The following is a 288,358-nucleotide window of genomic DNA, read 5'->3' as shown; positions in this document are numbered from 1 at the left end:
GAGAGAGAGAGAGAGAGAGAGAGAGAGAGAGCAACTCGTTTGTATCTATGTGTTTGCGGAATCAAGATTACCCACACTGGTGTCTGAAAAAAGTATTTAAAATTTAAACTTAGCCAAGGTCTCATGGACGGACAAATTAATGACAGTAACACTATGTGACGCAATCACTGTCACTGATGGAGAATAAAATGTCATCAGTTACCTATACCCTACGACAGAATTCTATTAAAATATCTTTGGACATTACATTTTTGTTACAGCACCAAAGTATATGAAGCACTATTTACGTAATGTTTACTTCTTCGTCGAATTATTTTTTTTTTATAGTAAATTACCAGGTTAATTGATAGAAATACCTAACATCTTACCTGGAATGCCGAATCGTAAGACAATCACCTTCTTTCACTTCGAATAACACAGACCTGCAATACTAAATACAAGCGAATGCTGCGCCCAAGTCGACGACAGCACTGTACCGCAGCTGCCTATCAAATAAAATGAGAATCCATACGCCTGGTCATAACTGCAGAATTATTATTGATAATGTGATTTAACAAACAATTTGCAAGCCATACTCAAGCATGCAGTCTAATACGCTCAGATCGACTACAAAGCACTTTATTATAATTTGTTACCCTAATGTCTTTCGCTTCTCGATCGCAGTCGCTTCTGCTAATTTGGTTTTCGGCACATAATGCTCAATTAATAGACAGTCTGAGACAAAGGGGCGGCCTTCTGCCAGAAAGTGGTATGTTACTGTCACATGATTCCAGTTCATTGCCTAGAAGCCAATAAGCGTCTTGCTTGTTTCTACCTTTTGCTAGAAAAACAGTGCATGAATCCTTGTCAGAGCAGATCACATGACAAATGCCAACACGGAAAGGATCCTTTTAGTGTGGCTTGTAGACAAGGTTTTGTTTATTTTAATGAGACCCCAAAGCTATAAAACATAAAATGAAAAAGAACGTGTTAAAATCAATATCCAAGGGAGATTTCTATCTTCAAATTTTATAAATACACTGTGGATGCATAACACGCAGCTTTTCCTCGTTATTATCATTTTGACGGAATACAGATTAAGGCACTAATTTGATAAATTTGTATTCATCAAATGCTTGTCAAACTATAAATGCATCGTTTAGGAAACATAAAAATGAAAGTTTGTTTGGAATGGAGTGCGGGGTGGACATAATACAAATTACATGGAAAGAAAAGACAGAGAAATGTACATTTACATCGTTATGCATACATTTATACATACACAAATGCATACATTTATACATACACAAATGCATACATGTAATACATACAGATATGCATACATGTAATACATACACATATGCATACATGTAATACATACACATATGCATACATGTAATACATACAGATATGCATACATGTAATACATACAAATATGGGGTCTGCACTTGATGGATGAAATACAAGTACCAGTAAAAAGTAGTAAAAAGATTAAGAAAAACAAATGTTAGAGAGATAAATGAATCAGGAGAGAGAGAGAGAGAGAGAGAGAGACTGACTGATATATATATATATATATATATATATATATATATATATATATATATATATATGAGAGCACATATGTGTGTGTGTATGTGTGTGAAGTTTTTGTACACCTTTAACTAATTATTATCTTATTGAAAGAAAATAATGCTGATTTTTGCTGCGATAGTTTAATTTACATTAAGCTAGAGCCCCTTTCTTGGCGGAACACGATACATCCACACGCTTTTCCTCAAGATCCCACTCGCTTCCCCCATCCATAACCTTCTAACCTTGATCCAAAATTCTCGGCATATAAATACTAATGTGTCATCGGGGTATGACTATTTAGTTAATTGTGTCATCGGGGTATGGGTATTTAGTCAAATGTGTCATCGGGGTATGGCTATTTAGTTAAATGTGTCATCGGGGTATGGCTATTTAGTTAAATGTGTCATCAGGGCATGGGGTTTTAGTTAAATGTGGCATCGGGGTATGGCTATTTAGTTAAATGTGTCATCGGGTATGGGTATGGATGTTTGTTTAAATGTGTCGTTGGGGTATGGCTGTATTGGTTAAATGTGTCACTTGGGTATATCTGTTTGGTTAAATGTGTCACCTGGGTATGACTGTTTCAGTTAAATATGTCATTTGGGTATGGCTGTTTTGGTTAAATGTGTCATTTGAGTATGTCTGTTTTGGTTAAATGTGTCACTTGGGTATATCTGTTTGGTTAAATGTGTCATTTGGTTATAGCTGTTTGGTAAAATGTTTCATCGAGGTATGGCTGTTTGGTTAAAAATATCTATCAATGTCGCTGCAAGTTTTGTATGATTCATCAATGGTAATAAGATGCTAATAAAATATAACCATCTCACACATGGTTATCTAATAAAGAAGCGATGAAATTCCACTTAGAGGTTTAAAAGGAGGTAGATACAGACGGACATACAGACTGACATGCGATGGGCATCGCTATATGCCTTGCCAGACCGTGGCGATACTTGGTGTTATGAGAACTTTACCCACTGTCCATATTAAAAAATGTAATTTATTATTAGCTTTCTTAAAAACAGCTCTAAAAAGCTGTAGTAATACAAATATGTCATCTTCGGTTTATAAGGACATTGACAACTACAAAAATAATTATAATAATACATTATTAATTGTTTAAAAATGAATTAATTGTATATTAACAGCAACAATAAAAGCAATAATAATAATAATAATCTTTTTATTCAGTTGTAGTCCACCGGCAAAAATGTACATACGATTTAATATTTTGAGCATCATTTCATGGTAGACATATGTACATTGTATAACATCACTAACTGCATACGACCGCTCCGGTGGCTTAGTGGTTAGAACGTCCGTCTCGGATGCGGGAGGTCGTAGGTTCGATCCACGGCCGAGTCATACCAAAGATATAAAAATGGTACTAACAGCTGCCTCGCGTGGCGCTCAGCATTAAGAGGTTAGTGTTAGGACTGGTAGGCCTGGTGTCAGGATAATGTGACTGGGTGGGACATCATGCTACGTGTCTGCTTCATGATGCCCCAGTACTAGACATCACTATAAACTGCCACACTGCAGACATCGTAGCGATATGACTGAAAAATTGTTAAAGCTACGTAAAACTCCAAATGACACACACACACGCGCGCGCGCGCCCACACACACATACTAACTGAACACTTTTGACTATTCGTGCAGAGTCTTAGCATAAAGCATGTTCTTATAGCTCAATTATTTAATACATATCTAGCTACCTGTTGAGACAGGGTGTCATATTACTTTCTCTAATTTTCGATGCTTTACAAATAAACACAGATACATTTGTCATTACAGATTCTTGTTACTCATATGCATGCATGAGTAGAATTTTCGGATTCTTGGCTTTCTGTAAATATTCAAAGGTAGAAACCTTCTTCTTAGTCATTCAAAAATAGGACATGTCACAATAAAGTGATTTTTCTTGTTATATTTCTGTCTTACATATCAGACATATTCTACCTTTGAATCGAATATATTCATATCTTTCAGTATTTGCTCTAATTATTAAATTCCCTGCTCTTAACCAACTGATTAGGTTCCCTAATCACGACTCGCCTGGCTCATCTAAATAATTTTACCTTTGATACACGTATAAAAATATAATATATCTATTCCGTTATTCTCTTCAGTCAGTTCTTGCATGAAAATATCTCTACATCGCTACCTAAACAATTCTGTAAACAGTTTCACCCTATCCTAATCAAACATTACCAAATTCATATTGTAATAACGTTTTTATATAATTTGCCCAATAATTACATTTTTAATTCAATTTCAAGGCGAAATTGTAATATAAAGTTTAGAACTTCGTTATTTGACATATTTAAAACCCGAAACAAGTACTTACGTATTCGAATATAAAGAACTTTTTTCCCAAGCGTATTTGTCTAATTCACGATAAACAAATGTGGCATGATTTTTGGTAAACCCAGTACAAATGTACAAAACTCAATGTGTACAATTTCTATATCAGGTTATTCCTAGAAGCCTTGTACAGCGGATGCTTGTGTCAAATATGTGAAGCACGGTAAGCACAAGTCACTTGTCAAATTTAGATAAACTGATTTTCAGTGTGTGTATATCTTTTACCGCTTGACAGGCCAGAGTTTATTTTACACACGTATCAATAATGTTTTGAGGAGAATATGCAGTCAATTTATTCAGAGTATGTTTCAGTTGCAACTCCTTTGGACTGTAATACAATTTCTCGTAGGTACGTAGACAGCCATCGTTACGGAATCCAGTAATTTGTGTTTCTTTTCTGAGACGGACCGATATTTTCCATAAAGAGGAATAACTACTAAATTTATTTAAAATATATAATATAATGCATGTATGTTCGTATTTTTTCATATTTTTGAGAGCTGAAACATTAATTCTGAGAAGGGTATTAAATCACCAGCATACATCAATATAAACACTTCTATTGTTTCTAGTGATATCCAACTAGACCCCTTAGCCATAGCATTCTGAAAATTATTCCGAACGAGGCAAAATGTAATGGAGATCAAACATATCCTTGTCGTACTCCAGTTGGACAATCAAAACCACTACGCAAACAATTATTAGACTTAACACAATCATTGACATATTTATAGATTGCTTTAATCAATTGTTCATGTTGATACGTATATGTTGAATTAAACAATAACGGTATATTAGGCTGATTTCGTGTTTTTGTTAGATATTTGGTTATTTGTGTGAATAGTATGAACATATAGTGAACTGTTGAGTATCAAGACATGAAGCCAGACTGTTCTTTCCCAGAATTTCTCTTGATGCACCAAAATTATCTAATCTGTTGTTCACACCAGTTGTAAAAACCTTGCTTAAAAATGGCAACAGGCTTATTTTACTTTAGTTTCATGGGACAGTGAACAGATAAAAGTTACAGATTGGACAGTGCAATCCCGCAAGACAATGACATTTTTTTGGGGTTTCGGGGTACGTTTGGAAATTGCTTCAAGACTTCCCACCGTCTTAATCTTGTATTATGTTATGCATGTGTTCCTTTACAAGTAAGTTTTACACCTGTCAGTTAAAATCGTTCGAATGAAACGAGGTAAAACAAAATTTATGTTACCCAAGAACATCAATATTAAAAGCGATAAGAACATTGTTAAGCGGGTAATAGCTCTATTCCGCAATCCTTGTATTCGAGTTATCTTTCCTGATTCATCGCTACATGGCGCACTTATAGCTACGATTAATTGTTTTGCTAGTCATTTTGTGTATACCTACGTATGATAAAATATATGAATTACAAATTAAATATCGAATAATATCGTTTCTTCGACAGTGGTAGAGCTGATAAAAAAAGATATCTTATTTAGTTTGGATGATTTAGATTGTGTATTTCATTATCTTTTTAAATGTCTTTTTAGGCAGACGTTGGAAATATTTACATTCCCAACTCGTACATTATAATTCCTACTGCTATAAAATTGAATGATCTCGGGAGCGCTGAAGACAATTGCCAGACAAGCAAAATGTTGCAAATAAAGTTACACTGCATTTCCACAGAACATGCAGAAAGATATATCTTAATGTCTTCTTTTCCTTTATGTATATCCATACACGAAGTTTGTAAGCTTACCAAACTATACGTATTTTGAAAGATTACTTCCCATTTGGAACATACAGAGAAATACGAATTATACAGATGTTGGATCAGATCTACTATTTCATGTACATTGATTATTTTTACACCGGTGACCATTTAACTTATGTCTGAATTGATTTAAGCTCAGTGTTTGTTGTATTTCACATTCCCCTCCCATAGACATGTTTATCAAAAACAGTTCAAAAGTACAAAGATTTAAACAGATGTAACTTCAAGATGTGATTTAGTCTTTATGAGCCATTAGTTATTTTTCTTTGAAAGTGAATTGCCCCTCCTTCACCCCCTCCTTTTATTTCCACTAATTAATTAATTTTAAATTTTTTAAATTTCCAATTGGTTTAGGTATGTATTTAGCAGTATAGGATAAAGAAGGGCACTATAAACCCTAAAACCAAAACTGTGGCAATTTAACAAATTCACCTTGTGTAGTGCTATATCACGGGGCCGGGACGATTATTCGGTTATGATATTTAATATTCAGACAGAATGAATTGTTCTAAATAGGTAATTTGAAGGTTTCCAATAGTCATTTTGAGACATCAACTATCACCAAAATCCTTGTGTAAATGATTTCCTGTACCCCTCCTCCATTTCCCCACCACACGTACTATGCGCAGTGAGCTGATAATGTCGACCTTTTCTTGTTGCTAATGCAGTACTGTTCGTCTTAACTCGATTTCGGTCTATATTTGACATGTTATGCGCGTCTGGTATATTTTAGACTCTGAATTTTTCAAAAATTGCATTATACGACAAATGGGATGTCAGTCTCTATTGTCGTAATTAAAGTATGTGCAGAACACGGTTAAACATAATTGTAGTTAATATACTTAATTTTGTCTATCTTATCAAAACTGTGTTTTATAAACAGACATGCCGTGTCCCGTCTTCCTTCATAAACGTATTTTATTAAATTTTCGATAGGGATTAAGGCTTATTACATCAAGACATAACTCAATTTGTCGGTTTCTTCCCTGCTAACGTTAAAAAACTTGACAGAAGCAAATTAACCATTGCAATGTTATCGAATTATAGACTGGCCGTAATCTGCTTTTAGCGGCAACGGTATCGACACCAGGTCGTTTTTCAACGTAGCCCGAATTGAATTTTGAATACTGAAACGTATTCAATGCGCTCGATTCATTGCATAAGAAGTGTCAAATTCTGAAACAAAGCTGCATATCCGTAGTTTTCTCATATCCTTACTCCAACTCCCACCCCGACTAGTTCCATGATAATCATTATTGCCATTGTTCCTGTATAAAATATTTCGTGTACATCCAAAGACAAATTTCGGTCATATTCCAAATATTTTACGGACGGTTCCGGTGGCCTAAGTGGCTACAGAGTCCGCCTCAGATGCGGAAGGTCGCGGGTTAGAACACCGGACGAATCATACCACAGACTGAAGAAAACGGTAGTAGCAGCTGCTTCGCATGAAGCTCCACATTAAGAGGTTAGTATTAGGACTGGTCGGACTGGTGTCCAGATAATGTGACTGGGCGGAATATGATGCTATATGACTGCAGCATGATGACCCAATGTTAGACATCACTAAACTACCGTACTGCAGACATCATAACATTAAAAGCTACGTTAAAAGTATATAAAATAAAAGCCACAAAACACACGACGTATTGTACTGTTTAGGACGAGATGTGTGTCATTACGCACTCACTGGTCCATCACGTACATACGCAAGCACAGACAAGCAGGATCATATAATCTCAGGAACATGACCAAAAGATTAATACGCACAATAACTCTTTCTAACTGCAGCAATAATCCCCAACCCACTAAATATAATAACAATAATAAGCCAATTATACTCAGAGTTTGAAGAAAGAACAACATAATTTCTATTCTCAGCCACTGGTGGGGCAGACGTACGTTTCAACTCATTCGTGTGACTATTTCTATATCAATGTATTCGCTCACTTGGATTGATTCAGTAACTGGTTTGTCAGAATCTTAAACGATTTATTGAGAGAGAGAGAGAGAGAGAGAGAGAGAGAGAGAGAGAGAGAGAGAACATAAGTGTATGTACTAATATTTGCTACAATCTTTTTTGTCGATTATAGAAGAAGGAAAGACATTCCCATTCCATATTTTTTTTTATATATAACTGCTTTAGTTTATCATATTGGAAGAAGAAGGAAAAGTATTCCATATTTTTCTATCTAAATACAAGAATAAAATGTCTCTTAAACCTGCAGGTTTAAATTTAAAATAACGAATAGCTACTTTATATTCAAACACTCTCGTATTTGGCCTGATGATTACAAGAATTCATGCATTTTCAAGGAGAAGAAAGAAAGAATGAAAGAAAGAAAGAAAGAACAAAAAAAGAAGAAAGAAAGAAGAGCATTAACATATAAGAAAGAAGGAAAGGAGCGAAAGGAAAAATTAAGGAAAGCACTAAAACCAAGGTGTTTTGTAGTCCGAGTTTCCTCTGACCCTTGCCACCCCATTTTTTTATATTTGGACATTTATGTTGGGGTGTAGGGTCAGAGCGCATTCCCTATCAAAAAGTTGGAATTCGCCGACACCATTTGGTGTCGGCATGGGGTAGCCGCTTTCTAGCCGACCCAGCACACTTGAACGACCTTTCATCGAGATATACCTGCATGAAATCGATAGGAATATGATTTATTTTCTCCAAAATCGTGAGCATAGCATTCGTCATGTCTTTAATCCCCTGATACACGAGACGAAAGCACGTCGTTGCTAAAATTTGACCTGGATCTGGCCATTTGTATTCCTAGTCACATGACTACACAACTCTCGCAGCCGACATCTGAATGACATCAGAGGTCATCAGTCACGTGATATCAACAACAGATCTTTTCTAGTGTTGCTGTAGGAAAACAAATCGAACATATAAATAAAAGTAATGTAATTTTTATAGAAAAATTAAAAAACATAAACTTCTCAAAATATTTATTGTGAAAACAACGACGAAAATCTGTAAATGTTGCATAAATTTTGAAGAAAACCAGATTCACTATGAAGAGCACGTGTCAATGTGATAGTCACGTGACACCGACAAAAACATCGCTGACACGTGTTGGGTACTTCTTGAAAACGGTTTTCTTCACCCTGCTGCGATACCGACAGGTTTCTGTTCGTTGCTCTCAGAATAAATATGTTGAGAATTACGTGTGCATTATATTTATTTACAAATATTAAGTGACTTCTATATAATATGTCCAAATTCTATGTACAACAACTTGGGAAATTTGTTTATTTCGATATCACGTGACTATATGACCTCTGATGTCATTGACATGTAGGTTCCGAGATTTGTATAGTCATGTGACTCGGAATGCAAATGACCAGATCCAGGTCAAATTTCAGCAACGACGTACTTTCGACTAGTCTGTCAGCGGATTAAAGACATGACGACTGCTATGCTCACGATTTTTGAGAAAATAAATCATATTCCTATCGATTTCATGCAGGTATATCTCGATGAAAGGTCGTTCAAGTGTGCTGGGTCGGCTAGAAAGCGGCTACCCCATGCCGACACCAAATGGTGTCGGCGAATTCCAACTTTTTGATAGGGAATGCGCTCTGACCCTACACCCCAACATAAATGTCCAAATATCAAAAAATGGGGTGGCAAGGGCCAGAGGAAACTCGGACTAGGTGTTTTGATGATTTTAACCCCCATCATTAACAAAGAAAATCTTTTTTCGAATTCACTCTCATCTGATGCATGTGTAAGGACCATCTCATTTAACAGAAGACACCAGACTAGACCTGAAAATTCATAATGTTCGGTTCCGATCGCTACTGTGTATATATAGCTGTAAATAACGTGACGCAACTAAGCAACGTGTTGTGCTTACAGAGAAGGGTCTGTTGTTTTTTTTCGCGAACAGTTTTAAGTCAACAGTTTAGACCAGGGGTGCACAACCCGTAGCCCGTGGGCCGGATCCAGTCCGCGAACGTGTTCTGTCCGGCCTTCAGGGCAAAATTAAAACAACACAGAAATCTGGTCCGTGAACAGTAATTATATTAAAGAAAGTAGTGTTTGCGGCCCTCGAGTGGTCTTAGAAAATGCAATCTGGCTCTTGGCCGAAAGAGGTTGTGCACCCCTGGTTTAGACTCGGAACTGCCATGGATTGTGCGACGCCTGGGTCTAAGCAGTTAACAACTGGATGCGAGTTCTACACGGATAAATACACATTGCAGCACTTCTGTAATAGGATTAGAGAACCGTCCCCATGGTACCAAGAGAAGAATCATACCAATAGCTAAATGACCTTGTGCATAATTTATATAGATCAAAAGCCATTTCATCTAGTGTTATTTACTCTCGTTGTCGAAGGCTCTAACTCCGTGATGGCTGACCCATCATTAACAAATCTGATGAAAATTTAATGTGCCGACTTTACCAAGTGCTCATTAAGATAATCAATACTTCATTTATTCGCTAATTAGTGAGTCTAAATGATGTTTGGGGAATTAACAACTAATTAGTTATTTGGAAATAATTTCGACCCTTAATAGTAGTTCAACATTTACTTGGTCCAGTCAAACACTTGTGCAGTAAAACAATGTTTACAACAATCAACAATAAGTTATCGCTCAAGTTTAAACGTCTACTAGAGGAATTCCCACAGGATTAGTTCTGGCGGATATTACAAAATAACTGTTGTGAATCTGTAATGAAGTCTAAGCCATGCCTTTGATACTAAATGATTAATATGGTATTGCGCATGAAAAATTAGCTCCTTAACAACCACACTTCTGATCCATTTAAATCTTTTAATAGTATTGAAAATCAAACTGTATTAATTCTTGTAATAATTAGTTTTAATTGGTCTTTAGCTCGCCAAACTATGGCACGAGAAGTACGAGTAGAGATAGGAAACCAGTATATATGCATTCTTTCGAAGGCAGAACACCAAAATGAAGACTGGAAAAGTTACAGGGAAGTAATCAACCATAGATAGCGATAACCATATGTGCGCTACAGCTCCAAGAATAAAAACTGCTTCCCGTCAGTTGCGTATCTAATACCTGACGTACTCCGGAACGAGTTTCGGCGCTGAAACCAGAAAAGTGACTCACCGCTAATTTGTTGTTGTGGTGTGTTGCTAATCTTCTCTGTTACGAAAAGTAAACGAGTTACGTTCGGAATTCAGCTAAAGAAAGGTCACAATGTTAAGAAGTGTGATTTGGGACGAAGGATATTTATGGCCAAAAACGCACACCAACTGTTTATCTTCGTAGTGTCCTCTGTAATAACTAACATTTTACTGGAAGATAGTGAGTTCAAACATAAAATGCTTATTTGGTAGATTTTTGAGGTTCAAATTTACGTTTTTGATCAATACAAATAAATATGTGGAATTATTGAGGTATTAAATATATAACATTTCTTATTTCTAGAGTTCAGCATTCAGGGTCAAGAGGAAGAAGGTTAGGAGTTAATCATTCGAGGTCAGAGGTGAGAACCCATCCTCTAGCATCTAGTTGCATTACTTTATTATTTTCAGTGTTCGTTGTACAGTAAATATCCTTCAAGATTTTCTGTCACTGGGCATGTGTGGGAACAATTTTATCTTAGTCTCTAAGAATGTACAATAAATAATCGGGGCTCGCTGTCTAGTGCTGCGTCTAAGCTCGTAGAGACCTTTCTAATCAGTTGTTGCAATCCTGATATACAGTTTTCAACTATCAACACCAAGCACATGCTGTTAATTTTGAGACATCTAAGTTGACATCAGGGCAAGGGAATGCTTTGATCTATGATGAGTTTCTGACAAAGAACTTGAATCCAATCGTATCTTGTCGACAATACATATCAAATGGTTGGAATTAGTTAATACTTACCTCCTATTTACAAGCCTCGGCTGACAAATCCTCCTTCTCTTGAGACGCGAGAAAATTAATAAGCCATCATACTAAGGACAATAACATTCATTTAGACCACGGAAAGCCACTTTAGCGGATTAGCGGTACATTTTATATGTCCAAGACGAAATACGTTCATGGGAACACAGGCTATACAAAATGCGAAACAAAGATTTTTTTCTTTCATGTTAGAAAAGATAATGAAAGCGAATCTTGTTTATATTGTAACCTATTCTTCTAAAGTGGTAATTCCTCAAAAATTAATGGCGATGAAATAAAATAAAACATGATATTATTTATAGTTTCCATCATCATTATGAAATACTATTTGCTAAGTATGTTAAAGTATCAGCACTGACATTTAATTTTTTTTTTAAATGGCGAATTGCAGGTATTTCTACTAATGGCATTATATCAACGCGAGTTATAGATGCTCTCAGCTATTATACGTTCCTAGAGTATGTATAATCACACTGATACTTGTATAGGTACATAGAGTATATAATATAACGTTGATACTTGTATGGGTACATATAGTATGTCATATCACAATGTTACTTGCATGGATACGTAAAGTATGTAATATCACCATGATACTTGTATGGATACACAGAGTATATAATTTAACGCTGATACTTGTATGGGTACATATGTATGTATGTATGTATGTATGTATGTATGTATGTATGTATGTATGTATGTATGTATATGTATGTATGTATGTATGTATGTATGTATGCAAATATGTATGTATGTATGTATGTATGTATGTATGTATGTATGTGTATGTATGTATGTATGTATGCAAATATGTATGTATGTATGTATGTATGTATGTATGTATGTATGTATGTATGTATGCAAATATGTATGTATGTATGTATGTATGTATGTATGTATGTGTGTGTGTGTGTATGTATGTATGTATGCATGCATGCATGCATACATGTATGTATGTATGCATGTACGATTGTATGTATGTATGTATGTATGCCTACATGTGTGTATGTATGTATGTATGTATGTGTGTGTGTCTGTGCGTGCGTGCGTGCATGTATGTATGTACATGGGTCTATGCTGTATGACTGTCTGCACCTATCCTTCCAATCTATCTTTATAGTCTGCATGTTATAACCTTTACTCAGGGGTACGACCCAGGGTCGGTTTGGATATATGTCTTATTTCGTCTGCGCACGTCTTTTAGTAATATTGATGTGATTCTACATAAGCCAGCCACAAATAACATTTTTTCCATTTTCCATTTTTCAAAAATTGACACTGTACTCCCCACCCCACAAGACAAAAATATGTTTTTCAAACAGCACCCTTTCTCCAGGCGATATTTGTTGTGAATTAAGACTCATCTACAAAATTCATTATTTTCATTTTTCATACATAAAAAGAATAAAAACACAAATATCCACGCTTAGGAATTACTTTATATTTATTTTTATGTTCAACATTATGTTTTGCGCTTTGATGATTAGTCTTATAGTCCAAAAACAATGGCATAGGTAGAACTCTTTTTTGACAAAATCTGTACTGATTTTAATAGTTATCATCATGGTGATTGTAGATATATAATTTGACAAATATTTATTTTTTTTAAAAATGGATTTTCAAGAACACAATAAATATCAGGGTTTTGGAGAATCTATATCAGGTCATGTGAAAGATGCTTATAAACGTAGCTAGAATTGCAGAGTTCAAACAGTCGAATGCTGAAGAAAAGACTGCTGATGAAATAAATTCAATGATTACCAGTGGTCTCAAAAGAAACAAATGACAAACAGAACAGGAACATTTGCTTTAAATCATTATGTAAAGTCGCATATGATATGTAATTTAGGAGGGCAGGTACTAAGTAGGACATATATTACGCATTCTGTGTCTGTACAAGAAAATGTTGATTAAAATGTTATTTTGGGTGAACAAGGATGTGACTAGAATGAAAACATAACAATAGGATTTCAACAATATATTTCAGAATTTAAAAGTTAGAAATAACCCATATTATTGGTGGTGATAGTATATTTTTTATTTCGAAGTGATGAATATACGAAGCAAAGTAGGTTACAATAGCAAAGTAGGTTACACTATCATTTTACGAAAATCATCCGATATGTTTTGTCTAGTTGTAAATACTGCTGTAAATATCACGTGATTAAAATGGAACACATTCAGTTGATTACCCTTATGTAACAATTCACACAAAAAATGTAGTACAAGTAACTCAGAAAAGAACGTGAGTAGATGTTATGTGAATGAGAAGGACAAAATTGTTGAAGCCATGCAGTCCATACAACCGAACCTGCACACAAATAAATAAGCACTTATAAATATAATAGTGGTTGCAGAAGTTGGTGTACCTTATTTTTCAAAGCTGAATATTATCTAACTAGTTAAGTAGTTACTTTTACTTTTCTATTAGCTCTTTCCTTGTTATCTTCTTTCTTGCTTTGTCTACACCTTTTGATCAAAATTACAAACAACAAACCAACTAATGCTACAATAAAGTATATATTATGAGGAGCAAAACAATTTGCTCATCTGATAAAGAAAAAGACTAGCTGACCACACTGCCAATGATACTGAACAATAACACTGGTTTTATTATCTAAATCAAAGAAATAGTTGGCAATAGTTTGGATGCATTATTTAACTTTGTCAATGAATGTACTTTTTATATATATAAAAAAAACTATCTTTGTCACAAGTACAACCGTCGACACTGGTTCCATCGCCTTCTCTGGTCAAATCCTTTATAAAATGTGTTATACAGGAATTGATGCTCTGGTACAAATAGCCGTATTATTTATTTTCCTGTTATAAAGTTATATTGTAAATCTATTAAATTCAAACTTGTAGTTTTCTCTTGCTTTCACTTTTTGTAAAAATATATTTACTGGTGTCTTTGCAAATAGCCATTTGTATATCATCTCAATGTTTGCCATGCACATCAACGTCTGATATAATTTATATTAGTTTCAGTTAAGCTGCTTTCACGGTATCTTACGACATTTCAATTCTCTTTCTTTTTCCAGCATATATAATCTATCTAGTAGAAGGTGGTCCACAACGAATTATTTCTGGTGTTTATCTTTTATATCCTCTGCCTATATTAATTGCTTAGCAATAGGTTAACTTGTGTTCATTACTGACATTTCTGTTTCCTTTGTATTGGCAGCCTTTGTTAAACAGCAAGCTCCAAAAGTTGTTGTAAAGGATACATACAGTTTGACATTTGGTAATTTTCGTGTATTTTCTTCTTTTGTACAACCTATTATTGTGAGCGATTCACTCCAACCTTTTTGCGCTGCGATAGATTAAACTGAAAGCACATTGTCTGGCTTTTATCTGACTTGAAATTTGTATACAACCTTTATTTGCATCTTTGTTTTACACTGTCACTTTAGTCGTTAACTGACGACTAAGTTATATACCTTGTTGTTCTATATCTCAACCGTGTTTTATAAATTCATTGCATTGATCAACAGTACCTAAATAAGTAGGAGTATATTTCAAATTCCTTCTTAGATCAATTTTCTGTAACAGGACTTTAATGTATTATATTATAATTGAAACCTACTATCACCTTTTACTTTGCCAAGTTTAGCTATTTTACATGGATCAACACTAAGTTAATAACGAATTGGATTTATAGAAGATAACTATAACTGCATTGGAAGCAAGTTATCAATAGAAGTAGCTATGCAATGCAAAGCTAAAACTGTAATGTGTTCTGTGAGATTTAGGTATCTCGCAAAAGAATAGGTTGTTGAATACGTTATATTTTCTCACTAAATTTAGCTAATTAAATAGATAACATTAACTAAATCAGCAAACTTTATAACTTTTCATAAACTGGAAATTACACCACAGGGTGTTAAACATCTCAATCTAAAATCATCATTATTTACACATACAAGAAGTAATATACAACCTAAAATTTCTTTCTTTTAAGTTACAATAGGACAATAGGACCAAATGTGTTAAATGAATCAGATATATGTTTTAAATTTATTTTATCTCACGTAACAGTCACATGAAATGCTAATGGTGTGGTTTTGAACAATGCTTACTAGAGACTTAACCATTTCGTACAGTAGCTGGCACAACATTTTAATGGGGTTTGTTTTAAAGAAATCTGTGAAAGCAAACAAAACAGAACAGCATATCGCTAAGGAAAAATGTAGAAAATTAAGATCCGGAACGTAAAATACACAAACACTGGTATATAAGATATACAGAGTAGAAAGAAAAGAATACCGTTTGATTTTCAGATACGAATAGATGATTGGATGTCGTATTCTTTTATTCTTTCTTAAGATTTTATATTTAGAATTGCACTAGGAAAATCACATGATGTGACAGAATGTGTTAATAATGAATATGACCTAGATAATATTTGCCTCCATTAAGATGCATTTACTTCTGATAATATGACTACGTTCAAGGAAAATAAGGGAATGCAATTTTATTTCTTCTTTAATGTTTCTGTCACACTGGGGATAATCATTGCTGTGGCAGCTAATATAGCATTAAGAGATGTCATCCGTCATCCACCAGGAATAAGTTTAAAATGGAATCTTGATACTGTGTAAAGAAAGACAGCGAAAAGAACCCGTAAACGTATCGGAATTACGCAACAGAGGATGGTTACTGTGAAAGGATTAATCAACTTATTTTATTCGCAGTGATAGAAAATGAACAACGATTTATACAGGCAGATAAATATTTGTTTTTATTGAAGAACAAAACAAGCTTAAATTAGCAGTATTAGTGTCAATAACTTGTATTCAGGTACACCCTTTTCTATTGCTAAACTTTAAGAGGACATACAGATGTATTAAATATAACCAGACGTCAATTATCAATGTTCAACAAAGATTACAGATGCAAGCAAAGATAAAAAAACACACAAATTCTCATAAAATGTGTATTTTCCTTGTGTCTGATGATGAGCTAAACAGTTGGAACAACCAAATAAAATTATAATGTTAGAAAGGAATTATAACCTAATAAATCGATGATAGCAAATCATACCTGATAGCGGTTTGGTTTCTGGTATAACGTTTGGAAAACGTACGAGAAGTAACATGAATGGCGTAGTTGAGAAAGAAGATTGCGTTATACGTGGTTTTGAAATAGAAAGGAAAGACAAATAAGTACAAAATATGAACAAGAAATCCACTTTTAAAATGTAATAGACGTGTGGATATTAATCAATATTCTTATGAAACGATTAAACTATGTAGCAGATGCAATGAGAAGGCACAATATCAAAGAATTAAATTTTGGCTATATTTCCAAACTTTTACAAGATATGTAGAACATAAATAACAATAGGTGATTGCATGAGACACATAAAAACGTAGAAAGAAATAACAGGGGAAATAGTTCAGCCTGGTTACGATTATTTCAGCCTGTATATGGACGGATTAAACATATTTGCTAATTTTATTGGAATCAAACAAGTTGAACACAATATAAACGACCAGTTCTTTATAAACGACGAGTTCTTCTTTTTGTTGATATTATCTGTTCCACACACACACACAGATATATATATATATATATATATATATATATATATATATATATATATATATATATATATATATATATATATATATATATATATATATATATATATATATATATATATATATATATATAATAAGACCTACAATCTCAGATGGCTGTTGGGAGACAAGAGATCATGGAGGTCATTTGGGGAAATAGTTAGAATTGTTTATTAGTGAATACCAGGGAAGTAATAATTGGTTTTTGATAGACGATTGTGCAAACATTGAAGATGCGAAGACAGAGAAAACCAGCATATAAAAATTAATAGTACTTGGTAGACATTAGAAAATAAATGTAGAGCAAAAATAAAACTGGCATAAAAAGCTTGAATATTTTAGATATAAAGTTTTCGTTTTCACCTGAGATAATAGTCAATGAAACGTGTGCTTGAGGAATACAATGTATGACCTGTTCTAAATACGGAAATTCAGCTGGAAAATTAAAATGATAATGTAGTACCTGTTCTAAAGACGGAAAGGCAGTTGGAAACACAAAAGAATAATGTAGTACTTTTTCTAAAGACTGAAAGGCATTTGGAAAACTAAAAGAACGGCAAATAAGTACACTTTTAAAAAGGCTTGAATTTTCATTTACTTACCAGGTGGAAATTGTTCACTTTGTTCATTAAACTCGATACTGTCGAACATATCCATAACACAAATTATTTTTTTTATTCACAAAATATCTTTTAACTTCTAAATAACTTAATGCAGTGTTAGTTGATATAATGTTGTACACATCATGATAGTAAGCTGAAATGAAATAATTGTTTCGGATGGTGATGTATAGCTAATTTTTAAAGAACAACAATCTTTGTACTTTCAGATTCGTTTTAAATGCTGATTGTTTGATTCCTCTATTCACTTTCTTTTCATCTTTGTTAGTTCTAGAAACAGCTTACTTCTGAGACGACCATTTACCTTTAAAAACCGTATTAACTTTATATTTAAGGAACACTAAAATATAGTCTATTTTGTAATTTGTTGTATCGTAAAACTGAATATTTTCTTTAATGTTGCTGTTAAAGCTATCTGTCCCTTGATAATAACACAACTAATCTTCATCCGTAACTAGAAGGATTTTGTAATCCCTATATTGGTTAAGTTTAGCTTGTTGTAGTAGAAGTCATTTATCAGCAACGTCTTTAAATGTAATAATGTAAAGTCATCAAAAGCTGGGTTAATTTTAAGTTTTGGCTCTTTAAAATAACATTATATGTTTTATCAGCGAGTGTTCTCCTTGCTAGTACTCTTCTGAAGTTTAAGATATTTCTCTTCGTCTGTACATATTTTTACATTCGTTCTCTTTCTTGAATTTGCCATTTGTTTCCCGAAGATAGAACTTCATTAGTCTAAAGAACTTCTTTTCAAAGTCATTGGTTCCATTTTTGTTCCAATCTGTTTTCAAATCATTGCAAGATGATTTTAGCTATGGATATTGATCAAGAAAAACAACTGTTTTTATTCTTGTTTCCTATCCGATCATACAATTTTAAATTGCAAGAGAGGTAAACATACCACTGTGTGTTTGTAACTTGTATACTAATATAGCTACTGAAGATTTGGTACCCTTGTCATTTTCTATCAGTTTCTACTGTAATGGAGATAAACCAGACTCATTAATAATTAGAGTTTCTGGTGCTTAAGGATAATCCTTAACAATGTCGTGTCAATGCATTAGCACTTCAAAATTTACTTCTAAATACCATTTAAGCTTTGTTTGTCTTTCAAAGATATAAAATTCTCTTGGATTACTTTAATTTGTTATTTCTTTGCGCATCTAAAGCCTTTGGCAGATATTGGTTGGTATTTTTGTACATAATTAATGACCTTGACCTTGTCTCATCTTATCCATTAATACAATACTCATCATTTACGTCAGCATATATGTGTGGTATACTATTAATATCACCGTGAAGTCCTCATTGAATAATCGGAAATGTATCACAGCACCTTGAGCGATTATAATTTTACCTTACGTATCTTCAAACTAGAATCGGGGATTTGCTTCCGTACTTTCATACAAAGTATTTGTAAAATGGATATCCTGAACAGTCTCCTGGTCTTCTGCAATAAATCTCCACGCATATAAAATGAATCGGGGAGCCTTCTTGTTGTCAATGTAGTTTTCGTTTGGGCAACAATTCTGTTGCTATTGTTTACTTGCTTATCTTTTTTCTTGTTTCTGATTTTGTTTTTCTACTCCAAAGACGAATTAGATTAATCATATTCATTCACAATTTGATATTTTCGTATCAAGCAATTGATGTTACTATTTATGACAGTAATATATCCCGACTCCCTCCTCCCCGAAGAAAATTAAATAAATGTGACATTCACTTTTATGATTGAGTAAAAAAAAAAACCCACCTCTTAAATAGTTTTTCCACATTTTCAAGCAGGTATTTTCTGTTTGCATTCTCTGATTTTGTAGCACTTTTGCAGAGTGCATTTCAACGTTCCATTTGGTTGATGTTCTTATTTTTAACACAAATACATCATGTTAAGTTCTCATCCATTTATGTTGCCTAAACTGTTATACATGTGAATCTGATATTGTTATTTTTCTCTAAAATTGTGCTTCTATGGGCACTACTCAAAGATTAAACATCATTAAATCCCACATTTCATTAATTTTTTGCCCTTTCAGACTCGTTGAAATAATAAATTGATAAAATACTGAGCTTATTTAACTCAAAAATATTTATATTGCTCTTTCCAACGTTTTCCATTCCCTGTTTATAAATGTTTCAGTAAAAATTTCCAGTATTATTGCAATAAATCATGCTGTTTGTCTCCGTTTATAGCTTTGTTACATTTTAGTGATTATTTGTTTGTTATGGGCTGTCGTTTTTTGGAAGCGATTTATCAACCCAAGTATTTTGCCAGTTTCTAAGTACAGCATTCGCGAGACTTTTTGACAGCATGGATTAGCTTCGTAAAATGGACCTCTCTAGTTTCTTTACATAGGGAATTATCTGAATATTTTTAGGTATACGTGTTTTGTAATTTGAGATAGGAATAAGTGTTTGTATTGCATGTTTGTGTCGAGTTTTATACTGCATGGTGCGAAGTACTAGTGTTTAGCTTGGAAAGGCCTAATAATAAAGTCTTACAAATGTGAACTAAGAAAAACTATACAAGTGTCAAATAAGAGTTTCGTGATATGTTATCATTAGTTGATTAGAGCAACAATATTGTAGCATTTGTGCGTTTAAGAACCCTTCATTTGACACCGACTGTTGTCCTGAGATCATTGGAAATAGGAGATAATGAGTTTGAAGCCAAGTTCAGACAGGTATTGATTCGCCCGATATGAGACCCCGTAAGTGTAACATAATTAATGGAGATAATGGAAACTGTATTACTATCTAAACGTTTGCTATAATACCAGGACACATCTAGAGAACGTATGAATGTTATTATTTCATCATACGAAATCTAAAGATAAACGTCCTTTGGAATAGTTTCTTTAGTTTTATTTTAAGATGTTCTTTAAATTTTGAAGCAACTAATTTTGTACACTTCATTTATTTCAGCGACATAACAGTGTCATTGGTTCCCATTTATTAAATTAATCTTCATATCCCTTCTACCTTTCTAACTCATATTTCTCATTTTTTACCGTTCATTTCTTTCGTCATTCAGTTTTTCATCAATAAATATGTCTTGTTTGTCGTGTAAAGATAACTCCTCCATCTCCTTAAAGTTGCCTTAAAAATCCTTTCCTTTTAAAGCTTCCAATTTATATACCGTAAGTCACCTAAACTTAATCCACTGATTGAAAATATTTCTTCCCTAAAATTAGAAACATAGATATTAGCAAAGCCAGATTTATATTTTGAGCTTTCGGGTTTCTCACCTAATTTATAGTTGATCTTTCCATAGGTACCAGTCGTCATATATAAATATAGTTGGTTGATTGTCTTTCAGTATTCTTGTATGTTGTGTCTTCAAAAGTACAGGACTCCGGCTGTAACGTAAGCTGATGATAATGGCGGGGTGACGGAGAGTAAATGTTGAGTATCCAATACCAATAATTGTCACTTATTTCTGGGATGACAATGATTAACTGCTGTTATTTGGTTATTGGATCTGCGAACAGCAGGGTACGGGAAAATGATAATTGCATATTTGAACATTACATTTTGGGCATCGTAAAGTCTGTAACACGCGGCCCTGAATTACAGAGATCCAAGGCTGCAATTTTGGAACATGATACAATGTATACTTTGGCTGAACCAGTACTAATATTGCATAAAATAATTGGCATCAGTGGGAGTGATGTGAGGTGGGTTGGGTGGGGGTAGGGTGTTTGTCTGAGACAAATTAGTTTTCTTGTGTGGGTAGGAACCTAAGTTTTCAAAAATAAAAATATGGCTGTCTGTGGCTGCTCGAGAAAGAATCACATTACTACTACGTCTGTAAACGTATGCAGGTGTTACAAAATGAGGATCTCAACAGTTCTGTAACGTGGGAAAGTTTCTTTGTGTACCAGGATCTGTATTGGAGGTATGTCTGACTTCGTATCTCTATGTCCTTCAACTATATATGGTTATAGTGTGGGCATATCATCAGTTAGCTCCGCGGGCAATATTACTTCATCCTTAGGGTAAACTGAAGAGTGTAATGGAAAATCTGTTATGGCTTTGATCTCCATCATGACACACTCAGAGCTAAATTTACCATATCTAAGTTTTTTCTTTCTTCAACGTTTAGAAAAGCGAAACACTTACCTAGTACGAACTCCAGGGGTGATATAAAATTTTAAAAACATAATGCCCATCAATGGACAACCTACAGCAAATAGTACAGTGAAAATCTCTAGGCGCGAACGAGGAGTTACGCTACATTACTAAGGGACGAACAGTTGGAAGTACAAACGGACAGGAGAACGGCTTCTCCAATCGTTGTAGAAAGAGCATGAACGATTACTTTTGCTTAGAAAAATATATTTTTCTACATTAATAGCACTAGTTTGGTTTGCATAACATTGGAAACATTATAGTTAATAATAGCATTAGTTTCATGTTTTTGCTATGTCCAGACCAGTCTGTGAGTCGTTTACTGTGGATTAAATATCTGCCATTTCGGCGTTACGCCGAATCAACCATTTACGTTGGAGATAACCAGTTTGTCGGTGTACAAAGTTAACCAAATTGAAACCCAAGACGAACTACCTTCTTAATTGAGTTTGCATCAACTTTATTAGATAAAAACAATTGCAAATCAAATTGGTTGAACAACGATATTCCCAAGCGCAGCGAGCATCGATTGGGTGTTTAAAAGGCTTCCGTCGAGACCTAAAAGCGGCCAAATGTCTGAGAATGGATAGGTAAGAGCCCAGTGGTTCGTCATAAACCAAATTAAGATCATATGTGAACCCAATTTAGCTGGCTCTTCCTATTTTGTCTCCTAATTTAAAGTTTATACACACTGTAATAAAAAATATCTCAATTTTCAAAATAATTTTAACTGAGCTTGTTCACTAGATGGCATATATGACAAATTCGACATTTTCTCAGTTTTCATTTGAGCAGATGAAATCTGTGATATGAGTCATCTTCTATTTCACTCTTAAGAAATGGGGGAGGGGAGATGGAAGTATCTTTACGAAACAACACAAATGTTTAAACAAAAAGTTCTGTACAGAAGGTTAATTTGCTTTTTGATGTTATTTCCAGTGCTGAATTGGTGTGATTGGTTTTGTTCTGAACCTTTACGTCGAGCAAGCAATCCAAGATGACATGAACATTGCCTCAACACCGTTAAATCTTTTGTAAAATGAGCTATTACTGGTTACAATAGGTATAGGCTTAAAATCAAGAGACGAAAATATAGAACTAGTTGAAATGGAGGTGAGACGAAACGTGTCCACCATTGTGCTGTATCGTTTCTTAAGTAACCCCCATTTCCTATATCCATTAACCGTTAGCCTTAATTTCGTTTGTAACGAGCCCATTTGGGTAAGAACGGACAATTTTAGAGTCTGGGATGGTTGAAACTGACTGATAATAATACTATCTGTCCAAAGATTTTAATAGTCCATTATTCAATACCTACAGGGACTTGACGTACATATTTTTGTCTAAGGATACTGACTTTTATATTTATCTTAAAAGCTATTATAGCTCATCGATACCACATTTACATGGATTCTAATACAATTTGTGTATGCAATCCATTAACAAATGTCTTCTGTGTGTTTCTTTACAATTTGAACGAAGCAACGTAAGATTAATGTGCATAATCTCTTAATCGTAACAATGACCCAGTGGAGTTGTTGGCCTACTATTTGGGTACTGAATTGGGAAAATGGCAGTCATAAAACACTAAACCAACATGAAAAGGGAAAATCGAAAAGGTATTTTCTTAAATGTACTACAGAATGTTTGTTCTACTGCCACCGGAACGCAAAATTATCTTTCTGAGTTTCCAAAACCTGATCCCCAAATATCATATTCTGTATTGTAGTTAACATGTTATGGTACATCTGTTATTCACCCATACTATCAGTGACCACAATGGTTTGAATAGGTTGCCACGATGGGTGTAAAGACATATGTACGTGAACTTTTCTGTATATTTCTAGAGCTGTTTCAAAAACATTCGGAACTTTTGCTATTTTTGGTGAAGCTTTAGAAACTATTCCTGGTTAATTCAGTTAAAATTAATTACAAGGTATTATTTCTGTTGTGGTACACAAGATTAAACGACAGGGATCGGGTATAAAAGGATAATAACTCGGTTGTCATTTTTTTCTTGACGGTGGAGGTTAACAGAGAGTTAACTGACTTAAGGTGGGCTTAACCTAACCGTACCAAAATAGTGTTAGGCATGTCAGATGAAAGCTAATCAATAGTTAAAAATGAGTTCTGGAAACGAAAGCCCGAACTGTCATAAGCGCGTAAGGTTTGTCTTCCAGACACGGCTTGCAATAAGCTGAATGAATATTTACACACCCCAGGTAATAATAATGATGAGAAGAAGAAGAAGCGCATGACCAACAATAATAAAAAGAACAGTTTTAGATGACACCCGTGTTACCCTGTTTGGACATACGTTATATTTAGGGGTTTAATCTTTAGTAACATGTTTATGTAAAACCCAAACAAGCATTCAAGTTTATCAGAACATAAATATATTTAAATTAAATTTAAAATCAAGCAAAGTAAAAGAATTAAAAATAACTTACAGTGTATGAATTCCTAATATGTAATATTAATAATCGTAATTGAACTATCAATTTCTCATTAATCTGAAAGATGTTCCATGATATTCCAAACGAAGCTGCCAAAGTGTTTTTGTGCTACCGTGATAACACCACTGAATTTAACAGTTTTTAATCAAAATGTTTTTTACTTCAATGAAATCGCATGAACTTAGGACATCACTGAAGTCCTTGAAAGTTTAATAATCCGATGTAGTTAGTTAAATATTCAAATTCTTGAATACAATCACATAAATTTGAAAGTACTGACTGCATAAATCAATAATTATCCACTCAGCTTTATCCAACGAATTTGTAAATATAAATCTAAATTTTCCTCTGAATGACTCTTACGAACACCAGCATAACTGAACAAAAATTAAATAAATGGTGCGTATTGTCAATACATAGTGTTAATTACATTTCAAATAAACAATCTGTTATTCACAGTAATTTCTAGAATGATTTGAATCGTATTATTCCATTTCACAATAACTTGGTCGTCAACATACACGAACAGTCCGGTTCTGACTTTCAAGTCTTACTGAGCCAGTCAAATACTAGAGCGTGCTTGTTAAATCTACATAGGTGCACTTGCACTTTGAATCACACGCTTTATTTAGGTGACCCCTTTATTTATGCACGCGTATCACTCCTGACCTGCTTAGTTGTTGATTTCACCTTAGCGGTTGTCATGAATAAATTCTTACAACGAAGAGTACGTGTACTTTTACCATAGTGCTAACCACTGCATACAAGATTGAAAATAAAACTGTCATAGACTCAAACGACTAAAAAAATAAAAATTATGCTATGGATTCAATAGATGATACATAAAAACAGGTAGCATGATTGAATTGTGTCTCACTATTATTGTCGTTATATTGCACGTGCAATCGATAAGTGACCCACATGTATCATGCTGTCAGTGTGCATAAATGCAATTGTTAATGCAATGGGCAGAAAAGCTATGAGATAGACGAAACAATAACGATATGCAATTAAAGTGATCCACGCCGATCAATTGCTTACAATTCATGTAAAATAAAAAATATGCATTATTAAACTTTAGATGAAATTAAAACAGAATAGTACCATACGATAATTGAATCATGATTGATAAAAGTTTCATAATTAACAAATGTTATTCATTCTGACAGAAAAGTTAAGATTTTAGTACCGATAGGCACTCATTTTCTTGGCAACAATGTCTATTGTTTCTTGTCATCAAGCTCTGTACCTTACAAACAGCATATCTTCGTCAAACAAGCAATGTACCTTACAAACAACATATCTTCTTCAAACAAACACTGTACCTTACAAACAACATATCTTCATCGAACAAGCTCTCTACCTTACAAACAACATACCTTCGTCAAACAAGCTCTCTACCTTACAACAACATATCTTCGTCAAACAAGCACTATACCTTACAAATATTTTATCTTCGTCAAACAAGCTCTTATCTTACAAACATCATATCTTCATCCAGTACTTCGCTAATTTTGAAAAATTAGGGTTACAATCAAAAGTGCGTGTAATTTAATAAATAAAATGTGACAAAATCGAACATGTTATTTCCAAAGAAATTAGAAGAGATAAATTCATCTGACTCTGACGTCAATATTCTCAGTGCTGCTCTTATTGCTGTTATTGTTGTTTTTGTTATTATTATTATTATTATTATTATTACAGTTGATTTTGTTTGACATGGATAGAATGAGGTTTTTAAACAGTATATATTATTGACAGCAGATCATATCCATACCCTCAAGCTAGACTAGGGTTGCTTACACACAACTCAATATATACCTGTTTACATTCCAGGAGGAACTCGTTGGATCTGTTTATTTACACTATTTTACCTGTGTCGTTTTTGATGATGATGATGATGATGATGATAATGATAATGATAATGATAATGATGAGGATGATTATTGTTGTTGTTGTGCACCGATCCGGTGGCTTAAGTAGCTAAAGTGTCCGCAACAGATGCGGGAGGTCGCGGGTTCAAACTCCGGTGGAGTCATTCCAAAGACTTATAAAAATGGTACTAGCAGCTGCCTCACTTGGGTCTCAGCATTACTCTGTTAGTGTTAGGACTGGTCGGCCTGGGTGAGATATAATGCTGCATGTCTGTTGCATGATGTCTTAGTGCTAGACATCACTATTTACTGCCACACTGCAAACATGGAAGCGATATGACCGGAAAAAAATTATAACTACTTTAAAATTCCAACACACACACACACACACACACACACACTATTGGTGTTCTTGCTGTTTTTCGTTTTTCGAAATCGAAGATGACCATGACGTAACGGACTGGTCTGGTTTCTCTGAGTACCTGAGTGGCTGAAAAAGTTATATTCTGAACTTTCTGGGGCAGACTTGACAGAAAATGTCCCATGGGTTTGCTTGAAGAATAGAGGACGTGCTGCGGTTTTTATATTTCCGCTGCTCGCGCTTCCGTACTTTCTCTGCCATCCAGTGAGTGATCCTGTGGAGGTGGGATCTCCTTATGACTCAGGGTCAATGTTTAAGTGTTTCAAGTATGACCTGAGGGAATCTTTTAAAAGTTTCTTCTAACAATCCTAAGATCTCTTTCCCTCATTCAACTGCCGTAAAGATCTTAAGTATTCGCTCTTCTGAAGTCCTAGTGACGTGGTCTACGCATTTCAACCGTGTTTTCATTTGCAGAGTATGGGTGCTTGGAATCCGTACCCGTTTGAGAGCCTCAGTTTCTGGGACCCATTCCTGCCGTCTTACCCTCGTCAATTTCTTCGGGCAGCCCATATGAAAATGACTCAGCTTCTTGGCATGTCGTCTGTACACCATACATATTTCGCAAGTATACAACATTGTCGGCAACACAACGGTTTTGTAGACATTTAGCTTTGATTGTAGACAGATCCCTTGCGCTGTCACAACTCGCACTTTCTTTATCAATTCTGAAATTGGCTTTATCGTCAATATGGACTACATGTGACAGTGTGCTGCCGAGACATGTGAACTTGTCTACTGCCACGAAGGCTTGGCCATTTACTGTGATAGTAATCTCTACGTAAGGCCTTCTTGGTGCTGGTTGGTGCATCACCTCTGACTTCGTGATACTTATCGTGAGACCAAAATTGTCACAAACTGAAGAGAAATTGTTCATACTGTGTTGAATGTGACACCGATGTGGCATTCAGAGAAGAGTCGTCAGCAAATAGGAGATCATGAACAGTAGTTTACTGTAACTTCGTCTCCACAGCTTGAAGAGTTATCAGTCCGGTATCTAATGTCGATTCCATCGTCATAATCACAGAACCCGTCAGTAAGCATGGTTGAGAACATCATACTAAAGAAGGTTGGGACCATCACACAGCACTGTCTGACTCCTGTGGTGAATGGGAATGGTAACCATTCGTCTGCTAGGCGGAATGAGAATATTGCACTCGGAAATTTTTAGCTTGTGGTCATACCGCAGTCTGTACATGTCATTGCTTTCGTTACTCGGACATCCTGCTAATCTCCTGGAGCGTGTTTGCATCCGAGGCGTCTTGTTGCGGAAGTTGGCGATTAGAAGTCGCGTTTAGCGCATTTCCGCAGCAAGAAGAGACATTTGTTGTTTCATTTGCCAAAGCCATTTTTGCTAATGACATTTGGCCATTTATGGTGACCTGTGCCAACTATATTATTATTATTATTATTATTATAATTAGTAGTAGTAGTAGTAGTATCATCATTATTACCTGGGGTGTAAAGTAGTTAAACACACTGTACATGCTGTCTGGTGAATAAACCCCTACAGCTCAATATATGGCTATTATTTAGACTGGGTTATATCTAATGGATGTTTAGGCGTTTGTGAACAAAAATATGGTTTGAGCTAAACCACTACTTAGATGTTCTGGTAATGATCAAAAACAGATTGGTTTGTTGATCTGGACAGAGAGTACATGCATAAATCGACACGGACAGAGGCAATAAACAGATGAATTAATTAGGATGATGTTGGATTAAAAACAAAGAGACTCCATGACTTGGTTGTCCAGATCAGAACATTTTATTGTTTATGTCAAATAAATAATTCACGTATAACCTACGACAAAAAGTACAAAATTCATTAGGTAGGAAATGTGAATCCAAGAGAATGCTAGACAATATTTAGAATGTCAGGGTAAGCCAACTTGACGAGGTTGTGTAGGTTGACCGGGAGAGAAACTAAGCCTGGAGAGAGAATGCAAATGTCTGTCGACAGGAAATGTAATTCTTTGGCTAATTTGGAAGGATGAGTGGTGCATGAAAAACGCATAGAACTATCACGCTTTCCGGGTAAGAGATTTTAATGGTAACCATGGGCTATGACAGAGCGCAAATTGGTCGATATAGCGGATCCAATATAAATCTGAATGCTGCAGAGAATGAACGCGTATGTTTCTAAAGACATGAAATCAAATGGCAAGACAACAATAATAGAGAATTACAGTTCAATTTGGATGGAACTGAGAAACAAATTACAGTTTGGCCAAATTAGAAACTTAAGGTGTTTGTCTTCGAGGAGAACGAATCCAAAGGTAGGTTGCTTCACGTTCTTGAAACAGACTTCAAAGCTTAGCTGAGGAAGTGAGAGGACAACATTCGATTGATTTGAGCCAATGTTAAAATTGTCAGCTTGATAGAACATCGAAAAGGATGCTTAGTTAGAGAAGAAGTTAATCTCGGGCTAAGATGGCTGGGACAGCGATTCCATTGGTAAGATGCCGAGGCTGGAGAAATCTGTATGAATCGTAGCTTAGGCTGGCAGGGTTGGAAATTCAGATTGTTCATAGTCAGAGTCAAAATACGAAACATTTAGGGCAGCAAAATCGGTTTTTCGAGAACCATTGAAAACTTTATCTTCACAAAAAATATAAAAATACGTTTCAGGGATTGAGAATTAATAGGTATTTTGGCTGAATAGTGAATACCATAATACAATGATCATAACGGACAAGAGAAAGATTATCTAGCATGGGCAGGAGCTGGTGGATAAATTCATAGAAAAGAGAAATATAGATTTGCTTGGACAGAAAGTAAAAATGTAAATTTTACTGTGAATCCAACGCTTAGTCTTTTAGGACACAGAGTCCAAAACGTTGGCTGGGTTGGAATGAGTAAGCCGTCTCTAGCTTTAAATATGCTATGGGATGGAGAATAGATTGTCAAAACAGAAAGAGATCCGGGACAGAATACAGACGTAAGTCTGCCGTGATATTGAGTCAAGGAGTAAGCTAAACAGGACATTGTGTCTTGGTTTCAGTTGGCCACGACAGAGCATCAAAGAATGCAAAGGGATTCCGTAATAAGTTGACTAGGATAAAGAGCCTTTGGGTAAATTCGGACAGACAACACATCATGGATAAGTCGACATCGACGAACTTTGGATCGTGGCAGGTAGAGATAAAGACGCGTAAATTGGTTCAGAAGAGAAAATTTTAACTTTCATTTGTAGTGGAACATAACAGGTAACATATCCTGATAGTAAACTTCACTATATTAGATACGGTTAGTGCATAATACTGTGTCCACCCACCCCGATGAATTAGCTTCCTTTTGGTAAAACTCCTTATCTTCAGCATTTATGATGTTTGCTGTAGCAATGAGAACTTCACCCCACCCTCTCTCTCTCTCTCTCTTTTTTTTTCCTCTCGTATATAAGGTTAATATTGTCTCAAAATGCGTCCGAACAAAACCAGAAATTTGAGAATACTATGTCAAACTTAGAACCGTAAAATCTTGAAATGGACTCGTGACAAACATATATGCTCTTTGCAAGAAGCTCACTCTGCAAATAAATTCAGAATTGTATAGACAAAATGAACGGGAATTATAAACTTACATTTCAACTGAAAATAAACATTGGATTATACATTTTTGTGTGAAACACTGGATTGTTTCTTAATTTCGGTCTAAATATCATATATAGGATCCACATCATTTACACTAATTCCAAAAGCTGTATATCAAACAAGGATTATATATCAGACCTTATTGCCTTTAAACGCGGCGTAAGAGAAAGTGGCTAATTATCTCCTTACTTATTTATACTGGCCTTAGAACTCATATCTTCGCTCGTTTCAAAAGCTAGGGGCAGATAATTAAGGCGAGATGGATATGACAATTCAAGATATAATGTTTTTGCTTGGTTCACCAAATTATTAATGAGAAAATGAAAGTACGATGTAAAAAAGACAATTAAAAGATAAAGTATCGTTATATTTTAGAATTTCAAAGCGTAGATGGAATGAAATCCGTGGATGCTTAGTGTCCTGTAACGAATCTGAATGGATCAAATTACGGACAGAATATATTAATTGGGAGGACTGGAAATGGGTGCATGTGGGATGGGTGTGAAGAAATAAAAAGTGAGGTAAGGAAACTACTGAATTTTTATACCAGGTTATTATTTTCAAATTTTCACTAAGGATTAAAAACTGATCACATTAGCAATTATCTGATGTTAACAAATTTCCTTCCATCGATGAATAGCAATAATCTACTCTAAAGTAAGATAGTTATGTTCAGGTTGAAATGGAACGTGCATTTCTTAAAAGAACCAAAATGTAATTATATAAGTGCATAGGGAACTGTCGAATGCAGTGTTCGCTATTTCCGTATGACGATCGGTGTGAGAAATAAAAATTCAAAAGCTTCAGACAAAAGATCCTGGGACTGAGGCTGTAAACTCGTATGTTCCTTACTTGGTTTCACAAGAAGTAGGGATTGTTGAAACTCACTGATGATAGGTGGTTTTATCTGAGTCCTCTAGCTTTTCACCCTAAATGTACGAGAGAGAGAGACAGACAGAGACAGAGACAGACAGACAGTGTGCATTTAAAAACATAAAACGCCGATAAATGTGTGCACATAATTTCGCATTTACTATATGCTTCTTCTGGCACAAAATATCTATAATCAAATATGTCATTGACACAGAGTCATAAATAATTATAGGTTACTGCATTTGTATGGGAAAATACGAAAGAGTTTTTTCCCCGATATATATATATATATATATATAGAGAGAGAGAGAGAGAGAGAGAGAGAGAGAGAGAGAGAGAGATAATGAGAGTGTGATTCATGTTTAATTATCTTTTCATTTGTTAGCATCTTATGGTTATTTTATTCCTTTTATTCGTCGCCATGATATTTTCTTTGATGTTTTAGTTCCTGCGATTGCCATGTATTCATGTTTTTCAATGTATGGCAATTATTTTTAGTATGCAAATGGAAATGCATCAAAACTATAGTATTGATTTGTTTCTTATGTATAACCTGGCTTATTTTTAAAAAAATATAATTCCAATTGCTATTAACTGACCGAATTTTCTGCAAGATGAAATTGGATATAAACGATCAAGTGATCACATCTGCAAATTCGGCGGACTACTTTTGGTTCCCAGTTTCCAGATCATTTAGGTGAAGCTTCATCTATGCCAGTGTATTATGCCATATTAATAATAGCAACAAGCCCTTCACCCAACCTTGATTTCCGATCAAAATGTGCAGCCCCCCGATTTAAATCGTCAATGAGTAACTAAAACAATGTAGTAGCACAGTCGTTCCAGCACTCTAACACTCACTACGTTTGCACGGAAAGCATATGGCAAGCTTTCCAAGCCAATCTACATTCAGTATTGCATTTTGCTTTAACAACATATTCCTCCGGCTGTTATTAAGGTCAGGACCATATGATCAACATTGGATCTCATTAAACGTATACACAAAGTATGCTGTTGAAAGAACGAAATGCATTGAAAACAAGAACAGCGAATGCTCAAACAATACGTGCCATATTCAAACGTAAGTTTTAAAAATAAAAAAGGAATAGCCTAGTTTATACAACAACAGCATCAAAAAGAAAATTTATTAAACTGACCATAACAATTTTTTTTAGATCACTGCCATTAACCGCTCTGACACAGAATCGTTTAATATTACATGAGTCAATGACATGGCTAGCGAAGACAGGGCTTTTTATCCTGGTGCATTGTATCTAAATAGAATCTACGTGCTATCTACATTCGAATGCATTGTACTTGAAATCAGCTGATATGATGGCATAAAGGAATAAAATTGGAATTATAAGGATTAAAAAAAAATCATCGTTGGGTGCTTATCGATGTGTTAATTATTAATTAATTAATCACAAAGTTCTGTTGACATTATTAACTTTGTGAGTGATTAGGTAAAATTTCCACATCAATAAATACCCAACCATGATCAATTAATCCTATAATGCAATAGTTATATATATATATATATATATATATATATATATATATATATATATATATATATATATATATATATATATATATATATATATATATATAAAGAGAGTAGAGGAGAAAGAAGCACAGAATAACATTTCGAAGAGGAAAATGTCCTCTTGGGACAATATTCTTTTTTCATCCATCATGTCAGAAGTAACGAAACTTTGGTTTTCCAAAAAACAGACTGGCAAAAATCCATAGTCTGTGTGAAAAGAAACTTTTCTCATTCAAATTAAATACACTATGATCACACCAGCATCCCGCATGCGTGAAGAATTCCGCAATAGATTTGGCGGTTAACCAGTAGTTCTGTAGAGCCACATCCATAAATGTCCACGTAATTAGATAACATTGCAAATGTTTTAATACAATTATTGTCGATGGTAGCAGGGTTATGGAAAAAGAATCAAATATAGAGATAAATTATTTATCTCTATTTTGCTACATAATTCAATAAGTTTGATAAAGTGCAGAAATATTTCCAAAGTACATTTGCCTAAAATTGAATGTAAAAATGATGGAATAAACGCTGGATGTTGTTTACTATGCAGAAACACGTCTCTAAGTGTTCATCTAGATTTGATTTAATCTTCAACTGTCAATTATAACCGCTATCAAATTAAGGGGAGCTCACAACTAAAGGGCGTAAATCGAATAGAACCCAGACTCTCGTGTTTCAAATAAGCCTGCAAACAATGCCTTTCGACCGTACGGCTCATAGCTAAGAATATTTGATATTTTGTCCATTAAATGTCGGGGGTGAACGTATGAGGATGTCGAGGATCAGGAGTTAATGTTATTTAATAGTTTATAACTTTCTCAATGCCTGTCTCTGTGACAGCATCTCTTTCTGTCTGTTTCTTTTCAGTCTCCGGTAGTCTCTTTTGTTCAACGGCATTCTTTTATAACCAGTTAGTTTTGGACTAGTATAGTCGTCGCTTGTTTTCTCGGTGTGAAGGTAATCGCAAACATTAAAAACCATAAAAATCGCTAAATATTCCATCTTTCTGAAATTATGACTTTGCTAACAGCCAAGTCGTACAAATTTAAGTACAACATGTAGCAATAGAGCGTATATATATATATATATATATATATATATATATATATATATATATATATATATATATATATATATATATCTGTGTGTGTGTGTGTGTGTGTGTAACGGCAAATCAACACATGAAAATGATATATCGTGTCAAGGCAATTGGAATATAATGTGCATTGCCAAGGGACATATCATGGCGGCCGACCATCACTAGTCTGAATACAATACAAACATTCCTCCGTCTTATCATAAGTTCCGCCGCTAATTCCTGAACCAACTGCTTTTCAGGAGAAGAAAGAAAGAAAAACACCCAGACTTAAGGCCGTCCAAATCACCAGTGAAAGAATCTATTTAAATAAGAATTTGTTTCACCAAAATGATTTAACTTCAACAATTTATATAAAAATACGCACAATATACTTACAGTTGCTGGTTTGAAATAAATTTGAAACAATTACCAAAATTGCAGTGCTTCAGGGCTTAAATCACTACATAGTTTACCACAGTGCACGTATTTTGCTTTTTAGAATTCATACACATAACTATAATAATCTGTTCCTCCCAATTTAAGTTATAGTGCCAACTACATGGACGAATTTTAAATAGCTTATATTTAGTGGGAAAATTAACTGATTTGTCACTGCTTATCAGCAGTTGGAAATTAATGACAAACTTTGTGCAAATGTATGTTGCTTTGACAATTCCGAATACAGAAAATATAAAAGTATACAACGTTGTGTCCAATTAGGTACCATAACATTTGCTTTGCAACTCGTAATGGCAATAAAATAGCTGACACGGATTTAATCTACTTCTATTTCAGCCTCTCTTCTCATTATGCCGTGTTTGGCCTTGCCATGTGTTTATTCAAACTTTCATTCATTTTGATTTAGGAATCTACAAATGTTTTGGATATTTCATATACCCCTGGCTAGGGTTATGGGATAGGGTGAGGTGTTGAAGTGGTACATTTGCGAGGGCGATGAGGTGTTGATAAATAGGAAAGCGTAAGAAGGCGCGTAGACTGCTTGCTTTATTGCACATCTAGTTAGGGAATCAGTCAGCATCGAAAAGCAGAATAATGCATCTGACCTTTATTAAATGGACTACAGTTTCCACAAGATCCGTTATCAATTGTTTCAGTTGTCCTAATACAATTACTGGACACATGACCACATAGTACGAGTCAAGTCCACAGTCGGAGAGAATAAAAGTGTCAGCTATAACCAAAATGGAGAGAAGACGAGAATTGATGTTTGTGGAATCGACGGATTCAGTTTCATCGACTTTGGTTCCAATGGGACCAAATTTGCCGACTGTCACATGCCGACCACACTTACACATTTTTCCTCAAAAAGTAAGTTCAGTCACCTCTATTGACTTGAGCTGAAATGGCATTATTTCAGATTTCACTGTAAATATTGGCACATCGTTGCCTTTTCATATAAACCCAGATATTTTGATCCTGTCATAGTTGTGGTTTTTATGCATAGTTTAAGCTCTCTACATCACGTCATCGGCAGCCAACGTAGGCTATTTGATTGATTTTTTTGTTACCACTGTCATGCAGATACAAAGCAAGTGAAATATAAAATACTGAGAATCAAAATAATATTATAAATAAGAGAACATCAGTTGAAAAATCAACAGAAAAAGCAGACTTTGTGTCCGTGTCAATACTATTAAGGTGGGGGCTGACTTTTTACTCCATGTGCTTTGTTGGAAAGGACATTTTTATTGACGTATATAATCAGCTACCTATTTCTTCACAATCCAAGTAAATTTAGCTTGAACTCGTGTTAGTGTCCTTACCAGGAAGTGTCTGCTACTTATAGATGTCAGATTACTGGAAACTAAATCTTCTTCCACAACCCACTACCTTGTACACTAAATAAATTATTTTGGGGGGGAGGAGCAAACACGTAGTGGTCAACTATTATGTTTTACGGATATAGGCCAAAATATGTTTAAGGTGAAATGGGGGGGGGGGTGTTTGTGTTTGTGAGTTCGAATCTCAGCCAATGCGGGTATGTGAGAAAGCTTGCCAGTAGCTTCCCGTGGGTCGGTGGTTTATACCGGGGCTTTTCGGGGTTCTTCCTCCACTTGTTATACTTAACATCATACTGTCTTGCGCTCTGAAATGCTTTCAATCCGAAGACAACCACTGAAAAGACGCTTTCAGAATTATATGATATTGGTGTGAGCCCTGAATACGTATCCTTGATATGCAACCTTTTAATCATTTTGAATCCCAGATGTATTTATAAATTCACTTTGAGGTAATGTACATTTAAAGCTGTAAAGGATATCTGGTTGGTGTCCAGTAACAATTAAGACAGATATTGTGCCTAAAGGGAAGTAGTACGGGGAAAACCCCCACAAAAAACAAACAAACAAACAAAACGTCAAAAATAAAACCATCCGTACCCATTCTTGAATCAAGATGAGGTTTCGCGGGGATTCTGTCAAATCCACTTTCCCATGCATTTTGTTTTTCTTTATCAAACGAGAAAGCTAGCGATTTTAACCAAATCAATATACCAGCTTCCCGAAAGAGAAATCGGCTTGAAAAATGTATGGATCGTTCCAGGACCCCCCCCCCCCAACCCAAACAAAAAACTTACATGCAGATCTAAATATTCTTAGCACTCTGAGGGTTACTATAGTAACCGACACCGTAAGTCATGTCGAAGGACAGACTTTCTAACTGAATTATCTCTGCAGCTAATCTTGTCTCAAGACATTGGATTAAAATCTTGTTAAAATCAAGTATGGGAAATATTCAGCTATGGAAGAACAGGCCAGTTTTGTGCACCTAATTAGTTTAAAATTTTAACTGACTGTGTATAGTATGTATGTGTGTTGGTGGGCCTTCATGACAGTCATTGATAATTCGATCCCAAGCTACTTCAGTGACCTAGTAAATAACCACCTGCAGGCGCTAGGCCTCCGTCAAAGTATCTAGAGTACTACACGTGATTTGTTAAGTGAAATAAATTGGCGAAATACAGTGGCGTGTCAAGAAATTATGCCCCCCCCCCCTTACTTAATTTTGGGTCCAATTCTATAAAATAAAAAAAATTGTTTTAATAGGAATTTTTGGTGTTCCCACTAGGCCTGGGTCCCCGGGGTGGGGTGGGGTTGTGGTGCGTGCGTGTTTGTTGCGCCACTGGTACAAAATAAGGTAAAAGACCCAATTTTATCGTTTTAAGTACCTCACCTCTTTGCTTTTATCTTTGTTTTGGATACATTTTTATGTTGATGGTGGTGAAGGGTGTTTAAAGATCCAAATTATGAATAAATATTGGTTTTGTAACTTGACAGCAGATACATTTCGAAATCCTCAATTTCAAATCGGTGAAAGAATTTCAAAATACAAAACAACTTTTACAATGGATTTCTTCGTAACCTTACAGATGAAATATTTATAGGCAAGTAACTTTAGTGCTCCATTTGCTTTCGAAATTGAAGATTTGAAAAGATGGGATATAGATGGCATGTTTTACTAAAGCAAGATGACATAGATAAAGCTGAAGAGATTTTATATATATATATATATATATAAAATGGATGATCTGCAATAAGTATGTACTCATTAAATGGAAACGATATGCTGACTCGTTTGACAGCTGGGAATCATCCCAAAATGAATATTTCCTTTAAATGAATGATTTGTCCGAGACACAAACTTCCTTCGGAGATAATTGTATTAAAAGCGTAATACATAAATACCAGTAAAGAAAACGTTGAGTAATTTAGACTTTTGTCAGTAATATGACGTGTGTGAAGAAACAGTGCATTCAAGCAAGAAAGCAAACATGCTTGCTATAAGAAATAGCATAGGGGACAGAGAAAGTACATAAAGAACAAATATCACAGGTAAATGAAAAGTGATACAAATGAAAAACCGAATAAGGCGACCACAGTGTAGGCGATGTATGCAGGGTAATACACGACATTAAAGAAGAAATTAAAAGACATAGCATTCACAATTTATGAAGATGATTCCAAATTACTTATAAAAGTTGCAAAATAGATACAACGTAAATATCTACAAGTTAAACTAAGAGACTCTGAACAAAATAAAGGGGTAATGAAAACGACATAAAGATTAATATTTTAACATTAAAAAATTTCCCTCAGGGTTTTCGCTATGAAGGAATGCACAATCTGCTTAGCGTTTTCCTAGGATAATATTTTACGGTGCATAATTTTGATACTTTCATAAACTTCAGTCACCAAGAATTATAACAAAATAACAAAAATCAGTTAATATGGGAGTTTTTGCACCTTTGTAGTAAAGTACAGTAAACCGTTTACAGTTTGTAGATATACCAATTTTTAAGACAGAAATGTACTCGTGAAACACGCTGTTTTGAACACAATTTTCGAAGAATCGTCGATTTACATCTAGTAGTATTTGAAATAAAACTGTACAAATAAATTATACAATCAGCGTTTGAGATAAACTCACTTGCAACTTGCTAGTAATGTAACAGAGAAAAACTGATCGAGGAAATTTAAAAACAAACGAAACTCAAAGTACTAGAGATATAACGAAAGTCTAAACTCAACGAGATTTGGAACAAAATGTATTATAGTAAAGTAAACAAAAATATTAGAGAGAAAATCACCACAAAATGACACGTAAATGTGACAAAAAGGAAATAGAGGCTCACAGATATCGCATTGATCTCGTAAAACTCGAGAAATGACGGAGCCTTGGCGCGCAGCTATGGCCATGGCACAGTGCGGAGCATGTCGACACTGTTTTAGGAATTCAGTCAAGAAGTAAAAGGTTCTAGTCCTAAAGTAATAGATTCTACATATAGTAAGTCATGTCAAGGACACGTGTTATGTATGACATAGTGGACTTCACAGTGAAGAAAAATGAGCTATTACAAAAAGCTAGGAATATCTTGCGATTCATTGTAATAGAATGAATATGTTGCTTCGTTTTAACCTAGCCAACACAGCAAATGCATTTAGCGAGATAAAAATGTACCATATTGAACAGAGCCGGATTGGGGTGGGGGTGTCCTGGAGTTCCAGACCTCTCCCACAAAGGCTTAATAAAAAACAAAACGAAAAACCATTTACACACACAAACGCACAGCCACTTGAAATTTGACAATCGTTTTATTCTTGCGCAAGTACATTGGGTATTATGCACACTTGTGAAAAATAGATACACATACGTTTGCTTTGGTATCCTTTGGAGGAAAGTCAGCACCCTTTTAAAATTTGGAAACTCCCACCAATACTTGACCTGATCCGGCCCTGCTGAAACTCAGTTATTCACATAAAATGCATGAAACCATTTGCATAACCATACTCTCGGGTCCTATTATCATGATTCGTTCAACAGATACAAATATAGTGTGACATAAAATTTGGAAAGAATTGGCAAAACTGGACAGTGTCAATGGTAACATCCATTTGTTGCATTTCCTTCTAGCATTTAGCAGACAAAGTTCATCATAGTTAGTTAAATCTGTTGGTCGGTTTCCCGTTTTGTATCTTCATATCCTTCCTGGATTTAAAATACCTATACGAAGCAGTCAAATTAAAAACAAATATCATCAACATAAAACAATATGAACACTTTTAAAATTACACCACACTACCGATGGAGATCGCTAAAGGGCAAAAGCCGACCCCTAATGTTGTAATTTAAGCTTACAAAACGTCAAGACAGCCGTGAAGCTAGCACTGTTGAATAGTGGAGAACAGTGGCGTCACTAGAGTTGGTGTCACCTGGTGCGGTAACTCATGGTATCATTCCGATGGTGCTCCTTCCGTAACAGACCATACAAAATCCTTAGCAATGTCATTTTGAGGTCACCCCCTCCGATGGTGTCACCCGGTGCGATCCGCACCCCCCGCAACCCTCTAGTGACGCCACTGGTGGAGAACATGAGGAGATATCACTGTTGAATAGTGGAAAATATGTGAAGCTAGCACAGTTGAATAGTGGAACACGATAGAGCTCACACTGTTGAATAAGTGAAGAATATGTGAATGTAGTACTGTTGAATAGTGGAGAACATGTGAAGGTAGCACAGTTGAATAGTGAAGAATATGGGGAGCTAGCACTTTTAAATATGTGGAAAACGTGAAGCTAGCACTGTTGAATAGTGGAGAACATGTGAAACCAGCAGTTTTGAGGTGTTTTGAATTGTGGAGAACATGTCACGCTAGCACTTTTGAATAGTGGAGAACACAGGGAGCTAGCAGTGTTGAATAGAGGAGAAAATGTGAAGCTAGCACTTTTGAATTCCGGAGAACATGTGACTAGCACTGTTGAATTGTGAAGAACATGTGATTCTAACATTCCTGAATTGTGGAGAACATTATTAACTGGTGAAATTGATGGATTATGAAAACCAGAACTTATTTCTATAGTAAGAGAAGTGAAGGTATTTTAAAATTAAATTATATGTATACGGTCTAATGTAATCTTCATATTGGGTATGCATGTATATATATATATATATAAAGAGAGAGAGAGTTTCTTGACATCATCAGCCACTGTTTTGACAGGATCACTGTTTCGAATACATCAGTCACTGCTTTGATAACATCATACACTGTTGAAAAGTAATGGAGCTATTAATTTTAGGACAGTCAGATTACGGCTAAACAAAAAAGACCAATTTTTAACAATATATAGCATGTTCAAAGTGATATTTGACAATGTCACTGGCTGTTACGGTCTTTGTTTCATACCCAATGACATGATAATCAATATAGCATAGTTAGATACAACAATAATGTGTAGAAATCCAGTGACTTGTATAAACTTGGATTAATACCCTACCATCAATAAAGAAGTAACAGACGTTCAAAGGCTGAGAAACACTCACTGAGAGTAAGACAAGAAATTGTGAACTGATAGGAAGACAAAGTGAATAACAACAAGGAGTATGATAATGATAGTCCAACCGACTGGAAGGCGAGACGTGTGCATGACACATATGATTGATTATTCGTTTGTGCCAAAATGTCCACAACACGATTAGGTGCTCGGATGTTCAAATAAAAATCATAAAGTTTGAACAAAGTTCAACTTTGTTACGTAACGCCTAGTTCCCGTATACATGTATATTTATATCGATACTGATTGTAGCAAGAATATGTTAACTTTTTTGAAACAGTTTACGTTTTTATTCTTTGGCAAACATAAAGAGGAACATTTGCCTATCGTGACGAGCTACGCTAATTTATAATCGTGCTATGCACGTGATCTTCGGTTACTTTTGCTAGAAGCTTTGTTTGCATCATTTATCGAACGTGTATATCTATCTATCTATCTATCTATCTATCTATCTATCTATCTATATATATATATATATATATATATATATATATATATATATATATATATATATATATATATATATATATATATATATATATATATATATATATATATATATATATATAAAGAACTGAAAATTAAATGCCAACATAAGTAAACTAACAGGTTCCGCTGGGACAAATCGACCTGTTCAGCTGTCCCCAAAAGCCTGCTAGTTACGGAGCGAATTATTTCAGGCAAAGCTGATACGTTTTGTCTAACTCAGGCTAATAATTATCAATATTTTCAAGCCATTTAAAAAAAGAAAGACTGGTAGTGTTTTCCTCTTGATGGATTTCTACCTCCATTAGTTTCTCCTCTACCTCTTAAAAAACCATTTACAAGATTGAATGCATCCGCAATAACTGATGTTACTGGGATAGCTGCAGTGGTTATAGAAACCATTGTAACACCCATCCTTTGATATTAACAATATTGAATGAATATCTCCCCAATTGGCATAATTATTACCGCAAATGATGCATCATTTTGGATTGTTTTTATATATCTTTTCGCATGCTACCACTTTTTAATGTTTGTCTCTATTTCCACAAAATCTTTGAAATAATAGAAATAGTTTATATTATTTTTTCGCTCCTTCGAGGATTTATTTTACTTATGAATCTCTGCCCAAATGGATGTGTACCAAGAAACGGACACAATGTTCCACCACCAAGAGAAAATATATTTTCATAATTTTGAAAAAGATTTTCGTTTTTCGAAATAACCAAGACACTTTTTGAATAAGGAAAATCTTTTCCTCATTATCTAGTGTTCTTTAGTTAAAAGGTATTAAAGAAATTATAAAGCTAAATATCCAGTTTCTTTAAGTAGTTCCCAACTGAGCACATAATGGTGTCCTATCAAATAAACTTATTACCGTATACAGAGCATGTACATACGGAATTTGATTTCAGCAAAAGCGAAAAGTTTATTGTTTTCTGCGCAATATACGTGTACTGTTGCGCATTCAGATAACTACATTTCTGTTTTAAACATCAAGTAAAAGAAAAGAGAAAAAACGTTAAAATCATAAATTTAGCATTTGCATCTTGGGCGCATTTCGATTCCAGGACAGACGTTAAATTAACAGTATAGTCTAATGTGTGCAAATCACACGAAGATCCGCTGTTATGTATATTTGATTTAATTGTTTGTTTGTTTGATTTAAGTTTTTAAAATATATTTCAGTCCATTACATGCTATTGTAATGTAATTGTTTTTACTGGATTTGGTATTTTCCAAGAATTCAGTTCAGTTTTTCTAAAATCTAATATTAGATCTTTGTATCTAAAAGTTGACCTGGTTCCTGACCTTATTTCATGATTGGAAGTAAACAACTTTTTTTACTTTCTTTTATTCATTCTTATGTGGGATTTATAGAGTGAAATATATGCTGTGACTTTAAACGTGTAGCAATTATTTCGAAATTCTGGTTTTACTGGAGGGTTGACCCTTATCCGGGCGTCAGTAGTGAATAGGGATAGTATCGGGTCTATGGGACTTATCATTAAAAACACCCCTGGGACAATATAGGGTCTATGTAAATTTAACATGGAGAAAAACCCTGGGACAATATAGGGTCTATGGGAATTAACATGGACAAAAACCCCTGGGACTGTATAGGGTCTATGTAAATCTAACATGGACAAAAACCCCTGGGACTGTATAGGGTCTATGTAAAATTGAAACAGGGAGGGGTCTCAATTTTTTTAAAAAAAATAAAAAAAATAAATAAAAAAGGGGTAGGCAATTGAAAGTCTATCTTTTTTTGAGAGATTGGAGTGGCCCTGAAAAGGGCCTTTGGGTTTTATGTTAATATTAAGATATATTAACATAAAAGGCACCGCATTGGTCTTCTTCTTGTCCTTAGGCTGCGCCTGACTGCAGGACCGTAAATCAGGACTCTTTTGAGGCATCCTTGACGCTCCACATATACTCTTCGCATCCACAGACTGGTGTCTGTCCTGTGGACAACTGTCCACTTGGATCGGACATACATCGGTATGTCCGTCCGGAACATCATAGAAGATACAAGGGTTGAAGATTGGACGTCGGTCCACACGTTGAGGCGCCGAGAACAAGTGAAGGAATGCAGTGAACTGCACTTATTTATAGGTAGAGGAAGGATTGAAACGAATTGAGTTCATTGACCAATCCAAACACGTGTTACAAAATTCAGTTAGCCCACGTCCAATCGGAAGAGAGCAGTCTGTGACGTCACGTGGTCTATAGAGATTCGCTATCGCCTGTGTGCAGTCAATCCATGCGACAGTTTTTTTCAACGTGACGGAAACTCAGAAAACGATCAGTTGGGGTGTACCAGCAGTGGAGACCGCCCAAGGGAACCCTGACTTACTTTCAGAAGAGGTGAATTGGGATTTTGTGGATTTTCTTACCTCGCAAGAATTTGTTCCGGGACTTTCGCCACCTTCTCCTTCATTACCGCACGTGGAGAATTTTAGACAGAGACAGAAAGAATAATTGGAGAAATTTATACAACAACAAAAGGAAGCGGAACAAGCTTTTCTCCTACAGCAACAGCAGCAAGAAGAAGAGGTAAGAAATAAACAAGAAGAAGAAGAAGTAGCAGTAGCAAAGAAACAAGGGTGTGAAAATCAAACGGTCACGGTACTGTTAGACATTTTAGTGGAGTTAAGAAGTCTGAAACAAATGTATCAGACTTCTTTATCACGACCGAAGAGAATACGACCTTCCCGAGCTAAACACTCCAACCCTGTGACTAAGCCTACCGTGCCACCCTTAGTGATTTCAACCAAATCATCATCATCAACAGTACGCAGTCCAGAAGTAGGCCTTGGCCGTGACAAAGGCTTAAGGCAGTTAAAGTTGATTGCTTAAACTCACCCCTACACCAAAGAAAAGGCCATTTTCAGGGCCACCCATGTCTCTCGAAAAGAGATAGACTTTCAATTGCCAATAACTCAAATAAAACCCATTTTACCCCTATATTACATGTGTATGAGTGTGCGTGAGTGTAGGTTCTTATTTTAAAATCAAAACTCAAAGACACGTACGTTTTATAGACTTTCTATTCTGGTACAAATTTTACAATTCAATTTACAACATAACACTTTAAAAAGTTCATACACTTCTTCTGTCTCCTTGTTTAGTCTCTCCGTTTTTTAAATTTCTTCACCGTCACAGTCTTTTCCTCCTCTTCCTCCTCACTTTCTTCCCTTCTTCTTTTCTTTTCCTGTGTCTTTTTCTTCACCTGTCTGCTTTCTTCCTCTTCAGAATCCCTCTCTTCTTCTGACTCCTCTTCAGAATCCCTCTTTTCTTCTGACTCCTCTTGTTTCTTTTTTGGGCAATCTGGAGACGAATGTCCTTTTCTTTGACAATGATAACAGGTATCTTGACTTTTGTCTTTTCTAGCCCCTTTTTTTCTTTTTTGACGGTCTGGACATTCTGAAGACCAATGCCCTTTCTTCTGACAGATATAGCAAGTATCTTGACTTTTATCTCGAAAGGAAGGTGAGTAGTCCGACAACTGGTCTGAAGAAAATTTTCTAATGACCCCTCGCAAAGCTCTGATGAAATGTTCGATTTGTGTAGTCTCTTCCATCGTTGTGCTCGGTTTGAGAGTGAAATGAATAGTGAAAGGTCAAGACACATACCCTTTATATACGCTGGTCTGCCATGACTATAAAGTAACCCATGGTGTTTAAATTTTAGTCATTTGACTTTTTGCAGTCAAGATGAAACGATTCAATTCATTCAAGAAGAAAGAAGAAGAAAATAAGAGGCAGAAACGTGATCTATCGCCTCGTACTAGAGCTGAAGTCTTGGCACAAATTCATGCCAGTGATTTTGAAGAGGACATGAGTGAACCAGAATTCAAACCCAGAGAGTCTTCCTCTAAACAAAGTTCACCACCCTTAGTCAATCCTGAAAAGTACTATCACATTCGAGAGACAGAAAAGCGCTCCTCTAGAAAATTTAGAACCACGGCTTACACTTACACGGTGAAGTTTAAAAATTTCAAGTCCGACGTACCGTTAGAGAAAGCAGAAGGGTTCATCACCGAGATGTGGGATTCTTTGCTCACCACACTCAAGCGACAATGTCAAGCCAAAGAAGACGATCGCTTGAGACTTTCCATACAACACGACGGCTTGAAATCCCCTGTTTGGATCGAGTTTAGCAGCCCTGCAGAATTGACCCCTTCCAAAGTCATGGACAAAATTCAGCACGTACAATAATCCAATGACCAGTTTGACATCACCGACGGAAAAGCCACACTGTTTATGACCCACGTGTCTCCTCCTCAAGGGACTGGACGCAAAAAGATGTTATTGGTGAACGGCCTTCGCAGCATTAAGCGTAGCCTCGTCCAAATTCACAACTCTCAAGACCAGATGTGTTTAGCCCGGGCTATTGTGGTGGGACGAACCTCTACCAACAAGAACGACACGGTAGAATGGAAAAGAGACTGGGAGAACATTCGACAATCGGACCGAGCCAAACAACGAAGTGAAGCAGAACTCCTGTTACAACAAGCCGGCCTGTCCAAAGACACACCCTGTGGCATTCCTGAAATGCAAAAATTGCAAGATGTCCTAGCTCAACGCCACACCTTGAAAGTGCACCCTCAACAAGTGCGTGGGTCTCTGTTGTTTCGAGGCCAAGACTTTAAAGATGGAAAATACATTCACCTCTATCATCACGATGACCATTTCGATACCATTACCAGTATCACCGCATTCCTGGGATACGGTTGTTACTGTGAGAAATGTGACTATGGTTACAATAATAGAGAGCAACACAAACATTGTGGATCTAAATGCTCAGGATGTTTGGCCTCTCCACCCTGTCTGAGCGTAGGACAAGAACCAGTGCATTGTTCAACTTGTCTGCGCACGTTTGTCAGCCCTACCTGTTACCAACAACATTTGAAGACGCAAGGTTCACAGAAGAAATGTGCTTGTCAACTCCTGAGATTGTGCCCTACCTGTGGATAAGGCATATGTACCAATACTGTCAAGGCACACGTATGTCGAGGAAAGAAAAAATGTCACATTTGTCATCATATCGTGGACTTGGAACACCAATGCTACGTGCAAAAATACCAACCCCAACCAGAGAAAGAGGATGGACACAAGAAGAAAGGCAATTTCATCTTTTCGATTTCGAATGCATGCAAGAGACCGGCATTCACATTCCTAATTTCTGCGTGGCTCATCGAGCGTGCGAGAAGTGCATTCAAGAACCTATCTTGAGTTATTGCCCTCACTGCAGCAAGATTCCTGGAGGGCGTGAAAAAATCTTTCGGGGACCGAAGACGCTAGCCGATTTCGCACAATTTTTTTAGACCCCATCGACAAGTCATGGAGCCAAGAGGACATCGAACCTTACGGAGATTGTCATCGTCATGCCACGGTGATGGCTCACAATTTCTTCGGATACGATGGACAGTTTCTTCTCAGATACTATACGGAACAAGGCACCGAGCGTCCTAAAGTCACTTTGAACGGAGCCAAAATCATTTTCATGCAAGTGGGACAAGTACAGTTTAAAGATTCGATGAGTTACTTGGCCATGCCTTTGAGTCGAATGCCTAAAACGTTTGGAATGACAGAAATGGCTAAAGGGTACTTTCCACACTTTTTCAATACCGAAGCCAATCAACATGCCGTTCTACCCCATTTGCCTGAGGCTCACTATTACGACCCTGACAACATGCGTACCGAACAACGAGAAGCTTTCTGCGCTTGGTACCACGTCCATGCCTCCGACCCTTTCGACTTTCAGGAAGAAATGCTAAAGTATTGTTGTTCCGACGTGGACATTTTACGGCGATGCTGTGGAAAATTTCGAAAACTGTTCATGGAACACGGAGGGGTCGATCCTTTGAAAGAAGCTTGCACCATTGCCAAAGCGTGTTCCTTAGTCTACCGACAACGATTCATGCCTGAAAACACTGTGGCTGTCATCAGTCCTCAAACGAACAACTATGTCAAACGTCAATACTCGGTCAAAGCCCTACGCTGGTTACATTACTTGTGCGACAAGGAAGACAAATGGATTCAGCATACCCGCAACGGAGGGGGCGAAAAGACCATTGGAACGCATTCGGTCGATGGCTGGGACTTAGAAAACCCCAAGATCGTGTACGAGTTTAACGGTTGCTTATTTCACGGATGTCCTGTCTGTTACCCTGACCGTGGCACTAAAAATCAGTTTTTACAACGAACCATGGAAGACTTGTACCAGGCCACTTGTCAGCGACGCCTACAGTTAGAACAGGAAGGATACCAAGTGGTGGAAATGTGGGAACACGAATACGATCACCGTTTGAAAACCGATCCCGAGTTTAAAAGCCTCGTGGAAAGCTACCAGTTCATGGACCCCCTGAACCCGAGGGATAGTTTGTACAGAGGAAGGACCAATGCCACCTGTTTGCTGTACCAAGCTGACGAAGAGAAAGGAGAAGAAATCAATTACTTGGACGTGTGTTCGCTATCTCCCTACGTGTGCATATATTGTCGCTTTCCTGCAGGGCACCCACAATTGTTCACCGAACACATCGACCTGAAAAACATTCGACAATACGAAGGCTTGATCAAGTGCAAAGTTTTGTCTCCCACGAACCTGTACCATCCCGTGTTACCCCACCATTGCCAAGGCAAACTGATGTTTCCTTTGTGCCGTACTTGTGCCGAAACGTGCAACCAAGATCAACCTTGCCAGCACACCCAGGAAGAACGGGCCTTGACGGGAACCTGGGTCAGCGTAGAATTGTTCAAAGCTATGGACATGGGATACCAACTGTTAGAAGTGTACGAAATTTGTCACTTTCCCAAGACACAACAATACCACAAGGGTGACCCTACTCAGAAAGGCATTTTCGCAGACTACGTGGATGCCTTTTTGAAACTGAAGCAAGAAGCCAGCGGCTTTCCTTCCTGGTGTCACACTCCCGAAGACCAAATAAAATTCAAAGAGAAATACCGGGAACAAGAAGGCATCACTTTAGACCACATAGAGAAAAACGAAGGCAGGCGATCGTTTGCCAAAGTGATGTTAAATTGCTTGTGGGGTAAAATGGCACAACGACCGTGTTTACCCAAGACGGAATATTTGACCGAACCTTCCCGCTACTTCCAGATGATTCACGACAAAACCAAATTCATGAAACACGTGGACGTCGTTCGCGAAAATTTGATCTTAGTGAATTACGAAGAAGATCTGGACTTTGTACAAGACGACCCTTTTGGAAATGTCATCATTGCGGCTTACGTGACAGCTCATGCTCGCTTAAAATTGTACGAAGCTTTAGAACTGTTAAGGGAACGTGTCCTGTACTTTGACACGGACGGTTGCATTGACATCGATCACCCGAGTCAACATCACCGTGACATCGAAGGAGACCGTTTAGGAGCCTGGACAGACGAGCACCCCGACGACAAGATTCTAAGTTTCGTCAGTGGCGGTCCCAAAAATTACAGCTACGAACACCGGGCCAAACAAGGAGAAGTGCACACGAAGTGTAAAGTGAAAGGATTGACTCTGAATTATCGTACCAGTCGAGTGGTGAACTTTGACGTATTGAAAGAAGCCTTGCAGTCTAGAGAAGATGAACACTTTAAAGTGACCACCTATCAGCCCAACAAAATTGTACGTTTACCCACCCACCACATCGAAAAAGTCTATCAAATCGTGTACCAGAAGCGAGTGCGGCTTCCCAACCACTTTACATTGCCGTATGGACATGTTGGTATAAAACATTGGTTGTAAGAGGATAGCCACTCACCAGAAGTATGACTTCGCCACAGCAAGAATCAAGTGAGAAATCCAGTGAGAACTCCAAGTTCAAACCCTACCATTTTCCGGTCTTCTTACCTGACTATTGTGATTGTGCCCGTCGATTGGACACGTTTCAAAAATGGCCTACGGATAGGAAAGGATTACCTTCTTCGCATATTTTAGCTAGAACATGATTTGTCTACTTGGGACCTGAGACTGGATTGGGATACAAAGTACAGTGTTTCAGTTGTGGCCTGAAGTTACGAATGGATCTATGTATCTATAAAGATTCAGCTATCTGGAACATACTCGATGGTCTCCGCACTGCCCTCACCTTTCTATAGCCTTTCCACCCATTACACTACGGTACAATTATGACGGCACCTTAGAGACGGTATCTTCCAAAACAAGACATTAAAAAGGAACGATGTACAAGCTTGAGACTTCATTGCGACTAGTATAAAAAGGGGGCTATGGTCAAGATCGATAGTTCATTGTGACTACCAAGACCAAGCGAACAAGATGAATACTTTCAGAGAAACACAAAACAAGTTCAGACAGGCACAATTCAAGTTTGGGGCCTCTGAAGTGGAATGCGATTGTGAGCCTTGCGATGGGAACGATGCTGTACGCTGTGACCTTATAGATGCCGTAAAGCATCACGGGAACTTTGTTCTCACTGCCCCTATCATGGAAAGTGATGCTGTGCGTGTCAAACCTGAGGGATGCGAAAGCGATGCCGCTCGTCCTCTTGGACACTTTACTGGGTTTCATGGTGAATGTGGATGTCCACCTTCACGTCTACCTCCCTACGGATGTCATCCAGCCCTGAGCAAACTCCTGTCCATATCACCCAGCCCTCATCGAAACGAACCTGTGAAAGAAGAATATTCGTTCCCTGTGCGTTTGTCGGAATACTGCAACTTTGAAAATCGTTTTCAATCGTTCAAAGGAAAATGGCCTAAGTATCTGGGAGGACCGACCCCCGAAGAATTAGCCAGAGCCGGATTTTACTACTTGGGCAAAGGGGATAAAGTCAAGTGCTTCAGTTGCGGTGTGTCACTTCACCGCTGGGAACCGCTAGATTCAGCCTACCTGGAACATGCTCGATGGTCTCCCAGTTGTCATTACTTACCCTTAGTAGGACAATATATTTAAATGGATACTTTACAAGAGAACATTCGCGCTTTTCCTGTGGAGTTGAGAGAACGCATTTACCGAGAGCTGGTCAAAATACAAGTCAAACGTAAAGAACAATTGCATCCGTTACGTCACCGGTGTTTGAACCACTGGTACCTGAATGGTATAAGAGAACTGATTCGTCAGAAATTGTTTCAGTGGTCAGATCTTGTTCAACACTTTGAGTTAGTGAATGATCGAAATGTTCATCATTTTGGTTACTTCGAGATTCACCTAGTGCAACGCATTGAGGAAGATGAGTTAAAGGATTACAAAGGTCTATTACGTGGAATCTGCTTAGCGGAAGAGGAAACTTCTAAACGAAGTTTGAACTGTAGGTTACAGTATGCAGGATTTAGATTCACCACTGGAGAACGAAGATCTCTGGCTAGAAAGTACGTGTGTTGCTTCCGAAACAAAGAGACTATAAAAACAGGAATCCATGCCACGACTTTTATCATATGTGATTGAACAGATTCCGTGGAAGGAACTCAATGAAAATATTCAAACTGTGGATCATTACCATCAATTATTACAAGAACTGTATCCAATCAATTTGGGACGACGCATAGTGTGTGTCTTAGTGACTTGTTTTCTGGGATTTCGTTTACCAGCCGATTCCTTTTGGACTCTTTACGAACAGTACTTACCACCCCAATGGCCTTAAATGGTCACGAAAGACTCCTTTTGCTCAAAGCCTTGCGTTTTCATCTGGATACTTCTCGACCTCTACAGGAAAAAAAGATTCGTCAACTTTTAGCTACCCAAGACGTGTATGACGATGTGTGTGTAGCTTGTGACTTACACCCCCATTGGACAGATGTCCGTGACTGGAAAAAAGGGGGTTTTGAGGCTTGGACCCAAGAAGTGGCCCAGTATGCACGAGAGTTGTTCAAGGAAAAAAGTTACTTTTCAACCTGTGTTAGTGACCGTCCCAGAAGAAGAACCCGTCACCCAGGACAGGACTGTCGTGGACAGGCCTGAAAGACCCTTTCGGGAGGACACTTGTGTGACCTTACCCCCTATAGAACTGGTCAGAACATTACCCAAAACATGTTGTACAGACACTTGTGTTTATTCCACGTTAATGGTTTTCATGTGCCTTTTATCGTTGTACTTAAGCCTTTGGCTTTTATGTATTTTTGTCTTTCGTGTTCATGTTTAAAACATTCTATAAACGTGTCCTGAAAAAGTATATAAACTCTTGTCTTGTCTGTTTTCGTGTCACAAGTGACATTCCTAACACTATGGCTACCTCTGCTGTCTCTGCTCCCTCTTCCTCCACTGTCAAAGTCATCGACGAACACTTAGATCGTGCCAGTTGGGAGGCTTTGTATCTTCGCCATCCCTTTAACATGCTCATTGCTGGACCTAGCGGTTCAGGCAAAACCGAATTCGTCAAACGTTTGATCGAACATAAACATCATTTGATCGATCGACCACCTCAACGCATCGTGTGGTGTTACAAAGAGTGGCAATCGGCGTACAGCCTCCTGCGAGAAAGTCAAGGCGATTCCATCGTGTTTGAGGAAGGCATTCCTAAAGAAGACGACGGAATCGTCTCTGACTCCCGTCAAATCTATTTGGTCATTTTTGACGACATGTTAGGAGAAGACGAAGAAGAAATTAAACTGTGGTTCACGCGCAAAGGACATCATCGTAATGCCAGTGTCGTTTACATCACCCAAAATTTGTTTCAACAAAGTAAAGCCCATCGCACCATCAGTCTCAATGCGCATTACGTGGTCTTGTTTAAAAGCCCTCGAGATAAATCGCAAGTGCAAGTCTTAGCCAAACAGTTAGGAACGCCTTGGCTGACTCAGGCGTAAGACGATGCCACTCAAACTCCACACGCCTATTTCCTCGTCGATTTGAAACCTACGATCCCCGATGATTTGCGATTTCATACCCACTTGTTTCACCACTGGTGCCAAGACGGAGGGCCTGTCCTGTACACGTCTCCGTCCTCGACTTAATCGCACCAAAAAAATCTACAAAAACCTCAGACACTTTTCATCTGTCTCACACAGTTTGAACATGACGTCCCTTCAGTCGCATCTTCCCGTCAAATTGATTCGTGCCTTGTATGGCATCAGTCGAGAAAAAAAATCCACAAATACGAGCCCGTGTCTTAGAAGCTAGTCTCAAAGAAGTCTTACGATGGTTCACGGTGACAGCACGTCAATTACTAAAAGGGATCATTCAGATTCCTCATCAAACCAAACGCTTTTTTGATCGAAACAAAGTCGCTTTGACCCAACTGGCCGATCCCCGCATCGACACTCAAACCAAAAAACAAATCATTTTGAAACCTGGAGGGAGCGGTACTCTAGGAGGGGTCATCATTCGCCCTCTCTTAAGATGGGATCCTAATGCTACCAAACTTCTCCCCAAGAAAAAAGTCAAACGAAGCTCCAAGAAGAAGAAAAAGAGCCACGGTGTCAAGACCAAGTCCCCAAGGAGACCCGTGTCTCCAAGAACTTCTCCAGTGGCGGGACCCTCCTCTTACCAGTCACCACCCCGGAAAAAGAAAAGCCCCCAGAAAAAGAAACAGAGAAAAAGTCCCCAGAAAAAGAAAAGTCCTCAGAAGAAAACTAGTCGCAAGAGAGGCACTTCGGCCAGGACGCAACCTTACACTCGCAAACCACGACCTGCAACGGCGGTGACCGATTCTCCGGTAGCCTCAGGTTCATTCACTTCTCCGTTGATGACACCAAGAACTGAAGAGTACTTGGAGACGTTGATCACACCAAGAACTTCTCCGTTGATGACCCCAAGAACTTCTCCAGTGGTAGGACCCTCCAATTTAGTGGCAGTGGCTGCTGCTCACAAAGTACCTTCTCCCAAAATCAAAGTCCAAGAAAGATCGGGCATGTTACAAAGTTTACTGGATTTGTCCAAGCAAGAACTGGCTCGATTTAGTCCGTTACGTACCCCTGCACGACGTGTCATGCCTGTTCTGAAGTTAATACGACGTAAAGACAATCAGTGGCGACGCGTTCCAGTGTAAAAAACGTGTGTGACCGAGTAGGGGTATCAGTGTTTTGGTGCTCCTGAAGATGTCACCCTCCAGAAAACATCCCTCTTCTAAACAACCCCAAGGAAAGAAAAGGAAAGGACTGCCTCCTCGTTTAGTCAAACATGGGTACATGTTATCTGTCCTGTCCAAAGCTTCTCCACCCCTACGAAAAAAGACTCATTCAATCAGCCTCCAAAGAGGTCATCGATACCGTGTGCGAATGTTGTTTGAACGTTTTGAAAGGCAAGATCCCTTTGTCCAAACACCAGAAACAATGTTTAGGCAAACATCGTCACGTTCTTCGCCAAATGGTTCAAAAGAAAATTCCCATCGGACAAAAGAAGAAGATGTTGGTCCAACGTGGAGGAATTGTACCCCTCTTGTTAGGCCCATTACTGAAAGGAGTCTTGGGAACCATGTTGGGAGGACTGATGGGAGCAAGATAAAAAGGCCCTCTGGAGTCCCAAGATCTCAGAATTGACCCCTGACATCCCATGGAAGGACGAAAACTAGCTTTAGTGCCTTACAAACGATGGATGGAATACCATCGTTGGCAAGAACAACGTACCCCGCATTTACCTCCCAATCCCAATTTGAGCGAGATGTCCCAGTTACAAGACGAATTGCAGTCCTTAATGGATCGCCAAGATTTGTCCGAAACAGAAAAATAGCAAAAGTACGGTCAACTCTTGCAACGACTGCAACTCTTTCACCAGAAAACCTCAGACGAAACAGCTCTTCCCACTCTGAAAGATTTTAAGACCTTGATGAAAAGTCCAGCACCATCACCACTACCAGTGACCAAGACAGAAAAAGGAGAAGAAGAAGAAGAAGGGTTTCAAACTCCACCAGAAAAAGTACGCAAGTTAACAACACCACTTACGTCCAGAATTGGATTTATTAAAAAGATGATGACCACCCCTGACAGAAGTGAAGACAGAAGTGAAACAAGAACCGATATCCCCCGCTCAGACATCCTCCTCTTCGACACCTATTGCTGGTCGCACACGCAAAGCGTTGCAATCCAAGAAAATACCCCAAGAGAAAAAGAGTAGCATCCTCCAGGAGTGGGTGTCTTATTAACAAACAAACAAAAAATGGAAAAAGTGTTAGCCAGCATTTACTACGATCCCTCCCATCCTGCAGGTTACGCAGGAGTTAAAAAATTGTATCGTGCTGCCAAAACGCGACTGAAAAGTCTCCGTTTACTTCAAGTGCAACGATGGTTACAAGAACAAGCTACCTACACTTTACACAAACCCATTCGACGCAAGTTTGCCAGAAGTCGCACCCTAGTGGAAGGCATCGATCATCAATGGCAAGCCGATTTAGCCGATGTCTCTCATTTGGCCAGCTACAATCTTGGCTACAAATATTTGTTTTGTGTCATCGACGTCTTTTCCAAATTTGCCTGGGTCGTACCCTTGACTTCCAAATCGAGCAGTGAGTTAGTGCGAGCCCTGCAACGAGTGTTGAAACAAAGCGGTCGTCACCCTCTTCGATGGCAAACGAACAAAGGCACCGAATTTCTGAACCAAGCTTTCCAAAAAGAATTAAAGAAACGTGACATTCATTTTTTTACCACCGAGAATCCCGAAACCAAAGCCAGCATCGTGGAACGTTTTCAACGCACTTTGAAAGAACGCATGTGGAAATATTTTACGCATCACCACACTCTGAAGTACATGGACATCTTACCACACCTGGTGCAAGCGTACAACCAATCTTACCATCGAAGCATCGGACGTGCCCCGCAAGAGGTGACTCCCGAAAACGAAGTGCTGGTGTTTGAGCACATGTTTGGTACGTCCCCGACGAGGGCTGTCCCCAAGAAAAGTGGAGTGTTGGCCGTAGGAGACTGGGTACGCATTGGCAAAACCAAACGCACTTTCGACAAAGATTACTTACCTAACTGGACTACCGAATTGTTTCGTGTCACTGGACGAGTGCATGGCCTTCATCCTACCGTCTATAAATTGGAAGACATGAACGGAGAAGTGCTCAAAGGAGTTACAACGTGTCACCAAAAAAGAAGACGACGTGTACGACATCGAAAGCATTCTCGAACGCAGAACCCGTAAAGTGGGCAAACGACGTGTCAAAGAAGTCAAAGTACGTTGGAAAGGATATCCACCCAGTTTTGATTCTTGGATCGACGCTTCGCAAGTCATCGACTATAAAAAGAAGTGACCATCATGCCCTTTCACACAGACGCAGCTACTACTGTTACCACTCCTTCACCCAGTTCTTCTCTGCAAGATTTACAAAAACAACCCTTGTGGGTGTGGTGTGGAGAACGTGTGCCTAAAACGCAAGTCGCCTTTTTCTGCGAAATCTTTGTGGTGTATTGTGTCATCGGGCAGCCATTGCCAATTTGAGTTTGCAACAAGGAGACAAACAATTGTGGACCATTGTATTGAGCAGTTGCCTGCTTCCCCTTCCCTCCCTGAAATTCTCTTCCAACGGGAACAACGGGAACCTTGTGTCCAGTGCCAGTGTCAGTCACCACTCGAACAACAACAACAACAACCCCATTTTGGGCGGAGATACTCCTCTGACGTCCATTAACCCCTCGGACAGCCACAGAACTCTGGAATTATGAACAATAACAACCAATTTTACTTAATCTTACCCAGTGACAGTTCCATGGAGGTGTTTCCCAAGAACACGTTGTGCTGTTACACGGCCAAATTACCTCAGGCCATCCAATTAGATCACGAAGCCCATTGGGAAGTGGCTTTAGTAGAAATCATTCACCCGACCCAAGTCCTCAATGTCCTTCCCAATCAAAACTTTTTTGATGAGGAAGTTCATGACGAGCAAATGCAACAGTACTTGGATACCCATGGTAAATATGACATAAAAACCCCTGGCACAAAAAATCAAAAGTACACCATCTATCACTTGTTCATTCCCCCAGGCTATTATTTTAGTGGTCAACATTTGGTGAGCACCATAGCCTCCAGGTTTAATGCCGTGTTTATGATAGCTTTGGAAAGTGTCAAAAAAAGTGTCATCATGGAATACCACAAATCACCTCGTCGCTTCTTGATGAAATTTGACGGGAGTAAAATGGTGTCCATTTTATTTTGTCCTGAATTGTTTGACATGTTGGGCGGAGACATGGACATGAGAATGGCCATGATCAAGAAAAACGAATTACCAATCATTTACGACAACGAGTCTTTTAGCAAGTTATTTCGTGACCCGGCAGAACTGAACCAAGGACTGAATTTGATGTTTGCTTACTCCAATGTGGTGGAGTACAACGTGGTGGACACACCTCTGTGCCGTTACTGCGTGTCATTCGTTTCAAAGTGGATTCTGCCACGGACGCTGACGAGGAAGGTGGAAGCACTTACCACGTTCACCGCGAATTTGTACATCCTCAGTATTTGCCTGTCAGTAAGTCTTATTTGGACACAGTCAACATTGCTATAAAAGGAGATCTGGGACAAAATATTCCATTCACCAAAAGAAAAGTCACGGTGAAACTCCATTTTCGAAAACGGTTCTCTCACGAGTTGTAAGTCATGTATCCAGTGTACCGAGGGGTTGCTCGACAGCGAGGACACGGTTTACGAGATATGTTAAAATCGGCCTTTCGTTCGGTGGCCCCGGTGTTGAAACCGATGGTGACACGAGGATTGCACGCCTTGAAAGATGCGGCATTGACGCAAGGTAAAGAATTTCTCCAAAATGTCATCATCGACAAACAAACCCTAAAGAAGCCTTCATGAGGGCAGGCAAAAATGTCTTGCTGCAAACGGGCAAAGACATTTTGGGCCGACGAGAAACACCTATAAATGCCCTGCACGCTACCGAGTCAGGCATTCAGCAAGGACAAGGCAGAAAGAGACGACGAAGAAAATACCCTTTCACCAGACTTCACACTTCTAAAGCTAGAAAGACAAAGAAAAGAAGAACCGTCCGAGACATAGACGTTTTCGATTATTGAGACACAGAGAAAAATGATGCACCGAGAATCTTGCGCCTGTTCCAAGTCGGAACTGGATCTGTTTGCCATGCCCCCCACCATGATGACGATGCAAGAATCCCAATGGGTGGAATTTCATCCCGTCTCCTCTTTGACGGATTCAGCTCCCATCGAGTTTGAAATCAAAGATCAGCCCGAAGATTACATCGATCTGAATAGCAGCTACTTGTACTTGAAAGTCAAAGTAACCGAAGTGGACGGTGACCCTCTCATTGTTACGTCCAGAGTAGCTCCCGTCAACAATTTCATGCATTCCTTGTTCAGTGGAGTGGACTTGTATTTGAATAACAAACTGGTCAGCAGCAGCATGGATACTTACCCTTACCGAGCGTACCTGGAAAATCTCTTGACGTACGGAAAAGAAGCCAAAAACACTCATCTGGATGCTTGCGTGGTATGGAAGCCTGACGCATTAGGTGCAAAGTTCGACAGCACTACAATTGATGGGGATGCTCAAAACTTATCGGGATTTATAGAACGACGAAAGAAAATTGCACTAAGTCGTAGTTTAGAACTGATGGATCGTTTGTATTTGGACATGTGGTTACAAGAAAAGTATTTGCTGAACGGAGTGGATGTCCGCCTGAGACTCAATCGCAGCAGTGCCGCTTTCCATCTGTTGTCTAATGCTAACGATTACAAAACTGTCATCCAAGAAGCCAGACTCTACGTGCGACGTGTGGAAGTGTTACCTAAAGTAGGTAACGATATCAGTCATACGTTGAGCAGAACGACCGCCAAGTATCCGATCCGACGAGTGGAAGTGAAAACCTTCACCATTCCCAGGGGACAGCGATCCATGATCGAAGATCATCTGTTCCAAGGACAGCAACCCAAACGTTTGATCCTTGGTATCGTCGAGAATACAGCCTTCAACGGAGCTGTCGATAAAAATCCTTTCTACTTTCGACACTTTGGCGTGTCCAAGATTGAAGTCAGTCGCGATGGCAAGACCTTGTGTACCCGACCTTTCGAGCCTAACTTTACCCAGAACAATTACTTAAGATCGTACTTGTCCCTGTACGAAGCCACCGGACAGTTAGGAACCAACACCAGTCATGGCATTACGTACGAGAATTATGCAGGAGGCTATGCTTTGTGGGCTTTTGATTTCACTCCGGACCAAGGCAGCGACGAGGGACATTTCCACCCTATAAAATCAGGCCAGATTCGAGTGGAAATTCAGTTTGCAAACCCACCCCCTGATGTAACGGTGAACGTCATCCTGTATGCAGAATTCGATAATACCATAGAAATCAACAGTTTGAGAGAAGTCATTCTAGACTATTAGAAGCTATGGAAGACTGTTATCCCTCTTTACCTAGTGGAGAAACTTTGGACATAGAATGTGAAGAGACTGTGGAAGAAGAAGAAGAATCCCAAGACAAAGACGAAGAAGTTATCATGATGAAGTCCCGATGGCCAGAACAAGAAGCCCATTTAGTCTCCTGTTTTGCCAAACACTTGGTCGAAAAAATCACGGAACTGATCAAGAGTGTTATGGTTGTCAAAACGATCATCACAGTCAAATTCAACACGATAAATGCCTGATGCTGAGTCAAGAAGAAAAATTGAACGAGTATCTGGACGAAGCTTGGAGTCTCATCTCGGACGAAGTCGTGTTGCATCAGTGGTATAAAGACTTGCGTGAACATTCTTGTCCACCATTAACCACTCAAGAGATCCATCGTATCGAAGCTCTCCTGAATCAGAGTGGGGAGACGAAGCGAAGAAACGGTTATTTGTCAGACATTTTCAAGTAAAAAGCCAGGATCGAATTGATCACTTATTTTTACCTGTGAAGAAGAAAAAAACATGGATACCTGGGAACTTTATTACCTTTTGAACCACAGATCGTACACGGCTTCTTGGAATCCTGTCGTCTGTGCTAAAGATGAACTCCCTCATCGCACACCTCAAAACCATCACGCTTATGTGATCAACACGGACGACAGTCATCTCCCAGGAACCCACTGGGTAGCCGTCTACTTTGCTCAAGAAGGATGTGTGGAATATTTCGATTCCTATGGATTGCCCCCTTGGAAGACGATATCATTGACTTTATGAGAAGAAATGCTCAGACCACACGATTCAATAATGTGAAATTACAAGGCACATATTCCTTCGTGTGTGGACAATATTGTGTGTATTTTCTGCATCATCGCAGCCTGGGCTATTCTTTAGAACATTTAGTGACTCATTTTGATCCTCGTTCTTCCTCTAGAAACGATGTGAAAGTAGATAAATGGTTTTGTGACCATTATGCTTATCTTTCGTCTCAAGCTAGGAAACTTAGTGTCCATCAATGGCCTAATGACTTCCAACAGTGGAAATCACAATTTCATTCACAACGTTGTCAGCCCTGTCAAAAATAATGTGTTAGTTGAAAAAAATGTTTGTGATTTGAAAAAAATGTTTGATGTTATATTGTTGGATTATTGTTAAAAAATGTTAGAGTTGTTTGTTAGTGTTAAGTGATTTTAATAAAAATGTTGTGTTTTGAAAAAAAAAATGCCTTTGTGGTTTGTTTGGCTATAGGAATCTTGATTCATGCTCTTTGACTTCTTACTATCCCTCTCATGACACTCATTGAACGGTCCGACTCGAAAACCGTGGAGGCATGTTTTCCTTCACGTCCGCGCTTTGACTTTAAAAACCGGGGTAGCTTCCAGTCTAACCATCCATTGTCGACTCATCCTCCTACGAAGATGTGCTCCAAACTAGCTAAGCTAAACGAAGCCTACATGAATTTGCATAGGGTCAGACACAGTCTGATACCGAAGCCAGAAGAGATAGAGAATGTGAGAATGTTAAAAGTCACTGAAGACCTGATAGAAGAGCTCTTCAGAGAAGACGTGAACAGGGAGAAAGAAGAATGGACAGAGAAGTACAGACTTCAGAGACAGCAGCAACATCATCAACAACAACAGCAGCAGAAACCTGAACCTGACAGAGGCTTTGTCGACTGTCGTATCGACACCAAAGAGTTCTTCTTCTCTTTCCGAAGAAGCAAACCTATCGTCAGAAAGTCTATCGTCAGAGGACGTCGCATTCTTAGAATATTAAAGATCACCCTAGCTTCAACTTCGCACACAAAAAACAGCCCTTTTCAGGGCTACCCCAATCTTTAGAAAAGAAATAACAATAGATTTGCCAATGTATGTATGTAGAGTAGTGTGAATATAAACACTTACTCTTTTTTTCCTGGTGTGATTGTATGTGTTTGTGATGGTAAGCGCTCAAGTACGTTTGTGTGGATAGTAGATAATGATAATGTTTTTTTGCTGTTTGACGTGCGTGGAGAGTAGATTTGGGGTTTGATTGGATTGCTTTGCGTATGTGGATAGTATATTGAAGTAATTAATGAAAACATTTAAATTAGTAATGGATAGTAAAAAAGTGAGTGAGTGTTTCTTTTAGGTCCGCGCGTTTTTTTGGTCATGATCTAGGTAATATAACTTTTGTCTTAGGGGATGTTTTCCTTCATGTCCGCGCTTTAACTATAAATTGAAAATCTTTCGGCAGTCTAGCTACCCTTGTTGATTGATCAACACTAGAGAATGAGCAGAAGGCTAGCGAAACTATTGGAACTTCATGTGCACCTGGAATATGCCAGGCTCATACTAAATGAACTGGCTGCGGAGGCCATCGTCGAAGAGGGAAGGATGAAAGAGGAGGAGAGAAGAAAGAAAGAAGAGGAGGAGAGAAGAAAAAAAAGAAGAGGAGGAAAAGGAGAGAGGAATGGCTGTAACACAGACACAAGAAGGAAATTTCAGAATCCCAGAGACAGAAGATTGGGATTCTGAAGCCACTCATTCCGCCTCTGCTCTCCCCCAAAAAAGAGTGAAAGGAGATTGGAGTAGGAGATGTGTGTGTGGTGCCAGGCCTGGAAGGTGCAACCATTAACCAGGTGCCCTGGAGTTCAAAACAAACAGCCCATTTCAGGGCTACCCAAACCTTTAGAAAAGAAATAGTAATCCATTTGCCAATGTGTGTATGTAGAGTAGTGTGAATATAAACACTGGCTCTTTTTTTCCTGGTGTGATTGTATGTGTTTGTGATTGTAAGCACTCAAGTACGTTTGTGTGGATAGTAGATTATTGGGTTTTGTAAGAGCTTAAGTTGGTTTGTGTGGATAGTAGATTTCGGTTTGATTTTATTGCTTTGCGTGTGTGAATACTAGATTTTGGGTTTGTTTATTGCTGCTTCACGTATGTGGATAGTAGATAATATGAAATGAGAAAAGTAGGGGATGTTTTCCTTCACGTCCGCGCGTTTTAAGTGATGATCTAGGTAATATAATTTTTGGGCTTTAGGGGGATGTTTTCCATCACGTCCGCGCTTTAACTATAAGAACCCACAGTATTCATCGTTCACACCATTCTACAAAGAATAAAAAGAAGATGGCTTCGAACCACCTTGATAAAATGAAAAAATTGCAAGACATCCTGGACAATTTGGGTATGATGGAGCAAATGTTGGTTAACCTAAACGAGGATCACTATTCTTATAGTCCCCATCGGGTGAAGATGGAGATCAACAATTTAAGAAAACTAAAGGACATCATCAGTGATCTGTTAAAAGAAATAAAGGAAGAGAAGGAGGATGAAGAGGAAAGGATAAGGATGAGAGAATGGAACGAAAATATTGAAAAAGAAGAAGAAAATGAGAAGAGGAAGAAAGAAGAGAAGGAGTAGCAGAAAGAAAAGAAAAAGAAGAAAAAGGAGGAAGAAAAGAAGAGAAAAAGTGTAGGACAGAAAATAAGAAGCTGGTGGAGAAATAGAAGAAATTAGAAGAAGAAGAAGAAAACCAAAGGCCCTTTTCAGGGCCACTCCAATCTCTCGAAAAGAGACAGACTTTCAATTGCCTACCCCTTTTTTTTATTTTTTTTATTTTTTTAAAAAAAATAGAGACCCCTCCCTGTTTCAATTTTACATAGACCCTATACAGTCCCAGGCTGTTTTTGTCCATGTTAAATTTACATAGACCCTATACAGTCCCATGGGTTTTTGTCCATGTTAATTCCCATTAGACCCCATATTGTCCCAGGGTTTTTCTCCATGTTAAATTTACATAGACCCTATATTGTCCCAGGGGTGTTTTTAATGATAAGTCCCATAGACCCCATACTATCCCTATTCACTACTGGCGTCTGTTTTGCGCAGTAGTCAGATTTAATAGTGACGTTTTGAAAACATTTTCTAGTTGGGCCTTTAAACACTTAGACATAAAGGTGTTTTATTTTCTGTTGTGACCAGTTTGAGTTTAAATTCTGTTTTGTGGAATTATTAATTCTTTTCCATTGGAATATTTAAATGCTCATACAGCTTTCTTGCACAAAGACATTTATTGATCTTATTCGGAATTCAAAACTGGAATATTTTCTGTGGTTCAACAAAGAACTGTTGACACTTCAGTACTATACTCATTAGAACATTTTATTACTAGGACTTATAATTTTTAATTCTTGGATTATTTTTAGATTTGATTCTTTAAGTTCTTTTCCTCATTTTTACCTTGTTTTTCTAGGAAAATAAATTATTTATAAAGTTTAACAAAGCTTGTTTTCACTTTTTTCTTGGTACTGTTTATGTGATCCTAAACACGTAACACTGCTTACAGCATATACCGAGTTAATACAACGATTACCACTCCAAAGTGAAAGCTGTCTCTTTCGTAATATAAATGATCACACAACAAATACAAAAACGAAAGAAAAAAACCCTCACCAACAGGGCCCCGAGTGGCCGAGTGGTCTAAAGCGCTCTCCGTTACGGATTACTGCCATCTCACCTCTGTCTGCGTGGGTTAGAGTCTCGGATTCGGCTAATGTGGGTATGTGAGAAAGCTTGCCAGTAGCTTCTCGTGGGTCGGTGGTTCTTTCTGGGGTTTTCCCGGGTTCTTCCTCCACCATTAATACTGGCTGCCATGTATAGCCTATCGTGTGCTGAAAAATAGCGTTAAACCCTACAACAACAACAACCTCACCAACAGCTTCGCCATTATATCCTACCCTACTACTGGTGGAAGCTATGGAAAGCTTGTATAGTATATGTAAAGTTTACACACAGCACAGAAAATAAAATCAACTTTTGACTAAAAAAAATAACGAGATCAAACGTGATTTGGTCTCAGAATCTGAACGTTACATAGGCATTAAAACAAAAGCAGCAAGCATCTTGCAACGTTTCAAATGGGGCGGAGTTACAGACTGTATGGAAACAAAAGCACATGGAACAGGTGTTGAACGAATAGTACCGATGTAGTTGTCTCCATGGTTTTCAATGGATTTGTGCAGTATTATATGATCTGCGGCAGAAGCCTTTACGGAGAAGTTGATCTTCAACACTATTTAGAAACATGATGAAATTGTAACTTCCACGATCAGTCACGTGAGCAGTATCAAAGGCATGATAAAAAAAGCAATGTGTGATAATAAAATCAACCACGAGGAGTTTATCTTATCATCAACGGGTATAAACAGAAAAGGAAAAATGTAGTCATGAACAGAAACTCTGAAAATGGACGTTGAAGAAGTGAAAAAAATTATGGCAGGGGGAGGAGATTTGGGATAAATGAACAGCAAATAAAAATATGTAAGCATTACAACAAAGGATAAAAAAAATATAAAAAAATTGATAGCTGGAGTCAGTGATTTCAGTTCAGCTCCTTGCTGATTAAATTTTTCTATACATATGTTTTTTAAAATCGAACTTTTCAAGCTATAATTACAGTCTACTATCTTTGGAAGAAATATCTCACCTACATTAATTGCCACTCTTAGAAAGAAATTTACCTCAACAACTTCAATTGATACCAGATATGATATCCATTCGAGATACTAGAGTTTTCTGTTGGTGATCACTATATTTCCGATTAACTAAAAGATGTAGTTTACTACGTCAGTCACAAGAAGGAAACAGGAAATAACCGATGTTGTTTACACGTTGAAATTTACATGAATAAAGTTTAAAAAAAGAACTGCCCACAAATTGACAGCGATGAAGGTACAGATGCTGAATGTTTTAAAATAACACAAACTTTAAAATTACTCAGAATAACAATAAAATGGTGCATATTACAGAAGCAATATGAAATTGTTTGCATTCAATACAAAACTATAGAGACTTCTACTGGATCTGATGATACATCTTGTGGAGTTTTGAAACCCAATGTGCTTTACTTTTACGTCGATCAAATCAGTATCATAAAAATACTTAAATGCTAAAAAATCCAATATTTTAGTCTTTGCTCTTAAAATTGTGTCACATAAACTTTATTTAATACAATTTTACTGGTCATTACAAGCAATTACAGAGGATTAAAATGAACAGAGGAGCCGTGGTGGCTCAGTGGTTGTCATGCCGGTCTCACAACCAAAAGGGTGCGGGTTTGAATCCTACCATCGAATGAGCCTGGATCAGCTGCTGTAGTGTGTCCTTTGGCATGGCACTTTACCCCAATTGCCTCAGCAGTAAATAACCTAACAAATAATCTCTCTTCATACATGATTTCTACTAAGAACCTCTATAAACAGCATAGAACATCCTCACTCCTTTTAGAACATTTTGAAGAAAAAAAAAATTGAAAAAAAGAAGAAAAAATTGCAAGAAACACCAGGCAAATGCAACAAGAAACCAGCGATGTAAAGCAAGCAGGACCGTTCCCGAGCTCTCCTTCCCACTAATGACAGCCAACCATTCAACTGTAGGGACCTTTATGGACAAACAGATTGAGGCCAAACTATCAGGGTTCCTTGAATACATAAAAGCCTGGGGGAGGTGGCACCATCCCCTTCCCCAGGAACAACTAGCAGGCTGCGGTGCAGTCAGAAAAAAGTGGCACATGCACAATTGTGCGCACGCCACTATAATTAAACTCAACAACAACAACAACAACCTACTTGTGTTAGTGTGCCGTAAAGTACTTAACCAAATCAATGAACAGACTGAATTTCAGCATAAAGATGAAGTAATATACTTTCAGGGTAGTCCTTTACAATTATATTTTTTCATGTCGAGTAAATAAATAATTAATGACCGAAATATACACGCGATGACCAAGTGTCTTTGGTTGACCTTTATATATTGAGACACAAATAGCGGGAAAACATGGCACAGTGTTTCAACAATTAACAGTGACTTAAACATAAAAAATAACTGTGCTACCATTTCCATCAACAGTAAAAGTAAATGATGCAGGGTTGGTTTTTATAAATATGTATTGAAACTCACATATTCAAGACTCTGAGGTATGATAATTTAAATGAAATCCAAAGAATGAAACTATTAATTGATAGCTATTGAACTAAGCCGAAATGAAAAAGATAACATAATCTCAGAACTACAGAAACAGATTGACAAGACAAGAAGACACAAGATTTAAGATGCACATTAATTTGTGACAGAGAGACTCAGTACCTTACCTAATGTTCTATCACCCACTGCCATATACCTAATGTCATATAACCAAATGTCATAATACCTAATGCCATATTACTTAATGTTGTATTACCTAATGCCCTATTGGTGGCGCTCTACAGTTTCATATTTTGCATAGGTTAGGATTTTAAAGAAAAAGAATTTCCCCGGCTTTCCTCACTGGTTATACTGGCTATTTAAAAAAGACCTTGTATATCTTAGGTATAATTCAAAGAACCTTTAATTCCCTTTATTTTGGTGTATGATTGATGGGTGTACTATGGGTTATAGAGTATACAGCTTGGCCTTACTTCAGATGTGCACCTTTCAAAAAAGTGCTAGCTCTACTTGGTCATTTTCACTTCCTGAACTTCAGATATAAATTGTATAAAAAAGAGTAGATAACTTTTTTTTTACATTTTATATATTTGGTAATTAATTCATTGCACTTTCAGAAGCTGGTATTGTCTAGTCTGGCAAAATTCATTTTCCCTATTTTAATAGCTGCTTTGTATAGTGTACTTTAGACTAATTCAGGCTGATTTTTTAACACAAGGGAGCAGTCATTTTAGTTAGCATGTGCTTAAATCATGTAAAATTTCCAAAAGTACAATATCCATAGAAATATCATCCACACTACATTAATGTAGCATAGTGGTATGCCAACATTCTCTCCATTGTGCATGTTTTAAATACGAACTACTTCACCTTACATTCGTCACTCTCTCAAAAGTACATATTAACTGGTGAGCACCCCCATTACCAAATACCATGTCATATTACCCAATGCCATATTACCTAATGCCCTATTACCTAATGCCATATTACCTAATGTTATATTACCTAAAATGCTGGGGCCCCGAGTGGCTGAGTGGTCTAAAGTGTTCTCCGTTACAGATCACTGCCATCTCACCTATGTCTGCGTGGGTTCGAGTCTCAGATTCAGCCAATGTGGGTATGTGAGAAAGCTTGCCAGTAGCTTCTCATGGGTTGGTGGTTCTTTCCGGGGGTTCTCCCGGTTCTTCCTCCACCATTAATACTGGCTGCCATGTATTGCCTATCGTGTGCTGAAAAATGGCGTTAAACCCTACAACAACAACAACAACAAACCTAAAATGCCATGTCATATTACCTAATGCCATATTACCTAATGTTGTATTACCTAATGCCACATAATCTAATGTCATATTACCTAATGATGTGTTACCTAATGCCATATTACCTAATGTCATATTACTTAATGCCATATTACCTAATGTCGTATCACCTAGTGCCATATTACCTAATGTCGTATCACCTAGTGCCATATTACGTAATGTCGTATCACCTAGTGCCATATTACCTAATGTCGTATTACCTAATGCCATAGTACCTAATGTCATATTTCCTAATGTCATATTACCTAATATTATGTTACCTAAAGCCATATTACCTATGTCATATTACTTAATGCCATATTACCTAATGTATCACCTAATGTCCTATTACCTAATGTCATACTACCTAATGCCATATTACCTAATTTTGTATCACTTAATGCCATATTATCTAATGTTGTATTACCTAATGTCCTATTACCTAATGCCATATTACCTAATGACATACAAGCATTGCAGGTTGTAAGAGACAGGGCAGATGACAATGATCAGTGTCTAATATTCAACAATATATTAAACCAGTTGAACAGAAGTTGTGAGATGGATACTTTGGAGAATGTGTGTGTTTTTGAATTTTAATGTATCTTTAACAATTTTGCATTCATATTGCTACAATGTCTGCTTTGTGGCAGTTTATAGTGATATCTAGCACTGGGGCATCATGCCGCAGACATATAGCATGATGTCCCACCCAGTCACATTATCCTGACACTGGGTTTTGGAGTATTCCATGGAGAAGATCAAATACCTTCAAAGATTATAACACTTTGCAATTACAGCTGAAACAGTTATGCTGAGATCTGAATTACAAGTCATCAAAAGGGTTTAGAGATTAGATAGGTTATTAATGATTGTAACACAGAAATTGTACAAAGCGATAATTACTAATACAAACATGCTTTCAGAGTTGCAAAAGATTGGTTGAACAGAGGTACCCAAAAAGAAAGAGGACGTGACTGATATAAAACAAATACAATTTTAATGAAAGATGAAAAAAACTATGTAGGCAACTTTAGACTTATCTATTGCTGATCTGAGTTATAAGAAAAAATTAGTAAACTATGGAACATTTACTGAAATTTGCAATGAATTACACCATGTGGCTGAATAATATGAAACAGATAAAAAAGAATATGGTGATTGAAAACTGTTTGATAATATTGTTACAAGGTACTATTGACAAATAAAACATACTCAAGATAAGAAATGAATGAAAAACGATTTCAATGATTTGGAACAAAAATGGCTCTCAACTCATGTATTAATTGAAAGTACTTATAAGCAAAACCAGAAATATTCCAAACTGAATTCAACATATAAATGGACACAAAAAAACAAACTTGTATTGGTTGTTGGTCAGCTTGAAATAAAAAGAAATCGATAAACAGATATGTCATTAGGAATATTATAATAATAATTTCTGGTATACTCTCATGATATTTTTGCCACTATCTCCGTTTCAACACCCATGCCTTTACCATTGACTTTAAGTCCAATTTTAGAGAAGCAAGATTTCCAATCTTCTAACCATCCATTCAGTCTTTTAAAATACACAATTGCCAACATTTTGTAAATCACTTACTTTTCTTCTGATATACTGAGGGATCGGTCTCGAGGGGTTTCAATGTATATGAAACAGTTGTTGAAATTATGAAGTTCAAACCTACACCCTAATTAACTTCTACTTAATGATTTATCTATGCTCTATTTTGATTTGATGAACACAGAATAGATACATCACCATAAAAATGCTATTCACATCAGAAAATCAGCTGCTCTCAATTTTTGTATCAACTTGAATATTGAACCTGCAAGATTGTGGGATGTTTGATTGTTTTATATTAGATTAAAGGGAAAACATCAACCTGCAAGATTGTGGGATGTTTGATTGTTTTGTATTAGATTAAAGGGAAAACATCAACCTGCAAGATTGTGGGATGTTTGATTGTTTTGTGTTAGATTAAAGGGAAAACATCAACCTGCATGATTGTGGGATGTTTGATTGTTTTGTATTAGATTAAAGGGAAAACATCAACCTGCAAGATTGTGGGATGTTTGATTGTTTTGTATTAGATTAAAGGGAAAACATCAACCTGCAAGACTGTGGGATGTTTGATTGTTTTATATTAGATTAAAGGGAAAACATCAACCTGCAAGATTGTGGGATGTTTGATTGTTTTATATTAGATTAAAGGGAAAACATCAACCTGCAAGATTGTGGGATGTTTGATTGTTTTATATTAGATTAAAGGGAAAACATCAACCTGCTGCTTATTCTTCAGACATTAAATAAAACTAGCATATTCCAGTATACATGCTGAGCATGAAACAAACCTATAAACAACACAACAGAAAATGTACACATTACCTTGAATATTTGAATAATTAGATTAAAATGTAATGAAAATCCCACTGAGCCAGGATGCAAAATGAAAACTGACAACAGAATAAAAATGTGTTGCCCATGGCTGCAGGAGTAATTACTGTAGGGGCAATACCTAACAAGCTATCATTTACACAACAAAATGTATAATGTTTTCCCTTAATATGCATCCACACGCATTTACGAGCCCAGAAAATAAAGTAAAACTTCAATGGCCAAGACAACCTAAAATTATTAGTGTGTTTATTATTAATAGTTCATATTACTAATCATTTTTTTTTTCAGCATAAAAAATGGCAGCATATGGTAAATATGTAATGCCACACAAGCTGGAAAAGAATTTAATACCTTAGTCGAACACATCATTGTTATCACAAACACAACAAACATCATTAACCGAGAAGAAAATTACAGATAACAATTTCAAAACTGAAACAAAATATACTGAATGTACTGTATGTCTTCTAAGTTTCCTTTAACATGAATGTAAATGGGCATGCTAACAATGCAGTCGTAAAAAATATGGGCAGAATACTAAAATACATGTCCACTTTTTATGGGAGTGCAATTTTTAAGGATATACAGTTTTTTGGTTACCTGATTCCACTTTGACCTTATGTATGGACAATTATTATTTATATGTGTCAAGGTACATCCATGACTTGATTCACTGTAAAAATATGACATAGTCTGACCCAGATCTCCTTAAATGACCATCATGTGCTTATCAACAAGCACTGTCATCAGGATCAGGATCTAGTTTGTAATTTTTCTGACATTACTGAACTCCCCAAAAATGTCACCGATCTTCAACTGAACTCTCTTTGTATGCCAGGTATATGGATCACTAAATACTTTCAGGCTAAAATATTCCATGACATCCTATATATATATATATATATATATATATATATATATATATATATATATATATAATGAACATTTGATGAAGTTGAATCATTTAAACTGAAACTTGGGTGGTAAACCATTAAAACTATCAATTTATAGGTAAATGTCTTTTCTCAAATATTTAGTTGTCATGTCTAAATCATTTTCTGTGTCTCTGTAAATTTTTCATACTTAAACTTTTAGCCAGCTGACTGCCCCATGAATCTAAAGCTATCTGTCCTCTTAACTGTTATTTCTTTTCTCGTTTAAACCAATCAACTATTGAATTTATGCTCAATCTGAATTTTGTTTTATCAATGATTTTTACCAATTTTATCTGGATAATTTTAACCAATGTTGTAATGAGCAGATGACTGACACAACTGTACAAGATCTGAATGAACAATGGTATGAACTGAGTTTTTGTAATTCAACATTGATGTATTCATGTAGCAGCATTGAATCCCACTTCATCATAATAGTAGCTGTAAGTTGCAGTCTAGAAGTATAACTAAAAAAATCAAAAAATCAACTTCGTCAACAAGGTCAGGTTTATTTAAATTTTTGCAAATAATCTGGCAAAAATCAGGTTGACCATGTTTTTTTTTTCCATGGGAAAAACCAATGTCCTTAACTTAAATCCAAGTAAACATGTTGCTTACAAATAATTATCATCTTAAAATATACTCTACAATCATTGACCAGGTTAAGCACAGAACACAGATATAAATGACAGTAATGGAGGCCTAATGCTGTTGTATAGAATCCCTTTTACTTCATTTAGCCACAGTGACCTGATTTTTGACCCCAAAGTTGATCTGCTTATTTCTTACCCCAAGCATCACCTATCCACAAAGTTTTGCCCAGGTATGAGATTTAGAACCAATGGTATTGTTTGGGAACCACTTATCTTCTTCTTTGCCCCAAGTGCAACCTATCCAACTGAAGTTCACATGGAAAACGAAAAGTTAATGGACAGATGGAAAGATTAGGTCATGGTATAATATTCTCTACCATTAATGAACTCATCTGAGATCTTGATGAAATAAGAATATCTTTCAAGTTTAATTGAAATTGGACCAGAGGGGTGAAAGTCCAAGTCAACTGGAAGCATGATCATCTCATTAATATGCATAGATCTTGCTCATTAAAGAATCCAAGATCTTGATGATATAAATCCAAATGTCATGCTTGATCAAAACTGGATCAAAAATATGGTTTTAAGAGGGATAACAAGTGCAGCTTTCATATGCAAAATTACATTATTTGTATGCATAGATCTTGGTCATTATCAAACTTGTTTGAGGTCTTAATGATATAAGCATATATTCCATGTTTTATCAGAGTGATAACAAGCTCAGCCAATCAGATGCAAGATCACCTTATTATTATGTCTTGATTTCACTCATTAATGAATTCATCTGACATCTTAATGGTATAAGTATAAATTCCAAGTTTGAACAAAATCAAATCAGAAATATGGACTCTAGTGTGGTAAAAAGGCTAGCTAACCAACTGTAAGATCGTCTTATTAGTATGCATGGATCTTGCCTGTTATTGAACTTGTCTGAGATTTCAATGATATAAACTCATATTGCAAATCAGTCTGAAATTTGATCAGAAATATGGACTCCAGAATAGTAACAAGGTATTATTGATTGATGGATGCACCATGCATGATATATGTGGGACAATGTACTATGAATGAAGCACAACTGACACAGGGCCATACTATAAGCTCCTTGGCCTTCTGGCCAGGTAAGTAATAAATGAATTTCTTAAAAGAAAAGAAACATCTACACCTGTAATTAATCTTTAGGCAATGCACATTAATATCAGTTATGAGTTTGTTGGTAACATTTAATTAAAATATATCCAACTTTTCAAAATCTACAGTACTGGTACTTTAAATTTATGAAAATATCAATAAACAAACAAATATTAGCACCAAGAGGGTAAGGGAATGAAAACCACCAATTAAATACCATCTAAAAATAAAGATTTTTATTGAAAGATTACATGTATAAATTAATTTATATATCTAATTCCACATAGATCTTATTTAGTCCTCTAACTTATCCCATCCAATGTTATATATTTGGACCAATATGCTGGGTGGGAGATCTGAACATACTGAAATTTTATAAAAATATTTTGGCAAACTCATGCCTTTGATAACAGTTAACCTGTGACTTACTACCCAATATAAATGTCCAAATATCTAGCACAGGGTGAGAAAGGTCAGAAGATACTTTGACAAACAACCAAGTTGAAATGTTCCTTACTTTTCAATACTTAAAATAAATCCTGGTAGTTTTTTCTAAATCATGCACTGCTTTTCAATCTATATTCGATAATGATTGAGGAGGATGGGGTATCAGAGGCCATCATGTCTTATCAGTCAGTACAGAGTTGCTGGCTACATATAGTTGGTATCAAACAATCCTTAGTAAAATTTATATGTGGGAACTGAAATTAAAAACAAATGTGGAATCACAGGCCCTGACTCTAATAAATGATGACTTTGGAACAATGGAAATCTAAGTCATTCAAGGTGTTATTAATATACAGCTGATTGTCAAATATGGTACAACATAACAAGATATCCTCCATAAACCTTTTCTACAAGATGATCAATCAGGGGCAATAACTATTGTAAACGATGTTGAAGAATGCTTGAAATCAAAATTATTTGAGATCTAATCAGGATAAAGCTACATGACATCATCTAGTACAAGTCAAGCAATCTTTGACAAAATATATGCTGTGGAGATGAAATGTAGGCAAACTGCCACTCAGGGTCCATAACTCAGGTTTCTGAGTTTTATCAAGATAAAGCTGCATCCAATTTGCTTTAAGTTCAAATACACTTAGTACAATTGTGCTAGTGAAACCAAAGTTAGAAGGCTAACTTTTAAAAAGTCAAACTCCTGTAAATGACATCAAAGAATACTGGAAATAAAACTTTTTGAAGTGTCATCAAAATAAAACCACATACAAAATTTGGTTGAAATCCAAACCTTAGTAAAGTTATGCTTCAGAAATAGAAGATAGGATGATGAGGAATCACCATAACTGATGTAAATGATGTCTGGGAATGATGGAAGCTGAACTCATTCAATGTCCCATCAAAATAAAGCACATCAAATTTGTTCAATATACAAAGATTTCCAGTGAAGTTATCTTGCAGAAAACATTATATATGAGGTCAAAGAATGCTGGCACTCTCCAAAGTATCATCAATATAATGCCAGAAGCCAAACTGTTGATGGATGAACAGCTTGGGTTGGCAATTTTGGGAAGCATGAGCAATGCCCCATATTATCTAAAAAAACTAGTGCCGTTATACAGAACCTTAAATCACTTCAGTGCATGTTTCTATAATTTCTAAAAATTAAAGATTTCTTTATAAAGAATAAAAAAATGTTAAACACTAACACTATAAGGCTACAACAATTAAGCACACTCACATTTTGTGCTTTAGAATAAAAATAGTAACCACTACACCAGATTCAATGACTATACAACATTACCAAATTGTATATAGTTTTATATAAATATTATCGTGTATGACCATAAGTTATATTAGTTTAAACTTGAAAATCTCATATTTTTAATGACAATTCATTCAAGTCGAAAAGATGGTTTTGTGGACCATTAAAGATGTTTTGGTAGAAAGGAAAGGAAAAGGTAAATAACCGACCTGCTTACGAGAAGAAACATAAAATCTACTTCAGAAATTTTAGGGTTTAGACAAAATAGTATGCCATACTATCAAATAACAAAATTTTTTGATAAAGGTGCCATACTTGAATTCCTTACTTTGAAGGAATCCCATTTAACAGTTACATCATGCAAACTATATTTCATCTTCCCACACCCCTCAATTTTATGGCATTTTTGGCTGTACAAATCATACAAAAAGAAGTTCTGACCTAAACTGATGTTTACACATACTTAAGACAGCAGAGCAGGAAAATAGTGAAAATTATGCAAATTTAAGCAGCCAGATTTAAAAAGAAAATTTTGAAGTAAAATGCTGAAGAAATATAATAACCAATATATTTACAAGAAACATTTATTAGGACCAGGACAATACAAACATATTTTGTTGAGTTTATTATGGCTGCAGTATTTACAGCACCTTTTCTTACCATTAAATGAGTGACTCAAGCCCAATAAAAATGCCCCTGTTGAAAAACATTCATTCTGGTTGACTAAATGAAGTATAAGAATCTTAATTTTCCTATAAACTAAGATATTAATGACTAAAAACACACATATAACATGCCTAGTGCACCTGATTAAAAAGTTACAGTGAATTCACAGGTTTTTTTGTGGGGTACAAAATTGTTTGGATTCATGGTCACATGTACTACAATCACAAATTTAAAGACCCAATAAACAATGATTATTTTATGGAAACAACAGGATTCCTTCCCAATTAACAAATTTTGATCCAGACAAAATATTAATTAACACAAAACCAGAAAAATTAACTGTACTCTTGTTATGAAAGATTTCTCATATTTATCTTAGAAATCCTTCAACACACGACCCTGCAGATCAACTGATATATGTCATATCACAACCATGACAATACAGCCAAATGGGCATATCCAACTGTTGATGTTACTTTGATGTCTCCTGAACGATTTCATGAATTTTCGCAGTACTGATAATAGTGTGGTGAAAGATGGCACACATGACATAATCACTATGTCTGAAATGTGTCTAACATGTCCATGATGCATCACAGTCTGAAGATAAGAAGCTACTTAACTGTCTAGATTAAATACAATTCTAAGTCTCCTTTCAAATTCCTTATTGATCAAGTTTCACAAAGACTTTGGGCCGAGAGAATATCTTTATAGCTTCATCAATTTCTGCCAACTTCTTTTCAAACTCCTGTTTGCATGTTCTTATTCTGAAGGTATCTGTCCGCAGTGGCAGGGACTGAAGTTGCTTTATCACATCTTGCTGATCTGAAAGAAGGAAAAAAACAAGAACTGTTTTATGAAACACATCATATGCCCTGAGACAAGCTGAAGATACATTAAAGGCATGAACCTATGACCCCAAAGCCAAAATCAGGAGCATGCCCCAAGGACTGGAATGCTGCAGGAAGTAAGGAAAGTATATGATATTATATATTCCTAAAAGGGTCAGGGCTGAGCAAATACCATAGCCTGATATCCTGGACTATTAATTCTTTATGTCAGGTAAATAAATTGTTCAAGTCACTTGTCTGGGGCAAGTGTTTTTCCCCTTTATAAAAAAACTGAAAGGGAAGTGATTATTTTCATGGCATAACAATTTTAGCTGCCTGTATCTCTGTGTGTGTGTGTGTTTGCATGTGTGTGATTATGATTTTTCTATTAACAATTTTTCAGTCATATCACTAAGATGCCTGCAGTGTGGCAGTTTATAAAGATGTCTAGGACTGGAGCAACATGCCGTAGATATACAGCATCATGTCCCACTCTGTCACATTATCCTGACACCAGGCCAACCAGTCCTAACGCTGACCTCTTAATGCTGAATGCATACGAGGCAGCTGGTAGTAGCATTTTTATAAGTCTCTGGTATGACTTGGCAGGGTTTCAAACCTGCGACCTCCCACATCCCATTGAGGCCACCAGAGCAGTCAGGGTGTTATACCGTTATGGTAGACTAATTCCTTGACTTTATCCCTCTCCCTGTATTTATTTATAACCTGTATCACACATATGGGTGATCGATGATAACTTTCGCATGTGCGCACATTCTATTACTGTTACACTGCATACTTTGCTATGTTGACCAAATTATTTGCAAATCAAAACACGATAAGCAAAACAAAGTCAGAAGGATAAACAACAGTACTTTACTTGGCTTCCTTGTATTGTGTTCACTCAAATCAGATCCTCACAAATAACTCATCCTTTGGTTTCAATCTAGCAAGTCAATGCAATTAAAATAATGAAAGGCACTTTACCAACATTAGTGTCAGTTTCCTTTATGAACTGATTAAAATGACAGTAATAATTCTTTAATATTTAATTGATTATACTGAGGATTAATTTCCATGTCCAATATTGTGAAGCAAAATATTCATGCTAATTAAGGAACTGTATGTGTTCATGACCACATTAGAAATAGTTGCACATCAATGAGATATTTTAACTCTCTGGATAAAATGAGTTTATTGGATTTATTTTTGTAAGGAAGTTAATAAGAAAGATTTGGAGAAGGAAACATCACATGAATGTGGAGGGGTAAAATAAAAGACTGTCAATGAGTGTGGGGTAACTATTTCTCCAAAGAGACAGCAGCCAGAATTTAATAATTTCAAACAAGACACTACTAAGAGACTGAGAAATTTTCAGCTGCCTTATGTTGATAATTATCCCCGACATGTATTCACTGATTTGGAAAGAAAATGTTTTGCAGTTATTGCAAACAATATGCCAAGCTGGCACAGGTTGGAAATTCAACCTGTGTATTTGTCAATGGAACTGACAAATTCATGATGGAACCAGTCAAATCTCATGGCCGTTCTATACCTCATAAGGTTATGCAAGACACAAGCTGACATGTGCAGAAAATCCCCAAGTTGGTTGGAGTTGCTGACAATTAATTAGGAAACAAACTTTCAAAACTGAAATGAGAAGAAAGAAAAAAAGAGCCGTCTTTGACATAGCAGACAGCCTAGCAAATTATGGAAAAAACATATTTTGATATGGAGATGGTTTGTGCACAACAGGGGAAGAACATTTTTGAACTTGGTATTAATAATAAGAACTGATTCAGGGCAAGAGACTTTGTTCTATCAAATGATCAGATCTGAAGGAGAAGAAGTTTGGGAAAGTCTAAATTCAAGTAAATTCTATTCCATTCTTACAGAAATATTGATGCCACTGTAATAGTACATATCAGATACATGGACGACGGAAAACTAAAAATCTCTCATGTAACAGAATGTATAATATCAACCTATATTTTTGAAAAAATAATTTCTTTTAAGAATTAAATATGTTGTACATTATTTCATTTGTTCTTTATATGGATAAGTGATGAAAACTAACTGTAACCAAATGCATCTCCAATATAATTCTTGACCCCATGACCCAACAGAGGGACAGGAGTGGTACAAAAAAGTGATTTTGTGTAATTTTGTTGTATCTCAAACATGAAGTGAATTGGAAAAAGGGTTATGGAATTATAAGTGATGAAGAAAACTTTATCCTACGTGTGTCCCCATGTAAATGTTGACACCGATCCCACCCAGAGGCAGGATTGGCACTGTCAGAAGATATATTTGTGGTGATATTATATTCCAAATATTAAGTGAATTTGTAAAAAGGTTATGGAAATATAAATGATGAAAAAACCTTTAACCAAAATTTGTATCCATTATAATTCTTGACCCCATGGTTTAACCCTGGAGCAGAACCCAGTTGGCTGGAGTGATACTGAGAGATTGGTTTGGCTTGTTTTTTTGTGACACAGCAACACAATTATGTTCTATAGTGCCAGGGTAATCTGAATATAGTGCCTTGCCCAAGGACACACTATGGTAGTCAACCTACATTGTCTTTGAGTAGAAAGTTTTGCATATTAACCACTGCAGCTTCATGTGTGTGTGTGTGTGTGTGTGTATAACAGCATATTAACATAATAATGGCTATATGGTGCAAATTAAAAATAAAGTTCTATAAATGTAATATTGTAAAAATGCACATAATCGCTACTGAAAGACGGGGAACACATGATATTACATTCCAAATATAAAGTAAAGTCGCCACAAGGTTATTAGTCTACAAGTGTTGGAAAAAACTTAAACTGAAATGTGTCCGAATATAATTCTTGACCCCGTGACACCACACTGGAGCAGTACCCAGGGACAAAAGAGGAAATGAGAGAAGGTGAGTCTTATGGAAATATAAGTATTGGAACAATGTTAACAATGTTACCCAAAATGTTTCTCCATTATAATATTTCACCTCATAGCCTCACGAAGGGTGGAGTGGAACTGAGAAAAGAGGAATATGAATGTGATATATTCCAAACATGAAGAAAATCTGGAAAGGGCAAACTGGACTTCAAGAGAGAAAAAAACATTTAATCAAAGCTGTCCACAGCGTACACTGAAAACCACAAAGTGAAAACCTACAGTTTATAAGGAAAAAAAGAGCCAGATGTTGGCCCAAGGTAACTCATCTGACTTAAATCTACTTAAAAGAAGATGGCCAAGAAATCTGACTCTGTATCATAACTGAATATGACAAAATTTGTTTTACAGTTTCTCTATGAATCCCATCATTCATATTTAATGCGAGAACATCATTTTAAAGGCTTTCAAATCAGGATGCTTTCTGAAAAAATTTTGATAAAATTCTGCTGAGTGGTCCCATGAAGTTATTAAAAGTTATGTTTTTATTTTAATGATAGCAAAATGGGATGGAACATCATTTGTTCAAATTTAAGAGACATTCATGCCAGAACATTTTACCCTAATCTGGTAAAATTCTGTTCAGTGGTTTCTGATAAGTCAAGTTTTTTATTTTACTTCTAGTAATGATGCTGTATGATAAAATAGCATCAACTGAATAAATGTGAAAGGGCTTAATTCCAGAACAGTTTTGTTAAATTTGATCAAGTTCTGGGATTTTTTTGGAAAAGATGTTTTTTTTAATATTGTTATTAACACAATACATATTAGAAGTTAGATTGGCATAATTGTACAAATGGCTTTCATGCCATGATGCTTTCCATCAAATTTCATTCTATTCTATTTATCACCTTCTTAGATTGAACCTTTTTACATGTTTATCTATTTTTAGTAACTGTGGCCATATTTGACAGTGGAATGGCACAAATGTTTTAGACAACCAATTAAGTTCTCTCAAGCCATTTTAGAGAAGTCACTTAAAGTTTTCAATATTAGTAACAGCAGCACCCTTCTTGGACTGGCATCATTTGTAAAATCTTGACACCTTGATGCCAGGCTGCTGTCTGTGAAATTTGGCCAATTCCTGTTTGGTGGTTTTGAGAATGGCACAAAATACACAGTGGATGCAGGACCATATCATGAAATCATTTTACTGCAAGGCCAGATGGGTTGAAACTAGTATAATTTTGAACAAATACAGGAAGTCTTACTTTTCTGAAGCAATTCCAATGTTTCTCGTCTTTCATTTTCTGGCAATACTCTGTGACCTGCTGGACATGACGGATCAGGTGTGTTAGCAATCCTTTCCTCCTCCTCGTGTTTCCACTGCTGCTGCCGCGTCTTCAAACTGTCAGAAAAAGAGTAAAATTAACAAGTAGACAAAGTGACATCACTCACCTGGGCAGCTGACATAGGTCTGCTTGAAAATTCAAATATACAGGTGTATTGCAACTGGTGAGTGAAAAGAAATGCATGAAGCACATAGTTGTTATACTGTCTATTAATCTTATGTAATTTATCTTCTTTCATATATATATGTATGTATGTATATACGTATATACATATATATATATATATATATATATATATATATATATATATATGAATGATCACTTTCTCTCCATAAAATGAATGATCACTTTCTCTGCATAAAAAGGATCAGTCATTTATACAATCAGCATTATCCCTAGATCTCTCAGCCCCAGGGGACTTGGCTCAAATTCATGACTTAGAAACTGTTCATAGCCCCACCCTGACACTATATGCACTTTCTTGGCATTACAACGCAAGATAATCTGTGCAGTAATGTTTTTTTTGTCTGTCCTTACCCAATTGAAGCCTAGGCCGATAAATCCGATAAATCAGCCCTTCACTCATGATGATATTGATTTTCCGGTGAGGGGCTGATATCACATATTTATTAAAAGCTTCAATTATCTGCATCCAAATTTGGCTGCACACATTGATGTATATTTTATACACTTACCAGTATTTCTCATGGCTGTGCAGCTACTGTTGGCTGAAGTTCTTTTGGTGACATGTAGATTATATTTCCTGAGCAAATCATATGTTTGGTTACTTGTAAATCCACCTGGAATGGCACAACCATCTGTACTGTGGCCATTTTGAATTTTTGCGCTTGATATGGCTGTTACCAATTACCAGTATGTGCCTAAAGTGTATGTATGTTTGTTCCGAAATGATTTGCATGCAGCAAAATTGCATATTTTAATGAACAGGTGACATCAGACCCACAACATCATCCATCAGTATTAACACAGACTTGTGGGATTGATTTATCAGACTACCTGAAGCCCTGCCCCTTGAGCAGAAAATGGAAACAACTGAGACCGGTATTCAAGCAGCTGTAGAGGTTCAGAGTATATGATACATAATCAGAAGATGGCAAGTTCAACCATCTGATCTGCCTGGTATGACTACCAAATTCCTCAGGATTTTTAATATTATGCTGTCAGTTTCTTTGCTCTTAGTACTTAAATCTGGACATGTCTCAGGAGGAAAGAATTATGGGCAATTATATTTTTTAACAAAAAGTTACAAAATAAAAAATATACATTCAAAATAATTTTTTAACAATGGCACTGTATAAATGAAATCATGTCAAATGATCCACAATACATGTGACAACATATAAACAACAAGTGTGTTTGTGATTTGGATTTTTAACATAGCTTGAAAAAAAATTCAGTCATATCACTACGATGTCTGCAGTGTGGCAGTTTATAGTGATGTCTAGCACTAGGGCATCATGCCACAGACACATAGCATGATGTCCCACCCAGTCACATTATCCTGACACCAGGCCCACCAGTCCTACCACTAACCTTTCAATACCTTTTGGTATGACTTGGCTGGGGTCTGAAACCACGACCTTCCGAGGCAAACGCTCTAACCACTAGGGTACCAGAGCGATAACAACAAATGTTACAGGCAATTTAATATGAAAATGCAAACAACTGCCAAACCCTATTTATCCAAATGTATCCACTTACTTAGCAGTAATTCTCTGCAAATATATTTATAAACCTCGACATGGCTTTAAGAAAAAATTCTTTTTAAAAGCAAAATCTTTTATTGCACACAACTAATAAAGTAATTCTGACACTTAGATTTATTTATGTGCATCAGACATGCTTTCAGTTCTTCAGCCTTAATAGCTACCCTGCATTATCACTGATTTTCCTAAACTGCCATTTTCCTTAGTAAAAAAATATTATTGGTGTGCATCATGATGAATTCATTGTGCTAATCCTGCTTTTAGGTGCTTTTCTTTGGGGCTTTAGTTACTTTTTGTAGGCAATGAGTGTAAATCATCTTGCTTAAGAACATACAATGGCAGTTAACTGGCCTGGTCTGGAGATCAAAACCTTTAAGAACATAACTGGCCTGGTCTGGAGATCAAAACCTGTAAGAACATAACTGGCCTGGTCTGGAGATCAAAACCTGTAAGAACATAACTGGCCTGGTCTGGAGATCAAAACCTGTAAGAATATAACTGGCCTAGTCTGGAGATCAAAACCTGTAAGAATATAATTGGCCTGGTCTGGAGATCAAAACCTTTAAGAACATAACTGGCCTGGTCTGGAGATCAAAACCTGTAAGAATATAACTGGCCTGGTCTGGAGATCAAAACCTGGTCTGGAGATCAAAACCTGTAAGAATATAATTGGCCTGGTCTGGAGATCAAAACCTGTAAGAACATAACTGGCCTGGTCTGGAGATCAAAACCTGTAAGAACATAACTGGCCTGGTCTGGAGATCAAAACCTGTAAGAATATAACTGGCCTGGTCTGGAGATCAAAACCTGTAGGTCTGCATACAAGTCCAGTGCACCAACTAATGACAATCTACAAACTATTCCTACAAATATATTTTCAAATTATTATCAGTGTAATAATGCATTATTTTGTCATTTTAAATTGTAAATCATTACTAGGTGTATTATTTAATGTTTTATTTTGTTCTTTTGAAACATATTTATGTTGTATTATACAAATAATTCTTTTCATCTCTTTTTAACTTTTTTCTGTGCATGGGAAATAACTCTATATAACAAGAAATCTGTGATTCAAAATTGCCTAATTAACAGGTTACACATACCTCTGCTTTACTCTAATAAGAAATCTTGGTCATTAGGATGCTTTCTGTTGAAACTTTTCCAAAGCTGCTGATTAGAATGTTTTAAACACAAATCCCCCTTCTGAATATATTTAAGAAACTTTTGTTTAGAAATTGGAGGAATTATGTTCAAGCAATCAGGGAAGCTGTGAAAGCTTAGTTAGTAGAATGTTGGACTCATAATATAAAGGTTGTAGGTTTGATACCTTGTCAAGCCAGTCTGAGTTAGCTGCTTTGCTGTATCTTTGGGAAAAGCACTTAATTTTCATTTCCTGGGCATGATTTACCTAGTAATGTGCTCAAAGTTCTCTTAAAAAAGCAACCATCAACAACACCATCAACCAATCAGATAGCTTGTTGGATATACAAATGACATACTTGTTTGTTTGGAGCCAGCTCATAAAAAAGCAAGAGAGTAGTTTTGTATTTATTACATACAATCTTATTTTTATGCTTTTAAAATTATTGTCAGCTATACAATGAATTTAAAATAAAGTGTGATTTATAAAGGGGCAATCTAAGAATAAAAATGTGTGGACATCAGTTAAAATACCTACCAAATTCCAGTCTAGATGTGTGATATGGAAATGTAGACTTAGCATCCAGTTTAAACACTAGTTCAAATAGGTAAAATGGGTATGCAATAAGTTTACAGCTGTGGCAGGATTTGATTTTTACATATTCAATATTTCAAAATAAATTTTTGAAAGTGTTGAACCTTTTATACTCACTAATTAGGCACTTGTCCTCGCCTGTATTCCTTAAGTGCCTCTTCATCCTTCTTCTTCAAGTCATCTAATGCTGTAAGGCTGGGGGCGCGAGGTATCTTTATATGTTTGGCTGAGATTCCATTTATCTTGATAAAATCAAAGTCATGTCGTACAAGTTTGACCTTCGAAAGAAAATAGGTATTATGCCACTAAGTAAGCAGCCACACATGCAATATACTATTGTAAACAGTTCCAACCTGTTATGTACATTTTATTCTCTACAACAAATAAACATTGTTTAAATTATATCCATGGTTGAAAATTTTGACATCTGTTACTCAGCCTTATATAAGGAATATCCATTAGATCTAACCTTTGCTGAAATGTCTTTATATGACAAAAAGAAAAACTGTTGAACAAAATGACGTCTCCTGAAGAGTCCGAGAAAAGTAGGCCTTATGTTAATCAACTGTTCATGCAAAAGTGTTTACATTAGCAATAATCCGATTGAAAGAAAAGTATGTTCAATTGAAAAAAGATCACTAGCAAGGACATTTATTAAAAGTATTTTTACTCCTGCTTTTCTTAATCTATAGAATACAATAAAAATGAATGTTAAAACTATCTCACATTCTTTACTATGTACACAACTTCCTCACCCTGATCAAAATTCTCATTAAAATGTCAATTATTAGTGCACACATCTTGATCCTAGCATAACACTAAGGAGTGATATTTTTGTTGCTGTAGGGTTTAACGCCATTTTTCAGCACACGATAGGCTATACATGGCGGCCAGTATTAATGGTGGAGGAAGAACCCAGGAAAACCCCGGAAAGAAAAACTGACCCTCGAGAAGCTACTGGCAAGCTTTCTCACATACCCCCAATGGCTGAATCTATGGCTTGAACCACCGCAGACAGAGGTGAGATGGCAGTGATCAGTAACGAAGAGCGCTTTAGACCACTGGGCCACTCGGGGCCCCTCACTAAGGAGTGAAGAAGGTCCCATTTATAGTATTACGCTTTTGTTGGAACTTACAACCTTGCATTCCTAATGGTTCCTTACCCTGTAACACAGGGACTTGTATTGTTGCTTACAATTTACCTAAAAATCATACATGTACTAAATAAGACTGCTAGTATTATATACTATATGTATGATTTATAAGTAAATTTGTAAGGAATGATGCGAGTTCCTGTGCGCTGTAACTGGTTCATCAATTTCAAAAACTGATCTTGCACAGTGTTTTACTTAGCATGACCAGGCTAGAAGAATGCACAGTCAACAACAAGGTTTCACCAAACTGCCAAAGGAAGGTAACTCTTCTAATATGTGTATACATGTGATGGGATTTGTTTTTTTACATCATCATTGTGTGCTTATTATGATGATCTTCAGCTTCAATAAATTCTGTCCTCAATAAGTGAGACAGAGCAACTATTACGTCAAATTTTTGTATCGTATTTTCTCTTGTATAATGTACAACCATTATCAAAGTACACCCAGATCTGCCATCACATAATAAGCCAGAAATTCCAGGTCTATTCTGTTTGTTCTGCTCATCTAAAGTAAACACTGAAGATCCTTGTCTGCTTGTGCATTATGATATGATGTTTGTCTTAGCAACCTAAGTAATAGTGATGACCCTTATCTGCTTGTGCCTTTTGTTATGGCAGATCTGGGTCAAGTTTCTTATCCTACCAATCTAAGGAAAGAGTCCAGCTCCTTATCTACTTGTGCTTTGGCAAATCTGGGTCTATGCTACTTATCTTACTGAGTAATAGTGTAGCTCCTGAGATGACTGTGCTTTATGCTATAACTGCTCAGGGTCTATGCTATTTATCTTACTGAATATTAGCGTAGCTCCTGAGATGACTGCTTTATGCTATAACTGCTCAGGGTCTATGGTATTTATTTTACTGAGTAATAGTGTAGTTCCTGAGATGACTGTGCTTTATGCTATAACTGCTCAGGGTCTATGCTGTTTGTAGCTGAGTGTGCACTACACATGGATAAATGCACAGAAGTGAATGAGATCAGAACTGGATCATGTTTGTGAAAGAAAAACACATCCTACCATCTACAGTAGTATGGATCTGCAGTAAGTTTTCATTGAGAAATTTTGTTCTTATCAGTAAGTAACAACAGAAGGGTACAGATTCAATTCAAAACACAGGATCAGCTCTGATCACCTACAGTGGTGTGACCTGAGGCAAGGCACTTAATTCAATTAGCCAGAGTACCATATAACTTTCCAAGTTTTGCTGTGCTATAAAATAATAAAAATCCAAACACAACTAATTTTGTAACTTCTTCTAATGACCATAACATACAAAATTCAGTCAATGCAACACTTTTTACATAAACACATACTTAAACAATTTACAGACATGGATGAAAAAGATTTTATAACTAATCACTAACCTTGGTTGAATCTGAGCAATAACATAAAACCATTTCTTGAGAATAAATGCAGTTACTACCTACATATTAGACAATTATACTTCTCACATGTATGACTGCTAAATGTTGAACAAAATCCAAACCAAGATTGTATATCAATCACATGAATCTGCTGTACTGTGCATTTTTCAGCAAAATACTTAAAACGGGAAGTGTTTGTGCATCTCTGATGCATACCAATAAACTGAATTAAGGTAATGCATTTTTCTGTTCATATTTCATACTGCTATTATTTAGCTGTATGATATTTACATGAAGAAGATAACTCACATCATTTGCAATGCTTGCTGGAGGTACAGACAGTTTGGGATCAGGGGTTATAGATCGAGTCACTAGCTTCACAGGGGGACCAGCTCTGGAGTGGGCACGCAAAAATGTTGCAGATTTGGGCCTTGGAGGCAATGGCTCGTCTTGCTGAAATTACCAACAGACATAAATACTGATTTTGTAGGCATTAATTTTCTATATTTATGAAAGAGACACAAAGAATATGTAGGGAAAGCCCAACTGTTCCAGACAAATGAAAAGCATTGTTGGGCAAGTGAAATTCCATGTAACAAGCCTAATTTTAAATAGCAAATAGAAAAAAAATAATTTGAGAACATTTTCCCTGCACCATCCTTGCCAGGCTAGTAAAATTAACTATTAACTATGGAATAGGAGGCACAAGTGGCCTGTTTCTATTCACCAGGTAGTTGACATACATCAGCAAGTTCAAATATGTACTGAAACTGTAAAGTGGAAATGAAAGCTTGGAGGAAAGTGGAAAGGAAAACTTGGAGCATTACATGTTACAATATCTATAAATGTTGGAAAAATTTACCTTCTTTCACAGATCTTATGTACTGGTTCACTTTCTTGGCAAAAAGGACAGATCATGTATACACCCAGTAGTGTCCCCTGGATCTCTACCAGACTGTGAGAACTAGGCCTGATTCATAACTTAGAAACTGTTCATAGCCCTACCCTTAGGAGAAATACTTGTACTTACAAGGAAAGTTAATCTATATGAATTCCTGGGTCTGTCCTTCCCCATACACTGCACGATTGGGGATGTTGAATAGATACAATGTGCCCTCTCAAATGTTGTAAAAGGCAATGGATGAAGACAGGAACACTGATGGCATAGTGATTAGCATGCCCAACTAATGACTGAATTTGCGTGGGTTCAAGTCCTATCATCAGGTCAACCTGCATCAATTACCAAGGTGTGTCCTTTGGCAAGGCAATATAACAATTGTCTTGGCAATATATAATCTGCTTGTGTTGCTTTGTCATAAAACATCAAACCAATCCAAATCTGTCCTTACCTTTCTGGAGTCCCTGGAAACCACTGCAAATCCCACCAAAGGGAGCTGTGGTGGCTCAGTGGTCAAGGCATTAGTTAGACTAATGAACAGAAAGTTGCAGGTTTGATCCCACCATATCATCAGCCTGAATCCTTATTAATAGATCTTGCTCACAACTGACTCCAACTGTGATCTTAATGATATAAACTTACACAGCATGTCTAATCAAACTCTATTTTGAAATATGGTCTGAACAGTGTTCATAAACTCAGCCAATCAGATGCAAGATTATCTCATTAATATGCAAGGATGTAACTCATAATCAAAATCATATGAGATCTTGACGATATAACTTTACATACCAGGTCTGAAAAAATGGATCCAAAATATGAATCTAAAGATCATTCACAAGCTAAGCCAATCATGTGCAAGTGGACCTCATTAATATGCATGGATGTTGTTCATAATCAAACTCATATGAGATTTTGATGATACAAATTTATATACTACCATACATCAGATCAAAAGTTAGAAATAAATATGGCTTCTACAGTATTCACATGCTCAGCCAATCAGATTCAAGATCATTTCATTAATATATGTTGCTGTCACTCATAACAGATTTCACCTGAGACCTTGTTGATACAAGTTTACATGCTAAATCTGATCCAAATCTGATCAGAAATATAGCCTCTTGAGTGTTCACATGCTCTGCCATCAGATGCAAGATAACCTCATAAATATGCGGGACTGTCATTCATAACTAAACACATCTGAGATACTCATGTGACAAAACAGAAGTCAGCTTAGGACAGATGAGGAGATGTGCAAAATTTGGTAACTGAACTTCAAATTAGAATGATTTTCATTGACCTGATTTTCAGCTAGTAAATGGGTTAAAATGACAACTACTGAACAAATTTCCTTTCATCACCTCATCACATTAGACCATTCAGAGTAAGTTGATGTCTTTCATACTGCTTTATATGTAGCACAAGCATTTCTGTCTTTCTTAACAGATCATTGCCTGTATAATATTTGTGGCAGTGCTCAACACTTTGAAAATGATGTATCATTACCAGATCCAGGTTTCCTCTGGAGTCAGTAAGAATTTTCCTCAGAATGGAAAATGTTATTTCAGTGTCTGCACTGGGATCTAGCTATGTTAGTACAGCTCTTCTGAGTCCACCAATAAGTTTAACTGTTTCCTGCATGTGGGTAGATCCGGACTGCCTGCTAAAACTACTCAAGATTGGTGCCATCTAGTTAAATTTAGGAGGTTCTTTTTAAACATCAAAATGACTTTAAAGGAATGACAGAATGCATTTTTCATGTCCCCTCTGAACTTGATTCCAGCCAACGAAATTTGTTTCCTTCATTGAATTTCATTTGCTGTTTAAGCTGATTTGATTTTGACCTTTAGCATTTGGAGATAAAAGATGCTTAAATATCCTTTATGTACTGAATCCAAACCAACCTGCACTCTGGTAAAGACTAACCCAACCATAATCCATCTTTAATACTTTCCAAATTACTTCTGATCACAAATATATGAACCATCTCAACAAACTTTAAACACTGATGCCAAACCAAATCTGCTGAAAGAATCCAAGTAATGTTAATTCTTTATGATGTGTGAGCACTTGAGTAATCCAACTGTAATTCATTAACATTTTCAATTTTTCCCAAATTATTATTGATCATACATAGTGTAATTTGATCTCTACTTTTAGGCCATTGTCGTTGAATTAACAATTTAGGTGTCATGCTCGCATAAGCCAGTTCACAGTCACATTACAGGAAGTTTTAACTGTACATATCCTACACTGGATGCAGAGTGCAAAAAAAAAACTAAATAATTTCTCTTCTGAAATTGCTTAAATAATTTTGAGTATGTTAGAGATTTCAGTGAGTGACTGGGAGACAAACTCTCCTAACTGACAGGTTCACATGTATGCTGTGATCTTGATGTCAACTTACAAACCAAATCTGATCAAATATGATCACAAAAAAGGTCTGTACAGTGTTTAAAAACTCAAAGAATCAGACAAATATTATCACAAGGTCTGTACAGTGTTCACAAACTCAGATAATCGAAATAAAATCATCTCAGTTAACGTGTACATAATGCTAATAATCAAACTTATCTTAGAGCCTGATGATATAAATTTACATACCAAATCTGATAAATATCTAATCAGAAATATACCATGTATGAGTGTTCACCAGCTCAGCAAGATTACCTCGTTAATACGCATATTAATTACATTTATCCTGCATCTGATTGGCAAATCCTGTGAACACTCAAGAGAACATATTCCAAAATATGAGAAAATTCATCACGGGGTTTGGGAAATAAAATAAAAAAAAAAAGGGCAAATGTTCTATGACTGAATTAAACCCCAAAACTATAAGAGTGAGTGTGTTATGGAATTATTAGGCTTAGCCTCATAATAAATAATGCAAAGTATGATAAGAATCTATTAAGGGGTTTAGGAAGTATTAGGAAATGAAAAACTTGAAATAAAACCTCAAACACAAATTCATCTATGATTGGCATCTTGATCAAAAGGTCAAAAGGCTAAGTGAACATATCACTAAAATGAATTCTCTTAGCTCTATAATGATTCTTGGAAAGTATGAGGAGAAGCTATCAAGGGATTTATGAAACATAAGCAAATGAAAAACCTGAAGCCAAAGTTAATGAAACTGCCGTTGATGCCAATATCATCAAAAGTGTCCTATGTCTAGCCTCCTACTAATGTGGGGCTGGACAGAAAGTACTCTTCCCATATATGGCTTGTCACTGTCGTCAGATCTGTCCAATGTCTAGCTCCCTACTAATGAGGGGCTGGACAGAAAATACTCTTCCCATATATGGCTTGTCACTGTCATCAGATCTGTCCAATATCTAGCTCCCTACTAATGTGGGGCTGGACAGAAAGTACTCTTCCCATATATTTCAGAATACTACAAAATATAGATATCCGAGTATAATTCTTTAACTTTAGTCTTATATCTCTATATTTGTGCAATATTGCTATTAGAGAAACTGTTACTACCTCAATTTCTTCTTTGATTTTTGAGCCAATATCCTTGTACTTTTCTGACTTCCACAGAGCTTTAACTGGCTTTTGAGACTCAAACTCCTGCTCCTTGCATCGTCTTTGTATCTGTCGCAAACGTCTTACGTTCTCCTTAAAATGGTCTTTAACATCTGAAAAGTAATGTTAGACAATTATATGCACTTAATATTCTTGAAAATTGTTGAAGAAAAGACTGAAAATCTCAATACTTTCACATCTGGAAATTTTTGGGTGACAATTTATAGTTTTAAATCAATGACCAATGAACCATGGTTCACCAATAATTATACTTTATTGACTATATATACTAATTTAAAATTCAGCAAGCTAAATATTTTATAATTATTTCTGTTATCCACTGTGAGAATGAAGAATATCCCCGCATGCCCCAAATTGTCTCTTAGGAGGCACATCTTAACATGAATCTGTTATTTACATTAAGTTTTATAGGAATATTTTAAACAGTTTTGGATTTTTACTCGAGAAGCAAAAATGTGACTGGATGCTCAAACAGAGCTGCCAACCCTCCAGACTCACAATTAGTGAAAATAGGGAAACAAATTTGTGAAGTTGGAACACAATTAGTGAAAAATTATACCATGACACAGCTCCATCCACTTTGATGGTCAGTAATGCATTATATGAAAATCCCAAAATAAAAATAAAACATGATTTACACTGATTACAAGTACAAATTTATTTGCAGCCAAATTTACTGATATACACAAACTTCACATTATTTGTCATGATATGATGCTGTGGCAGACTTGAACTTCCTCAATCGGGCCATGGTAAATTTGTTTTCAAAACAGTTCAAGCTTCTTGCCTACTGTTTAATCTAGGTAACTAAAATTGCTGCAAATTTTCAGCACCTAAGGAGGCACTTAAGCTTTCTTATTTATCCTTGCAAAAGGATATACCGTTTCACTGTCACTGTCCTCCAACTGAGAAAGGCTGGTTACGTTCAACAAGAAAACTCACAAACAATGCTTCAAAATTGGTAGCTTGCATGACTTGAGTAGGTGACCTAAAGTATTCCACAGCTGAAATCTGCTGGATTGCTTATCATTTTTCCAATATCTATGTGCTTTTTGCAAGCTGTGTGCTTTTCCACATCATTCTGCCACATGCCCACAGGGGCTCTTATCGTTGCTTACAATGTATCTGTCATACATATACTATATAATAATGTTATTATATAGTACATGTATGATGGGAAAACTGTAAGCAACGATATAAGACTCTCTGCACATTCCCAATTCTAAAATTGATGGAATACTACCGTATGAAAAGCATAATGTACATCGACGTTTGATGGCTGAATGTTAAGCCAATTTTTTGTGTACTCCAATCTATATTTCAATTTTTTGGGAATACATATGTTTTTCCGTGGAGGTGAAAACATTTTAACTGTTCTGTAGCTTAATTATGAAATGGCATTAATCCATATGATGAAACATCAAACGATTAATAATTAGTGGTGTCGGTACATGTGCAGAAGAATATGAAATTACGATACATGCTAATCTTTCAATATCTCAAAAATTCTTACACTCAAAAAGCTGTCTTTGATTGGTGTTTGTTTTAAAAAAATTACAGTAGCTACGAGTATGTACATATGCCATTTAAAAATAAAATAAGTTGGGCCCTGCTTTTCTTCATGTGTATTTGTAAAACTTCTGTTCTAAATATAGATTACATACTTTACAATGCTTGCTACTGGGCAAACAACAGATGGATATAGATCTAACATTGCGACTAGCAATACAGGACCATTATGGGTATCAGTGACCACTGCTGCTATTTTGACTAGCACTTAATGGGATAAAATTTATTTTATTCATAATTGACAAATCTGGAATTTGTGATTTTTTGCAGGCAGCATGAATCCATGAATCGCTATCAAGAGTTGTGAAATTCATACCAAAATCATGAGGGTTGGCAGGTCTGCTCAAATCAATAGACAAAAATGTATAAAATATTGAAATCTGAGCAACTGCTCATTGAATATTTGTATAGCCTTTCAAAGATTGATTTTGAATAATTATGGAGTTTTGCTCCAGAAATGAAAGTCAAGGATGGATGAATGGACAATTGCACAAAAGTATTAAAATATTGAAACTGAAGAAATGTGAATTACAAAAGGCACATGTATATGTGGGCCACATCAGTTTAATACATATGCCAAATTTCACTGAGATATCTTAAACAGTTTTAGAGTTTTGCCCTGAAAATTAAAGACCGAATAATGGATAGATGGACACATAAACAGACAAATCTATACAAAACTGTTAATACTTCAACTGAAGAATTTTGAACAGCAAAATGGACCACTAGTCTAATATGTGTAGAAGGCTTCACATAGATATGTTGGATGGTTGTAGAGTTATACTCTGAAAATGAAAGTCTACTGGACCAATGGACATATTGACTGAAAAGAACCAATTTCAATATCTCAATAGCCACTTGAACTGTATTTTATATTTCTATCCTTCTGAGACATTCACTGAAATAAATCTGGTGTCATACTGTTCACCCAGCCTAACATGTATGAAGATGTGTCATTTTGTCATTTGGATTATGTGACTTTTGTTAGTTACACCCATACCTTTCTCAGGAGATAAATGGACACCATCTATACTTTTTGCACGAGCCGAGATGCAGCTCAATGTCATGGTTTGGCAAAAAATGCTGGTAGTTCCATGAGTCATGAAAATCATATTACTGGCTATCCATTAAAAAAGATATTTTAGAAGCAATTAGTCTGCATCTAATCAAACTTACCAAAGTTCAGATCAAAAACTAAGCACCACAGGTAACTGCCAGTAGGTAATTTGATTTACACCCAAGACCACATGAAGACATTGATACTCACTAGTCACTTGACAGAAACAACATGATGGCTGACATGTTTTCTCCAACAATGTCAGCATTTGTTAACTACTGCAAAATGTCTATGATTATGCTGTAGGAATACATTTTCAACAATTATTTTGTGAAATATTACTGATGTTTTGATGATATTCTTTGGACATGGTTATAATTTACTCAAATAAGCCCTCATAAATGGTGTCTTTCATAACGTTTTATTGGTTACAACAAAATTTACAAGTGATGGCATATCAGTAAATAAAAAGCATATAATTATCATGATATTTAACTTTTGTTCTTAGTGTGTGTGTGAATTGGAATTTTAACGTAGCTTTAACAATTGTTCCGTCATATTGCTATGATGTCTGCAGTGTGGCAGTTTATAGTTATGCCTAGCACTGGGGCATCATGTCACAGACATGTAGCATGATTTCCCACCCAGTCACATTATACTGACACCAGGCCGACCAGTCCTAACACTAACCTCTTAAAGCTGAATTTTTGTTCTGAAAGTTCTGGTTATGGTCATAAACAGAATCTGGTCTTCAATTACTACATGAACCACAAACTGGCTTGTCTCAAACAAATCTAGCACTGAGGGGTCCTTAAGTCTTGGATCTATTCGAGAGTTTGTCAGAGATCTTTTCTGAATTACTAGCACTATGGCTGACACCTATTTTCTTAAAAAATCTGGACAAAACTCATATAGCCCATAACCAGAGCGGGAATGTCGCCTAAAATTATGGTGATTTCATCAACTTGATATTTCCACAAATCTAATTTGCCAAAATACAAGAGAAGAAAAGAATGTCTAAATAAAAGAAAATTTTTAAAAAGTTATGTTCAAGAATTGCAAACATAGAAAGGAGAATTGTCAGCTTTTTTTAGCCAACAAATGCAGCAGCTGACTGAATACAAAGGTAAAATCAGAAGTACAGCAATTATAACATCATGCATGATTTAGTTGGCATGTGCTTTGGTTATGTGCTATAACATCATGCATGATTTAGTTGGCATGTGCTTTGGTTATGTGCTATAACATCATGCATGATTTAGTTGGCATGTGCTTTGGTTATGTGCTATAACATCATGCATGATTTGGTTGGCACGAGAATTTTCATGTACCTGTCTTGTGATACTGTCTGGGCATACCATACCCATGCCCTGTCAACTGCATTGTTAAACCCTGCATCTGGGTGTACACTCAGACAAACCTGTGTAGTAATATTCTCTAAGCAGTGACTTCTATTCAGAGCTCATCGGATCTGAAAGTACAGAGAAAAAAAGCCACTTTGATAGCTATTTTTGTAGGTGATGAAAAACTGCAAAAATGAAAAAAGCAAGCTTACACCTGTCACCTGGCTTACACCTACCTATTAACGAAATGTAACAGCAGTTGGGATGGAAATCTGGGTCAGTAGTAAAGTATTTGGGAGAACTGTGTATTTGATCTATTAACACCTAATGTTGGTACAAATTGTAAATCAGAAGAGTTACTCTTGGATGAGACATTACAATTTTCAAACTTGTTCTTACTTTCTTAAAAGTTAAATTTGATCCTGTTAACAGCACTATTATGAAAAATGCCCTGTACCATGATATGCTGAACAAAGGCAAGACTGGTCACATGATTATATAAAACATAACATTGGATGTATGAGTTTTTATTAAAATATATTTCATTGTACAAACTGATGACTTATACTTGGAAGTAAATATTATTTAGTTATTAATCAGGGATTTTATCCCTAGGCAAACAGCTTCGAAAACCTGGTAGCAAAGCAGATTTTTCTGATTGCCCAATAAATCATTGCAGTTATTGATGTAGTTGTGTATTTGCTGGGGGAAGGGCTTGATAAAAAGGCATTGAAATGCCTCAAAAGTACTTGAGACACAGAAAAAGTCAATTTATTCTAAAAGCTAAATATTCATAATACATTTACATATAACTATATGTAGGAAATATCCAAATATTAGCAAGAAATAACATGAGGTCAAAAATTTGGAAAAGACCAAAGCCTAATATTAAAAATGGTGGATGGTGCATGTGTTTGAATGCTTCAGGTAAATTTATTTTAAAGATATAAAGGTCGTTACATTTTTAATTTTTGTATACCGTATATACTCGTGTATAAGCCGAAAAATTTAAGAAAAAAATAAGGCCTGGAAGAAGGGGGGGGTCGGCTTATCTGCGGGCCAAGGTCCAAGTCTGAAATTTTTAACGCTTTTTTCCCTCAATTTCCAGTATTTATTGTTTCTGTCAATCGCCGAAGATGAGATCACATGCCTAATGATGCCACATGGCTTATAAGATTTGTGCTGTCGTGAAGTGAAACAAATATTTTTTTTCTAACTTAAGTGGTAGGATAATGAATGAAAAACATGTTTTAATGTACTTGATGTCTATTTGACAGATGTCCATCCACCAGAAAATGCAGCCATACGTGTTATTTCAGCCACGGTGGTACGTGTATTTTCCAAAAGAACCGCCATATTAGTAATCTCCAGTCAAGTATTTAACCCTCAGCTAATCAGTAATCATTAAACTCTACGGTATCGTACAAATGCACGCTAGCTTATTTCAGTGTAAATATGAAAAGACTCTACATAAAAATAAAAAAAATTACGATACTGAAGGTATATACGACAAACATTTTGATCAAGAGTAGAAATACATGTACGATAGTCTTAAAGGAACAATAGCGAGAGGCTCCATAGGGGTTTGTTGCGCGCATACTTAGGAAGGGTAAATAACAGGGCTATATACGAGTCAGCGTGAATAATTGTAAAACAATATAATTTGTGGGATTTCTTTGACAGGTGTTTTAGAAGTAATCGGCAGCCTCAGTTTATATACTACCGTTGTTTAGTTGTTTGTAAAGCAAAGTGGTTTGTTAGCGGTAGAGTGTTGTACAATAGCTACCATATGCTTAATCTGTAGTTAATGCCTCGGGGATAATAGGTTTGTTTTGTTGCACAATGCCAATGACTTTACTAATACATGCCAACTCTCAGATGTATTTTTTAATGAGATATAGTAGTGGACATGGTTTCTGCTCAAAGTTATAAACTGTCACAATACTTGAATAATGTCCATGCTGAAACCAACCATATTTTGATCAATTGAAGTAAGACCGATGAAGTAAAAAAGGCCGCAAAGAAAATGAAAATAACACTGGCTGTGATACCAGGAGGTTTAACGTCAGTGTTACAACCTCTTGATGTCTGCCTTAACAAACCTTCTAAGGACAAGTTACGAAAAATGTGGGCAGAATGGGTTTGTTCAAGGGCTGTGAAAACGACAAAAGGCAGGAATTTAATAAGGCCGTACATCGATTTGGTCGCCAAGTGGGTAAATCAAGTGTGGGACTCAATTCCATCGGAAATGATTGCAAAATCATTCAGGAAGTGCTGTATCAGCAATGCCATGGATGGAACAGAGGATGAGGCTATATTTCAATCCGACAATGACGAGGAGAGTGAGAAGGAGAATGACACACTATCGGATGACCATGACGACATATATGATGAAAGCAAGCCCATAACAGAAGCAGAGTTTCATGAACTGTTGGGCGAGTCTGATGCAGAACCAGATTCTGAAGGATTCTAAAAGTTATAGAACTTTTATAATTCATGATTTTAGAATGAGGATTAATTAAATTCCCATTAAGACTTAACACTTTAGAATTGTTTTTATTTCAACATATAAATTAGCTTTCTTACTTTCATTTTATTTAATAATGTGATTTGCCTAAAAAAATGTATTCAGAACTCACTTTGTGCATCTTGTGAAGTACCAGTAGTCTAGAAATTATGGGTCGGCTTATATGCGGGTCATGCACTTTATAACAGTTTTACCAATTCAGTTTGGGGGGGTCGGCTTATACACAAGTATATACGGTACTCAAATTTTGCAGAAAATATTCAATTTTAACAGTAACACATAATTGAAACCTCACAGAAATTCTTCATAAGTGTATAGAACACTTAAAAAGGAAAATTTATTCATCAAGCTGAATGTTTACAAAACATTTCTATAATAACTATCTTCATGAAATACGTAAATTTCAACTTGAAATTACTTTAGGTCAAGAATTTACAAAACATGAATAAAGTACAATGTTAAAAATGGTGAACAGTACATGTGTTTGAATGTAACATGTTCATTTATTTGAAACGATAGCATAAATATGTATTCATTTTCGATTGTGAACACTCAAATTTTTTAATTCATTATTCTATAATGGTAAAAGAAAAGAAAAAATCATCCCCTGCTGCTAGTCCTACATGTAAGACCGCGATGCTGATTATGTTGTGGGCATCAAGATCTTAAAGCCTAATTAATGGCGCTGTGTAGCATGTTTTGATGTTGACTAACATCATTACAAAAGTCAAATTTTCAAGAATATTTCACACAACTGAGAACTAAAATAACGACGCTTTTCTACAAAGTTAAATCATATGTTTTAGTCAGACTTTACTTACTCCGATGTCTTTTCTCTAATAAATTCAAATTCTCACAAAAGAAATGGACATGTTTTCAAGTTTCATTGGCCTACATTTCAGTTGGCTGGAAGGCAATGAAAGCCTAGAATGCTGAAATCAGGTTAAGTTGAAATATTATTCTTTAATAAAATGAATATAAATATATTATGCCTAATGGAACTGTAATCATTGGTTCATTTCATTCAAGAAACATATCCCCAACATGAACCTACTTAGGCATACCTCGACTATTGTCACATTGCAACAAATTCAAATGTATGTAAACGGAACGTGAAAATGCGTCCATCTGCTAGTATCATATTTTCATTCTGCCAGGATAAAGACGGCACAGTAAGTGTATTAATTACACATAACAGTGGAAGAGTGTTGATATAGGCTGCCAAGTGTGTGACATATTCCTGAAACTTTGATTACTCATTCTGATGTCAACAACATCAGAACATGCTCTACAAGGCTGTTATTTGGATAGTAAGACATAGCACTAAAACAAAAACAACATGTGCTATGTCTTACATTGTAGGACTAGCCCTGTTGCTAGTCCTACATGTAAGACCTGACTCTGATATTTATTTTGTAGGTGTCAAGGTCTTACAGCCTAACTAACATCGCTGTGTAGCGTGTTTTGATGTCGACTAACATCGTTAAGAAAGTCAAATTTTCAGCAATATTTCAAACAACTAACAACTAAAGTTACAACGCTTTTCTACAAAGTAAAGTCATAATGTTTTAGTCTGGCTTTACTGATACTCTGATGTCTTATCTCTAATAAATTCAAAATCTCACGAAAGAAATGGACCCATTTTCAAGTTTCGTTAGCCTTCAGCTGAGTTGGCTGGAAAGCAATCGAAGCCGGGAATGCTAAAATCGGGTTAAGTCAAAATATTATTCCCTAATGAAACGAAAATAAAAATATATTATGCCTATTGGAACTGTAAGCAACGGTTCATTTCATTCAAGAAACTTATCCTCAACATATACCTACTTGAACTTACTTCGGCATACCTTGGCTACTGTCGTATTACAACCAATGCAAATGTATGTCAACGGAACGTGAAAATGCGTCCATTTGCTAGTATCATATTTTCATTCCGCCAGGATGAAGACAGCACAATAAGTATATTAAATACACATACATTAGTGAAGAGTGTCGATATAGGCTGTCAAGTGTGTGAGATGTTTCTGAAACTTTGATTACTCATTCCGATGTCAACAACATTGGAACACGCTATACAAGGCCATTATTTGGATGGTAAGACATAGCACCTAAACAAAATCAACATGTGCTATGCCTTCTCTTACATGTAGGACTACCTCTGTTGCTAGTTCTGGTCTAAGACCAGTTGCGCTAAAAACGTAGTACGGCCCAATAACTGCAATACATATTGTGCATTTAACCAATAATACATCTCTGTGACTGTGTTATAACAAAAATGGTAAGATTATATCCTTATGAAAATCACGCCACTAACTTATGATCAATTTCGCTGATGAACCGATGCTAAGGAATCCATTTTGGAAAACAAGATCACGTGACAAAGCTTCGCAACTCGTCCACTTTTTTATTTTGTGACCACTTCAAAAGTTGAACAATGTAATTTGGTCGTGTAATGTTAATAAAATACATACAACACAATTTATTGTACATTTTTAAAGATTTTTCCCTCATTGTTATTCTCGTCCTGATGCAAACGTAGACGAGACTTACTAATTCTATGGAAACGACAACATCCGCCATTTCACAGGCCTTTCATTGATTGCACTCACGAATGTAGAAAACTAGATTCAGCGAAATCGCGTCCCATTATTACGGCCTAGGGGGCAGATCTTTATTTTCGTATCTTAACATTTGTGCATAACTAAGGCAAAAACAAAGAAACACTAATCAAGATCAAGACCAAAGTATCGGAGAAGCGCTCTATCTTGTTATGAACTGGTAATGAACACTGACGATGTCTCGTGCGGCCGTATCAAAATCAAGAGCAGAGAAGGGTAAACCACCCGCTTCACAAACACCAATCGTTTCTCACGAGATTGTTCCAGGAAAATTCACAGATCATGATTGGTAAGGGAATAAATAAAAACTAAGGTTATTTGGACAGAAGTTCACAAGTTTTCGTTTCCCAATTTGCATGGTGCTTTAAAGATTTTACAACAACTAGTAGTACAAGTCACATGGATCATGTATGCGCATTTACTCATCTTTAATTAAATATAAATTGTTCATTTAAAATTTAACACTAATTTTCTTTAACAAAAGTCTATTCAATCCTGATTGTTGAATGCTGAGACTGCACCTTAACTGTCACCAAGAAACTTCCAGATGAAAATTATCTCTTGCTATGGACTTTTTCAGTGGTGGCCATGTACTAAACTTGGGTAAAAATAAGAGTGTGTCGAGTGGAATCATCACAATTGAGGGATGTATGAAATTGTTTATCAAATGCATAACTTTCATTGTGACATAACAGCGTGTGACATTCAGTCTGGATTGTACTGGATCACATCTTCAGGTTCATTTCATCCAAAAATGTCTACATACTTTAACATTGATTTTGTTGTATGTATTGCACCTCTCAGGATGTCTAAATAATGACCTTCCTAAGAAATATGGATGTATATGAAGACAAATTAAGGCATTTTTAAACAATGATATCTTGAGTATCCTATGGTATCCTGTGAGTCATGAGTTTGAACCTCAGTATTGATGGCTCTCAAATACCCTTCAGCAAGGTATTTGCCTAAGCTGAACTTGATGGATCTATTACTTGTGGTGAAAATAACTGATATCAGCTAGTCTTACTTGTTGTAAATTAAGAGCCACATCAAATAAATATTAAACCCCTAAATTATCTATGATAGAATGGATTCTGTTCTAGTAGGATAAATATTCTTGCCTTTATGGAAACCATGTTTATGATCCATATGACACTGCAAATATTTTCCATGAATTCTTTGTAAATGTTGCCTCAGAACTACAGAATATAAGTTAGACTGATAATTCAAAACTAAAGAGTTTTTGTTCTACAAAACTTTTTAATGATACTAAATTTGAAATCCCAGAAATAAGTTCAGAGTTTGTTTTGAATTACCTAAAAAATATAGATGTTTCTAAATATATAGGACTTGACAAGATAGCTCCAAGACTTCTTAAGGCAGTTGCATCTGCTATTGCTGATAGTATTACCTTTCTATACAACAAGTAAATGTCCCCAGTCTTGGAAAACTGCCAAAGTAACACCACCACATGAAGCTGGATCAAAAGAGGATGTAAATAAGCATAGACTAATGTCAATTCTTCCATCCCTTTCCAATTTATCATATTTGCTAGCCAAGGTTCTGTTATGTTAACCATATCTACACCTTGGTATATCAAGCAGATACATGTATTTCAGTGCTTTGGAAATCCAATCAGAATTAAGTTGTTCAGATTTGAACACTGTTCCTACATGATCGAGACAAGGAAGCTCACAACTTTAATGAACTGATAAATAAGCAATTTTCCACTGCTGGACCATGTTTGTACAATTACTTTTCACTCAAATACATCTTTAATGACTTCCCTTTAGTATGTAGTCATACTTTCAATATTAAACTTACATAGTACAGTAATATCCTTTTGAAGTCAATTGTCTCCTCCATTTTTGGCAATATACAATGCACTGCTGTTACACACTATTGGTAAGTTGACATTACATACTGAGGGAGGCAACTAATGAAATCCAATAGATGTTGCTAGGACAATGCACTAAAATATCTATTCAGTCCACCAAGGTGTAGATAGGGTTATCATATCAGAATCTTGACTACCAGAGATGCCAAATTATTGGAAAATTATGTATACATTTTTTGGTGAACTATCTCAGTGATCACAGTCTATTCATGAAAATCAATCTGGCTTTTAGAAAGATCATTCTCATGAAACTGCACTTATCTCTATGACAAGTGGCTGAAAGCCTTAGATGAGGGAAGTTAGCTGGTACTGTAAGGATTGAATTTTGAAAGGCATTTGACCTAGTACATCATGAGATTCTTCTTGAAAAGTTCTAAATCTATAAGTGTAGTGAAAATGATCTTAAGTGGTTCTCATCCTACTTGAGCAATAGGTCTCAACAGGAAACATTAAATGGACACATATCTGAAACTAAAATGATAGGTTTTGGAGTGCCACAAGGTTCTGTCTTAGGGTGCCTTGTTTTTTTTTCTGTTTATAAATGACCTGCCTCTAAAATTTGTAGATGCAATTTCATCAAATGATATGTATTCTGATGCTACTACTTTGTTGATGCTCAAAACAACCAAGCTGACTTCAAATATGGCGCATGAAAAATGATCCTCAATAAGGATAAAACAAAATTCTTGTTGATAACTACATGGCAGAAAAGAGCAAGACTGTAAACTGATGTGTTGCATGTTCTCTGTAATAACACTGATCTAATGTTTTTAGATAGAATTCATGGAATATTTATAGATAATAACTTAGAATGGTCTCATATATAAATTGTATTTGAAAGAAAATAAACTCTTATCTTTGGCTCCTAAAAGAAATAAAGGCCTTGATCCCATTACATTTTAGATTTTTTTTCTTCACAAAAGTTACATCCAACCACATCTTGACTAATATAATTCAGGGGAACACAACTGCTACAAATATGAGAAAAATTTCCAGATTCCAGGAAAGGCATGTAAAATAATTCTTGATCAGAAACAGAATATGTTCAAACTGCTAACATTCAAAGTATTACCAATACATGAAAGAATTTTTTTTTTGAGAAAGGTGTTATTTATATTTGATTTAATTTAATTGTTTGTTTGTTAGTTTCAAATATTATTTTTATTCCATTACATGCTATTGTAATGTAAGTTTATTTACTGGATTTGACATTCTCCATAACTTAGTTTGACCTGACAGTTTTTTCCCCTGTAAGGACCTAATAATAGAGACTTTGTATCAAATTCTGACCTAGTTCCTGACCTTGATTCAGAAATCACTGACTTGAAGTAAACAACTTTTTAAATTTTTTTAATATATTCTTTCTTAGTGTAGATTCATAAAGTGAAATAGAAGCCATACTAGGAGTACATGATGTTTAGGCATGTAAAGCTTCTATCTTGTTCTAGAAACATGATCTTGTGACCTTAATACGGGGATCTGTTTTGTGTTTTAAATTAGTGTATAACCTAGTTTTTTCTACAGAGAATTTAGTCAGTTGGGCTATAAACCATTAACACTTAAAGGTGTTTTGTTGTGACCAGTTTGAGTTGAAATTCTAATTTATGGAATTATTAATTCTTTTTCCTGTGGATATTTAATTGTTCATACAGAATTCTTGGACAAAGATTTTTATTGAAATTTTATTCAGAATTCAAAACTGGAATATTATTTTCTGTGGTTCAACAAGGAACTGTTGACACATCAGGACAACACTGACCAGTCAGCATACATTATTGCCCTCCATCTTAGATTTTTTATTAGGACTCCAGCTCAGATTCATTTAGGACTTTTTATTTCTAGGACTTCTATTTTGTAATTCTTGGATTATTTTTGGATTTGATTTGTAAAACCATAAGTTCTTTTTCTCATTTTTACCTCTTTTCTAGGGATATAAATTATTTGTTAAAGTTTACAAAGCTTGTTGTCTTCACTCTTTTCTTGCTGCATTTATTAAGAGCCTAAATGTAACAAAGGCCAAAATAATGTACAAGGTATTTACAAAATCTGCCCCCATGACCTAAACACCATTTTTCAGGAAAGAGAATCCTATGGTACCCCAAATCTAATATCATTAGAAGGGCAGAATTTAAATGTACCTCAAGTGAAAAAAGGAAGCTATTCCAAAATTGCTTTCAGTTTTCTGGTGCACTGTTTGCAATAACATTCCATATGATATTGAATCAGCTCCAAGCATCTCTTCATCCACAATATGTATTAGATGGATGAAATCATAACAAAATGGTGTAACAGTACACGTTTCACCAATCACCTCCTTTCCTGTGCTTCCTTTTCATTTCTGCAGCCATGTAGCATTTATGTGAATAGTTGTTTATATACTGCATATTTTCCTGTGCATGTATGTGTGTGTGTGTGTGAATATATTATTATTATTATTATTATTATTATTTTTAGTTTGTATCTTATATGTACATAATAGAGGGCCTCAAGGCAGAGTAGTTTCTCATTTGTAACAAATTGAGTCACCCTCTGAAAATAAAGTCTTTATTATTATTATTATTACTATTATTATTATTGTATTATTGACAATGTAGGCTTAAAATTATAAATGTTTTTAATGGTGATTGCACAAAGAGTTTTGTCAGCTCATCATATATGCTTATAACAGTTCATATGTTGAAGTAATGTGGTTTCAGAAGTGGAGGAAGTTGAAGAATGTTAACCTGACTCCATATTTTTGAATTATTTTGAGCAAGAAACTCAAGTACAAAGTCCAAGAACTTTAATAGTCTATAACTTTAATTAGAGTTAAGCTTGAATTGTGTAAGATTTTTTAAAAAATTCTGGTATATTTAGGTCTAAATTGTTCTTCTTGGGCTTGGGTAACCTGTTTTGGTATTTTCACCCAAATGTGAACTACATGCTCGCAGATGTTCCAAGATATTGTCACCTTAACAACTCAAATAAATCTTGGAACAACAAAACATAATGCATCACACTTGGTATGTTATGTCATTTGAATTATTTTTCATTCTCACTTTGGAGGTGATGTGCGTTCTCAACCTAAGAACAATATTCACAAACAATGCTCTCATTTCTTGGAATAGCTTGCCCTTAAGCCACCTTTTGAGTTCCAAATTTTGACAACATAGGTGCATCCATTGTTAGTATCATATCTGATTTGTTGGGGTTTTTTTTAGCTTGAACTTCGAGGTTTTTGCACAAAAGATATAAAGCATACATGGCCAAGAATAAAAAAAAACACTGGATGAATAACCTTGTGCCTTTCCAGTGTCAAAATTTTTGGAATGAACATGGGATCACTGAGCTGATCTTTTGTAATGTGTCTGATATAAGACAGTGATAGTATTATAGACAGTAAAACTGCAATTCCAACTTATGATAAAATTTGTTTCATGTCTAATCACAGCCACAATGACTGACAAATCACATGTGTTCAAAAGACAGAAGATAACTTTAATGATTTCTTGATATCCCAAACACTCTTGTTAGTGAATGAAAATGAACAGGATGGAAAATATACTTTGAAAACAATAGAGGAGAATTCATATTTTCAGATATGACAGTTCCAATGCCAGTTTATCATAAAGTCATTCCAGGATGTTTGGTGGTTAGTTATCATTCTCAGCTTTGTTTCTGTTTAGTTCTATATACAGTGGTCCCTAGCTATAAATCCCTTCAGTATACAAATCCTGATCCTTTCAAACCTAGGCATAGACATAGGTCCCATTATTGTGGTAAAAGTTTGCTTTGATATATTAATTATTATTTATTTTTAAACCTTGGGGGGGTGGGGGTGTTCTTGGGAACTATAATGAAGTTTCATGTCATTAAAATATACTATCATTGTGTGGACTCATTGCAACATACAACTGTATAAGATTGCTTCATTTACAATGTTACTCACTTTTACAAGTCCTACGATCAGAGTTATAAAGTGGAAGCCTATACATGTACATTGTGTATCATCAGTCATCAGTATCTTTAATACATAAACATGGGGCCCCGAGTGGCCGAGTGGTCTAAAGTGCTCACCATTCCGGATCACTGCCATCTCACCTCTGTCTGCGTGGGTTCGAGTCCAAGGCTTGGCTAGCGTGGGTATGTGGGAAAGCCTGCCAGTAGCTTCTTGTGGGTCGGTGGTTCTTCCCTGGGTTTTCCAGGGTTCATCCTCCACCAGTTATACTGGCCGCCATGTATAGCCTATATTGTGCTGAAAAATGGCGTTAAACCCTAGAACAACAACAAGTAGATAAACATATATTAAAGTTTAAATAAACTTTGACAAGTCTTACAGAAAGTCATTTTTACTTTTAAAATGTCATTGTTTGGTATAATTTACCTTTTCATCTGTAATTTCAGGAATCTTATGCTTGAGAGAGATAGTGCTGATGACTTCATTGAAGATATCGTGGAAGATTTCATAGGAACATCAATAAACAAGTGTTATGAACTTTATATTCAAAAACAGCTCAATCCATTTACGATATCACAAGCCAAAGATGCCATCCTTGGTATTATCGAGGTACACATTTTATTAATTTGTTTTTACCCAATTTATTTTGTAAATTAGTCAAACCCGTCAGTTCAGAAGAACATTGTGAGAATTTCTAGTTTTATTTGGTATACCTGGTAGTTTATTGTGATGTGATATTTATTCAAGGTTAGATGTAAACTTTCTCACTTAAGCACATGTGCAAGCCAGTATCATTACTTGAACACACATAGAAAATTTTAATATGTCCTAATTTGTAATACTGTATGTGCTTAGGGAGGCAATTTATGAAGCTCATAAAAAATATTTTACAAGTTTAGAAACAAGAACAGAGTATATTTAAAGGGGTTTATCAATTGGTTTTGATTTGATGTTTTATGGCACACCAAAACAAATAGGTTATTTAGTGCTGGAGCAGTTTGATAAAGAACATTACCAAAAGAAATGCTATGGTAACTTACATGGGCTTAGCCAGTGGTAGGATTTGAACTCACATCCTTTGAGTTACTTGTTTGGCATGCTAACCACTGCATCACTGCATCTCGTGTCGCCATTAGTTACCTGCTTCTACATGCAGGAGGGTATATCTGGCCCATTCTTCATCCAGCAGGGGGGAAGGCATTTGTAGTGGATTATGACTAATGCCTGAATTTATAAGCACAAACTGTTCATTTACAAATTATCAAATACCCCTGCAAACCATTCCAGCCACATCCCCATACAGTGGAGGTAGGGTATGGGTGGACTCAACAAGGAGAGATCAATGTGTATGACATAAAAAAGTGACTCTATCCAATTGAGAATAAGTTATGTTTTCATATAAGCCTATATAAAATTATTGGAAATTTAATTTGATGAAAAAGAAAATGACACCTGTTTTCTTTGAAGCATTTAATCTACCTACAGACCAAACATAGTTGGTATACTATGCATTGTCCAGTATCATTGCCACACACATGCACACATATGCCAATACTGACATAAACACAACCAACTGCTCCGGTGGCCTAGTGCTTAGAGCATCTGCCTTGGATACAGGAAGTCGTGGGTTTGATCCCTGGCCAAGTCATGCCAAAGACTTATACAAATGGTACTAACAGCTGCCTCACTTGGCGCTCAGCATTAAGAGGTTAGTGTTAGGACTGGTTGGCCTGGCGCCAGGATAATGCAGTGTGACTGGGTGGGACATCATGCTACATGTCTGCAACATGATGATTCCGTGCTAGACATCACTATAAACTGCCACACTGCAGACATTGTAGCGAAATGACTAAAAAATTGTTAAAGCTATTTTAAAAAATCCAAATCATGCACACACACACACACACACACACACACACACACACACAAACACATAAACGTTATATATACATAGTTTCTGTCCTTAAAATCCATTGGACAGTGGAATAGTTTCTTAATTAGATGATTTTTGTTGCTCTCAATAGTCAAGGTGGGGATGGGGAGTTTGAAAGCAATATAAATGTCGATTGTGTTGTGCTCATTTGAGACAGGATGTTCAAACTTTCTAGAAGTTCTCATTGATTTTTCTCAACATAGAAAATTGTCCTTCTTCATCTGCATTGCCGTAGGGGAGTGTCAAATATGCACATTGTTGTACCTGTCAGGATGGTATATGCTTCAGAATGGCTTATATTGATTTGATGCTTGCAGTGTGTGCAAAAGTCAAATATTCCCCAATGCTGCTGCATTCACAAAGTCAAATTCTGTCCAGGAGTTTAGAAGTTTAGCTTTGCTTGGCTTCACTGGTTTCGCATATGGCTCAGCTTTTTCTGAATCACACCTGCTATTTGACATTTTTGCCTTAAAACATGAACCACACTTATACATTATTCTGAGTACTGAAATAATCATGTTTTGTACTTTATATATGGAGTAAAATCTGACTTGAAAGAAACATTGCCACTGATCACAAACTTGCTAATAGTCTGTAATAACAATGGCTTAAATATTATCAGTCAAGGCAGTGGTGTGTAAGAGTATTGTACTTCAACACGCATCACCATGGTTGTACCAAAAATCAAACGAATTGGGGTTTTCCACTTAGCATACTTTACATACGCAAATTAGCGTAATGGGCTCTGTCACTGCAATTTTTATAGGACTTGACTTGGCATCATCCTAGCTATTCTCAGCTAATTAAGTATTCTGTGAAAGGGTGGTTGCTTGTCTTTGATGCTTACCTTTTAATATTGATGCCATGATAATCAGCTGTATAAATTACCCCAAGGTTAGTTTTATTTGGGCGCTAAGCATTCTATTTCCTGTTTATACACACTACATGCTTTGGACATGCATAGTGGTGGTAAACAATTTCTAAATAAATCTTTTTCCGAAGATTTTTTAAAATTGTGTTTTCAAAACATTACCATGTCAATGGTTTTTTTTTTTTTTGCCTGGCACATAATATGATGGTAGGTTGCCTCTTTCGCCAATCTAATACTACTGATTGGTATACATTATAAAGAAACATGAAGTGGAATTTGCCAAAAATATTGGGTTTTGCTCCAAAAGACACTGCATCCACTTCAGACAAATCACTGAAGACAATATTTGTGACTCATTTCCACAAAGGAAATTTACTGTCATATGGCATATTTTGTTGCTGTAGATACAAGCCCTATTGGAGGTGTCTGGAAACAGTCAGCTGGGATGTGCAAGAATAATCTGTTTATGGCTTGATTATTGCGGGTCGATGTTTGCATATGATAAAGTTGGTTAACTAGAGTCACCTTTGGTTTGTTTTTCTGCTCAATTTCTGTGACATTATTTGCAAATATTATCTTCAACAAGCCAGCAGGTGCATGTAATATAACATCAGGTGCATGTAATATAACACAATTGCACTTATTGATCCATTCCACAAGCTTCTGTTGGTGCATGCATGTATAGACATAGGGATTTTGATCACTGTAAATAGGCTGAAATGGTACAGGAAATAAAGAACTCAGTCTTCCATTTCTTGAGCCATCTCCTTTTTCATGTTTCCTGTTGTCCAATGAGGGCAAGTATAGAGTAATTTATATTTGGAAAATGCTAGCATTATTTTTATAAAAAAGAAAGTTGCTTTGTTGTTTGCAGAATTAATTTTGGGCAATGCACATAAAAGTATGACTGCGAGACTCATAATGGAGTTCTGTGTGTCTATCTCTCTATCTGTAAATCTGTCTATCTCAACAGTAAATTGTTAAATATTTGAAGTTATTGGGAGACAGACGTTTGTTTGAAACATCAGTTGTCTAATGGCAATAGTTCTAGTTGGTTTTTTTATTTAATTTTTGAAGGACTTTGATGGTGGGAGTCAAATCTTGCAAGCAATATGGATACCTGGCTGGGAAAACTCAGAATTATCATATCTAAGTATTTTATGAACCAGTATTCTTGATTTTAAGATGGCCACACATATCCTATTGTTTTTTATTTATGCTATCTTTAGATTGATCTTGATTTTGTAAGTTGTAAAGGTTGTTTTGCTTTTCTTACATTTTCAGTGGCATTTTCTAGCAAGAGATGAAGGAGAATTACACCAGGGTGCGGAGATGGGCTGGATTCAGGATGAAGGTATGTGAAGAACCGTCTTTTGTAATCCTACTTTTTTACAATAAAATAAATGTTTTCCGTATGCATTATTTTTGTAAGAATATTAACTGAATACAGCTAATAATAAATGTTATTTTTGTAAGAATATTAAATGAATATTGCTGAAAATAAACTCACTATTTTTGTAAGAATAGTAATTTAACATTGCTGATAATAAAGTCACTATTTTTGTAAGAATAGTAATTTAACATTGCTGATAATAAATTCACTATTTTTGTAAAAATAGTAATTGAACATTGCTGATAATAAATTCACTATTTTTGTAAGAAAGTAATTGAATACTGCTGAAATAAATTATTGAAGCAGATCTATGTCTAATATGTCCTTTCAGAATTGTATTTTTGTTGCTATGTCCAAAAATGGGGATTTTTTTTCTGCATGATTTAAATGCAGTTTCAAGTCAAATATTTGCTTCTTGATAAAAATGTTAACTATGCCATTATCATTTGCAACTAATCTTTGATTGTACTCCAGGTTATTACTGGATTTTGAGATAAATTTGATGTTTGGAAAAATATCAGTTGAATATAATATTGTCTGTTATAAATTCCACATTTTCATCCAGAAAGGAAGATAAAGGAGATAACAACTTTACTGTGAAAAGATTGTAAAGGAATAACTTTTCCTGTTCTTATGGCTTGTCTGACTTGTTTCTTCATCAGAATATTATCCTCATTTCATCAGCAGGAAATGAATGAAAATAAGGTCATGGAATTAGTCTACAATCAGTGCTTATATTAGTTTTGTGACTACTAACACCTTGGTTTGCATTTTAAAAAAGTCAGTTTTCTAATGCTAAAAATCAGTCTTATTAAAGCTTAGTAATTTTGTTAACAGTCACATAATACATGCTGATAAGATCCTAATATTTTATCTTTTTGTTTGTTTCATGAAGTAGTAAAATAAATTGATGTAACAATTGCTTACCATAATTTTTGACAGTTTTAAACTTGGACACTCTTGAGACTTTAAACGTTTTGAATATCTGGCTTTTCGGCATGTTGTATGTGACTCAGGCATAAATGCAAGCTATGGTGTCAGGAGTCACACAAAATAATGACCGTTTGATATATATATATATATATATATATATATATATATATATATATATATATATATATATATATATAAAAGATTTCCAAGGCTGTTAGAATCTTAAAGAGTGTGGTTTTAACAGGTTCTTTATGGTCCAGCATTTCTACTTAATAGTGACAATAAAAAAAGTGTACTTCTGTCAAGTTTCATTTTAAAAAAATGTTTTTCTAAGGTATATACTATATTCATACAAATATTACATGGTTTTATGATAAGAAAAATAAAACTTTATGCATGTGAAAGCATCATGTAACATTCTACCACAGAACCAGATCCAGCTGTAACTGACTGTTGGGCTCAAGGTTCAGTTCCAAGGACATTTATCCCTGTTCCAATAGAGGAAGTTATAATGGAAGAAGAAGAGGAGCTCCAGGCAGTGGAAGAAGTGGAAGAAGAGAAAGAAAAGAAGTATGCATTTTAAAACTAAAACATCTTAATTACTAGAAACAAGCAATTTTGAAAAATTTCTCTTATGTATAATGTATTTATTAGGCAGTTTAACTATAAGGTGGTATATTCCTTGGTTCCCATTGACAGCATAGTATGTATGTATGGATGGATGTATGCATGCATGTACATGATCTGCTCTATAACTGAAAATTGAGAGGCTGAATTCCCCATTTGAGAAAAGGAGTGAATTTCTAACTATAGCATTTATTGAAGACATAATGGTATGGATTGAAAATAGTGTGATTTTCATGCATTCAGTTAATTGTTTCATGTGATGTTTGTGAAAAAAATGTGAATCCTGAAATCAAATGTCAAAGTTGTTTTATTTATTTTTTGAACAGGGAAGAAGTTGTAGTGGAGGAGGAGCCAGAGCTGGAGGATAGAGTCTCTGAAGCTACAGAAGATCAGGAAGAAACGGAACGAATAAAACGCATTGAAGAAGAAGAACAGAGAGCAAAGGTAATGGTTACAGAGAATATGAAAAACAGTTCATTCTAAAATATACATGTACATAACAGATTTATTTGTGGTGGGTGCGAACAGGGAATGATGAATTTCCAAATCAGATTTTAGCTGGGCAGGATAGCATTAAAAACATGGTGGCCCAGTCAACCCTGCATGCCATGTTTGTGCATCATGAAGCAGTAGCTTACTTCCAAGCTCTGAAATGTCAACATCATTTATGATACACCAAAGCAGCTTGTATTACAGAAAAGGGGAAAGATGTAGTTATATAAGGATTTGAAATAATGTAGACTTTCTACTCATGTTAAAAAATACAGTGGGGAAAACATACTTTTTGAGACCTAGTTATTTTTCAGGCTGAAAATTTCAGAACCAGCGTGTCCAGATTTAGCGCTTTTGGTTTTAGAGCTACATCAGACTGGTCTGAACTGTTCACATACAGATTAACCTTTGCAAAAAGAAGGACAAGTTTCAGATTGGAGTGAAATGGGGCACCGGGTGGCCAAGTGGTCTAAAGCACCCACCTTGACAGATCACTGCCATCTCACTTCTGTTCATGTGGGTTTGAGTCTTGGGCTCGGCCAACGTGTGGGTATGTGAGAAAGCTTGTCAGTAGCTTTCCATGAGTCAGTGGTTGGGGTTTTCCTGGGTTCTTCCTCCACCAGATATACAGGCTGCCATGTATAGCCTATCATGTGCTGAAAAATGGCATTAAACCCACAACAACAACTAAAAACCAAAAGTCCAGTATTTACCCTTCTGCACATGTGCAGCCAAACTAGCCAATCAAAACAATGTCCTTTATACACCTAAGCATACAGTTAAATGAAAATCTCTCTGAAACAGATGTGTTTGGATGCATTCAAAAGTAACCCTAAAACTGTGTTTCCTCCCTTCATTTCAAGACAAAACAAGAATTTCCAGGGAGCAATGTGTTAATGGGCGACTTTCAATAATGTGACTAAATTTGAATATTCCTTTCTTGTTTGATTATTAGTGCAAGAACATTCCACAGATATTACAAAAATGGACATTCCTTGACAATTCTTAAATAGTTTCTGACTCATTAGTTCCATCTACCATGTTTACGTGTCATGAAGCAGTACTCTACTTCTGAGCTGTGTAACCTCAGCATCATTTATGATACACCAAAAGTGGGTGGTCACATCTGTTATTGAAAATGGGAAAGATATAGTTGTATAATGAAATCAAATAATTTAACCAGAGTTTGTGTCAGGATTTTAGACTTTTTGGCCTTAGATCTAAATCAGACCAGTCTGACCTTCACATGCACAGGTGAACCTTTGTAAAAGTAGGATAGGTTTTGGATTAGAAGTGAAATGGTGTCAGGATATGAAATTTGTGGATCCATTGTGCAAAGAAAAAGGTAAAATTTTCACCCTTCTTCTAATGTACTGCCAAAATAGATTATCAAAAACTTCTTTTATACACCTAAGCATCTGCTCAAAATAAAATCTCTTGAAAACAGATGTGTTTGGATTCATTCAGAAGTGATCCCAAAAATGTGTTTCCTACCCCCGTTTCAGGAAAAATGAAAATAATTTCCAGAAGCCAGTGAGTTAAGCTTGAGTAGTTCAGGCAAGGTACTTTAATGTAAAACTTGTAGGTTTCAGGCTTCTGTTATTTGCATGGTTAACAGTAATTACTCCCTTACAATAGTAAATTGTCATTAAAATCAACTGTATCAGCATGAAAATCAGTGTTACTGACATTAGACTCGTGTTACATTTAAAAATAACCAAACAGTTTTAAAAATGGGTTCAGAATGATGATTGTTTCCAAAATTACAACTCCCACATACTTAGCATATTACACACTGAAAGTGAAGTTATTTTATGGAAGCAGGGTAAGATTTGAAATAAATTCCACATAATAGATCAGTGAGGACTATGGTATAAACATTTTACTATATGCAGTGTCTTTATCTAGTTATCTGCAGGATTATTTTCCTAAATGCTTAAGAGAAAAATTGTATTCTTAATTTCTAAATGAATTTTATGCAAATAAAATCAAATCTTCAGTCCAGTTTTTGAAAAATTCTAGAATTTCAAACAGCTGTCTTTGACTGTTCTAGGAAGAGGCAAAGAAAAAGAGGAAGATAAAATTCAAGCCATATAGAGGAAGGTTGAAGTCTTCAGGCATAAATTCTGAGTCACTAGAACAGTCTGAGTTGACTCTTATGGCAGCAGAGCTCTCATCTATGTTACAACCTCCAGAACAGCTTACTAGTAGTGGTTTGATCAACATGCCAGCCTCCTGCCATTCTATACTGAAGGTACAAAAAACAGATTTAGTATGTATGTTACGTCTGATATGTCAGTTACACTTCAAATAGTTATGCATACTTATTTGTAATCTATCATATCTACTCGCTTATAAGTTGAGTCAAACAACAAAGATCCTGCCTATTTTGGCAAAATATTTTATGTATACTTGCAGATTCAATATGAAAAATCCTTCTATTTTTGCTTTTAAGCAGATAGTTGCAATGTGTAAGAACATTGAACAATACATTGCTAAGGTAAATAAAAAAGAGGACCAATTTCTTCGAAAATGGACCTCAATAATGAACATGTAACTTGTATCTGACTTGATGGTAAACAGGAACAAAATACTGTAATATCACAAAGTCCATGTCACCTAGATTGTGTGCCATATGCGTGTATGTGTCTGTGTGTTTTCTTTTTCTGTAGATTAAATCTATTATCCCTAGATTATTTGATAATGAAATGTTTGATTGTAAGGTGACCTTGGGATGGTTCCCCGACCCAGTGGTCAACCTATTATGGGGTTTTAAAAAAAAAAAGATCTTGATTTGCCATAGTATAATGCACCTGCAGATCAGGGTCTGTGTTGCTTGTTCCACTGATTACTCCCAACAAACGGCACAGACACAGATCTGCTGGTGCATTATGCAATGGCACATATAGGTCTGTGCAGTTTGCAGTTGGATTCATCTTATAAGCGAGTATAGATGGTTGTTCTGTCTTGATCTCTTCTTGTACTGCATATTTTACACATTAGTCATAACCATAAAACTTGACAGAACTGTATCCTCTATCAAATATTTTGTGTATGCATTACTTCTCATATGTTGAATTTATTGTGACTGACTACTATTTAATTTTGCACATCTGCAATAGAACATTATTTTTAAACTCTCATCAATTCAGTGATGGTGAATAATTGATTCCAAAACAAATTGTCATTTGTAAATGCTGTTGGAACTGGTAATGGATCAAGATGTTATATAGCTCTGGTAATGTATCAAGATGTTATATAGCTCTGGTAATGTATCAAGATGTTATATAGCTCTGGTAATGGATCAAAATCTTATATAGCTCTGGTAATGTATCAAGATGTTATATAGCTCTGGTAATGGATCAAGATGTTATATAGCTCTGGTACTGGGTCAAGATGCTATATAGTTCTGGTAATGGATCAAGATGTTATATAGTTCTGGTAATGGATCAAGATGTTATATAGCTCTGGTAATGGATCAAGATGTTACATAGCTCTGGTAATGGATCAAGATGTTATATAGCTCTGGTAATAGATCAAGATGTTATATAGCTCTGGTAATAGATCAGGATGTTATATAGCTCTGGTAATAGATCAAGATGTTATATAGTTCTGGTAATGGATCAAGATGTTACATAGTTCTGGTAATGGATCAAGATGTTACATTGCTCTTTTTGTTAAAACTTATATGCTGTACTGAACAATCTTTAGGTTCAAGCTGGAAGACCTCCTGGTAACAAGGATGTGGTATATGATGAAATGGGTAATGTGGTTGCTGTTGTCAAACTGAATCCAGACAGGCTGCCATCCCATAGGTTAGTTGAATTTATCCAATCCTGTACACAGAGTATATTGCTTATACAAATTATTATGTTTAAAAAGTTCATACAAAATTTAGATGAAATTAATGGCAGCAAGAGCAGGATTAACTATGACTTAAACAAATTATTCCCATTCATGACGTTACATCAAAGTGAGAGAGAGAGTAAGAGAGAGAGGCTACATTTGTAATTTAGAAACTAGCCTTAAATACAGTAACATTTTAAGAATATACCATTTTACAGAAATTCTGAGTTCTGCATTGACTTAGGAGTATGCATGCATATAATTTCCACATATTGTTATCAAATCTGAATCTCATCATATAAGCATAGATTAGGTTCTGAACAACTTTGTTCTGAGTGCAAATGAATACAAATTAATAAAAGCAATGAAGTTTTGTAGCTGAATTGTTCCTGGTTATTTAGGAAATCAAAGTTGAACCCAAACAACCATATTGTAATGCACACTAAGCTGTGAACACACATGAGAGAGAGAGAGAGAAACACATACACACCAGCAAAGAGTACTATATGTACACACTTTATACTTACTAAGATATGGACAGGTTAGACAAGGCCTGGGATCATAAAACCTTTGAACTTCTCTCACAGCCAGTCAAATGTGGCATTAGATAAGTCTTTTGTAATTGGGGGACACACGATCTCTAGCTCAAACTTGTGCTTCAAGATTATTATGTTTTCCAGAGGCCTGGATCTGCCATTGCACATAAATGCACCAGCAGATGTGATCTAGTTCTATGCTCTTACTTGAAAACATAGGGGAAACAGCATGGACTGTAATCTGCGGAAGGCACACCTTAATTGGATGAAGCTGTCAGCATTTGGTGACAAATTTAACAAACAGATACAATAACTAGATCAATGAGACTGGACTGTTAGTAGATCAAAATGTCATTATTAGGTTATAAGTTCGAATTAATTTTGGTATTTTGTTTTAAAATGTTGGGTGGAAGATATATTTATACCATGAAACCATATATTTCTCAACATTTTCTAATATTTGATGCTCATATAAATTTGACTAAAATTGTCTTATCTACGATAAAACATCATTTACATTTTATGTCATATATATCACATTGAATGTCAAAATTCATCCAAAATAAAACTACAAAATTCAACAAGCAAACATTTATCATCAGAATTATAAAAAAAGAAATGTTATTTTTAAGATGGTGAGTTTTGTTAACGTTTTGCTTGTATCATTTGTAGGCTTATCCTTTTCTCACATGTAGAATTAACATCATGCCAAGTTCTTATAGTTTTATCTGTTGCCCATATATAGAATTAACTTCATCCCAAATTACCCTTTGCAGGCATGTGAATGTAGAGTAGCCTCAATGCACACTCGCACGTGCTGTAAATGGAGACCAATATAGGCAAGAGCCTCAGTGGGGATAAGTGGTTAGCATACTGGACTCATCTCTGATGGGGTGTAGGTTAAAATCTTACTATAGGATTAATGTGGTCCAGCTACAGTGGCATGTCCTTGGGCAACATACTCCATTTACCTTGACACTAAATAATGTTTTTTGTTGTGCAGTAAAACACCAAATCCAAGCATCAGATCCCAAGTCAAATTCATCTTCTTCATAATCACTCTTGAAAAATCACTGTATATCCACATCTGTAATCATCCTTGGGTAAGCACTCCAGTTGCCTTGATGACACTAAATAACTTCCTTTCTCTGATGTGCTGTAAAACACCAAAGCAGTGCAAACCAAACAAGATCATCTCTTGTTGTGGAAATTATGCAAGTATCATAGTTTGTAAATGCTGCAATCCCCCATTTTACAATGACAAAAGACACAACAGTTTCAGTGATGTCACTTGTTGCATTGATATTGATGAAATGCATGTAATCTATGCATCAAAAGTTGTTGTATTATACAGTTTCAGGTCTAGAGTGTGTAACTGTGGCATTCATGTGCTTTTGGTAACATGTACCTCAATTTATTCCTGTTGCACCATTATTTATTACTTCAGACAAAGAAAAAACCAAAAAGATGGTAACATTTCTGGTATTAATTTAAAATCTTTCTTTTTATTGAATTTCATTCAAAAACCACCCTATCTCCTTGTGCTGACTGTTCAGTATATGACCTTTTTCTGTCCATCACTACTGGAGAATTTACAATTTCTGAGTTTTAGAATTTAATTTTTGCCATTGTTTACAGGGTGACTGTGAGGTACCAGGTTGTTGACCCAGCAGTAGAGGCTGCTCGAGCCAGACTTGAGGCAATGAGGACTGGGAAATACTCAGCACCACAAAGAGCATTCAAAAAGAAATCAAGTCTGAAGAAAGACCAGATGGACCAACTAGAATCATCAACAGGTAAGTTGATCATCAGGGTCTGTTGAGTGAAATGATGATATCAAGGGCTAGTCTCAAATGTTTAAAATTCCCAAGCTACAATGTATTGAAGTTTGTTTAAATGTAGCTAACCTTAAAGAACATGAATTAGCCAGACACGAGACTAGATTTTTATCTATTAGGATGCCAGATTTAGAATCTAGTCAGATTCAAAATTAGAGAAAGCTTTTAAGTCAATTCAAAATGAAGATGCAGTGTAAAGTTAAATTTAATATATATATATATATATATATATATATATATATATATATATATATATATATATATATATATATATATAAAATCAAGTTTTGCAGGCTTAAGATACAAAATTTTAACATGAGTTTCTTCATTTTCTGTTACAGAGATGGATCTTGTGAAACAAAAACCAGTGAAGACTCCATTGCCTCCACCATTGGTAGGTTAAAGTATTTCCAGTCAGAGCTGATCATTTGTATTTTCAGCCACTTGTCCAGGCCAGGGCAAGTGGTTTCAGAAAATTTACTCGTCCCAGTATTTCAATCTCTTGCCTAGATCTGATGAGATGTATGCATTTTAATCCCTAGAAGAAACAAAACAGAAATAATGCACAACATAATTATTTCTTCAAAGGGATTAATGCTTTAGTTTTTTATTGTCAAGGTATCTTCTATACAATAATATCTGCTCTGATGTTTTGTCATTGCAACTTCATCAACAGACTGGAATGGAATTTAATGAAGTTCATACTATTCCTAACTTCTTCTCTGAAGACTTGATCAATTGACAGAACATAGTTTCTTGCCCTTTGTCTTTTCTCATAATCTGCACCAAGTTTAATGCTGTCCTTCTCCTGGAGTGCAGACTGCATTCTTATATCAGAAAATGGTTTTCCATAGGGTATAAGCTGTGTTAAAGTCAGTAACTTGGTAAAATCAAGACTTGATGGGCTTTCATAATAACATGGTAAAATCAATACCTTGAAGGGCTTTAACAATAACATGGTAAAATCAGTACCTTGAAGGGCTTTAACAATAACATGGTAAAATCAGTACCTTGAAGGGCTTTAACAATAACATGGTAAAATCAATACCTTGAAGGGCTTTAACAATAACATGGTAAAATCAATACCTTGAAGGGCTTTAACAATAACATGGTAAAATCAATACCTTGAAGGGCTTTAACAATAACATGGTAAAATCAATACCTTGAAGGGCTTTAACAATAACATGGTAAACTCAAGACCTTGAAGGGCTTTAACAATAACATGGTAAAATCAATACCTTGAAGGGCTTTAACAATAACATGGTAAAATCAGTACCTTGAAGGGCTTTAACAATAACATGGTAAAATCAATACTTTGAAGGGCTTTAACAATAACATGGTAAAATCAAGAACTTGAAGAACTTGAACAATAACATGGTAAACTCAAGACCTTGAAGAGCTTGAATATTAACATGGTAAAATCAAGACATTGAAGGGCTTTTATAACGACATGGTAAAATCAAGACCATGAAGGGCTTGAATATTAACATGGTAAAATCAATACCTTGAAGGGCTTGAATATTAACATGGTAAAATCAATACTTTGAAGGGCTTGAATATTAACATGGTAAAGTCAATACTTTGAAGGGCTTTCATAATAACATGGTAAAATCAATACTTTGAATGGCCTTAACAATAACGTGGTAAAATCAATACCTTGAAGGGCTTGAATGTTAACATGGTAAAATCAATACTTTGAAGGGCTTGAATATTAACATGGTAAAATCAATACTTTGAAGAGCTTGAATATTAACATGGTAAAACTAATACTTTGAAGGGCTTTCATAATAGCATGGTAAAATCAATACCTTGAAGGGCTTGAATATTAACATGGTAAAATCAATACTTTGAAGGGCTTGAATATTAACATGGTAAAATCAATACTTTGAAGGGATTTCATAATAACATGGTAAAATCAATACCTTGAAGGGCTTGAATATTAACATGGTAAAATCAATACTTTGAAGGGATTTTATAATAACATGGTAAAATCAATACTTTGAAGGGCTTTAACAACAACATGGTAAAATCAAGACCTTGAAGGGCTTTAACAATAACATGGTAAAATCAGTACCTTGAAGGGCTTTAACAATAACATGGTAAAATCCAATACCTTGAAGGGCTTTAACAATAACATGGTAAAATCAATACTTTGAAGGGCTTTAACAATAACATGGTAAAATCAATACTTTGAAGGGCTTTAACAATAACATGGTAAAATCAATACCTTGAAGGGCTTTAACAATAACATGGTAAAATCAATACCTTGAAGGGCTTTAACAATAACATGGTAAAATCAATACCTTGAAGGGCTTTAACAATAACATGGTAAAATCAATACCTTGAAGGGCCTTAACAATAACATGGTAAAATCAATACCTTGAAGGACTTTAACAATAACATGGTAAAATCAAGACCTTGAAGGGCTTTAACAATAACATGGTAAATTCAATACCTTGAAGGGCTTTAACAATAACATGGTAAAATCAATACCTTGAAGGGCTTTAACAATAACATGGTAAAATCAAGAACTTGAAGAACTTGAACAATAACGTGGTAAACTCAAGACCTTGAAGGGCTTGAATATTAACATGGTAAAATCAAGACATTGAAGGGCTTTTATAACGACATGGTAAAATGAAGACCTTGAAGGGCTTGAATATTAACATGGTAAAATCAATACTTTGAAGGGCTTGAATATTAACATGGTAAAATCAGTACTTTGAAGGGCTTGAATATTAACATGGTAAAGTCAATACTTTGAAGGGCTTTCATAATAACATGGTAAAATCAATACTTTGAAGGGCCTTAACAATAACGTGGTAAAATCAATACCTTGAAGGGCTTGAATGTTAACATGGTAAAATCAATACTTTGAAGGGCTTGAATATTAACATGGTAAAATCAATACTTTGAAGGGCTTGAATATTAACATGGTAAAATCAATACTCTGAAGGGCTTTCATAATAGCATGGTAAAATCAATACCTTGAAGGGCTTGAATATTAACATGGTAAAATCAATACTTTGAAGGGCTTGAATATTAACATGGTAAAATCAATACTTTGAAGGGCTTGAATATTAACATGGTAAAATCAATACCTTGAAGGGCTTGAATATTAACATGGTAAAATCAATACTTTGAAGGGCTTGAATATTAACATGGTAAAATCAATACCTTGAAGGGCTTGAATATTAACATGGTAAAATCAATACCTTGAAGGGCTTGAATGTTAACATGGTAAAATCAATACTTTGAAGGGCTTGAATATTAACATGGTAAAATCAATACTTTGAAGGGCTTGAATATTAACATGGTAAAATCAATACTCTGAAGGGCTTTCATAATAGCATGGTAAAATCAATACCTTGAAGGGCTTGAATATTAACATGGTAAAATCAATACTTTGAAGGGCTTGAATATTAACATGGTAAAATCAATACTTTGAAGGGCTTGAATATTAACATGGTAAAGTCAATACTTTGAAGGGCTTTCATAATAACATGGTAAAATCAATACTTTGAATGGCCTTAACAATAACGTGGTAAAATCAATACCTTGAAGGGCTTGAATGTTAACATGGTAAAATCAATACTTTGAAGGGCTTGAATATTAACATGGTAAAATCAATACTTTGAAGGGCTTGAATATTAACATGGTAAAATCAATACTTTGAAGGGCTTTCATAATAGCATGGTAAAATCAATACCTTGAAGGGCTTGAATATTAACATGGTAAAATCAATACTTTGAAGGGCTTGAATATTAACATGGTAAAATCAATACTTTGAAGGGATTTCATAATAACATGGTAAAATCAATACTTTGAAGGGCTTTAACAATAACATGGTAAAATCAATACCTTGAAGGGCTTGAATATTAATATGGTAAAATCAATACTTTGAAGGGATTTCATAATAACATGGTAAAATCAATACTTTGAAGGGCTTTAACAACAACATGGTAAAATCAAGACCTTGAAGGGCTTTAACAATAACATGGTAAAATCAGTACCTTGAAGGGCTTTAACAATAACATGGTAAAATCAATACCTTGAAGGGCTTTAACAATAACATGGTAAAATCAATACTTTGAAGGGCTTTAACAATAACATGGTAAAATCAATACTTTGAAGGGCTTTAACAATAACATGGTAAAATCAATACCTTGAAGGGCTTTAACAATAACATGGTAAAATCAATACCTTGAAGGGCTTTAACAATAACATGGTAAAATCAATACCTTGAAGGGCTTTAACAATAACATGGTAAAATCAATACCTTGAAGGACTTTAACAATAACATGGTAAAATCAGGACCTTGAAGGGCTTTAACAATAACATGGTAAAATCAATACCTTGAAGGGCTTTAACAATAACATGGTAAAATCAATACCTTGAAGGGCTTTAACAATAACATGGTAAAATCAAGAACTTGAAGAACTTGAACAATAACGTGGTAAACTCAAGACCTTGAAGGGCTTGAATATTAACATGGTAAAATCAAGACATTGAAGGGCTTTTATAACGACATGATAAAATCAAGACCTTGAAGGGCTTGAATATTAACATGGTAAAATCAATACTTTGAAGGGCTTGAATATTAACATGGTAAAATCAATACTTTGAAGGGCTTGAATATTAACATGGTAAAGTCAATACTTTGAAGGGCTTTCATAATAACATGGTAAAATCAATACTTTGAAGGGCCTTAACAATAACGTGGTAAAATCAATACCTTGAAGGGCTTGAATGTTAACATGGTAAAATCAATACTTTGAAGGGCTTGAATATTAACATGGTAAAATCAATACTTTGAAGGGCTTGAATATTAACGTGGTAAAATCAATACTTTGAAGGGCTTGAATATTAACATGGTAAAATCAATACTTTGAAGGGCTTTCATAATAGCATGGTAAAATCAATACCTTGAAGGGCTTGAATATTAACATGGTAAAATCAATACTTTGAAGGGCTTGAATATTAACATGGTAAAATCAATACTTTGAAGGGATTTCATAATAACATGGTAAAATCAATACTTTGAACGGCTTGAATATTAACATGGTAAAATCAATACTTTGAAGGGATTTCATAATAACATGGTAAAATCAATACTTTGAAGGGCTTTAACAATAACATGGTAAAATCAATACCTTGAAGGGCTTGAATATTAACATGGTAAAATCAATACTTTGAAGGGATTTCATAATAACATGGTAAAATCAAGACCTTGAAGGGCTTTCATAATAACATGGTAAAATCAAGACCTTGAAGGGCTTTCATAATAACATGGTAAAATCAAGACCTTGAAGGGCTTTAACAATAACATGGTAAATCAAGAACTTGAAGAACTTGAACAATAACATGGTAAAATCAATACCTTGAAGGGCTTGAATATTAACATGGTAAAATCAATACTTTGAAGGGATTTCATAATAACATGGTAAAATCAAGACGTTGAAGGTCTTTCATAATAACATGGTAAAATCAATACCTTGAAGGGCTTTAACAATAACATGGTAAATCAAGAACTTGAAGAACTTGAACAATAACATGGTAAACTCAAGACCTTGAAGGGCTTGAATATTAACATGGTAAAATCAAGACATTGAAGGGCTTTTATAACGACATGGTAAAATCAAGACCTTGAAGGGCTTGAATATTAACATGGTAAAATCAGTACCTTGAAGGGCTTGAATATTAACATGGTAAAATCAATACTTTGAAGGGCATGAATATTAACATGGTAAAGTCAATACTTTGAAGGGCTTTCATAATAACATGGTAAAATCAATACTTTGAAGGGCCTTAACAATAACGTCGTAAAATCAATACCTTGAAGGGCTTTAACAATAACATGGTAAAATCAATACTTTGAAGGGCCTTAACAATAACGTGGTAAAATCAATACTTTGAAGGGCTTGAATATTAACATGGTAAAATCAATACTTTGAAGAGATTTCATAATAACATGGCAAAATCAAGACCTTGAAGGGCTTTCATAATAACATGGTAAAATCAATACTTTGAAGGGCTTTAACAATAATGTGGTAAAATCAGTACCTTGAAAGGCTTTAACAATAACATGGTAAAATCAATACCTTGAAGGGCTTTAACAATAACATGGTAAAATCAATACTTTGAAGGGCTTTAACAATAACATGGTAAAATCAATACTTTGAAGGGCTTTAACAATAACATGGTAAATCAAGAACTTGAAGAACTTGAACAATAACATGGTAAACTCAAGACCTTGAAGGGCTTGAATATTAACATGGTAAAATCAAGACATTGAAGGGCTTTTATAACGACATGGTAAAATCAAGACCTTGAAGGGCTTGAATATTAACATGGTAAAATCAGTACCTTGAAGGGCTTGAATATTAACATGGTAAAATCAATACTTTGAAGGGCATGAATATTAACACGGTAAAGTCAATACTTTGAAGGGCTTTCATAATAACATGGTAAAATCAATACTTTGAAGGGCCTTAACAATAACGTGGTAAAATCAATACCTTGAAGGGCTTTAACAATAACATGGTAAAATCAATACTTTGAAGGGCCTTAACAATAACGTGGTAAAATCAATACTTTGAAGGGCTTTAGCAATAACATGGTAAAATCAGTACCTTGAAGGGCTTTAAAAATAACGTGGTAAAATCAATACTTTGAAGGGCTTTAACAATAACATGGTAAAATCAATACTTTGAAGGGCTTTAACAATAACATGGTAAATCAAGAACTTGAAGAACTTGAACAATAACATGGTAAACTCAAGACCTTGAAGGGCTTGAATATTAACATGGTAAAATCAGTACCTTGAAGGGCTTGAATATTAACATGGTAAAATCAGTACTTTGAAGGGCTTGAATATTATCATGGTAAAGTCAATACTTTGAAGGGGTTTCATAATAACATGGTAAAATCAATACTTTGAAGGGCCTTAACAATAACGTGGTAAAGTCAATACCTTGAAGGGCTTGAATATTAACATGGTAAACTCAATACCTTGAAGGGCTTGAATATTAACATGGTAAAATCAAGACCTTGAAGGGCTTTAACAATAACATGGTAAAATCAATACCTTGAAGGGCTTGAATATTAACATGGTAAAATCAAGACCTTGAAGGGCTTTCATAATAACATGGTAAAATCAAGACCTTGAAGGGCTTGAATATTAACATGGTAAAATCAAGACCTTGAAGGGCTTGAATATTAACATGGTAAAATCAAGACCTTGAAGGGCTTGAATATTAACATGGTAAAACCAATACCTTGAAGGGCTTGAATATTAACATGGTAAAATCAATACCTTGAAGGGCTTGAATAATAACATGGTAAACTCAAGACCTTGAAAGACTTGGATATTAACATGGTAAAATCAAGACCTTGAAGGGCTTGAATATTAAAATGGTAAAATCAAGACTTTGAAAGGCCAGAATATTAATAATATGATATTAACTTAAGAAGTGCTTGAAAGCCTTTTCATTTTAGAAGGCCAGAAGTCAGCTGCATAATTTTCATAGACATTTGCAGTGATGATGATTGTATATGTAGAATGATACAGAAAAGCCCATATTCAAAATTAATTTTTTTCCCTCAGTTGCAGTCATGGAAAACAGGCACATAATTTTCTCTATAATTAGTTTTAGAAGTATATGAAGCAAAGAAAAGAAAAAACTTACACTTTCTGTTTGATCAGTTATAACTTTGGTTCTTGAAAATATTACTTGTCCTTAAATTTATTTCTTTCAGAGTTGTTCAAACCCTGTAATTATAGCTTAGAAGATCCCAATTTGTACTGATATTTTAGATTTGCTACTACTACTGAGCTGAAGTCTGAGCTAGAGACTTTGTGTTGACCAGTTATTCATCAAAAAACCTATAACTCTCTTAACATCAACTGCTCTAAATGAAAATACAAATTTTTTTGTAAATGGGGAAATTGATTTAAATATCATTTCAATATATTACATTTGTTTGTCAGTCGTTGATCGAAACGCATTTGTCAAAATTTTCAGCAATAAATCTTTCAAAGTCAGCTGCTGTTAATGAAGATTTTAATTGAGGGAAATTATTTAATTATCACTTAAATGGAATTCATGTTTTTGAAATGATATTTTGGAGATGTTCTACTTGATATTTGCTTTGTGTATTTGTCATTAGTTAGTATGCAAAGTAAGAGCTAAAAATGAAGAAATATTCCTTTAATGTTAATTTTTTTACCTATATGGATTGGCAGAACTTTTTTTTATTTCCTTTATTTCCTTTATTTTTCGTTTTTTCTTTTATCCAAATATTTCAAAGTTAATCAGGTTGTCACTTGTTTCAGTCTAAATCCCTATTCAGCATCTAATAGACTTGTGATAATCTGATACCTTGAAGTAAGCATAGAAGAAATTGACTATGTATAGTACTTGAAACAAATTAACAATGTGTGGTACATGGAACAAACTGACAATGAGCTGTACTTGAAGAAATTGACAATGTGCAGTACTTGCAAGAAATGTGTGGTACTTGGAACAAATTGACATGTGTTGTACTTGAAGGAAATATGTGGTACTTGAAAGAAATGTGTGCTACTTGCAAACGTCTCTTGATCATAATTTCCAGTTGACCACAATTTAATTGGTTGATCCATACTTTCTGCTTCAGAAGTTAAGATGGAAAAAAGATTTTTTTAATTCTTGCTTGCAAGCTTTGACTGTGTAACAAATAAAAACCATTACTTCTATTGTTTTTATTTTTTTTAATTCCATCAGTACACATCAGTAGTATGTCAGATGATTCTACAGATGTTGCAATAAAAAGAACTTTGTCAAGGGAGGTAATAAGTCAACTATGAATCAAATCACTTGATTACTTTTAGTGTTAAATTTCAGCAATACAGTGAGAATAAACTGAATCACAAAAGAGTTTTAATGTATATATAATTATCTAAAAAATGAATGAAAAAATCTGTAAGATTTTGCCCATATGTGACTTTTCAAAACAACAAAAAACTTATTTAGCCCTTAAGCTGGCATTTTCTGATGCCAAAATGCATGTATAATTATATCTATTCAGGTTATACTAATATTACTATTATTATTAATATATGGTTATTTGATCTTTTCAGATTGAAACCATGGAAGTATCTCCAGGAGTACTGGTTCGAGAGGGAGGTCGTGTAAAACAAGGGCCAGCCAGAGTAAGTGTATATGATGTCAGTGAATATTTGAGCTTTTATCAGTGGTGGAATGCAAAGAACTTTGCTCAAGACAAAACCCATAAAATTCACATCCAGGCCTGTTAGTAATGTTCATATCAAATTGCATAAGAATATATTGATTGGTTCTTTAATTGGTGCTCTTTTTAAGCAAAGAAATTAAATTAATTGTCAAGGGTTATCACTCTGTTGAAAATGAAGTTAATGACAAAACCCATAAAAGTTACATCTAGGTCAGTGAAATAATATGCATACTAAATTACATTAAAATGTTGAATGTTTCCAAAGCTATGGTGGTTTTAAGAAGTGTGATGAGACTGAAGAACATTCAGGCAGAAGGAAAATGTGATTAATATTGACCTTCCACATCTTGATGCAAGGCTCTAGTAAAATATTGGCTACTACACACCATGCTGCAATGTTATAATTTAAAAAAACATAACTTCCTATCTGCCATTGATTTTCTGTCAAAATTGTTTAGCTAACTTAACTGAAGGCTAAGCTTAAGTTATGGGTCTGCATCCATTGTGCATCCAGCATTATATCCTAATTGAGCCATTTTTTTAAACTGTATGACATTGTTTCTTACAATATGTTGGATCAAATTTGTGAATTTTTGCAATTGCATTTTTGTGGTTTCCATAGCAGCCAGGTAGAAAATATAATATGTCCTAGAAAGCTTCTGGACCAGTATGATGAGATGTTTTTTAAATGTTTTGGAGTATGGGTTCTACTGAAAATGTGACTTTCCTAGAAACCTTTTTGCTATAATAGCAAACAGATGGAAAATGTATTTTCTCATTAGCTATAAGAAGCCAATTTTAACCAAACCCTGTAGTAGGCCATATGAGGCCCACATGTTATTGAATCGTTGCCCCAAAGACTATTGACAATTTTTACACTTAGACTCAATGAAAATTATGAAGTCTAACTGGCTATTGTCAAATCAATGATCAGACATTATAAATATGTGTTTAGCTTTAGTTGGAAATTTTTAAAAATCTTGGAACCAAAATTTCATGATTATCAGAAAGTTCTATTCTGCCACCTACCCAAACGTTTATCTGTGTAAATTCTAAACAAAGGATGGTAATCCACATTAAAGAAAGAATGGAGTTTCATCAGTTATCACCAGTAAACTGTATTATATATATATATATATATATATATATATATATATATATATATATATATATATATATATATATAAATGTTTTAATCCATTCTTTAATTCTCAAAGACTCTTTAGACAAACTTATAAAGCAAATAGCAAGATTTTTTCATTATTTCATTCCTTACTCTCAAAGATGTCTTTATATGTTATGTTTAAATGCATTTGAAGAGAAGTTTTCATTCTATGTGTAACCTTTGTACCCGAGATTCAAATACCATAGATTTTTTTTATAGTATAGCTACAATGATTCACACAAATAATTTGACTTCAAAGAAAGAGCATATAATTTGATATTTCAGTACATAAGAAGAATGGACATGTTAACCCAAAGTCAGAATGCTCTGAGGCCAGTGGCCACAAAGATGATAACCCCTCGTCTTGATGTGAGCGACATTCTAGACAGACACACACCAATACTACGTCCAATGAACGACACGCTGCCACTCCCTCCCATCATTCCACAACCACCCCCAAGACAACAGATATCAACATAATCCACTCTATCTGTGTGATATTATTATATTAGTACATAACAATATTTGTTATATCTTGTACAGAGAAATCATAATTGTACAAAAACAAATGAGCTGTATTAAATTTGTCATCAGTTTTATGTAATAAATTAAAACACATCTGTCTTGGCACTGATGTTGTCTTACTTGATCACTTCTTAAATTTGAAATATTTAAGGTCCCTATTAATTTTTTTTCTGTTTAAAATTTGTACAGCTAAATTGTAATGTGACTAACTCACCAAAACAATAAATCAGTTGTTTATCTCAGAACAAACTGAATCTATGTCATCAAAATTTTGTGATCACATGACATTGTGTGCCTTGTGTCTGGTTTGGAATACTTTCAGTAGTGATGAATGTGTAGGAATTGCTTTCAAATTGCTGACAAGAATGAAAATTTAAAACTATAAATCATTTCGATCATATTCATTTTCAGAAAAAATCCAAATAGTAGAGTGTTTTTGTTTTATTCAGTCACAGCAGCCTTTCTTCATAGCTTGGAACTAAAATCAATATCCACATTTCAAGCTTTTGTGGATAAATTTGTGAGGTTTATTTAAGTTCATATGTGCAATTTTATATATTTAACTGTGCTGACATTGCCCATTTTACGCTGTATTACAATATGTGACCTTAAATAATTTTTTTACCTTCAAATATGTTGTAACATCTTATCTGTTGAGGTGTTGGTATTCCACAGCTCCCATTATACATGAGGATATAATTTAATTATGGAAATATAGCCATGGATATCTTTTTTATTAAAATTTTGTATGATGCAAAAGACAGAGAGGTTGTTATAAATGTATGTGGAATTTCCTGCCACCTTGTGGAATACTAATTCATACAATGTTTTGTTCCCTTTAATTTCTTGTACGTTAGCTGACCCACACAAATCAGAATTTTTAAACAAAATTATTTGTAAGTAGAAGTTTATTTTATTACTGAAAAAGTTTAATTTTGCGTATGACTTATTAAAATATTTAAAGATCAGTATGTTTGAGAATTAAGGTATATATGAAATCATTGTGTAAAACAATAGAAATGAAGCAGATGTTTATTGAAAATCTGCTGCATACTTCAGTTATTTATTAACAAACTTTAATGCATATAATTTGAGAATTCATTTAAAAATTAACTGTGTACAAAAAAAGTTACAAGTCATTTTCAATAAAATGTACATTAAGCTGACATGATTACAATAACCGTGGCCTTTTTGTACATCTAAATAATCAGGCATCAATCTTTGCAATCAGATTTTTAAAAAATACATAATAGTGTCTTTCACAGAGAGTAAAACTGGAATGAAGTGTTCATAAATAATTATATTAATCCATGTATTCCATTTTGCAAATTGTAATGAAATATTTTCCATTATTTTCAGCCAGTCAGTGTCTTTATTTACAGCACGATGATTATGTATGTGTGTGTGATTTGGGTTTTTAACGCAGCTTTAACAATTTACTGTCATATCACTACAATGTCTGCAGTGTGGCAGCTTATAGTGATGTCTAGGATTGCAGCATCATGCCGCAGACATGTAGCATCATGTCCCACCCAGTCACATTATCCTGACACCAGGCTGACCTGTCCTAACAGTAACCTCTTAATGCTGAGCATGATTATGTACAAGTTTTGCATTATAGCAACAAAAGCCCCATGATGAGTGGCAACAGTTAGGTATAAGTATGTAAAACTTGCTCATCTGGATAACAGTTCAAATCTGCAATTTCAGGATTCTGGCTTAAATACAATAGGAGTCCTGTCATTTAATCTTTTATCAATAGAGAGCCACCATTGCATGCCACTCTTTTTACCAGGTCTTACTTTACTCATCTATGTGTTTTCAATTATTCTTTTGGACTGGTTGGGATATATTTTCAATCTTTCTTTGTTTCATTTAATAATGTTTGCATATATTAACATATATGCTAGGTGTAATGCCAGGTGTCACTCTTGCAATTTTCATAACCAGTGACATCTGTGTACTAGCAAACAGAAGTATCAAATTATTGAATACAAAGTAACTACAGTATGGCATGAGTAGAGCTGAGAAACACAATGCCACTTAAGTATTAGTCATCTCCCTCTTGATGTAAATGTAGATGTTTCATCTGCAGAGAAAACTACATAGCATGTTAATGACAAAATGACTAACTTAGCTCCTTCTTCAGAACTAAACCAATAAAAGTACTTAAAGATATGATTATTGTGAATATTTGAATCCCTCTCAAGCAGGGGCCCCAAGTGGCTGAATGGTCTAAAGCGCTCTCCATTACCGATCACTGTCATCTCACCTCTGTCTGTGTGGGTTTGAGTCTCGGATTCTGCCAATGAGGGTATGTGAGAAAGCTTGCAAGTAGCTTCTTGTGGGTCAGTGGTTCTTTCTGGGGTTTTCCCGGGTTCTTCCTCCACCATTAACACTGGCCGTCATGTATAGCCTATCGTGTGCTGAAAAATGTCATTAAACCCCACAACAACAACACTCTGAAGCAGTATGGTGTGAATTTTTTTATAATATTCATTTAATGTTGTGAATTTTTTTATAACATTCATTTAATGGCTTTTCTTTAACAAAAGCTTCAGCTAAACTGTGTAAGGTACATTGAATGAAATGTCATGCAAAAGCAAACAAACTACACTCACTTGTTTGTATGCATTAGGTCATGGTGATTGTGAATAAAGGTGTGATACCTATGCTAGTGTTAAACAACATATTGTACACATGCACAGTGTGTTTAGTGCAATTATGTTGGATGCACATGAATTTAATATTGATGGCCATTTAGGAGTATTTTTAGTTCTTCTCAATGTCAGGTGCATAATTGTTCGTAAATAATCACTTCTCAAAAATGACACTTGATAAAAATCCATTTATACCAGTTTGTGTTTTAATATTCACAAGATAGTGCAGCTAAAACTCTGATATAGGATCAACACATATAGGATCAAATAAACACCATAACAAGTCTTCTGGTGAAAACTCCATGTTGATGTAACTTTCTGTTCAGATGGAGTAATGATAATTAGATTTTCAAGATGGCTGCTTTGGTGGTCATGCTGTGTATCAGATTGGCACCATTTTCGTTTAGGACTAAATAGATATCATAAGACATCTTTTGGTGAAGACCCCACATCAGTGTGACCATCCATCCAGAAGGAGCAAAGATTTTGAAGACGACTAACAAAGTTGTGCTAATGTATGGATGGCAAACAACAGGCAATCACATAAACCCTTCTTGTCTTTGAGCATTACAGTTAAAATATTGAAAGGCTATTTGTGCACCTAAGATTCAGCTGCATTGCAGGTTGGAGAAAGACTGTTCCCTCACCTTCATGGTTGGGTAAAGGACAATGAATATGGAATCAGTTGAGAATGGAAATGTACAATAGATAAAGAGAATACAAACTAATCAATGGAAGGAAAGATTAAAAATTGTTCAGAAATTGTTATTTTATTTTACACATCTGAAATATAGACATTTATATAAGTACAAGAAAGGTAAATATCATCCAAATTAATACATAAACAAAAGCTTTGAAAAAGATAATGTTGAAAATATACAAATATATAATTATCTTAATGTACATCATTTCTTGTAATATATATATATATATATATATATATATATATATATATATATATATATATATATATATATATATATATATATATATAGATTACAACTTCATATATATATATATATATATGAATGAGGTTGTAATATTTTAAACAGCTTAAATCTGACTTGCTGTAGGTTTCATATATTAAACCAGGTGTGCAAAACTTCTAAACATTCAATTTCCATCATTGATAACCAACAATTGTTAAAAAATATGTCACTTTAATCTGACCCAGTTTGCAGAGACAAATCCTTTTTTTGCTGAAAGGGCAAGATAATTAATAATTTTTTTAATTGTACAGTCATTTTGTCCACAATTAAAAACAAAACGTAGCAGATTTTCTGATCTTTCATCTGTTCATTACTATATCTCTGTGCTTTTGACCATAAAATATAATAGACCTCTTCCATGCCTTACATGCATACATTCCATCAACTCTGGTCAAGATATATGGCTAGAACTTAAACGATGTAAAAAAGTTTTCTTCTTTCAGTCAGTGACATAATTCTTTGACATTTGGATTATCAAATCAATAGGCTTCATTCTTACTCAAAATGTAAGCCATCCACAAACTTTGGTGATGGTACATTGCTGGGCAAAACCCATTTCATTTTTCAGTCTGTGACCATGACCTTTGACATTTTGACCCCAAAATTAACAGCTTTCTTATCACAAGTGCAAGACATCCCCAATTTCTAGTTCAGGTCTGTGATGTAGAACTGTTGTTGTTGTACAGAAACCATTGTTTTCCCCTCTTGTAGAGATCTTGATCTTTGGACCCCAAATTCGCAAGTGCATGCTATCTACAAAGTCTGGTAACAATAGCTGATGGAGAACCTTAGTTAATGTGTAGAAATGAAACAGGAACAAATGGATAGATGGACTGAATGATGGATTTATGAACGGGCACTGAAACATAATGCCTTAAGGATATTCATACTTTCCATATGTTTATCTATTCATCCATCCATCTGTTCATTTATCAAGTCTCCTTCAAAACCTCTCCATGTAAATTCACAAAACAAAAATGTTGTCTTTATGATGACCATCTGCAATAGGGTGTATTATGCCTGGGTTAAAATTTGCAATAGGGTGTATTATGCCTGGGTTAAAATTTGCAATAGGGTGTATTATGCCTGGGTTAAAATTTACAATAGGGTGTATTATGCCTGGGTTAAAATTTACAAAACTATGTTGTCCTAATGATGATATGTGGTTACTGGCAGAAAGTCAAAGGCCATATGATTAAAAAAATTACACATACAATAACATTTTAAAAATGTTAAGTGTATTTATGTAAATTTTTGTAGACAGGAGATGGTTCAGACACCTCACCTATCCATATTAGTCATAACTCAACAGTGGTACAACGTTATCAGTAATCCTTTGAAATTCATTTACTTGTTTACCATCAGTATGTTCTTTGTTTGTTACTTAAAATTAAACTCCATTGTTATAGTATTTTGTTTGGTAAAGAAAAGTTCTGAACTATATAAAAGACAACAATAATCATGAAATGCACTTTAAATTTAAGTTGTACATCAGAATTTACAAGCTACAATCCAAACTGGCAATAGCAGCCACCCTTGGGAAATGGTAAAACTTGCACAGATGACCTCTGTATGCAGGTTTACCTTTAAACATTGGTTTTTGAACTAATACCATACACTGATCACCATTATTGTCAAGACTGTTTTATGTGCACTATTCAACAAAATCATAAAATATGTGTATACGTTGTTCTCCCCCAAATGTATGTTTCACACAAGATTATTGTATTGTGCTCACTTTAATCCATCCTTTAAATGAAATGATCACTGACTTAAAAATATGTAATCTTCTTTTTACACCATGCGAAAACTATGTCACTACTAAGGGACACCTTACATATGATTATAATGAGGGGACTGACTCTTTGGTAATCTAACTTATATAAATTAGTGAGATAAGAAATGTTTGCATACCAATTCACACAAAATTCCTCTATTTAGAAATGCCTTCCTCATGAAGCAAAACTTTAGTTGCATAGACTGAGCTTTCACTGCAGACATGCATCAGTGAGGTGGGTAAAAAGCCCCATTTGGTTAGGAAACACCTGGATGCTGTTTGTAGAAAACATGTGTCTGTTCCATAAAGGACATTTGCTTTGGGGGAGGATCAGGATAGCTGTTGTGAACAGGTTATCACTTAGTAAAGGTGACTGTTAGGACAGGTTTGACTGCAATTAATGTCAAAAGATCTATATTACAAAACATTTAAAAAAGAAAATTATCTAAACAAATTCATACATTATGATTTCAATGGATCAGTAGGGAATTTTCAAACATTTATGGCAATGTCAAAATACTGCATAACCATGGAAAATACTGAATCTTATGTTGTTTTAATTACAGCAACAGATTTTTGTTAATTTGGCAGTTATACTTTTAATTGGGTTGTGATTCCAAAGTAATATATGACTTCTAGTTTCTTGGGTTCAAATATTAAATCACTGTAATAGGGTGTCAAAGGTTACTGTCTGTTAGTGCCTAAATGTTTCCTTGTAAAGCAAGATAATAATCAATGACCACAACAATTTCCTTTATTTCATTAAAATTTTCATGTATTTGTTTTCACTTCCTGAAGCTATGAAGATTAGGCGAAGAGAGTAGCATACCTGGCCCAGAGTTTTTCAGCTAACTGTTTTACCCACTTTAAATAAAGTATGTAATCTGAGTTAATTCACAGGCATGACTGAAATCCACCACACCTTTCTTGTCTCATATCTAGCACACTAACAAGTGAGCCACCAAGGCTCAACAACAAAAACTGTCATATCTCTTAACACAATGCGTCTAACTGCACAGACCCAGATCTGCCAATGAATAATGTGCTAGCAGATCTGGATCTGTGTAGTTTGTTAGGATCTGCAGGCACATTATGAGATGGAGTTTGCAGCTGGATTCGAATTACAAGTGAATATATATCGTAAAGTCTCTTAAACTTTCAACAAAATGCTTAACCAAAGTAAGTTTTCATAGATATCATAAATGTGAAAATACAGATCCCTCAAAGCACATATCTGGATACATGTACAAAAAAGAAAGATACTTCTATATAAATGTACCTATCTGGATACATGTACAAAAAAGATACTGCTATATAAATGTACCTATCTGGATACATGTACAAAAAAGATACTGCTATATAAATGTACCTATCTGGATACATGTACAAAAAAGATACTGCTATATAAATGCATGAAATATGTACACTTTAGGTGCCATCAGTTCAATAGATTTTTTTAAATACATAAATATACAAATTAATTTTGCATTATGGACAATGGACAACAACAATATGGTCCCTTTACCACTATCTGCATAGACAAGTCTTGCTTTTCTGCTGTAATAATTCTTACACGTCATCACTGTTAGAAAATTAATTTTCATTAGTATTGAAGCAGAAGGCAAAAATTTTCAAACATTATGGGCTTTTGTGATATTTGCCTTTTTTTTACATTTAAATTTCCAAGTATCTGGAAAAGGTAGTCAAAATCACAAAACCAAAAGCATAGAAACTTGTCCGTGAACATTACTACTAATACTACAAATAATAATAATAATCTGCTTTATCATCTAATAAAGACTTTGTTACATGTATGAAAACCTGTATTTATTCTTAACATCTTTACTGGCACTATTTATAACTGAAACCTTTCCAAAATGTGCATATTTCAGTGCCTCTTTTGCAGAGCTGAAATATGACAATAAATTTGACATGAAACACGAACAGAAAACCTGGCTGTCGAATTTCTAGCAGATAAAAGGTTTTTATGAATTATATCCTGCAATGACTGAATTTAATTAGATGCTAAAAATTGATTCATGAAACTAGCATATGTACTTGCTTTTAAGTCAAGTCAAACTGTAAAACAACAAAGATCATGATCTGTCAGTGCATAATGTGCCTGCAGATCATGGTCTAAGTTGTTTGCTCTATTGATTAATCCTAACAAACTGCAGAGACCTAGAACAGCCAAAGCATTATGTGATGGCAAATTTGCATCTGTGCAGTTTGCAGCTGGAGTTGAATAAAAGTGAACATATCAAAGCTAGCATGTCTTCAAAAATGAGCATTTGGACTAATATTAATCCAGAAAGAAAGCAAGTAAAATTTAGCTGGTAAGTTAACAATAATACCTATTAAAGACCAAATCCGTTTGAGAAAAGCCAAATTAATGTACAGGATATCCAACAACAGTGCTTCGAAATAATTACAATCATTATTCCAGTATAGGCTACCTGGTAATACTTCCCAACTGTGATCCAAACGAAAAAAGGAATTATTCAAAAAAGGTTTCCAATACTCCAGAACTTTGCTCTGGAATAGTATTCCAGCTGAGATTAGAAATGCCCACTCTATTTCCTTCTTCCAAACCCAATATATACAGTGGCTTCAGAGATGCAGTTAAATAAATTCTTTTGTATGAGGGCCTCCAGGTAGATTAGTTTTTCTGCTAATTGTTTTACCCTCTTTAAATAAAGTCATTATTATATACAATAGATTTTTCCATGTTACAAAGTGGAGATGTTGATGACGATGACATTGTTGATTTTTAGTAATGGAAATAAAATTTTACTAAAGAACTGCATAGCTGCATAATCTTCACAGGTATATAAAAATAATACCCAGTAACTCCTGCACAGTTAAAGTACTCATTACAGGAAAATATATTTATGCAAGATATACAGTAAAACCTGTCTTGAGAGACCACTGCTATGAGAGACCACCTGTCTTGAGAGACCAGGTTCTCCATGTACAGATTTATAGATTATATAGTGTTATAACCTGTTATGAGAGACCACCTGTCATGAGAGACCATTATGTTTTGGCAGAAGGGGTGGTCTTTCAAGACAGGTTCCACTGTACTATACATTTGATTAAACTCTATATATATGGTATACATTAATATGTAGTGGAAAATAACATACTGATCATAACAAACATTAACTGGTTATTTAGATACAGATACTATGTGTAAATATTTTCTTGTTTCCTTTGATAGGATTATTGGCTATGTAACTTTGCATAATTCATACAGTATTAAAATAATGTTTACAAAATAAAAATAAAAGTAACTGAATTTGTTCATTACAAAGGAGATGAAAAATGTCCCTGAAATACGTTCTAAATACTACAGGGAATTTTCTTGGTTGACTGAAGACGGGATCTATGCTGAAGGGAAAGATTGAGAGCAACTGGGAATAGAATTTTCAGAAAAAACCAGTAAAACTGGGAGATCAGCAATACTTTTAATATTTTTTCACTGGGACAGAAGCCTATTTTTGCCACCACCCCTTTCCTGAAAAGTTTATGTTATTATAACACCATATTCTATTTAATAAATGCATTTTCTTTTTTCATTTGACTTCCATCAATTCAGTCTAGAAATTCAACCAAGAAAGTCAAATTTACATCCACTATCAGGTTTTAGGCATGAGATATCCATGGATAGATGGCTTCAAAGCACACATGACCTTGCCACTTTGCTGTATGCAGTGCTAATCAAAACATGTGCATGGTGCGAAGATGGAGAGTGCATGGTGGGAAGATGGAGTGCATGGTGGGAAAATGGAGACCCAAAAGGCTCCATTAAAGGCTATAGATTACAATTTCTGAAGTTCCATTGTAAATAAAGAATTGCACCCAAGAATTAAAACAAACATAAAACTCTTTTACATACAGAGAATCAGTTCAAAAAGGTAAATGTAATTGTAACAAGATGTCAATCTTATCATGAGATATGTGTAAAACAAAGTGATGAAATGAACAGAGAGTAATATCAACTATTTTTTGTAAGCTTTGAAACTGGACAGTTTTCTAAAAGTTATATATGAAACACAAATTTCCAAATAAAAATTACATGAAAATTATGAATTTGCAGTTTCAATAATTGAATAGAAAGAAAGCCAAATATGATACATAAATCATACATGCATTAAAACTTTCACTCAACTTTACACTTTTGGTACCAGTATACAAACGTTATGATTAGTACCAGAACAGCATTAATGAGGTCAAATTGAAAATACATTCAAGAGAAGGAGATGCATTACAGAAGGGCAAGTTAATGGAAGTTTCACTGCATATTCTAAGAGTAAATTCTAAAGTGCAAGACAAAATAAAAAAAGAATACAGCACATTTAGCATTATTTAAATTCCACCCAAAAACTCTTTTAATGCTTCCATTCCAGACTTTGCAGTGCTATATCTTTCCACATTAAGATTCAAATAGACCAAATCACAGCTATTCTCAAGAAAAATCTTCAACTCTTTCAGGGCACATGGCTTGAACTTTTTTATCTCTCTAAGGGGTACTGGATTTTCCATGAGCAATTCTATTAGACGTGTACTTGGCTCCCCACTATTTACCTTTAATGATGCTGAGGTATTGGCCTGAAAAGTTAGCAAGGTTGTCCCCTTATCCTCACTTGCCTCCTGTACTAAGTCAGACTGAGAATCAACTGAAGGTCGTTGATCCAGTGTCACCACTGGAATTGCTTCAAGCTTACGGTTTACTATGGCATACTGTGAGGTTAGGTCCTTCGATGAATCAGCAGTCCCTCTGCTATCTTCACTAGCCTCAGGTTGTGAACCACAATGGGATTCAAATGCTTCCTGCCTCTGAAACTTGGAAAGATCTCTTGATTTTGACCTCATGGCTGGCTCCTGACTGTATCTATTAACATCTTCTACATTGCTCACAGAACCATCCCTGTGCACTTTCACGATGGTTCTGGATCTCCTCATTTCAACAATGTCTGCTTCTTCTGGTTCACTTTTATTAAAATCCTTTTGTTCTGTTGGTGATTTTTTACTTTCAATTGCCATGGAACTTATTTGGGCCTGCTCACTGCAAGAATTAGAGATGATGGGCTCTGAGATTATCTTCTGGGAATATTTGCCATCATCTTCAACTTTGTCAGCTAAATCATCTTCTTCCACTTTATCATTTGACCATCCCATACTAGCACAACTCATCTCAGCATTTGGGTCAGTTCTCTGTTGAGTCTTGGATGCCCAAGTGTCTGCTGATGCTCCATTTGAAGAGGATGAAGAATCTGTTTTGTCAGCTAAATCATCATCTTCCACTTTATCATTTGACCATCCCACACTAACACAACTCATCTCAACATTTGGGTCATTTCTCTGTTGAGTCTTGGACGCCTCTGGGATAGCTGATGCTCCATTTGATGAGGATGAAGGATCTACAGTTCCACTGATACCAGATAGATAGGAAGACCAAGGCTTGTCATATGGACCACTAAGGTGGCATTTTTTATTCCCATTTTGACCATAACTTTCTAACTTATGTGAATCAGATTTGTCTTTCTTACTGGGTCTTCTCTGCACCACTTGCTCATTGTCTCCTAATGAAGGCTGTGATATGGGTGAATCTGCAGTATTTGAGATCATCTTTTCCCAAGTTTTTTTCATCACAGCTGTGCTGCCAATCTGAGTTAAGTCCTCATGTTTGTTCTCTTTTGATGAATTGTGTGAAATACCACTGAAATGAAAAGAAATACCACTGAAATGAAAGGAAAAAAACTGCTGTTCCTGGTCATATTCCAAATTCAAATATGTTGTGCTACAATGTAGTTTAGATGACCATATATAGTCTTTTTAACTAAGAAAGACAAATATAGAAATATTTTCACCCCAGTTTGAACAGTCAGAAACACTTGGCCATTTTTATGAGGTTCTGAATCAAACAAGTTGTATCATTTTTTTACCCAATATCCAGTCTGTCCACAATGTTAGGTCCTGGTTTGAAACACAGATTTGATGTTATAGTTGGGATCCATTTTTGTTTTTGTCAGTCAGTGACCTTGGCCTTCGATCTTTTGACCCCAGTGTTGATAGGCATCTTCCTTACCAAATGTGCAATCAATCCATTCTGTATGGGCTAGGCCTGTCATGTAGAGCTAATATTAAAGTACAGACACCACTGATGTTATTTAATTACAGTGACAATGACCTTTGGAACCTAAAATAGAGAAGCTGTTTCAACACACCCATGCAGAAGTTATTCATAAATATTGATTCACGTCTGTGACATAGAACTAATGCTATTGTGTGAAGACCTATTATCTTCCTCCAGTCACAGTGACTATATATTTTCTTTTCCAACCAAGAAAGACACATACAGAAAATCTTTCATCCCAATTTGACCAGTAGAAACAAGAGGCCATCATAATATATGTCTTTCTTATTTTTATGAGGTCCTGAATCAAACATGTCCATGTATGTATTATAAACAGCTTATTAACAATTATTCTAATAATACCATGAGTGCTAAAGAGTTGAATTTGATAGAAAACACAAATGGGTGTGTACATTGTCTCCAAAAGATGGCATGTAAATACTGCATACAAACACTGGTCAAACAGAGAGCAGGATGCCCTGGTGTTCAATATCAACATTACACAGAGAAATTTATCTGATGACAACTGATTCCCATTATAGTTTAGTCATCAAGGGGCTCAATGTTGTAATACCAAAAATCAAATCAATATACAGGATTGAGTCAGCCTGAAATCAAAGAATCTTCCACCCCTTTTATATACTCAGTTCATGCCATGCCATGACAACCACTGGTCATACACATACTGGACTCCTCATGAGACAGTTGGCACTGTACAGTGGAAACAGCATTGTATGTCATAGACTTTCAATATGACTTACCTTGACATTAAAGCTTTCCATCTAATGGTCATTCTTTATAAAGAAATGTATAGCTGACATTGATTCTTAAAAAATATAATTTTTAAGAAGCTTGTCATGAAAATAAGCAAAATTAAATTGCAAACAAACCAATTTGTACTAGTAAAATGTTTCGTCAAGAATACTTACCCAATCAGGAGAACTACTACTACCTCACAAATCCAGTCCTCATAGGTTAAAACCTAAAGGTTTTGTGCCCACCTAGGTGGTGGTCAGGCAGGGTGATCTTCTCTAGGTATAGGGATTGGCATCAAATCCCAAGGATATCTCAGTTACTACTTGAGCGGAAGGCACACTCTCTATATGGATGTAACTGTTGGGAGGCTGGGAAGGTTTCGGGTATGTGTATTATGATTGGGTAGGTATTCTCAAAGAAACATATTTACTAGAAAAACTTGTTTCTCTGTAAATACATTACCTTACCATAATACCTAAGGAGAACAGATAAGAGGCCATCTCCAGTCCCCTAATGTATATGAGACAGCTTCTAGATAACCCAACTGGAGAAGACTCCATCTGTTGGGGAGTAACTTCCAAATATTGAAAACTTTCCTTCATGCAAATCAAGCAGAATTCGTGAAGCTGTATCTTATGAAGCTGTTGAATGACCTGGAAAGGTAACCTGTTGTGTACTGGCTATAGGTCTGATGAGATGTAGTTGAACCATTGCATTACTGCTATAGGTCTGATGAAATGTAGTTGAGCCCTTTAGGATGAAAGATTCTTAGATAAAAACTGAAGAATGTCAACTCTGATCTCCATCCCATGGCCTGGAAAATGAATGTTAGAGAACAGTTCCAGCCAAAGTCTATGCTTGTGGCAACTCTCTAACCTTGTGAGCCAAAATGTGTAATGAATTTATTTGAGCTGGAGTTATTTCTCAATATGCAAAGTGAATAACCTATTTAATCCAGGATGAAAGGTCTGTGCTGATATATCTTCCTGTTCCTGTTAGAGAGGTAAAAATAGTGTGATATTTCCCTCAACGCAACAAGCTCTGTCATTTTAAGATACCATCTCAATGTTTTGTACTAGATCTTGTAGCTGGTCCTGAACTGGTGTCCAGTGATTTCATTACAAAAATCTGATTACCCGTGGATGGGAGCCTGTTCTTGGCAATGAAACAGAGTACCATCATGAGTGAAAATGACGTACTGTCAGAACTCCATGTAATTCCGGTCTACTAAAAAGGCATATATTTTGCTGATTCTGCCTTCTGTAGATAATGCAAATGAAGAAACAGGTCTTGTAAGCAAGGTGGGTCAATCATGCTCTTGCAGGTGTTGGAAGGCTCAAGGATGGCTTACAAGTAAAATCACTGAAGCCTGGCACTCAGATGCTAAGAATGCCTTGGTATAGAAAACTCAAATGTATAAACCTGTTCATAGTGGAATTACACATATATTAAGAGTTTTCTATAACCACTTGCACACACATAACAAATAATTATAGCACAAATTTATTTTTAAGTTGCATAGGCTACTCAATGAAGTACCTAAATGTGTGACAACAAAGTGGTAGAAAATACTAAAAGGCATTTATTTTATCAGCATAGCAAGAGAAAAAATTAGAAATACTAAAAGGCATTTATTTTATCAGCATAGCAAGAGAAAAAATTAGAAATACTAAAAGGCATTTATTTTATCAGCATAGCAAGAGAAAAAATTAGAAATACTAAAAGGCATTTATTTTATCAGCATAGCAAGAGAAAAAATTAGAAATACTAAAAGGCATTTATTTTATCAGCATAGCAAGAGAAAAAATTAGAAATACTAAAAGGCATTTATTTTATCAGCATAGCAAGAGAAAAAATTAGAAATACTAAAAGGCATTTATTTTATCAGCATAGCAAGAGAAAAAATTAGAAATACTAAAAGGCATTTATTTTATCAGCATAGCAAGAGAAAAAATTAGAAATACTAAAAGGCATTTATTTTATCAGCAAGAGAAAAAATTAGAAATACATATGGAGTATAATTTCCTTAGAAGAAAAGAATTTCTCCAACATTTAATGGTATATCTTTCAAGTAGATCCTGGCCTTTGCATGGTCTCTCATGACCAGAATGTGCTCTTCACAAATGCAGAAGCAGTAAATAACTGATATGGGGGTGCTCACCAGTTATTATGTACTTTTGAGAGAGTGACGTATGTAAGGTGAAGTTGTTTGCATTTAAACATGCACAATGGAGAGAATGTTGGCATACCTCTATGCTACATTAATGTAATGTGGATGATATTTCTTTGGATATTGTACTTTTGGAAATTGTACATGATTTAAACATACTGCTAACTAAAATTACTGCTCCCTTGTGCTAAAAAATCAGCCTGAATTAGTCTAAAGTACACTATCCATAGCAGCTATTAAAATAGGGAAAATGAATTTTGCGGACTAGACAATACCAGCTTCTGAAAATGCAATGAATGAATTACCAAATATATAAAATGTAAAAAAAGTTATCGACTCTTTTTATACAATTTACCTCTGAAGTTCAGGAAGTGAAAATGACCAAGTGGAGCTAGCACTTTTTTGAAGGTGCACATCTGGAGTAAGGCCAAGCTGTATACTCTATAACCCATATTACACCCATCAATCATATACCAAAATAAAGGGAATTAAAGGTTCTTTGAATTATACCTAAGATATACAAGGTCTTTTTTAAATAACCAGTATAACCAGTGAGGAAAGCCGGGGAAATTCTTTTTCTTTAAAATCCTATAGTCTTGGGATTTGGTGCCAATCCCTGTATCAAGGGGAGATCACTCTTGCCCAACAGCCACCTAGGTGGGCAGATAGCTTTTAGCTTTTAACTAAAAGTTGTTAGCCTGAGAGGACTGGATTTGTGAGGTAGTAGTAGTTTTGCTAAGGTATTATGACTGGGTAATGTACTTAAAGAAGAAATGATGAGACAAATAGTATTGTGTGCTATAAACCATAATATTTTATAATGCTAAACTGTAGGCTCCAAGCCAAGGCCTTTTCCATGCCATGAGTACAAATCCTCCATGACCTTTGGTACATAGTCTAGAATTAAAACTGTTATGTAAAAGGTATTTTTCTTCTTTCAGTCATAGTGATCTTGATCTTTAACCTTTTGTCTCACAGTGTCAATAAGCTTCTTCTTTATTCCAGGTGCAAGCCACAAGGTTTAGTCCAGGTCTATCATGTAGAGCTTAAGCTATTGTGAAGAGACCATACTTATTTATTTCAGTCACAGTGACCCAAATCAATTGACTTTTTTCTTACCTCATACACAAGTCATCCATAAACTTTGGTGAAGATATATTGAATGGAACTGAAATGTTACATCATTTTTCTTCTTTCAGTGACAATGATCTTGATCTTATGACCCCAAAATCAATAGGCTCGATGACCCCAAAATCAATAGGCTTGATGACTCCAAAATCAATAGGCTTTATGACCCCAAAATCAATAGGCTTGATGACTCCAAAATTAATAGGTTTGATGACCCCAAAATCAATAGGCTTGATGACCCCAAAATCAACAGCCTTGATGACCCCAAAATCAATAGGCTTGATGACCCCAAAATCAATAGGCTTGATGACCCCAAAATTAATAGGCTTTTTCTTTTCTTGATGTGCAATCAATCCACAATGCTTGGTCCTGGACCTGGTCTGTGAGATAGAATTAATGTTATAAGTGAGCAATGATTTTTGTTATTTCAGTCAGTGAAGTCGATCACTGAACTTAATTAGACATCAAGTTGATAGGCATCCTCCTTATCCAATGTGTTATGTATCCACAACAGTTGGTCCCTGTCTGTTACATAATACTAATGTTATAGTGCATAAACCACTTTTTTTATTTCTGTTACAGTGATACTGACATCTGACATCATGATGCAAAAAAATATGCTAATTTCTTAACCCAAGTTGAATTTGTTCACAACAGAAATAATGTTAGCGTGTTAAGAAATAAGAAATAATGTGTTAAGAAATAATGTTGTTGTGTTAAGAACTTTTATCAGTTATCTTAACCAGGATTCTTTCTTATCTCACTGCACCGATTATTTTTCTGTATAGAAAAATGAAACACAGAAAGTGACTGTATGCCTTGTCAACTGTAATTTTATACCTAACACAGAATGCTTAGCAAATTTCCAAGTAAAACACAGAAATTCAAGTACAATAGCCTACCTATCATCCCCCTGTGTAACTTCAACAGCCCATGCCTTATGTATCTGGTTCACCCACTCCTTACACTTCTCACTGGAATCTGCTACCTGGAAACGAATATGGTAAATTTAACACCAAGACAACACTACACTATGGAGTGTTACTCTATATGGTGAGATCAACTGAAAATTAAATATTTTTTTCTATAAATGTATAAACTATGTATAATTTACATTTTATGACAAGACTTTCCTGACTTGTAATTTGAACTCTTGTGATAAGAAATAATTTCTGCATTAATTCAACATCCTCAGCAGATGTAAAATGGTGGTTTGGCTTCACCCTACCATCATGTTTGTAACTAGTAACAATGCAAGGCCCAGAAAATGGTTTGGGCCTAGCCAGGTGTTTCAGACTAGTGGTGAGGGTAGATGCCTGACTGGGCAGCTGGTGCTTGGATCAAGATGAAGGAAGCTCATGGCAACTAGCAAACAAAATGGCCAGAGAGGGCCCTGGCTACTAGCATGGGAAATGGATCAAGAAAACCTATGGTGACTAATATAACTGCGGTGGCTAACATATGGCCCCAAAACATATGCCACTGCCTGGCAAACTATATGCATTAAAGCAAATATTTTGCAAAGTCTACACAGTGTAACACTAGGCCAGGGCCAAGGAAGAGCATGTAACTGAAACTGGTCAGACCAGGGATGCGGGCAGGGTGGGGTGGGGTGGGGTGTTATAGACCCTGCATGGGTAAATACTGCATCAAACACAATGACTAGTATGTGGATGGGGGGGGGGGGGGAGTTTCATCCCTGCTGGAGGTGTAGTGCAGGCATTCGAGTAGGACACAGGATTGTGATTGTGATGGCTTCATGTTCATGAAGCTAGTGCTTAAAGAAAAGAAGACCAGAAAAATCTACACAGAGGTGTTTGCCCAGCCGGTGGCATGGCATACCAGGACGCAAGCTGAAAAATAGACCACCTTGGGCAGGATGGTGCACTGATAGCAAGCACATTTAGAGATCAATACAGGCATAGGATAATGCACACCTGCACAGCTGCCATTTTTCACTCAAAGATTATAGCAGGATTTGTATATACACAAATGCTCTCAGCTGATACTTCTTCCACTTAGAGATTATACAGAAAAAAATATATACACACAGGACACTGTGATGATAACCATCCCCCAAAAAGTGTGAAGCACTGGTGGAGGCAAGTTGACAACACCTGAGAGCCTGGGGGCCACTGCCAGCCCTCATGCACAACAGGACCATGCTGGCCCCTAGGACCAGCAAGCTTGCTTAAATACCTAGTGTTGAAAGGCACCACGCCAAGGTGCACAAGCAATACCCACCACCACTGGTGAAGCAAAAGGGCACTGGCACCATGACAATGAAAGACTACCACACACTGGTGCCTTCCATAGTCGTGCCTTCCATAGTCTCAAGACAGATGCAATTGCCTCTTTGGATGCCGTGGTCCCTGATGCACAGAGTGGCTTGTTGGTGTGTAGTTCTCTCTCATGCTGATGGCCCTGACCGATAAGGCTGTGCCTAGTCATTCACAAGAAGAGGACTTCCAGGTCACAATCCACTTCCACAGCCATACTGCCATCAAGATAGAGCCTGATACTGCAGTCCAGGTGCATATCATGGGCTACATATGCAAGGGCTCGAGCTGGCACTTTGAAAGGTGCGTGAAACTCAAGCTCCATGTTTTGCTGTACTGCCCATTGCATGGGAAGAGCTATATTTTGATGCCCAAATGCACAGCACCCCACTCCATCATTAATATCAAGAACGACTGCTGCTTTGAGTGGGCTATCCTCTGTCTGCTATACACACCCCAGAATGACAAACATGACTACTGGCCTGACAAGTAGCACCTAGGTAAATTGAAGTTTGGGGCTTGTCGACTTCCTAGTGAAGGTCCATGTGTCAACACATTCAAGTAACTCAATCTGGACATTGTTGTCAATGATTTTAGCTGGGAAAATGACCTCTACCGGTTCATTGTTAGCGAAAAGGTAAGGCTGCATAGTGTGGACCTGCTCCTGCTGGCTAGACTGGATGGGGAAGCCAACATAACCCACTATGCCTGAAACAAGAACTTTGGCCAAATGGTATACAAGCACATCAGCCATGAGCACAAAAAGGCACCACTGCTTGCGTGTTCTTCAGCCATGGACATACATGGGGTGACGTATGCCAGCAGCAGGTGAGACCTTCTGCACCAGCAACATGGAAGAACTTGCCATAAATGTGTAGATGTTGTTCAGGGACTACACAGGCTAGCAACAAGTCCCTCAAGTTTGTCAATTCACACAAACAAAGATCTGTGGACCTAGAATGAGAGCAGCAGCCAGGCAGCTGTCATTGAATACAAGAGCTTCTTGGCCAAATGTGCATCAGAATTGACTGGGCAGATGCATCTGGTGTTAGTGCCTCAATGCTGATGCACAGGCAACTGGTACCTTGGCCAACCTGACCAATTTTGGCTTCCAAAAATTAGAAAGTGTTGTTGCCCAACAAATCCATGGTGGACAGTCTGGCAGCCCCAAGGGCAATGATGTATGGGCATAGCTGGCAAAACATGTTGGTTGCTTTTGCAGAAGTTCCTGTGCCAGCTCAACGTTGGTGTGTACTGATTCCTGCTGAGTGGGATGAGGCTGCTGGCCAGACAGACATTGAGCAGAAGTGTCACTCTGAGCACAGCTGTAGCGAACCTGTGATAATTGAGCTTATGCTGCAGCTGCAGCTGGTGTCACCTCCAGAGTGGCCCACACCTGACTATTCTTACAACAACAACTGTGTCTCACTTTTGACCACCTTGGCTGAACAATGACAAGCCTACGCTCACCCATGTCAGAAAGCATTTCTGTTTTAAAAAGGATATGCTGTATCACACGTCACTCCTTGGACAAAAGCACCTACAACTGCTGGTTGATCAATTGTATGCTGGCCATCGCCATCATAAGCTCATAGGTGTCTTTTGGGGCCCAGAACAAGATCCAGGCAAATGCGCAGATGGCACATGTCACCCTGATCCTCAGCATGGCAGCAAAACAACAGGTTAATCACCCACACCAAAGATGAAGCCCTCATACAGATCGTGGCAGCACTGGGTATGGTTGGGAAGTTGTCTTGAACTTCATTGTGCTGTCTGCCACCACTGCCCCATGCTGCCCTGAGGCTACTGACCTCCTCAAGACACCTCCACCATATTCCAAGAGCATGACTGCAGACATGAACAGGATTTAGACATGCACATGGCCAATGGATATACCAATGAACATGTGAGATGCTTTTCATACAAAACAAGGGTGTCTCAAAAGAGTTGGTTGCCTGTGGTTCCTGTGGCCAGTGTGCCTTGATGTGGACCTGCCTTCATTAGCCTATTCTCTGGCTACCGTCTGCCTTGAGGTCATGCGTTAATGTGTGCCTTGATGTGGACCTGGCTTCATCAGCCTATTCTCTGGCTACTGTCTGCGTTGATGTAATGTGTGCCTTGATGTGGACCTGGCTTCATCATCCTATTCTCTGACCAAGGTGGGTGACCAGCCTCAGCAGTTTGTACAAACAGTTGCTTGAATGTGTAGGGGTATGGTGTCACAGAGTTCATAATAACCATTTTCTTTGACATGCCGCAACAAGAATTCATGGAGTACATTGACACAACTGAGGCCATAAATGCCTTATGGGTGCCATGTCTTGAGGTCATTCATTTGGCTGACATCTACATAGAAACCCAATGCAAGAGCAGTTTGCACTGAAATCGGGGTGTTAAATGCATGTTCTGTCAAAATATGGATTTTAAAGGTGTGTTCTGTCAAAATGTGTGAGTTACAGGTGTGTTCTGTCAAAATCTGGGTGTTAAAAGTGTGTTCTGTCAAAATTTGTGAGTTACGGGTGTGTTCTGTCAACATTTATGAGTTAAGGGTATGTTCTGTCAAAATTTGTGAGCTAAAAGTGTGTTCTGTCAAAATTTATGAGTTAAAGGTGTGTTCTGTCAAAATTTTCTTACTATCTTCACTCACATTTAATGGTTTTTGTAAGATTTTGAGGCCTTCAAATCAGGATAACTACCTGAAAATTTGATCAAATTCTGCCCAAAAAGTTTTAAGTAAAAGGTCATTAAATGGTTTTTAATTTTAGTAACAAGAACCATATAGGACAGCAGATCTGCATCATTTATATAAGCTTACAGAGCTGGTTTGTACAAATTTTCAAGTACCTTGTACAAAAATCAGAGCTGGTTCATACAAGTTTTGAAGTACCTTACACAAAAATCAGAGCTGGTTTGTACAAACTTTTAAGAACCTTGTACAAAAACTAGAGCTGGTTTATACAAGCTTTCAAGTACCTTGCACACACTTGTCTAGCACTGGGGCATCATGCCGCAGACATATAACACCATGTACCACCCAGTCGTATTATCCTGACACCAGGCATGCTAGTCCTAACATGAACCTCTTAATGCTCAGTGTCTAGCAATGCAATTTTAGTACCATTTGTATAACTTGGCTGGAATTCAAACCTGCAACCTCCCATGTCCGAGGCAGATGCTCTGACCACTTAAGCCACTGGAGCAGTGGATAAATATTATTGATAAAACATGATAAACCTTCATACCAACATACTTTCCATTAAATCTGGTCAAACTCTGTTGGGTTGTTTATGAAAAATGTTGATGACTAATGCATGTACAGATCATGGATTACACATGCAAGACTATACCATTTATCTCATTAAGTTAGTTCAGGACCTGTTCTTACATTTTAAAACTCTAACAAATTTAAGTCCATGAATGAAAGAGATATCAGTTAAAATTACTGACAACAGTGCAATGATGTCTTTCCTGTTAATGTGGTAGTTAGTAATGTCACAAAGACACTTGTGATATCCATCACTGTTACATGACATACACTTGTGATATCCACCACTGTTATATGACAAAGACACTTGTGATATCCATCACTGTTATATGACATACACTTGTGATATCCACCACTGTTATGTGACAAAGACACTTGTGATATCCATCACTGTTATATGACAAAGATATTTGTGATATTCATCAGTTATATGACAATGACACTTGTGATATCCATCACTATTATATGAGACACATGTGATATCCACCATTGTTATATGACAGGCACTTGTGATATCCACCACTGTTATATGACAATGACACTTGTGATATCTATTACTGTTATATGACAAAGACACCTGTGATATCCACCAGTGTTATATGACAAAGACACTTGTGATATCCACCACTGTTATATGACAAAGACTATTTATTTAGCTCCAGTATTTCAAATATGTAACTGCTAAACAAAAGTCATTTAAGCAGCACTTACAAATATGAATGACCTAGTCCCTGTGTTGATTTCAAACCGAGTCCCTCCCTTTTCTGGAAGTGCTCTTACAGTCTGGACCTCACTCAGATCAATGGACCCAATACAGGAAGATCTCTGAAAGATCTCTGAATATTTTATGTATAGTAGATACAATTTTTTTAAAAATAATAAAAGCTAAAGCAAGATTTTGCAGAACTTAATGTAAACACATACAAGTCTGATCCAACAGCAAACAACACACAATGCACCGGTTGGCTGATTTGGGTCTATGCTTATTTGTAAGGACTAATCAGTACAAACAATATAAGCTCAGCTGAGAGTGGGGGAAGCATACGAAATTACAGGACCAGAGGGGATTCAGCAGGAGTTTAGGAGACTCTTGGGCATGCAGTATTGCATGCAAGGCCACATTTCAAATGAAGGCCAGCAGAGACCCACACAAAAAGCCTGTCTTTTGATGCCATTCAGAAGTGGCAGGAACTTGAGATCCATACAAGTTACTGAATCAGATGTGATGCATTTTTCAATGTGTGCTGCAAAACTAATGGCATGCAGATGTGTATGCCCCATAATGGCATGCAGCTGTGTATGCCCCATAATTCTTCAGATATACTAATGGCATGCAGATGTGTATATCCATAATTCTTCAGATATACTAATGGCATGCAGATGTGTATACCCCATAAGTCTTCAGATATACTAATGGCATGCAGATGTGTATCCCCCAGAATTCTTCAGATATACTAATGGCATGCATATGTGTATGCCCCATAATTCTTCAGATATACTAATGGCATGCAGATGTGTATCCCCCATAAGTCTTCAGAAAAACTAATGGCATGCAGATGTGTATGCCCCATAAATCTTCAGATAAACTAATGGCATGCAGATGTGTATGCCCCATAAGTCTTCAGATATACTAATGGCATGCAGATGTGTATGCCCCATAATGGCATGCAGATGTGTATGCCCAATAATGGCATGCATATGTGCATGCCCCATAATGGCATGCAGATGTGTATGCCCCATAATGGCATGCAGATGTGTATGCCCCATAATGGCATGCATATGTGTATGCCCCATAATGGCATGCAGATGTGTATGCCCCATAATGGCATGCAGATGTGTATGCCCCATAATTCTTCAGATAAACTAACGACATGCATATGTGTATGCCCCATAATTCTTCAGATAAACTAATGGCATGCAAATGTGTATGCCCCATAATTCTTCAGATATACTAATGGCATGCAGATGTGTATGCCCCATAATGGCATGCAAATGTGTATGCCCCATAATTCTTCAGATAAACTAATGGCATGCATATGTGTATATCCATAAGTCTTCAGATAAACTAATGGCATGCAGATGTGTATGCCCCATAATGGCATGCAGATGTGTATGCCCAATAATGGCATACATATGTGTATGCCCCATAATGGCATGCAGATGTGTATGCCCCATAATGGCATGCAGATGTGTATGCCCCATAATGGCATGCATATGTGTATGCCCCATAATGGCATGCAGATGTGTATGCCCCATAATGGCATGCAGATGTGTATGCCCCATAATTCTTCAGATAAACTAATGGCATGCATATGTGTATGCCCCATAATTCTTCAGATAAACTAATGGCATGCAAATGTGTATGCCCCATAATTCTTCAGATATACTAATGGCATGCAGATGTGTATGCCCCATAATGGCATGCAAATGTGTATGCCCCATAATGGCATGCAAATGTGTATGCCCCATAATTCTTCAGATAAACTAATGGCATGCATATGTGTATATCCATAAGTCTTCAGATAAACTAATGGCATGCAGATGTGTATGCCCCATAATGGCATGCAGATGTGTATGCCCAATAATGGCATGCATATGTGTATGCCCCATAATGGCATGCAGATGTGTATGCCCCATAATGGCATGCAGATGTGTATGCCCCATAATGGCATGCATATGTGTATGCCCCATAATGGCATGCAGATGTGTATGCCCCATAATGGCATGCAGATGTGTATGCCCCATAATTCTTCAGATAAACTAATGGCATGCATATGTGTATGCCCCATAATTCTTCAGATAAACTAATGGCATGCAAATGTGTATGCCCCATAATTCTTCAGATAAACTAATGGCATGCATATGTGTATATCCATAAGTCTTCAGATAAACTAATGGCATGCAGATGAGTATGCCCCATAATGGCATGCATATGTGTATGCCCCATAATGGCATGCAGATGTGTATGCCCCATAATGGCATGCAGATGTGTATGCCCCATAATTCTTCAGATAAACTAATGGCATGCAGATGTGTATGCCCCATAATTCTTCAGATATACTAATGGCACGCATATGTGTATATCCATAATTCTTCAGATATACTAATGGCATGCAGATGTGTATGCCCCATAATTCTTCAGATAAACTCCTTGTCTATGTGCTGTACAAAACAACTCTGAATGCTTTGAAACGTTTTTGTAAATAACTCCATCTACCGCAAGGCCACCAATAATAAAGAAATGTTTTCTATGCTTGCTGGTCAAAAGAAGGGGTATAAAAGTCTCAGAGTTTAGGTTCAGGGTCGTAGTTCCAACTGGGGCTTTCATCACTGTTAGAATAAATCAGCACATGTCTGAATATGATCATATTGATTACACATTACTCTGGTGTTACTCATCAGCAAGAATATCAAGACTGACTTGATAATTCCAGGCAGAGCCACCAATACTCTTTCTGCTAGCATTTTTAAACATCCCAACCTAACATCAAGATGCTTTTCTCATCCATTCCTTTGCTGCACCAGGGCCAGGTTAGGTGCCAAGGCTGGAGGTGGCACTGTGTTGGCATGTATCTACAAGCAGAAGCCAATAATGTGTCCCAAACTACTGAAGGTTCACATAAGCCAAGGAGTTTATTGCTGTGATGTCAGAACCCTTGACCAAGCACAACATGCATGGTAGGCAAGGTGAAGATGGCACCCACCATTATGGGAAGGTCCCTGTTTGTTGCAAAGGCAGTCTCCACTAAACTGCTGCATGTTTCTTTGACTCAATGGCCCACAGCATTTTGATTTTGCAGGTGGTGCAACACTTGCTATGCTGTTGCTTAAGGTGCAGCACATAATCAATCTTGAGATGGGCTGCATGGGCTACAATGTGACCATGGGCATTACCCTGCTGCCTCTATTTAACAAGCTTCTTTTGGACAGTCCTGTGAATTTCTGCTCAGTAGGTGCTCACTCAGCAACAGCCCTACAACTTGTGGTGTAGCTATTTACTTAAGTTGAGACAGGTACTCCACATGGGACATGTCTAGATACAAGAGACTGGACCACTGAAAGTGGTCATCAATAATCCACACCTTGCATGCATTTTTCATGGCAAACCATTGGGAGCTGTGCACAATGCTGGCATAGCTAAGACACTAGTCTTGGCCTGTTATGGCCTGCTTGGCAGAGGCGATGGTTATCTCAATGATGTCATTTTGCACAAGCACCTGCTGTTCATTTGTCCATGCAATCGTGACTTGGATGTTCTGGTGCTAGCTTTTTCTGAATGATAGACAAGTATAACCAGTCTGTCTGGAAAGTGCTGTTATGACTCAAGAGTTTCTGGGCAATCCCCCTGCAGTGGACCCTTTGATGAGTGGCCATGCATTATCACACTGTGATAAGTGGATCTCCTCAGTGAGCTAAATCTCCTCAGGTCCCATAATGTGGTATGCTCCACCCCCACCCCCATCCCAGCTGCTAACCCTGATCTGCTGGTGCATTATGTGATGGCAGAGCAGGACTTACTTTGTTCCTAATCAGTGGAAACACACAACAAACACCATTAACTGCTGGTCCATGATGACATGGAATATCAGGGTCTGTGTGGTTTATTGTTGGATCAAAGTTATATGCAAATTTATATTGTAGTTTCCAATTTGCTCACAAGTCTTGCAAACATTTGTTTCCCAAAATACTTGCATTGTACTACATCTGTGGATACCATATAATCTACAATTATAAATCTGTTACAATAACTAGCATTGACATGGTTATCAGATCTCCACTGTCCTATGTGAAGATCTGATGATGACAGCTTAAGGGTCATGTTCTGGTGACCTTTGAATTAGCCAATGGAAATGCAGCTTTCAAAAATCTGAAATGTGAATCAAATCATTCAGTACACACTCGTGCTCTTTATCCACACTACACAATCTCAAAATGCAAAAATATAAAAAGATTTCATTTGATTGGTTGATAAAATTAGTGATTATGATAATAACATAAGTTACCAGAACATGACCCTTAAGTGGTCACTGTCAGATCTTCATGTATAACAGTGAAGATCTGATTTTAATCCAATTGAGTTATCATTGTAGATTCAAACTAACAATTTCATTACAAGACAAGTTTATTGGCCAAAACATATTTAGATCTCTAAATGCAATAATTATTCAGATTATGGCAACAAAAAAATGTAGGAGAATAGCTACACCTTTGTGCCTGAAGATGTAAACTAATACTTTGTGTAGGTTACCGAGCATCAGCTGTTGTCTCAGAAAACAAATTCTGTATGTTGTTTCAAACTATTTTCACTACAAATGTTTGTTTTTGGTTAGCAATAAATCTGTCACAGGGAAAAAGAAGGCAGATGTCATATTTTATCTGATTACCAGTAAATAAATGGATTGGGTTACACATGTATTATCTATCAATGTCAAGTACAATATAAATTTGTGTAGGTATGTATGACAAATTATACAAATGTACTTTGTCAGGTTTCAGTCAGGTTGTATTTAAGTATGTGTGACACTTCTTTACCTGAAGGGTTAAATGAACTGTGCTTGCTTTGTTATATTTTTTATGATTAATCATGCTTTGTAAACAGAGGCTTCGAAGCATGTTTATCACATTCAATGAGTTACATTTTATAAATGAAGTTTATTATTATTACTATTATTATTGTTGTTGTTGTTATTATTATTATTATTATTATTATTATTATTAATATTATTTAAGCATTTGTTTTAGTCTTGGTGACTTACCTCATATTGCTAAAACGTCAACAAATGCTGAGAATAATGCTAAACATTGATTAAGAAAACCAATTTTTCTGCAGCGTTACTTCATTAATTAAAACTGAATTTTTCTAATTTATTTCCATTCTTCTTCACTACTCTCTCTGACATGATAAATTATCCAAGTCAGTTTTATATCCCATAATATTACATTATGAATACATGAATTCAATAACATATTCCAAATAATAGAAAATGGGCAAATATTTGTCTAGACCTATACTAGAACTATAAGCACTGGAAAGATTCTCTTTCTTTTCAACTAAATTCTTGAACGAAAGCAAGTAAAATAACATGACAAAGTTCCAATTTTTTTATAGCACTTACATTCTGCTGAAATGACTTTTTGGACAATACTTTGGGAAGATCGATATTCAGTCAAAATATCTCTGATACAAAATGTACAGAGAAAACTTACCCTATTTTCTTTGTAGTAATTCAGTGACTTCTTATGCAGTACCATCCACACTTTATTATTTTTTAGGATCTGAAATCAATCATGCAAAATGACTAAAAGTAAAAAATCAGCAGATCATGATACAATGGTATTCAGTACCATTAAGGTGGTGTGTGTGTGTGTGTGTGTGTGTGTGTGTGTGTGTGTGATTTGGATTTTCAATGTACCTTTAACAATTTTTCAGTCATATCGCAATGATGTCTTCAGTGTGACAGCTTATAGTGATGTCTAGCACTGGGGCATCATGCCGCAGACATGTAGCATGATGTCCCACCGAGTCACACTATCCTGGCACCAGGCCAACCAGTCCTAACACTAACCTCTTAATTCTGAGTGTCTAGAGAGGCACCTGCTAGTACCATTTTTATAAGTCTTTGGTATGACTTGGCTCGGGTTCAAACCCATAACCTCCTGCATCTGACACAGATGCTCTGACCACTAGGCCACCAGTGTGGTGTCTGTCTTTGTAAAATCAATACTTATTGCATATGAGGTACTGAATGACATGAGCATTAAATTATGATATCACTGGCTGACCCACAGTAGTTCTGTGGTTAGTGTGCGAGACTAGCAACAGGAAGGGTTCAGGTTTAAATCCTACTATCAAAACAGCCAGGGTCTGCTACCATGGTGTGTCCTTGGGCAAACACTTTAATCTAATTGCCCCAGCACTGAATATCCTACATGTGTTCCAGTGCCATAAAGCACTGAACTCAAAAATATAAAAAAATGATATCACTTTATGATGTACTGAATGACATGATCATTATATTATGATATCACTGTATGATGTACTGAATGATATGATCATTATATTATGATATCACTGTATGATGTACTACTGATGGGAATCAGTCAGAATTTCATTATCTATAATCGATTCCACTTAAGGGGGCACTCATCAGTTATTATATACTTTTGAGAGAGTGATGTACGTAATGTGAAGTTGTTTGCATTTAAAATGTGCACAGTGGCAAGAATGTTGGCATACCTCTATGTTAATTTAATGTGGCTGAAATTTCTTTGGATATTGTACTTATGGAAATGCACACTGCTAACTAAAAGGACTGCTCCCTTGTGCTCCAAAAATCAGCCTGAATTTGTCTAAAGTACACTATCCTTAGCAGCTATTAAAATAGGGAAAATTAATTTTGCCAGACTAGACAATACCAGCTTCTGAAAGTGCAATGAATGAATTACCAAATATATAAAATGTAAAAAAAAGTTATCGGATCTTTCTCTAAAGTTCAGGAAGTGAAAATGACCAAGCACTTTTTTGAAAGGTGGACATCTGGAGTAAGGCTAAGCTGTATACACTATAACCCATATTACACCCATCAATCATACACCAAAATAAAGGGAATTAAAGGTTCTTTGAACTATACCTAAGATATACCACATCTTTTTAAATAGCCAGTATAACCAGTGAGGAAAGCCGGGGAAATTATTTTTCTTTAAAATTCTAAGCCTATGCAAAATATGAAACTGTAGAGCACCACCTAACCAACTGATAATCAATTATAATCAGTCACTAAGAGCGAATTTTAAGTTTTGTTTGTTATACAGTTATATTATTGATCAAGAGTTCAAAACATTAACAAATGTACAGGAGTAATGATATGTATATTTTAACCTAATAAAAAATATTAAAAAATTCTATTGTTTTGTTATTTTTGTTCTACAATTTTGTTAAACGAAAGCAACTTTTTATGGCTGTTAAGTCTTGTGTAACTGATATACTCTTGCAATCCCCAAAACCATTTCATTCACATGTGATGTGTCTATAATTTAAAGTAGAGAAGGACATATTTTTCTTCCTTGTCATTATTTACAAATTCTATTTAAAAAAATTACATTTCAATTGAAAGCATCAAAATGTATTAACTCAAATATTGTACAGCTTAATCATGTAGTCATGACTATAATTATAAAATTTTGCAGCTACAGAATATGGTATGGTTTTATATTTGAAAGTTGTAAAGGGAATAAACAATTCAGATCAACTTAATGGATTGGAAGCCCAATTTAGCTTACCATTTCCAAAGAAGTTTTACTAACCTTTGTGTTTTGCATGTGACTAAAAAGAGGTACTCTTCCTTTACCAACTGATGATCTATTATAATCAATAACTGGAACAACACTAGTATGAAATAATGAATGACATGACTGTTACATTATGGCATCACTGCATGATGCACTGAATGACATGAGTATTACATTATGGCATGATGTACTGAAGGACATCATACAGTGATGCAGTATGGTGCCCTAAATGATATGGGCATTACATTATGACATCACTGTACGACGTCCTGAATAACATAGGAAATACATTATGAAATCACTGAATGATGTCCTAAATGACATGAACATTACAGTATGACATCATTGTATGATGTCCTGAATGACATGAGTATTACATTATGATGTCAATGTATGGTGGCGGACAGTCCTGAATGATATGGGCATTACATTATGACATCACTGTATGGTGCCCTGAATGGCATAAACATTACATTATGACATCACTGTATGATGTCCTGAATGATATGAACATTACATTATGACATCACTTTATGGTGTCCTGAATGATATGGGCATTACATTATGACATCAGTGTATGGTGTCCTGAATGACATGAACATTAAATTATGACATCACTGTATGATGTCCTGAATGACATGAACATTAAATTATGACATCACTGTATGATGTCCTGAATGATATGGGCATTACATTATGACATCACTGTGTGGTGCCCTGAATGACATAAACATTACATTATGACATCACTGTATGATGTCCTGAATGATATGGGCATTACATTATGACATCACTGTATGATGTCCTGAATGACATGAACATTACATTATGACATCACTGTATGATGTCCTGAATGATATGGGATTTACATTATGACATCACTGTATGGTGTCCTGAATGACATAAACATTACATTATGACATCACTGTATGATGTCCTGAATGATAATGGACATTACATTATGACATCACTGTATGATGTCCTGAATGACATGAACATCACATTATGCATCACTGTATGATGTCCTGAATGATATGGGCATTACAGTATGACATCACTGTATGACATCCTGAATGACATAAACATTACATTATGACATCACTGTATGATGTCCTGAATGATATGGGCATTACATTAAGACATCACTGTATAATGTCAAATTTAACCTAGGGGTATCATAGTGCAATAAAATCAGAAGAGATTGGCTTTAAATTGACGTGGTTGTGACATCTGTTTCTAAATAAATTGTGAAAAAGAAAAATATTGCTATGATTTTAATAACAAAATAATGGTCCTATGAAAGACAATTATAATCAACAAAAAGTCTGACTTGTGAAATCTGTAGTGATTTATCACCAGCTATAAACTGACTTGATAAGTTTTCTGTTGAGGAAAACATGGGTGATTCTCTCACCATTTTACCCCTTAGTTATAAGAGAAATCTATGAACCTCAACCTGTACAAATTTGATGAATTTTTAAATACTCAATAAACTAAGTCATCCAAACTATTATTTCATGGGCAAAATCAGCGATATGGTAATTTTTCCCATACGTTTTAATGCACTGTGTTAAAATAACAACAAAACAATGGTGGGGCGCAAGTGTAATTTGAATCTGGACACGTGAATGTTTTGTAAAAGTCACTTGAACTGCATATGTCTGAAGAAAATATTGTTGAGCACCATTTACAGTAAATGGCACAAACAAGTAATACTCTATACCCAAAACATGGAAACAATACCTCAACAACTTTTTAATTAGATGAAAAATGAAAACAGTTACTATAAAAGAAAAGGAAAAATTGCAAAGGAAATAAGAGGAGGAAAAAGGAAAGGAAAACAATAAATAATGATGTGAATGTTTCAGGTGCTATACATTCTATATATCATTGAGTCATACGATTGCCATGCCACATCCAGGATATATATTTAAGGATACAAATCAATACTTGAAACTCGAAAGAAACCAGTGTTAAAAATTTAGTATTTTGAATGCATTAAATGATGTTTGAAACTAATCAAATTCATATTTGTCAAATAAAAAATATAGTTTTCAACACTGTATAAATCCTTTAAAGGCCACTAATGGAGCATACGAGTTGTCTTTTTTATTAAGACCAATGCATTGTACATGCCAATTAGCTTGAGTAATAATTTCATTTGGCAGCTAATCCTTTCCTAATAATCCCAGTATAATGCACTTTTCATTGGAACCAATTTCAAGTATGGTCCTTTCTTGTCCAAAAGTAGTAAGGCAACAAAAACAAAAAATTAATGTCAGCAGGAACATAGACAAAGATATGTTAAATTGCTTCCACAGTTCGATTAAAGAAAGGTGCAAAGAGAGTCAATCACCAGATTAATTTAAACAAAAAGTAACTGGAAGTTGATATTCTATTTCTAATTTGATGCTGCAACCATTTTACATCTACACTTGTATTAAACTTTTCTGATCAGCAACTAATTGTCATTGACACTAAAACCATTCTGTTAAACTACTTGTCATTGGTGGTAAAAGCAGAAATAATGCACCAGATCTGCTGATTTCTAAAAAGTTTTGTTTACTTCATGCCAAATGGGGCACAGGTGGTTGAGTGGTCAAAAATGCTTGCCTCAAGCGATCTCGGCCATCTCACCTCTGTTCACATGGCTTCGAGTCTTAGGCCAGGCTAATGTGGTTATGTGAGAAAGCTTGCCATAAGCTGCCCCATGGGTCAGTGGTTCTTACTGGTCACCAGCCTATTATGTACTGAAAAATTAAAATTAACTCCAAAACAACAAGAAATTCCTTTCTGAAATACATAAATGTGTGTTGATCTAGTTTGAGCAGTCAATATTGGCTTAGATGAGCAGTTGTTGATGACTTTCATCAGGACATATTTCCCTGTCATCTTTAGGAATTGTCCAATACCTACATTATAATTTAAGGTTAATTTAGTACACTTTTAAAATGTAATTTTTAATTTAAAATATTATGGAGTTAAGTCTCACAAAATGAACAGCCTAATTTCTGATGTACTCCACATTTGTATAATTGTACAGGCAAATTATGAACACCTTTATGAGAAGAAGTACTTTAGTGCCATAGTTATATGAGTACAAGCAGAGGAGGGAGCATTGGGATTTTATCCCAGAGTATAATGTAACTGAGTACAGTGTACTCCACCACACAGCTTGTATAGCATTCAAAATAAGATCAAAGTTTAGCCAGAGATTTTCACACCATCTATCCCTCTCTATGTACCCATTTGTGCCAAAAGATAGCTATAGGCAATATGAGCTAAAATTGGTTTATCATATTACTAGTAAGAGACATTAGTTCCTTTGAGTCATTCATTGACAATATTAATTAAATAAAAATTAACTTTAAGATTTCTTTCAGATATAAATTAAAATTTGTATTTAACAATAAAGGTAAATTTAACATCTAGTTGCCTAACTAAATGTCACAAAAAAGCCTAAATGTACATGCAGAGAAATAAACACACATAAATGATGTTTTATTCAAAATTACATGCAGAAGTTAAACATGCTAGACTAAATAGCATAAACATAACCATACAGAAGGAAAAAAGGACACGGTCATAAATTTCACATAAAAATAAAAGTTTTAGTAGTAGAAACATGAAAACACAGCAAAGAACATATTTAAATTGTTAATTATTACACAAAACTTGACACAGTAGGGAGTTCAATTAAGACAAAGCATGCCTATATCAGAGTGCATATAACAAAATGTAAGAATTTCAGGCAAGCAAGAGCTCAATCTAAGTACACACAACTACAAAACAAAAGTACTTAGTGTACAGAAAACTAAAGACAACATGTGTGTGTGTGTGTGTGATTTGGATTTTTAATGTAGCTTTAACAATTTTTCAGTCATATCGCTATGATGTCTGCAGTGTGGCAGCTTATAGTGATGTCTAGCACTGGGGCATCATGCCGCAGACATGTAGCATGATGTCCCACCCAGCACATTATCCTGACACCAAGCCGACCAGTCCTAACACTAACCTCTTAATGCTGAGTGCCAAGTGAGGCAGCTGTTAGTACCATTTTTTTATAAGTCTTTGGTATGACTCAGCTGGGGATCAAAGCCACGTCCTCCTGCATCTGAGACAGACGCTCTAACCACTAGGCCACCAGAGCGGTCAACAAATGTGACTTCCAATAATATGAAAGTAAAGCTTAAACTTTTTTTACTATTATGGCAACAGATATATCTCTTCTAATCTTATCAAACTGTACATCAATCAGACAGCTCTTGTTTTTAAATAAATTATAGGCATGAAATCAAGGCATTACAAAAAGGAATGAAGGAAATGCAGTCTTTAACCATTATCAAATTGCACTTATGTATGGGTCATGTAACTGGATCTGAAAATATTTCATGATGCAAAATATAGAACAGAATACAGATGGATGGATGGATAGACTATTCTTCTGAGTTGATGATGTAAAATGCTACTACATATAAATTATGTCATTAGAATAAAACTGACATAGGTAAAGATGGATTGATTAGAAATTAGAGTGATGGATAAAAAGATACAAGCATATATGAAATAAACAATGAGATTATATCTTTCAATGATGGTGAATGATTCAGATAGCTGAGGACATAAACATTGTGGCTGCAGGTTGTATTGAGCTGGTCACAATCACTATATACATATATAGAGCAAACTACACACATATTTCAAGTGGACTGGAAAATGGTGGTCTTTATGGGGCAGCGGCCACTAGCTCACTAGGACATGACAATGAAAAACAGTGGTCTCTATGGGCAGGTAGCCCCATGTCTACTAGGTCACAGGACTCAAAAATGGTGGTCTCAAATAGCAGGTGGACACTAGCCCACTAGGTCAATGGACTCAAAAACAGTGGCCACTAGTCCACTAGATTAAAAATTGGCAGTCTCTATGGGCAGGTGACCACTAGCCCACTAGGTCACTGGATTCAAAAATGGTGGTCCCTATAGGCAGGTGACCATCAGACCATTAGATCACTGGATTTAATAATGGCAGTCCCTATGGGCAGGTGAACACTAGTCCACTAGGTCACTGGATTCAAGAATGGTGATCTCTATAGCCAGGTGACCACTAGCCCATTATGTCAATGGACTGTAAAGTGGCAGACTCTATATGCAGGTGACCACTACCGCATTAGCTGACTGGACTCAAAAATGGCAGTCCCTATGGGAAGATGACCACTAGTCCACCAGGTCACTGGACAAAAAAAGGTGGTCCCTATGGGCAGGTGACCACTAGGTTGGACTGTAATATGAGGATACAACCATCCCATCATCATTACTAGTTGTAATCTTCTGGTACCAAACCTGTGGTCATACTCTTAAGTGATGTTTCTGGAAAACATCAAAGATGCATTTAAAAAACACAGTCTATTATCTTTAATAGCATTGTCTATAAATGATGGGCAAGTAGCACAATCAGTTCAATACAGAAATAAGAGAATGAAATTCCACCCCAAAAATTACCTTTATATAAACAAAAAAAAGACAACCAACCATCATCTAAAAAAAAGAGCAAGTGCAACAAATAGCACTGCATATGAGAGCAGATGTCTGGAAGAGTTGAAAGTCATCAATCCAGCAGAGCTTAATAATGAAACATACTGACAGCAAACAGCAAGTTATTGCAAAAAAAGGGAATTATGATATCTGATCCCACAGGACTCTATATTTGAGTACTGAGGAGAGAGTGTGTTTTCAGGTGCCCACATTACCACTTCAAAGAATGACTAGGTATGAAATTTTAAAAACAATTGTAATATGTAAATACTTACATTTAATTTCATAACCTGTCTGGGCAACCATGCAGCAATTACAGCTTGACAACAGTAACAGATAAGTTTCTTTTTATAAATGGTATTACAATGATTTTTTAACATGCTACACATGTTTTGGATTGAAAATTATCTCTGAACTTCTGATGCAAAACTGTTCACAAAATAAAATGATTAAAAGAACAGTATCAATTCTAATGAGTACTGTTTTAAAGACATTACACGATTACACTTGACAGTATCAATTTTAATGGGTACTGTTTTAAAGACATTACACTATTACACTTGACAGTACAGGATAAATGGAGTACATGTCAAGGTGCACACTTGAGGTACATCTTAAAATAGCTCACTCGTTTTAGCTGGAGTGAGCATGCGGGTTGTATTTACAGCAAACCACCATGAAACTGGCTGTACGGAAACACAGGATTGAAAATGCTGTTTTAAATCACATCTCATTTTAAACAAGGACTGGAGATAAAGCAAAACAATCAAAAACATTTTATCTTTGTACAGCATGAGAAAACAGTTTCACAAAGTGGCAGTGACTATTTTTTTCTTTCTTTTTTAGCAGTCACATGAGGGGGGCAGTTTTAAACAGAAACGTATCTATAAACTTTTCACTTATTTACAAACAAGATAAAGACTTATCTGTTATTGTCATATGTACATTCATGTCATTTCCTAGACTTTTATTGCAGTTTTTATTATAAAAAATGTATCTCTCCAAAATATAAGATTTTAACAATAATATATTTATGTTTTAAATGTGCAACTTTTTTGATTTTTCAGCAATTTTTGGAAATAATTTTTAGATAGAGGCTAAAATCAGCAGAATGTGAGTTCAGTCGACAGACTTACAAAAGACTGGAAGCATCTTCGTTATTAAAACTTTTGTTATTAGTCAGGTAATTATGGTAAATGAGTAAAATGACTGCACCATAATTATCCTGGTAAATTTAGTAATGGCAAAAAAAAACACTGATAAGTGTGAAAATGATCCATTACTGTCAATGATTCATTAAACTTGTATGCACTGTATATAATTTGGCATGAGAATGTGAATCTCGTTTGTTATAATGGCACTTTTATTTATGATTCATATAGTGTGCTGCTGTAGCTTTGTTGGTTCAATAGCCAACCAGGAGAATCTGGGTTAGCCGTCTCATTGTGTCTCTGGGAAAGGCACTTAGTAGTCTGAGTTTCCTCTGACCCCTCCTACCCATTTTATAGATATCTGCATCATTATTTTGGGCACCCTAACATAAGTGTCAAAATATCTCAACAACAGGGTGGGGAAAGGCCAGAGGAACCTCTAACCAGGCATTTATCTCCAATTTATTCGGCATAACACTGCCAGCAATGTGCTAAAAGTGCCGTCAGAACAAATAAAAACCAACCAAAAATCGACACGCCATCTTGTACAAAACACAAGTTTATGCGGCAAAGATTTGTTTACAGAAATGTATAACTATGTATCACAAGCAAAGCAAAGCAGGGCAAAAGCTACAAACTATGCGACGTTCAAATAAATACTCCCTCCAATCAATGTTTTAATTATTTCCCTATCGAAATGCTCACCCCAGCAGTTTTCTCCAGGACTCCTTCAAAGACGTGTTCTGTCATCTTCTTCGTTCAGGTAGTGTTTGTATTTTATATAGATTTCAAAGCTGTATGGAATATTCGCGACAGGGCAACGTCCTTATGAATCATAGGGGTTGCATATAAGGTCAGTCATAAAAGTCTCAAAACACAAAACAAATTAGCTTTTATCCCATGTCTCCTGCGAAACGTAACCAGAGTTGAGTCAACTTTTCGCCGTGACAAAAACTTCCGGGTCTTGTGAAGACAATGGAGGCCATCCGGACCACTTCGGCTATTTCTCCCAGACAAGGAGCCAGGTACGCTGGTCTGCAAAGCAGTTAGTCTGGTTCCTTGAATGCTCATAGACTGGTATCGCTATGGTACTTTGATAAGTGAATTGAGATCGGGTCGGCATATAACAGAGTTGGCCCTTTACAGATTCAGTCCATAGAAATTTAATTAAGATATTTCGCCATAATATAATCGGCCCATTACGGAGTCGGCCCACAACAAAGTCGACCCAATCCTTGACCTTGTATCGCTTCATAACACTTCATGCTATTGATCAAGAAATAGCAAAAATGTCACTTTCGGACCAAAGCTTCTACTTTTGTCTGATTTTGTATGGCTTTGTAACACCTGTTGTTATTGAACAAGATATACTTAATAGAAACATGTTGTTTACTAGCTGATTAGTTAATCATCAATGATTATGCAAAGTTTACGGGTTTGATTAACCGTGAGGAGAATAGTCACCTTCTTTTGTAAATTGGCGTTTTGAGTAAAAACAAAATTAAAAATGAATCGGCATTAGATCTTTGCATCAACACTTATACATCCCTCCACACCCCCAGTTAAATGATAATATCAACGCATCCATGGTACTGACCATTGTGTGGAGTGTTCAAGAGTAGTAAATGTAAACGACAAAAATTGTTTATCCTATGGACTTTTAATTAAATTAGATCAAGAAAACAGGACGTTGAATATTTACTTCTGATAATAAATTGATACAGATAAAATATTTATTTACATTCTGTATTGAGAGAAGGAACAAGGCAGGGCAAAGACTGGCAAAGATGCAAAATTTTATACTGAAAAAAAATACATAAGAATCTGAAATGTTTGCTTTGTCTCAGTGCTTATTTTTTAAATATATCTATTTAACTCAATTAGCATATCGGTTTTACAACGAGAGAGGCATTTTAAACTTAGAATAATCGAAAATATTTATTGCTTATACAAAACTTACGGTATAAGGAGATTACACGCGTCAACATATGTTTACAATCACAATCAATAGCGGCAGGACAAGAGAAGTTTCAAACTGTTCAAACTCGGATATTTTCACTATTGGGTTGACTGTCGGATTGAGAAGTTGCGTATTTAAAAAAATAGTTATATCATCTGTAACATCTAGATCAACCCTTGTTTCGACGTGGAAACTAATTAGCAACGCCCTCTCCAAATAACACAAGTTAACTAAGTACACCGGAAGTGTAGTGGTGGACATGGCTGCCAATGTAAACATGTCAAGATGAAACAAATAAACTTTGCTTAAAACTGGCCATTCAGAATCAATAAGGTACTTAAATGGTACATGGGGAAAGGTGTGGACTGTGTTCTCTACGGTGGTGCAAGTCGTGAGTGACTATTGTTACGACTCATGGTTACAAACTTAAGTAACAGAAAAGAAGCAAAACCAACACGTTTTGTAAAATTTAGCAAACAATTTTATTATTAAATGTGAGAGGAACTTACAGTATAACGAAGTGAAACCAGATTAGTCCTTATAAATGTCTATGAAAGTCCAGAACGGATGAAAATTCCATTATGATTTTCAATAACGGAAATGAACTGGTCCTCCAAGAACCGAAACGTCAGCAAGATGGCGTTCTCCAGAATTCTTTCGAGCAATTTAATTAATCCAGAATAATTTTAGAGTCCAAATAATGAGCACTTTCTGTCAACACTGAACAGTCCATACAAATGTTTTTCCTCTCGATAAATATCTTTGTACAACATAAAATATGTCTGCAGACTCACAACAGGAACACAAATAGTTGAATGACTCAAGAAATAGGAATGAAACTGAATATAAGTTTTTCCTTATATACACCGTATATTGCGACTGTAGTTCGCAATAGACCCCATGTGACAACATACATTACTGATTTACGACAAATTAGGTATATTGACATGACCTCGCTCAACCAATGGGAATCCACAGAATTCTTCATGAAACTTCCATAGCCCATTAGTCACTGAAAAAGTACGCCATAGGCGCCGTTTTAAGTCTTATTATTACGATCATTATTACTAATTATCAGCACGTAGGTAAACAAATATTTATAGATCCTATATAATTTGAGTTTTTAACGGAGTCAAATTACGCACACAACTTATAACAAACAATATTCTATACAGCTTACGACCATGACAAAAAAGTATGAAAATTAAATAAAATTATATACCAGAAGTTACAGAAAATATAACTATACATACCACTATATGCGCAGATAGCATAGAAAAATGTGAACGGAGTCATCGAAGGGTAAGTTCGAAGCCTGTTAGAGTTAGTTACCTTGCGTTAATTGGGGAATGAGTTATGTTATATATATTGTCTAAAATCAAGTTCACTGTATACCTGACCACGGACATATATTTTGTAAACAACATAATACATAGCTAATATTTCTCTGTGATTTAGATTATATATTAAGATTATTAACAATGGAGGTATACCTGCTTATCTTAATCTGAGTCTAGGACATTGGTATTCCCCATGGAAAACCTGGTGTACTGATATTTGCCATGTTCTTTATTATTATTTTAGTAATAGACCCTATGTTGTTGACAGCCTAAAATGTTCTTGAAATGGACTTTTGACCATTATCTTGGTTCTGTTTTGTGCCTCACCTTTTTATATAATGTTATTTACTTGAGAAATTACTCATTATTCTGTTATGAGCCTATGCTCTTAAAATAAGTAACAGAAAAGAGTGTGAAGTACCAGGCTTTTGTATACTTCAACAAATAATTTATTTCCCTAGAATACAAAGTAAAAGTTTTTTTAAAAAAAGGAACTTACGGTATTGCGAATTAAATGCCATATTATTCTAGAATTATAGACACACGTTTCAAGACTTAAAGTCCTGAATAAACTTTAGTGGAAATCCAAATTAAATCCAACGCTGAAGGTGTTGATTTACCTGTTGTGACCCGTATCTTGGTACTGTATCTACAGTCTTTTGTTGAAACACAGTAACATAATTCCAGGTTTGAACTGACTATGAATCTCAGTGATGGACACTCTCCAAGAATCTTATTTGCTATGAGCACTCTGTATTTCCAGAGAATAAAAATCACTTGAATTAAATAATTTGTATAAATAAATTCCAGCCCAAGTGAATTTCTGGACACAAGAATAATACAGTTGATTTTACTATATCTTAAAGCACGAATGAACAATTTTTCCAATAACAAGATTATATAGCATTCTACTTGACCTCAGGTAACATTTTAAATTTTCTAATAAAAACTATTACCTAACGGTAAATTTCAATTTAGAAGTTTCTATATGTTTACAAGATAAAATGTTAGCTATAATTAGAAGGTCTGTTACTAAAATTATAGTATAGAACATGAAATATGTCAGGTGCGCCAGGGGAATTCAAATAACCAAGACCCATACCCAAATAAACCATTACACACAGATAATATTTAAGCTATGTACAGAATAAAACATCAATAATTCAGGTGAAGTAGAAATTATACTTGATTTTGGACAAGGCTAAGTCCAACACACAATGTTACAATACAATATCATGCAATGAAATAAAATATAAAATAACTAACAAACAATGTAAACTAAAATATACATAAAACTTACCTTATCATCTTGAAGCAGAATAATTTGTATTGTTGTGTTCAGCTTTTCTTTTGGGTGGAATTATTTACTGAAATTATTATTCACAGTAAATAGAAAGTGCTCATCAATAACAGTATTGGATAGAAACATTAATTTGGAAGTTTAGTGAATTCAGACAAAGACGTATTTGGAATATATTATTGTGATAAACCAAAAGACTGTTAGTACATAATTACACTCCAGGCTGATCGCACAATAACGTGATTAACTTATTTGAGATATCATTGGAATTTGTTTGGAACTTTATATATTTGGGCCGGTGATCGAACATTTATGTTTACTTGGGGTTTAATTCACAATAATATAAGTTCTTTTTAAGTATTCGCTTTGTATTCTTGGGAAATAAATTAGTTGCCGAATTTTGCAAACCTTGTTTGTTTTCGCTCTTTTCTGACATTTAGTTTAAGAACATAGAGACGTAACAGTTGTTATTAGTTTCACCATAATCTGACTTCAAAGTTGCGGATGCGTATGTTCCCTGTAATCACGCTCCGCTATACATAAGAGGTCAAGTAAAGGCCATATTGTCGTGTGATCAAAACAAAATGGCCAGATGTGGGGAAAGCACTCGCAACTTCGAGGTAACTCTACGGATCATAATTCGACTGTGTGTCAATAGTTCCCATTCGGACTACTTTTGCAACTTATGAAACAATGATTGAGCGAGAAACTGCGAACAATGGAATTATTATTTGATGCGTAATGTTTCGGTAATTTCTAGTCAATCCAATATGAATTCTTTTCCTATATAGTGTCTATATATGTTTCTCATTACTGACTTTTCAAAATGTCCAAATCATAACAAATAATAGGTTAATTTTAAATACCTTCAAATATGAACTCACAGTGTCACAGAGAAGTTATTGGCATAGGTTATCCTGCATTTCGTTTGTGAGGCTGGACTGTACACATAACGAAGCGCAGTGAGTCACAGATTTTACTTCCGGATAGCATCAATGCCTCATTACTCACAATATATTGTCTCCGAAATACACACAGACAACCAAACCATAATGCTCATATGCTCATATTCTAAAGAATACATTTTTACCTTTCTAAATCAATAATATCAAAGCCTACATATATTTTTACTAAAAATAAACTGGAACTACTTTCTTAGTGAACCAGTTTTAGGTTGCGCTGAGTCCAGAAATAGCTATGGTGACGTTCTACAGTTTCGTATTTTGCATTGGTTAGATTTTTAAAGAAAAAGATTTTCTTAGGATTCCTTATTGTTTAACCTGGCTATTTACAAAAGGTCAAGAAACTGCCAGCTCCGCTTGCACATTTTCACTTCATGGGCCTAAAACATAAATTAAAAAAACGAGCGGATGAATTGGTTTAAAGAAAAATTATTTTGTAATTCATTCATTGCACTTTTAGCAGTTGGTATTGTCCAGTCTGGCAAAATTTGTTTCCAAACAAAGTTCAGCCACAATACATGAAAGTAATATTGAGGTATGCCAACATTTTCTCCACTGTGCGTGTTGCAAATGCAAACAAGTTCGCCTTACATCTGCAAAAAACGATTAAGGTTTTATTTTACGGAGATACTTCCGGCGACGAAAAGGTATGATTTTGTTTCCTTCTGTACATGAGGTCTCACTGGATAGTTTCGTATTTTGACATCTCCCTAATTTTTAAGTTAGACAGCGTGAACATAATAAACACAAGCCTAGCATTTATAAATTCTAACAGAAGCTAAATATAAAATGTGGTTGAGATTTACTTTGAGTTAGGCTTGGAAATGGTTTGGCTTGCTGGTGACTGCCTGTCACAGTTAGACGAGCATTGGAGATCAAATGCGTAACTTTGGCTGCATATGAGCAGCCGACTTGGCTTACGTATTTGCATGTGTCTGGTACAGAGGGTAAAACCGCTCCGGTGGCCCAGTGGTTAGAGCGTCCGCCTCGGATGCGGGAGGTCGTGGGTTCGATCCCCGGCCGAATCATACCAAAGACTTATAATAAAAAATAGTACTTACAGCTGCCTCGCTTGGCGCTCAGCATTAAGAGGTTGGTGTTTGGATTGGTCGGCCTGGTGTCAGGATAATGAGACTGGGTGGGACATCATGTTACATGTCTGCGGCATGATGCCTCAGTGCTAGACATCACTTTAAACTACCACACTGCAGACATCCTAGCGATATGACTGAAAAATTGTTAAAGCTACGTTAAAAATCGAAATCACACACACGCACACACACACACACACACACACACACACACACATACAGAGGTAAATATATAAAAATCTAGATGGTTGAGGGGTGATGAAAAGTATGCTAATTTGTTATAGTACTAGTGAACTTGATTCATGCATAAAGCATATACTGATTCTTTTAGCTGCCTTGTCACATGAAAATATTCAAAATAGCTCTTTCCTGTCAAAAATGAATGTAAAGTTTAGGGGTTGGTGGCAGTGTTGGTTTAGTATAAAAGCCACCAGTTGCATTAAGAATTAACTTGATTGCCGCAGTCAAAATCTCACATGTAAGCTTATTACAAAAATCATTAGTTTGTTTTTATTTGTATCTTCAGTGTAAAATTATTCTCATTTTTCTGCAATAGGTCATTGTCGGATGAAAATTCACCAGATAAACTGTCCAGTGAGACCTGACTGTACCGACATACATCCGAGTCATAACATAGTCTTGCAGAAATAGATGAGGTAGCTCCGAATGAAGAAGAAAGCAGGGCAATCAAAACCATGTCAAATTTATACCTTTAATTATCTGTTCCTTACTGAGCCAATTTGAACTTTATCAATACGGTCAGTTTCATCTTCATCAATGGGTGATATAACTTTTTTTTTTACAAATATTTTCACTAGTCGGCGAAGGTGAAGGAAAGGAGTACAGACAACCATTATTTAAAAATATTCATTTCCCACTGCATCACCTCAAAAATTCCCTCTCCAATAGATTCCTTCCTTGGTAAACTTGACGTCGAAATTTATGTAAGATTATAGGTTGCATTCTTAGTTTTAACAAAGATTAAGACCAAAATAGCAACCCTCTTCTACTAGGGGATAAAATTTACGACTGTTTTGTAAATAACATCTATTATGCGTCATAATAAACATTTCCATATTGCAGTAGTTGTCTAGATCAAATTTACATCAAGACTGGTATATCGTCCTACGTGACAACCTGGATTTTGGTAAATGTTGGGATCGAAATATCAACCACACGGGCCCCGAGTGGCCGAGTGGCCTATAGCGCTCACCGTTACGGATCACTGGTCACCTCTGTCTGCATGTGTTCGAGTATCGGGCTCGGCCAATGTGGGTATGTGAGAAGGCTTGCCGGTAGCTTCTCGTGGGTCGGTGGTTCTTTCTGGGGTTTTCCCGGGTTCTTCCGCTTTAAACCCTATAACAACAACAATCAACCCTCTTATACAAGGGGTTGAATGTGACATTTTGTCAAATATGATATATTTCTGACTGGTCATCTCGAAACTCCTTGTGCATTCGACTCCTTTGTAAATTTTACGTAGAAATTGATATGAGGTGTTAGATGAGAGCCATAATTTTGTCAAAGATTAAGATCGAAATAACAACCTTCTTTAATGCATGTGGGGTAAAGGTGAATATTCTGGCATGACTAGAAATAAAGGAATACCCTCCAAAACTGTAATAGAGATATTTTTTTATATACAAAAATACTCATGAAGATAAATGTATTATGAGCCGTATTTGTTTGAATAACATTAAAAAGCAAAATAAGCTTTAATTTTAATGATTTTTATACGAATTTTATTTCTAGCACAATTCATGTAATGACGTCACTCAGTAATTCTTGATTGGATACGTGCATTAAACAGCACGAACGAGATAGAATCCAACCGATGCAAGAGCCCATTGATAATACCAATGCTAAAAGGAAATAATACTCAAAGTTGAAAATCAGCAAGCGATTATCTGATGTTAAGTTCGTGGCTTGTGACACCACTGTCATGAAAATTTTATTATAAGACTTAATTTTCCGAACGAAGAAGTCTCTGGACTATTTACTATATTAGATATAAATATTTAGGGGTCTTTTGTGTGTCAAGGTAGCTTCATGCTTGTTGCTGAAAGAACCGGATAGTTTTTGTTATTGTCTACGCATCTGCTAACACGGGGAGGGGGGGGGTCCTCTAATATTTCGATAAGTAGAACGAAGACAGTCACTGGAAGATCCTGATGCTCAAACTAAAATATTAAAATCTAGGAATTCTTAATTTAGGTTAGATCCCAATGATGAGAGTAGTGAAGGGGGACAGATTAGCGTCAATGGGAATTAGCATTACAGACCCCCCTGGGAACGATTAGCGTCAATGGAAATTTAACATGGAGAAAAATCGTGGGACAGTTTAGCGTCAAGGGAAATTAACATGGGAATAGGGGACTGTATAGCGTCAAAGGAATTTAAACAGGGTGGGACTTTATAGCGTCAAGGGAAATTGAACATGGGATTTTTTTTATATTTTTTTTTAAAAAATAAAAAAGGGTAGGCAATTGAAAAGTCATTCTCTTTTCGAGAAATATGGCTGGCCCTGAAAAGGGCCTTTGGGTTTATGTTAATGTATTTATTAACATAAAGGGCACCGCATTGGTCTTCTTCTTGTCCTTAGGCTGCGTCTTACTGTTGGTCCGTAAATCAGCACTCTTTTCAGGCATCCATGTCTTTCAACGTAGATCCTACGTATCCACAGGCTGGTGTTTGTCCTGTGGACAACGGTCCACTTGGATCGGACATACATGAGCATGTCCGTCCTGAACATCACAGAAGACACAAGGGTGGATGACTCAACTGTGGTCCACATCTTGAAGCGACGAGAACAGGTGAATCAGTGCAGTGAACTGCGCTTATTTATAGGTAGAGGAAGGATTGAAACGGATTGAGTTCATTCACCAATCCGAACACGCGTTACAAAATTCAGTCAGCTCGCATCCAATCCGAAGAGAGCAGTCTGTGACGTCACGTGGTCTATATAGATTCGCTAGCGCTTGTGTGCAGTCAATCTATGAGACAGTGATTCAACATGACGGAAACTCAGAAAACGATGCATTGGGGTGCACGGAAACTCAGAAAACGATCCATTGGGGTGCACCAACAGGGGAGACCGCCCAAGGGAACCCGGACTTACTTTCAGAAGAGGTGAATTGGGATTTTGTGGATTTTCTCTCCTCGCAAGAATTTGTTCCGGAACCTTCGTTACCTTCTTCATTACCGCAAGTGGAGAATTTTAGACAGAGACAGAAAGAAGAATTGGAGAAATTTATACAACGACAAAAGGAAGCGGAACAAGCTTTTCTCCTACAGCAACAGCAGCAAGAAGAAGAGGTAAGAAAAAAAACAACAGCAAGAAGAAGCAGCAGCAAAGAAACAAGAGGGTGAAAATCAAACGGTCACGGTACTGTTGGACATTTTAGCGGAGTTAAGAAGTCTGAAACAAATGTATCAGACTTCTTTATCACGACCGAAGAGAATACGACCTTCCCGAGCTAAACACGTCAACCCTGTGACTAAGCCTACCGTACCACCCTTAGTGATTTCAACCCAATCATCATCATTACGCAGTCCAGAAGTAGGCCTTGGCCGTGGCAAAGGCTTAAGGCAGTTAAAGTTGATTGCTTAAACTCACCCCTTTACCATGAAGAAAAAAGGCCCTTTTCAGGGCCACCCACATTTCTCGAAAAGAGACAGCCTTTCAATTTGTCAATAACTCAAAAAAATATTAAACAGCCCATTTTACCCTTATAGTACGTTTCTGTGTATGAGTGCGTGAGTGTACGTTCTTATTTCAAAAATCATAACTCAAAGACACTTACCTTGTATAATTAATTTATTCTTTTCTCCATTTTTTTACAATACAATTCACAATTCATAACAGAACACTTTAATTAAAAGTTCATTGACTTCTTCTGTCTCCTTGTTTAGTCTCTCTGTTTTTTAAATTTCTTCACCGTCACACTCTTTTCCTCTTCTTCTTCCTCCTCGCTTTCTTCCCTTCTTCTTTTCTTGTCCTGTTTCTTTTTCTTCACCTGTCTTCTTTCTTCCTCAGAAGAATCCCTCTCTTCTTCCGAAGAATCCCTTTCTTCTTCTGAAGAATCCCTCTTTTCTTCTGACTCCTCTTGTTTCTTTTTTGGGCAATCTGGAGACCAATGTCCTTTTTCTTTACAATAATAACAGGTATCTTGACTTTTGTCTTTTTTAGCCCCTGTTTTTGTTCTTTTTTGACGGTCTGGACACTCTGAAGACCAATGCCCTTTCTTCTGACAGATATAGCAAGTATCTTGACTTTTATCTCGAAAGGAAGGAGAGTAGTCCGTAGGCTGGTCTGAAGAGAATTTTCTAATGACCCCTCGCAAAGCTCTGACGAAACGTTCGATTTGGTTAGTCTCTTCCATCGTTGTGCTCGGCTTGAGAGTGAAATGAATAGTGAAAGAACAAGACACACACCCTTTTATATACGCTAGTCTGCCATGACTATAAATTAGTCTATGGTGTTTGAACTTGAGTCATTTGACGTTTTTCACTCAAGATGAAACGATCCTATTCATTTGAGAAGAAAGAAGAAAGTAAGAGGCAGAAACGTGATCTATCGCCTCGTACCAGGGCTGAAATCTTGGCACAAATTCATGCCAGTGATTTTGAAGAGGACATGAGTGAACCAGAATTTGAAACCTCTAAACCAAGTTCACCACCCTTAGTCAACCCTGAAAAATACTATTCCATTCGAGAGACGGAAAAGCGCTCCTCTAGAAAATTTAGAACCACGGCTTACAAATACACGGTGAAGTTTAAAGATTTCAAGGCTGAAGTGCCGTTAGAGAAAGCAGAAGTGTTCATCACTGGAGTGTGGGATTCTTTGCTCACATTGTCAAGCGACAATGTCAACCCAAAGAAGACGATCGCTTGAGACTTTCCATACAACACGACGGTTTGAAATCCCCTGTTTGGATCGAGTTTAGCACCCCTGCAGCATTGACCGCTTCCAAAGTCATGGACAAGATTCAACACGTACAACAATCTAATGATCAGTTTGACATCACCGATGGTAAAGCCACACTGGACATCACCCACGTCTCTCCTCCTCAAGGGACTGGACGCAAAAAGATGTTATTGGTGAACGACCTTCGCAGCACCAAAAAGAGTCTCGTCCAAATTTACAACCCTCAAGACCAGATGTGCTTAGCCCGAGCCATCGTGGTGGGACGAACCTATGTCAACAAGAACGACACGGCAGAATGGAAAAGAGCCTGCAAAACTATTCAACAATCGGACCGAGCCAAACAACGAAACGAAGCAGAACTCCTGTTGCAACAAGCTGGCCTGTCCAAAGACATACCCTGTGGCATTCCTGAAATGCAAAAATTGCAAGATGTCCTAGCTCCACGATACACCTTGAAAGTGCACCCTCAAGAAATGCGCGGGCCTCTGTTGTTTCGAGGGCAAGATTTTAAGGACGGAAAATACATTCATGTTTATCATCACGATGACCATTTCGATACCATTACCAGTATCACCGGATTCCTGGGATACGGTTATTACTGTGAGAAATGTGACCATGGTTATAATAATCGAGAGCAACACAAGCATTGTGGATTGAAATGCTCAGGATGTTTGGCCTCTTCACCCTGTCTGAGCGAAGAACCAGTGCCTTGTTCAACTTGTCTGCGCACGTTTGTCAGCCCTACCTGTTACCAACAACATCTGAAAACGCAAGGTTCACAGAAGAAATGTGCTTGTCAACTCCTGAGATTGTGCCCTACGTGTGAACAAGTCATACGTACCAATAATACCAAGGCACACGTATGTTCAGGAAAGAAAAAATGTCACATTTGTCACCACATCGTGGACTTGGAACACCAATGCTACGTGCAAAAATGCCAACCCCCACCAGAGAAAGAGGACGGTCACAAGAAGAAAGGCAATTTCATCTTTTTGGATTTCGAATGCATGCAAGAGACCGGCAAGTGTACGAAATTTGCCACTTTCCCAAGACACAACAATACCACAAGGGTGATCCCAGTCAGAAAGGCATTTTCGCTGACTACGTGGATGCCTTTTTGAAACTGAAACAAGAAGCCAGCGGCTATCCTTCCTGGTGTCACACTCCCGAAGACCAAATACAATTCAAAGAGAAATACTATGAACAAGAAGGCATCTCTTTAGACCACATCGATAAAAACGAAGGCAGGCGATCGTTTGCCAAAGTGATGTTAAATTGCTTGTGGGGTAAAATGGCACAACGACCGTGTTTACCCAAGACGGAATATTTGACAGAACCTTCCCGCTACTTCCAGATGATTCACGACAAAACCAAATACATGAAACACGTGGACGTCATTCGAGAGAATTTGACCTTGGTCAATTACGAAGAAGATTTGGACTTTGTACAAGACGACCCTTTTGGAAATGTCATCATTGCGACTTACGTGACAGCTCATGCTCGCTTAAAATTGTACGAAGCTTTAGAACTGTTAGGGGAACGCGTCCTGTACTTTGACACGGATAGTTGCATTTACATCCATCACCCGAGTCAACAGCACCCTAACATCGAAGGAGACCGTTTAGGAGCCTGGACAGACGAGCATCCCGACGACAAGATTCTAAGTTTCGTCAGTGGTGGTCCCAAAAATTACGGCTACGAATACCGGGACCCACAAGGAGAAGTGCACACGACGTGCAAAGTGAAAGGACTGACTCTGAATTATCGTACCAGTCGAGTGGTCAATTTTGGGGTATTGAAAGAAGCCTTGCAATCGGGAGAGGATGGAAACTTTAAAGTGACCACCTATCAACCGAACAAGATTGTACGTTTACCCACTCACCACATCGTCAGTCGACCCCTAGAAAAAGTCTATCAAATCGTGTACCAGAAGCGAGTGAGACTTCCCAATCATTTCACCTTACCGTATGGACACGTTGGTATAAAACATTGGTTGTAAGAGGATAGTTACCCTACCAGAAAGATGACTTCGCCACAGCAAGAATCGAGTGAGAAACCCGATGAGAACTCCAAGTTCAAACCCTACCATTTTCCAGTCTTCTTACCTGATTATTGTGATTGTGCCCGTCGATTGGACACGTTTCAGAAATGGCCTACAGATAGGGAAGGATTACCTTCTTCGCATGTTTTAGCTAGAACAGGATTTGTCTACTTGGGACCTGAGTCAGGATTGGGATACGAGGTACAGTGTTTCGCTTGCAGACTGAAGTTACGAATGGATCTATGTAGCTATAAAGATTCAGCTATTCTGGAACATACTCGATGGTCTCCGCACTGCCCTTACTTTTCTATGGCCTTTCCACCCATCACACTACGGTACAATGTTGACGGTACCTTAGAGACGGTACCTTCCAGAACAGGACATAAAAAATGTAAAAAAGGAAAGATGTACAAGCTGGAGACTGCATTGAGACTAGTATAAAAAGGGGGCTATGGTCAAGATCGATAGTTCATTGTGACTACCAAGACCGAGCTAACAAGATGAATACTTTGAAAGAGACATCGTTCCAGTTTGGGGATTGTAAAAAAGTTGTATCTTCCTCTAGTGTGACTAATACTGGATGGATAAGACCCAGGCATTGCGACGGAAAATGTCCGGAAGGAAACTGCGATTGTCCATGTGGTTACCATTGTAATTGCGTAACGGAGTTTGCAGACGAGTGCGATTGTGAGCCTTGCGATGTGTACGATGCTGTACCTTGTGACCTGAGCGATGCCGTAAAGCATCATGGGAACTTTAGTGTCCCTACCCCTATCCTGGAAAGGGATGCTGTGCGTGTCAAACCTGTGGGATGCGAAAGTGATGCCGCTCGTCCTCTTGGACATTTTACTGGGTTTAAAGGGGAATGTTCACCTTCACGTCTACCCCCCCCCCCCCTACGGATGTCATCCAGCCTTGAGCAAACTCCTGTTCATGTCACCCAACCCTCATCGAAACGAACCTGTGAAAGACGAATATTCGTTTCCTGTGCGTTTGTCGGAATACTGCGACTTTGAAAATCGTCTTCAATCGTTCAAAGGAAAATGGCCTAAGTATCTGGGAGGACCGACCCCCGAAGAATTAGCCAGAGCCGGATTTTTCTACTTGGGCGAAGGAGATAAAGTCAAGTGCTTCAGTTGCGGTGTGTCACTTCACCACTGGGAACCGCAAGATTCGGCCTACGTAGAACATGCTCGATGGTCACCGAATTGTCATTACTTACCCTTAGTGGGACCGATACATTGAAGTAACTTCTTACCATAATCTGTTCATGGATACTTTACAAGAGAACATTCGTGCTTTGCCTGTGGAGTTGAGAGAACGCATTTACCGAGGACTGGTCAAAATACAAGTGAAACGTAAAGAACAATTGCATCCGTTACGTCACCGGTGTTTGAACCACTGGTACCTGAAGGCTATACAAGGATTGATTCAATTGAAAGTGTTCCATCGGACAGACATTGATGAACGATCCTCTAGTTTTAAAAAGGATTGGTTTGGTATGGACGATTCTACCTACATCATTGTAAACGTACTGCATCGAATTCCAGAGGAAGAGTTAACGAATTACCAACATCTTGAACACAATGTCAACTTGGTGAAAGAGGAAACTTCTGAACGAATTGTAATGTGTAGATTAGTGACTGAACGATTTAAATTCGACACTGAAGTAAAACCATGTTTGTGCAAACAGTACATTTCTTGTGTCAGACCAAAGAGGATTTAGTATGACCTATTCATGGATACTTTGCTAGAGAACATTCGTGCCTTGCCTGTGGAGTTGAGAGAACGCATTTACCGAGAACTGATCAAAATACAAGTGAAACGCAAACTCAAAGTGATTCATCCGTTTTTAAATTATGCTCTGTTCCAAAGTACAAGAAGACTGATTATGAGTGGATATTACATCAGGCACAAAGTTAAACGAGGCTATTGGCCACCACCCAAGGATTCCAAAAACAGTGTATATACTTATGGATACTTTACAAGAGAACATTTTGGGCTTGCCTGAGGAGTTGAGAGAAAGGATTTACCGAGAGCTGGTGAAAATACAAGTGAAACGTAAAGAACAATTGCATCCGTTACGTCACCAGATCTTTAACCACTGGTACCTGAATGGTATAAGAGGACTGATTCGTCAGAAATTTTTTCAGTGGTCAGACCTTGTTGAACACTTTCAGTTTGTGAATGATGATGGACCAGACGTTCGTAATTTTGGTTACTTCGAGATTCACTTAGTGCAACGTATTGAGGAAGACGACTTAAAGGATTACCAACATTTGTTACATGGAATCTGCTTAGAAAAAGACGAAACATCTAGACAAACTCTGACGTTTAAGTTACAGTATGTAACATTTAAATTCCCTACTGGAGAACGAACATGTTTGGTTAGAAATTACCTTTATTGCTTCCGAAACAAAGACACTATAAAATCAAGTTGCCATGCCACGGATTATGTCAGTTATCATTGAACAGATTCCGTGGAAGGAACTCAATGACCATATTCAAACCGTGGATCATTACCATCGATTATTACAAGAACTGTATGCATTCAATTTGGGACGACAAGTGGTGTGTGTCTTAGTGACTTGTTTTCTGGGATTTCGTTTACCAGCCGATTCTTTGTGGACTCTTTACGATCAGTACTTACCACCTCAATGGCCTTAAATGGTCACGAAAAACTCCTTTTGCTCAAAGCCTTGCGTTTTCATCTGGATACTTCTCGACCTCAACAGGAAAAAAAGATTCGTCCACTTTTAGCTACCCAAGACGTGTATGACGATGTGTGTGTAGCTTGTGACTTACATCCCCATTGGACAGATGTCCGTGCCTGGAAAGAATGGGGTTTTGAGGCTTGGACCCAAGAAGTGGCCCAGTATGCACGAGAGTTGTTCAAGGAAAAAAGTTACTTTTCAACCCGTGTTAGTGACGGTGCCAGAAGAACCCGTTACCCAGAACAGGACTGTCGTGGACAGACCTGAAAGACCCTTTCGGGAGGACACTTGTGTGACCTTACCCCCTACTATAGGACTGGTTAGAACATTACCCAAAACATGTTGTACAGACACTTGTTTTTATTCCACGTTAATGGTTATCATGTGCCTTTTATCCTTGTACTTAAGCCTTTGGCTTTTATGTATTTTTGTCTTTCGTATTCATGTTTGAAAAAAACATTCAATAAACGTGTTCTGAAAAAGTATATAAACTCTTGTCTTGTTTGTTTTTCGTGTCACAAGTGACAATTCTCACACAATGGCTACCTCTGCTGTCTCTGCTCCCTCTTCCTCTACTGTCAAAGTCATCGACGAACACTTAGATCGTGCCAGTTGGGAGGCTTTGTATCTTCGCCATCCCTTTAACATGCTCATTGCTGGACCTAACGGTTCTGGCAAAACCGAATTCGTCAAACGTTTGATCGAACACAAACATCATTTGATCGATCGGCCACCTCAACGAATCGTGTGGTGTTACAAAGAGTGGCAATCGGCGTACAACCTCTTGCGAGAAAGTCAAGGCGATTCCATCGTGTTTGTGGAAGGCATTCCTAAAGAAGACGACGGCATCGTCTCTGACTCCCGTCAAACCCATTTGGTCATTTTCGACGACATGTTAGGAGAAGACGAAGAAGAAAATAAACTGTGGTTCACGCGCAAAGGGCATCACCGTAATGCCAGTGTCGTTTACATCACCCAAAATTTGTTTCAACAAAGTAAAGCCCATCGCACCATCAGTCTCAATGCGCATTACGTGGTCTTGTTTAAAAGCCCTCGAGATAAATCGCAAGTGCAAGTCTTAGCCAAACAGTTAGGAACGCCTTGGCTGACTCAGGCGTACGACGATGCCACTCAAACGCAACACGCCTATTTACTCGTCGACTTGAAACCTACGACCCCCGAGGATTTGCGATTTCGTACCCACTTGTTTCACCACTGGTGCCAAGACGGAGGGCCTGTCCTGTACACGTCTCCGTCCTCGACTTCATTTCACTCCCCATAAAAAAAATATATATAAACCTCAGACCCTTTTTCGTCTGTCTCACACAGTGTGAACATGACGTCCCTTCAGTCGCATCTTCCCGTGAAATTGATTCGTGCCTTGTATGGCATCAGTCGAGAAAAAAATCCACAAACACGAGCTCGTGTCTTAGAAGCTAGTCTCAAAGAAGTCTTACGATGGTTCACGGTGACGGCTCGTCAAATACTCCAAGGAATCATTCAAATTCCTCATCAAACCAAACGCTTTTTCGATTGAAACAAAGTCGCTTTGGTCCAACTGGCCGATCCCCGCATCGACACTCAAACCAAAAAACAAATCATTTTGAAACCTGGAGGGAGCGGTACTCTAGGAGGGGTCATCATTCGCTCTCTCTTAAGATGGGATCCTAATGCCCCCAAACTTATACCCAAGAAAAAAGTCCAACGAAGCTCCAAGAAGAAGAAGAAAAAGACCAGGTCCCCAAGGAGAACTTCTCCAGTGGCAGAACCCTCCTCTTACCAGACACCACCACCCCGGAAAAAGAAAAGAAGCCCCCAGAAAAAGAAACAGAAAAAAGTCCCCAGAAAAAGAAAAACCCACAGAAGAAAACTAGTCGCAAGAGAGGCACTTCGGCCAGGACGCAACCTTACACTCGCAACCACGACCTGCCACAGCGGTGACTGCGTCTCCGACAGCCTCACGTTTATCCACTTCTCCGTTAATGACACCCAGAACTGAAGAGTACTTGGAGACGTTGATCACACCAAGAACTTCTCCGTTGATGACCCCCAAAAGAACTTCCCCAGTGGCAGGACCCTCCAATTTAGCGGCAGTGGCTGCTGCTCACAAAGTACCTTCTCCCAAAATCAAAGTCCATGAAAGATCGGGCATGTTACAAAGTTTACTGGATTTGTCCAAGCAAGAACTGGCTCGATTTAGTCCGTTACGTACCCCTGCACGACGTGTCATGCCTGTCCTCAAACTGATACGACGTAAAGACAATCAGTGGCGACGCGTTCCAGTATAAAAAAGGCCTGTGACCAAGTAGGGTATCAGTGTTTTTTTGGTGCTCCTGAAGACTCAAAGATGTCACCCTCCAGAAAACCCCAAGAAAGAAAAGGAAAGGATTGCCACCACGTTTAGCCAAACATGGGGACATGTTATCTGTCCTGTCCAAAGCTTCTCCACCCCTACGAAAAAAACTCATTCAAACGGCCTCCAAAGAGGTCATCGATACCGTGTGCGAATGTTGTTTGAACATTTTGAAAGGCACGATCCCTTTGTCCAAACACCAGAAACAATGCTTAGGCAAACATCGTCACGTTCTTCGCCAAATGGTTCAAAAGAAAATTCCCATTCGTCAAAAAAAGAAGATGTTGGTCCAACGTGGAGGCATTTTGCCTCTCTTGTTAGGCCCCATACTGAAAGGAGTCTTGGGAACCATGTTGGGAGGACTGGTGGGAGCAAGATAAAAAGACCCTTGGAAGTCCCAAGATCTCAGAATCGACCCCTGACAACCCCAAGGAAGGACGAAAACTAGCTTTAGTGCCTTACAAACGATGGATGGAATACCATCGGTGGCAAGAACAACGCACCCCGCATTTACCTCCCAATCCCAATTTGAGCGAGATGTCCCAGTTACAACACGAATTGCAGTCCTTGATGGATCGCCAAGATATGTCCGAAACAGAAAAATCGCAAAAGTACGGTCAACTCTTGCAACGACTGCAACTCTTTCACCAGAAAGCTTTAGACGAAACATCTTTACCCACTCTGAAAGATTTTAAGACCTTAATGAAAAGTCCAGCACCATCATCATTACCACCACCACCACTACTACCATCCCCAGGGGTCACCAGAGATGCTACCCCACGAAGGCCTTAGGAAGAAGAGATGCGAGAAGTGTTTCAAACACCGTCAGCAGCTCCCATTTCGAGTAAGATTGCAGCATCCTTGTTGACCCCGTCCCCCACACCCCAACGAGAAGAAATGGAAGCTTGGGTTAAAAAGATGATGTCCACTCCTCCTTCGACAGAATTGAAAAAGAAAGAAGGGAAACCAGAAGTGAAAAAAGAAAAGAAAACCAAAGCCATTCCATTGCCACCTCCACCACCACCACCACTACCTTCGACTTCTACTCCCGTAGCCCATCGGACACGTAAATCCGTTTCCAAACCACCCTTTCGACCCACCCAAAGTAGCATCACCGAAGAGTGGGTGACTTATTAACACACCAACCAACACAAAAAATAAAAAATGGAAAAAGTCTTAGCCAGCATTTACTACGATCCTTCGCATCCTGCAGGTTACGCAGGAGTTCAAAAATTGTATCGTGCTGCCAAAACGCGACTGAAAAGTCTCCGTTTACCTCAAGTGCAACGATGGTTACAAGAACAAGCTACCTACACTTTGCACAAACCCATTCGACGCAAGTTTGCCAGAAGTCGCACCCGAGTGGAAGGCATCGATCATCAATGGCAAGCCGATTTAGCCGATGTCTCTCATTTGGCCAGCTACAATCGTGGCTACAAATATTTGTTTTGTGTCATCGACGTCTTTTCCAAATTTGCCTGGGTCGTGCCCTTGACTTCCAAATCGAGCAGCGAGTTAGTGCGAGCCCTGCAACGGGTGTTGAAACAAAGTGGTCGTCACCCTCTTCGATGGCAAACGGACAAAGGCACCGAATTTCTGAACCAAGCTTTCCAAAAAGAATTAAAGAAACGTGACATTCATTTTTTTACCACCGAGAATCCCGAAACCAAAGCCATCATCGTGGAACGTTTTCAACGCACTTTGAAAGAACGCATGTGGAAATATTTTACGCATCACCACACTCTGAAGTACATCGACATCTTACCGCACCTGGTGCAAGCGTACAACCAATCTTACCATCGAAGCATCGGACGTGCCCCGCAAGACGTGACTCCCGACAACGAAGTGCTGGTGTTTGAGCGTCTGTTTGGTACGTCCCCGACGAGGGCTGTCCCCAAGAAAAGTGGAATGTTGGCCGTAGGAGATTGGGTGCGCATTGGCAAAACCAAACGCACTTTCGACAAAAGTTACTTACCCAACTGGACGACCGAATTGTTTCGCGTCACTGGACGAGTGCATGGCCGTCATCCTGCCGTCTATAAATTGGAAGACATGAACGGAGAAGTGCTCAAAGGAACGTTTTATTTGCCCGAGTTACAACGTGTCACCAAAAATGAAGACGACGTGTACGACATCGAAAGCATTCTCGAACGCAGAACCCGTAAAGTGGGCAAACGACGTGTCAAAGAAGTCAAAGTACGTTGGAAAGGATATCCACCCAGTTTCGATTCTTGGATCGACGCTTCGCAAGTCATCGACTATAAAAAGAAGTGACCATCATGCCCTTTCACACATCAGACGCAGCTACGTCGACCACTCCTTCTTCACCTAGATCTTCTGTGCAAGATTTACAAAAACAACCCTTGTGGGTGTGGTGTGGAGAACGTGTGCCTAAAACGCAAATCGTCTTTTTCTGCCAAATCTTCGTGGTGTATTGTGTCATCGGGGCAGCCATTGCCAATTTGAGTTTGCAACAAGGAGACAAACAATTGTGGACCATTTTATTGAGCAGTTGCATCGGTTACCTGCTTCCCAATCCCTCCCTGAAATTCTCCTCGAACGGGAACAACGGGAACCTTGTGTCCAGTGCCAGTGTCAGTCACTACTCCAACCACAATCACAACCAGAATCCCATTTTGGACGGAGACACGCCTCTGACATCCACTAACCCTTCGGACAGCCAAAGAACTCTCGAATTATGAGTCACGAAAACCAATTTTACTTAACCTTACCCAGTGACAGTTCCATGGAAGTGTTTCCCCACAACACGTTGTGCTGTTACACGGCCAAATTACCTCAGGCCATCCCCTTAGATCACGAAGCCCATTGGGAAGTGGCTTTAGTAGAAATGATTCACCCGACCCAAGTCCTCAATGTCCTTTCCAATCAAAATAAATTTGATGTGGAAGTTCTTGACGATCCATTGCAACAGGAGTTGGATAAGAGAACCACCATATCTGACATTAAAACCTATAATGACAAAACTCAAAAGTGGACCTACCACTTGTCCATTCTCCCAGGCTATTATTTTAGTGGTCATCATTTGGTCGGCGCCATAGCCTCCAGGTTTAATGGCGTGTTTGGGAAAGCTTTTGAGATTGTCAAGAACAAAAGTGTCACCATGGAGTACCACAAAGTAGCTCGTCGCTTCTTGATGAAATTTGAGCGGAGTAAAATCCTGTCCATTGTATTTTGTCCTGAATTGTTTGACATGTTGGGCGGAGAGATGGAGCTGAGGAAGAAAGTAGAACAAAAAGGACAACCCGAATCATCAGGCATTTACGACAACGAGACTTTTGCCAAGTATTTTCGTACCCCGGTAGAACTGAACCAAGGACTGAATTTGATCTTTGTGTATTCCGATGTGGTGGAATACAACGTGGTGGGACACACCTCCGTGCCGTTACTGCGTGTCATTGCTTTCAAAGTGGATTCTGCCACGAACGCTGACGAGGAAGGTGGAAACACTTACCACGTCCACCGCGAATTTGTCCATCCTCACTATTTGCCTGTCAGCAAGTCGTATTTGGACACGGTCAACATTACTATAAAAGGAGATTTGGGACAAAATATTCCATTCACCAAAGGAAAAGTCACGGTGAAACTCCATTTTCGAAAACGGTTCTCTCACGACTCTTAAGTCATGTATCCAGTGTACCGAGGGGTTGCTCGACAGCGAGGACACGGTTTAGGAGACATGTTAAAATCGACCTTTCGTTCGGTGGCCCCGGTGTTGAAACCGATGGTGACACGCGGATTGCACGCCTTGAAAGATGCGGCACTGACGCAAGGCAAAGAATTTCTCCAAAATGTCATCATCGACAAACAAAACCCTAAAGAAGCCTTCATGAGGGCAGGTAAAAATGTCTTGCTGCAAACGGGCAAAGACATTTTAGGCCGACGAGAAACACCTATAAATGCCCTGCACGCTACCGAGTCAAGCATTCAGCAAGGACAAGGCAGAAAGAGACGACGACGAAGAAAACACCCTTTCACCAGACTTCAAGCTAGAAAGGCCAAGAAAAGAAGAACCGTTCGAGACTTAGACGTTTTCGATTATTGAGACACAGCAACAAAAAAAAATGATGCACCGAGAGTCATGCGCCTGTTCCAAGACGGAACTGGATATGTTTGCCATGCCCCCCACCATGATGACGATGCAAGAATCCCAATGGGTGGAATTTCATCCCGTCTCCTCATTGACAGCCTCAGCTCCCATCGAGTTTGAAATCAAATGACAACCCGAAGATTACATCGATCTGAATAGCAGTTACTTGTACTTGAAAGTCAAACTTTTCGATGAGGATAATTCGCCCCTAGAAAAGGATGAGGTAATAGCTCCCGTCAACAATTTCATGCATTCCTTGTTTAGCGGAGTGGACTTGTACTTGAACAACAAACTAGTCAGTAGCAGCATGGATACTTACCCTTATCGAGCGTACCTGGAAAATCTCTTGACGTACGGAATTGACGCCAAGAAGATCTCAATGCCTGTGTGCTATGGGAAGCTGACGAAGCAGGCCAGTTTGAAACATTAGAAACTGATGGAACCAAAACACCAAACAATGACGGATTTGTAGAACGAAGAGAAAAAATAAAAAACGGACAAAGTTTTGAACTAATGGATCGTTTGCATTTGGACATGTGGTTGCAAGAGAAATATTTGCTGAACGGGGTGAATGTTCGCCTGAGACTGAATCGTAGTAGTGCCGCTTTCCATTTGATAGGTACTACTGCTTGCAAAACTGTCATCGAGGAAGCCAGGCTCTACGTACGACGCGTAGAAGTGTTATCTAAAGTGGGTAACGACATCAGTCAAACATTGAGCAGAACGACCGCCAAGTATCCCATACGACGCGTGGAAGTGAAAACCTTCACCATTCCCAAGGGACAGCGATCCATGATCGAAGATCATCTGTTCCAAGGACAGCTACCCAAACGTTTGATCGTTGGTATCGTCGAAAATGAAGCCTTCAATGGAGCTGCCGCTAAAAATCCTTTCTACTTTCAACACTTTGGCGTGTCCAAGATCGAAGTCAGTCGCGATGGCAAGACCTTGTGTACCCGACCCTTTGAACCTGACTTTGAGAAGAAGAATTACTTGAGGTCGTACTTGTCCCTGTACGAAGCCACCGGACAGTTAGGAACCAATACCAGTCACGGCATTACGTACGAAGATTACGCAGGAGGCTACGCTTTGTGGGCTTTCGATTTCACTCCAGACCAAGGCAGCGACGAGGGACATTTCCACCCTATAAAATCCGGCCAAATTCGTGTGGAAATTCAGTTTGCAAACCGAGACCCTGATGTAACGGTGAACGTCATCCTGTATGCAGAATTCGATAATACGATAGAAATCAACAGTTTGAGAGAAGTCATCCTAGATTACTAGAAGCCATGGAAGACTGTTATCCCTCTTTACCTAGTGAAGAAACTTTGGAGATGAAATGTGAGGAGACCGTGGAAAAAGAAGAAGTGATCATAATGAAGTCGAGATGGCCAGAACAAGAAGCCCATTTAGTCTCCTGTTTTGCCAAACACTTGGTGGAAAAAATGACGGAATTGATCAAGAAAAATTGTTATGGATGTCAAAACGATCATCCCAGTCAAATTCAACACGATAAATGCCTAATGTTACGTCAAGAAGAAAAATTGGACGAGTATCTGGACGAAGCTTGGAGTCTCATCTCGAACAAAGACGTGTTGCACCAGTGGTATAAAGACTTGCGTGAACATTCTTGTCCACAATTAACCACTCAAGAGATCCATCGTATCGAAGCTCTCCTGAATCAGAGTGAGGAAACAGAACGAATAACCGTTTATTCGTCAGATATTTTCAAGCAAAAAGTCAGGATCGAATTGACGACTTATTATTACCTGTGAAGAAGAAGAAAAAAGCACACACAAATCAATGGATACCTGGGAACTTTATTACCTTTTGAACCACAGTTCGTATACGGCTTCTTGGAATCCTGTCGTCTGTGCTAAAGATGAACTCCCTCATCGCAAACCTAAAGACCATCAAGCTTACGTGATCAACACGGACGACAGTCATCTCCCAGGAACCCACTGGGTAGCCGTCTACTTTCCTCAAGAAGGATGTGTGGAATATTTCGATTCATACGGATTGCCCCCTTTGGAAGACGATATCATCGACTTTATGAGAAGAAATGCTCAAACCACCCGATTCAATAATGTGAAATTACAAGGCACAGATTCCTTGGTGTGTGGACAGTACTGTGTGTATTTTCTGCATCATCGCAGCCTGGGCTATTCCTTAGAACATTTAGTGACTCATTTTGATCCTCGTTCTTCTTCTAGAAACGATGTGAAAGTAGATCGATGGTTTTGTGACCATTATGCTTATCTTTTGTCTCAAGCTAGGAAACGTAGTGTCAATCAATGGCCTAATGATTTCCAACAGTGGAAATCACAATTTCATTCACAACGTTGTCAGTCCTGTTTAAAGTAGAATGTGAATTGAAAAAATGTTTGTGATTAGAAAAAATTGTTGGATGTTATAGTGTTGGATTATTGTTAAAAATGTTAGAGTTGTTGTTTAGTGTTAAGTGATTTTTGAATAAAAATGTGTTTTGAAAAAAATGCCTTTGTGGTTTGTTTAGCTATAAGAATCTTGGATTCATGCTCTTTCATTTCTTAATATCCCTCTCATGACACTCACTGAACGTTGCGACTCGAAATCAGTGTGGGGATGTTTTCCTTCACGTCCGCGCTTTGACTTTAAGAACCGGGGTTGTTTCCAGTCTAACCATCCATTGTCGACTCATCCTCCTACGAAGATGTGCTCCAAACTAGCTAAACTCAACGAAGCCTACGTGAATTTGCATAGGGTCAGACACAGTCTGATACCGAAGCCAGAAGAAATAGAGAATGTGAGAATGCTAAAAGTCACTGAAGACCTGATAGAAGAGCTCTTCAGAGAAGAAGTGAACAGGGAGAAAGAAGAATGGACAGAGAAGTACAGACTTCAGAGACAGCAACAACAGCAGCAACAGCAGCAACAACAGCAACAGCAGCAGCAACCTGAATCTGACAGAGGCTTTGTCGATTGTCGTATCGACACCAAAGAGTTCTTCTTCTCTTTCCAAAGAAGCAGACCTATCGCCAGAAAGTCTATCCTCAGAGGACATCGCATTCTTAGAAACTAAAAAAGATTGCCATAGCAAACAAAAAAACAGCCCTTTTCAGGGCTACCCCAATACTCTAGAAAAGAAATAACCATCAATTTGCCAATGTGAGTAGGTAGAGTAGTGTGAAAATAAACACTAACTCTTTTTTTAAAAAATGTGAGGGTATGTGTTTGTGTGTTTGTAAGTGCTCACGTAAGTTGGTATGGATAGTAGATTAAAATGATGTTTGTTTTTTTGGCTGTTAGAGGTGTAGATTTGGGGGTTAGATTGGATTGCTTTGCGTATGTAAATAGTCTATTGAAGTGATTTATAAAAAAAATTTAGAATAGTGATGGGTAGCATAAAAAAGTGAGTGAGTGTTTCTTTTAGGTCCGCGCGTTGTTGTTTCTTTGGTCATGATCTAGGTAAGATCAATTTTATGTTTTAGGGGGATGTTTTCCATCACGTCCACGCTTTCAGTATAAATTGAAACTCACTCGGCAGTCTAGCTACCCTTGTTGATTGATCAACACCACCAGAAGAATGAACACCAGAATTGTGAAACTGTTAGAACTCCAGATGCACCTGGAATATGCCAGGCGCATACTAAATGAACTGGCCGCGGAGGCCATTCTCGAAGAAGCAAGAATGAAAGAGGAGGAGGAAAGAAGAAGAAAAGAAGAGGAGGAGAGAAGAAACAAAGAAGAGGAGGAGGAGGAGGAAAAGGAGAGAAGAAGAAATTTCAGAATCCCAGAAACCGAAAATTGGGATTCTGAAGCCACATATCCTGCCTCTGCACTCCCAAGAAGAAAGGTGAAAGAAGACTGGGCAAGAAGATGCGTGTGTGGCGCCAGGCCAGGAAGGTGCAACCATTAGATAGATGCATCTGGAGTTCAAAAAAAAACCAACAGCCCTTTTCAGGGCTACCCAATACTCTAGAAAAGAAATAACTATTAATTTGTCAATGTGTGTAGGTAGAGTAGTGTGAATATAAACACTAACTCTTTTTTAAAAAAATGTGAGGGTATGTGTTTGTGTGTTAGTGTTTGTAAGAGCTCAGGTATGTTTGTGTGAATAGTAGATTATGGGTTTCTTTATTGTTTCTTAGCGTATGTGGAGAGTATAGTTTAGGTTTTATTATATGAAATGAGAAAGTAGGGGATGTTTTCCTTCACGTCCGCGCGTTGTTTGGTCATGATCTAGGTAAGATCAATTTTATGTTTTTAGGGGATGTTTTCCTTCACGTACGCGCTTTCACTATAAGAACCCACAGTATTCGTCGTTCAAACCATTCTACAAAGAAGATGGCTTCTAACCAAATTGACAAAATGCAAACATTGCAAGACGTTTTAGACAACTTAGGAATGATGGAGCAGATGTTAATAAGACTCGTTGAAGACCACTATTCCTATAGTCCCCATCGTGTAAAGATGGAAATTAATAACTTAAGAAAGGTAAAGGACATGATAAGTGGTGTCATGAAAGAGATAAAGGAGGAGAAGGAGGATGAAGAGGAAAGGATAAGAATACGCAAATGGAACGAAAAAATTGAAAAAGAAGAAGAAAATAAGAAGAGAAAGAAAGAAGAGGAGGAAGAGAAGAAGAAGAAAGAAGAGCAGGAGAAAAAAAAGAAAGAAAAGAAGAGAAAGAGTGTAGGAGATAAAATAAGAACTTGGTGGAGAAAAAGAAGAAATTAGAAGCCGAAGAAGAAGAAAACCCAAAGGCCCTTTTCAGGGCCAGCCATATTTCTCGAAAAGAGAATGACTTTTCAATTGCCTACCCTTTTTTATTTTTTATTTTTTTTAAAAAAAATATTAAAAAAATCCCATGTTCAATTTCCCTTGACGCTATAAAGTCCCACCCTGTTTAAATTCCTTTGACGCTATACAATCCCCTATTCCCATGTTAATTTCCCTTGACGCTAAACTGTCCCACGATTTTTCTCCATGTTAAATTTCCATTGACGCTAATCGTTCCCAGGGGGGTCTGTAATGCTAATTCCCATTGACGCTAATCTGTCCCCCTTCACTACTGATGAGTCATCAAAAACATTTTCGGTTGCAGGCTCGTTCAAGATCAACAAGTATGAAAGAACAGGGACACATGGGACAAATGTTTGGGATGAAGCATTGTTAAACGTTTTTGGTAATTGTATTTGAAAACGGCTGACCTAGTACACATGGCGCACGTGACGCTGGCAGAATGTTTCCGGGTGATGATAGAGCTGGAGACGAATCAGAAGTCTGTGTGTTGGATCATGCGGAGGACATGCCAACATAGACAACAACTTTGTTCCACTTGTCAACAACTATCTGCGTGACAGCAGCTTTAACATACCCCCGTGTCGATCAAATAATTTCGACAGGGTCAGATATAAATTGATAGATAGAACCACTATGTTGTACCAATCACCCTCGAGGCCAGGTTGAAATCGTTACAGTACCACGCGGGAACACCCGGTCACTGGAAGCTACGTAAAAAAACGCAGACAATGTTTCTACAATGATGATTGAATATTCACCAAGAAACCCAGCTTTCCAAAAAGTATGTTGAACCAACATTGACTCTGTCTGGAAAAGAAAGACCTCAACTGATATTCAACAAGGACACGTTTGTCCGTATAATAGTTATTGGACGAAAAAGAGAACAACTATTGGAGACACACAGCAAAGGTATAATTTTAGGTGAACGTGACGCAAGCCCCAGGAACGCACACTTACCAGATACATAAATATTACCTGGATGATATTTTCTATGATTGTGCAACAATTATAACAGTGAAGAAACATGCTTCGTTTGAAATGCGTTATCGTGTTCAGCCTGAACAAAGCCGTCCTGCCAAGCAGTTATACTCCACGATGATAATATTCATAGATAAAACTGTGATGGAACCTCAAAGCTACCAACGCGATAAACAAATTAAAGCGGAAAAATAGCTACGAAATAAAACCACATAGAAAACCGTTTTCTCACAAAATACAAACGCGTATGTTATATTGTGGATAGTTCGTGGACTAGCCCAGCAGCAACCGTTGGCTTGTGTGTTACCGGATTTGCGACAACACCTAATATGATACATACACCAATCGGAATCGTTGTTGGAACGATATCGATAGTAACCGATGTGACTGGCGGCACTGGAAAAGTAATTACAGTACATTTGCGAATACGTGTCTGTTCTTACAATCGCTGCCGCCCTAACTAATCTCCGCACGATTTCCGTGCTGTACTCGGTGGCTATGGAAGAGAAAATAATTACCATGACGGAGTTTGCGACGGTGCTGGAACAAAATGGAAAACCACGAACGTAGATACGGAACCGATGCGCTAGCGACTCAAAACAGGTAACTGATTTACAGTCAGTAACAACAGAGCAAACATTTGCCAGTGTACATCAATCTACGCTCGCTCACGACACTTCGGCTTCCCAGCCCAAGAACCGTGACGCTGGCTTCCACGCGGGGTACAACCGCTGTAGGCCGATAAATCAGCTCTATACCTCTAATCATATTGACTGGCGCTTTAGGGGACGATATCGTATATTCATTAAAACCTGCAAAAATCTGCAGACAATCTTGTCTGCCCAAATCGATGTACATTTAATACGCTTACCTGTACTTCTCGCGGCTGTTGATCTATTTACGACTGAAGGGTTCTTTTGGCGATATGTATAAAACATTTCCGGAACAAATCCTGTGTTTGAAGACTAGTTAATCCACGTGGAATAGAGAAGAGAAAAACTTCTACTAAAATCCAAGATAATGGTATGCAATAATAGTTAAAACAGATTTTACATACTTTCACCGAAGCCACGACTCGCCTCTGTTATCAAAGTTAACTTCATGGATCCCTCCGCTGCCACCAATTGTTGCGGGTTAAAGTAAGGACAGTATAGTTTTAAAATGTTTTAATGCGACTTCTCTGATTTTATAACCCAGAATGCCTGATAGGGTATAAGGCACTTGTTTTGTTTTATAAACTGAGGACCACATTAACAAGATATTAATCATAAGACCACACTAGCTCCAAAGTTCTTAAGGGTCAGATTGGTGTTAACGAGAGTTTATAAATTAAAACAAACACTCAACCCACACAGCTAAGACGTGACGTCAGCAAGGTGGCACTGGCACACTTTAGTACCAACTTTCATACTTGAAACATGTACTGTTATAACCCTCTCAAATAGCATCTTATCATATGGGCTCCAAAGTGTGCGAGATATTCCTGAAAATTTGCCTCTAGTACCCGCGTAAAAGGACGGAGGAACCACATTACACAATGATGTTTATTTTCTAAGTAAGACGACGACCCAAACAACATCAATATCAGAATAGATAGCTTAAATTTTACAATTAGGGCTTACATAACCTTCGCAAGGGACATAATTCTTTGCTTTTTGTAGAATGAAATTTGGGAGAGTTAACGCCATTGGGTTCTTACGTCAAATCAGCAGAGGTATAACTGATAGCTTCAGTTGTACGGTTTAATTTACCGAATTGGAATCCTCTGTCGAAACGAAAGACTGAGCGCTGGAGCTGATTCAACCTTCTGACATAGCAAAACCGACTTCAGGGATTATAGTGCACCGCAGTAATGTGAAGTAGTTGCAAGTTGTACCCTTCTGATCGTTAGTTACTGTGTGTTCCAGTCTAGAATAAATAATAACCACCAATCATGACTGAATGAAGCCTGTTCTTTTCATGACCTACCATAAACTTAAGAGCAAAGATGGTCATAAATGATTATGAACGTATTTGAATCGCACACGGCGAAATAGTTTAGAGCGTCTTTACGGTGCTACAAATGAGTGGCTCGACGCGTCGATGGTATTCACTTTCACTTTAGCGTAACGGGCGCATCTTAGCAAAACTTATATTGGGGGTGGGAGTGGTTGCTTGAAATCTGAGTTCCCAACCCCAACCCCGTTATTTGTAGCAAAGTAGGGGCGCCACTATAGGTATTCCTCTTGGCATCCGTCCGTCTACGAGAGATGATGGCATAGCTCCAAAGTACGCTTTTGCTTATCCTTCTTTTCAGCTCTCTTTTCAGCTTGCTTTATTCTTCTCTTTTCCTCTGCGTTTTGAACTCCCTGCCTGACAGCTAGACGCCAGCTGGAACGGTTGTTTGCACAGCTCTCCCAGTCGTTGACATTGATGTTTGCTGTCTTCATATCCTTCTTGCAAACATCTTTGTAGCGCAGATGTGGTCGTCCAGTTGGTCGTGCACCTTCTGCTAACTCCCCATATAACAGGTCCTTGGGAATGCGACCTGGGTCCATTCTCTTGACATGGCCGAGCCAGCGAAGGCGCCTCTCGCTGAGTATGGAGAACATGCTGTTCATGTTGGCGCGTTCTAGAACCTCTGTGTTGGGTACTTTGTCCTGCCACTGGATGTGCAGAATGCGCCGCAGACATCTCAGGTGGAAGCTGTTGAGTTTCCTCTCGTGTCTTGCATAGGTGGTCCATGTTTCGCTGCTGTAGAGAAGTGAGCTGAGCACGCACACTTGGTAGACACGCAGTTTGGTCTTCTCTGTGAGGTTGGGGTTGTTCCAGACCCTCTGGTTAAGTCTGGCCATCACTGCTGCTGCCTTGGCAATCCTGCCGCCCACCTCAGAATCAATGGAGAGTGAGCTGGAGATGTTAGACCCGAGGTATGTGAAGTTCTCGACAGCTTCCAAATTGTACCCATCGATGGAGACAGAGGGAGGGGAGTCTGTGTCCTGTGCCATGACATTTGTTTTCTTCAAACTGATGGTCAGTCCAAATTCCTTACATGCATGGGAGAGGCAGCATACCAGCTGCTGAAGTCCATCTTCCGTGTGTGATGTCAAGGCTGCATCGTCGGCAAAGAGCAATTCACGGATGAGTACCTCTGTGACTTTAGTCTTAGCACGGAGACGGGCGATGTTGAACAGCTTGCCGTCAGCCCTGGTATGGATGTACACTCCCTTACTGCAGTCCTTGAATGCGTACTGGAGAAGCATGGAGAAGAAGATGGCAAAGAGCGTCGGTGCAAGGACACAGCCTTGTTTGACTCCGCTAACGACTGGGAATGCTTTAGATGTTGCGCCATTGAAGCACACTGTGCTGTGCATGTTCTCGTGGAACGACATAATGACAGCAAGCAGACGTGGGGGGCAGCCGATCTTCTGCAGGAGTCTGAAGAGTCCACTCCGACTAACCATGTCAAACGCCTTCGTCAGGTCTATGAAGGAAATGTAGAGGGGCATCCGCTGCTCGCGACACTTCTCCTGCAGCTGACGTAGTGAGAAGATCATGTCTACAGTTGACCTGCCGGCTCGAAATCCACACTGGGATTCTGGGTAGACGCGGGAGGCTAGGATCTGCAAGCGTGCCAAGGCAACACGGGCGAAGGCCTTTCCGACGATGCTGAGGAGGGAGATGCCCCGATAGTTGTTGCAGTCGCTACGGTCTCCTTTGTTTTTGTACAAAGTGACGATGTTGGAATCACGCATGTCCTGTGGGATGTATCCCTGTTCCCAGCAAAGGCAGAGGAGTGTGTGTAGGGGCTGGAGCAGTGCTGGTTTTCCGCTCTTGAGGACTTCAGGCGGAATGCCGTCGCTTCCAGGAGCCTTCCCACAGGCAAGGCAATCGATGGCTTTTCCAAGCTCTTCCAGGGTGGGCTGTGTGTCTAACTCCTCCATGACAGGCAGGTCTGGAATGGCGTCCAGGGCAGTTCCAGTGACATTGTTTTGGGTTGCATATAGCTCGAGATAGTGCTCAACCCATCGCTGCAGTTGTTTCCCCTGGTCTGTGATGACTTCGCCCGTCTTGGACTTGAGGGGGGCGGTCTTGTAGCTGGGGGGGGGGGGGGGCCTGTCGCTTTTTTGATACCCTCATACATTCCTCTTGTATCCCCGGTGTCAGCAGCTGTCTGTATACTGTTGCAAAGGTTCAGCCAGTAGGTGTTGGCACAGCGGCGGGCGGTCTTCTGGGCGTTTTTCCTTGCAATCCTGAGGGCTTGTAGTGTTCTGGGGCTAGGTGCAGCCTTGTATGCCAGGAGGGCTTTCCTCTTTGTCTCAGTCACGGGCTCCATCTCCTCCCAGTTTGCCTCATACCAGTCGACATTCTTACGCTCCCTCTTCCCGTAAGCTGTGATGGCTGAATTGTACACAGAGTCACGGATATGGGACCACTTGGAATCAATGGTGTCATCAGGTGTCACTTTGGTGAGGGCTTCCTTCAGTTTGCTGATGAACTGCTGTATTTTCTCTGGGTTGCTTGCACAGTAGGTGTTGATACGTGGGTGACCCTTCTTCTTGGCGTGGTGCAGCTTCTTGGGTAATATTCGCACCTTGCTGGCCACGAGGGAATGGTCCGTGTCACAATCGGCACTGTGGTAGCTGCGGGTAAGGAGGACACTGGCCAGTTCTGCACGCCTGGTGATGACGAGGTCTAGCTGGTGCCAGTGGCGTGAACGTGGGTGTCTCCACGACACCTGGTGGATCTCCTTGCATTTGAAGAAAGTGTTTGTCACACATAGGCTGTGGGAGCAGCACATCTCCAGCAGTCGCTGACCATTCTCGTTGATCATGCCCCTTCCGTAAAAGCCGAGACAGGTGGACCAGGCCTCATGGTCAGCTCCCACTCTAGCATTGAAGTCTCCTAGTAAGTAAAGACTTTCATTGTTGGGGATACTCAATATTGCCTGATCCAGAGCCTCATAAAACTTGTCTTTCTCCTCGTAGGTGGAGTAGAGGGTTGGGGCGTACACACTGAAGATGTTGACCGGGCCTAAGGATGTTGACAGCCGGAGGGCAAGGATTCTCTCAGTACCTGATGATGGAGGTTCAATGAAGGCGATTAGCGTGTTCTTGACGGCAAAGCCTACACCATGCTGCCTAGGTTCATCCAAGGGCTTCCCCTGCCAAAAGAATGTGTAATTGGCTTCCCTGATGGTGCCGCTGTCAGCCAGTCGGGTCTCCTGGAGGCAGGCAATGTCGATGTTCAGTCGGGAGAGTTCTCTGTCAATGACGGCAGTCTTCCGTGCATCGTCGATCTGCTGTAGGTCAGTGGTCAATCCAGGACACATGGTCCTGATGTTCCAGGTTGCAAAACGAAGAGTTGGAGTCTTTTTATTTCTTCTTTTAGTCTTTCCTGGTGCAGAGTTTTGTGGCCCACTTGTCGAGATGGTTCTCTAAGCTCCACGCACCCAGTGAATCAGGCAGGCCATGGCGGGCAGCACCTTACTGACTGGGGGCTGCCCAGCTTGAGGCGGGCGGTAGCTGTCCAGTGAGACCTGATGATCTCTCCCACCGTCAGAAGTAACCCCTGGCGCCAAGCTCTACGCCAATCGAGCTTTGACTTAGAACCGGTAAACTGCTACTTCTCGTGTTGTGCCGACGCCGTACGACGACGCTGGAGTGTCCTCTCCAGTGGAACTATGAAGCCTGGGCAGGGTGGTATGGAGAATCAGCTGTTGCCCATGCAGCAGATCCCCCCTCTCCACGCAGCTGGTGTGCCCAAGGGAACGACGAATGCCGATACAGCTTGGCACCAACGGCGTCGCAGGAGTTGCCGGAATGACGTTGAAGTCAATGTCATACCGCCTTAGGGACTCCATCTCCGGATTTTCTGTCGGGGTTTACTCCCTTAGCCTTTCCCATGAGTGGGTATAGCCACAAGGCAGCAGAGGTTTGGAATCGGAGTTTTCCTTCTCCTAGATGAGCTACCATCCAAGGTTTACGAGTCCCATCTACCCGAAGAAACTGGTTTTAAGGCGCCAGTGGGCCGCCTTCACCCCTTCTCCTGTTAGTAGAAAACATGGTCTGCCGGGCTTCAAATCTAAGCCACTCGCGAAGGCCAGGAGCTGGATTTTAGTTGACAGAGGCAGTAAGAGACGCAAGCCGTATGGGGCATTTTGGAGGATTGGGGCGCTTGTCTCCCACTCCCACCCCGGGCAATGTCAACCTTAGACCACACTATAGGTATTACTGGACAGTTTATCGGGTGAATTTTCATCCGACAATGACCTATTGCAGAATAATGAGAATAAGTTTACACTGAAGATACAAATAAAAACAAACTAAGGATGTTTGTTGAAAGCATGCATGTGAGATTTTGACTGCGGCAATCAAATTAATTCCTAATACAACTGATGGCTTTTATACTGAACCAACACTGCCACCAATCCCTCTTTTTTTACATTCATTTTTGACAGCAAAGAGCTATTTTAAATATTTTCCTGTGACAAGGCGGCTAAAAGAATCAGTATGTGCCTTATGCATGAATCAAGTTCATTAGTACTATAACCAATTAGCATACTTTTCATTACCCCTCAACTATCTCGAGTTTTAGATATTTACCTCTGTAGCAGACATACCTAAATACGTAAACCAAGTCGGCTGTTCATTTGCAGCCTAAGTTACGCATTTGATCTCCCGTGCTAGTCTAAGTGTGACAGGCAGTCACCAAACAAGCCAACCCATTGTCAAGCCTAACTCAAAGTAAATCAAAACCACGTTACAGATTTAGCTTCTGTGTGAATTTATTAATGCTAGGCTTATCATAATTACGTTCATGCCTTCTACCTTAAAAATTAGTGAGGTGTCAAAATACGAAACTATCCAGTGAGACCTTAAGAATTGATATGCCATTCGGATTAGGGGAAACGCTTTTCAGTTCCAAAACTGGTGGCAATTATGAATAAAATGCAACCTCAACATGTGTAAATTCACACTCGCCTGTTTCCTATCGTGTTTGGCAGTTGTTGATGATCGAGAGCTATGATATAGAGCAATAGATACAATACACCTTCATATTTTCATTTTACTTTCCGCACTTAAACATACAATTTCCTTATAACAAGTCAATGTCATCATTTTTCATAGCTAATATATCCTGTAGTGTTAGTGCCTGGTGATATCAGTGATATATCACAGTAAAAATAGTACTATTTATGAAATCTCAAAATGTTGTGAACAAAAGATGCAAAGGAGCCAAGCTGGTTCTCTTGTGAAATAACTGCAAAATGTGCATGCTAAGTACCTAACAAAATATGAACGATGCACAGCATATATAAACTGACCAGAACTCTCTCACTGATTTCATGAAGAAGGTCAAATCTATACTAGAACAGAGAAATCTGAGGTAGACTGTAAGGGAGGCAGCATAAAATGTATGGACCAATCTTTGTAAACTGAGACACGTCAGTTGGGAAAGTTAAACAATGAAATTCTATATCCAGATTCATCAGGTCTGTTGATAAAACAATATATATGGATAATGTATTTTAAGAACGCTAAGAAGGTCACATTTGCATCACATTTTCACACTAGCCAGCACATATTATTGCTGAACCTGCTGATATTTAGAGAAGTTTGTTTTGCTAGAGATTTTAACCTGCATCAAATCAAATCTAAAGTAAACAGAAAATCATACAAAAGTATATAAAAAAGAGGAGGAGAAATAACACAATGTAAAAAGGGACATCCATTTCATACAACTCACCAAAAACACCATTGAAGCTGATATAGATACCTCTGTTCCTGGAAAGCTCCACAACAATTGGTACGGCTAACTCCCAAGGAAATCTTTGACGTTGTCCTGGCTAGCAATATCACTTCGGAAGGTGTGCTCCGATACACCTTGAGGTGTGCAAGAAAATAAAACCCTGAACTTCTTACTATAACAAATTAGCATACTTCTCATCACCCCTTAACCATCTCAAATTAGGTAGGTGTCAAAATACGAAACCATCCAGTGAGACCATAGAACACTGTCCCTGCGCGCATAGAATCATCGCACCGACACTAAGTAAATTAGCATGGAATCGGCGAGGTCAGATTTCGTACTGCGGGAGGTAGTCACATTGTTTAAAACAATTTAAGGGATAGTCATGTTGTCAACATTTCTTTTTTTAATGAAGACAAGTAATATGTCCCATTGACATTAGGAATTGGTCATGTCTAAAGGCATCGTGCACACCACCAGACTCAGTTTCCATAAGGTACTCAGCAATGGGATCGACCATTTAATTTTCAGGAAGTGTGATTTGACCTTTCGTTTTTCAGAAGAAAAAAAAGTTTCTCCCAAATATCTTGGGTGGGGGTGGGTGGAACCCCACCATGAAGCAGAGGTAAAATAAACCAAAATAACCTACTACGCACCCCTTTAAATTAAATGGTCATTGCCAAAGTGTCAAATCTTATTATCGGGAGTGCAATGGGAGGAATACATAACGCTTTATGCATCATATAATGTTGGCGATATTTAAATCGTAGCACTAAAAATACCACATTAATCCCTTCGTACCCCGATGACTTCCATGATTATTTCAGTTAACTGAATCGTAAAACCTTGATTATGTATTTTGTAATACCCTCCACAACAGTCATATAGTGTTACCGTTGTTCGTCCGTCCGTCACATATTGGCTAAACTTTGCATCCAGGTGCAGGCACTGTCGGGTGGTAGCGAATCCTCTTTATTTCGACCACATTTTCCACTTTTTACGGCTTGATGTTAGCATGTTTTCTTAGGATATATGGTCAATGCAGTAATTTAATGTAATATACATTCTGTGCGCCGGAAATTTCTCAGCAACAATAAAGAAAAAGAAATGAAAAAATAAATAAGCCGCAAACTAATCGAACTACCCCATCTATTTCCACGATTGGAATAATTGCTGAATTGACCAAGAAGTTACGGATGGGAAAAACAAAATTCGAACTTTTCTTACGATTCTCTTTCTTATATAACCGATGTGGTCCGAAAACAGCTCTTGGCATACATTCGAGGTATGATCCGTAGGATTTAACTTGAAGCTGCAAATGTCTTCTTTCAGTCTTAAAGACCTTGCCATTTAAGCCACAAATGTACAGGGTTCTTCACTGCCGTAAGTCCAAACCATCCACCAAGTTTAATTAAGTTTACTTTGTGGATAGCTAAAGTCACTGTACGTAAACCAAATTAGCAGCGGGCTCACTGGAAACATCACACGTTTCGCTTCATGGTAGGCGCTTAAAAAATTTAGATACATGCCCGTTACCCTTTTAAGCTTCGAGAAACTATTGGTTAAGAAACCCATGTCCGCTGATCACAAAAGGCGTGAGACTGCTGCCCAGTAAATTTGCCCAGAGGGGTATCAGAATGGCCGATATGCGCAGGTGACCGTTAGGACAAGTTTAACTGCCATGCCCCAAGAAAAGTCTATCACAGAACAATCTTTCCCTCTCTGGGGAAAAAAAACCTACCCAATATTTTTTCTCCTAAAGAAAAACGAGATTTAGCTCAAATTCCCCCCTTTATAAAATACATTTCCTCCGGAAATAATATTCAAGCTCTTTCCCTTAGGAATAGTCGCTCCAAGATTATTTTTCCTTAACTAACACTTGAATGAAATAGGATGATGCCAAAGTAGCAAAAATTGTACGTGCACATTCCGGATAAGGGGCACTACATTACAATTTTCGACATGATGGCACGCACAAATGCATTTGAATTAACTTCGTCGTGATTTTTACAACTGGTCGATAAATTTTGAAGCAGACTTTGGGGGAGAGCGGTTGATTAACACGAGTTGATTTTTCCATACGGAGAAATTCAGTTCAGAGGTGAAAGAAACTCATGAGCGACTTTTTCCCTGCGGGAAAGACACTGTTGGTAATTCATAGGGGTGAAAGGATACACCTGTGCCGCGTATCGATACGATTCACGATAAACAGCCTGCAATACGATACATATCGATATAAATATGAACTTGATAGCATTTCCGTCTTTGGAAGGTAGGTGGTGCCCCTTTATGCAAGTTGACATACTGATTGTATTTCCAGTATGCAGATTATAGAGAAAGATATAGTTATCATCTATTTATATGCAAATCTCATCGATGACAAGAAAACAAAAACACTTTCAAACTGACTACCTGTTTGTTGTCAGTGAGTTTTATTCAACGCTTTAGGCCATTTAATGTTGGCTCCATTTAACTTTAGTCACTAGGACCTTTGTTTTGCATGACATAAATGCTCTGAAAACATCTTATTACCAATTTCATGTCTCATTTAAACTTGGAAGACATTACGATGGTATCTTCAAAACAGCAGAAATAAAGCAATTTCCTCGTGCAAATAAATCTCATCTATAACAAATCTACATATGAGAATGATGATGAATACCAACAAAATCTATCACATTGTACTTCCTGCAGATACACAAGACTGCTGCGGCCACAAGTACTTGTATTTGTTAGTGAAGAACGAAAACTATTGAAAACACTAAGCACTATTCTATATTTAATTAACCTTTTAATACACAAGATGATAAATTTAGCGGTTTAAAATTTGCCCACTTCCTGAATCTATGCTAATTTTATTTATTCCATTGTCATCTTCATTCACTGGTTAAATATCTCTGCATAACAAGAGAAATTCCAAATATGCTGCGTAACTTTAAAAAGTTTGTCAAGTGTCCGCTAAATTTCAAACGCCGACTCAACCCAGTCATACAGGTTACGTATTAGACAAATTTTTATCGAAGTTTCACCCACCCATCCCTGTTTCCTATCCGTATGTACATTATCAGTAGACCCTTCCCCCATACGCAAGCGTATGCATTTGAATTAACCCCCTCTCCCTCCATACTAAATGGACGGTCCCATATTTTTCTTCTCTTCCTTCTGAAAGGCATATACATAGCTAGCTTTATCAGCTACAAGATGTTGGGGAACTGATCTTTGTGAAGATTATTTACAATTTTTCAGACCTCACAGATATTATGTTTTGGATATGTCTGCTCCAAATTGGATTTTTCACTATCATAAACTTGCTTTCTTGAATTAGTATGTGAAGTGTCGAATTTTGAATTGCAGTGAATTTTAATGTTCAATGCCCATTCAGTAGGACCACCGGAAAAGCGCACAGAAAGAGTTAATTTTATCAACGACCAGAATACTGACGTCTTTTTTCCTGACAGAAACATGGCTAAAAACACCAGGCGATGAGCCAAAGTGTGCGGATCTAACACCCACTGGTTACTCCATCAAGTCGTTCCCCCGTAACTCTCGCGGAGGTGGAATTGCTGTCATCACAAAGAACTCCATGATCAAACGTCTTAACCACACCACAACATTCAATTTCGACCACACATCGTTTGAACTAGTCCAAACCAACTCACACTGGAACAAAGGTCAGTCCATTGTTTCTGCCTATACCGCCATCCGCCTAGTAGAAAAGACAAGCTGACTGAATCTCTCCTTTTGGAGCAGTTTCCGAATCTCCTGGAGTATGGAAATTCGATAGGTGGCAACCTGATTATTCTTGGAGATTTCAACTTTCACTTTGACTGTCACGGAAACCCAAACACATCAAAACTCCTGGATTCCATCAATGTTCTCAACCTCAAACAGTCAGTTAACCAACCCACCCATAAACATGGTCACATTTTAGACTTGATTCTTCATAGACCTGATAACATTCTACGGTCCTCCATGGTATCCCATGAACTTGCATCAGATCACCTCTGCATTATATGCCATCTTGACGTATCAGTCCCTAACCATCCACCTTTATCTGCTACTAAGAGAAACCTCCGTATGATAAATATAATCAAACTCGATAAACGCCTGCGTTGATTACTCGACAAACATGTCCCAGCTACCAGGTGCAGAGTATCAATTCAAAAGTGTTCTTCGTGGTATAGCAGTGTTAGGGTTCAGCTTCGCACTGCTAAAAGAGACCGCCGTAAAGCTGAGCGGCTTTGGCTTTCCACCAGACTCACTATTTATAAGCAAATCTATGAAGTCGCTAAGAAGAATGTAACAAATATAGTCCATGCAGCGAAATCAGCCCACTACACTACTAAGATCATGGAAAGTTCCAGTTGCAAAGAGCTCTTCGAGATTACTAACAAGCTAATGTCAAGAAACAAATCAACACCAGTTCCAACTACCTTCTCTCCAGCTGACCTTCCAGACATGTTTGCAAATTTCTTTCGTGACAAAGTACAAACCATTAGAGATAAGCTTGACACCACAACTTCAATTGACTCGTCGTCACCATACAGTTGGGATACAGAATTTGAGCGGCAACCATTAGCAGCATTTGAAACCTGTCTCTATGTATTTCGTACGTGCACCAAAGTCATGTGAACTTGATCCAATTCCAACATCACTGCTGCTTGAGTACTTAGATCCAGTATTGCCTTCACTAACTGATGTTATTAATACCTCTCTCTCATCCGGGGAATTCCCATCATTTTTCAAAACTGCCATTGTAAAGCCTCTGCTGAAGAAACCAACACTAGACCATAACGATTTAAAGAACTACCGCCCAGTTTCTAATCTCCCATTCATATAAGAAATCTAAGTAAAGGTTGTTCTGTCCCAGCTTGTATCTCATCTGAATTCAAACAGTCTTTTTACAAATGTACAATCTGCATATCGCCCTTGCCACAGTACTAAAACTACTCTTCCAAAAGTAGTTAATGACATTCTCCCTGCTTTGGATAGTTGAAAGATTACAGTCATCACCCTACTTGGTTTGTCTCCAGCATTTGACACAATAGACCATGATATATTACTTCACCGTCTCCAGCATGTATTTGGCATTCATGATACTGTGGTTCAAGTCCTACCTGGTCAACAGGAAACAAATTGTTTCAGCAAATGAAATACACTCCAGCCCAGTTGATATATGTTGTGGTATTCCACATGGGGTCTGTTCTTGGACCTGTTCTCTTCATTCTATACACTCAGCCTCTCTCAAGTGTCATAGATCATCATCCAGTGTCTCACCAATTGTACGCTGGTGACACCCAAATATACAAATCTAGCCACCCAACTGAAATTGAAGTTACCATCCAAGGTGTAGAGAGGTGCATTTCTGATGTGAAATCATGAATGACATGTAACAAGCTGCAGATGAATGATGATAAAATTGAGGCCATTCTGATTACAACACAAAGGCTTTCTCATTCACATCCTTTACCCCAAGCAATAAATATCAGCAACACCAGCATTAAATTCACACAATCAGTACGAAACCTAGGTGTTACTCTGGACAGTACTCTCACATTGCACCAACATGTCATGAACATATGCAAGGCTGCATATCTTGAGCTGAGACGCATCAGCTCAATTCGCAAATATCTTTCAGTTGATGCCACTAAAACACTTGTGTTCATTAGTACTTTCATGACTGGACTATTGTAACTCAATTCTGTCTGGTTCATATCAATATCTGCTCCAGAAACTTCAAAACACAGCTGCTCGGATCATAGAGTATCACGATCAGAGCACACCTCCCCGCTGCTCTGTACCCTACACTGGCTATTCATTCGATCGAGAATCAAACACAAAATTTGTTCTCTGTGCTACGTTTCACTGACGGACTCTAGTCCAATATACCTAATCGACCTCGCCCATGTGAACACACCAGCAAGATACTTACGCGCCTATTTTGACAATCGTATACTCATTATTCCCATTATGAAAACAAAGTCATATGGACAGCGTTCTTTTGCATACCAGGGCCCAGCAACGTTGAATGAATTGCCCACTGAACTTATACATAAAGACACAGTGATCCCATTCAAGGGAGCTCTCAAAACTCACTTATTTCGACTGCAAGAATAAACTTAAAGACCTAATAATATTTCCTACCTTAAATAGTCTTAGCATGTTTTTTAATATTTATGTTTTCTAATTTCATGGTGTTTGTTTTTGTAATCATATCATTATATATGTTTTTTATCTGATAGGTGTAGTCTAATGTTGTAAAGCGCTTAGAGCTTCTAAAGATTAGGCGCTATACAAAGTCCTCATTATTATTATTAGTATTATTATTATATATCCAAAGACCAGTGGGCCATTAATATCTCTGCCAAGGATGTCTATCATAATATGGCACCGACTGAAGTAGATGATTACGACGCTCTCAAGAAAGCGCTGTTAAGGCACTACGAACTGTCGGCTGAGTGTTTTCGCAAACTTTTCAGAGTCGTCTAAGCGAACGGATGCTATCGATAAATTGATTAAAATGACAGGCACCGCGCTCACTTCTGAAGTATACGAAAGGAGATCTTGAAAGAACATGTCCTTAGTACGAATCGGAAAGACCTGATCGTATTCCTACCGGAGGGCGATTTCGCTACCTTAGAAGATATGTGTGACGGCGGAGTGATATGAGAGTGTACACTCCCGTCCAACCACCTGGGGTGGCAGTGATCGACCCAGCGCCACTGACCTTAGAAGAGCTAACGGCTTGACACCTCATAAGCGGACTGGTCAAATGGGTGGGAAGCCAGGGGCTGATAATCTCAGCCATGATCAGTTCCGTGGCCCAGGAGAGACTCAAGGGGTAGATAAGGGTACCCCTACTAACAGAGCTGAAGTGGTATAATACAGCAACAGCTACGCTAAATACAGAGAAGGCTACCATTTGTATGACACCGGATGTAGTTATCCAGCCTTGGTAGATAGCAAATTTGTGAAATGTGCAGATTATACAGGCGAGACAGTGGAAGTCCAATATGCTAACAGGACTAAAGATTCTCTCCCAGTTGCCTACATCGACCTTGATTCGCCGTATGTTAAAGGATGAATTCAAACAGCGTGCTGGTCAGGATTGTCGCACGACGTAATTCTACGATGTAGGTATGTGTTGCCACAGCCTAATCTTATGACATGTACACCTGTACATTTGGGATCCATAGAGACGAGGTCAATGAAGCGAAGGTCAGGGTCAAAGCCGCTGAACCCCTCGACTTCGCCCATAGAGAATTTGCAACCTGGTGAATTAAGGAGACTTCAAGAGGAAGATTCCACCCATAACAGGATACGTGGGTATGCAAAGGAGGAGTCCATGCGGAACTTGCCAGGCGGTGAGGTAGAGTTCGTGCTGAAACGGGGTATATTGTATTGATACGCCCATAAAGGACCCGAGGGGTATAAGCAAGTGATTGTACCTGGTTCCAAGAGAGAAGTGTTTAGGCTAGCACATGAGAGTGTACCTGGTAGTCACATGGGCGTAGCAAAGACGAGAGATAGGTTAGTGAGGAAATTCTACCGGCCAGGCGTATATGGGGATTTAAGTAGGTTCTGTCTGTCGTGTGACAAGTGGCAGTGGGTGGTACCTAAGACCTCGCATCATCCAGTGCCGCTAGGAACCACCCCTCTGATTGATGAACCTTTCTCGAGGGTGGCGATGGACATGATAGGTCCGATAAAGCCTGCGTCGGAAAGTGGTAATCGTTATGTGTTAACGTTGTCGATTACGATTACGCTAGCCGATACCCGAAGGCCGTTGCGTTGAAGAACATTAATTCAGTTACGCTGGCTGAGGCTTTATTAGGAGTTTGGTCCAGAGTTGGTGCACCTGAAGAGATATTAACCGACCACGGGATGCAGTTTGTTAGCCAGGTGATGAAGAAGTGAACCGGTTTCTTTCCATTAGGCACCTGACTACTAACCCGTATCACCCGCGTCGCAATGGTCTAGTAGAGCTTTTCAGAGGGACGTTGAAGCAAGCTCTGAAGAAGTTGTGCAAAGATCGACCCAAGGACTGGGATCGATACCTTCCCGCGATACTTTTTGCGTACTGCGAAGTACCCAAGCTAGTCTAGGATTTTCACCTTTCCAACTAGTTTATGGGAGGACAGTGAGAGGACCCATGGTTGTATTGAAACAGTTGTGGACGGATGAAAAGGCATCTGAGGAAGTACGAACAATGAATCAGTATGCTGTTGATCTCCGTAACAAACTGGAGGAAGTTTGCAACTTGACCCAGAAGAATCTATGTGACGCACGGGGACGTCAAGCCAAATGCTACAACAAGAAGGCGAAGGAACGGAAGTTTGAAGTGGGTGACAAGGTGTTGTTGTTACCATTGGAGCACAACAAACTCAAAGTATCCTGGAGGGGACCGTTCGTTGTAACGGAAAAGAAGGGTGGACAAAACCACCGTGTCAGAGTAGGAGAAAAAGAGAAATTGTACCACGTTGACATTCTTAAACGCTATCGTGAAAGGGAGACACCCACTGAGTTCGTGGTTGCTACAATTGTGACTGAAGACCCCGAAGACAATGGAGGAGTGGCAGAAGTACTTCCTAGTTGTCCTTTGATGAGGGTTGAAACCTACGTCGACGTTGTCCTTGACGTAACGTTAACGTCAGAACAACGTGAGAGGTGGAGGAGATACTCCACGACTATTCAAGTGTCTTGACAGAAAGACCAGGCATGACGCATTTGAAGAGTTCAGTTTGAAGCTGCTGGATGAAACGGCCTGTGAAATTGAAACCCTATCCACTACCTCATGCGAAATTAGAAACTGTACGGGACGAAATTAGAACTATGCTTGATTTAAGGGCCATTGAACCAGCCGAATCTGCATATAGTTCACCGGTTGTTTTAGTCCAGAAGAATAATGGTGATCACCGCTTTTGTGTCGACTATCGGAAATTAAACAGGATCACATAAATTCAGGTAGAAGTATTACCGGATCCCGAGTCCATATTTGCCGGAGTAACCAACTCCAAATATTTCTCTAAAATAGGCTTGTCCAGGGGATGTTGACAAATTCCAGTTCGTATGGAAGACCGTCCAAAACTTGCCTTTGCAACACCAGATGGAACATACCAATGAGTAATCATGCCGTTCGGGGTCCAGAATGTACTCAGCATTTTCACCCGGATGATGAGAAAACTACTAGAACCTTTAAGAGGGACCGGAGTTTCAAATTTCATGGACGATTTGTTATTGGCGACACCTACTTGAGAAGAACACGTGGTCTTCCTGAGAAAAGTTCTGAACAGACACGGTTCACTGCTCGACCGTCTAAATGTCACATAGGATTTCGGAGACTGACTTATCTAGGACACACGCTCAATGAAGATAGATTAAAACCAGACATTGCTAAAGTTGACCAGCTTCGGTACGCCGCACGTCCGACTACTTAGACAGAAGTGCGATGTTTTTTAGGACTTGCAGGTTATTATCGTATGTCGCAAACTTCAGGACACGTAAACAATAACTGGAAATACAGCTTCAAAATGCGGAGAGCAAAATCCCTGATTTTACTCTTATAGAGGGGCCTATGTGAAGTGTCGAATTTTGAATTGCAGTGAACTTTAAAGTTAAATGCATTGAGCTTTAAAATTTTATCGCATTTAAGTCAGAAAGCATGAAGCAATCAGACTTTAAAGCGACGACCTTAGTCGAAATTCTTTATTCTGAAATCTCCTGAAAGAGGAAAGTCTTCACTCTGTGGGAAGCCTAACGAGATAAGTGCTTTCCTCGTTAAACAACAAAGGGACCAGGTGGCCGTCTTGTGAAAAGAAAGACAGGTTTTAATGTTAGGACGCACAAGTTCTGAAAGAGAACAGCAATAAGGAACAGCTTTCTGAGAGAGAGACGGAACAGTCTGAAGACAGAAGTCAGAGGAAAAGGTTGAATAAAAGGACCAGGAAGTCCATGTAGGTGGCAAAGCATATAGTTTAGGAAGGATGAACTAGGATACGTTGATATACGATCAAAAGGAAGGAAGGAAGGTGATGTACATCAATCGTGGACATTGCGCTCTTTTCACCTCTCGTTATGATGATGAAATAAAACCCAAATTGGACACACCTGTTAAATTCTATTGATAAAATCTAAATTGAATTGGAATTGCCGTTATTAATTTGTTCTGATTAAATTTGTTATTTTCTCGTCAAAGAGGGCTCGTATTGCTATGCTTTTTGCCAGTATTCTCGTTGGGTTCTCTGTTGAAATTCCATTCTTCTTTCACTCCCGCCGGGCTAAAATATCGAGGGAGGTCATCCTCTAGATAACACCAGCCAAAGCCAATTAACCACCACTCTTACTAAGAGGGCGACGTTACACAGTAGTTTATTAAGTACCATGCCAGATTTCTTATCTGTTCCATAATGCTTGTATTACGATTTTCAGTCTATCAATCCCATAGTCTGCTTGAGCAGACAGGGGTATTCAGATAAATATCTTTACTTCTTAATTTCATTTTTTTTAAAAATCATTATTTATTAATCTTAACCCTGAAATGGTTTTGTAGCATATGATCCGCTGGGCTAAATTGATTGATTTAAAATAAATGAAGATGCACTCTACTTTTAAACTGTATTTAAATATGCCCATTATCCTGCCCTTTCTACATTTAATTTCGAAATACCGCTGAAAGGAAGATTAACCTTCATGCCGTCTATTTTTGTATATCTAACAGTACAGCTGACTCGTATTTAAAGGAGACCAGAAACCAAAGGAAATACAGAATAAAAATAATAGCACTATAGAAGAAAACCTGATTCTGAAGTATCATCTGCGACCGATATCTTCTAGGTTCTGAATTTCCGTGACCTCGTATGCAAAGTTTCCGCGCCTATTCGGTTACATTCGGGGTGTGACGTCATAATAGCGACTCCAGCATCCCAACTGGGAGTTGCCGGAGTAAAGACAATGCCGTTTTGCGTTGCTTACGGGTGTAATAGCACATTAAGAAAAGTCTATAGACAACCAAAATTTCAGCGCCTATTCAGTTACATTCGGGGTGTGACGTCATAGTAGCGACTCCAGCATCCCAACTGGGAGCTGCCAGAGTAAAGACAATGTCGTTTTGCGTTGCTTACGGATGTAATAGCACATTAAGAAAAGCCTGTGGACAACATTTTTTTTTTCTTCTTTTCCAAAGATAAAGGCATAAAGAAAGAATGGATACATTATTACAAGCGAGTCGATTTCAAAGCAACACTATACAGCACTCTGTGATCATTACATTTCTAAAGGAATGTTACGAGAACGATCCTGACAAAAATGACAGCTCTAGGATACGCAAATGCTAGGCCAGGACTAAAAGTTGGCGCTGTTCCAGACATAACGTTGAATATTTTAAATCCTGGGAAAAGTGTTAAACGTGTGAGTTACAAAAATAGGCAGAAAGCCGAGTAAGTGACCACAAAATGCAACAATCAATTCACAGATCTTTTATCTACACCAGCAGTGCTAAAAATGTGATAGCCCGACCCCCGGGACCCCGCTAATCTTAGTTCGGGCCCATCCTGTATTCAAAGTCAGGTGCCCGTCGGGTTTGTCGGAAAATAAGTGTTTGCCTGAGGAAACTTTGATCGCGCTGATGAAATGAGTAAATGTATTTTCAAGATGTTGACATACATACCTTACCACGGCACAATCGAAATCAAATCACCTCTGTCCTAGGTGAAATTGAGATTTGGTTTTAATCAAATGGAAGCTTTGCTAAAAATAAGATTCTAAACCCCTGACACGGTCATGTTTTGAGAACAAAACAAATTTTCAGTAATCTTAAACATAAATTATGCCTGTTACACGTAGTATGTATAAACGGTAATCTGCAATGATTGGAACTGATATAAAACTATCCCTTGGGATGTTTAAAAAGCAGAGACTAAAATAAATGAGGTCAGTTATAAAATCAAAGTTTCAATTTAACTGGCTGACAATATAATTTGGGGGGAGGCTACTATTTACCTCACCCCTTGCCTCAATGTGCGAGCGCCCATTGGACGCGCCATTTCTCCCTGTGATACGCCTTATTATCCCCCAGGACAAGACCCTGGTATCTTATTCTGGTCAGCTGTGGGTAAACTGCATAATAGCTAAAGGTTAGACTTGAGTACACAAGCATAAGACCAGTGCGACTAATTAACAGTTAATCCGTATCAATTTATTTATCTTGTTAAAAGGACTGCCCTTCGGACATACTTCAAAGAAACCGTGTTCTACAATATGTATATGCGGCATTGATTGGCAAATAAACGATGCCCTATTTTATTATAACTTACGATGCATAGGACTTCATTTTAACAGTTAAAATCTGTTTTTCCCACATTTAAAACCCGCCTTATTTCCTTAGGTTTAAGTCTTAAGGCGTGTAACACTGTTTACTGACTAAAATATTTATTCTGAATTAGTTCTTTGAGGGCACATATACTGCGTGGCATATTTTCTTTTATTCCTTCTTTTAATTTAATCATGGTAATCAAACTTTAAATATACGGTAGAGGAATGTCATGCGTCAACTGGAAGAGTTTCTTTGGTGTAAATGGAAATTGATTTTGTTTGCAGAAAAAAGTAGGCAACATTCACAGTGGTCATTCATGGGATTTAAGCTAATTGGTGACAATTTTATTTTTTAAATGTTTTTATTGCTACAGCAGCAGAGGGGGCGAATCGGACATTTTGTCCAATCGTTATTTTGCTTAATTATTACTTTCTGCAACTCAACGATCTAGTGTCGTCAGCGCCTGGTAAAAAAAAAACGACGACGACGCTGGGGGATCGTCGCGTCGTCATTTGGTTTAATTAACACCTTCTGCGCGCCGATCCCCAGCGTCGTCAGCGTCCGGTAAGCACATCGACGACCGCGTCGATGTCATCGCCCCCTCTGCTGCTATGATCTTACAAACAGAGTGATCACTAACTCCTCCTCTTGCAGATCAATTAGGTTATTTGACTGATCGGTAAGTCTGAAATTAATTCTCGTTAAAAACCGATCATGGCATCGCATATAGACCGGATTAATCGGATTCTCAATGATCAAAAATCCCGGAGGGGCTGTTGGTGAAAACGAATAAAGGATATACCCCTGTTGAGCTTGATTTGATTGCTTGGTATCCACCTGGTAACTCCCTTCGATAACATCACACACTAGATTAATCGCTATCACCGATGCAATATTTACGTTGTATGGAGCAATATGCCTACCACCATCTCCGTTATCGTGTCTGAGGATAGTTGATGGGGGGGTGTCCGCGGGTGGATTCTCAGGCCAACCTAGTATGGTTCTTATTGAACTGTTATAAATATCAACCATATACCCCGGTGTGCTTATTTCAATCGTCGATGATAACGTCGGTTCATGAACCGTAATAGCGATTTTTGATTCCTTTCCTGTGATCGATTTTATTCTGCGTTGAAATTCTTTATTGATTTGCTCTATTTGGTATGACCCAGTTGGTATTGTAACCTCCTCCCAGTCTGGGGTCCCATCGGGTTTATTTGTCCGTGCAAAAACCAGCGAGTTATTAGGTTGTTGTCCGTTAAATGCGTCCGCTCGAATATTAGGCCAACTGTGATATACTCGCAATTTTGCCAGCGCTATTTCCTTTACTGGAACCGGTGATGGGAAGTTCACACTGAATTCGGGTTTCGTTGATGTTATCGATATCATACTTGTTTGTACCGGAGTGGTGTTCTCCGCGATCCGCTGAAGTAATTGAGACCCTTCGGGGTTCAGCGACATTATTATTATTCGTTGTCTTTAGTGTCTAATTTTAACAACCAGGTGGTTTCGGCTTCCAGTTGAAAATCCTCGATTTTTGACATCGCGGAGCTATATAACTGGACCATCGTGGAGAATTCAACATCGGATACGAACAAATTATCAATCGATAACGAGATCAACCCGGATAATTTCGAGTATGCGTCGGATACTATTTGATGTTTTACTGTATACTCGTTGAGTTTTTTCTGAAAACACGATGATATCTTCCTAGTGATTGCGTTGGCAACTCCAGCAACTGTTGTCATTGCGGAGACAGCGATTGGAACAGCGATCGGGGTTATCGTGGTCACCGTGGATAAAATAACACCGGCGCCAGCTACTATACCCGACACCGAGTACACGACCGCGTCGATGGCGGTTATTTTTCGGCGGTATTTTTTTATTTTTGCACGGTATTGTTCGGAAAGCGTTTTCAAGTTCGCGGAGAATTCTTTTGCGGTATCGAATCGATATTGATGTGACGTCGGTGATACCTCTGATTCAATTTCCTTGGTGGTCATTTTTATTTTAAAAGAACTAGTGTTTTTAATTACTTAGATTCGCTACAAATTCCACATACCATGTAATGTTTGCCCCGGCTAGATTTCTATCAACGGCTTTAATTATAAACCGTTCGATTGTATCCTTGTCGATGATTGTTGATATTGTATTGTTAAACCCGGATGAACTCGGCGATGATATACTGAACTGCATCGCCGAAATCAATGTCAATCGATAAATACCCTTAACAATTGCGGTGACATCTATTGCATTACGCGTAGGAGTCCAATCGAATGATCCGTATTGAACCGTGTATACGCCACTGCCGATGATCCCATGAGGTGTTTTCATTTTTTCGAGTTGCTCTGTCATTCTAGGTAGTCTGTCCTTAATCGCTTCAACATCAGTTTTGATTGTTTTTATTTCCCCTCCATACGCGTCTACATTTTTTTTGTTCGCTTCAATATTAGTTTCGAGTTGCTCTGTTATTCTCGGTAGTCCGTCTTTAATCGCTTCAACATCAGTTTTGATTATTTCTATTCTCCGCAAATTCGCGTCTATATTATTCTTGTTCGTTGCAACATTAGTTTTGATTGTTTCTATTTCCCGTGTATTCTCGGTCATACTTTTTTTGTTCGCTGCAACATCAAGTTTGATTGTTCCTATTTCATATGTATGCACGTCTATACCTTTTTTGTTCGCTGCAACATCAGTTTTGATTAATCCTATTCCCCGCCAATACGTGTCTACATTTTTTTTGTTCGCTTCAATATCGGTTTTGATTGTTCCTATTTCCTGTGTATGCGCGTCCACACCCTTTTTGTTCGCTTCAACATCAGTTTTGATTGTTCCTATTTCCTGTGTATGCGCGTCTACACTCTTTTTGTTCGCTTCAATATCAGTTTTGATTATTCCTATTTCTTGTGTATGCGTGTCCATATTATTTATGATCGTTGTAACATCAGTTTTGATTGTTTCTATTTTCCGTCCATGCGAGTCTACATTATTTATGATCCTTGCAACATTAGCGCCGATTATTTCTATTTCCCGCTCATGTACTACTACACCATTTCTGTTCTCTGCAACATCAAGTTTGATTGTTTTTATTTCCTGTCCATACGCAGTGATATCATTTATAGTTGTTGTAATCTCATCCGGTCTGGTATTTTTTTTACCAAAGAATTTATCAAAGTTGTCATCGATCCTGTTAACATTTTTCCGTAACGAGACAAATTGGCCCGACAGCGTTGCAAAATCCAAAATAGCACCCATTATTGCTGCAAGATTTGGTTCGGTTACCGCCGGGGTCCCGAAAAAACTAGCGGTAGTGAGTTGTATATCGGTGATAGATTTTTTCACCTCGGTGACAGATTTTTTCACCTGCGCGTCAAGTTCGGTCACCGATCTATCCAACCTTATAAAACCGTCTTTGACTAATGTTACCGCCGATATATGTTCACCCGGTTTGAGTCGTCCGTCGCCGGTATATAACGCGATAGTGTCCTCGGCGGCATCACGCTGTCGTGTTAAAACATCATTCAGTGACACATTACCGGATTTCAATTTACCCTGGCGGTCTTGAAATACAACTATTTCGCCTGGGTCAACACTGATTAAATTTAACATATCAGCGATTTCATCCTCAATTAGTTTTTTTATGTCGGCGGCGGCCGTTTCCGTGGATTCTTTCAGCGCCGAAACCGGTCGTCCCCAAATATCAATCATCGTTATTGTAGAAAAAAACGACGTTTCTAATTAACCCGCCGGGCCTCTACGACCCCACTAGTGTATTCGTTTACAACCACATGAGGTGGTTTTCGCGATGATGAAATCGCCGCGAGTACGTTCAATACCTCACGGCCGCATATCGGTGGGTCACTTAACTGCTGTGTTGGCAGCGTGGAATAAAAAACCCGGGCTGAACACGCCGGGGCTGAACACGCCCGGATATACCGCATAAACTCTTTCGGCGGGGCTAACCCGTATGAATCAAAATAGACGATCGCACGCGGATCAATCGCGTATGCAACCCAATGAGTTCCCGCTCCGGAGGACCCATCGAGGTTAATTATACCGGTTTCAGTATTCCTTGGGGCCGCCGGTAATTGATCCCTCATAAAAACACCTCTGAAGTTTTTTATCGCTAACGCGTTTGCGGCGTCTATTAAATCAAAATTAGACATGGGAGTTAATAAACGGTTCCCGGTAGTCTTAGACCCTTTCCCGAATACCATGAATACGGGGTTCCCGGTAGTCTTAGACCCTTTCCGGCCACGGGTCGTTTTTTTTTGTAGCCTTTCCCGGTTGCCTTCTTCAATGCCATCCCCGCCGCGGTACCAACGGCTCCTAACGCCGCCGCCTTAGCCACTGCTGGTGCGGCCGCGGCAATTAATGCCGGAATCGCAGCTAACAGCGGAAATATCCCACCGGTCTTTTCCATGTTTTTAATTGCTGCGGCCGAAAAATCTATTTGAACACCCTTTTTATTCTTCATCGCATCATTGAAATGTTTTATTTGACGCGCCGTCAACGATATCTTATGATTACCACCCGCCATCTGCGACGGCTTCAGCGTTATTGTGGTCCCGCATTGTTTAGCCGACTTTGATCGTAATTTCTTGACTTGACCATCAGTCAACTCTACACTGACGACACTATACGACATTTTATTGTAAACGCGTTTTGTGCTTTCAATTACATGTTTTCCACTGGTGCATCAATGATTCTCATTCGTCCACCAACACCTTCTAGCAGCATTGATTTATCGCTGAGAATGACAGCAACCGCTCTATAATTAACACCACCCGGGGCTATACGAGCTCGGAAGTGTATATCAACGACGGATTGTCTCGTTAAATCAAGATGTTCCAGCGAAAAATAATAAATCGGATACAGGTTTTTAAAATCAAGTTGCGATATTTGCAAACCAGTGTCGACGTTTTGATCACGACCCATATATGACAGCAATCGATGGTACACACGTGCGACATGGTTGTCGCCGTAATTAAGCTGTATATCCTCGGATGGTTCCTGTTGTCCGTTTATTCTCAGCGAAACATCCCTGACTCCTAATTGATCAAATATCATATGGCTGTGTTCTTGACTGCCCAATCGTTCCCTATTCTGTAGCGCTATGAATATATGACGCGGGGCTGAAACACCCTGTTTTGACGCCAGGTGCCATGTAAACGTATCGGCGACGTTATCCTCTTTAGCATCAGTTGTTACCGCTAGCCAACTCAACAACGATTTCCCTCCCTGTTCCATAAATGCTAACAATCGTGCTTCCGTGGTAACTGATGGAGTCAGCACCGGCATCCACAATGCCATTTTAGTTAAAATGACTTTACCGGCAGCGACGCCAGCAGCACGCCATATTGCATTGTTATCATCGCCCCTTCGCGTCAGCGCGATTGTATGCTTAGCCCCATAGACAACTTTTCTGACATTTCTGCAGAATCCAAATATGTGATGGAGTGGAATCGCGCATGAAAACTGTCGGCGTGGTCCTTGCAACATTCCTACTCGTGCTGCGAATCCTAGATTGTAATCATTGTTGGTGCTTTTTATAATATTAAAATTAGCACCTGGTCTTGCTCTGCGATCTGGATTGGTTGCTTCAACCTGGTCAACTGCGGTATCTTTTTCCGCCAGCACGTTGATGTACTGAATATGGTCAGCGTTATTGGTGGTGTCCTTCGCAAACATCATAGATGGGCCCGCCGATCTTGTATAATCATCCGAGTATCTCGCTAACCCAATTATCGTCGTTGCAACATCAACCTCGCGTTCTATTGATTCAATTTCTCGCCCGTCAATAAGATATCTGGCGCTCTCAAATAACGCCATGATACCGTTGTTGACGAAGCCAACTCGAACACGATGGTCATTTGGGTATGGTGCATTATCGGCGGTATTTGTCACGAGTTCTCCCTCGATTTCGATAAACGCTTCACACGGCAGAAAGTATTTACTGGTATCTTGGACTTGAAGTTCAATTCGCGATCGTAGGTCAGGTTGCGCTGCATAATAAGAATAATATTGATAATCACGGACAGAATCATCCCTGCGCACTGGGGCATCCATATCAAACGCGGGATCAGCGGTTCGCGCAAACATTTTATTATTTATCATGTTGATGTTTTCAATTGCGATTTTTTCGTCGTAAATTCTTTGAATTTAAACCACTTCCCGCTATCGCGTTCATGAGCGCGTTGGTTGCCGCATCGGCGGATGGCGAAGTCGCCAACGACGGAGTCGTCGCCAATGACTCTAATTTTTCTTCCACGGCGTTATTTATTACTTTACTGACATTTGCAGGCATCACTGTCGTTGATGGCATTACCGGTGGTTTCTGTTTTTTTCTCCTGGATTTCACCAATGACATTAGTTTGTCTCGTGCGGCAGAAAACGCCCTTCCGGCAACATCTCCAATGGCACTAATACCCTTATCACGAATAACATCAATAGCCTTCATTCCTAATTGTTTGGCTAACGGCGCTACTTTTGGAGCCATTCTTGTAAATAACCCCGCAATGGTGCTACCGAGACCATCTCCATAGTACGCGCGGTAAACAGGCAATCGTGAGTTTACCACGTAGACGAGTACTGGTTTATCATGGTTGTAGTGTATGATCATCCTTATTAAAAACACCAGTTTTCCAATTAATCATCCACGAGTTCGTCTATGAGCGTTCGATATGCATTAATGTCCATAATACCGCCTGCAAATAACCGCTTGCAAATATCAGCGGCCTCATTGATTATTTCCGGAGAGTTATTTCCGGCTCGTTTTCCTCCGATTAGTACTTCCAGCCGTGATATATCACTGAGAACACTGTTAGGACAGGTAACGCCGTAGGATTCTTTACCAACAGAGTATCCTTTTCCTTTTTTTGGTGTTATACTCTTAACTTCCTTGTGGAATGCGTCGTAATCGGATTTACTACGATGTGGTAATGCATCTTTATGTTTACTCGCTAAATACACTATTCTTGCCCAGTCCTTTAACGACTTTATATTTTTCTCGTAACCGCTATTGATATGCTTCTTATCTCGTATGTTCTTAGCAAAATTGTTGGCAGTAAAATTAATTAATTCTTCCCTGTTGCTGAAGCCTCTAATTTCATCTATTGTGCTCTTCTTGAGTACAATACGGGGTATATTCCCCTCTTTTTCTTCCGGTATTTCTTCTTCTGGTGTTTCTTCGGGTATTTCTTCTTCTGGTTCTTTCGCAGTAGCGCCTAGTTCTTCTTCGTCGGCCATTGTAACATAGGGTTCTTGTGGTTCGGTTATAGCGAGTGGTGGCGGCCTCCGTGTTGTAGCAGCCGCTATTTTTGCAGGAAGTGTTTCTAAAGACCTTTTTGTTTGTTCGGTCTGAGCCGCTATCTTTTCAAGCGCACCAAGAACGGGTACAGTTGCCGCCGTAACATCCTTAGTCGCTTTAGTTACCGGGGCAAATAACTGTTCACTTCCAACAGTAAAATCGGTTTGCATTTGTTGTCGCGTTTGAAGTTTCTCTCTCACTCTGTCTCGTAACGGTATAAACTTTCTAAGCGCTGCTAGCCGCTCTCTGGCTAGCCGAGTAGTAAGTGATTCACCTACCATTATTGTAAATTGATCCGCAATTTTCTAATTTTCCGCCGAGTGTACCATCGGGGGCTCCACGGAGTTTTCGTCTATAATCCTTCTAATGTTTTTGATCTTACTAGAAATCTCCCGGCGTCGTTCATAAACACGTCCGAGTTTTTTTCGTATTATTTCAACGGCAGTAAATAGTCCAATGAATGCATTTGCGTCATTGTGGTACAGGTTCTCATTAATCGTATGTTGTAATCGTTTTATAAAAAAATACTCGCGGGCCAGGGTAAAACGCCCCCGTTTCGACTGTTCGTTAATAATCTCATAATCGGATAATATTTTTTCACTGTCGAGACCATCAGATAATTCAATTCCTTGATTTTTTAATTTTGAAATCTCAGTTAATATATTATTGATGTCTTCGATATTCATTATTCTTATAAAACATCTTATTTCTAATATCAAAAATTTTAATAAAATTATTGGGGCCATTTTTGACCCCGTTTTTTGTATGGACAGTACAATGCCGTAGATCTCCACTCGAGTGTTGTGGCAGATTGCAGGCATACATGGACAGTACAATGCCGTAGATCTCCACTCGAGTGTTGTGGCAGATTACAGGCATATACATATACTTAATTAAGGACATTCACATCTTGGAACCCCAAAGCATACATCTCCGGGAGGGAGGCCTAGGGTGACAAACGTCATCGTAGACCGCCCAGAAGATATGCTTGGGGGACATCACTACATGTACTTAATTAAGGATGAATATATTTACAATGAAATGATTGATGGATGATGGGACGGCACAAGACAGCACAAACATAAAACGGCGGGGCGGAACTCTACGGCCAATTCAACCAATCAAAAGCAACCCAATTAAATTAACCCGGTTGCATGATTGTGAACAAAAGACAACCACACGCCCGGGTCAAGAGCGTGGGTTAGTTTTGATTAGTTGAATTGGCTTTCGAAAGCCCCAGGCTTATAACGAGTCATCTTGTATATAAAGTGACTAATACAGCGGCGTCAGTCACAAGGTGTGTGTTAATTTGAATTCCCTTGAATCGTTTGAATCCTTAAATACTTATTAATGGTGTTTCACGGCATTTAAATGAAACCAAATACTCAAATAAAACATTAAAAAAAAGAATACAGCTGTTAGATAATAGCGTGTATTTCATTAGTTTTCATCGTAAAATGATTAATTAATCGCAACATTAATTGGACTTCAAGGGACGCAACATTAATTAGACTTCAAGGGACGTAACTCTTGTCATGCGACGCTATCACAAAACGAGTTATCTCCCTTTGATGTTATATATGAAAATCGAATTCTATGACCCGTCTTTTTGAGATCGCTGTTTGATATATTCGTTCTGCAACAAATTGTATTGAGGCGATACAAATGTCAAAATATTTTCCTGCCTCATTCATCGACTGAAATATTTTTTCCTCGTGAGTTGTTGTATCAAATGACTTTACGGGTTTTGCTTTCTTTGAGTATTTACCAGTTTGGCCTTTTTTACTATTTTCACTCTGAGAGATGGCTTGCAGATTACACAGTCTATTATTTTGATAATTAGAATCAATGTGATCAATAACGAGAGTATCTTTGATCAATCCGTGGAAACATTCATAGATGATTCTGTGACAGAGATATTTTTTCCCTCCAGCAGTAAACATTAAATACCCGTGATTGTTTTTCCATCCAACCGGCTTCTTCAGTCTACGATTTCTAACAATACCGTCGCGAGATGCCTCGTAATTGACGAGCAGGGGATGCGGCTGAAATTCTTGGTCCATTTGTATAATAATACTACTTGTCTAATTTATTATTTGGTTTAATTATGAATCTTTCAACGTAGTCTTGGGGGGTTTTGATGACGAAGTCGGCGGTGGGGTTGATGACGGCGTTTTTAATTCGCTTGTCATAATAGCGTTTTAGTTCCCTGTATCGCTTTCCGCCACAATTGATACACAACTGTGATTTTCCTCTTACACCGACGTGGCAAACCAAGCACGGGAGGGGGCCAAGAGAACCATTACGAACGCTTTGTAAATGATACCCGCAGAATTCACCTCTACATGATTTATTGCACGGGGTTGTCGACCCAATCATCAACCATTTGCAGTGATTCATTATACTATATTCTTTCATTTAAATACTTGTTTTAATTATATGGATGAGTTCGAGAGATTGGCAGCAATTAAACCCCGGAAAAATATTAGGTTTAATCTCGATAGAGTCCTCAAGGACACATCAAAAGCGTTAATAAACGATAAAACCCTGTTGAGTAAAATACGTGATTGTATCAATGAATTCAAGCGTGATGGCGCATCTCACAGTTGGTCAACATTTCGAATTGATGGCATTGTTGATGCTACCATGAACGACAACCGCGCAGCAATGATAATATCACAACTTGACGGTAAAAGGTATTTCTTCAGAGTAAAATTCATTGTCCGGGTGGAATCAGGCGATTGGATCATGCGTGATAAATTTGAACCAGTTCTCAGCGACAAGAAAACAGTCACTGTCAGCCGCGACTCCAAGCCGGGGTTGTTAACCGGAATTGACAAACCATACTATGAACGAGCGTATCCTGAAACAGCAGTTGTTTATGGAATATACCCGTTAAATAAGAAACCTGATATCGGAAAACTGAAACCGATGAAACAGTCAACTGGGATAAATTGTGTAGCAGAACGAATAATAGAGCATTTTACAAATGCATGTCGAGGAAACAAATTGACTGATTTACGACGTAGCAAAATCAACCAGTGGGAACTAACCGTAAAAGAGCGTGGAGCAACCATCAGCGACATAGCGAGATTAGAAACATCGCTGAGATTTCCAATAACCGTTACAACGATAACCGGTGAAGTATTATACGAATCGAAGTATAAATCGAAGGGAGCCCCAATCAAAATTATTGATCATAACGAACACGCATGGACGCCCGTGATCACAATATTTCCACGGGATAGAACAGTAAAGTACATACCCGAAGAATTCCTGGGAGAACAATTCTCCAAGGACGGTTTTCTCGCGGAGAGGAAACTATTTGATGCTATTGCCTACTTGTGTAAAAACGACCCTGTATCAATGTGGTTACTTCGCAGCGCTGAAAACGATGCGGATACCTTTGATCAGTTTGTAAGACCAAACGGTGAATTATATCGCACTGAAGCATTTCACAACAGGATGAAAAAAACCGCCATAGAATTTGAGGAGCATGATGAACAACTGCTAACAAATTGTTTTACGATTCCATCGGTTGTAGCTCATGTTGCAGCAAGGAAAAATGCGTGGAGACCAACGCGCAGGGAATTTCTACCGGATGTACAATCCAGTTGTTTGGAATACTATCACGGTGGACTATGGAACACTGAATACAACCGCGACGCTATGATCTCGGTTGATATGGTTGCCTGTTATCCAGCGAGTTTTCTCGGGTATGGATCCGCCGCTGAGTACTTTAGACGATTTGGACACCCCAGTCATGAAATGACTCGTGTTGCTATTAATGGACCACTGCCTGATTTTGATTTAACCGGATTCGCTCGCATAGTATCATTTGAATTCGCGGCAGGACTCCATCGCTGTTGCTATATTTGGATCGGTAGACACATGGCTGAAAAGAGATGGCTGCCAATAGCGCTGCTACGGTATATGATTGATTGTAGCATGCTAGTTTCGTTGATTGTCAGTGACGCGATTATATCATACCGGGCACAGACTGAAGTCTGGTTACCAGAACCGGAGCGTCTAGATAGCATAATTGACGAGTCCAGAAAAAACATTGATGCCGACGAGGAATATATCATCGAATGGTCCAGGAGGATATTTAACCAACGAAACCGCGAGGCAAAAGATCTCGGTAGAAGAATAATTGGTAAGTTCACACAAGGTGGAAAAAACCACGACTACAAACGATATTGCTCACGGCTGATTATAGATGACGCAGAATATGATTTCGTAATCAAGGACACAGTGGCAAAAAATAGATACGTGAACTGCAAAACAGCTTTCTTGTCCAATGGAACGAGGTTGGGTACAGTTGTTACCTACAGCGATGGAGACAGCCCGGCGTATCCACATTTGAGGGCGTCTATGCTGGGATATGCCGCTATCAATTTATTCTCGATGATAAATAGATTCCCCGATACCGCGGTTAGAGTAGCCGTTGATTCGTTTTACATAGACGTAAAGTATAAGGAAAACGTAGCCGAGTTTACTAGTCCGGACGAGAGTTGGGGTACATGGAGAATTAAAAATGAAATACGACGCGATTATTCCCCGTCAGCAGATGTCACCGTTGAGAACAACTACTTACGCGGTGATAAATTGTCAGAATGGTCTAATGCACCATCGTGTTCTGATCCAATTTGTAGACACAAGACGGTTTATTTAAGCGGCTGTGGCGGGTCAGGAAAGACGACTCGGGCAATTGAATTATTTCGAACGCGGGCAAGTATAATCGTGCTTACACCGACCCATAGACTAGCGCGAGAGATAAAACAACGAAATGTTGACGCCGTTACTTATCACAGCTTTTTTCGATACAGCGGCGGTGAGTGGACTCCTGATCGAATGGGTGAAAAATTTATTCCCGACATTATCATCTGGGATGAGATATGTACTGTTTCGTTAGATACTTTACAAATGTTTCTTGAGTGGTTGCTGCGCGCGAATACAGCGGTAATCATGTGTGGGGACCATGGCCAACCACCACCATTTGTCGGCAAGGGTCCACATGATTGGTTAAGGGGTTTTGTGGACTATTATGAAGAAACCGATACTGATTACCGAGCACTTGATGAACAACTGCGCGAGGTTAAGAAATTAATCAGATTACAGCCGGATAGAATTCAATGTGAAATAATTCGCGAGGTGATTCCGGAAACGCCGTTAAATGAATTCTGGGAAACATGGAGACCAAACGATTTGATTGTAGCGAGTAGAAAGATAGTCAGAGACACACTTCAGCGGAAGTTGTTTACGTTGCATAAGGAAAAGTTTCCAACGCGTCCAGTGCCGTTATGTTATAGACCCGCGGATACACGGCGGCAAAACATTGAAGTTGAAATTCCAGGTCGGACAGAAAAACAAATTCTCGTGCTGAATGATATTGTGCTCGTTGATATCAGCGTCGTCGAGGACGCGCTACGTGCTGATAAATCCCCGTGGACGCTAGGATACGCAACAACAATACATTCCTCGCAGGGACTAACCATCACGGATACAATTGTTTGGATAGTTGATAATCGCATCGAATGGTCAAATCTAGTCTATCTTGCAGTGTCCAGAGTACGAAGGATAAATCAGCTTCGAAGAATTGTTATTGACGGAGCCGATGACGGAGTCACTGACGAAGCCGGCGACAAAGTCACCATCGATGCAAGCGTCATTGATAGAAAACTCTCGGGTTACCGCCAACAGGATAAAAAAAAACAGCGGCGTTTTGATATTGATGCCGAATTAATAATCTCGCTACGACAACAACAGAATAATCACTGCGCGAGTTGCAATTGTATAATGAGTTGGCGTTATTCGGATAAAGACACTCGCCAATTTACCGTGGATAGGATCGATAACAGTCTCGGTCATGTCAAAAACAATGTGAGGTTGACCTGTCTTGAGTGCAATAGACGCAACGGCGCTAGTTAAGACCACGTGGGGGTAATTGAGTATCGTTAGGTATCACTTGTAGTTGCTCGCGTGTAAATCCGCGCTGAGGAGCAGTTGAATCCAGTCTATAGATCGGTGGTCTACCAGTTGATCGTGTTATCGTTGATATGTTATGTGTGGTAACACTCCAAATAGGATCGGTAGCCCTTTTTTTACCGCCTTCAAGCTCTCCTGGTTCATATAGATATCTAACAGTGACATCGCCAAGAATCGGCTTAGAAACGCTATTTATTTTTAATTTTCCGGGTATATACTCGTATTTAATCGCGTCGCTGGGCTTCATGTTGATTACTCGGGTAATCTCGTTATTTAACGCTGCAATTACACCTGGCAACCTTTTGACCCATTCACGAGATCGTTTTTCTTGAATGAATTCCTTCGCGTATTGATATCCAAATAACCGTTCAGCGAGAGTCCGATTGAATCGTTCAACAATTGCCTGATCACGATGTAGCGCAGTATGACCTCGTCGTATCGCGACGCTATGATGTTTCAGCGTTGATAAAACAGCGCCGCGAAATTCACTACCAGGATCAACTTGTAATAGATTTGGCCAGCGCAGAGGACCTCTTCGATAAATCCTCTCAAACGCATCGGCTACTTCAGTTGCTGACTTTGTTTTCAACGGTTCCGCTTGTTTGTATCGACTCGCAACATCAACTACGGTTAGCGCGTATTTGTAACCGTTGTCATGCGGCAGAAATAGTATATCAGCCTGATGAACTTCATTAGGTACGCTGACATCAAAGCGCGAGAAGTTGATTTGTTTAGGCGGTGGTAGATAGATTTGCCATATAGCCTGTTTGGATAACCAATTAGCCGCAGTGGTCTTTGTTACCTTTGCAGCGCTTGCAAGCTTACCAATTGCGGCCTTCCCCTTCCAGTATCCTCTCGGAGAATAATAGATGGAATCCATCGTTTTTCTTGGATGATTGTTATTAATTACCAGCGCCAATCATTAATTTACCTTTCATAGCCGATTTTACCAACCATGAGGCCAATTTTTCTTTGACGGATTTATCAGGAATAGCATTTAGCGCGTGAATTAATTTTACATCCGCGATATGACGCTGTTGCAGATCGCTACTTTTGTAAGCAACATCATGAGCATGACACGCCTTATCAATAGCATTTATCGGATACTCACCTGGATTGGGCTGATCCTGAGCATCGAGTCTAATATCTAATCGTGTTCCGGGGCCACAGTAGTTATATCCTGGGAGGTGTTTTTCTCCTGGATACTTTGCCCACGGTGTTCCGGGGAGTTTTGCCAATTTGGCTGCGATGTCACCTCCTCGCTTTTTTTTAAAACATCTCCGGGTCTAATAGAAATAAATCTAAATTTCTTTGTACCGCATTGTACACACTTACCAGTAAGCGCCGATCTGTTATTTCTTGTCGTAACGGTTGTCATATCATTTGTGCCAGTACGCACTCTACACTTCACACAATATAGATCCATAATTTATGTATAGAGATATGAATATAATTGATTTTTCGGCGACTAAAACAAGAGAACCAGTTAAGCATGTTGCAGCGTTACCAAACTCGATCCGGATGATTATCATCGGACCATCTGGATCCGGCAAGACGCAATTGTTACTCAATTTAATAATGAGATGGATGAAGTGGGATAAGTTGTATTTGGTTGCTCCTAGCGTAGATGATCAACGATGCTACGAGGTGTTGAAAGATTTCAACGAGAATGCATCAGCGATCGCTAAAAAGAATGTTATTGAGTTTATTACGGATATCAATGATGCACCGGGTATTGATGATATTGATGGCGACGTTAACAATCTAGTCGTGTACGATGATGTTATGTTAGACAATCAAAAGAACCCAGCTAGGATATTTTCCAGAGGCAGGCATAAAAACACTGACGTGATATATGTCACTCAACGATACACTCAGATTCCAAAAGTAATCAGAGATAACTGCAATATTCTTGCTGTATTCAACGGCGTTGATACACACACGCTACGAAATATTTGGCAGACATGGTGCGGCGGTGACATGGACTTTAATGTTTTTCGAAACTTTTTTAGTCATGCTCAGTCAACCCCACATGGATTCGTAACGATAAATTTACATGATCCTCGGACACGATATCGTATCGGACTTGACCAAATATTCGGTTAGTTGTAAATAATTTTCATTGTAAATAACCACTTAGCAGCAGAGGGGGCGATGACATCGACGCGGTCGTCGATGTGCTTACCGGACGCTGACGACACTGGGGATCGGCGCGCAGAAGGTGTTAATTAAACCAAATGACGACGCGACGATCCCCCAACGACGTCGTCGTTTTTTTTTTACCAGGCGCTGACGACACTAGATCGTTGAGTTGCAGAAAGTAATAATTAAGCAAAATAACGATTGGACAAAATGTCCGATTCGCCCCCTCTGCTGCTGCTACAATTCTGTTGTGGTGTTTTAAAAAATCTGAAATTTACGTGAATAATGTTTAATCTTAACATTATATTTACTGAAGAAAAAAACTCGTGTTATATTTATTATTTCGTCACTACAATATTCACAAGTGATAAAATAGAATACGGCATATGTGGATTGTATACGTTTTATCTATGTATGTTTTTTTTCTTCTTCTGAGAAATGAAAATTGGCAGACATAATGTAAAAATAGGGAGTTCTCTGCTTAAACTCGGGAGATAGTGCGAGGTAGGTGTGGAAATACCCCAAAAATCTGGAGGTTTTTCTCCCGGTTTGAGAGTTGACAGGTATGAACTGTCCGGGCTTGTGGAATTTGAATCAGGACTAATGAGTTTATTTAAGTCACCAGCCATAGGCATGGGCCTAAAAATTTTCTTTCAGCACTGACCAGTACAGTACATAAACTGTAGCAGCAGAGAGGGTGAACAGACCATAGAATTCCGACAAAACAAATAAAACAAACAAATAAAATCATCTCGTAGAAAGGTCAAGATTTTACAAATGAACTTTTCCTTGAGATGTTTTATTTCTGTAATGACCGATTGTACTAATAAAACCTCAGTTCGAAATAGTAGCTGAAAAAATAAAGTACTCTACGTGTTTATTTATTCTTGTTTATTTTTTTGACGACCAACGTTGGTAGGTACCCTCTCTGCTGCTATTAATTTACCACCATACCAAGTTTGATGAATATTTTTCAACGCGTTCTTGCTGTCGTTTTTCCTCATCTGTTTCATCTTCATCTGAATCTTCGGAATTTGTTCTATGTTTCAAGTAATATTCAAGTTCTGATGGTGGTTTTTCTATTTTTGGATTTATGTTCTTTCTTTTTCTGTAATAGTTCATCAAACTTCTGTATCGATCTCCACCGCAATTTTTGCAAATCTGATATAATCCTCTAACGCCGTTGTTACAACCAACACAACTTCGTGGACCAGCATGAAGGTTTTTCTTTATAAGATAATTATGTTTCTTGCAATATTCTCCACGGCATTTTTTATTACATTTGTTAGTGGTTCCTTGACGCAGCCACGCACAGTTGTTCATTATATTAATGATATCTGTTTAATTAAATTTAATTTTATCATCACCCCTGTTACCCAAATATTTTATCAAGACCCACACGATATCTTGTTCTTGGATCATGTAAATTTATTGTTATAAATCCATGCGGAGTAGCTTGCGCTCGTGAGAAGAAATTTTTGAATTTAATTATATCCATGTCACCACCACACCAAGTTTGATGAATATTTCGCAACGTGTGTGTGTCTACGCCATTAAACACAACTAAAATGTTGCAGTTGTCTCTGATCACCTTCGGAATTTGTGTATATCGTTGAGTAACATAGATCACGTCTGTATTTTTATGTCTCCCTCGGGAAAATATTCTGGCTGGATTTGATTGTTTATCTAGCATCACATCGTCGTATACAACTAAATTATTAATAAATCCGTCTATGGAATCTACGGATGGTGCTTCATTAATATCGGTTATAAACTCTATAACATCATTATCCTCATCCAGTAATCGCGCGTTTTCATTGAAATCTTTAAGTACATCATAACATCGCTGATCATCAACGGATGGTGCTACTAAATATAATTTATCCCATTTCAACCATCTCATTATCAGATTAAGTAATAATTGCGTCTTACCCGATCCAGATGGTCCTATGATAATCATTCTGATGGAGTTCGGTAGCGCAGGATGGTGTTTAACTGGCTCTCGTTGCCGAGTTGCTGAGAAATCAATTATATCCATATATGTTATAACATGAATTTATATTGTTTACGCTGTAAAGTTAAAACTCCAACTACTGATTTAGCTACGGTTACAACAAAAAATAAAAAAATAGCGTACGGTGGAAAATGTTCTATATGCGGTAGAAAGAAATTTTCGTTTTTACCTAATAAACGCGGTGGTGATATTGCTAATTTGATGTCAAAGTTTCCAGGTGCTCCATGGGCTAAATACAGTGGAGAAAAACATCTACCAGGATATAATTATTGCGGTCCTGGTACCAGACTTGATATCAGGCTCGATAATCAGGATCAACCAAAACCAGGCGAGGAACCAATAAACGCTATTGATCGAGCTTGTCATGTTCATGATGTAGCTTATAAAAGTCAAAATCTACAACATAGGCATATTGCAGATGTAAAATTAATTCATTCATTAAATTCTATAAAAAATAAAAATATTAGAGAATCATTAGCTAATTGGTTAGTAAGATCCTCGATGAAAGGTAAATTAGCGCTTGGAGCTGGTAATTAATAATGGAATTAATTTATTATTCACCAAGAGGATACTGGAGAGGCAAAGCAGCAATTGGTAAACTCGCTGATGCAGCAGCGGTTAAACATTCTACTGCTAAAGCGTGGTTGTCCAGGCAGGCAATATGGCAAATTTATCTACCACGTCCTAAACAAATTCAGTACGCGTATTTCGATGTCAGTGTTCCTAATGAAGTTCATCAAGCTGATATTCTGTTTTTACCGCATGATACTGTACGTGGAAAAACGTACAAGTACGCGTTAACCGTAGTTGATGTTGCAAGTAGATATAAAGAAGCAGAGCCGCTATCAGCGAAAACATCATCTGAAGTAGCCGATGCGTTTGAACGAATTTATCAACGAGGACTCGGACCACAAGGTGGTCTGCGATGGCCACAGCTACTACAGGTTGATCCTGGTAAGGAATTTCTTGGTCCAGTATCATCGCTGATGAAACGACATAATACCAAAATACGACGAGGTCATACTGTAATTCACCGTGATCAAGCAATTGTTGAGCGATTTAATCGAACACTTGCTGAGCGGTTATTTGAATATCAATACGCGAGGGAATTTATTCAGGATAAAAGATCTCGCGAATGGGTTGCAAGATTACCAGGCGTGATAGCTGCATTAAATAATGAGATCACACGAACAACCAACATGAAACCCATTAATGCAATTACGAAACAAAATATACCAACACAACGAAAAGATGTTAAAAAACAAAAAATATTGGGTGATGTCACAGTCAGATATTTATATGAGCCTGGTGAACTTGAAGGTGGTAAAGCGAGAGCGACTGATCCTATTTGGAGTGTTACCACACACAAAATATCTACCGTGACAAGACCCACTGGGAGAAACGCAGGCGTTTCTAGACCTGCAATCTACAGATTAGATTCGGCCGCTCCTCAGCGTGGATTTACACGTGAACAACTGCAAATAATTCCCGCGGATACACAACTACAACCGCGATCACTTCAGTGATTTCGATCACTTAACTAGCGCTAGCGCCAAGGGTGCCTGCACTCAAGGCGCTAGCGCTAAGGGTGCCTGCACCCCGACGTCGATTACACTCAAGACAGGTTAACATGGTATTTTCTCGTGTATGACCGCGACTATTATCTTTTCTATCTACGGTAAATTGTCTTGAATCATTACTCGAATATCGCCATAACATTATACAATTACAACTGGCGCAATGATTGTTCTGCTGCTGTTTTAACTCAATAATAAATTCAACATCAAGATCAAAGTCGTGTTTATTTTTTTTATCAGATTGTTTGTATCCGATTAATTTTTTCTTATTATATCATCATCGATGATGTTAAATTTATCAACGATTTCAGAAATTATAATTCTACGTAATTGAGATATATTTCTGACCCTCGATACCGCTAAATAAACTAAATTTGACCACTCGATGCGATCGTCTACAATCCAGACTCGTGTGTCAGAAATAGTTAATCCCTGAGACGAGTGGATTGTCATAGCGTATCCCAACACCCATGGAGATTTGTCAGCGTGTATTGCATCTTCGACTACACTGATATCAACGGCGACAATATCATTTAATACGAGATTCTGTTTCCTTGACTCTGTCAAGGGTCCTGGAATATCAACATTAATATTCTGTTTTCGTGTATCTGATGGTCTATAACACAACGGTACGGGTAATTCTGAGTGTTTTTCTTTATGCAGCTGAAATAACTGTTGTTGTAAAGCGTCTCTGATTATTTTTCTACTTGCTACGATCAAATCGGTGGGTCTCCATAAATTCAAAAAATCACTCATTGAGGTCTCTGAGATCACTCCAAGTATTATTTCACACTGAATTTTGTTTGATTGTAATCTGATTAATTTTTTAAATTCCCTCAAATTTGCATCAAGAGCTCTATGATCATCATCTATTTCTTCGTAATAATCAACGAAATTTTTTAACCAATCATGTGGAGATGGTCCAACAAAAGGCGGCGGTTGACCATGATCGCCACACATTATTATAGCGGTATTTTTCGTCAACAACCAATCAAGAAACTTTTTTAATGTATCCAATGAGACCGTGCATATCTCATCCCAAATAATTATTTTAGGTATATATTTTTCTCCCATCCGTTCAGGAGTCCATGTATCTCCGCGCCACCGAAAGAAACTATGATACGTACACGATTGTACTTGCCGCTGTTTCATCTCACGTGCAAGTCTATGTGTGGGTGTCAGCACGATTATATCTGAATTTCTAAAAACATTAATCGTTCGAGTTGTTTTGCCGCATCCACCAGGTCCATTGAGATATACTGTCTTATATCTGGTTATTGGATCACTCAACGATGGTGCTTTCGACATTTCTGATATTTTATTACTCTCGCGATAAAAATCTCTCATTGGAACATCTGCTGATTCTGCATAATTGTGTAATAGTTCTTTTTTTATTCTCCACGAACCCCATCGTTCATCATTACTTGTAAATTTCATAACAGGTTCTAAATATTTACTCGAAATATAAAACGAATCTGTTGCGACTCTGACTGCGGTCTCAGGAAATCTATTAATCATCGATAATAAATTTATAGAAACATAAGCCAACATGGAAGATCTTAGATGAGTATATTGTGGGGATACGTCATTTATGTAACTAACGATCGTACCTAATTTTGTTCCGTCGGATAAATAAACACTTTCTCGATTTACAAATATATTTTTCGCCGTTGTGTCAGCGATTATAAAATCGTACTCGGCATCATCTAGAATTAATCGTGCGTGATGTCTTTTATAATCATATGCACCACCTTGAGTAAATTTACCTATAATTTTTCTACCGAGATCTTTTGCGGTTTTGAGTTTATTAGGAATATCATCTTCGGAAACATCAGGACATTTTTCCTTAAACTCGCTAATAACTTCAGAATCTGACATGGGCAACCAAACTTTGGTCTGTGCATGATATGATATAATTGCCTCACTGACCACCAACGATGTCAGTATCATACAATCTAGCATATATCGTAACAAAACTATAGGTGCCCAATGTTTTTCACAAAAATGTCTACCAAACCAAACATAACAAATCTTGTGAAGATTTTCGTTAAACTCGAATGATTCAATACAGGCGAATCCAGTCAGATCAAAATCAGGTAATGGTCCATTAATTGCCACTCGCGTCATCTCGTTTGTTGGGTGACCAAATCTTTCAAAGTACACAGAACAATCTCCGTATCCCAGAAAACTTCCTGGATAACATGCAACCATATCAACCGAAATAACATCATTGTAATTGTATTTGGTATTCCATAATCCGCCATGTCCATATTCGACGCAACTTGCGCGTACGTCCTCGAGTAAATCAAATCGTGTTGGTTTCCATGAATTTCTTTCTCTGGCGAAATGAGCCGCAACAGATGGAACGGTAAAACAATTAGTTAGTAATTTGTCAGTATTTTCCGCGTGCTTGTACTTGAAAAACATCTCCGCAAGATTTTTCATCTCGTCATGGAGGGATTCTGTTCGATATATTTCACCGTTCGGTTTGACAAACTGATCAAATTCACCCTCCTCATTACTTTTAAATAACCATACCGATACAGGATCGGTTTTACTTATTTCGTTGATAAAATCAAACATACCTCCCCCCATATCTGTGGGGTAAAATCTAACAGTTCGATCACGTGGAAATATTGTTACTGCGTTAGTCCATGCGTGCGCGTTATGATCAATAATATTTATTGGAGCTCCCTTCGATTTATATTTCGATTGGTACAGTACTTCTCCAGTTATTGTCGCTACGGTTATTGGAAATTTTAATATTTTTCCTAACTCAGCAACATCTTTTATTGTAGCACCGGTATCCTTAACTGAATCAGCCCACGAGTTTATTTTTTTACGTCTTAAATCAGTTAATCCATTTCCACGCATCGCGTTTGTAAAGTGTTCTATTACTCGTTCGGCTACACAATTTAACCTTGAAAATTTCATCGGCGCTAGTTTATCAACGTTGGGTTTTTTATTTATCTCATAAATTCCATAAATAACCGCTGTTACAGGATACGCTCGCTCATAATACGGTTTGTCAATACCCGTCAGTAGACCCGGTCTGGAATTTTTACTTAATATGACGGTTTTATTATTGCCAAGGACGGGATCATATTTGTCACGGATAATCCAACTACCTGTTTCTGTTAATACAATAAATTTTACTCTGAAGAAATATTTTTGATTGCCCTCGTATTCAGCGATGTAGTTAATGATAGTTGCCGCTCGCTTGTCGTTCATTGTGGCGTCCGTGACTTTGTCGACACTGACTTTGTCAGCTTTCTTGACTCCGTCAAGGCGTATAATCTTGAACGTTGACCATGTATGAGATGCACCATCCGTGTAAAATTCTTTCTTGGCGTCGTGAATTTTCGAGATCAGACTTTTATTTTTCGGATCAACCAAATCTCGCACTGGCAAGTCAGAAGATAATCTGTCAAGATTGAATTTATATTTAACAGGCCTAGTTTGGGATAATCTCTCAAACTCGTTCATATAATTAAAACAAATATTTAAATAAAGAAAATTATATATATATATATACAATGTCTCAATGCAGATGGTTGATGATCGGCTCAGTAAATCGATGCAACAAATCCTGCAGAAAGGAATTTTGTTGGATGCACTCACAAAACATACGACGAGGAAGTCTAGGACCAATACCATGTCTGCGGTGTGGTATTGGAGTGCGAGGAAAAACAGAATTATGTGGAAAGTGCGGCGAAAAACGGTTCAGAGAACTTAAAAGATATTATGACAAAAAAAATAATAGCGGTGAAAACGCTATAAAATCCGTGGAGGATTATATATCAAGATTTCAGACAAACAATGATTTAAACGAATAATATTATTATAATGGAGCAAAATAAATTTGTCCCACATCCTGTCATAACAAACTATGAATCAAATATTAATGGTATCATCAGACACTGCAAGTTGAAGAGATCAGTTGGTTATATTAATAATTTTGGTTATCTCACATTTACTGTTGGGAAGAAACATTATCGCTGTCATAGATTTACGTACGAGTGTCACAAGGGTTTGATCAAAGACGGTCTTGTTATTGATCATATTGATGGAAATCCTCAAAACAATAATTTATCCAACCTTCGTGTTGTCACACAAAGCGTGAACTCTGCATGTGGTAATACTGGAAGATGTAAGACAGTTTCTAGAAGGGCAGTAAATTCCACAAACATAGAAACTGGCAAAGTAATTATATTTCGTTCGATGTGTGCTGCTGTGAAATAATTTGATATTCACCCGCATTCAGTACAAGAAGTAGCAGAAAATATATATAAAACCGCTTTCTCGAAAAAATATAAACAGAAAATTACCTTTCAGTATCAATAATTATCATCACCACATTGAATTAATTTTTTTAATTTATGTCACAGTATGTCCTCCATACACTACTGAATTTTTGATTATATAAAAGGGAGATTACTTTGTAATATATAGTTTTCTTCGTAGATTTTCGATTTTTTATGATCGTAATTAGTCAGTTTAACTAATTACATCGTAATTAATTACTCGTAGAAGTATTATTTATGGTTTTTAAATATTTCCCATCATACAACATAACGAGAAATCATGATAATGTTATTGATCCGCAAGGAAGCTGTGTAGGTACAGAACAGAAACCGTTGTCATGGTAATCGATCTGCAGGTGTGTTCATGCCACTGTTATTATTGATTCGCAGTCTGCTTAGGAAAAACGCTGTTTTATATTCAGAAACTGTTGTTATTCAGAAACCGCTGTTTTATATTCAGAAACTGTTGTTATAAATACAGAAACTGTTGTTATAAATACAGAAACTGTTATTATTCAGAAACCGCTGTTTTAGTGTAAATATTGGTTCCTTAGCTATATAGCTTAACTATATATTAACTTCCGAAACATATGTTCGTAACAAGGTTTGATAGCTCAATCAGTATGGTATTGGACTGTGACGCTCGCGGTCCAGGATCGAACCCCCATGGCTGACAATTTGTCGGTGATGTGCGCATAATTGCGATTTTTATAATAATGGGGGAACCGCAAAACCCCCCGCTCAGCAAAATTCAACCACAATATTGACTTGTGGTTGATACATATTTTCGTATCACCCACTGGATTAATTATTGTGGGTGGGATTTTTGCTGAGCGTATATGTTTGTACTGTCCTTAGTTAGGTCATATGTTTGTGCCGTCCATGCATAATCTGAGCTCGCTAATACACTCGATAGGGGCTCTTCATTCATAATCTGAGCTCGCTAATACACTCGATAGGGGCTCTTCATTCATTGTATATAACCATTTCATTGTATATATCCATTTCATTGTATATATGTTATGTGTATATCCTCTAAACTTGGTAGATTGCGGTGGCAAGCTACGAGTTTAATGAGGATTGTGCTGTCCTTGTGCTGTCCTTAGTTAGTTATATGTTATGTGTATATCCTCTAAACTTGGTAGATTGCGGTGGCAAGCTACGAGTTTAATGAGGATTGTGCCGTCCTCCCTCTTGGGCCTTCTAGACCGTTGTTTGGCGGGTTAGGGGCTCTCGTAGAGGGAATATTTGCCTAATGAACTTGGTAGATTGCGGTGGCAAGCTACGAGTTCTTGGTTGTGCTGTCCCTGAAACATCCCGACGAACTCGCTAAACACTCGATAGGGGTTCTAGGGATATTTTTTTTTTTATTTTAAAGATTTATATATTATATAATGAACCATGAAAATATCAATGATGTAATTGTTGCTATTAAAAAATTGAAAAAAGATGGAATTAATATATCTGATGAACTTAATCCTGAAAAAAATAGTTTCTGACTTTGAGATTTTACAAGAACGTAAAACCCAGGGGACACACACACTATCATCTGAATACAGGCTCATGAAGCGGATTCAGGCGGCAATGTTTCAGTCGCTAGCTACCGTAGACGATGATCATGTGAAGGAGTTCGTTCCTCTCTCTGCCGCGGTAGAAAGAATTAAATCGTTATTATCCCACGAGTATGAGGCAAAGAAAACGATTAGTACTCGCATAAGACTATTAAGAAAAATTATGTCAGAGAGTAACTTCGTTACTGGTGAAACGATCCAGAGTAACTTCGTTACTGGTGAAACGATCCAGAGTAACTTCGTTACTGGTGAAACGATCCAAAGTAACTTCGTTACTGGTGATAATGAAAATGAAAGTTTTGGTAACTGGGGTCCATGTCAACGCTGACCACGTGTAGTGTAAAATGATCAAATTTTCAGAAAAGAAAATAAATAAAAATCAGGGAAAAATAATATTTTTTCACAAATACGCGATTTTGACTACCAACTACCCCGTCAGAAATAAGAAAAAATTGATATTTATTTTACAAAATACAAGAAAAATGCACGAATTACTTGATCCTGACGGGGTAGTTGGTAGTCAAAATCAAGAAAATTCTAACTTTGTCAAATTGTTCCTAATAAATTTTATTTATTATAAATTAATTTTATTTATTAATAATATTATTTTTACTGAGGATTTATTTTTTTTTTACTAAAATCAAGAAAAATGCACAAATTACTTGATTCTGACGGGGTAGTTGGTAGTCAAAATCAAAGAAAAATGCACGAATTACTTGATTTCTGACGGGGTAGTTGGTAGTCAAAATCAGGAAAATTGAGCAATTTCGTTGTATTTTAGTAAAAAAAAATAAAAATCTCAGTAAAAATAATATTATTAATAAATAAAATTAATTTATAATAAATAAAATTTATTAGGAACAGTTTGACAAAGTTAGAATTTCTTATTTCTGACGGGGTAGTTGGTAGTCAAAATCAAGTAATTCGTGCATTTTTATGTTTCTGACGGGGTAGTTGGTAGTCAAAATCAAGTAATTCGTACAATTTCAGTAAAAAAATAATAAAAATCAGGAAAATTAATAAATCTTATTTTTTTTGTGATAGAAATTTTAATTTTTACTTTCATCGACCAGCTTTTTTAGTTGCCTAGGCCGATTAATTTGTACCAAACACAAATTTGTGCCAGCAATAATAAAATATTTTTTTATTTATTTTTTTTAAGTTGATCGAATTTGAGTCTGATCTCTGTTACAAATGTTCTTCTAACTGTTAAGAAATCCTCGTGTGTAAAAACCCTCCATTACATAAAGATCTACGATAAAGTCTTACGACTTTACATACAGATTTGTCACAAGTTCTTCTCCACGTATGTCAATTAAGCGATTAAGGTGGTCTGTGAGCTTAAAATTGATTCGTGTTAACATATTATTGTGACACCGCAAATACACAGGATTAGTTGGTTCTTGCACGATTAAACTTCCAGGGGGAACTTGTGGTGTGAACGTGTACAGGATGTATCCTTGTTGAGCTTGATTTGATCTTCCGAGATCTATTTGATAGCTGCCATCGATTACGTCACAAACCAGATTGACCGCGACCGTTGGTGTTATATTAACGATTCCCGGAGATACGTGTCTTCCGCCGCCATGTGGATCATTATCATATCTGAGAACGGTTGGATATGGTGCTAGTTTTCTCCATGCATCATGTATTTTAGGAAAAAACTCATCAATGACATCATTGACAGATTTTCTTAATTTATCCGGATTATAATCAGGAAACTTAAACGTTACAATGTCAGCTTCGGGTATTTTGTACTTGGCTGCGAAGGATTTTTTATAATCGCCTGATGACTTAAGAACCATATCTCTAATTCTATTATAGATAACTTCAGAAGAATTAACTATATAATTTAAAACTTCTATGTACCTAATAATATTATCGCGCGCAGATGTTGAATCAAATAAATACTCTTGAAAACTATCACGTAAATTATTTACCTGTATTTCATGGTCTAAGTTTATTGAAGCAAATATAGAATCAATATTCAAAGCAATAACACGTTCATTAAGATTATAAAAAAGAGCTCTAGTATCATATACAGGTGCCCTCCCCCTCCATCCTGGTTTTACTTCTATGTAATCTAACCATTCTGAATTCATTTTAATATCATGACGAAGACTGGTCTTTGACGTAAAATCACCCCTCGTTGGTTCTGGTGGTCCTTCATACACCGGGGGAATTTCAGGCCATCCTAGTACGGATCTTATCGTGGATTAATAAATATCAACGGCATAATCAGGCGAGTTTATTTCAATCGTCGAGGACAGGGTGGGTTCATGAACATTAATTGATATTTTTGCTTCTTTTCCCGTTATTGATTTTATTCTACGTTGAAATTCCTCACTGATCTCTTCAATCTCGTAACTACCAGTTGGTATTCCAACAACAACCCAGTCAGGTGTTCCATCGGGTTTGTTCTTGTTAGCAAATATAAGCGAATTATTTGCTGGTGTACCATTAAATGATTTTGATCTGATATTTGGCCAGCTGTAATATACTCGTAATTGTGCTAGTGCTATTTCTGTTACTGGAATTGCAGTAGGAAAATTAACACTAAATTCAGGATTAATTGAACTTACCGAGATCATCGTTATCTTTGGCGGAGTTGTGTTGGTCACGATCTGCTGGAGTAATTCTGTCATTATTGATACTTGTATCTTTAATACCGATACCTTCGTCGTATATTTTGGTTATCATTGAAAATTCGAAATCAGATATAATTCCATCACTGAGACTTGCTGATAACAACGAGGATAATTTCGAGTATGCTACCGTCGCTGTATGTAATTTTATTTTGTAATCGGATAATTTTTCGTTCGTGCAAGTACATATTTTTTTTGTGATGATATTAAGCACACCTGCAATAGTTGTTGCTGCTGAAATACAAATAGTTACAGCTACTGGTGCCATCGTTGTCAACGCTGATAATATGACACCGGTTCCAGCAACAACAGCGGATACTGAATAAACAATCACATCAACGATAACCAACCGTCGTCGATATTTTTTTACTTTTACTGTATATTGATTGACTTGATCTTTTAGCGCCACCTGCCATTCACGCGCTTGATTGTATCTGTATTGTGCACCGTCCATATATATTTTTATGCAGTAACCAATTGATGTGCTTCAGCTACAAATTCCAAACACCACCAGTAAGATGTTGCGGTTAATGTCTTATCAGCTGCTTCCAGAATAAATATTTCTTCGGTTCCGATATTTAATATAACAGATACAACCCCGGAAAACCTGTCGGTGGAATGACGCCATGGAAACGTTGTAAATATTTCAAATTTTGCAGCACTAAACACAGACAGCCTGTACACGCCAGTGACTGTTGCGGTATATTTGATAGTATTATTTTGTTTTGACCATGTTGCAAATCCCGATGATACCGTGCATACGATGTTTGTGATATGCCCGGGAGTTATTTCAGCTGGAATTTTAATCAAATTGGTTTTATTGATAATCTCAGGAATTCCCGCTATGATGTCTAGCTGTGTTCGTTTGATCGTGTCTAGGTCAGTTTTGATATCAACGAGTTTCATGTCAATGACGGAAGGAGTTCCAAAGAACTTATTTATGGCATCATCGGTTTTCTGAAAATTTCTTCGAAGTCTTGTAAACGCGCCCGTGTGAACATCATATTCGGCCCGCAGCGTGGATAGTTTTCCATCCACGTCGTCGACGTATAGTTTGTTTGCGACGTCGTTGTCAGATTTTGGAGCTGTTACAGCTACTATTTTGTTCCCGTTCATGCTAAGTTCACCTGTCATTGTGTCGCCGGTGTTTCTCACGCGATTAGCAACACTTTTTGCAATTTCATCTCTGATGGTTTTAAGTGACATACTTGAATCTCTGATTCTACCACCGTCAGTAAACACGGGAATATTATCTGTAACTGCACCGAGTACTCGTCGAACTATATCATTCCATTTGATATTGCTGGTTTTTAGTTTACCATATCGATCTTGAAAAATAACAACTTTATCTGGGTCAAGTCCAGCCAGGTTCATAATATCAGCGAGGTCATCCTTGGTCGCATACTTTGACAGATCAACGTCGCCGGGCTTTTTCTTAACGCGTGAAGAAGATCTTCCGTAAATGTCAACCATTATAATAAGACCCGTTGTTTAAAATGCTTTACGCGCAACAAATCGGTTGCTTGTATAATCGTGCACGACTTTATGTGGCGGCCTGGATGATTTTGATATAGCGTCGAGTACATTAATTACTTCACGGCCGCATATTGGCGGATCTGTCATTGTTTGTGTGGGTAGCGTTGAATACCAAACTCTGGTTGTTGCGTGAAGTGGTGCGACATACTTGATAAATTCAACAGGTGGAGCTAACCCGTACGAATCAAAATAAACAATTCCACGTGATCAACCGCGTATGATACCCAATGAGTACCGGGTCCGGAACGTTCATCGAGATTAATAATACCTGTTTCGAGTTTGTTTGGTTGTTTCGGTAATTGATCTCGCATAAAAACACCTCTAAAGGCAGATATTTTTAATTTTTTAGCAGCATCAAGTAAATCAAAATTTGATGCTGGAACGTCTAACGAAGTGATCCTGGAAGCCTTAGGCCTCTCCCCCAACGAGATCCTGGCAATCTTAAGCCGCGTCCCTTTTTTTTTGCTATATCGTCCACCAGTAATTTTATCAAAAATTTTTTTACCCGCCGCTCCAGCAGCACCTAACGCGGCCGCTTTTGCTACGGCTGGAGCAGCTGCAGCTATTAATGCCGGAATGGCCGCGAGAAGTGGGAATATACCACCGGTTTTAACCATGTCTTTGATGGCGCTCGGGGAGAGATGGAATTGAACTCCAGTTTTTGATTCTAGGGCTTTATTGAAATGTTTAATCTGATTATTTGTCAACGATAATTTGTTTGGACCACCACTAATCTGATCTCGTTTTAGTGATATTTTAGTTCCGCATTTGTTGGCGGTTTTTGATTGAAGCTTTTTTACCTGACCACAGTCAGAGTAACATTAACATGACTATACGACATTTTTTATATAAATAATATTTTTTCTGAATAATTAAAGATTTTCCACTGGTGCATCAACGACCCTCATTCGACCACTACCACCTTCAAGTAACATGGCTTTGTCGCTAAGTATGACCGCGATCGCTCTGTAGAAGGCACCACCAGGTGCTGGGTTAGTAACATGAGCTCGAAAGTGTATATCAATAACAGATTGTTTGGATAAATCAAGATGTTCTAGTGAAAAATAATAAATCGGATATAGACCTGTAAAATCTAATTGTGATATTTGCAAACCGGTATCTATATTTTGATCACGTCCCATGAATGACATTAAACGATGATATGCGCGCGCTACATGATTTTGTGCATAATTTAGTTGTATATTTTCTGTTGGTTCTTGATGTCCATTTATCCGTAAGGAAACTTCATTAACTCCAAGGTTATCAAATATCATATGTGAAAGTTGTTGATCATTTATCCGGTTAATATTTTGCAATGCAATAAAAATATGTCGTGGTGCAGAAACACCCTGTTGTGATGCTATATGCCATGTAAATAAACCATTAATATTGCTTTGAGCAGCATCTGTGGTTACTGTTAACCATGATAGCAATGATTTACCGCCTTGATCCATAAAAGATAGTAATTTTTGTTCCTCAGTAATAGATGGAGTCATTACTGGCATCCACAATGAAAGTTTTGATATATTTACTTTACCATCAGCAACACCAGCACCTCACCAGATTGCATCATTATCATCACCTTTTCTTACGAGCACAATTGTGTGTTTAGCTCCAAAGATGACTTTTCTAACATTTCTGCAAAATCCAAAGATGTGAGATAATGGAATTGCACACGAAAAATTTCTATCATTTCCTAACAGCGCCGCTCGGCGTGTTGCAAATCCCAGGTTGTAAGTCGCATTAACGCTCCCTATAATATCAAACTCAGCACCTGGTCTGTCTGCGTGCTCAAAATCAACTGGTTGTGGACCAACTGCAGTAGCTTGAGGTGTTCGTATTTTGGTATACTGAACATGATCAGCGTTGTTGGTAATATCCTTAGCAAACATCATTGTTGGACCAGCTGATCTTGTAAAGTCGTCAGAATATCTCGCCAGACCAATTATTGTTGTAGCAACGTCGACATCATTCTGAACTGATTCAATATTTTTTCCATCAATCATATATGTGGCGCCACTAAATAATGCCATGATCCCGTTGTTGACAAAACCAACACGCAAATTAGCAGCATATGGCGTATTAGCTACAACATTCGTTACAAGTCTACCTTCTACTTCAATAAACGCCTCAGCGGGCAAGAAATATCTACTTGTATCATGAACCTGTAATTCGATTCTCCCCCGCTGATTTGGTTGTCTTGCGTCATAAGAATAAAACTGATAATCACGTATAGATTCGTACTTAAGGACAGGTGCCTCCATTTATCATCGATAATTGTTTTGCAACAGGTGCTACTTTTGGAGCTATCCTTGTAAATAATCCCCGAATGACATCACCAAGTCCATCTCCGTAAATAACACTATAGATTGGTAATCGTGAGTTTACCGCTCTGACCTGTGCGGGTTTACGATGATTATCATGCACAATCATCTTATTTTATTTACCATTTATCTAATCGCGGTGACTAATCATCAACGAGCTCATCAATAAGTTCTCGGTAAACGCCGATATCCATGATACCACCTTGAAATAGTCGCCGACAAATATCAGCTGCTTCATTAATTATTTCTGGTGAATTATTTCCGGCACGTTTTCCTCCTATGAGAACTTCTAACCGTGACACGTCATTGATGATATTATCAGGACATAAACCAGATCCTGTTTTAGGTTCATCTTGAGGTGTTTTAAATACTGGTGGTTGCATTACCGGAGTAAGTACTTCAGTGGTGGCCGGGGGTGAGTCACCTTCTCGAAATCCATGTGGTGAATCTATCGGTGTAAATGTTATATCCGGTGCAGAAATTTTACGTAAAGGTGAAGAAATTTTCTTCGAGGAGGGTGATTTAAGTGACTCTTTAGCCCTTTTAATTTCCGACTTCAACCTTTGCTGCGGCGAAGAAGATTGCTGTTGTTCTATTTGTTGCAGAGGTGGAGGAAGCTGATACTGGGAGGACTCTCCTTGTCCTAGTTGTTCCCGTCTCCCTCTAAGTCTATTTACTTCTTCATTAAATCTTTTAAATTCTTGACCTCTAGCTTGTTTTTTATTGTAATATACGCGATATATCCATTTAATGAAATCATCATCACCTGTTTTTCCATAAAAGGGTTTTAAAAAATTAGATTTATCAGATATATTATCTAATATCATCTTAGGTAATTTCTCTCTTTCAGTTTTTCTAATTTCCTCAACAACTCCTTCGTTAAATCTTGCAATTAATTTTAAGCTTTCTCCTGCTGATTTGGATTTAGATGCAAGTTTTTTTCTCACATCGGCGACTTCAGTACGAAGTTCTCCAATACCTTCAAGTATTTCCTCACCAACAGGTGGAGGTTGAGCTGCAGCTATGTCAGTTGGAAGGTCTCGTAAAATCTTCTTTGCCTGTTTAGTTCTTCTTGCTATTTTTTCTGATACCGGAAGATCTTCTTTGATGACAGTTGTAACTTTCTCAGTAGCTGCAGTGACGGGTTTAAATAGTTTTTTAGTTTCTTCTTCATACTCAACTTGTGCTTCTTGCTGCGCTTGTAGATTTTTTCTAAATGAGTCTCTGACAGGAAGAAATTTTTTAATTGCTTCTAATCGCTCTCGAGCTGTTCTTGCAGTATGAGATTCTGGATGTATCATTTTATTATAACATAATAATTTAATTAATATCAGCAGAAGGGGAGCAGCAGAGAGGGTACCTACCAACGTTGGTCGTCAAAAAAATAAACAAGAATAAATAAACACGTAGAGTACTTTATTTTTTCAGCTACTATTTCGAACTGAGGTTTTATTAGTACAATCGGTCATTACAGAAATAAAACATCTCAAGGAAAAGTTCATTTGTAAAATCTTGACCTTTCTACGAGATGATTTTATTTGTTTGTTTTATTTGTTTTGTCGGAATTCTATGGTCTGTTCACCCTCTCTGCTGCTACTGTTATACCAGACATGTATATACATGTACTATCAGATTTGTCAATACGCTATCTGTAGCCTGCATGTAAAATACACTGATTGAATGATAAGGAAGCTTCTTAATGTTTCAATTAATTACTTATGATTTCTGCTTTGCAGATTTATTTGTGGTTTTGTGTGTGTGAAAAACTAATGCTTAAGTTTCGACCGACGAAAACCGTTCTAAATGCCTTTTACACCTCCAAGGTAATGGATATTGTTTCACACACAAGTCTGTCCCCGTTCTAGTCTCTTCGCCCAGAATTCAGTATTGTCTCTCAGCGTTTCAGTGTTGGATGTATATTTTCAAGATATACCTTCGGTGGTGGTGGTGGTGGTGTGTGTGTGTTGGGGGTAGGTAATGAATATGTCATTTACATATAATACGATTGAACCTCATCCTTCTTAAATGAATTTATTGCATTGTGGTAAATTTTTAATTTTTACATAGGGCACCATCACTTAATCCGTATCACATTTTTGCACAGCACACGATGTGTAAGTATTTATTTAAAAATTACATTGCATTTTTTTTAAAATTCCAAAATATGAAATATGAGCACCTTCTTACTGTTGTAGTTTCTTGCTGTCAGGTCTTAAACACATTCTTAACACACAATTCAACAGATATAGTTATGAGCTTAACTCGGAAGCATATTCAACTTTTGAATCAGCAAACTAAATATGGTCTCCTCCTGTCTGTCTCGCTCGCCATGTATATGTTTGTATTTGAGGACTGGCTAGTATTGCGTCACTGGACCACGTGATCTGTCGTCTCATCAAAGCTCGGAAAAACTTGTCAATTTACGGAATCTTGGTATTGTCCGCTCAATATAATCACTACCCGCCAACGATATTTAATTTATAAATATCACAGTCCATTTAAACTTTGTAGAGAATTACATACATAAAAGGAACTTTTTTGTTTCTGGTCTCCTTTAACACCATTGTCTGGCTCAAAATCACTCACTGGTATCTCCATTAAGAATTTCCCAGCTCCAAGAATTCAATATACTTCATAACTTTAAAAACTGTTGGCGTCATCACTATCACCAGCCAGTAATTGATGAACGAAAACAAAACGAACCACGCCTGGAATCGGACACTCTGGGTTTACGAGGTAGCTCGTATTTTTAAACATGCATTTGTAAAACATCCTTCATGGAAGGTTCAAACTACGCCATAATGCTTATTCCAAGGCAAAATGTGCCAATCAAATTTGGTTTAACAACCAGTCATGTCATGCTTGAAGAACCCAAATGTGTGCACAGTATCATACCCGAAAAACAGATGTCGCGACAAGAATGGTTCAATTAAAAAATTTTATATTTCGCCGAGCACATGTTCATATGCGGGACTTTCAACAAATTTGCGGGAGTTCTCGCGAATCACTGTTATCCATGTGTGCGAATTTGTACAAACTTTGTATGATTCGCGCACTTTAACACCTTGACAGCATCTTTAAGTACCACATAGCAATTACTTTTTGCGCGAAATTTGTTGCTTTCCTAGAACTTCCTGTTTGTCAAGCAGGGAATAGGCTAAACTAATTCCTGATTGGTAGTTCTTATTTAACCTGGACCGGAACAAGCAATAACTACCAATCAGATTTCAATTTAACATATTTCACCGTGTGACACACAGGTGGTGTAGCTTTCAAATCGACCTAAGCAGACCAGATTAAATTCAATTCGAGTAATGTGGTTAATAAATGACGAGTAAAGTCCTTCATTATACACGTAGATTGTATCCTATATGTTGAACATGTTGCTGGGTTATGCGTATCATTACAGCAAAAGAATCGATATATCGATGAATCGTTTCACCCCTAGATTCATACCCGCGGAAAAAAAAATACTCAAGTAGATTGTGGAGTGGGGTGAGTTGATCTGCGGAAAAGTACGTTACCAGACTCGTCTGTTGCTTTGGTAGTGATTAACTTGTAGATTCATATTAGAATCCCGCAATATGATGCTTAAGATTATTCGTAATTTTATTACATATGAATCGACAAGTAACGGTCGAAATAAGATTATGTGAAAAATTATATTACAGTCGACTCCACTGTGGTACAAAACGGACTCGTTGAAGCTCGAAATACAGGTCAGCGACTCCATTCCATTCTAACAACTGAATATGCGTCCTAATTTATGTAACTGATCGTCTGCAACAGCTCCGCACTAAACCAGTTATGACAATAGTGTTGATTGTTCTCACTTCTATTTAGTAGTTTTGTTAGTTACAAACTCGAGATCTACCTCGATTTTTGTTCCGTTTACAGTAGGAATATATTGAACAATTCAAGCATACTGACGGTTTGGTAACTAATTCCGTGCAGCAACTGGCACAGACCTTCCATATACACACCGTCAAGCACAAAATGTGTATTCACTGAATACTTATGTCCCACCATTGCCTTAAACACAAAACTTGATCTGTGTGATGGGCAAGAGTCGCTATACCTCAGTGTCAAAAATAAATTGGGGGGGGGGGGGGAAGAAACTTAAAAAAGAAAATGTCCTTGAACTTATTTTCATGTGTACGTGTATGTATGAAAAATCTACACTCCTAAGGTATTCATTGCTCTGACCTACATTATGTACTTACAGATATACAAATATAGTGCACATCATATATGGCATTAATGTCACGACATGCGTCTTACTAAACTATAGATTGTATTGATAAAATTCGGTGCTGACCGGACAAGTCCAGTATGAGATGGAAAAACTTGAGTGCATATAAGTCTTTATCTACTTTCGAAACGTAGGCAGGACAGTTGAACCTGCTGGGATAAACTGTAGTCAATGAAATAGATGATAGCAAACTTTGATACTAACAGGGAAGGCAGATCATTCCATCGATTATTTCGAATGTATACTGAACCTGCCATTTTATTTATGAAGTTGACTACTCCCTAGGCTAGGCACTCCAAACACCATATTAAAATCATTTATATATGTACGTACAGGGATTTTCTACTGTAATACTTGTGAAAATTTCATAATTCCTCACATTCTTGCATGATTTTGGGAAGATGTGGAAACTCAGCACTAACCTACTTTGAGTTGGCATGAAATCTTTTGTCTGATGCACACACCAACTTTCATGTCTACTTAGGTGCAAGGGTTGAACTCTGAAACAAAGACTTGTTTGTAAACAACCATGCCCCCACTACAACCCAAAACACTGGTGACAAGATTTTTTCATCTGAGAGTTGCTGGCCCATACTTACAAAATTATAAACATTTTATGATGACAATTTTAGGGGAGGGGTGGATTTTAAAAGAAACTTCAAATCATGGCTTTATTTTAACAAAACTCTGTATTGTAACAAGTTGGTCCGGGCTTCTGCCTCCCCCCCCGCCCCACTGAGTGATAGGTCGGGGGATGGCCGAAGAAACTTATTTTTTTTGCAATTAAAATAGTAATGGTTGTCATATATTTAAAAAAAAATAAAAATAAAGGACATTCATAGTATTTTAACCAGGCCTGGGTCTAATTGCTGTAAAACAGTACTGTTCCCTCAAGCCACTGGAAATGTTGCTGCTAGGTCTTTGTTTCACATTAATATTAGTTCAATAAATCACCGTTCCAGTGCTCTATATCGGAAGAGCGTCCGCCTCGGATACTGGATGACGTAGGTTTGAAAATGGCCGCATCATACCAAAGACTAATAAAAATGGTACTAGCAGGTGCCTAACTTTGCGTTCTGCATTAAGAGGTTATTGTTGGGATTGGTCAGCCTGGTGTCTGGGACAATGTGGGTGTGACATGATGCTACAAGTCTGCTGCATGATGCCCGAGTGCTAGAAATCACTATAAACTGCCAAACTGTAGACATCGTAGCAGTATGACTAAAATTGTGAAAGCTACGTTAAAAATCCAAATCACAAACTCAAACAAAAACAACAGTTCAATAAATCAGACCCCTCCCCCATCTGCTTTGATACTAATGGACTGTTTGTGGTTCTGATGGTACCTCTGATTGATACAGTCTAGGAATTGTTTGCAGACATCTCTACATGCAACATATTGGTGTACATTTTAGACACTTAATGGCAATTCTTGCATCTCTTGAGCTATCATCAGTTGAGGTCCTTTTGGCCATCATTGCAGAATATTTTCGAAAAAACTCGTATGCTTGGCAACTTGTAAATCCTTGATGAATAACAACCCTATGTCCATTTTAAACTTGTGCAAGATGATTGTTACCAAATATGGGTAATGGTCTAAACTGCATGTGGGAGTATTCTGGAAAGATTTGCATGCAGCAAAATTGAACATTTTAATGAACAGGTGAAACCTGACCCACATATCATCCATCAGTATCAACACAGGTTTGGTGATCTGAGTTATTGGACTACACCAATATGGGCTTGAGAAAAATATTAGTTTTCAATTTAACCTATGTTAGCAAATCAATGAAAAATTAACCTCTATCAGCACTATGTATGTCCTCTGATGATACATATATGCTGCAAAGAAACCGTTTTAACTGAATTCGACAAAGGCAAACTATTTTACGTAGCCCCAATTTCATACAACAAATTGATCCTCCACTCTTAATTTGCTCAGCTGAGAAATTTGCTCAAGTGACTTTCATAAAACGTCCCAAATTCAATCTGATTAGGTGAAGATGAGAAAGAGAGAACTTTATAGAAAGTCCCACACCTGGTCAAAAAAAAAAAAATTAAAAGAAAATTGGGTAGCCTTCCATACATGTACACTAAACAGGTGGGATGAGTGTTCCATAGGTTTTTTTTGTGCCAACACCTTGCACCACTGAAAGCTCTGGTAGACAACATTCATGTAAAACACAAATATCCAGAACCCACAGAACTTACCCTAAGCAACAAAACCATGAAGAGGGATACAATCTATTGAAGCACTTCTTGCTAAACAGAATGCACAACAACAAAAAATTCCCCATAAATATACAAACATAAAAAAAATTAGGTAACTCAACTAAAGCAAGAAATACTCTCCCTCTATCAATGCAAAATGTCGGTGAAATGCAAAACAATAGACATTAAAAGATGAAAACAAAGACACATTTGGACAAGTGATACGGCAGTTTATGTGTATGCTGTCCAAGAGGAAACAAAAAGATAAAAAGAGAATGGTATTCTGTATGTTGGCTGTCACTAAAGTCAGACTGGGATCATGTTCTTTTCAATTCTGCACCTCCTTAAATAACTGGAGCAGAAAGTGGTTAGAATGTACTGGGGAATATAATCCCAGAAAGTGGTTATAATGTACTGGGGACTAGAGTCTCAGAAAGTGGTTAAAATGTACTGGGGAATAGAGTCTCAGAAATTGGTTAGAATGTACTGGGGAATATAATCCCAGAAAGCGGTTAGAACGTACTTGGGAATATAATCCCAGAAAGTGGTTTGAATGTACTAGGAAATAGAGACTCAGAAAGTGGTTAGAATGTACTGGGAAATAGTCTCAGAAAGTGGTTAGAACGTACTGGGGAATAGAGTCTCAGAAGGTGGTTAGAATGTACTGGGGAATATAATCCCAGTGGTTAGAATGTACTGGGGAATATAATCCCAGAAAGTGGTTTGAATGTACTGGGAAATAGAGACTCAGAAAGTGGTTAGAATGTACTGGGAAATAGTCTCAGAAAGTGGTTAGAATGTACTGGGGAATAGAGTCTCAGAAAGTGGTTAGAATGTACTGGGCAATATAATCCCAGAAAGTGGTTAGAATGTACTGGGGAATAAGAGTCTCAGAAAGTGGTTAGAATGTACTGGGGAATATAATCCCAGAAAGTGGTTTGAATGTACAGGGGAATAGTCTCGGAAAGTGGTTAGAATGTACTGGGGAATGGAGTCTCAGAAATTGGTTAGAATGTACTGGGGAATAGAGTCCCAGAAAAGGTAATCAATGCAACAGTAGCAGTTAATGTATTACTGCTATTACAATAAAATTATTTGATCCAGTGATTTCAATCAAAGCTTAAAGACAGAAATATTTTGCAGTAAATTTGTAAAGGAATTACTGTCTACATCTATTCTGTTAGCACATGTTTGTAGAGATGATTCGTCCAATCAGTATATGCATTTTTTCCCCATTTGATAGAGAACATTCTATAACCTCTAAACGACTTGAAGAAGCCTGCCTTTTCTAATTCAGCATCAATGTAAGTTACATTCAATTCAGTCTACCTCAAAGAATACAATAAATATTCTGTCTCTTACATGCCCAATCAATCACAATCATGTCATAATCATGTGCCATCAATGAAGCAATATTACAAATTATCAGTGTTCTATAAATTATGCAGTACTACCAAGATGGCATGTAACAAAGAAGGCGATCTGACATTTGCTGATACAGCACAGTGCCAGTGATGTTCAAGATGTCAGACATTTTTCTTACAATTTCACCCAACTACAACAGATAAAGCACATGACGAACATAAAACAAAAAACTTTTGTGACCAATATTACGGTAAACATTTATTTAAAGTAAGCCCACTTCCTTCAATTCTGGTAGAAAACAATCTGAAACTTTTTATAAATAATTTTTAACACATCCACTCAAATAATTGTATTCTTGCTTTAAATGTATGATTATGAAACCTAATTTTCTTTTCATTTACATTATTAGTCATTACCTAGAAACTTGCATTTTCTGATGCTTCTTTTTTAACACTTTTTTTTATAGATTCTTTTAATACCTAAGAAAAATGGATTTTTGTTTAATTCAAAGAACTATGAATGTACTGTACTGGTTCAATATCTAATTGTTCTGCATGATAAACTTTTCTCTTGTCAACAGGATGGAGCCCATTATGCCATTTGGAGAAACAAAAGGGGAATTATCAATATGAAGTTTTGTTCCGCATTACATAATACAACAAAATAATTGCCAAGCAAATTTCACATATCTCCATCAAAGGAAGAGGTGTATAAATTCAGCTGATGCTCTAACACCACTCTCAGCATTACCCCCTGGACCAGCAGAGGGAAGTTTTGCACCCTGCCCCTCACCCCCCTTCCCAATTTCTCCTGCTACTTTATTTCTTATTAGAACTCTACTTGATCTGCCTTATCTTAATGCATTTCAAAAAGGAAAATTTGTTCCTAACCCAGTCAAGTAGCAGCTACACTGTAAACTATGCCAACATTTTCAATGTAAATAGAGATTTCATAAAGTGCTAACATTATGTTAATGATCTTTGACTAGTAGTTATCCTTTTCTCTGCTTTTTTTCAATTATAATTTTGCCAACTATTTCACTTGACAAACTCATAACCCATAATCAGTCCAGCATTTTTTATTTACACAATTACTCTATAAAGTGATATGCAGTGCATGTGGTCTGGTAAGCACAAACATTTTAGTTACAAGTAAACCAAAAAATTGTCATTAATGCCATCTACCCGAAATATCTGCCAACTGAACAATTATTTTAATAGCATATAAAACACAAAATTAGAAATTTTAAGGATTAATAAATGACATTGAGAATTAGAAATCAACTAAAGCCTGAAAAAGAAACAAGCTGCATTAGAATGGAGTGGTTTGTGCTTTACCAAGCAAATGGGCTGGCTTGAATGCAACTGTAAAGGTTTCACTAATGAGATGTTCTAATTTAGTACAATTCAATTTCTCCATTTTGTCTTTCGAGTTGATTTCTTGGATACAATTCATGTAAGATTAATGATAAAGTGAAACTTCGGAACATCACTAAAACATGGTATCCAGTGCGCATCATTGCATTGATATGCAATATTGAGACCAATCAGTTACAGGAAGAAAACTATTTATATCCTCAAGGCATTAGAAAATGGGGGATGGAGTTGGGCACCACAACAACAACAAAAAAAAAAAGGGGGGGGGGGGGCTGAATGATGGACTTACCAACATTAATTGATGCATGTTACCCAAGAAAGTGAAAACATAGCAACTAAGTACAATATTTAATTTTCTGTAAATAAATATGCAATTGTCAAATTGTAAGAAAATTAATAAATGAAAAGTATTAATAATTAAAACAGTCACCAACCAATCTAAATGCACCCATAACCAGATCTAAAACGACTCTTAAAAACCCGAGTGCAAACAGAATGTTTAATCATCCTAGCACAGGAAAGATGGCTCAATGAAAAATGTCAAGGTGTCCAAGCAGCCTATGAAAGCCAGCACAACTGCATTTAAGTATGCATAATGAAAAATGTCAAGGTGTCCAAGCAGCCTATGAAAGCCAGCACAACTGCATTTAAGTATGCACAATGAAAAATGTCAAGGTGTCCAAGCAGTCTATGAAAGTCAGTACAATTGCATGTAGGTATGCACAATGATAAATGTCAAGGTGTCCAAGCAGTCTATGAAAGTCAATACAATTGCATGTAGGTATTCACAATGATAAATGTCAAGGTGTTCAAGCAGTCTATGAAAGTCAGTACAATTACATTTAGGTATGCACAATGATAAATATCAAGGTGTCCAAGCAGTCTATGAAAGTCAGTACAATTACATTTAGGTATGCACAATGATGAATGTCAAGGTGTCCAAGCAGTCTATGAAAGTCAGTACAATTACATTTAGGTATGCACAATGATAAATGTCAAGGTGTCCAAGCAGTCTATGAAAGTCAGTACAATTACATTTAGGTATGCACAATGATAAATGTCAAGGTGTCCAAGCAGTCTATGAAAGTCAGTACAATTACATTTAGGTATGCACAATGATAAATGTCAAGGTGTCCAAGCAGTCTATGAAAGTCAGTACAATTACATTTAGGTATGCACAATGATAAATGTCAAGGTGTCCAAGCAGTCTATGAAAGTCAGTACAATTACATTTAGGTATGCACAATGATAAATGTCAAGGTGTCCAAGCAGTCTATGAAAGTCAGTACAATTACATTTAGGTATGCACAATGACACATGTCAAGGTGTCCAAGCAGTCTATGAAAGTCAGTACAATTACATTTAGGTATGCACAATGATAAATGTCAAGGTGTCCAAGCAGTCTATGAAAGTCAGTACAATTACATTTAGGTATGCACAATGACACATGTCAAGGTGTCCAAGCAGTGTCTGCATAAATATCAAACCTCTGGAAGTTTCTTCAAGAGATTTCATTTGCATCTGAATACTTTAATGCTAGTAAACTCACAAATTTACAAAATACTAAAGAATACACAAAATATCCTATGGTACTTATTTCAGGATAAATATTGCCAACAAAATTTACAGTTTTCCACCAAAAAAATTGTCGACAGCATATACTTAAAACACAACAAAAAAATACAGGGACAAAATAAAAACAGTAAACAGAAATTGCAATTTATTCCAGCAACATGCACAAGAATTAATAAAGAATCAATTCATTGCATTATATGAAAGTCAGAAATGAAATTATCAACAAACCATTATAGTACAGGGGTCTTGTCTTAAAACATCCGTTCTGCAAATAAAATACAGCATTATAGCAAAAGAGGGGAAAATGGTTACATTTTTGTTTGTACAACATGAATGCTGTGAATACTAAAAAAACCTACCAAAACTGACCCCTGCACCCACCCCCCGGCAACAATTAAGCATTTTGAAACTTGCAACAAAGTCATATACTTACGAACGTGATAAATTTAATGGCTCAAGTTTTATATTTAGGGTACTATTGCACTCAAATGGATTTTGAGACACGGGTATATAGCATGACAGCCTTCTGTCAGTTCAGTGGAGTTCGTTATCAAAATACACATCTTTGGGGAAATGGTTTTTTGGAGGGGATTACAATTCCATTGTTTTATCTATCCATGCATCATGTGTCAAATACACAGACTTTTCAGATTTGACGCACAAAAGATGCCGCCGATACGTAAATTTGACGCACATCAATGTTGTTTTGCTGATTAACACAAAACAAAGGTTTGGTCTAAAAATTGTGGAACCTTCATCATCTAAAGATGAGGTACCGGTTACTCGCAAGATAAAACGTAATTTTGTGCAGCAATAGTTGATAAAATACAGCTGGCCACGTTTTCAAAAAGAAGTAAAGTTGAGTGAAGAATGTGACAGTGAAGACGCCTTTATGTTTTGCCATATACATATATATATATATATATATATATATATATATATATATATATATATATATACACACACACACACATATACATATACATACACAGAGACTATAAAAAAAAATCCCATGACCAAATGTGCGAAAAACAATAACTTTCAGAACAGTACACTGGCAAGGTATGCTGGGTTACCAGAACACAAACTGCTGACAACACCAGGCCGATTTTAATGCGTTTTACAAGCAAGACATAGCAACGAAAGTGCTACTTATGTGTACATTGGCTGAGTGTAGAAGACATCCCTTTTTTTAAAACACAAATCTCTCCCTAATTTAATGCACAACTTAGCAGCTGAAGAAATTGATGCCATTGGCATTTTGAAGAATTCCACCTTTCAGTATGACTCCGCTACTACCTGTTCAGAAGTACTGGAGAGCCTGTCAAATGATGAGGATAGTCTTATATGTGACCTGCAAAATTCATCATTTGTGACAGCAATGACAGATGAAAGCACTGACATATCCAACAATATATGCCTTGTCACATATGCTCAGATTATTTCTGATGACATGAAACCATCAACAAGATTTTTAACAGGTTCAGAGGCTTCTGGCAAGGGAATTGCCTTATTGGCTTTAGTCACATTATATAACTTATATTTTCGTTGTGTATTTAAACAATATAATTATTTTTAAAACTACTTAAGACTGATCATCGGCTTGAATAGGACTTGTATGACTTTTTACTCAGTTTGTTTGCCTTGATGAGTCAAATGACTTACATGAAGCCATTTGTAGATAAAACACGGCAAATCTGGAATACACAGGTATGAAACATGAATGCATCTTGAATTCATGAAAATAAGAACACAACACCATACATGGGTTTCATTTTATTATTTGCTTGAAGAACCATGAAATTTGTTCCTAGACATCTGAGCATGCCTCACTTAAAGTAAGTCACTTCAAGGGATTGACACTCCCAATGGCCAAAAACGAATTTCCAGGCATTTAAGACATGACCATTTTGGTTTGTAACTGCTGGGTGTTGAAACCATCTTTGATATTCTTGGGAAACAAGATTTTCAAATCAGCCATGTGGAAGCCATATTGGATTAGGGCTGGCATTATTTCATTTCAGACATCCTCCACACTACCGAAGACTTTTAGTTAAAACCCCATGTATATATAACCATCCATTTAGGAGAATTGGAGATAAAAGTATCAATGTTTATTCTGGCAAGTCTGCTTGAGGTTAGATTGACATCCTTTTCATTCAGAACCAACAAGACATCATTAACTAGTCTTCAGATAAAATCCATGACAACATGATTTGAAAGTTTGGACTAGCAATAAGGAGATCCTTTAAGATATCTACAGTGGTGTCAATTTAGCACCATTTTCATTTAGTACAAACCAGACAAATGAAATCTAGTGAAAGCCCAATGTTTATATGACTTCTGATCTAGGTGGAATAGCAACAATATTTTGGAGATGTACATTCTAACAGCCATATTTCAGATCAGATCAGCATCAATTAAACAGCTAATCTTCTGGTGAAAATTCCAAACTAATGACTTTCCATTCAGGAAAAGCAAAAGTAACAAGATTTTCATGATGGCTGCTGTGGTGGCCATAATGGATGTCTGTTCAGCACTAATTTTATTTAGAACCAATTTGAAATAATACGAAGTTGATATGTTATTGTTTTTTTCAGGTGTAGAAACAATAACAAGATGTTTGGCAGCACCATTTTCATTTAGGAACAACAAGACATCACCAGTATTCTTCAGGTGAAAAATCCATGTCAATAGGATTTTCTACTCAGAACTTGCCATATTGAAAATCAATTGGCGCTATTGACATTTAGGAAAAACTAGACATAACAAAAAGTGTTTTAGTGAAATCATCGTCACAATATCATTGATTCAGGGGAAGTTGTGACAAGATTTTCAAGATTGCTGTAGTGGTGGCCACACTAGACATCTAAGCAGGACAGATTTCATTTGGGACCAACAAGACAGTATAGCAAGTCTTTGAGTGAAAATGTCAATATGACCATCCATTTCTTCAGTAGTAATGTCAACAAGATTTTCAAGATGACCACTGTAATGACTTTATTAGGCATCTATGTAGGACCAACTTGACATCACAAGTCTTCTTGTGAAAACTCCATGTCAACATGACTCTCCAAAAAGAAGGAGCAGCAAATATGATTTTGAAGAGGGCTACCATATTGGACATCAGATCAGCAGTTTCTATTTAGATTCAACTAAACATCACAAGTGTTTCAGTGAAAACCCCATGTTGACATGACCATCCTTTCAGAAGATTGTTTTTTGGGGATCATTTTTCTGAAGAAGAACAGTTTATATATGGCATGCAGTGTGTAGAAAGAACCATACACCCCAGGAAGCTACCAGCAAGCTGTAGACAGTTTATATATAGCAAGCAGTGTGGAGGAAGAACCACAGACACCAGGAAGCTGCCTGCAAGCCCTCCATTCAGATATAGTAGCTATATTTAAGATATCTGATGTGGTGACCAACTAGACCATGGGGTGAAGACCTGTATCAAGTATTATGGTATTCCTTCAAGTAGTTTGGGAGTAGCAGTGATAGCAAATGTGCAAAAGGACCAACATACAACAGACCATCCCAATTGCTCTTCTGGTCTATGATCTGTAAAGCTAAAAAGGGCATACCTTGAAAGAGATGTCTGATCCTTAAACAAGTACAATATTACAGCAATAAAAATGTGCCATCAAGAAGTTTGCTGTTTTTCAATGCATGCCAATTTTCAACACAAACATTTTCAAAAAATATCTAATTCTTATTAAAATCCAACATGAGCCTTTCTTTAAAAAAAGAAAAAAAAACACAGTATTAACTATTGGCTAAAATTACCAACGTTTACATTTACCAATCCTGACGGGAACAATCAAGCGCATTATGTAGGATTTCTCCCCCCCACAACTCACACAAACTTCACAGAGTAGAAGTTATTCTGCATTGTGTCTAGTTATATTTATGTATCCTAACTTTCAATCAAAGATTAAAAATTTGACTAATCATAGCAAAGTTTAATATTTACACTTCTGCAATTTTTCATGATCATTTTTTAAGCCACTCCTAATAATGCTCTCTCCAAAAACACATGAATATGTAATATCATGTAAAACTTTTACTCAAGAGAAAAAAGATGACTTCTAATACAATAATGCAGTATTATATCCCTTAGTAAGAATCAATTTTACCAAGCGTCATAGCCTGGCATTGGGAATGTTACAGCAAACTCCTCTACTTGTTTCTGGAGAGTACTGACTCGTGCTCGTATTTCTGAATCCTCCATTAACTTGGTCTTGAATTCCTTCAGCGTAGGTCCACAAGAGGCCTGAATTTCTAGGGCAAGTTTGATTCCTGTAATGAGACACAAGACTTCCTTGTAAAGTCCACATTTTATTTAGTCAGAAAGAAAGAAAAAAGCTTGAACAATGACCTTTATCTAGTGTGTGTGACCCAAAGCAGTTTATATGGAACCCTTCTGCCAAGGTGGGATTAACAAAATGTAATTATTATTAAATATCTTTACCTTGTGAAACAGAATAAAACAAGAGTCCCATGAAATGACATATTCAACTGGTTGAAAAGAATCTACAGATCACAGTTTTGTTTTAACTGCCACATAATGAAACCATTTATCATATTTCTGAGCAACAATAAAATTTTCAATGCTGCAGCTGTGTTGGAAACAATGGATGTAATCCACATGATTCTCACATAGGACCAACTAGAGATCATTGAAGATTAGTAGCAATAACAAGATGGCTGTCATTGTACAGTCATACTGGCTGTTTTTATTTAGGATCAACATATATGGTGTATTTGGTAAAAACTCGTCCATTAGGGAGTAGTGACAAGAATTTCAAGATGGTCACCATGGTGATCATATTAGATGTTAACTGGCATAATTCTCATTAGGACAAACTATCAAATTTTTTTAATTCTGGTGAAACAATGCCAGGTCACCGACTTTCCATTAAGCTGGTGCAGTGATAACCAGGGTTGATACATCTCCACACAAATGAAATTTAGAGTTTCCCAGAACTTTCCAGGGTCTCTAAAAGACATTTTATTGACCTCAAATATGCTGGAATAATGGATATTGCATAGTAGGTTGTTCTTGAAATTGATTGACCAAACCCAAAGACGCAAAGATGTTTAAAAAAATTAATAAAAGCAAGATACTGAAGAATTAAATTAAGTTTCTTATACCAATTTTAATCATCTGTGAAGCAATTATATTAATATTTTGGGACTCTAATGACAAATATGGTCAAATACTGTTTCAGAAAAATAATAATTTTCCAGGACTTCGAAAATAAAAAAGACAAAATCTAGTTTAGTTTGTTTAAGGTTTTCCAAGTAAGCATACACGCACTGGATAACGAGAGTTTCATATCGATGATACGATACTATATTGGATGACAGATCAGTACGAATTTTCATTTAGGACAAATCAGATGGCATAATGCAACTTCTGGTGAAACAACTCCATGTCGTCAGTAGTAGCAAAATGATTCATTGATATATCAATATCTGTTTCCAAATCGATACACACCCTACTTTACTGTGGTCGTGAATTATTAGTTAGCTTCTTATTTTTTTAATTAAGAATTTATCTCAAAAAATGGAAGAAGGCATGTGACTTATTTATACAAGTAGCAAAAGAAAACTTCTGAAAACACACACTAACCATCTACAAATGAGCAAGCACATGGTGACTAACTGGTTTGAACCCACCATTCTGCCAATTCCAAGTTAATTATTTTATCCCATAGGTATGCACAAACACTGACAACACTTTATAGATTTGTTCCCTCTGGTATCATTTATGTTCATAATGATAATTTAATGAAATCTCACTTTGTTAAAGTCAATTTATTAATCTGAAATGGGGAGGGGGTAATTTTAATAATTTCACTTTTCACTTGTAGAAATGAGCGTGTCTGCAGCAGTTTTGCATTGCAAGAGGTACAAGGTGAATGATTTGGTTGTTAGTCCTCTTCACTACCAAAATTGGACTTCAAGACAAGATTTTCCTTGCATGAGGAAATTGCACTAGTTCTTCTGTTTTGAAGACAATACCATAATGCCTTCCAAATTAAAGTATAGGCAATACATTAATAAGTTTTAAAAGCATTCATGCAGGGCAAAACAAACAGCATGGCAACCATGAGACCTGCTTGTAACCAAGTTTTTCTCATAAAATATGTTTATTCGAGAATACTAACCGAATCTTAATACCTTTGGATAACTACTACTACCACCTCACAAATCCAGCCCTCACAAGTTTAAAACTTTTAGCTAAAAAGCTAAACGTTTTGTGTCTACCTAGGTGGCAGTCATCCTACTAATATCTCAGTTACTACTAGAATGGAAGGCACACTCTGTATATGGATGTAACTGCTGGTATGCTGGGAGGGTGTACGTGTACTATCACTGGCTAGGTATTCTCTAAGAAACATTTTACTAGAAAAAAATTGGTTGCTTCTTTAAATATGTTACCCAATGTTACTAACTTTGGAGAACAGTAAAGAGGTGGAAGGGTATACACCCCCTTACCACAGATATGCTACCTCCAGTCCCCTAAAGTATACGAGATAGCTTCAAGATAAACCGAATGGAGAAGACTCCTCCGCTGGGGAGCAGCTTTAAGAAAGGGAAAATTTTCCTCCTGAAGCTGTTAACCAACCTGGAAAGTTGACCAATTGAATCACGGCTATAGGTCTCACCAGACCGAGTTGAGCTCTTTGGGTTGAAAGATCTTACATAAAAACTGGAGAGTGTCTACTTTAATCTCCATTCCACAGCCTGGATAATCTCAGTTAGAGAATAGTTCCAGTCAAATGCTAAGCTTGGGGCAACTGCTCTAACCTTGTGAGCCAAAATGCATAATAAATTCATTGAACTAGAGTTATTTCTTGATATTCAGAGCAAATAACCCACTTAATCCAGGAAGAAAGGTCTGTGCTGATATATCTTCCAGTTCCTGTTTGACAAATAAAGTTAAGTGTAATCTCCCTCGACATAATGGTTCTGTCATTTTAAGATACCACTTCAGAGCTTGTACTGGATCTTGTAGGTGGACTTGGGCTAAAAGTTCCAAGTAGACAGTGATTTCATTATGTCATGTTATAAGTAAGGAACAATAGCCAGATTGCAACATGTATATGCTAGACCCTGAGGCTAATTATTCGCTTCATAAATGTTGCAAGGGTCAGCCTTGTGAACAATGAGTGTCAAAGCGATGTGTACCCAGCTGGCCGGTCGGCTTATGTTATGATAGTGTAAGCCAATATCAAAAGGACAGGAAGCCAGTTGTGTATAACATGGCCATAGGAACTTGTTACTGGCGCCTTTTTTGGCTGTGTGCGATTCACAGGTAAGTGGCATGAATTGTTGGTGTTGGGCTCAAAGGAACATCAAGTGGGAGGTGTAAATCCACCCTTGACAGATTGCCGGGGAGGGGGCAATGTCTGCCATACAAGTAGACCATGGGTGAATCGACATCCACTCGGAATGCAGCAAGGCATGGCCACCACTGGAAACGCAGTTTAAATCTAGTGTCTTGAAACTAAACGTCAGAGTCGCTAAACCATCTTGCGGGAATTATATAAGGAAGTAATAAGCTACTCTGACGTCATTCAAAATTGGCGGGAAACATTGTTATTCTGGGAATTACAAATGAGCTTCAGACAGGAAGCTTTTAGGGACCGGAGGAGCTGTAGGAGACAGAGAAGGGAAATACCCTGGTACATACAGTTGGTCCCGAGTCTCTGGGAGACAACAAAAGGAGAGAACAGAAGTGGAGGAAGTGGAAGGGTGAAGGATGTGGTTGTTGGACTGAAGGGGTACTGTGTACCAGTCAAGAAATACTACATATGAGTAGAAACACAGGACAGGAGGAAAATCTATCACACTAAGTCAGATGATGAAACAGGCCGTCACTTGGTCGAGAGATAGGGTTTTGAATACTGAATTTCATTTGAGGAAGGACTATCTGTTATTGAATGGCATTAAATTTATTGTTTATTTGAATTTCACCTTTTGTGTATTCAGTAATTTAACTGTCAGCATCTTGGACTGGGGGCTCAGAGCTTTGCATCTCTATCACTACTTCAATTTCTAACAAAAATGAGCCAGGGTGGGTCTTCTGTAATAATTAAAGATAATACCGGGAGCACCCCATCCTAACCAAGTGCTATTAAAAGTGAGAAGACGAAAAAGTGGTTGGAAAATTGAAAAGGTTTCGGCATAGGAAGAAAAAAAGTTGGAAATATGATGGTTGTTATTGTCGTGGGGTTTAACGCTATTTTCCAGCACAAGATAGGCTATACATGGCGGCCAGTATTAATGGTGGAGGTAGAACCCGGAAAAGAACCACCAATCCATGAAAAGCTACTGGCAAAGTTTCTCCCATACCCACATAGACCGAACCCGAGAATTGAACCCAGAGGTGAGCTGGCAGTGATTCTTAATGGCGAGTGCTTTTAGATCACTTGTGGCCCCTAAATATGATGGAGTATCCTTTCCTTAGAAGTGAAGAGACTCCTCCAACCTGTAGTAGTATGTTCCAAAAGTTGATTCTGCCTTTATCATGGTCTTTTGTGGTGATAGCTTGCTTCTTAGCACAAGCGTTAAGTAGCAATCAAGATATTCGTGGGATCTGGATACAATCCCTAAACCGGGGCCCCGAGTGGCCGAGTGGTCTAAAGCGCTCTTCGTTACGGATCACTGCCATCTCACCTCTGTCTGCGGCGGTTCGAGTCTAAGATTCAGCCAATGTGGGTATGTGAGAAAGCTTGCCAGTAGCTTCTCGAGGGTCGGTGGTTCTTTCCCGGGTTTTCCCGGGTTCATCCTCCACCATTAATACTGGCCGCCATGTATAGCCTATCTTGTGCTGAAAAATGGCGTTAAACCCCACAACAACAACAACAATCCCTAAACCAAAGGGACATCACTTTGCCCAACTGACACGTAGGTGGGCAGACAATTTTTAGCTTTATAGCTGAATGTTTTTAACTTGAGAGGGCTGGATTTGCAAGGTAGTAGTAGTTCTCCTAATGTATTATGATTTGGTAATTGATTTAAAGAAATGGTCTTAAAGGTTGAATAAAAATCACTGACATCCAACAGATAGTCAGTTTGGAATAATCTCTTTTTTTATAAATCTTTCAAGGACAATAATAGCACATGAACAGATGATAATCTGTCCTTAATCAGCATGCTAGAAATGTAAACACATAAAAAAATGGAACCATCCTACTTCTGACAGATGTTTGAAAGATTAAAAGGCCATCAAGCCGATGTCTAATCCAATATGGCCAGTTACAATTTTGTTACTGCAACACCCCTTAAATGGATAGCCTTTTAAACATGGAGTCAATATGCAGTTATGTCTGCTATGCATGAACACCTACACCAGCAACTTTGTAGGATCATTATTTGGCGATGTGTGCATGGTTGAGATTGTACAGGAGTTGGTGCATGCAGACAATGTAATGGGTACTGTAACCAGTGGACCCAGGTATAAAAAAAACTGTCAAGTACAAGTTAACATTTGTCTACCTGTATGATAATATTACAAGGGACCTGCACAATGGTCACAAACCTTCTGTAGTCAGCAAGCGTTTCCCAACAAAAAATGTTTTTTCCCTGCCTTATCTGGTAAACTGAAGTGTATCAACTGAGAAAGCATCAAGTTTGCAAATTTAAAGTTTTATTTGATGAGCAAGACATTATTCACCCAATGCAATATCATGCAAATTGATCTGTAATATTTCACATCTCACTTATACTCGTTGTACTCCAGTCACAGTCTAAGAGATACAAGTTAAATCTCATTACGGTATGTGGTCATTCATTGTCTGTAAAGGCAAGTGAAGTGTTAGTTCATGGATCACAATGAATAGCAACATGCGGCTCCTTTTGATTCTCTATTCATCATCGGCATTAAACTTAATGTCTTCTGATCAACTGGCTAATCCATATATTGTTTCTGAAGCATGTAATGCCGTTTCTAATTCCTGTTTGGTCATGGTGGGCAAAACAAATTTGATGATTTGAAGTCAGCAATGAATTTATTTTATGACATTAAAATTAGCAGGATGCAGTAATCATGTGTGGAATATGAATAGGAAAAGAACATTAACATGTATGTAGTTACTACAACAAAATAAAAAACCCGCCAAAACCAGATGTATTTCACGATTTCATTTAAAAATGCAAATAAAACAATCTTGACAATTTCAGATAATAATAATAATAATAATAATGCTAAATGGTGCCTGGTATTTGTTCACAAACAAATTTTTCTATGGTAAACCTGGGAACAAAGACCATTTTTGCTTTTTTCCATGGGTAGCCGCTAATGACAGGTCCGACTTCCACCATCAACTGGCTATATCTACCTGTTAGTGTGTGTGCTATTGCTCAAGTGTCATATAAATTTCACAAAACAAGCAAGTTTCTTTCCCAACATTATTATACAGTACCTTGATCAATAAACTCAACAACTCGTAGAAAATCATTCTCCTTGAAATTACGAGAGGTGAGAGCAGGTGTTCCCAGGCGTATTCCACCTGGTTTTAATGCACTCTTGTCTCCTGGGCAGGTATTTTTGTTCACAGCGACGCCAATCTCCTCCAGGACTTTCTCGACTCGTGCCCCATCAGTTTTGAGAGGCCTCAAGTCAACCCAGCATAAATGATTGTCAGTTCCCCCTGCAGAATAGAGGAAGATACATCACGAATTCTCTATACTTTACTAACCTGTAATTAGCAAGATTTAATTTTCAAACACCTTTACAAATGTATGTTATGGTCCACACTGCCTATACATAGGAGAAAAGCTAATAGGATTTTTCACAAGGTCAAATTAGCATCACAAAATACATGAAAACACTATGTAGTGCCAATATCATCAACACTTGAGAAGGTCAATAAATATGCACATTATTACTAGATCATTGTCACAATTGGATTAATGCACTAATCAAAAAGATTTGGCTATTCCACTATAATATACTTTGGACCCTGGGAAGGTACTTTCAAAATTGCATCGTGCAGGTAAACAATTTAGAATTTTGTATAATTTTAACCAAAGCACCTATGTAATATGTGTTTAAATGGAACAGCCTTCATGTTTTTGTCATAGCTTCTGTAAGAAAATTTTTAATGCATTTTGTCCAGCAATGTATATATATGATCAGCTTTATGATGTAAAATGTTAAACTGATGAAATTTAGCAAAGTTAATACAGAGTGAAGCTCTGCAAATTGACAGAGATGCTTTCCTCCTTTACTAAGGATCTGTTTAGTGTCAACTGATCAAACAATCAGGAAATAACATTATAAAATCGGAAAGTATGGCATATTCTAACTATTGTTATCAATAAATTAGCAACCCTTTCAAGAGCTAGAACAGGATACAAATTTAGATTCAGCTGAAACCACACTAAATATGTTAATTTTACAGAAGATATAAAAAAATGTACTGTGCCTGAAAGCTTACAAGATGCAAAAATCTGGCATAGCAGAAATTCATTTGAACAAACTTTATTCGTTGGGATTAATGATTTCATGAATTGTATACATGTTCTCTGAATGTGTGAATTTGGGTAATCCTCCTAATCTGAGGGATTTTAACAATACAAACCTGAAACAAGAGTATAGCCTTTGTCTAACAAAGCTTTGGCCATAACTTTGGCATTGGCAATAACTTGCTGCTGGTACTGCTTAAACTGGGGAGTATTTGCCTGCTTCATTGCCACTGCAACAGCTGTAACAACAACAATTTTTTAAAAAATCTGATATATATAGTCAAATCTTTGTATCATTTGAAATTAAACGACTTGTTTAGATCAAGCCCTCCCCCCCAAGGATTGTGATCAAGAAAATTCAAAATATTTGAGTCCACTGCATTTGGATGATTAAAGTTCTACAGTATACTGCAAAAGTTGATGGCATTATATCATGAATTTTAACCAACTACAATCAATTTTCCAATCCAAAATTCTCCTAAAACAAAGGATTCAATTAAAACTTTTGACAAGCTCTAGGCCTTCAAGTAAATACGAAGCTCTTTTTTCAACAAATAATTTACATTTACCTACCTAAATCTGTATATATTGTACGTATAGTTAATGTGTACGTAACGTATTTTACAAACATTTTCTATCTACCTACCTATATCAATCTGTATATTTAGTACATTATAGTTAATGTGTATGTAAGGTATTTTACAACCGTCTTCTATTTACCTACCTATATCAATCTGTATAGATAGTACATATAGTTAGAGTATGTCACAAATTTTACAACCATCTTCTATAAATATACTGGCCACCATGTATAGTGGATAGCCTATCATGTGCTGAAAAATAGCTTTAACTCACTACAACTGCATTACAACTGCATTCATCATAATAATTACAATGGGAATTTGACAAAACGGAAGACATGCTTATTTCAATGAATTCCTGAACATTTCTGATCAAACTTTACCTGCAATCTGGTGGTTGTGTGGACCACCTTGTAAACCAGGAAACACCGCTTCATTGATTTTCTGTTCCAAATCATACATTTCTTTCTCTCCATTAGGAAGAATCTTCTTGACACCTGTAAATGCAACAAAAAAAGAAAACAACGGTAATACTTGCTTAAAAAATAGACGGAGCCAATACTTGGTTAAAAAAAAGATAAAAGAAGCAATTTTTTCACCAGCTTCTGTCAATTCATAAGAACAGATCCAAACAAATCTTCTGTCCAGGACCTTTCATCATTAATCTTTACTCAAACAGTACAAGTAATAAATATTTATCCAGATGGAGAAATCTGTCTCTAAATAGACCAAACAGGCCTTTCGATTGGTAGAAGTATTTTAATCAAGATTTGGAGTCAGGTAAAGTTTAATGATGGAACTATGAGCAATGTTGCTAGGTCAAGGTTATCTGAAAATTTATAGCATTCCTCATCTTCTTCAAGACCAAACTACTCATGGAAAGGAGGAGGACATCAGGCTATACCAACAGATAAGTATTACATCATTAAAATTAGTTGCATCTCCCCTGAATATTCTTCATGCTGGGATGAGATGAACACATATTCCCCCATCTTAAGTTGCTCAGTAAAAGAGGTTCAAAACTTCCCCACAAAGAAAGGGAGCACGCATATCATCTTGTTGACTGAAGTATGCTACAACTGACATGTTGGAGGAGACCATACAGTGACTTCGTGTCAACTCACTACTATACAGCTAGGAATACCATTCTCATTTCAAGATTGTTTGAAATCAAAGTTTTTTAAAGACAGTGCCTCTAGTTTTATAAGCATTAGAATGTTGTTTCTACACTTAATCTGTTTATGAATATTGTTCTGTGCCTAGTTCTTTTTCGGAGTCCGCTATCTGAAAAGGCATATACATACTAACTCAGCCAGCTTGAACAAGTTCTGAATCAATGGACAAGACATGATTTGTACTCATTAGGAATTCTAGGAAATCAGCATTTTGATTTTAAGTTTTGCTGAACATCCCTATTAAATCAAAGACCAATAATTTGAGACAAACCTTTCCTGAAGAAAATCATTCCAGACCTTGGCCCTCTGAGTGTCTTGTGTGTGGTAGTTGTGACAACATGACAGTATTCAAATGGACTTGGGGCCAAACCTGCTACCACCAACCCACCAACATGTGCCATATCAGCAACCAGATAGGCACCATTCTCATCAGCTATCTGATGAAATCTCTTGTAATCCAAATTGCGGGAATAGCAACTTATTCCTGAAAAATTAGAGGATTGATGAAAATATTTCTTACATTGATCCAACATTCAATATCACCCGGATCGGACAGGTTAAGTGCTCAAGAGTCCATTAGCTACAAATTCTAGGTCTGGGCAACCATATTTTGCATTCATGTGGCCTAGTGAACTACTATACGACATTATGATTTTTCTCATCTGTTTAAAATGTATAAAAAGTTAATCATTCCACAAAGTAGAAAAATTATTTGTAACCCGTAATGATATAGAGGGAATTCTTTAAGTCATATTAAGTGCCTTTCTGTAAAAAATATTACAGGGTTCTTTTCAGTGTAGCTCAGTGACTTTTAAAGTTGCAGAACCTAAGAGAATGGTTGAATTAAAGCCATAAAGGTGCAACGTCTTTTTTTCACAAATACAGGCTTGGACAAATACATTAACACAGACACTGATACAGGCTTGCACATTAACACTGCTGATATAAATGGCTTTGCCTTGAATTTTTCTCCAAAACAAGACAAAGATAAAATAACCCAACTGAGACATCCGAGAATGCTTGTAATAATTTCACTTTGTTCTACCAAGTCTCATCTTATTTTTCAAAACAAAGAGTTAAATTTTTATACATTAATAACAACAGACTTTTATGCTTCATGACCTACCTTACATTCTTGTTTAAAAGTACAAATGCAAGCTGCAAAGACCCAGATCTGCAGTTGTACAATGCACAAACAAATCCAGGTCTACGCAATTTGCTAGTAGTGATCAGTAGAACACAAACCCTGATATGTCAGCACATTGTGCAATAGCAAATCTGCAGTTAGATTCGACTTACAAGCAAGTCTACATGGTACACAAGTGTGATTTTAACCTTCTAATGTACAGCAATCAAGTACATACCAGCCTGCTTTATTTCAATCTACAATATATAGCTTGAAAAATCTCAGTCTAAAGCAGGGTTCAATCTAAGATTGAGGGACATGGACAGATTGTCCCTTTTACTTTCTATCAAGGCCCAGTCAAACTTGAAAGTGCTTCATGTCAATTCTGTTTTTGTCTATTTTTTTATTACAGATGATACTTTTCAAGTTTCAGTAATTATACATTATAGAATGTATGATAATGAATGAAGATAAATTAACATTATGTTCCCTTCATTTCAGTAAATTGGTGGCATCTTCAGCACTATTCCAAAATGGATTGCCTGAAAGTAATCATCGAAGCATTTCTCCCAGTTTCATAACGATTTTACTTGATGCATTCTACTACTGACTTTATTATCACTCTGAGTTCATTTAATTGTTTCATTGGTGGACAGAATGCAAAGAAAGCCCACTTTAACCAGTTACAGTTGTAAAGTATCACTTTGATATATTAATCTGACTTTCTGCCAAATGATCTTTTGTGAAGGTATTTATTTGCAGATTGTGAACTGGCTGCTGATCTATCAAAAGCAGATACTGTCAAATGCTCCACTAAATGATGTACACCACATAAAGGGTCTTGACAACCAGGAATATTACAGGCAAAGGAGCTTTGCAAATTGTGCTCTATTATCAAACCAATATGTACTCATTCGAATCAGCCATGATAAAAAAATTGCACAATAGGTGCAGACACAAAACCGAGACTGAACCTTGCAAAACTGTGGTGTACACGTAGGTGTGGTATACATGTGTGGGTGTGGACTGAAGGCTACAGAAGGCCAGTTTTCATACACCATAAACTACCATGTTTTATAGCAGCGAATCCAACCACCAATAAATCTAAATGTCTTCAAATTTTCCCTTCACCTGAAGTCTTGCACAGTTCTGAATGGTTCTTTGTTAAATAAACAGAACACAATAATCAATTTATCTAAATCAACACTTATACTACACATACACCATTCTGTTGTAGTCTTGTTTCTTCAAACCTTTAAAGTTAATTACTTTAAAATAGACATGTTCTAAATTGTAGATACACAAATGCATGAATAGCCATGACCATATTCTGGAAATTTTGATTTGCCTGGTTTTTCAAACACACCAAGCATAAACCCAAGTAACCTCATGCAAAATGTGTACCAAATACATGGTCAGTAAACACATCAGGGACATGTGTATCATAACATACCTGCAACAATTAATTTAGGAAGGAAGAGCTGCGCATTTTCTGCCAATTTATTGTAGTCGATTTGTCCTGTGGCTGGATCAAGTTTGTAGGGGAATGACTCAAAAAACATTGATGTTGCCGAGATTTTCTTATTACTGGTCATAAATCCGTGACTTAAGTGACCTCCCTCTGGCAAATGAAGGCCCATTATTCTCCCATGGGGTCCTACAAGGGCTGTGTAGACTGCAAAGTTTGCAGGAGATCCTGAAAGTGGTTGCACATTCACTCCCCATTCCTCTGGGCTCAAACCATATGCCTCCAGGGCCCTTTTCTTGCAGAGAAGTTCAACTTTGTCAATTACTTCATTCCCACCATAGTACCTGTAAAACAAATGGATCTGATGCAATTTGCATGGCATAAATTGGTATAAAAGGCAAATGTAGTAATAAGGCATCTGCCATGGGTTGAAAAAGACTAAAGCTCAGGTTAATTTCCAGTTATCAACCAGAAATTGATTATATTTGACATGGTTAATCATGTCCAACTTCTAGATACTGCTCCTGGACTAGATGGCGCACTGCCTTTCTTCATGAATGCAAAAGGCTTGCAAGCTACAACTCTATCAGCCTTCCAATTAGTGACGGGGGAAAAAATTAGTTAATTTTGAACACAATTGGTGAAAAATTATATTACAACACTAACCACTAACTCCATCCACTAAGATGGTCACCATTGCATTATATGAAAATCCCCAAATAAGAACAAAACATTATTTACACTGATTACAAGTACAAATTTATTCGCAGCCAAATTTACTGATATTCACAAGCTTCCCTCTATTTGTCGTCATGTGGTAGACTTGAACTTCCTTAATTGGACGATAGTAAATTTGTTTTAAAACAGTTTAGGCTTCTAGCCTTCTGTTTAATTTTGGTGTGTGTGATTTGGATTTTTAACATAGCTTTAACAATTTTTCAGTCATATCTTTACAATGTCTGCAGTGTGGCGGTTTACAGTGATGTCTAGCACTTGGGCATGATGCCCCACCCAGTCACATTATCCCGACACCAGGCCGACCTATCCTAACACTAACCTCTTAATGCTGAGCGTCAAGTGAGGCAGTGGTTAGTACCATTTTTGTAAGTCTTTGATATGACTCAGCTGGGTATCAAACCCATGACCTCCTGCATCCAAGAGTTTTTCTTACAATGGGAAATACTCTTTCACTGTCACTGTTCTCCAACTGAGAAAGGCAGGTTATGTTCAACAAGAAAACTCTCACAAGCAATGCTTCAGCACTGGTAGCTTGCACAACTTGAATACATGGCTCAAAGTCCTCCAGAGCTGAAATTTGCTGGGTGCTCTTCATTTTTCCAATTAGTGGTGTCAGCATATGCACGGGTTGAACAATGTCTCTTGATGGTGGGAAAATAGTAGTTATAAATAGAATTGGAAGTTTAAAAAAATGTTGTGCAGCATGCAGGGCCTATTTAACCCATTAGACTGCAGGGGTGCAAAGATTGGGACCACTGTCAAGTTAAGATTTATTATCATTAAATATGTAGACTAAATAATGAAAATAAATTATCCAACAAACATGTATTAATATTAATGAAATATCAGCAATGCCCCAGGGGTGTACCAGCCCTGCCAGTGTGACAGGTATAGTTAGATATCTTTATATGTTTGCATCAGAATTAAAGCTATCTCTAAAGAGAAAAGGTTATCTGGAGAAAAGACACGAGTTACATACCTTTCCATCAGGGTCAGGGGTCATTCAATATTCAAAACTTGACTGTAAAGGCAGGTTAAGTTTCATTTCATTGGTCAAAACAAATAGCCATATGCTTTCTTTTGGTTTCCTATTCATCACAGGTTTTTCCAAGTAAACCAGGTATCATTTTAAAAGCAGAAACAAACTAAGACAGGTGTTATAATTTAAGTTGGTGATAATTTCATTTACAGGACAGATTAAAGAGAGTAGGATACAGCAATGTTTGGAAGATGACTTTGAGAGACGATAAAACATACCCATAATTACTAATCATGATTTTAATCAGGGGTCATGCTAACAGGCAAAGTGGTCTACTAAGATTTCCATTAGGAAATAAAAAACAACTTCTCCCTGTGATATTTGTAAGAGGTACATTGACTGACCATACTTTTTGAGATGTCCCCTCGCCTTAGCCGGGTTAGTTCTAGTGTTGTGTTGTAGCAAAATGTATTCATCAATCCATCAGTAGCTAGGCCTAGCTTTGATAACAATTACCCCAACAAACAAACTCTTGCACATTCACAGGCAGCTTTTTCATAGCTGATTGACCATTAACCCTTTCCCAAGTAAGTTAGCAGCTACCAGTGCCCGATTTCCACAGGATATCCCTCGATGATAAAATATACAAACTTGTGTTTCGAAGCCTTAAATTGTACATAAATAGCAGTTTGTGTATTAAGATCATAATCTGTGTTCTGGATATTTTAACTGCCTCTTGTTCACTACTCAGTGATAAAATAAGATTGAAACATTAAGTGAGTCAGTAACAGAGAAAGTGGGGCCTAATTGCAGACATCGCTGTCTGGGAAGTACCAGTTTATTATATTGTCTTAAATCATCAGGCAAATATATTCGGAAAAAAAATACAATTCAAAGAAAGCAAAATCTGGATATTATGTAATTTAACTTTAAAAGGCAATTATGTAGGTCAAAAACGTATAGGTTAATGCTATGTTGTGGAATTCATGAGAATGGAAAAGTGTTGTTAGGTCAAAATTGTTTCTGACTCCACTTGTTCTTGTGAAAATGTGGAAAAAAAGCAGTGAAGCAGATACTATTTAACCAGTGCCTAAAATTACTATAAACATGTAGACAAATAAATCATAAATTTGCAATCCTATCAATAAACTTTTGTAATGAAGCAAAGTCAGTTATTAACCATTTTATGAAAACCTCTCCTTCTAAAAACAGATGCATCCGCATCTGTGTTGATTTGGTTGGAAAGGAGGGTTTAATTCATTTACTAACTTCAAAGGAGCCATGCCTGTAATTTTATGCATTTTAATGTGTTGTGTATGAATAGTTACGATGTTTTATGCGCAACAAAGAAATGAGAATGAACAGTATGATATGAAGACACGTGTGCATTTACTCTCATGTACATGGTAAAATCTGTTACAATAAAGTTTGTATTATTCTCTTTTAGAGTCATATGACCTGTGTGCAATGACCTTTTGCCTTTTCCATAAGTAACTGCTTGCAACAGGTATGTATGTATGCATCCATGCATGTACATATGTATTGAAGGTGTGCTGTATTATCTGCATACCAATGTAATCATATTTCAGTAGCTTCCTTTAGTATAGATTGTTCAGAAATTTCAGATAAACCTTGTTAAGATTTAATTATGTTAAAAATTATTGAAAAAATTGTTTTAAGAATATTACAAACAGTTGCATTTGTTACATTTTCATTCTGAATACTGCAAAAATAATTCTAGCCATTTGTTACATTTTCATTCTGAATACTGCAAAAATAATTCTAGCCATTTGTTACATTTTCATTCTGAATACTGCAAAAGTAATTCTAGCCATTTGTTACATTTTCATTCTGAATACTGCAAAAATAATTCTAGCCATTTGTTACATTTTCATTCTGAATACTGCAAAAATAATTCTAGCCATTTGTTACATTTTCATTCTGAATACTGCAAAAATAATTCTAGCCATTAATAAGCTGAAAATAGAACATGTATCCATATCAGTGCAAAATTAGTTACTTTTATGAGGATTTAGTACTCAAGATGCAACCTCGCAACAAGTTAATGATCTACTTTTATGAGGATTTAGTACTCAAGATGCAACCTCGCAACAAGTTAATGATCTACTTTTATGAGGATTTAGTACTCAAGATGCAACCTCGCAACAAGTTTCATGATCTACTTTTATGAGGATTTAGTACTCAAGATGCAACCTCGCAACAAGTTTCATGATCTACTTTTATGAGGATTTAGTACTCAAGATGCAACCTCGCAACAAGTTAATGATCTACTTTTATGAGGATTTAGTACTCAAGATGCAACCTCGCAACAAGTTAATGATCTACTTTTATGAGGATTTAGTACTCAAGATGCAACCTCGCAACAAGTTAATGATCTACTTTTATGAGGATTTAGTACTCAAGATGCAACCTTGCAACAAGTTAATGATCTACTTTTATGAGGATTTAGTACTCAAGATGCAACCTCGCAACAAGTTAATGATCTACTTTTATGAGGATTTAGTACTCAAGATGCAACCTCGCAACAAGTTTCATGATCTACTTTTATGAGGATTTAGTACTCAAGATGCAACCTCGCAACAAGTTAATGATCTACTTTTATGAGGATTTAGTACTCAAGATGCAACCTCGCAACAAGTTAATGATCTACTTTTATGAGGATTTAGTACTCAAGATGCAACCTCGCAACAAGTTAATGATCTACTTTTATGAGGATTTAGTACTCAAGATGCAACCTCGCAACAAGTTAATGATCTACTTTTATGAGGATTTAGTACTCAAGATGCAACCTCGCAACAAGTTAATGATCTACTTTTATGAGGATTTAGTACTCAAGATGCAACCTCGCAACAAGTTAATGATCTACTTTTATGAGGATTTAGTACTCAAGATGCAACCTCGCAACAAGTTTCATGATCTACTTTTATGAGGATTTAGTACTCAAGATGCAACCTCGCAACAAGTTAATGATCTACTTTTATGAGGATTTAGTACTCAAGATGCAACCTCGCAACAAGTTAATGATCTACTTTTATGAGGATTTAGTACTCAAGATGCAACCTCGCAACAAGTTAATGATCTACTTTTATGAGGATTTAGTACTCAAGATGCAACCTCGCAACAAGTTTCATGAATCTTGGCATTACAGTATAATGTGCAAAAACCTAAATACAAATACTCAATGATGTACAATAAATTTTCAAGTATGAACAATATTAGGCCCCTGTCTAGAGGGTAGGTGATATGAAACTCACTTCAAGCTGTTACCTAGGGTATGTAGTTGTAGGGTTTAACGCCATATATTCAGCACAAGACAGGCTATACATGGCAATAGGTATTAATGGAAAAACCCAGGTAAGAACCACCAACACTTGAGAGACTACCAGCAAGCTTTCTCACATGGCAGTGATCCGTAACAGTGAGCGCTTTAGATCATATGGCCACTCTAGGATATGTATATTGTTTGTTTTAAAAATTATTTTGTATTATTGGCTAGAGGCAAAAAGAATTTTTGTTTCGTGCAGATCTGTTCTAGAAAGTATGGCTGAGATGCAGGTCAGTGAAACTGCACTTCTCTACTTTGTAGTCTAGTAAAATGTAGTTAAAAACAAATTATCCACCTTTGACTAGATTCTAGCTAAAAATAAAAAACATGATTAGGCAATAGGCACCTTTGACCAGGCTGTCCTTCGGAGTATTTGTTATTGAGACAGGAACCCAGTGCTTGTAGGACAGATTTGCTTGCAAAGTTCTCGCTGGCAATAAGCTCCAGACATTTCCGCTGTCTGTCCTTTTCCTCCTGGATCAGCTGATGCATTTCAGGATCATCCACGCTGATGTCAGCCTGAAGGTTCCATTCTGTGTCACCCCCAGCCATTGTGACAAAGTTGTTTTTGATACTTGATAAATTCCTTTGAAATAAAATGTGAATTTCAGATATGCTGGCAATTCCTAATCAAACTGACAAAAGCACAAACACTCAACACATGTACTTATGCCATAAACTAAAGGTCATCAACCTTGTTGTAATGATGTCCTACATTAAGTGTCATAATTCAAGCATATAAAGTTCTCAATAAAAGCAGATCAAGCATGAAATACAACCCACATAGTTCAGGCCAAGAGATGCATCTCATCATGTTTCTAAGTAGGATAGTATGCTTGATGTCTTGAACTAAATGCAAAATCTTGACCAAAGCCAGCATGGATAAAAGCTTGGTCACAGTAGGATTCTTTTGTTATATAAGAGTATGGGACTTACAAAAGCTGGATAGTTATTAAATGTACAATTCAATCATCACAGACAAAATTCTGTTCAAGCCAGTGATTTATAAAATATGAACTGTAACAACATGTTGAAATCTTGAAACCTAAAATAAGCCAGTAAAATCAATATATATATATATATATATATATAGTATTAAAAGAGATATATAAAATCATTAAATTATTGATTTAAGCATTAGTAGTAACATGCAGTATTCAGGTAAATGTGAAATATTGGTCAAAATGACATTCTTTTATTATGACTATGTCCTAAAATAATCAAAGAAATTTGTACTGCATCAATCCCAACATCACTTTCATCAACAGACAATTTAAATGATGGACTGAAAGGACTGGTGCACTCCATCACTAATACTGAAGCTAAATGCATACCAAATTCAACCGATTGACAAAAATAAAATACTGCAATGCTTACAATTTGGAAAAAAGCAATTGTCACCAGAATATTCTGTTCAAAATAATATTAATTTTAGACACATGGGATACCACCCCCACCCCTGCGTTTCCATGAATCATGATATGTCGGCCTATTCTGCGCTCATCTTTGAAAAGATGTATTGCTTATCCATCTGGCTACATAAATGAAATACATCAGTTTGGACTGTTTCTGTCAGCAATTCAGACGAGTACTTAGGTCAGGTGTATAGTTAGTTTTACAAAATTCAACGTAACAATGTCAATAAAATGTCAAGAGATATTAAGCAAACTAAACCGATCTTGTAACAATTTTTTTATTACTAAAGTTCAACATTTTATCAAAAATAAGCAATTATGTGGAAGAGAAACAACAATGAATAGGATGTAATGTATTTCACAATGTCATGTTTATGGGGGGGAGGGGTAAAAATACTAAAGAATTTAGAAACAGACTATACGCCAGGGAATTTCACGAGAATCTCGTTCCAGCGGCAAGTTGACAGTTGGACAGCAGACTTGGAACCAGAATTTTTTTTTCACACACACACACACACATACATTTCCATCTTTTAAATAATATATTTATTTGTATGATTTTAAAAGATACATAGTAAACAGGATTTTCTGGGTTACAAGTTCAAGGTCAGAGTGGGTCTTCATGTTGACATTTAGAAATCACATTTTCATGTGCAACAAGTGTAGAAAATATGGGATATTTTTATACACATAAAAACAATATTTTTAGCTGAATTAGTCTAAACAAATTCCGATACTAGTAGGCATTTAAAAGGAATAAATACATGGATTGCCTGGTTACATTGTCCTTATAGATTTCTTTTGAAAAGTAAGGAGGCAGATGTTACCAATCAAATTTCTTTTCCACATGAATAAAAACAAGCTTTACACATAATAAGGCTTTGGATTGGACCTACACTCATAAATGTAAATTCTGAGCAATTAAAGCTGCAAATTCTGGATTGGCAGAGGCACATTTCCCCAAAATTTCATTTTATATACCACCTACATTTGTAAATTATAACTCAAGAACAGTGGTTATATTCTCTAGTGACTGCTTCATTAATTAACCCCAAATTTTTTTGGGAGAATTATTTTTTTGCCGGCGATAAAATAAGATGTTTGCACTTGTTATGAGCAAAAACCAGGAAAAGGAGTATACTTTATTTGCTAATTTGTTATTTCTGATGCTTTGACATTCTCAAACATACCAGACTTATTAACCTGAGATGAAATTTTAAATTTGGCCTGTTATCCCTAATAGATGACACGAAGTTCCTTTAAACTCTCCTTCCTCTTCAGTCATGTGATTACGTACACTTCACGAATTGCATCATTCTTACTCACCTCACAGGGGCTCGTATTGTTGCTTTACAATTTACCCGTCATACATGTACTATATAATAACTACAACTATAACTAGGTATTATATAGTACATGTATGCCACTTATATTGTAAGCAATGATACAATCCATTACAACTTACCTGTGCCCTCTGTCAAGGAACTAAGGGCGCTAAACTTATGTCTTCCAGTAGTATAAAACCAGTTAACCAATGATTATTTAGTTTTCAATAACCAATCAGCCGCAAGAATACAAATAATCTCGTTTTTCATTGGTTTAAATTTTTGTCAAGATTAGTTTCTGGGTAATCTATACAAATTATTTTATATCTTTGTAAGATTAAATATATACATATATAAAATAACTTTCCTGCATTGAAGGCACGAAATTTTATGTGATACATAGTACTCGCAAGGCAAAATAAATCTGAACTGTCTGTAACCCACCGAGACCTATGGGTAAATGTATAGTACCATGACTGTTTAAAAAGGTACCCTACACAACATTATATTCCAAACTTTTGTTTTAGAGCTATTTCCTATGAATTAATTGCCTAGAGGCGGTTACTAGATCATTCTACGAGAAGGGGTCCCGTACAGGGGATTTTTTATGCACAGTAGAAAACATATTAATAACTTTAAATATTTTCCCAGTCTGATTAAAATTATATCTCCACAGTCCTACTTGACGTAGGACAGTTTAGATCTGATTTTAATCAGATTGAATATGTTCCATGAGAGACATGAGGAGATAAAGGACTCTGTGTGTGTGTGTGTGTGTGTGTGTGACTTAGAAACTGAAATGTCTGAGTTATTGTGTAGGTTATGTCTAACGTACGCGATATTAATGTATTTCGCGATGCTAAGCAATGTATACTAAATAATATTAAGCCGCTATTGGAAAAACTTGGTACACACACACACACACACACACAGAGAAATATATATATATATATATATATATATATATATATATATATATATATATATATATATATATATATATATATATATATATATATATATATATATATATAAGCAAGATATGATGAGATGAAGTAAAGGTATTTATAAAAAGGGTCGGTGGTTGCATAATCCGCCGAGGCTAGCTAGGAGCAGAGCGGGTTTAATACCCGCTAAAGCCAGCCTGAGTCGGCTACTTTGGGAAAAACACCTGGGTCATATTTCATGTCCATGTTAAAGCCAACAATGTGTTAAAAGTGCCGTTAAATCCCAACAACAATCATATTGTCTAACGTTAAAAATCCCGACAACAATCATATTGTCTATTGTTAAAAATCCCAACAACAATCATATTGTCTAATGTTAAAAATCCCAACAACAATCATATTGTCTAATGTTAAAAATCAATCTTCTGATGTTGAAATTGATCTGATATTACACAATACTGACTGTTGATCACAACGGCTTTCCAAAATTAGTACAGGTATTCATTAAGTGTACCATAATGATTCAAAGGACCACTTACCTTGATCAACAACCAAAGGTGTGAGGATGTTCCGTTCACGCGAAGAAGCTGCTGTATTAATGAGGCCAGTCTTCGTTTTATTTTGTTGCCAAATATAACAATATTAACATTTTAAGATGTGAATTCGTCTTCTCGGTCAAAATCATACTTATTTTTCTTTAAAAATAAAATCGTGCCTGAATGACAAATGGATGTCAAAAAGAATAAGGTTTGACGAACGACATGCAAATTTTGTCATGACAAGACATTTTGTACGAAATGACATGGTGCACATTACCTTAAAAAGCGACTAAGTGAAAAAATACCATTGAATAAACAAATATCAAATTTACTCCATTTTGCTAACCCGATGAAACCATCTTATATAAGAAGAAAGCAAAAAGAAAGAAAAGAACTATTAATAACAATTTTTGTAGTTAGTAATATTTGATGAAATTTGATACTGATTTCAGAATATATGCACATATTTTCCCAGGATTTGCCAGTTCCTGTTCCGATGTTGATTATTTTATTGCTGTGCCTCATTAATCAACGTAGTTTAATCACATCACTGAAACTTGTCCATTTCACAGTCCAGCTTCCGCCCAAGTAAACTACAGAGGGAAGCAACTCTTCCAAAAACATGCTTAATTATTTCCCATGATCCAGTTCTGATAGTATGTTGACACTGATCGTGTTAACTGTACAAGACACAAAATTGTTGTAATTACTTCTGCTAGTAATAATAATAGCATGTATGAAGAAGTGAAGCTATTTTAAACTGATATGTATTTCTCAGTTTGTATGCTTTGCATATTAATCTATGGGAAACATTGAACATATTATTAAATTAAGTTATATAGGATTAAATTGTCCATCTTTTATACAAGTGCACAAAGAAGTTAAACTTCTATGCTACTACAACCACTACTACCACCACTGCTACTACTGCCAACACTACTACCATTTAAGCAGCAACTACGAATCACCCGTTTCATTATCATCGCCATTAACCAGTTTGATTAAAACCAGATATCCACTTCACTTGGGACAGTGATTTGATTTTAATCAGATTGCGACTTTGACAGCATTGGGAAAATTACAACGACGACGACAACAACAACAACAACAACAACAACAACAACAAAAAGCATGACCGTTAAATATGTAAGTTGCAACTTCAAAATCAATCTTACGAGTCGTGCCTCTAGGGAATTGTTTTATTTCGTAGAAACAGCCGAGTCGATCACACAGCCACTGGTGATTATTCATTCCGCTGGTTTACTACACGTGGACGCATGTGCTCAGATTTTATCGTTTTGGGGGGGGGGGGGGCGGGGGGGGGGTGAGAAGGGGGATGGGGGGGGGGGTCTCATGCATATCCATAAACATACTTAACTAATAGATGCGACAGAAAGTAAATTTTCTCCCCATCGTGACTAGCATGACTTTTCATGTTGCTTGAAAAAGTTAGTTAATTTTCTCTTTCAAACAATCAATTATCAATCAATAAAATGGACGCTTTCACCGATGTGTAGAAGGTTGTTGCATTGTATTATGACGTAGTTTAGTTCGTTCGTACTAATAAAAAGGGCAAAAACAAAAATACATAAAAACAAGGAAATCTCAGCACAGACAGCCAGCCACCTCAGATGTTAATTTTATATTTGGGAGAGAGGTAAGCCCGTGGCTTGCATTTTAGTCAGGTATTCATAAAATCATTTTGTAACATTAGCAATTGATTTTCCAATATTATAAAGAGAATAAGTATGCATTTTTGTATACTAGATGCTGACATTTGGTTGTCAGACCAAACATTTAAAATGAGCAAATATTGTAATTGTCTTATATTTGAAAATAATTCTCAGATATTAGAAGTGTCACAAAAGCTCTGTTGCTCGAGTTTTTAACTCGTTAATTCATTGGTTGAAGGTTTAAAATCCGCCGAGGCCAGCTACGGTCAAAGCAGGTTCAATACCCGCCGAAGACAGCTTGGGTAGGCTGCTTTGGGAAAAACACCTAGGTCATATTTCCTGTCCATGTTAAAGCCAACTATGTGTTAAAAGTGCCGTGAAATCCCGACAACAATCATATTGTCTAATGTTAAAAATCCCAACAACAATCATATTGTATAATGTTAAAATTCAATCTTCTGATATTGAAATTGATCTGATATTACACAATACTGACTGTTGATCACAACGGCTTAACAAAATTAGTATAGGTATTCATTAAGTGTACCATGATGCTTCAAAGGACCACTTACCTTGATCAACAACCAAAGGTGTGAGGATGTTCTGTTCACGCGAAGCTGCTGTATTAATGAGGTCAGTCTTCTTTTTTTTTCTTTGCCAAATATAAAAATATTAGCATTTTAAGATATGCGAAAGCAATTCATCTTCTCGGTCATAATTAGACCATTATTATTTTTTTTAAAAATGCCAGCATGACAAGTGAATGACGACAAGAGTAACGTTTTCGGAAGGACATGGACATTTTGTCATGAGAGGACATTTTGTTTATAAAATGACAATGTGCAAATTTTTTTGTTTTAAATTGTCCCTCTCAAATAGACTGCAAAGGATTATGTGAATTAAGAAGATGAAAGAGATAGATAGATAGATAGATAGATAGATAGATACTTTCCTAACTAACTAAAAAGTGACTGACTAACTGTGAATAATTACTAATGAACAAAGATATATAAAACTGACCCCTTCTCACTAGCCAGAATGAAACCTTCTTACATGGCAAGAAAGAAAGAAAAGAACTATTAATATCAAACTTGACCATTGATAATGTCTGATAAAATTAGATACAAAGGTCAGAATATAATTAAAAATTTGCCAGTTCCTGTTCCTAGTTTTGAGTATCGTATTGCTGTGCACAAGTACATAACGTAATGTAATAATATCATTGAAAACGCATACTATTTTTTAAAGTCAAACTTACCCGCAACACAGGGAAACAACTCTTTCATTAAAAATTCATAATTATTTCCCATCGTCCAAGTCTGATAGTATATGTTGACACTGGAACATGTTAAATGTACCGGACACCACTTTACAGTAGCTTCTGCTAGTAAGAAAAGCAACAATAATAACAACAACAAATCACCTTGATTTATTTTCGAGAATAATTATTTGTGTAAATATGAAATTTATTGATGTTAAATGATACAGCACACTTGAGAAATATTTTTGTTTCTAGCCATTTCAGAAGATATTCATTGAATAATCTTCGTGATTAATAGCAGACAACTGTTAAATGCGATGAAGGGTTATGGGGATCATGCAATTAAGGCATCAGAAGGAGATGATACATCGACAATATAGCGTATAAATGACTTGAAAAAAATAACTACTGCGATCAAAAGTGCACGTAACATTCAGACACAGTCAACACAAAACCCTGTCTTTTGTTTAGATTTGCAAGATTTTTTTCTTTTATTTTGTTGCTGTTGCTATTATTAATTTAAATATTTTGAAATCTTATATACAACTCACATATATGACAAAGGAAGCCAGTATACATGGGTAAAATTAGCAAACAATAAACGCATTTCAAATATGCATACATCTAAAGGATAACGGGGGAGTACAAGCTTCATTAATTCAAAGCAAGATTGCTTTATGTCTTATTCATGGAAAGAATAGACACCCTGAAACCAATAAGTTCATTCCACATTAAAAAGTTGAACCACGATTCATTTTTGTCTGCAAACTCTATTTTTTATATACTAAAGTCCCCACATTAAAATACTGATCAGGGGAAATGTTGGAAACATACAAATATAAAAGTTCTAACGTTCTAAATATATGGGAGCCACCTCGATGACAGCTAGTTTCCTCGTAGGTAAGGGTCTAGAGGTGATCAGACGTACCATTGGAATTCGCAATAAGTTTGAAACAATATATCACCATATTTTGACACAGACAATAATTTCATATTTGACACAAAAAGTAATTTCATATTTGACACTAATCATTATGATTTGAAATAAAAAAAGTTAAATAAAAGAATCTATGAAAATAATGGTACCGATTTCATGACCAGTGACCAATCCGAAACAATATATTTCATAACCTCTGATGAATCTGTTCACAAAAGAGGAAATAATAATATGACTGACATTCTGTGAAGATAGCTAAAATAGTTTCTTCTCTTACCTTCTCGACACTGAAAGACTTTTCGCTAGGTGTGTCATACACAGAATTCTCTCGTAAACATCTAGTGTCCTCAAGGAATTTTCTGGTCGTGTTATTCAATTACAATAGTACAGGTTATTAGACGCAGGTCGTATAAACAGAAGAGTTGAACAAAGAGGCAAACATTGTAATGTTGTTTGCTTACACTTGCTGAGGTTATTTGCATATAGGCATTTAAACAGGAGTGTTGAATGAACATTGTAGTGATGTCTTACATTTGTAGAGGTTTTAGTATACGGTAATTTAAACAGGAATCTTTGAACGAAGAGACAAACAATGTACAGTGTGGTGTTTATGTTAGCAAAGGTTATTACCATCTAATCTTTTAAAGAAAAGTTAAGAACCAAGCGACTAAAAGGTAATATATGTGTGTTTGCGTTTGCAGAGACTACTATCATCTAATCGTTTAAACAGGAGTAAAGAACGAAGCGATGAAACAGCAGACAATTCATATTCGTCTTCTTATTAATTAATTTACTTATTTTTAAAGGAGCTAAAAATCATTATTGATTATCCATACAAGCTTGCTTAGATATGTACAGATATTTTGTAAACAACTTAAGACTTTTAATAAGATGGGAAAATAAGGCTTTGTTGCTTTAATTAAACATAAACAAATGTTCATTGTAAAGGAAGAGTCCGCGTTTTCTTCCAGAATATATATTTGTTTTACTGAAATAGCCGAGGTCGTCCGAATGCTGTGACTACCTCAGAAGTTCTTGCTGGAATATACATCAATTTTGATGATTGGTGATTCGCTTCCATTGGAGTACTATAGCGGTACTCACTTGGCCACACTACCCACGAGTCTCGCTACCTCAAATTATTGATCATAGGTCTTTATATTGGAATGATATCCCATTGTATCTGTCTGAGGACTGGCGCTCCAGCGTGTTACTTATTTCTACCATAGCGGACTACCGTTGTATTCATGGCTTCTGGTCGCCGTCTGGTCGCCAACTAGATTGTCGACCGGGCAGTCTTCCGGATCGCAGACTGAGTCGTCACCTGGGTTGTCTTCTGGATCGCAGATGAGTCGTCAACAAGGTCATCATTTGGGTTGCATGCTGAGTCGCCGACTTAGTCGTCTTCTGGTCCGCCCACTGAGTTGTTGACTAGGTCGCCGACTGGGCAGAAGACTTAATCATCGACTGGATCGTCTTTTGGGTCGCAGACTGAGTCTTCAGCTGGTTCGTCTTCTGGGTCGGCGAGTGAGTCATAGTCTACGTCGTCGACTGAGTCATAGTCGCGGATCCTCATTCACTGAAGACCGACGGAGGGACGAATAGGGCGAATAATGAGAGAAGATAGATCTTTAGATACTATCTGTATTCTTGCAAGGTCGTGATAACAAGATTTCCGTGCTTCTTGAACGAGCCATGTAGCCCCTCTATCCTGATCGACGATAAACCTAGTCCCTATTCGTTTGAGATTCCGCGGTCTGGCCCTTTCCTGTTCTGTTATATTGTGATTGTGTTTCCTTGCCCGGTCAGATTGTGTAATGTGAACAAAAGTATAATAACAAGTATTCTCACACTTTTCTTTTGGTGTACTATTTGGTTAGAAGATGAAAACTGATGAATAAAATGACTAGTTTTGTAAAATCAAATGTATGTCCTTTATGCTTTTCTTTTTAAAATCGGCAGGTGGGTGGGTGGATGCAAAGAAGCTGGAGAGTGTGCGAATGCTATTGTTCAGAATATATCTAGGTGGTACGAATGTACTGAGATCAATATATACGTAACTTCGATGTCAATCTTACAGAACATACCTTGGAGACGCATATTTGTCTCACAAACATAAGAACTTTCATAGTTATGTGCAAGATTATTGCATTTGTATTGTTGATGACGTATTTTGGCAATGCATACTCATGAAAATGAAGTAATATCAGTATAGTACATGCAGGCAGGGATTATAAATGAGCGTAGCGGATTGTTTCTCGTGGCTTGCAATGATGACTATTCTTTGGATTCATGAGAGGATTAGTGTAACTTGTTTAAACAATTACATCACGATCATGGTGATGATTATGATGATGATGGTGATGATGATGAAGTTATTTTTACAGAAGGGTTTGGTTAGCACTAAATTGGTTTCAGATGCATAGGATTAGAGGTTATGGTGGATAACTTATTATTTCACTGTAACTTAATTGTAGCAACAAAAAATGTTACATTATGTTGGACAAAATGTGTACTGTGTCGCTTCAAAGTCTTTGCCACGAAGAATAGTTTTGAGAATCCATTATCCTCGTTATAAATGCGACGATGTTAAGCGAGGAGGGGGAGGGGCAAGCGGCACCCTGAAAACCCCAAAAATCTCACGCGGACGCGATTTTAGTTGTAATAAGATAGGTTCACATCAAGTAATAGAACGTGTAGAAATCGGAGGATTTAAGTACGTCCTGTATATGGAGCTGTATAAATTCGCATCGACAGTCGATGAGACTAAATAACAGCCATTATAATTTTCTACAACGAGAATTTAATGACTTTGCTTGCATGATCGCCGAAATTATAACTATGAGTACTATAAGTCAGTGATGGAGATTTGCTTTTATAGAAAAAGTAACAAAAGTCTTGTAAAAGTGTCAGGGGTTATACTTATCACCAGTCACAGTGGTTATCACCGCGGTGATAATTTTTACAAGTGTGTGTGTGTGTAAAATGTTATAACAGAGTTATGATCATGAATATGATGAAGAAAGTACCGTTGTCCCAAATGGACATTGAATGGATGCGCGTATACAGTGGCGTAAAACTAGTAGAAACAACCCGAAAGCATTTCCAAACTTATAACTCCTATAGTTTGTAAATTTTGGTCGGATATGCTGCCGCAGTAGATGCATTGCGATTACATATTGTTGTTTTTTTTTTTAAATTTTATATCGTGAACAAATTGCATAACAAAATGTTTGACTTTGGCGGCAACGTCTTCACGCCAGAAGCTGACATCAGCGACAGTCAGTTTGCGCCGCATTGGTTCACATCGAGCAAGAAAGCATCAAGTAAGATAACAGAAGAGGCAATGCACGCTAGACGAAGAAGAGCAAAGGCATGCAGCAAAGAGGGGGAAAACAAAATCGAGCTTGAGCATAAACTGCGCGAGATGACCGTTCAGAAACATATCATTAAAGAAAAAGAAGAATAGCATCTACAATAAGGCTACTCAACAACAAGAATATGGACTATAATGACACAAGTGTGAACGGCTGAAACATGAATGACATCATCCCTAAGAATGTGAACTACAGAGTTAGCAAGAATATGAATGACGGCAACAACAAGAAAATGAACGACAGCAAACAAACAAAAAATATGAAACGGCTTGAACGTAACGACCAAGTCAGTGGAGTACACTAGAGATGGAAGAGGTTCCGGAATCTACAGCAGTGATTAATATAGCAGTAATGTTGACAATGAAAGCGGCAGCGAAATAACGTCATCGCAGGTCAGATTACAACTACCTTTATTTTTTGTCGATGCGTGTGTACGATACTATTTTTGTTTTGCATTCAGCGTATGAAGTTATTTCCGGGACAATTTTGTTGAGAACTGCGCTAGATCAACGATGCTATAATATGGGGGGGGGGGGGTAGGGGCGTGTACGCGGATGTGTCATGTAGCGCCCGTAACTTCTTGATCTGGCGCTTATATTATCTTATCGTGGTGAATATGCAGCGTTTTGTTGACGAACCAAGGAAATTTAACCAGCAAGAAAAACATCGGGATGCTTTCCAACCGACAAAGATATCTACGATCGATGTAGAATGAATCAATTGCAACTCTCACAGCATCTAAGATCTTAAATGAGCATACTGAGGGTATTCACCATCATAATAAATAATACTATGTCCATACAATTGTTGATCTTTTAGACCATCATATATTTGAGACTTAAAAGGTAATGTGCCCTTGCGTATACAATCTCAATAAAACAATTCGACTTGGCAGGGTCTCTGTTGAATCCTCGTCCAGATATATGAACACAATCATTGGATGATCATCATTTTCTACCAATGTACTTCACGTCTGATATCACCTCTGGTGCTGGAGTGGTTGATTTAATTTTGAGAGTTATATGTAATTATAACTTCCGTACTAGCAAGATGGATCAATATATTCGCGTCTGTCAAAACATAATATCACAATATGGGCTCATCCGAGCACATCATTTATTTGTTTACGTTCGTGCTGAGGGGAGTGGATGGGGTTAAATTATGTCAGACTGGGATAACAAGATGACAATCGGGCAA

The 288,358-nt window shown here is 37.2% G+C and overlaps 4 protein-coding genes and 2 long non-coding RNA genes across 13 annotated transcripts; 2 read left to right on the top strand and 4 right to left on the bottom strand.

Annotated features, from left to right (window-relative positions):
• Positions 1 to 71,856: 71,856 nt before the first annotated feature.
• Positions 71,857 to 98,390, bottom strand: LOC149802532 (enkurin domain-containing protein 1-like). Its single transcript, XM_089951776.1, has 7 exons — positions 98,337 to 98,390; positions 93,487 to 93,626; positions 89,467 to 89,621; positions 85,386 to 85,529; positions 82,672 to 82,832; positions 79,012 to 79,148; positions 71,857 to 74,852 (listed from the first exon to the last, which is right to left on the bottom strand). The coding sequence occupies exons 2-7, from the start codon at positions 93,551 to 93,553 to the stop codon at positions 74,692 to 74,694; spliced, it is 825 nt and encodes a 274-aa protein (XP_089807902.1). The 5' UTR covers positions 93,554 to 93,626; positions 98,337 to 98,390; the 3' UTR covers positions 71,857 to 74,691.
• A 200-nt stretch (positions 98,391 to 98,590) lies between these two features.
• On the top strand, positions 98,591 to 127,976 carry LOC149802531 (uncharacterized). The gene is made up of 11 exons (XM_089951775.1): positions 98,591 to 98,929; positions 104,921 to 105,083; positions 108,563 to 108,632; positions 110,033 to 110,174; positions 110,558 to 110,675; positions 112,777 to 112,977; positions 114,435 to 114,538; positions 116,744 to 116,901; positions 117,285 to 117,337; positions 126,065 to 126,136; positions 127,628 to 127,976. The coding sequence occupies exons 1-11, from the start codon at positions 98,817 to 98,819 to the stop codon at positions 127,820 to 127,822; spliced, it is 1,389 nt and encodes a 462-aa protein (XP_089807901.1). The 5' UTR covers positions 98,591 to 98,816; the 3' UTR covers positions 127,823 to 127,976.
• Positions 127,977 to 131,272: 3,296 nt separating this feature from the next.
• On the bottom strand, positions 131,273 to 136,194 carry LOC149802530 (uncharacterized). Its single transcript, XR_016420044.1, has 2 exons — positions 132,636 to 136,194; positions 131,273 to 132,569 (listed from the first exon to the last, which is right to left on the bottom strand). It is a non-coding gene; the product is annotated as an uncharacterized LOC149802530 (long non-coding RNA).
• Positions 136,195 to 136,377: 183 nt separating this feature from the next.
• LOC149802529 (uncharacterized) lies at positions 136,378 to 169,605 on the bottom strand. Of its 7 annotated transcripts, none has more exons than XM_089951768.1 (6): positions 169,468 to 169,605; positions 168,602 to 168,668; positions 155,238 to 155,306; positions 149,742 to 149,855; positions 144,389 to 144,474; positions 136,378 to 139,015 (listed from the first exon to the last, which is right to left on the bottom strand). In XM_089951768.1, exons 3-6 carry the CDS (start codon positions 155,280 to 155,282, stop codon positions 137,662 to 137,664), a joined length of 1,599 nt encoding a protein of 532 aa, XP_089807894.1. In that variant the 5' UTR covers positions 155,283 to 155,306; positions 168,602 to 168,668; positions 169,468 to 169,605; the 3' UTR covers positions 136,378 to 137,661. The 7 variants fall into 7 exon arrangements, with proteins under 7 accessions (XP_089807894.1, XP_089807895.1, XP_089807898.1 ...); XM_089951769.1 differs by having other exon boundaries at positions 169,486 to 169,575; XM_089951772.1 differs by lacking the exon at positions 149,742 to 149,855.
• LOC149802528 (uncharacterized) lies at positions 169,094 to 199,417 on the top strand. The gene is made up of 4 exons (XR_016420043.1): positions 169,094 to 169,350; positions 171,211 to 171,412; positions 191,884 to 194,776; positions 198,767 to 199,417. It is a non-coding gene; the product is annotated as an uncharacterized LOC149802528 (long non-coding RNA).
• Positions 199,418 to 254,913: 55,496 nt separating this feature from the next.
• On the bottom strand, positions 254,914 to 278,655 carry LOC149802527 (serine hydroxymethyltransferase, cytosolic-like). 2 transcript variants are annotated; one of them, XM_089951765.1, is made up of 8 exons: positions 278,568 to 278,655; positions 276,034 to 276,273; positions 270,610 to 270,968; positions 268,302 to 268,514; positions 267,239 to 267,352; positions 266,391 to 266,513; positions 265,230 to 265,457; positions 254,914 to 259,092 (listed from the first exon to the last, which is right to left on the bottom strand). In XM_089951765.1, exons 2-8 carry the CDS (start codon positions 276,237 to 276,239, stop codon positions 258,926 to 258,928), a joined length of 1,410 nt encoding a protein of 469 aa, XP_089807891.1. In that variant the 5' UTR covers positions 276,240 to 276,273; positions 278,568 to 278,655; the 3' UTR covers positions 254,914 to 258,925. The 2 variants fall into 2 exon arrangements, with proteins under 2 accessions (XP_089807891.1, XP_089807892.1); XM_089951766.1 differs by lacking the exon at positions 278,568 to 278,655 and adding an exon at positions 278,293 to 278,521.
• Positions 278,656 to 288,358: the final 9,703 nt, after the last annotated feature.

Source organism: Sinohyriopsis cumingii, chromosome 3 (genome assembly GCF_028554795.1).
Source record: "Sinohyriopsis cumingii isolate HCF-2022 chromosome 3, ASM2855479v2, whole genome shotgun sequence".
NCBI lineage: Eukaryota > Metazoa > Mollusca > Bivalvia > Unionida > Unionidae > Sinohyriopsis > Sinohyriopsis cumingii.
This window is presented reverse-complemented; position numbering and strand designations above follow the sequence as displayed.

Excerpts from the sequence above, each read along its gene's own strand:
- LOC149802532 (XM_089951776.1), bottom strand. The coding sequence starts at position 93,553 with ATGCAGGGTTTAACAATGCAGTTGACAGGGCATGGGTATGGTATGCCC. Across the intron at positions 82,833-85,385 it reads CAGCAAGCATTGCAAATGAT|GTCAAACTTGTACGACATGA; the intron begins GTGAGTTATCTT and ends TTTCTTTCGAAG. Across the intron at positions 79,149-82,671 it reads CGAGGACAAGTGCCTAATTA|TTTGAAGACGCGGCAGCAGC; the intron begins GTGAGTATAAAA and ends TTTTTCTGACAG.
- LOC149802531 (XM_089951775.1), top strand. The coding sequence starts at position 98,817 with ATGTCTCGTGCGGCCGTATCAAAATCAAGAGCAGAGAAGGGTAAACCA. Across the intron at positions 112,978-114,434 it reads CCTGCCATTCTATACTGAAG|GTTCAAGCTGGAAGACCTCC; the intron begins GTACAAAAAACA and ends AACAATCTTTAG. Across the intron at positions 126,137-127,627 it reads TAAAACAAGGGCCAGCCAGA|TACATAAGAAGAATGGACAT; the intron begins GTAAGTGTATAT and ends TTGATATTTCAG.
- LOC149802529 (XM_089951767.1), bottom strand. The coding sequence starts at position 164,751 with ATGACAGAACACGTCTTTGAAGGAGTCCTGGAGAAAACTGCTGGG. Across the intron at positions 149,856-155,237 it reads ATTACTACAAAGAAAATAGG|AGATCTTCCTGTATTGGGTC; the intron begins GTAAGTTTTCTC and ends GAGATCTTTCAG. Across the intron at positions 139,016-144,388 it reads GTTACACAGGGGGATGATAG|TGGTATTTCACACAATTCAT; the intron begins GTAGGCTATTGT and ends TTTTCATTTCAG.
- LOC149802527 (XM_089951765.1), bottom strand. The coding sequence starts at position 276,239 with ATGGCTGGGGGTGACACAGAATGGAACCTTCAGGCTGACATCAGCGTG. Across the intron at positions 268,515-270,609 it reads TCCTAAATTAATTGTTGCAG|GAATAAGTTGCTATTCCCGC; the intron begins GTATGTTATGAT and ends CTAATTTTTCAG. Across the intron at positions 267,353-268,301 it reads AATGATTTTCTTCAGGAAAG|GTGTCAAGAAGATTCTTCCT; the intron begins GTTTGTCTCAAA and ends TTGCATTTACAG.